The sequence below is a fragment of the Schistocerca gregaria genome, chromosome 3, assembly GCF_023897955.1.
Source record: "Schistocerca gregaria isolate iqSchGreg1 chromosome 3, iqSchGreg1.2, whole genome shotgun sequence".
Lineage (NCBI taxonomy): Eukaryota > Metazoa > Arthropoda > Insecta > Orthoptera > Acrididae > Schistocerca > Schistocerca gregaria.
Window position 1 is genome coordinate 839,170,891 of NC_064922.1, and position 288,358 is coordinate 839,459,248.

The following is a 288,358-nucleotide window of genomic DNA, read 5'->3' on the forward strand; positions in this document are numbered from 1 at the left end:
CAAGCGATGATATAACCAAATACTTAATGATCTCAGCGTCAGCTCCACTGCACTCCCTGTAAAAGAATCTTAATAAACTAAATTTAGTGGAAGAGGTTCAAGGCTTTCCTATTTTTAGTTAGCTGGTAAAATAACGTCGAAAAAGCAGTTACGTTTACCAGTGGAAATTTTATTCTACTCACGAAACATCGTTTCTAAATTGCACTATTGATAAAAGGAAATGTTTTAATACAGGATGGCAAAAACCAACTGCGTTAAACAAAAATGTGAACGAATATTCCCTGAATGGGTTTCCAAGCTCTACAATGGATCGGAGAATGACCTATGCTATATCACATCTATAATCTAGTTTTAAATTAAGTTTCACAAAAGAGAAAAACTATCAAAATGGTCTACAGTGACCCTCAATTATCTTTAATAACTTATCTAACTTGTCGTAAATTACAGTGGCTGATGTGGCTTCTCAATAAATATGTGAGAGAAAAATCGTCGCGTTTCAGATTTTTACTTAAAGTGGCAAATGTGAACACCATGAGCTTTAATTGACGATCGACACTAGTATTACGCAAAAAAAGGTGTAACAGATGAGACTTCTGCAGTTCTGAGTGAAGCTTTATGGGCTGTTATGCGGCATCGCGTGCGTTCATTACCTTGTCGGTGTTCGTCAGGGGGCGGTGGCCGGCGCAGCAGCCATCCAGCTTGCCATCTCGGAACTAACCGTTTCCTAACTTCTCCTTACTACAATTTACCGAAGTTGGTTTAAAAAAAAAAAAACTATCTGGCTGTGTTTTCATCTGACCAATCAGGGTCTCAACGTTAACCTTAAGCTCCGCCTACAAAAATTCTGTCTATCCAAAGAGAAACGTTATACTTTTCGTGGTGGGGCAATGTTTTTAAAGTTTGCAACGTAACAGAGAAGCGAAAAAGTCTCACGCTAAAACCTGCAGCTGGTGTGTTCCTTTTAGCGTTATCGTAAGATCTATATTGTTCTTCTGGAGGGCTCTATATTTTAACATGGGCTGGGGGGTGGTCCTTGACGTAACAAGGACGCGAAAACGTCTCAGCTAAAACTGCGGGTGGTGTGGCCCTAGTGGTTAGCAGGCGACGTGGGTGTCAAGTCCGTCCCTTATCGTAGGGCCTTCTAGCTTAACACGGTTCCGCTCTCGGCTTCTGTTCTCGTTTCTCCCCTCGGAACTGCGTCTGTCTCACGGTGGGAAGGTACGACATGCATTTAGGCATTCTTGTGTTAGTTTGTGGTATTCCATTTGCTCACTCGTTACTCGTATTACTTTGGTTAATTTAATGTCACTATTTATTCGGAGCTATGGGACATACTCTTGGATTTGCAGCAGCCTTTTCAATAGTTTCAGGAACAACAGTCTGGATGAATGATTGATCTGACCTTGAAACATCTAGCACGAAGGCCTTGCTGTGCTGGCACTGCGAACGGCTGAAAGCAAGGGGAAACTACAGCCGTAATTTATGCTGAAGGCATGCAGCTCTACTGTACAGTTAAATGATGATGGCGTCCTCTTGGGAAAAGTATTCTGGAGGTAAAATAGTCCTCCATTCGGACATCCAGGCGGGGACTATTCAGGAGGATATTGTTGCCAAAGGAAACAAAACTGGGGTTCTAAGGATCGTATCGTGGAATGTCTGATCCCTTAATTGGGCAGGCGGATTAGAAAATTTAAAAAGGGAAATAAATAGGTTAAAGTTAGATGTAGTGGAAGTTAATGAATTTCGGTAGCAAGAGGTACATGATTTCTGATCGTTTGAATACGGGGTTATAAATACAAAATCAAATAGAGGTAATGCAGGAGTAGGTCTAATAATGAATAAAAAATAGGAAAGTTGATAAGCTACTATGAACAGCATAGTGAACGCTTTATTGTAGCCAAGATAGATACGTAGCCCACGACCACCACGATAGTACAAGTTTATATGCCAACTAACTCTGCAGATGATGAACAGAATGAAGAAATGTATAACGAGATGAATGAAAGTTTTTAAATAGTTAAGGGAAACGAAAATTTAAAAGCCATGGGGAACTGGAATTCGATAGTGGGAAAAGGAAGAGAGAGAAAAGTAGTAGGTGAATATGAACTGGGGGAAAGGAATGAAAGAGGAAGCCGTCTGGTAGAGTTTTGCACAGAGCATAATTTAATCATAGCTAACACTTGATTTAAGAACCATGAAAGAAGGTGGAAGAACCTGGAGACATCGGATTATATAATGGTAAGGCAGAGATTTTGGAACCAGATTTTAAATTGTAATACATTTCCAGGGGCAGATGTGGGCTCTGATCACAATTTATTGGTTATGAACTGTAGATCAGAACTGAAGAAACTGCAAAAATGTAGGAATTTGAGAGGATAGAACCTGTATAAACTGAAGGAACCACAGGTTGTAGAGAGTTCGAGTGGATTAGGGAACGATTGAAAAGAACAGGGGCAAAGAATGGGCAAAGAATATGGCAGAAGAAGAATGGTTAGCTTTGAGATATGAAATAGTGAAGGCAGCAGAGGATCAAGCAGGTAATAAACGAAGATTAGTAGCTATCCGTGGGTAACACAAAAGATACTGAATTTAATTGATGCAAGGAGAAAATATAAAAATGCAGTAAATCACGCAAGTGAAAGAGAATACAAACGTCTCAAAAATTAGATAGACAGGAAGTGCAAAATGGTTAAGCAGGCATGGCTACAGGACAGATGTAAGGATGTAGAGGCATATATCTCTAGGGGTAAGATCGATGCTGCCTTCAGCAAAATTAAACAGACGTTTGGAGAAAAGAGGACCACCTGTATCAATATCAACAGCTCAGATGGAAAGCCAGTCCTAAGCAAAGAAGGGAAAGCTCAAGGGTGGAACGAATGTATAGAGGGTCTGTACAAGCGAGACTTGCGGGACGTAGATGGAGGTGATATGGTAGATATAATACTGCGTGAAGAATTTGACAGAGTATCCGAAAACATAAGTTGAATCAAGGCCGCGAGAGTAGACAAATTCCGTTACAACTACTGATAGCCTTGGGACAGCCAGCTATCTTTTCCATCTGATGCGCAAGATGTATGGGACAGGCGAAATATCCTCAGACTTGGGGAAGAATGAAATAATTCCAATTTCAGACAGGTGTGAAAATTACAGAACTGCCAATTTAATAAGTCGTGGTTGTAAAACACTACCATGAATTCTTTCCAGACGAATGGAAATGGTGGTAGAAGCCGACCTCGGGCAAGATCAGTTTGGATCCTGAGTAATGTAGGAATACGTGAGACCATACTGGCCGTACTACTTCCATAAGAAGATAGGTTAAGGAAGGCCGTTTAAGTATTTATAGACTTAGAGAAAGCTTTTCGACAATATTGATTGGAATAGTCTCCTTCAAATTCTGGCAGGGGTAAAATACAGGAAGCGAAAGGCTGTTTACAATTTGTGCAGAAACCAGATGGCCGTTTAAGAGTCGAGGATCATGAAAGGAAAGCAGTGGTTGAGGAGGAGGAGGAGATTAGTGTTTAACGTCCCGTCGACAACGAGGTCATTAGAGACGGAGCGCAAGCTCTGGTGAGGGAAGGATGGGGAAGGAAATCGGTCGTGCCCTTTCAAAGGAACCATCCCGGAATTTGCCTGTAGCGATTTAGAGAAATCACGGAAAACCTAAATCAGGATGGCCGGAGACGGGATTGAACCGTCGTTCTCCCGAATGCGAGTCCAGTGTGCTAACCACTGCGCCACCTCGCTCGGTCAGCAGTGGTTGAGAAGTTAGTGAGATAGGGTTGTAGCTTCTCCCCGATTTTATTCAATGTGTATACTGAGCAAGCAGTAAGGGAAAGAAAGGAAAAATTTGGAGTAAGAATTAAAGTTCAGGGAGAAGAAATAAAAACTTTGAGGTTTGCCGATGACACTGTAATTCTGTCAGAGACAGCAAAGAACCTGGAAGAGCAGCTGAAGGGAATGGACAGTGTCTTGAAAGGAGGATAATGGAATGTAGTCGAATTAAGTCAGGTGATTCTGAGGGAATTAGATTAGGAAATGAGACACTTAAAGTAGTAAATGAGTTTTGCTATTTGGGCAGCAAAATAACTACTGATGGTCGAAGTAGAGAGGATATAAAATATGGAGTGGCGATGGCAATAAATTTCTGAAAAGAGAAATTTGTTAACATTGAGTATGGATTTAAGTGTCAGGAAGTCTTTTATGAAAGTATTTGTCTGAAGTTTAGCAACGTATGGAAGTGAAACATGGACGTTAAATAGTTTGGACAAGAAGAGAATAGAAGCTTTTGAAATGTGGTGCTACAGCAAAATACTGAAGACTAGATGGGTAGATCACGTAACTAATGAGGAGGTACTGAATAGAAATGGGGAAAAATTTGCAATATTACCTGACGAGAGGAAGGGGTCGATTGGTAGGACGCATTCTGAGACATCAGGAGACCACCTGTTTAGTACTGGAGGGAAGCGGGGAGGTGTGTGTGGGGGGGGGGGGGGGAGTAAAAATCGTGGGAGACCAAGAGAATGCGTAAAGTGTGCAGATTCAGAAGGATGTGTGTTGCCGCAGTTAATCAGAGATGAAGAGTCTTGCACAAGACAGTAGCATGGAGAGCTGCACCAAACCAGTTTTCGAACTGAAGACCACAACAGCAACATCGCCGCGAAATACTGACGTTTGCAATATCACGTTGTCAACGCTCTTCTGTTTGTGTTTTCATTCCTGGTTCGATCAGAGCATGAAAAGCCACTTCGCGGGCAATGCCGTTGTCATCGCCACTCACCCACCGTTCAACACGCAGATCCGACGCTGCGCGTCATCGAGGTTTTCGGCCTTCCCCCCTCCACACACCGCCCTTGCGATGCTCATGCCACCACTAATGTCACTCGGCGGTGCCATTCATCACTGTCTGACGCGAACTTCGCCTCTCTAATTACGTGAAACTGGAGTTTGCCATTTGCACCCGCTGTCCATCCGTAAGATTGCAGCCGGGGATTGATATGTTACCTTGTGCGTGCAGCTTACAGTATGCCACAGTGGTAAAACACTGAATTCCCATTCGTCACGACTGAATTCGCATGCAGTATCTGATGACAAGTGTCCGGACACCCTGTGTATTGCGGAACTTGCCCACCCGATGTTACGAGAAATGGATCCGGCAGTATAAAAGGAGGCGGAGGAATATTGTGTTGCCAGCAGAGAAGCAATAACAACAGGGTGTGTCGGTCATCAGAACTCAGTGACTTCGTATGCCGACTGTCCATTGGATGTCACCTAACAAATCCGTCAAGGATTTTTCAGACTTTTGTAAGCTGCCCAAGTCGAATGTTGGCGAAGTTACTGTGACGTGAAAAGTCGATGGAGCAGCCACAGCCAGATCACGACCAGGCAGGTCTCATGGACTGAGCCACAAGGGCTGTCGACAGTTGCGGAGAGTGGTTGAAAAATACCGCATGAAATCAGCAGAAGGAATCGCTCGTGAATTTTAAAGTTCCACCAGCAATCCAGCTAACAAAATACTGAGTAGAGAGTTAAAAAGGATGGAGTATAATGATCGAGTAGTTCTTCATATTCCAGACATTTCGGTGGTCAGTGCTAAGCGAAGCTTGAGGTGGTGTAGACAGCAACGCCATTGGGCATTGGATGACTGAAAATGAATGATTTGCAATGATAAATCAGCTATAGCCGATGGCAATCCAATGGAAAGCTTGGGTATGGGGAATGTCTGAAGGGCATTACCTTCCACCATGTGCTGAACCAACAATGATGTATGGAGCAGCAGGTGTAACGGTATGGCGGTGTTTTTCGTGAATAGGGTAAGGTCCCCTTATTGCAGTTAAGAAAACGCTATATGTGGGAGGATATGAACGCAGTTTACGGTATTCTGTACTGTGTGCAGTACAGAAATAGAGCGCAGACGATTATTGATTTTATCAGTATGACAATGCGACCTGTAATAAAGTATCGTATGTGAGGCAATGGTTTGTGAACAATAACATCCATGAAAAGGATTGCCCTGCACATTCTCGACCTGAATTCAATGGATCATCCTTGGGATGAAAAGTTGAATTCTCTCCATGTTACTAACCGTGTGACCCCTCACGCCGGAGGTTCGCGTCTTCCCTCGGGCATGGATGTGAATGTTGTCTTTAGCGTTAAGTTAGTTTAAGTAGTAAGTCTAGGGACCGATGACCTCAGCAATTTGGTCCCTTGGGATTTCACACACATTTGAACACGTAACTTCTCTCCAGACCTCAGGGTCCAATACCATTATCTTCCCTGGTTCCGACTCGTAAGCAAGAATGAGCTTACATTCCTCCGGAGACAGCGAGTGTCCCCAGTAGAGTCCAATCCGCCATAAAGACGACGGATAGGCACATCCCATATCAATGTCCACTCAGAGGAGTCGGATGATTTGATTAGATAGTGTACAGTCCAGTAAACAGCTGCAGTCCATAACTGAAAACTACGTTTATTCTTGTAGAAACTGAATACCGATACTCCTTTTCCATGTTCCTAGGCGTCAAACCTCAGTTACAGTGTAAAAGCAAGAAATCGAGAGGAAATGTAAATAATGTTCAATTGGAGACAACATTGTGTCGAGTACTGAGTCCTGATGAAAGCTAGCCCACGGGCGCTAGCAACAAGGAGCCCACAGTAAATGCGTCAAGGAAATCAGATACTTTTTGGCAGTGGTGTGGCCTCAGGATGGCGGTAATGTGCCGCCGAAACTAGTCGTGTAACGGAATAAAGACATTGTCAAGATACAGCTATGGTGGTACTTTTTCTTATATTAAATAATGTTGTTCAACAGCTTAATCAGGGGTGCTGGGAGTTAGTGATGGTGTCCAATACAACCTAGGTAAAGTGAAGCGACCGTTAAACGGAAAGCTGACAACTCGGCCAGGAGAATTCTGTTTAGGCAGATCTGTACTTAGATGAGAGACCCGTTTTTACTATCTAATTAGCGGACGAAGCTCGTGAAGCAGTGCATAAACTAATTACACCAGGATAGCTGCATTACGGTTGCCATGGAGCACCATATTCACAGCCATTCCGAAACTGCGACCACGCACCAACTCTGTTATAAGCTTCTGACCATTAAAACTGCCTTCCCACGACGGCGGCATACGACATATTCAAATGGTTAGCAATTCAGCGCAGCCTCACAATGTAGGTAGTAGTAATGCAATGTCTCACACGCTCCTAAACCACTAAACCGATTTCAACAAAACTTGGTACACATAACCCTTCGTCTCAGGCAACAATGACTGTTATAGCTCACGACATATGGCGTCATAAACAACAATATGCGTGAAAAAACTGCCACATTGTACATGATGTTAAAATTTATTACTTCGGTGCCACTGACTCTATTCGCAATAAGTTTTGTAGACAATATTCACATGTGCTGCTAAATGCATCTACAGAATTATGTGATGGTACCGTACATAGTTCAGAAGATGTGAGGTCGTAAACACTGACATGCGTGAAAAACTGCATCATTGTTCATGATTTTTAAATTTACTACTTCTTTGCTAGTACACTACTGGCCATTAAAATTGGTACACCAAGAAGATGACGTGCTACAGACGCGAAATTTAACCGACAGGAAGAAGATGCTGTGATATGCAAATGATTAGCTTTTCAGAGCATTCACACAAGGTTGGCGCCGGTGGCAACACCTATAACGTGCTGACATGAAGAAAGTTTCCAATCGATTTCTCATACACGAACAGCAGCTGACAGGCGTTGCCTGGTGAAACTTTGATAAAGGTCGGATTGTAGCCTGTCGCGATTGCGGTTTATCGTATCGTGACATTGCTGCTCCCGTTGGTCGATATCCAATGACTGTTAGCAGAATACGGAATCGGTGGGTTCAGGAGGGTAATACGGAACACCGTGCTGGATCCCAACGGCTCGTATCATTAACAGTCGAGATGACAGGCGTCTTATCCGCATGGCTGCAGAGGATCTTGCAGCCACGTCTCGATCCCTGAGTCAGTAGCTGTGGACGTTTGTTAGACAACAACCATCTGCACGAACAGTTCGACGAAGTCTACAGCAGCATGGACTATCAGCTCGGAGACCATGGCTACGGTTACCCTTCACACTAAATCACAGACAGGAGCGCCTGCGATGGTGTACTCAACGACGAACCTGGGTGCACGAATGGCAAAACGTCTTGTTTTAGGATGAATCCAGGTTCTGTTTACAGCATCACGATTGTCGCATCAGTGTTTGGTGACATCGCGGTGAACGTACATTGGAAGCGTGTATTCGTCATCTCCATACTGGCGTATCACCCGGCCTGATGGTATGGGGTGCTATTGGTTACACGTCTGGTCACCTCTTGTTCGCATTGACGGCACTTTGAACAGTGGACGATACATTTCAGATATGTTAAGAGTCGTGGCTCTACCCTTCATTCGATCCCTGCGAAACCTTACATTTCACCAGGATAATGCAGGTCCTTTACGGGCCTTTCTGGGTGCAGAAAATGTTCGACTGCTGCCCTGGCCAGCACATACTCCAGATCTCTCACGTATTGAATAAGTCTGGTCAATGGTGGCCGAGCAACTGGCTCGTCACAATACGACAGTCACTACTCTTGATGAACTGTGGTATCGTGTTAAAGCTGCATGGGCAGCTGTACCTGTACACGCCATCCAACATCTGTTTGACTCAATGCCCAGGAGTATCAAGGGCTGTTATCACGGCCAGAGGTGGTTGTTCTGGGTACTGATTTCTCAGGATCTATGCACCCAAATTGTTTGAAAATGTAATCACATGTCAGTTCTAGTATAATATATTTGTCCAATGAATACCCGTTTATCATCTGCATTTCTTCTTGGTGTAGCAATTTTAATGGCCAGTAGTGTATATTCTGTATTTGAAGAAAGAGTACGGGGCGGGTTTATCATTAGGTAATAGTAGTTGCATCGACATTGTTTCTGGGAATATTGTATTGCATTTTGCATAAATATCTACCTGCATGAGCCAGAATTTGACAGAGGAAGGATCGTGACCTTCAAGCCTGTAGTTTATCGTTCCACGACGTTACTGCTTGCTTTGGTCGGAAATGCACCAATATCATGCGAATATGGAAACAATGGGATCAGGAGGCCCCTATTGAATTCTGTACAGAATCTCAGCAATCCACATGACAAGCGCCTTAGAGGACAGACGTCAATTTTTGCTCTGTCGTGCATGACTGGACAGCTGGGAGAGCCACGGATTGTCAAACGGCGCCCACTGTTGCTGATTCCCTCCATCTACATGTCTACATGGATACTCTACAAATCACATTTAAGTGCCTACCACAGGATTCATCGAACCACCTTCACAATAATTGTCTATTATTCCAATCTCGTACAGCACACGCAAAAAACGAACACCTGTTTCTCACTCTTTCCGTGCGAGCTCTGATTTCCTTAATTTTATTATGGTTATCGTCTGTTGCTATGCAAGTCTGCATCAGCAAAACACTTTCGCATTAGGAGGAGAAATTTGGTGATTGGAATTTCGTGAGGAGATTCCTCCGCTACGAAAATCGCCTCTGTTTTAATGATGTCCACCCCAAATCCTGTATCATTCCAGTGACGCTCACTCCCCTATTTCGGGATAATAAGAAACGGCCGGCCGAAGTGGCCGAGCGGTTCTAGGCGCTACAGTCTGGAACCACGCGACCGCTACGCGCAGGTTCTAATCCTGCCTCGGGCATGGATGTGTGTGTTGTCCTTAGGTTAGTTAGGTTTAAGTACTTCTAAGTTCTGGGGGACTGATTCCCTCAGCAGTCAAGTCCCATAGTGCTCAGAGCCATTTGAACCCAACACAGCTTCGTCGATTTACAACTGTTAAACCGACGGTTCCTGTGTTTACGTTCTTCCTGTGTTCGGCCTGCACACTTTGTGACTGAAGGCCTTTTTGTTATTTCGCGAGACCCTCTAACGTAAAAAAACCGCCCAGTGCGCGCTACACAGCCCCTGCCACCCGTGTAGCCGTCTGCTGCGTGTAGTGGACTCCTGACATATTCAGCCAAACCCCAGTAAAGCCCAACCACCCCATGACGCAAGTCGCGGAATCTGCAGCCTTGGTGCGGCAGCAGGGAGGGAGAGACGTAGCGTCTTTACATCGCCCTACAAGGCCCCCGAAAACGAGCAAACGTGATTTCCAAATGCACAGTTGTCTAGTTGCTGTTTTGTCAAACAAGCCCGTCCACATACAACCGAAGTTTGTCAGTTTAACCTCACTTTGAAGCAGACGCTGTTAGCAAGTATTTTGGGAGAAGTGAGAATGGCCACACATGCAGACAAAGCTCACCTGGTATTGACTTTGGCACTGTGTTTAAAAAAAGAAGAAAACAACACTCCGCTGCAGGGAATGGCTTCAAATGAGAGAAATATTACTCTCAGAACGCAGTGATTACCCCCTAAGAATGGACAACGCTCTTAGAATGGACAACGCGCTTTTAAATACTTGTTAAGACCCTTGTGAATGAACGAACTTGTCTGTCAAATTAGCTCTTACCTAGCCACGGATATGTGAAATAAACCCACACATGTACCAAAAAGCTCGTCTATTTAACCTTACTTTTGAAGCAGTTGCTTGTCGTGTTTACTGTGTTTTGGCACCTACGGCGAATGGCGAGAAACGCAGATAAATCATTTCTGACATTGACTCGGGCACTGTGTTTAAAGAAGAGGAAGAAAACAAGACGCTCCAGTGAATAGTTTAACATATACACATAACCTGTTAATGGAAATGTTGCACTCATAATCAATACCTCAGGACTGCATCGGTTTCTGCGGATGGACAATGAAAGTTTAATAATGTGTTTCAAATGAGTGTGAATTCCTAAGGGACCAAAGTGCTGAGGTCATTGGTCCCTAGACTTACACATTAATTTAACTAACGCTAAGAACACACACACCCGTGCCCGAGGGAGGGCTCGAACCTCCGGTGGGAGTGACCGTGACATGGCGCCTCAAACCGCGCGGCCACTCCGCGCGGCTGTTAAGTTACTTCGGCCTCACATTGAAAAAGAAGACTGGAGCAGGCGAAAATTTATTCTCTTTTACTTGGCCCTTTCGATGAAAATCTTTGAAATATCACAATGTGGGAACACATAGTCCACACTGTCCGTGGAAGAACCAGAAAACTTCGATTTCTTTTATTTAAATGCGCACTCGCTTGTATGTTATGCGTTAAATGTTCATTTTTTTAGCCGGCCGGTATGGCCGAGCAGTTCTAGGCGTTTCAGTCCGGAACCACCGACTGCTACGGTCGCAGGTTCGAATCCTGCCTCGGGCATGTATGTGTGTGATGTCCTTAGGTTAGTTAGGTTTAAGTAGTTCTAAGTTCTCTGGGACTGATGACCTCAGATGTTAAGTCCCATAGTGCTCAGAGCCATTTGAACCATTTGTTGATTTTCTTCTTAACCTCTTCCTGTGTAATAAGTGACTGGAAACATTTTTGTCAATGGTCACGATAAGTGAAATAAATTATAGTAATGCAATTTTTCACTAAACTTAAAATGTGGCGCCAGCCGGGGTGGCCGAGCGGTTCTAGGCGCTACAGTCTGGAACCGCGCGACCTCTACGGTCGCAGGTTCGAATCCTGCCTCGGGCATGGAGATGTGTGATGTCCTGAGGTTAGTTAGGTTTAAGTAGTTCTAAGTTCTAGGGGACTGATGACCTCAGAAGTTAAGTTCCATAGTGCTCAGAGCCATCTGAACCATTTTGAACCATAAAATGTGGTGAAACATCGACACATACAACGGCCGCCATCTTGTAAAACTTCCCGCCATCAGAATTTCTCACAAACACGTCAAGCACGCTCTACACTTGGCAAACACGTCAAACAGCACCTTCCACGATCAAATGTTATTCAACACAGGAAGGTTTCACAAATTGCTTAATGGTTTTGCGGGGCCTGTAGCAGTTACCATTGGCAAATAGCCTTACGCAGAGATGAGTCATAGTTCTGCCGTAACAGTTACGGCCTTGTGCTCAAGCTAGCACCAAGTAGCAACGGCGGTGGCCGAACAATGTCACTATCGCAGTCAATGAAATCCTAAACAGTCAAAACAATGTTCCTTGGAAACGAAACGTTACCTTCGGTGAATATTATGTCCTTCATAAATTGTCAGTTTAATATGCTTAGCTTTGCTGCAAATGAAAGTGAGAATATGAAGTAATATGATAAATGAATATTATTGTCAACTTAGTGTATGGTAGTGTGGGGCTGTACAGAGAGAATGAATCATACTCTCAGGAGAAGTTTTTAAGACACAATTTGCCACTTTTGATACTGGGAAAGCAGCAACATACTAAGTTCAGTTCGTTAAAGAGACGAGTTATTTGATATTTGTGGGTTTTTAAAATTTCTTCTTTTAATAAACTGCTCTTAAAAGCTATTAAGTTGTGAATGGTTCATAGTAGAAGATGCGGGACTGTGCAGTTTAATACTGACAGTTCATTGGCTATTACATATCTCAGCCAATCAAGACAGTACACGATGTCTCAAACCTATTGGGCCAAATTGAAACAGGTGATAGTGGGTCCACAACAGGTTATATTGAGATAGTGAACCAATGATCGAAAATGCTATTTCAGAAAAAAACTGGTTGTTTTATTCAAGAGAAACTGAGCAAGACAATAACGCGTTGGTCCACATCTGGCCTTTATGCAAGCACTTATTTGGTTTTGCATTGACTGATAGTTGTCGAATGTCCTCCTGTCCAATTGGCACAATAGATCGTCAAAATCTCAAGATAGTTGGAGGGCCCTGACCATAATGCTCCAAACGTCTCAGTTGGGGTCACACTTGGCTGGCCAAGGTAGGATTTGGCAAGTTCGAAGAGAAGCAGTAGAAGCTCTCGGCGTGTACAGGCGAGCATTATCTTGCTGAAATGTAAATTCTGGATGGCTTGCCATGAATGGCTACAAAACGAGATGTGGAATATCGTGGACGTACTGCTATGCTGTAAGGGTTCCATTGGCCATTCTCTGTACCCTTACAACCCAAGTACGTCGACGATATTCTACGTCCCATTTTGTTGCCCTTCATGGCAACCCATCCTAGGCCTCCATTTCGGCGAGATAATGCCCTCCAGTACACGGCGAGAGTTTCTACTGCTTTTTCGTGGTTACCAAAACATACCTTGGCCAGCAAGGTCGCTGGATCTGCTCCCAATTGAGAAGATTGAAAATTTATGGGCAGCGCCTCCACCCTTCTTGGGATTTTCACGATACAGTGTGCCAATTGGACAGAATTTGGCACGATACCCCTCAGGGCTACATTTAACAATTAATGCCAAGCCGAATAACTGCTTGCAAAGCGGACAGAGGTGGATCAACGTCTCACTGACTTGCTCAATTTATGAAGGTCTTTCTCTTGATTAAATCAACCAAATTTTCCGAAATTGTAGTCATTTGTTTGTCCGTGCGCTTACTAGGGTAATCCCGTAAGTAAGGTCTTCTATTTTTTTATAAGTACATAGACCTCTTTATTTCTACAATGGTTTACATCAGTTTACAGCTTGAACATTTAGCTATTTTTCGACTTAATCACCATTTCTGTCGATGCATTTTTGCAGACGCTGTGGCAGTTTTTGTATGCCCATGTCATACCAGTTCGCCACCATGCTGTTCAGAAAGTTATGAACCTCTTCTTTAACCTCGTCGTCGGAGCTGAATGAGACCACAATTAACGCTGACAGGTACTGTGAGCCTCTGAAAAAACTCAAACGGGCAATTCAGAACCGGAGAAGAGGAACGCTGAGCAAGGGGGCACACATTCTCCATGACAAAGCTTGCCCACAGATCGCTCGGCAAACCGTTGCTCTCCTGCAGTAGTTTCAGTGGAACATAATCACCCACCCACCCTATAGTCCTGACTTGGCTCCCAGTGACTATCACCTGTTCCCTAAGTTAAAAGAACATTTTGCCGGAAAGCGATTTAGCTCCGATGGCGAGGTGAAAGAAGAAGTTCATAACTTTCTGAACAGCATGGCTGGTATGACATGGGCATACAGAAACTGCCACAGCGTCTACAAAAATGCATCGACAGAAATGGTGATTATGTCGAAAAATAGCTAAATCTTAAAGCTGCAAACTGATGTAAACCATTTTAGAAATAAAGAGGTCTATGTACTTATAGAAAATAAGAGACCTTACTTTTGGGATTACCCTCGTACATAAAATGTACCGATCTCCGTCCCATTCGGATAATTCCTTTGTGGCGCGTCGTTTTTTTGCATTAGACTGTAGAAAAAACGGTTGGAGGAAATGCGCGGCCGGAACTATTATAAGTTTGTGGCAGACCATCACTCGATCCAGGATCTTCTGCTAGTCTCGAATATTAACCAATTGTGGCATCCAGGCAGGCCACCGTAACCGACTCGGACGTTCAGTGGCACTGATTTTTCTTTCATATTAGTCCCGATGACTAAGACCAGAGGTTCTCTTGCGGGAAATGTCGATACACGTAATTTTAGCAAGGTAAAGGATATATTTTCAATACATTAAATATCACAGAGAAATTGCGTGGAGAGTGTAAAACGTAACCAAAGATTATTTTCACTTCAAAATGCTCAATTTCGTCAGGCAGCAAAAAGTATAAAGCACGTCACCACCAGATAACCATGTGTGGTTATAAAACCCCGTAAAATTAATAACTTTCATGTCACGTCCAAACTTCACTGATTACACCTGTTGTTCGACCAAGATAGAGCGTGGCGCAAATTTCGGGAAGTTGCTAGCGAGCTCGTAAACGGAACTCGATGCATAGCTGGCTGTGAAGGCTGGCCAGCGGCGCAGAAGCCAAAGATAACGCTACTCAGCCGCGCTCACGGCCACGGGTGACGTGTGATGGATAGCAGAGGCACGGGGTGGTTTTCTGGAGCCCGCCAACGGCGGCAGCTGCTGCGACCGGCTAACGGCCTTCTTCGTCGCACTTTGAGCAGATAACAATGTTTAACTATCAACTCCGTGAAGCCAGAAATCGTTTCCCTCGATTAATTTTTGTGTGGCACAAAAACGTACGCTACAAGTGACACTAGAAAACGTAAAATACGAAAAAATTGTATTAGGAAATGAGACGCTTAAAGTAGTAAAGGAGTTTTGCTATTTGGGGAGCAAAATAACTGATGATGGTCGAAGTAGAGAGGATATAAAATGTAGACTGGCAATGGCAAGGAAAGCGTTTCTGAAAAAGAGAAATTTGTAACATCGAGTATAGATTTAAGTGTCAGGAAGTCGTTTCTGAAAGTGTTTGTATGGAGTGTAGCCATGTATGGAAGTGAAATATGGACGATAAATAGTTTAGACAAGAAGAGAATAGAAGCTTTCGAAATGTGGTGCTACAGAAGAATGCTGAAGATTAGATGGGTAGATCACATAACTAATGAGGAGTTATTGAATAGAATCGGAGAGAGGTTTGTGGCACAACTTGACTAGAAGAAGGGATCGGTTGGTAGGACATGGTCTGAGGCATCAAGGGATCACCAATTTAGTGTTGGAGGGGAGCGTGGAGGGTAAAACTCGTAGAGGGATACCAAGAGATGAATACACCAAGCAGATTCCGAAGGATGTAGGTTGCAGTAGGTACTGGGAGATAAAGAAACTTGCACGGGATAGAGTAGCATGAAGACCTGCATCAAACCAGTCTCAGGACTGAAGACCACAACAACAACAACAACAACAACAACAACAAAGAAAATGTTCTGATGTTCGCAGCGAGATTTGGAATGCTTTTGCGGAGAGATATTTCTGCGGGGCCTGTGATTCGTACTGGGGTAAGCGGCTATTCGCAGGTAGCAAACAGGCACACTGAGAACTTTTTTCCTGTCTAGTACTGTAGCAGGTTTGCTCTTACTGATGGGAAGAACAGAATGCAAACAATCGATTCAGGCGGTTGTTGGAAAACAGTCGACCCATTCGCTTGTAGGTTTACTTATCGGCTCAATTATTCTTTTATTCGTTTGAGTGAACACAATGTATGGGAGCAACCGAATGAAAAGTCAACGCGGTTCAGGGCGTTCAGTTCTGAGCGGAAATTTTAGATTGTTCTGTCATCGTTAAATTATTATTGTGACTGGTCTCTGTTATCGCCTGTCGTCATTGTTATTGCCTTTCCTTTATTTAGTTTATACCGAGTGCCAACCAGTAGCCCTTACTTTAGTTTTTAGTCTGTGTTTACAAATAGCGTTTTCTCGGTAGTGAACTTACTGCCTGGATCAGAATGCCGAAACGCTCAGTGGCTTGAAAATGGAAGAAATCACATGCTTGGATAAAAAGTGATCGTCAAGATAGGTTCAGTGTGATGTACAGTATGTGCAAGAGTGATTCATATTATGAAACTGTATTAATAAAAGAAAAGCAAATGTTTCTCGAAAAAGATACTTCCGACAAGTGACAGTGTATGTATGCTTAAAAAGCAGGTGATTAAATGACCAAACAAATCAAAAAATCGGTATCTCATGCAGTTTCACTTCATGTCACCTCAGCAATTACCAGAATAGAATTATCGATGGTGTGTGCACACCAGTGGGAAGAGAGATACAGAGCTTCATTAAAGCAGTTGTTTGTTTGTTTAAACATAACTGTATAAGGTAGTACCAGTTATTAACCTTTTAGGACCAAGCTAAAATCTATATTAAATACCAGAAGTGCGAAAAATTCGTATTTAAAAAAAATAAATGGATAAATTTTGAAAGTACTTCATTGTTAGAATTACAGTTCTTATTCACCTCTCCTTGAAATAATATTCATTATTTGTCTCTAAAATAAGTTGGCAACCTGAGTCATGGTTCATGTATAACCGAAAAGGCTGATAAATATGCAACTGAAATCATCCTAACTTGGAGACTGACCATTAATATAACTGCCAGAGACATGGGTCAGTCGGTTTTCTCACATTAAGTGACAGCAATCAAACCCAGAGGGTGGGTGAGAGAAAAGATTCGTATGTCCTAGTTAACGAGGCCTCAGGGACATCTTTCATTCTGTTGTTTCAGTCGAATGAGAAATCACCTCAACGACAATAGAATACACTTGCTAGACCACGGTTAAAAACAGTCGGTTGTCCCGTCACTGTTCGGTTCGAAGGTGACAGTTCGGTTGTGAGTTTGTGTAGCTGACGAATGTGGAAGCAAAAAACCAGTTGTGGTGACAGATTTATCTGTAGCATAAACAGAGGTCTGTGTTAAATTGGAATGTGACGGGTTGTTTGCGAGTTGGCGAAGCCAACCAAATATGAGACCATTAAACTACCTGAAGTGTTTCAGGCACTGCAGAAATTCAACGTGTTACATCTCTGCACAAGTGCTGTTCCGCACCAATGTAAAAAACCGCTTTCCAGTAATAAATGACATATTACGTCTCCTCCGGTTGAGAAGTGCATTATTCACTGTAGTGTCTTGGTCTACAGAAACATTATTTTGATACTGATTAGGTGCTCGCATGAATGCTGTTATCTCTGCTACAGTTCCCATTTCATTTGTCATCCAAAGAGGAAGAAGAATTCATGCGAAGGCTACACTCCTTCAGAGTGCAAATGAGACTCGAAGAAGTCCAATAGTCCTGTAGGCAATACAAGTAGTCAGTCCGGCACACTGTTTCAGACTGCCATGAAGTTCCACTTATGAGACAACAGCGAAGAAGCAAGTAAAAGGGTAGCGATACAAAATATTTACCGATTTGGATCTCACGTTTAATGACATTTCATCCAATGTATCTCGACTCCATTAGTGGACATAAATGTGGTGTGTGTCCTCCCTTTGCATTTATGAAGGCTTGAACGTTGCTGGGGACAGGAGGAATGTCAGCCTGTTCTTACTCGAGAGCCGAAACCAAAGAAAGACGGTGGCGAGGTTGGACGCTAGGTTTCGGAGTGAAGCACATCTTCTGACTCATCCCAAAGGTGTTCCATTGTGTTCAGGTAGGGCTTCTGGGCAGACCAGTCTGAGCCGTGTACGGCTCGTGTTCATGCCATTTATTATTTGTCATGTTCTGTTACGTTACTGCCGCATCGTTTTCTTCTTACATTTATTGGCGTCAAAAACTTCCTGCCTCACTTGCCTGTGAGGTGCAGCAACAACGCGTATCGATAAGTGCACTGTCGTACCATCTCTGGAGCGACCGATAGTATTTTCGGGTTGTCGAGTGCCTGGCAGTCAGTTGGAGACCGACCAGCAGTGCAGTCGGGACGCAGCAGCAGTGAAGTCGGGGACGGAGCGCCGGTGAGGCGCTGACAGCCAGTGCTCGCCGACCGCTGGCGACACTCGTGAACTGTCCGACGGAGGGAGATTGGAGCGGGACGACCGTTGGTTGGTCGTCTCATCGGCCGACGTGTATTTGGTCCTTTCACTGTTTCCGGGCCTGGGCAGTTGGTCGGTTGGCATGGAGCAGCGAGGAAACCTCAGTGACGCGTAGTTTGGCCAGGGCCGCAGCCGGCATCCACGCTCGGTCAGAGTGTGAGGGGCTGTTCCCATTGCTATGAGGTCTGTGGCTCACTGATCCCGGACACGAATGCTGAGTCTTTACTTAATCTACCAACCAGCCCCAACTGTTCACATTGTGTGGTTTGAATTTCGTTGTCGGCTGTTGGCACATTCCCGTGAGCAACAACGGGTGTTTTCAAGTTGGCGAAATTCTAGCCGCCATCCTGTGGAGCTTGCCTTAACTCGATTATTTCTGAATTGAAGTGCACCAGCGGAATCTTCTGCCTTTGTGGCCGTTAACCTTCCGGTCACCTGCCCAGGACGTTGACGTAAATTCAGGCAGTGTATTTTTCTCATCGTGTGGTGGCTATCCACCACGGCGCGTAGGTTGACAGCTGAATGTGTAATTCGTTGTGGGCGCCGATACCTTTTGCGTGTTCCATTGATCTCCCAGTTGTGTGCTGGTCAGGTGGAGCGGAAGTTACCCTGTCGCTTGGTCCGTTGACTGCCTATTGGTTGGGTTGCCGTCGGATTGAAAATTGTTGAGCCGACTGCCTGTCTCACCTAAGCGAGCGTCAGTGTTTGAATTCCGGGCCGACCCTTAGAAACTCCTGATTGCCGTTTGATGTGCTGCTTTTTCTTATTTGTCCTTTTTTGTTTATGTATAGCTTCTAGCCGATTTTAAATTAAAGTTGTTTTGCCCTTAAGGCGTGGCATTGTTTGGGCCTTGAGCCTAATGTAGAGAAATTTTAGGATAAGGCCTTCTGCCTTTTAAAATTCAAATTTTTGTTTTTGAGTTTTAAGTGATTGGCCTTCAGCCGGTTTTAATTTAAAGTTGTTACGCCCTTGAGGCGTGAGATTGAATGGCGCATTTAGCCGTGAATTAAGTTCTAAAATTAATGTTTGGCTCGCTCTGTTTTAATGTTTTCTTTGCTCTTGTAATGTTTGTCAAATGAATAAAGTAGTATGTTCAGGTGCAACTGACAGCACTCATTTTGGCCTCTTTACACCAATTACACTATCCGTCCTGTTCTGCGGGTATAGCAGGTGATTTCACAGACCCGTAACGATTGCCTCACATTTGTTGACTTATGACATGGTGACTTGTCATGCTGATACAGTCATCATCAACGAACTGTTCCTCTGTAGTCATTGCACAATAACATGTGCCCATGTCCTTCAGCACTTAATGGTTTCTTAAGCACAATAAGGGGATCACATCCTAATCACGAAAAACACGTGCATGCCATAACAGCTACTCCTCCATACTTCACTGTTGGCATTATGCATGATGGTAGGAAACGTTATACGGGCATCCGCGAAACCCAAATGCTTCCTTCGGACTGCCACAGGGTATTGTGTGATTCATCACTCTAAGTCACTCGTTTACAGTCAGGCGTAGACAATGGCACTGCTGTTTACTCGACCTCAATCATTGCTAAACACTGCTGGTAAACCTTTCGGGATATAAGGTCGTGGTCGTGGTCCGCCTCTCTTGGCATTCTGCATCACATAGTGGTTTCTGGAGACCTTTGATCAGATAGTGCACCGGGCGAGGTGGCGCAGTGGTTAGACATTGGACTCGCATTCGGGAGGACGACGGCTCAATCCCGCGTCCGGCCATCCAGATTTAAGTTTTCCTTGATTTCCCTAAATCACTCCAGGCAAATGCCGGGATGGTTCCTCTGAAAGGGCACGGCCGACTTCCTTCCCCATCCTTCCATAATCCGATGAGACCGATGACCATGCTGTCTGGTCTCCTTCCCCCAACCAACCAACCATCAGATAGTGCAGTTTCACACCAGCTGTGCTGGATACAGATTCAAAGCGAAAGTCATTAATATCAATGAGTGTCACGACCAACAAAAGAATGGAAAAATGTTAACAGAGCCCTTTCATTGAATAAAGGGAAACATTTCATCGTGCAATTACCGAATACACTTTCCAGATGAGTTTCGGAAGGTTTTAGACACACATTCAATAGTGCAAATTCGTTTGGAGTCTTGAGCTTCAAGCATCAGATGCAACAATCTCTTATTGTGAGAGGTGGTATGCCACTTTCTCACTTTAACATTGTCAGTCAGGTTACCATTCATATTTTAGGTCATGATCTTGGTGTTACCCTATATTACCCTATACTACATTTGGTATGTGTGGTTTATGATATTTTTTATATGGGAAATTGTGTGCAGAATGTTCTTATAATTTGCACATCTAACCTATAGAGAACTTGTACCTCAGGGGCCATAGTGGAGGTGACTGAGAACAGGGACCGAGCGAGTTGGCGCAGTGGTTAGCACACTAGACTCGCATTCGGGAGGACGACGGTTGAGTCCCGTCTCCAACCATCCTGATTTAGGTTTTCCGTGATTTCCCTAAATCGTTTCAGGCAAATGCCGGGATGGTTCCTTTGAAAGGGCACGGCCGATTTCCTTCCCAATCCTTCCCTAACCCCGAGCTTGCCCTACCTACCCCCTACTGAGAACAGGGAGACAGATGAATTGGGGGCCATAAATGCAGTGATCTGGCAGTGATCTGGCTGTGTGAGTGATTCTGGGAAGCAGTGCTCAATGGACTGTACCTGCAGGGACTTCTGGCAGAAGCCCTTTCCACCTTCCACTTAGGGTCAGACAGAAGGGCGCTGGTTGGCATAACTTTTTACCTGAGTCAAGTGGCAGTCCGTCGTGGAAGAAGTCATTTAAGAGAGACTGCTGTAAACTGAGCCTTTGTGCAAATGTTGGGAAGGTCATAAAACTCTGTACATTCTCATATACTACTGGTCATTAAAACTGCTACACCAAGAAGAAATGCAGATGATAAACGGGTATTCGTTGGACAAATATATTATACTAGAACAGACATGTGATCACATTTTCGCGCAATTTGGGTGCATAGATCCTGAGAAATTAGTACCTAGAACAAACACCTCTGGCCGTAATAGCGACCTTGATACTCCTGGGCGTTGAGACAAACAGAGCTTCGGTTGAGAGTACAGGTACAGCTGCCCATGCAGATTCAACACGATACCACAGTTAATCAAGAGTAGTGACTGGCGTATTGTGACAAGCCAGTTGCTCGGCCACCAATGACCAGACGATTTCAATTGGTGAGAGATCTAGAGAATGTGCTGGCCAGGGCAGCAATCGAACATTTTCTGTATCGAGAAAGACCCGCACAGGACCTGCAACATGCGGTCGTGCATCATCCTGCTGAACTGCAGGGTTTCGCAGGGATCGAATGAAGGGTAGAGCCACGGGTCGTAACACATCTGAAATGTAACGTCCACTGTTCAAAGTGCCGTCAATGCGAACAAGAGGTGACCGAGACATGTAACCAATGGCACCCTATACCATCACGCCGGGTGATACGCCAGTATGGTGATGACGAATACACTCTTCCAATGTGCGTTCACCGCCATGTCGCCAAATACGGATGCGACCATCATGACGCTGTAAACAGAACTTGGATTCATCTGAAAAAATGAAGTTTTCCCATTCGTGCACCCAGGTTCGTCGTTGAGTACATCATCGCAGGCGCTCCTGTCCGTGATGCAGCGTCAAGGGTAGCTGCAGCCATGGTCTCAGAGCTGATAGTCCATGCTGCTGCAAACGTCGTCGTACTGTTCGTGCAGATGGTTGTTGTCTTGCAAACGTCCCCATCTGTTGACTCAGGGATCGAGACGTGGCTGCACGATCCGTTACAGCCATACGGATAAGATGCCTGTCTTCTCGACTGCTAATGATAAGGGGCCGTTGGGTTCCAGCTCGGCGTTCCGTATTACCCTCCTGAACCCACCGATTCCATATTCTGCTATCAGTCATTGGATCTGGACCAACGCGAGCAGCAATGTCGCGATATGATAAACTGCGCTCGCGATAGGCTACAATCCGACCTTGATCAAAGTCGAAAACGTGATGGTACGCATTTCTCCTCCTTACACGAGGCATCACAACAACGTTTCACCAGGCAACGCCGATCAATTGCCGTTTGTGTATGTGAAATCGGTTGGAAACTTTCCTCGTGTCAGCACGTTTTAAGTGTCGCCACCGGCGCCATCTTGTGTGAATGCTGTGAAAAGCTAATCATTTGCATATCACAGCATCTTTTTCCTGTTGGTTAAATTTCGCGTCTGTAGCACGTCATCTTCGTGGTGTAGCAAATGGCCAGTAGTGTATCAGAAGCTGGCTCAACACGGACCGAGTTACTGTTGCACGTGTTTAGTGGAGGTAAGACTGTAACCTCTCTGATGCAAAGAAGGTGCTTTTAACAAGCAGCAAAAGTATATATGTTATGTGCACGCCTGTCTGGGAAGCTGAACAGCCTTCTTTCGTAAATTGGAAATAGTCGGCCCGGAAAGATTAGCTCTCTCCATAAATGTGGGACTGTGATCTCATCTATGTAGATATTTTTTGCCAAAACGTGGCGATGTTTACTGTAAGAACCACGCCTCCCTACTCTAAAATTTTGTGGTATACTTCGTCATAGTTGCTTCCATTTGAGGAGATTTGGGCATCACAATGGTTCAAATGGCTCTAAGCACTATGGGAGGTCATCAGTCTCCTAGACTTAGAACTACTTAACCCTAACTAACCTAAGGACAAGAGAGATTTTTAGTCGCTGATTGGTTGCTGTCAGGATATGTAAAGTGGAGGCTTGCTCCCCCCAGTGTGGAACCTGGTGCTGTGTCAGGATTGGCTACCAGGCCAACAGAACAGTCAAGAGGTGAAACTCACTGAGTAGAGGATATGAAACTTACTGGGAGATTAAAACTGTGTGCCTGACCGAGACTCGAACACTGGACATAGAGGATAGTTTCATTGGTTTTTGCAATGTTTGGACAGTTTCGATTTCGCTAACTCGGCTCCTGTATGTCGGCTTGGTCTAAAGAGGCTGTGATTCTTTGCCTTCTTCATCTTCTGGTCCTCCTCTGGTGGAGAACTTCAGGTCTTTCCCTACTGGGTGAGACTTATAGTCTGTATCTTGCGGTGGACTAAGAGCCAGTGGCAGTTTCCAACTGTCCTGGCAGTTGAACTACATAACGTCTCAGACATACCGTGTGTTACAAGAGTGAACTTTTTCGTCCTGAGTCAGCCGTCTGATGTTTGACAAGTCCAGCATGCACCATGGTGCCTGTGAGTCAAATTGGTTTGGCCAGACCAGCGGACGGGTGCACCCCACTCTGAAATATTCCTGGATTTCACGGCTCTGATAGGGAAGTTTCCCGCTTTCTCATAATGAGGACGCCAGACCCCGTTGATTACAAATTTTCGTTGACGTGTCAGAAATTAATAGCTGCCATAGCGCACCGCTTCTCATCCACAGCTTGCCGCTCTATGCTGCCGCCTGAATCAAGGCGAAAGGGTAACATAATGATGCAGCTTCGTAAGGCTGTTATATGATACTCACAGATACCTGTTCTCAGGAGAACCTAATTTTGTGGTATACTTCGTCGTAGTTGCTTCGATTTGAACAGTGTTGGGCCTCACAATGGTTCAAATGGCTCTAGGCACTATGGGACTAAACACCTGAGGTCACCAGTCCCCTAGACTTAGAACTACTTAAACATAACTAACATAAGGACATAACACACATCCATGCCTGAGGCAGGATTCGAACCTGTGACCGTAGCAGCCGCGTGGTTCCGGAGTGAAGCGCCTAGAACCACTCAGTCACACCGGAAGGCACCTCACAATGGATTAGTGTAAACAAAGTCTGATTGCGCTGTAAAAGGGATTAATTCAGGGGACAATTTGTATAGCTTCCACCCAATTTACGCTTTGCCAGTCAAACACCATTCCTTTTCTGATTTGTGTTTGAAATTTTTGTGTAAAATTTATCAGCTAGTTGTAGTTACAAATACGCAGCTCGTGGTCGTGCGGTAGTGTTCTCGCTTCCCGCGCCCAGGTTCCCGGGTTCGATTCCCGGCGGGGTCAGGGATTTTCTCTGCCTCGTGATGACTTTGTGTTGTGTGATGTCCTTAGGTTAGTTAGGTTTAAGTAGTTCTAAGGGACTGATGACCATAGATGTTAAGTCCTATAGTGTTCAGAGCCATTTGAACCATTTTTTTTTGTAGTTACAAAAGGATTAATAAAACTTGTCATTATTGTATAAACTTAAATACGCCACTGTTCTCATTCATATTCCCTCTAATATTCATTGTTTTTATTTTATTGTTGTTTTATGTGAGTAGATTCACTCAGATATTCACTAATGATTAATCCGAGTAACGGTTTGCATCCTCTGCACCACCTTAGTTAGTTAGGACTCATTCCATTAGCTTTGTTTACCGGTACAGTCTGATGGGATCCAGAATATCCATAGTGTCGAAGCACATAAAATTTATACGACGACTGCGTCAGTTGCTAAGAAGTCTTCGTGCTGCTTGTACAGCGTCGTACAACCCTTTAAGAGTACTCCCTCGACTATTCATTGTTTTCATTTTATTTTGGTGGTACAAGGGTACACCAGCAATTTAAGGTACAGTCTCATTAAATTAATTACTTTGATTATTAATTTAAGTTCTGAAAGTGGCTACAGGCATAGGCAACAAAAGTGCCATGAGTAAATTCACTGATTCATATATACAGAAATTAAGAGTGCAGCTCACGGTTTGAACGTTAGTGAGAAGGTAACACAATCAGATATATATATTTATGATTAAAGCTAGTGACGGCATGGAATTTCTTAGTGACATATGCAGTTGCAGTTGAATGTAAATATGAATAGGCCGTAAATTATTTCTGACAGCATAATTTGATCCACACAGAAATGCATATATGGTTACGATGTCTTGGTAGTGGTCAGTTCCATTTATCACTGACTGGACACGGTTTATGGAAGTCATAATTTGTGTAGAGGTGCATTCATAGTTGCAGGCATCTACACTCCCACTATATGCAAATGCACTCCATCTAAGCACAGTTTTCAATTTTTATCAATCAATCGATCTGTTTAAACAACAGTAGCTGGCAGGTTTGAGTCACTTTTAGCCTCATACGTCTGGCGACCTAGGAGACTCAAGACCGAGCTGCATCATCTTCATCACAACATCCAAACCGCATTGACAATAAATTAAGCTACACTAGATCCTTTTTTTCTGTGATTTCCCTAAATCGCTTCAGACAAATGCCGGGATGGTTCCTTTGAAAGGGCACGGCCGACTTCCTTCCCCTTCCATCCCTAATCTGATGGGACCGATGACTTCGCTGTTTGGTCCCCTCCCCCAAATAAACCAATCAATCAAGTACATCCTTTGACATGTTGAGTTTACGTAGCCCTTGAATTGAAAAGTTACGTTAAAAACAGGAGTTTGTCTGAAAATGGATTGTTTGTGAAACCCAAATGGGTAAAATTCCAAGAAACTTTATCTGAGACTGCTAAATAAAATCTTGTTATTAACACAGCGATCGCGGCTATCCTTGCGATATAAAAATGCGTAACTTTTACGAAATTTGTATTGTCTCCAAACATCTGACGTGCAAGTAACATTACTGCATTAATGTATTACTCGAAGAGTATTTGTTTGTCACGTCTCCCAGGACGACACGCAAAATTAATTTGTCCCTGTATGCTTTTCCGTCAATGATAGATGTATATACAATCATAAATTAGAAAAAAGACAAGATCCACTAGAAACACAGACGTTTAAAAACGATAATCCAGAAATGCTTAGAGAGAGGGGTACTGTAAAGTTGTAGAGACATCTATGAGTAAGGGAACGATAGATGCCGACTAACTGTATATGTATCAAGAACTAAGATGGATGATGCGAAACAAAAAGTGGAACGCTGAAAGTGAGAAAGAATATACAGAGCGGCTATACCAAGCAAACGGTTATGAAGACAGTATTATAGAGAGGAAAGAGAAAGTACGTGAAGATGAGATGAGGTACAGGAGAAAAGAACTTGACAGACCACTAAAAGATCTATGTCAATACGAGGCACCTAGAGTACACGACAACACATCAGAATTGTTGAGATCTTTGGAAAAAAATGCCATGACAAAGCTATTACGCTTAGTGCGCGAAATATATTGACCAGGCAAAATACCATCAGCGTTGAAAAAGGATGTAAATTTCAAATTCCAAAGAAGGCAAGTGTTGACAAGTGTGAAAATTACAAGACCATCAGTTTAATATGTCACAATTACAAAATACTGAGCAAGTTATTTACAGAACAATGGAGAAACTGATAGAAGCCGACCTCGGGGAAGATCAGTTTTGGTTCTGCAGTAATGTTAGAACACACGAGGCAATACTGACACTATCACTTCTCTTAGAAGACAGGTTAAAGGAAGGCAAACCAACATTTATAGCTTTTGTAGACTTTTTTTTGACAACGTTGACTCGAATTCACACAATATTGAAGGTAGTGGGGCTAAAATACAGGGAGTGAAAGGTTTAATACAACTTTTACGAAAACTAGATGGAATTTTTAAGAATCGAGGGGCATGAAAGGGTTCAAATGGTTCAAATGGCTCTAAGCACTATGAGACTTAACATCTGAGGTCATAAGTGTCCTAGACTTAGAACTATTTAAACCTAACTAACCTAAGGCTATCACACACATCCATGCCCGAGGCAGGATTCGAACCTGCGATCGCAGCAGCAGCGTGGTTCCGGACTGAAGTGCCTAGAACTGCTCGGCCACAGCGGCTGGCATGAAAGGAAAGCGGTGGCTGAAAAGGGAGTGAGAGAAGTTTATAGCCTATCCCCCCATATTACGCAATCTATACATTGCGGCAGTAGTAAAGAAAACTAAGAGGAAAGTTGAGAAGGGAATTAAAGTTGAGGGAGAAGCAATAAAAACATTGAGGTTTGCGATGACATTGTAAGGATTTTAAGGATCAGTTGCACAGAATGGATAGTGTCTTGAAAGGGCATTTCAAGGTGGATATCAACAAAAATAAAACAAGGGTAATGGAATGTTGTCGAATTAAATCAGGGAACGGTGAGGGAATTACATCAGAATATGAGACACTAGAAGTGATGGATAAGTTTTACTATTTGTATAGTAAAATAGCTGATGATCGTCGAATGCGAGGGGATATAAAATGCAGCCTGAACGAGAAAAGCATTTCTGAAAAGGAGAAATTTGTTACTATCGAATAAAAACTTGTGTGTTAGAAAATCTTTTTTGAAGGTATTGGTCTGGAGTATAGTCTTGTGCGGAAATGAAAAATGGACAGTTCAGATAGTAAGAGGGTAGACACTTTTGAGGTGGGGTGCTACAGAGGAATGCTGAAGGATAGATGGGTAATCGAATAACTAATGAGGAACTACTGAATCGAATTGGGGAGATAAGAATTTTATGGCACAACTAGACTAAATGAAGGGATCGGTTGACAGGACACATCCCGAAGCATCAAGGACTGGCCAGTTTGGTAATGGAGGAAAATGTAGAGGACAAAAATTGTAGACTGTGACCAATGCTTGGTGCTTGGCCAGGTTCAAATTGGTGTATATTAAAATAGCTACGCAAAGATGAAGAAGCTTGCATAGGGCAGACTGGCTTGACGCGCTGCATTAAACTAGTTTCGTACTTACAGGCACAGCAGCATAATCATATCATAGCCCGCAGATATGATGTATCAGCCTCAGCACTCCTTATTAGAGGTCGTTATGAGTTGAAGGTCAGTCGGCCGTCGGAAAGCGCTGAGTGGCGGCTGTATCCAATTGCTACTGAGCGGAGAGTCTACGGTGTTTCGATTCAGTAGACTGGAGTCCTACTTCGTTGTTTCGAAAGCCTCTGTAGGAAAGGGAGCTACCTCCTTCAGCATTACTAGTAAGAAATACTTAGGCAATGAGGTCTAGTGAAGCAGGGGATACAACCCGTCACCTTTGACCAATGACGTCGTACATTACTCATAGATAATAATGTCTTCACTTTTAGCCATAGATAATAAAACTGTTTTGTGTTCCAGACAAGCACTATCACTGTACATTAAAATAATTGAATGTGATTTTAAAAGAGATCGCTACATATTGCTCAAAATATTCTTCGTGTGCGTTTATTTAAATGAATGGTTATATGCAATTCATTCGGTACTTAATTTCATTCTTAGTGATGATATAGAGGTGATTTGGACTATTAGTTTCTTATTTTAGGACAATTTTTAGTATCTCATGTTCGTTTGTAGGTATGGCTTTATCTGTTCCGATGAACCTGGATTATTTGAGAGAGGCTATGGGCGTAGAATTGTTGAGCATAATTTGGTTTTTATAAATGTGTGGTCTCGTTGCCGAGTATGTTCGATGTCGTGAGTGCGGCGAATATATGCGCCTCACGAGTGTACATGCGCCACACTCAGGACTTACTCGTATGGCGCTGCATCAAAGATCGGTTGTGGTAATCCATTAGACGAGGGATGTGGTTCGAAAAATCGAAGCTCGTCTTGAGACACATTATGAAAATCACGTACTGTTGGTCTTTGAGATATCCTTATAGCTAAGCTAAAGAATGGGATACTATTGTCACTGCTGTGATGAAAACTATAGCTTTCAGTCGATACTATTAGCATCGAAGGTGCAAAAAAAAAAAAAAAAAAAAAAATACTGTACCTCATAGTGAAGTACGGGATACAAATTGTATATGTATCGTCTTATTGTCTCTTCGCGTAATTCAACTGAGGTACAGGTTGCAAATGTAATGTACGTCCATTTCCACCTTTTCGTTAACAGTGTACATATACATAAGTCAACTGAAGTATGGGATACAAATATTACACACGTAGCTCCTTCTGCCATAGTTAGTAATACTACCTACATAAGGACAGAGTATTAGTGGTAGCGGAAACGAAAGAAACAACACATGTAAAATTTGCATCCCGTGCTTCAGTTAACCTATATAGTTCAACTGAACAACAGGATATTAATGCTAACGAAAACGAAGAAATAGACATACGCTAAACTTGTATCCCGTACTCAGTTAACCAGTTCAGTTCTAATGAACTTCAAGATACAACCCATATATATGTGACGTGAGGTATTCTATGCTAGTAATATTTCCACCCATTTTTCCCCTTCATTTTCCACAAAAATAATACGACACAAATACGCGATATCCTTAACTTACTACTTGCATTGATGTACGTCAACTATATTTTTCGTCTCTCGTATTCCTTTGTTTCTGAACAGTATTGTCAGTTCTTTCGTCTGTGTAATAAATGCTCTCTGGCCAATTCTGACGTCATTGGTCATAGCCGACGGGTTGTATCCCCTGCTTCACTAGACCCAGCCATTGTGTAGCCTTCCCCACTGTTACAAGAAAAACTGATTTTTCTATTCTGGCACTAAATGCAATTGTTACTGTTTTCTTACACCATAAGCTCGTAAGTACGGGAGGGAGCATGATACAAAATCCGACATTGCATTATGCACGTTCAAGAAGGGCACTGGCGGATTACACGAGCTGTTTCCTATGATGTCACGCGAATATGCAGGGACGGGAAAAACCGCAACACCAAAAAATAATTAATGCAGAGTAAAGAAATTTCGGGAATACATTTATCTAGGTAACATATTTAAGTGACTGACGTTGCAAGACCAGAGGGTACTGTAAGCGGAGATAACCCACTGCAAATGTGAAATGCTGGTACATTAATAACTGGTGTAGCCGCCAGACCGTTGGATGCAACTATGCAAAGTTGCATGCACTGTGTTGTACGGGTGTCGGATGTCAATTTGTGGGATGGAGTCCCATACCTGTTGCAGTTGGTCACTCAGTACATGGACGGTTGATGCTGGTTGTGGATGACGGTAGAGTTGTCATTCTACGATGTCTGATATGTGCTCGACTGGAGACATATCTGGTGATCGAGCAGGCCATGGCAACATGTCGACACCCAGTAGAACATGTTGGCTTACAACAGCGGTATATGGTCGAGGGTTATCCTGTTGGAAAACACCCCCTGGACTACTGTTCATGAACGGCAGCACTACAGGTCGAATTGCCGGATTGACATACAATTTTGCAGTCAGGATGCGTGGGATAACCACGAGAGTGTTCGTGCTGTCATACGAAATCACACCCCAGACCATAACTAAAGGTGTTAAGTCGAGTGAGTCTAGTACACAGTAAGTTGGCTCCAGGCACTCAACTGGCCTCCTCGTAACCAACACACGGCCATCACTGGCGCAGATCCAGCTTCCATCAGAAAACACAACGGAGCAACACCCTACCCTCCAATGAGCTCTCGCTTGACACCGCTGAAGTCGCACATGGTGGTGGCTTAGGATCGGTGGAATGCCCGCTACAGGGTGTCTAGATCGGAGCTCTCCTTGAAGTAACCGGTTTATAACAGTTCTTTGTGTCACTGTGATGCCAACTGTTGCCCAAACTGCTGCTGCAGAAGCAGTATGATACACGAGGGCCACAGGCCGAACGCGATGGGCTTCCATCTCGGTGGTGGTACGTGGCCGTTCGGGGCCCGGTCTTCTTGCGACTGTACATTCTCGTGACCACCTCCGCCAGCAACCATGTACAGTGGCTACATTTCTGCTACGTCTTTCTGCAGTATTGTAGAAGGAATATTCATTTTATCGTAGCCATATTACACGACATCGTTCAAACTCAGTGAGATACTGATAATGGCGTTCAAAAATGGTTCAAATGGCTCTGAGCACCATGGGACAACATCTGAGGTCATCAGTCCACTAGAACTTAGAACTACTTAAACCTAACCAACCTAAGGACATCACACACATCCATGCCCGAGGCAGGATTCGAACCTGCGACCTTAGCGGTCGCGCGATTGTAGACTGAAGCGCCTAGAACCGCTCGTCCACACCGGCCGGCGATAATGGCGTCTTCTTGAGTAACTTTAACTCACCACGTCCAATCTCAAAGTAACTACGCTCTCGTTACAACGTATATTTAAAATAAACCTTATTTGAATCCTTGTACTGGCGCTATTAGCGCCATTTTTAATTTGAATAAACATTTTCTTTCAGATGTAGAAACACGCCAACTTTCGTTTATGTCGCAGAACTCCTTAGTGTTGCGAACCTTTCTCCGTCAGTGTATCAGATCCAAATGGGGATTTAGGGGAATTGGCTGGAGTCAAATGTTTACAGGTTCAGCAGGATATTTCCTTTAGCACTTATTACGACGTATCCGCTGACGTAAGTCAACATGAAAGCTTAACGGTATTAAGCTGCGCGTCTCGAAGAAAAAAAAAAAGCAAAACTCCTTATGGCCAAGCACTCTTTTGATATAAATGAATCCACATTTTTTATGATATGCTTTTTTTCGTATTGTGCGAGTCGCTAAGACAGCCCGCGAGTGCTACCTTGCTGTTAAGTCTCCAAGTTTTAGTTTTTTTGTGACTTTAGTTTTTTTCCAACGCTCTTAGTTTCGAAAGCAAATTGTCTTCTCTTTGAACTCCAGCTTCCGTGAATGCATTTAAGCGAACATTTGTAAGGGTTTCTTGCGTAGGACTTGCATTTATTTTACGTTAGCGACACACGGTATAATTGGGAGGCTTCTTTTGTACTTGTCTAGATATTAGTGGTACTAGAATTTTATGGAGAGAATAAATTGGAAATCTGCTGCGAATGCCACCTGGTTTCAGAATATTTTTCTTGGAACGTATTTCTTAGGTCATTATCAACCGGAATTACGCGGTAGCTTGCACCACCAGTTTCTCCTTTTTCATTCTTACAGAAAGGCAGACGGCACACGGCAGAAAGGCATCTACAAGGAATAACGAGTGTATTGCAGAGACACGGGTTCTGCGTACTTTTAACGCTGATATTGAGATCTGTCAGCATCACGGACAAACTATAGTACGAATCCAAATACTACACCAATATTTTCAACATTATATGCTTTCTGTATAGCTTACATTCGCTATAAGATGACTGCAGTTTGAAGATAATCACCTAACACAATTAATCCAGCAAATGACGTATTGCGTTTTCACTACTCATAGCCTAGACACATCGCGAGGTGGACTAGGGTTAGCACACTGGACTCGCATTCCGGAGAACGACGGTTCAAATCCGCCTCCGGCAATCATGATTTACGTTTTCCATGATTTCCCTAAATCATTTCAGACAAATGATGGGATGGTTCCTTTGAAAGAGCACGGCCGGCTTTCTTCGCCGTCCTTCCTTAACCCGACGGGACCGATGACATCACTGTGATTTTGACACTGAGAATTCCACAGTCCACGATTACCTGGGGAACAGTCGGTGTGTGGCCCTATGTGCGGGAAAAACTGCAGACTCCACTGCCACACTCACCCACATACGATCTCGGAAAGGGCAGAGATTGTAGAGGATACTAGCGGGGTACGATCTTACGAAGAATATAGATCCTATAAATGATTCATTCGTTTTCAGACCTGTATTTTTTTCCAGAGTATGATATGTACAAGTAACACTGATGCATGAATAGAACCGTAAACTCATCAAGTCTGCAGTGTGCACTCCAACGTTACCAGTGTAGTGCCTTGGTAAAAAGGTGACAAAGCAGAAAAGGGACTGTATGTGTTGGAATATGCGAGATATTTACTTGCTGCACTGAAGCGCCAAAGAAACTGGTGGAGGCATCTGTATTCAAATACAGAGATATGAGAACAGGCAGAATACGGCGCTGCGGTCGGCAACGACTATGTAAGACAACTGCCTGACGCTGTTGTTAGATCGGTTACTGCTGCTACAATTTCAGGTTACCAAGATTTAAGTGAGTTTGAATGTGGTGTTATAGTCGGCGCACGATCGATGGGACACAGAATCTCCGAGATAGCGATGAAGTGGGGATTTACCCATACGATCATTTTACCAGTGCACCGTGAATATCAGGAATCCGGAAAAACATCAAATCTCCGACATCCCTGCGGCCGGAAAAAAATCTTGCAAGAACGGGCCAACGATGATTGAAGAGAATCGTTCAACGTGACAAAAGTTCAACCCTTCCGCAAATTGCTGCAGATTTCAGTGCTGGGCCATCAACAAGTGTCGGCCTACGAACCATTCAACGAAACATCATCGATATGGGTTTTCGAAGCCGAAGGCCTACTCGTGTACCCTTGAGGACTACACGACACAAAGCTTTACGCCTCACCTCGGACCGTCGGCGCCGACATTGGACTGTTGATGACTGGAAACATGTTGCCTGGTTGGAGGAGTCCCGTTTCAAATTGTGTCGAGTGGATGGATGTGTACCATGGACCCTGCATGTCAGCACGGGCTGTTGAAGGTGTTGGGCTCAGTAATGGTCTGGGCCGTGTGCAGTGGAGTTATATGGTAACTCTGATACTTCTAAATACGACTGTGACAGGTGACACGTACCTAAGCGTCCTGCCTCTTTACCTGCATACATTCATGTCCATCGTACATTCCGACGGACTTGGGCAATTCCAGCAGGACAATGTGACAACACACACGTCCAGAAATGATACAGCGTGGCTCCAGGAACACTCTTCTGAGTTCAAACACTTCCGCTGCCCACCAGACTCCCTAGACATGAACATTATTGAGCATATCTGGTATGCCTTTCAACGTCCTGTTGAGAAGGGATCTCCACCCCCTCGTACTCTTAGGGATTTATGGACAGCCCTGTAGGATTCATGGTGCCAATTCCCTCCAGCACTACTTCGAACATTAGTCGAGTACATGTCACGTTGTGTTGCGGCACTTCTGCGTGGTCGCGGGGGCCCTACACGATTTAAGTCAGGTGTATCAGTTTCTTTGACTCTTCAGTGTATAACAGTGCAGCGTCTGTTCAGAAGGAATTGTGGAAGTGAATCGCTGTGTACACGGTGACAATTACTGAACTATACGAAAAAAACCGTAAATTGGCTGCAAACTACGAACTGCACACATTTTATTCACCATGTAAACGTCAGTACAGATATTCAGATTTACGTTGTGACATGTTCGATATGCCTGCCATTATTGGCGATGATGTGGCGCAGACGAATAGCTAAATTCGGCATGACCCGCTGAAGTGTCGAAACAACGTATCGCACCTATTGTCCGTGACTGGACATTGCACACCTCATAGTCACTGGCTGAAGAGACTTTTCGATCGCGAAATGCGGATTTCCGGTTCCCCAAATGCCCCAGTTTTGCTTTTTGACGAACACATCGAAATGAAATTGGGCTTCTTCCCTAAACCAAACCGTGCATCCACATGCTGATTTCCTCTTCGTCGAAATGTCTTGGCTCAAACTCCTCTAGGGGTTGAACCGCAGGTGCCGCATTACACGCCATAAATTAGACATTTGTGACCCTTTGGTTAAATTGTCTGGATGTTGTCAAGTTTGCGAAATACAAAGTTATCATAACTTGGTTCAAATGGCTCTGAGGAGTATGCGACTTACCATCTGAGGTCATCAGTGCCTTAGAACGTAGAACTACTTAAACCTAACCAACCTAAGGAAATCACACACATCCTGCGACCGTAGCAGTCGCGCGGTTCCGGACTGATCTGCCCGAACTGCTCTCTGCCAATCTCCGACCGCGTTTCCCGCTCGTCGAACTTCTTCGCTCAACTGACCAGCGCAGTTCCCTTTCCTGAAGCCTTCTTTCTGATTAGCTAGAGCTTATTCTATATTACTTTACATTTTAACATATTTAAATAATCAACGCTTGACCACTTTCACGTTCTCAATAAAGTAACAATAATATCCATTGTTAAATTCTTTTGCATAAAACCAATACAATTTCCTTCTTAACTTAGAATGTCACGCCCAGTATCCTTGCACCAATGTGCTTTCTGATAAATAAATAAAGAAAAAAGTAACTATTATGCACTAAACTTTACAACAAATATTCTATTACGTAATGATACACTAAGGTATTATGCTGTCATCGTTCAATGTGTTTTGTGTGAAAAAAAACATGATCTGATGCTTAACTGAAAATACTGATAATTTAAATTTACTATATCTCTTAAGCAAATAAAGTTACAGAGTTGATATTTACAACGTTTGTCATTTTAATGATGCGATTTTATATGAAATGTCGATCTTTTATATGAAATGTCGATCGACCGAAGCGTTCAGATTTTAGCATTCAGGTTTTCGTTATAAAACTTGTTTATTGCACTTTAACAGTAAATCCTAAACTGTTATACATATTAACAATATTCAAGTTTTACTGTGATTACCATGAACATTTATGAAGGATGGTACATTAAAAGTACCGTGGCTTCGTGCCCTGAATTACTACAGAATTAAATACACTCGTGGAAATTGAAATCAGAACACCGTGAATTCATTGTCCTAGGAAGGGGAAACTTTATTGACACATTCCTGGGGTCAGATACATCACATGATCACACTGACAGAACCACAGGCACATAGACACAGGCAACAGAGCATGCACGATGTCGGCACTAGTACAGTGTATATCCACATTTCGCAGCAATGCAGGCTGCTATTCTCCCATCGAGACGATCGTAGAGATGCTGGATGTAGTCCTGTGGAACGGCTTGCCATGCCATTTCCACCTGGCGCCTCAGCTGGACCAGCGTTCGTGCTGGACGTGCAGACCGCGTGAGATGACACTTCATCCAGTCCCAAACATGCTCAATGGGGGACAGATCCGGAGATCTTGCTGGCCAGGGTAGTTGACTTACACCTTCTAGAGCACGTTGGGTGGCACGGGATACATGCGGACGTGCATTGTCCTGTTGGAACAGCAAGTTCCTTTGCCGGTATAGGAATTGTAGAACGATGGGTTCGATGACGGTTTGGATGTACCGTGCACTATTCGGTGTCCCCTCGACGATCACCAGAGGTGTACGGCCAGTGTAGGAGATCGCTCCCCACACCATGATGCCGGATGTTGGCCCTGTGTGCCTCGGTCGTATGCAGTCCTGATTGTGGCGCTCACCTGCACGGCGCCAAACACGCATACGACCATCATTGGCACCAAGGCAGAAGCGACTCTCATCGCTGAAGACGACACGTCTCCATTCGTCCCTCCATTCACGCCTGTCGCGACACCACTGGAGGCGGGCTGCACGTTGTTGGGGCGTGAGCGTAAGACGGCCTAACTGTGTGCGGGACCGTAGCCCAGCTTCATGAAGACGGTTGCGAATGGTCCACGCCGATACCCCAGGAGCAACAGTGTCCCTAATTTGCTGAGAAGTGGCGATGCGGTCCCCTACGGCACTGCGTAGGATCCTACGGTCTTGGCGTGCATCCGTGCGTCGCTGCGGTCCGGTCCCAGGTCGACGGGCATGTGCACCTTCCGCCGACCACTGGCGACAACATCGATGTACTGTGGAGACCTCACGCCCCACGTGTTGAACAATTCGGCGGTACGTCCACCCGGCCTCCCGCATGCCCACTATACGCCCTCGCTCAAAGTCCGTCAACTGCACATACGGTTCACGTCCACGCTGTCGCGGCATGCTACCAGTGTTAAAGACTGCGATGGAGCTCCGTATGCCACGGCAAACTGGCTGACACTGACGGCGGCGGTGCACAAATGCTGCGCAGCTAGCGCCATTCGACGGCCAACACCGCGGTTCCTGGTGTGTCCGGTGTGGCGTGCGTGTGATCATTGCTTGTACAGCCCTCTCGCAGTGTCCGGAGCAAGTATGGTGGGTCTGACACACCGGTGTCAATGTGTTCTTTTTTCCATTTCCAGGAGTGTAGTTTTCATACATGTTTCCCTTTATGGACGATCTTAGGTCCGCCATATTGCTACGACTCCTTGGCCAAAAAAAGCCTTCTACTGGGTTTCCCTATGACGTAGGTTCTCGTCTGTCTGATTCACACACTAAAGCGCTTAGGCCTCAATGGACAACATACGCCTGTGAGTTTCCCCATCTCGTGGTGAAACTGCGCCCTTTGTGGCATCCAATCCTGGACGACAACGTTCGTTTCACAATTCCTGCAGGCTGATTCTTTCGCCCATATACTTAAATGAGAGCGAAATGCTCGTTAACTCACACTCTGTTCTTGGGCCTCCCAGGTCGCCAGACCTAACACCTTGGGCAGAATTTTTGTTTTTTCGGTAATCTGCTGCGACACATTTTGCTATATCACACTGTCATTTGAATTTTCAGTTTAACAAAGCCGAAATTACATTGTTTGTCCGATTTTCCAAAATACGCCCGATCACATCAGAGGCATGCTTACTACTACTTTCACTCCGGGGTAATAACAATATTCCAAAGAGTTTACAATTTTTCTTGATAAATGAATTTCTATTAGTTTAGATTATTATTTTTAAATGAATCCAGAAATAAACACAACAAACAGAACCAGATTACGTACTTAATAAATGAAATTTTTAGTGTGGCAAATATTTTGTAACTTCTAATGTTTAAAAAAAAAAACTGTAAATTTAGTTAGTACATGTCGATTGTAACCATGAAAATAAAGTAATTTCTTTTCATAAATTTTAGTTTGAACTATAACATAGCGGGTATAAAATTATATGAAATTTTTCAGAATATCGACTGAGGTAATACAGTACTGGACATTAAAATTGCTACACCAAGAAGATGACGTGCTACAGACGCGAAATTTAACCGACAGGAAGAAGATGCTGTGATATGCAAATTATTAGCTTTTCAGAGCATTCACACAAGGCTGGCGCCGGTCGCGACACCTACAACATGAGGAAAGTTTCCAACCGATTTCTCATACACAAACAGCAATTGACCGGCGTTGCCTCGTGTAAGGAGGAGAAATGCTACCATCACGTTTCCGAGTTTGATAAAGGTCGGATTGTAGCCTATCGCATTTGCGTTTTATCTTATCGCGACATTGCTACTCGCTTTGGTCGAGATACAATGACTGTTAGCAGAATATGGAATCGGTGGGTTCAGGAGGGTAATACGGAACACCGTGCTGGATCCCACCGGTCTCCTATCAGTAGCAGTCGAGATGACAGACATCTTATCAGCATGGCTGTAACGGATCGTGCAGCCACGTCTCGATCCCTGAGTCAATAGATGGGGACGTTTGCAAGACAACAACCATCTGCACGAAGAGTTTGACGACGTTTGCAGCAGCATGGACTGTCAGCTCGGAGACCATGGCTGCAGTTACCCTTGACGCTGCATCACAGACTGGAGCGCCTGCGATGGTGTACTCAACGACGAACCTGGGTGCACGAATGGGCAAACGTCATTTTTTCGGATGAATCCAGGTTCTGTTTACGGCGTCATGATGGTCGCATCCGTGTTTGGCGACATCGCGGTGAACACACATTGGATGCATGTATTCGTCATCTCCATGCTGGCGTATCGCTCTGCGTGATGGTGTGGGGTGCCATTGCTTACACGTCTCGGTCACCTCTTGTTCGCATTGACGGCACTTTGAACACGGGACGTTACATTTCAGATGTGTTACGGCCCGTGGCTCTACCCTTCATTCGATCCCTGCGAAACCCTACATTTCAGCAGGATAATGCACGACCGCATGTTGCAGGTGCTGTACGGTCCTTTCTGGACTGCTGCCCTGGACTGCACATTCTCCAGATCCCTCACCAATTGAAAATGTTTATTCAATGGTGGGCGAGCAACTGGTTCGTCACAATACGCCAGTTACTACTCTTGATGAACTGTGGTATCGTGTTGAAGTTGCATGGGCAGCTGTACCTCTACACGCCATCCAAGCTTTGTTTGACTCAATGCCCAGGCGTATCAAGGCCGTTATTACGGCCAGAGGTGGTTGTTCTGGGTTCTGATTTCTCAGGATCTATGCACCCAAATTGCGTGAAAATGTAATCACATTTCACGTCTAGCATAATATATTTGTCGAATGAATATCCGTTTATCATCTGTATTTCTTCTTGGTGTAGCAATTTTACTGACCAGTAGTGTACTTATCTGTCCAAAATTCGAAAAATATTTCTGGCATCGACTACTTCTATTGAGGGAAAGTAATGCTAGACGAGGATGTCCCTTTACAGGCTACACCGAGGACCGTGTTAACGTAACTCCACTGAACACTGGAAAAGCTCAGAGAAAGCATGAATGCTGCTGTGAGTGGATGTTGCTTCATAAGGTGTGGAACGAATTTGACTACCGTCTGAACGTGTTTCGTGTGGCTAGACGGGCAGAAGCAGAACATTGTAGAGTGATTCCTGTATCAGTCATATTTGTGCATGTAATACCTTGGGAAATATAGTAATCTGAAATTGAATTAATAATTTGCAGTAGTCCTGTATTTTCTTAAACATGAAATGTCTGTGGAACAGAATGAAAGTCTGTACACAGCAAACCACGTCTTCCTATATGCAAATAATTATGTGTACATAAGTAATCTCTTAGCAGTGAAAGAATCAGATCAGTTAACTGTTCGCCGTTAACGGAAAAAACCAGCGTTGTGCCTATGCTGGCCGTTCCGGCTGCAACGCAAAAACACCTTTCTGCTGTTCGTATTGTTAGTGCGCTCCCTGTTGCCAAAGGCGTAACCGAGGCCCAACTGACAGCTGTAACGTAGGAGGGGTAATATTTATGGGGAGAAATAATGTTAATTTGATTTCGGACGAGACCAACCATATGCGACGTAACTGCTGCAATATTTCGGGAGTCGAAAATGTTTGTTTTAAAATGTCCTGTTCTTCTTGCTGCTCGCTTAACAAGGAAAGTAAATGACTAACGGTGAAGTTATTAACTGTTGCTTCCACCGAAGTTCGACTCGTGAGCCTCACGTGCATCAGCACGAATAAAAAGCCAAATAAATCAAGAAAATACACTGTTTAGGGCTGCCCAATGCGTGGTTCGATTTCAAAGTATTGACTCCGTCATTGTCCGGGAGCCAACAAACACATTCTTCGCATTTACCCCTAAGGGAAACCAGTCACAATTGTATTAATATAGCAGACAGGAAAGTGCGCAGAAATAATGTTCACTATTCTCAGACTGAATTTATTCCAGAAAATATAAACGAAATGTCCTTTCACACTATTCACCACAGTTTGTTATTAAAATAGTGTTTGTCAGCGCAAGAACCCATCAGGTCGACTATCATTGCGTGTCCGTTTAACCTTTAGCCAAGTCATACATTATTCATAGTGCTTCGGAGCACTTCTAAGCTGAAGCTCTGTAATGAAGAACCAACGATATTTTCAACTGTAGATCGCCATCAAAATTAACTGTAGAACATTTCACAGACGTCTGGACAAAGTCGCCTAACCCAACATTATTCAGAGTTCAACGCTGAACAACGTTTACAAACGCTTGTCGATCGAGACTCGCGAAATATTTAATAGTCCCAACCAACTATTCAGGCGACGTGAATTTGCACTAAGTACAAATACTCTTAAAATTATTTCAGAGTTCCTCGCGATCGTCAAGGGCTAAACTTTTCAAAGCCCCGACTGAATACTTGTTGTTGTTGTTGTGTTCTTCAGTCCTGAGACTGGTTTGATGCAGCTCTCCATGCTACTCTATCCTGTGCAAGCTTCTTCATCTCCCAGTACCGACTGCAACCTACATCCTTCTGAATCTGCTTAGTGTATTCATCTCTTGGTCTCCCTCTACGATTTTTACCCTCCACGCTGCCCTCCAATACTAAATTTGTGATCCCTTGATGCCTCAGAACATGTCCTACCAACAGATCCCTTCTTCTGGTCAAGTTGTGCCACAAACTTCTCTTCTCCCCAATCCTATTCAATACTTCCTCATTAGTTATGTGATCTACCCATCTAATCTTCAACATTTCGAAAGCTTCTATTATATTCTTGTCCAAACTATTTATCGTCCATGTTTCACTTCCATACATGGCTACACTCCATACAAATACTTTCAGAAATGATTTCCTGACACTTAAATCTATACTCGATGTTAACAAATTTCTCTTCTTCAGAAACGCTTTTCTTGCCATTGCCAGTCTACATTTTATATCCTCTCTACTTCAACCATCATCAGTTATTTTGCTCCCCAAATAGCAAAACTCACCTATTACTTTAAGTGTCTCATTTCCTAATCTAATTCCCTCAGCATCACCCGACTTAATTCGACTACATTCCATTATCCTCGTTTTGCTTTTGTTGATGTTCATCTTATATCCTCCTTTCAAGACGCTATCAATTCCATTCAACTGCTCTTCCAAGTCCTTTGCTGTCTCTGACAGAATTACAATGTCATCGCCGAACCTCAAAGTTTTTATTTCTTCATAGTGGATTTTAATACCTACTCCGAATTTTTCTTTTGTTTCCTTTACTGCTTGCTCAATACACAGATTTAATAACATCGGGGAGAGGCTTCAACCCTGTCTTACTCCCTTCCCAACCACTGCTTCCCTTTCATGTCCCTCGACTGCCATCTGGTTTCTGTACAAATTGTAAATAGCCTTTCGCTCCCTGTATTTTACCCCTGCCACCTTTAGCATTTGAAACAGAGTATTCCAATCAACATTGTCAAAAGCTTTCTCTAAGTCTACAAATGCTAGAAACGTAGGTTTGCCTTTCCTTAGTCTTTCTTCTAAGATAAGTCGTAAGCTCATACTTTGAGCTGCCCCGGTCATCGCGCGTCAAAGGCCACCTACTGACCACGCCGCAAAGCTCGTCTGGCCTAGTGTGGACAACATCTCTCAAACCATGCTCTCCTCGGTGTCACAACACCCGTCGACTCCAATGTTATGTATAATCCACCTTGACTGCAAAAAATGTTTATTCGTATGACCGGTTTCGGTTCCTCTAGAACCATCTTCAGATCTATAACGATCATGATACTAATTTACTATTTCACAAGTGCAAACCTTTTTCATCCTGTCCAAAAAAATATGGTTCAAATGGCTCTGAGCACTATGGGACTTAATTTCTGAGGTCATCAGCCCCCTAGAACTTAGAACTACTTAAACCTAACTAACCTAAGGACACCACACCCATCCATGCCCGAGGCAGGATTCGAACCTGCGACTGTAGCGGTAGAGCGGTTCCAGTCTGTAGCGACTAGAACCGCTCGGCCACTTCGGCCGGCTTCATCCTATCCAATCAACATCAAACGTACCAGAACGTACCTGCAATTTCGGTGACAGGATTAACCCGTCCATACACAGCAACCTTTACGTGCTGCGTCACATAAAACTGGTTGGCAGAATGCACATTTATATTAATTATAAAACTATTACCGACAGGTGGTACATTTGTTACATTACACATGCACGTACTGTATTAAGTAGATTTTTGTAATTTACTTTTATCTCTAAAAATCCTTAATTAAAATCTATGAATGTCAAGGTTAAAGTCTGTGCTTGTCAATATTAAAATACACAGTAAAATTATCATCTTTATACGATCTAAAGACGAAGGACGATTTCTATATCCATGGCGCTGGCGTAGACTTGTTATTTCCGATGGCCTGCTTCCGTCGTTCCCGCCATTTAGGTGTTGTGCCGCGATCCGCACAGTTGTCTGACGTCCATCGCCGTGGGCAAGAGGGCCGCGCAGGAGGGCCCCGTCTACGACGACGCCAGGCGCTGCACATATCTTCCAGCTTCTCCATCACGCACCATCTCTCATCCCTCGTCCTGGACCTCCACACGCAGCAGTAGTCATCTCAGTATCTCATCATAAATACTACAACAAATACTCGCTTTGCTCGTTGAGGATTAAATCTGGATCTTTCCTTTTCTGGGTGTATATTTCAATTTCTTCTAAAATGTTAAGAAACCGACTCTTATGAGCTCTGAACAGGATGTCTAAATTTTGTTCTACGTTATTGACTGAGTGCTTTAAGGCAGCCGTATGCACCCCAAACGCTTTGTTTTGAGAGTAGATGTGGTCCCTGAATCTGGTCTCAAAGTTCCTACCAGTCTGCCCTATATATTGTTTACAGCAGTCATCACATTTGATCCTATATACACCAGCGCCATGGATATAGAAATTGCCCTTTGTTTTTAGATCTTATACAAATGATAATTTTACCGTGTATTTTAATACTGACATGCACAGATTTTAACCTTGACATCCACAGATTTTAATTAAATATTTTTTGAGATAAAAATAAATTACAAAAATCTACTTAAGACAATACGTGCACATGTAATGTAACAAATGTACCAGACGCCAACTGTCGGTAACAGTTTTATAATTAATATAAATGACGTGCATTCTGCCAACCAATTTTATGTGACGCAGCATGTAAAGGTTGCTGTCTATGGACGGGTTACTCATGTAACTGAAATTGCAGGTACGTTCTGATAGATTTGAAGTTGATTGGATACGATGAAAAAGGTTTGCAGTTCTGAAATAGTAAATTAGTATAATTATCGTTGCCGATCTGAAGATGGTTCTAGAGGAACTGAAACCGGCCATATGAATAAACATTTTTTGCAATATAAGCGGATTGTAAATACACTACTGGCCATTAAAATTGCTACACCAAGAAGAAATGCAGATGATAAACCGGTATTCATTGGACAACTATACGAGAACTGACATGTGATTACATTTTCTCGCAATTTGGGTGCATAGATCCTGAGAAATCAATACCTAGAACAACCACCTCTGGCCGTAATAACGGCCTTGATACGCCTGGGCGTTGAGTCAAACAGAGCGTGGATGGCGTGTACAGGTACAGCTGCCCATGCAGCTTCAACACGATACTACAGTTCATCAAGAGTAGTGACTGGCGTATTGTGACGAGCCAGTTGCTCGGCCACCAATGACCAGACGATTTCAATTGGTGAGATATATAGAGAATATGCTGGCCAGGGCAGCAGTCGAACATTTTCTCTATCCAGAAAAGCCCGTACAGGACCTGCAACATGCGGTCGTGCATTATCCTGCTGAACTGCAGGGTTTCGCAGGGATCGAATGAAGGGTAGAGCCACGGGTCGTAACACATCTGAAATGTAACGTCCACTGTTCAAATTGAAGTCAATGCGAACAAGAGGTGACCGAGACGTGTAACCAATGGCACCCCATACCGTCACGCCGGGTGATACGCCAGTATGGCGATGACGCTTCCAATGTGTGTTCACCGCGATGTCACCAAACACGGATGCGAACATCATGATGCTGTAAACAGAACCTGGATTCATCCGAAAAAATTACGTTTGGCCATTCGTGCACCCAGGTTGGTCGCTGAGTACACCATCGCAGGCGCTCCTGTCTGTGATGCAGCTTCAAGCGTAACCGCAGCCATGGTCTCCGAGCTGATAGTCCATGCTGCTGCAAACGTCGTCGAAATGTTCGTGCGGATGGTTGTTGTCCTGAAACGTCCCCATCTGTTGATTCGGGGATCGAGACGTGGCTGCACGATCCGTTACAGCCATGCGGATAAGATGCCTGTGATCTCTACTGCTAGTGATACGAGGCCGATGGGATCCAGCACGGCGTTCCGTATTACCCTCCTGAACCCACCGATACCATATTCTGCTAACAGTCATTGGATCTCGAGCAACGCGATCAGCGATGTCGCGATACGACAAACCGCAATTGCGGTAGGCTACAATCCGACCTTTATCAAAGTCGGAAACGTGATGGTACGCATTTCTCCTCCTTACACGAGGCGTCACAACAACGTTTCACCAGGAAACGCCGGTCAGTGCTGCTTGTGTATGAGAAATCGGTTGGAAACTTTCCTCATGTCAGCACGTTGTAGGTGTCGCCACCTGCTCCAACCTTGTGTGAAAAGCTAATAATCATTTACATATCACATTACCTGCTTCCTGTCGGTTAAATTTCACGTCTCTAGCACGTCATCTTGGTGGTGTAGCAATTTTAATGGCCAGTAGTGTAGTACCATTATCGTTACAGATCTGAAGATGCTTCTACAGGAACCGACACCGGCCATGTGAATAAACAGTTTTTGCAGTCAAGAGGGATTATAAGTAGCATTGGAAAAACCATTGATTGCGGTTATCCCATTAGACATTATGTCTGTTTTTGCAAAACCCGTCGACTCAGCTGCCGGTTTATGACAGGACACCCGCGCACAACCGCGTTTGTTCAAGTTTCTTCGTAGGCATTTTCGAGATGCATCGCTTCACATCTGACGTGGCAGAGAGTAGGAAATTCAAAGCAGCTGAAACGACTGATTATACAGTACACGTGGTTTTGTAACTGATTAATCGATCACACCAAATTGCAGTAGAAGGTACAGGAAGCCTGAAGCCTCTTTCCACAGAGCAGGGGGTGTCAGCAGGTCAGAGGAAAGTTTCTGCGAGTTGGGGCGGGTGTGGATCCGGAGAGCACCCTCGAGCTGTGCTGTGTGATCGGCCGCAGCAACACGACGCCGGCACTCGGCCTTTGAGCCGCGCGCGGCGTCAGGGCTTCTCGTGTAGGCGCCGGGACAGCGACGCCGGCGGCGGAGGCGTCGGGTGGCCGCCGGCTTTGTGCGTCGCCTCGCCATCGAACGCTCGCCGCTCCCCTCCCCTCCCCTCCCCAGCCCCCCCCCCCCCGCCCACCGGGACCGTCTGTTAAGAGTGCAGAAAGAACAGATTTCACAAAAGTGGCGTCCAGTGTCCGGGTCCTCATAACGGGTACATCTCTCACCTCAGTAAAAGCTAACACAGAGGCCAATACGTCTGTATCATAGCAGGAGTACACTACTGGCCATTAAAATTGCTACACCACGAAGACGACTTGCTACAGACGCGAAATTTAAACCACAGGAAGAAGATGCTGTGATATGCAAATGATTAGCTTTTCAGAGCATTAGCACAAGGTTGGCGCCGGTGGCGACACCTACAACTTGCTGATATGAGGAAAGTTTCCAACCGATTTCATAAGTTGACCGGCGTTGCCTGGTGAAACGTTGTTGTAATGCCTCGTGTAAGGAGGAGAAATGGGTACCATCACGTTTCCGACTTTGATAAAGGTCGGATTGTAGCCTATAGCGATTACGGTTTATCGTATGGCGACATTGCTGCTCGCGTTGGCCGAGATCCAATGACTGTTAGCAGAATATGGAATCGGTGGGTTCAGGAGGGTAATACGGAACGCCGTGCTAGATCCCAACGGCCTCGTATCACTATCAGCCGAGATGACGGGCAACTTATCCGCATGGCTGTTACGGATCGTGCAGCCGCGTCTCGATCCTTGACTCAACAGATGGGGACGTTCGCAAGACAAGCATCTGCACGAACAGTTCGACGACGTTTGCAGCAGCATGGACTATCAGCTCGGAGACCGTGGCTGCAGCTATCCTTGACGCTGCATCACAGACAGGAGCGCCTGGGATGGTGTACTCAACGACGAACCTGGGTGCACGAATGGCAAAACGTCATTTTTTTCAGACGAATCCAGGTTCTGGTTACAGCATCATGATGTTCGCACCCGTGTTTGGCGACATCGCGGTGAACACACATTGGAAGCGTCATCGCCATACTGGAGTATCACCCGGCGTGATGGTATGGGGTGCCATTGGTTACACGTCTCGTTGTTCACATTGACGCACATTTCAGATGTGTTACGACCCGTGGCTCTACCCTTCATTCGATCCCTGCGAAACCTTACACTTCAGCAGGATAATGCACGACCGCATATTGCAGGTCCTGTACGGGCCTTTATCGATACAGAAAATGTTCGACTGTTGCCCTGGTCAGCTCATTCTCCAGATCTCTCACCAATTGAAAAGTCTGGTTATGGTGGGCGAGCAACTGGCTCTTCACAATACGCCAGTCACTACTCTTGATGAACTGTGGTATCGTGTTCAAGCTGCATGGGCAGCTAGCTGTACCTGTACACGCCATCCACGCTCTGTTTGACTCAATGCCCAGGCATATCAAGGTCGTTATTACGGCCAGGGATGGTTGCTCTGGGTACTGATTTCTCAGGATCTGTGCACCCAAATTGCGTGAAAATGTAGTCACTTGTTAGTTCTAGAATAATATATTTGTCCAATGAATATCCGTTAATAATCTGCATTTCTTCTTGGTGTAACATTTTTAATGGCCAGTAGTGTAATTTTCCACTCGACTTCTTGAATATTGCTCACTGAAATGGCCACTGAAGAACTTGGTGTACGTAAGAGATTTGCTAAACTTGTTGACTGTGATCCTAATAAATGCAGCAATACAGAATGATCTTACGACACTTTGTGTTTTGCTTTCAATCTTCTTCTGGGGTCTCATGTCAGCTGCTTACGTGTGGCTCCCTTTACTTGCAGCAAATTCATTAGAACCTATTGCTGCTATATAAACAGCGATTTTGTTATATTTTATCTTATTTATTGATTTTCTTAAACTATATAACATATTACTCTCGAAGGACAGTCATTAAAGTGGCGAGGCTTCCATTTTATGCGCAGAAGGACGGCATCTGATTGGCTGGATTACGTCATGATATCACAGAAATGGCGTATGGTGAGGGCCAAAGATTACGTTTGCGGTCTGTATTCAGCATATTTTGCACAGCTACCACTCGCATCAGGCGATAAAACTACGACAAGTCTTCCTTTGTGCTCTTTCTTTAACAGGAGCACGCTTTCGAATACTGCTAACTGCATAGGAGGTATTGTAAGTATGCTGTTTGGGTTTTAATCTTGGTAACGCCACGTATCGCTCTGTATGAAAATTACTGACTGTGCTGTGTGCAGTCTATGGCTGGTTTGCATAGTTAGAATATTTGTTGCTATTGTAGTGTTGGGCAGTTGGAGGTGTGCCGCCAGCAGAGGTGGATGTGGGGAGAGAGATGGCAGGATTTTGAGAGCGGACGATCTGGATGTGTGTCCATCAGAAAAAGGAAATTTGTAAGACTTGATGTCATGAACTGATATATATATATATTATGACTTTTGAACACTATTAAGGTAAATACATTGTTTGCTTTCTACCAAAATCTTCCATTTGCTAACTATGCCTATCAGTAGTTATTACCTTCAGAAGTTAGAATCTTTTATTTAGCTGACAACATTGGCGCTCGCTGTACTGCAGTAGTTTGAGTAACGAAGATTTTTGTGAGGTAAGTGATTCATGTAAGGTATAGGTTATTGTTAGTCAGGGTCATTCTTTTGTTGGGAATATTGAAAGTCAGATTTCGTTGCGGTAAAAAAAAAAAAAGTGTGTAGGTTTAGTGTTGGTCAGAATAAATAGAGAAATGTCTGAGTACGTTCTGTTTTGCTCAGCTGTTTGAAAATAAAATAACACAGAAGTTTTGCAGCACAGTCAGTGATAAATTTTTCTACGGGGACGTTTCAGTGTGGCTACTGAAGTTCTAATATCATGCGCTAATTTTCACTTCTTCTATAGTCACAGAGTCGTATTATTTCGAAGGTTGGCCCAAAATTCTCGTATGTTTAAAGCACATCCTTGTGTTTATTTAACAGAAGAAAACTGTCGTGTACCAGTTAGTCGTGCAATATAAGCGACTTGTAGAAAACGACAACTTAAAAAGGACATACATTTACCAATCTTTCGAAAGACATGAAGGAATTGCAACAGAAGAAGGTATCTGCCTTTGACTGACATTTCACATATGTTTTCCACCGATCTTTATCTTATGTATATCATGAATACAAAACTCAACAACAAATAATTTTCTAGGCAACAACTATGGCGTTTACAAAATGCTTAATATGGTAATTCTCAATTAAAGAGACAAACGATTTGAAACTAGCTGTGAACTTTCCAGAGTTGCTAATTATGTGGTTCCTAAACTCTAAAACACTGCTCAACGTCGACTGTGACAAATAGCCGGAATAAATTTTCCATCAAGTGTTTTACTACCATTCAGTTTGTATCTTACATCGAACCACTTGTCGGTAAAGTTCTGAACAACCATCAGACCACGGAGGGATGTGGAACTAGGTTTCCTATTACTATTTCCGTCCCATGTCAATAATGAGTCAATTATTTGTCCCATTACAAAAAATTTTCTACTTGCTAATATATGAGACAGTTTTGCATGTCGATAGCAATGAGAAATATATATATCTTCATTTGTTGGCTTTGTCAAAATAAACGAATAAAGTAGATATGAAACTAAGTCAATCTAAAATTCAAGTAATTACAATCTTCAAAACTAAAGACATTACTCGTCTGTTTCGACAATAGCTTCCATCTCTAGTCTGTAATGGTCCACAAATAACATCAATAAGACACCGCGTTGGATGCTCGCCTGGACAGGACTATACAAATGCGTACTGTTTGTAAGTTGACATCATCTTCCTTCGACACATTTATGAACTGAAAAGATTTAAAAAAAAATCAACCATCTAGGGTTCAAACAGAAACTAACCCATTGAACGCACACCTAGTTTTTACTTCTGGTAATTATTCTGTAAGAATTTTCTGATGACGGCTCAAGGTAGATGGAGCTGGCGCTGTGAAATTGTCTACGATATATTGCGACACTAGTTTTTTCTACATCGTTCAGCTTACTGTACAGGTATTTTGGGCATCCTCACAACAGACAAGTGCAGAACCCACCAGGCGCTCTGTCTCACTGACTGTTCATTTCTGTGCCCATTTTTTTCCTAATCGTTTTTAACAATTCTATCTGAACTGCATAGTAGAAATGTTCCCACCAGAACTAAATAATATGTATGACGCTTCATAACATAGTAACTTTTCCAGAATCTCTTGTATGATCTAAATGACACTGGAGAAGGACAGTTTATGTTGACCTTCTTTCGAAACAGTAATCCTTTGTCAAAATGTGTCTCCAGCTTATTATACGCTAAATACTGTGAATTCCCTTTCCGTTGTCCACAGAACCCTCTTCTAAGGTCTGCCTTCCATTTCCTAACACACTGTCGTTTCAAGCTTTTCTCAGCGCTCATAATTTGTCGTGCTCAAGTACTGTTTCACTGTTTCCAAAGTTATTAAAATTGTTGTTTTTATAATAACTATTATTATTTTTGTAATTATTATACATGTTCAGTATGATAACAAACATTCACTGTGCTAGTACCTCCTGTGATCAAACTACGATAAGTTGTATTTACAGAGTAAAAAAATTAACTGGAATTTATTTGTATTCACACTGTTAGTTTTGCCTGGACACTATGCAGATATTGAGCTCTGCCTGAACGTTATGAGGAAAAGAGTAAGAAAGGGTGAAGTTGAAGCATGAGAGAATAAAGACACAAATTAGGGAAGTAATTCCTTTATTTTACAATTTAATGGTACTAAACTTCAGTGTAAACTATGTTTTTCGTAAATATTCTTTCGTCATTCGATAAATGACCTTGTTTGCTATGTTCAGAAATATAACATTAAAAATTGTACTTGATGCAACACGTAACTAGCCATGCATAAAAACTGGTTGGCTTACTAAGATTGCATCTTTTTCGAATGTTTTTTCTGTGTCTTGTCAACAGTGATTGAAAATGCAGGAATACTTGGGAATTGTTTTCTTTGTAACTAAAAAGGTAAAATACTACCAGAATAAGTCATATTTATACATGGATTCATAATTTTCATATTTTGTGCCATTCTAGTTAGAAATTAGTAATCAATAACATTGCTATATAAATGCTAGTACACAAATTCGTTCCATTAACTAATGTTTCTTTCGTATTTATATTTCTAATAAGAAGAACAATGCAATTAATTTCTAATTGTAACTTATGTAGTGATAAACCGCTTACAGACAGAGAATTCAATAACTATACTGCACAGATATTATTGAGTTCATAATTATTATTGTAGCTAAGATATTTTTTTTATTTTCTGGGCATACCGCTGAGTATAACATAATTTATTGTATGTATTTAAGTTTTCTAGCTGTCTGTGATGTTGGGGGTGCTTTTGAAGAAGTGAGAAGAATTCTGTAGAGGTTATTGAATAATGTGTGATACTGTGGAGAAATAGTGGAAATGAGTGAAGGAAAAATGATTTTACTTTGTTGTGGTGAAATGTGTATGAAGCTAAGCTATGTCAATAAGAATAATGAGAAGAAAGATGATAAAGATTGGGTAAAGAAATAGGAAATCATAAAGGTAGTGCACTGAAGGGAAATTTTTGTTACTTCATTTGTCTACTCTTTTAGTGCTAAATTTACCAAAGTCCTCTTTCGTTTGTACTCTCATTCTGTTTCTTAAAAAAAATCTGAAGACAACAAATAGATTATTTATAACATTATTTAATTAGTAAGTTGAATTTACTTCAGAATACCGCTTAAATTTAACTTTTTGCTATTTTCTTTGTTAGTATAGGATTATTTTCAAAGTTTCTTTTTATGACTGGCTAGTGGCTAACGATTTTCTAACAGGACTTAAATTGCAGCTAATTATATGAATCCATTCGAAAACCTTTTTCTTAACTAGCCCAACCATGGTTTTTCCCTGTCATCATATGTGTTTGTAGTTTATTCATTTGCTGTCCTCAGATGTGTTTGTAGTTAATTTATTCGCTCTCCTTATATGTGTTTGCATTAGGTTAGTGGTGGTTTGTGTTTTGTGTGTACTTGGGTAAAATAAAATATCTTAGATATGTGTACAAATAACATATCTTGGTTGTGTACACACAAATACTATTTCTTTTCCATTATTTCTTACTAGTTATCAATATGTAATAATTTTGATGTTTACTGCTATCCATATTTTCGTTTGTCACTTATTTTGTAACATTTGAAACGTATTACCTTCACATTTGCTAGGAATATCAGTCTCTTGCTTATTTCTACTGTCATGATTACGCTGCATGTGCCACTTTACATCAGAACCACATAAACGATTACTATGTTAAACGTTTGTATTTGTATTAAGTTTTTATGAGAAATTTGGTTACATCTGCTAAGGTATATATGCTATCAGACATCACTTCTCACATTCAAACATTATCTTTTGTCTTGTATAGCTCCTTTAATGTTAGATCGTAAAGTTTTTCTGTTTATTTCGTATCAGTTTTCTTGGAGTTGCCAGGGAGATAATTACTATCACCTGTGCATAATTTAGGATGTGTATGGAAAACGGAAAGTTTTAATGGGGTTTTTCTTTATTGTTAAAAGATGAATAAGTAAGGTTGTCTGTTCACAGGGCTTGCGCTTAGAAATTATTGATTTACCACTGCTTTACCAATTTAATAATTAACTTCACAACAGTCATGTTTTTAAGCGGAAGTAATTTTTGTAAAGATGATATTAATAGTTAAAGAATGAGTTTCATGGCTCACAATATAGTTCTTGAATGCTAGTCTCTTTTCCAACATTTAGTAAATGCAATGTTCTCAACCATATTATCAACCATTTAGATTTTTAACTGCTTGTTGCCGTTTTGCACTTCATGTAACAAAGTAGCTAGAACTAAAGCTTACTGTGCTTTGCATAGCTGCACATGCTTGCACTGCGCTGCCCAAGGTTTTGCTGCTGCGCTGTATTATGATGTTGATCACTTTTGAGCTGTACCAAAATACCGTTGCCGCAAGTGGGCCATAAAAATTCTAGTGCCAATTTAATATCACAATCAGGACACAACAAGATCATTCAGTCAAGCTTCACATTTAAAAATTAGCTTCAGGCTCTGATTAAGTTGAAATCAGTTCAGATTAAAAGAGCATTTCGTACGGAGGGAGCTCTTTTCTTACAGTGCAGTGTTACTTTCCCATGTGTATATTTTAATATTTGGAATTTTATTTAATTAGTTTGCGTACATTTATCTACAGGGCATTTTAAGAGATGCATTTCAAAAAGTTATTCTTTTAAAATTAGATTTGTACTTTTACGTAAGACTTTTTATTCTGTCAGTTTTCAGTGTTGAATTTGCGAGTCACTCACTGTGAGACTCATTGTAACACTGTCCATCGCACTGCACAATAGTTTCACAGGACAGCTTACTTAATACTCAGCTTTACTTTTTCTGATTATATTGATAAAAGTAAATTAAAGTACAGTTATACAAATTCAGATAGTATTGGTGACTCATTCGTATCAGATCATGTATCCATAATTACAAGACGTGTGGTGTTTAGGATTACAACATTGAGACACATGAAGCTGAAGATAGGAAATCATTTCAGTTTCAATTCACATATTCAACTTACTTTTTATTATCAAGAAGAAAAGTAAACATTTTATTATTGTTGTTATCCTAAACATCCTTGATACGTTAAATGTGGGGTTGCTGAACAAATCGTATTTTTCATTGGAGGGGAGAAAGACAGTTAAAAACTGTGGGATCCGCTCCAGTTTCACAAGATTATATTCTCTTCTTTCCTGAAATCTTTTGCTTTCACATTTCACCTCTATATCAGACTACTTTGCACGCAAACGCTTTCAGAGACGACTTCCTAAACTTTAAATCTATATCTAACTTCAACACTTTTCTCCTTTTAAGAAAAAAAGTTTTTTATTATTGCAAGTCTTCATTTTACGTCTCATTTACTTCTGCTGTCGTAGTATCAAAACTCATCAACTACGTTTAAATCTCTTTTGCTAATCTAATTTCTTCAGCATCACTTGATATTGTTTGACTGGACTGCTACCCTTGCTTTGATTTGGGTTACATTCACACTATAACATGTTTCCAAAATACTGTACACTCCATTCAAGTGTTCTTTCAAGTCCTTTACCTTCTGTGACAGAATTATCTTATCACGGCCAACTTTAAAATTTTCATTTCATGTCACACAACTTTAACTATTTTTCCGAAAATTTCAGCGTAGTTTCCCACACTGATTGCTCTAAGTAGAGACTGAATGACATAGTAGCAAGCTGTAACACACTTATTAAAATATTCTGGGTCATTATGGCTTGGTCGGTTGCGGAGGAAATCGTCAAAGGGAATTGTAGTGAAGATCTGATGGGTATTCTGGCTCACTACTGACTGTCAGAATATTTCAATAAATGTGTCATTTTCCGGCCTTGAAAGTTCACATTTTACAGTAAGACTGTAACTCTGTGTTAACTATTGCCACTCTATCTCCTCATTAGATTGTAATCTGGTTTCTGTACAAGTTGTAGATAACGTTTTGCGTGCTACTTTTTATCCCTAATAGTTTCAGAATTTCAAAGAGTGTGTTCTAGTGGGTATTCTGAAATGCAAGGAGATATACCCTGGAGACAGTAATGAAATAAGTGTCAAACAGATAACGTGCAAACAGTTTAAGCAGCAGCCAGTCTCTTGAGACCAACAGTTTATAAGTCAGACAGGCTGGTGGGCGTGGGGAGCTAGCCCCTGTGAGTCCCGCAACCGTGCTGTGCAGCATGGAGAGTGCTTAACTTGCGGCGGCCGACCCCCAGAGAGCACTTACGTCGGGCTGTTCTTGTCACTGTTTGGTGCCGAAGTAGCTGGTCCAGAACTCCTCGAGGATCACCAGATCTATGCAACTGTTCGACGAAGGACGGTTGCGAAGGTTTCAGAGAAGCAACAGGAAGCAGAAGCTGTGGAAATAGGTCACCATAGGTACAGATTCAGTTTTGACGTTCCCTCGTCGTACCAGCAAATTTGTTTAATCCTGTATCTAGTTATGAAAAATGATGCGTTGTTTGAATATTGAGGTCCAACAGCGCGGAGAGGAAAAATGCAAGGCAGGCTGAAGCGATTGGTCTGTTGCAGCTTGTGTGGTGGCTCTCAGGTATTAAATTCTGTAGCGGGCGTTACGTCGCTCCTCTACTTAACTCCGGAAGCCAGTGATATTAAACCGTTCTCAAGCGGGACGTGAAAGCGTTCGTGGACGAACAGCTGGTCGAGTTTTGTGAGGTTACAACGAAGCATTTCACATTCCACAGCATTTCGAAGCTTGAACGACTGAACAAGATAAACCCGATTTTTTTTTCTTCATCGAGAGGAACGTGGCCGATGAGATGCAGGTAGAACTTGGAAGACACGTCATTGGATTAAGTCTTTTAGAACTAAAGACTATATTCGGCGAATTTTACGTTGTAACTTACGTCCTTTGAGTACTTTCTTTAACAGAGCACTAGCACATTGAGGATTTCTCGAAACATGTAATTTGTGATAAGAGCTTTTTGCAATCAAATGACGGGAAACGTCATTATGGTAGTTAAAGAATTTTTGTGTGCTGTTGTATTCGAATTATAACTTGTGTATTATGGAAGTATGGCCTTTCAAGGCAATGGCACAATGAAAACTTGTCAGGAACGTGCTAATCGTGGTACGATGTATTAAATGTCAGTTAATGACGTGTGTACGGTTAAAATCTTCAGGATATCGTAAAGTGAAGGTATTCATCACACCAGTTCAATTGAAGAAAATGATATGTTTTGCATCTCAAATCAAAATTACTAAGTCTTCAGTTTATTTTTTTTTTAAATTGGACAATTCACTTTCATTTACAAAAATCGAACAAATTGGCATTAAAATATCACATATTCAGTTTCTTGCAAGACACTTGAAACTGTTATTTTTTTAAAAAAAAAAACTTGTATTCTGTGACACTTGTTGCAATAAAACTGTTTCATTTGAATAACATACACAAAGGGAATTCAAACAATATATCAACGTAGCATAAAGAAAATATTCTGCGAGAACTTAATATCAATTTACGTTACTTAAAAAAATATATTCTTCTCGATACAAAATGTAGATTGATATAGATTGCTATGGTTTGCCTTTATTATTATTATTATTAATTCCTTGCTTAGTGTAAATAATATAATCGATAATTGTTAATCAACCTTTTTAAAACATTGTAACTTAGTGCATTTCAGAACAAGAAAAGATCCCAGCAAAAAATAAACAAAAACCTTAGTGTAGTACATAGGGGCGCAGAGATGTTAAGTTGAATACAGTCGGTTCGTGTTGTGCTATCCACAAATAGTTTTTATTCAGCTTGGCGTTTTCCAAAAGATTCCGGGACTTTCTTATTAATTTGATAGAATTATATTTTGTAATATTCGATGCTTCATATGCATATGTGTACTCCCGAGAGTGAGGTTTTTGCTTGTTGCGAATACGCCAGAGAACATAGATCAACAAATTGCAAGAATGCTCTGTGCGTCAATACCTAATCCGTATTCCTTGCCGTCAATAGCACAGGACGGCGACAAACACTTTTCTCCAGATTGCCACGTGGTTACACTTTAGTGACGTCACAAACTTACTAATTTTGTGTAAAGCATCTCTTTGAAAGGCTTGGCATCAGGAAATGTGTTTACCACTCTCTGCCGGCACGTGTATGCTAATCCCGCCCCCTTCACACTTCCCTATCGCTCTTTCTTCCACCTGTGCGACGGGCGCCTTTGCACGTGTCGAGGACTACACCTGGAATCGGGAGACGTTTTTACTGCCCGTATTTGGCCAGCAGGGGAAGGAGAGGTTTCGGCGTACCGTTCTTGATCAGGGCAGCTTGCGCCAATGTCTAGGGTTTAAATCCACATCTCACCGCAAAGTCTCATAGAGGAGGCTGTGAAGATAACACTACGACAAATATAATACTTTGTTCGTTTTTCCTATACTTTTTTGTTTAATGCTTTATTTTCATGAAACAGCGAAAGAATTACTTTAGGACGAATTTTGTAACTACCTTTCTTTCTACAACTTCGTTTCTGTAATATGACTCTCACTTATTGTCCCGTCTCAGTTGCACATTTTTATTTAGACTACATGTTTCGATCACTCAGGGTCATCTTCAGATCTAAGTAGTTGAGTCAGCAACGTGTCTTGCCTACTCAGAACCTGATCTCAAACAGCACTGCAGAGGCTCTCCTACTGTGTTATGTGAGACCTGAGTTTCTCCTTGCATATGCAACTGTCAAATAAGTTCTGGGAATTCAGCCAGGTAACACGTTCAGCGAACGCCGATATTTCAGCGGGAGAACACTCCGCCATTTTCAAAGCAAACTTGAAAATGCCTTGAAAATGGCGGGGTGTTCTCCCGCCGAAATATCGGCGGCCGCTGAACGTGTTACCTGGCTGAATTCCCGGAAGTTATTTGAAAGTTGTATACGCCAGGAGAAGCTCAGGTCTCACACTGTTTACCACACGGGGAGTAAATGTATCGGTGTTAACGTAAGTTGGATAAACTTCGTAGCTGTCGAGTTAGACTGCAATGTGCCTTGTCAGTTTTATTCAGGTGTCGTGATGAAAATCATATCCAAACATTTGCCAAGGTTGTGCACCATATTAATTCTCCTGCCACCAGTCGCATCAAACAACGTGCCGGCATGGCTCTTGTTCGTGAAAGGATTCGTTTTACTTGTCGACTTTTGGATTCTGTTTCCAAAGAATTGTTTCGTTTTCATTTAATGGTTGCATCGGAATTGTGTGATTTCACGTGGGATAGGTTAGAGTCAAGCTGACTGGGAATACAATTGAACGTTTTCATCGCGCGGAGTCTGATGTTATATCTCGACATTCTGTGATAAATCTCACAGAGAAATCTTTGACGACGCACTCTTATCCGTGTTTGGGAAGGGTTTAAATTTTGCACCCACTCCGAAGAGTTTGCCGGTAGTTAATTTTATTAGGTCAATTGAACAGGCAATTTGCAAACTACCTCCTGACGCTGCAGAGGAGGTTAGGAGGGAGGCTCCTCCACCCAAGGGTAATGTAACGCCAGCAGATAGGGCTGCTTTACGCTCTCTCAAAGTTGATCCTGAAATTGTTGTTTTACCTGCGGACAAGGGCAATGACACCGTTGTTTCAATATCCTCAACTGAAGTATAGAGATTTTTTTGTGTCTTTCTAGCAGTGATTATTTTGAGACTCTGTACAGCCAATTTTTGTTATCTTGAAGGAAGTGGATAATTTGCTTCCCTTCAGCAGGATAAAGACATCGAGTGACTGGTAGAGTATTTTGTTCTAAAATCTGAGACCATTCCTCCTAGTCCATCGTGCGTGGCGCTGCTGCAACCAACCAGCTCCAAACAGCCAAACTCATCCTTCCACTTCCCGCTGTGGCAACAACGTGGTCTGGAGAACACCGAATGATATCTAGACTCTGCAAAGATATTTCGTAAAACTGTTCTAGGCGTATTAGTGTGTAATATCTGATAAAACTACCTACGTCACGGCTGCTCTGGTAAGGCAGCCACCATCACGTTGACTGCTTGGCCGTGTAGAAGGCCACCAGTAACGGCAGCCGTAACGTCGGTAGTTTTATCAGATATTACGTGGTCACACACACGCACACACACACACACACACACAAACACACACACACACACACACACACACGAATCCGGCTGCGAAAGCCTGCGACCTATAAACGGAATCCGCCATCTTCATACGACTAAAAAACATTTTCTTTCGTCCTCAGCCCCAAGCGCCTGAGGTCATTGCTCTCTGGGTGGCTCAAAATGGTTCAAACGGCTTTGTGCACTATGGGACTTTACATCTGTGGTCATCAGTCCCCTAGAAGTTAGAACTACTAAAAACGTAACTAACCTAAGGACATCATACACATCCATGCCCGAGGCAGGATTCGAACCTGCGACCGTAACGGTCACGCAGTTCCAAACTGAAGCGCCTAGAACCGCACGGTCACAGCGGCCGGCGCTCTCTGGGTGGTACTGGAGACAAAAAGGTATGTGTGCTTCTCAGTGACGATTAATAGTGGTTCTGTCTTCTTCCAGGTTTGCTGTCACGGGAATTAGCAGTATGAAGTCGCCGGCGCACGTTAATTTCACTCACTGACTGACTCAGTTCGCACTACCGTTTTGGAGAATACATAGACCTTCCTCGCCCTCGTCTTGCATTGAAGCGCCAAAGAAACTGGCATACGCATACATATTCAAATACAGAGATACGTAAACAGACAGAATACGGTGCTGCGGTCGGCAACTCCTACGTAAGACAACAAGTAACATTTGTTAGACCGGCTACTGCTGCTATAATGGCAGTTTAACAAGGTTTAAGTGAGTTTGAACGTAGTTCTACAGTCGGCGCACAAGCGAAGGGGCACAGTATCTCCAAGGTAGGGACTAAGTGGGTATTTTCCCTTACGATAATTACACGAGTGCACCGTGAGTTTAGGGAATCCCGTAAAACATCAAATCTGCGACTCCGCTGCTGTTGGAAAAAGATCCTGCGAGAACGACACTAACGACGATTCTAGAGAATCGTTCAACGTGACAGAGGTGCAACCCCTCCGCAAATTGCTGCTGGGCCATCAACAAGTGCGTATCGAGCGGATGGATGGGTACTAATAAGTAGACAACTTCATGAATCCACGGAACCTGCGTGTCAGCAGGGGACTGTTCAAACTGGTGGAGGTTCTGTAACGGTGTGGGGTGTGTGCAGTAAGAGTGATTGGGGCTCCTGATACGTCTAGATACAACTCTGACAAGTGACTTGTAGGTAAGCATCCTGGCTGGCACCTGCATCCATTCATGTCAATCGTGCATTTCGACGGATTTGGGCAATTCCAGCAGGACAATGCGACTCGCCTCATGTATAGAATTGCTACATAGTGGGACCAGAAACTCTCTTCTGAGTTTAAACACTTCCATTGCCCACCAAACTCTCCAGACATGAACATTATTGGGCGTACCCGGGATGCCTTGCAACGCGCTGTTCGGAAGAGATCTCCACCTCCGTGTACTCTTACAGATTTATGTACAGGTCTGCAGGATTCATGGTGCCAATTCCCTCCAGTACTACGTCAGACGTTAGGCGAGACCATTCCAGATCGTGTTGCGCCACTTCTGCATGCTCGCGTGGGGCCTACCATAGGTACCAGTTTCTCTGGCTCTTCAGTGTATATAAATGTTGGGAAAAAATTGCGATTCCTCGAAGAAGTTTTGTGACGTAAACCAAAGTTGGTAGGCGCGTTTATACATCTGAAAGATGATGTCTGTTCAGATTTTGCGCCAGTCGCAGAAGAGTGGCGCCAGTAGTGATACGATGAGGATGCAACTCAGGTGTGCTTTAAATACACGCTTGCAACTGTCGTGAAGGCGACAAAGACGCTATATCAACACCTGACTGAATTTGGACGAGGTCGTGTAATAGGGCTACACGAATCTCGACGTTCCTTCTGCGATACTGCAAAAATGTTTGGCAAAAATGTAGCCACTGTACACGATTACTGTTGTGGTTGGCAGGAGAGCCAACCGTGTTAGTAAAGGAGGCCGAAATGCACGCGTTTTATCTCACGCAGGCTGGCGTGAGGTCTGGAACATGACAAGGGAATTAGAATTGAGAAAAACGGACGTAGCTGGTGGAATACTTAACTTTAATCCATTAACGGAGAACGTCTCTCTTTATGGTACATGATTCACAATATCGATAGTACGGATACTGGCGCCTTGCTACGTCGTAGCAAATAACGTAGCTGAAGGCTATGCTAACTATCGTCTCGGCAAATGAGAGCGTAGAAGTCAGTGAACCATCGCTATCAAAGACGGCTGTACAACTGGGCGAGTGCTAGGAAGTCTCTCTAGACCTGCCGTGTGGCGGCGCTCGCTCTGCAATCACTGATAGTGGCGACACGCGGGTCCGACGTATACTACCGGACCGTGGCCGATTTAATGGCTACCACCTAGCAAGTGTGGAGTCTGGCGGTGACACCACAATTACTAGCAGAGGTGGTCACGAGAATGTACAGTCTAAAGAAAACAGAGCACCAGACGGCCACGTGGCACCACCGAGAGGGACGTTCATCGCGTGCGGCGTATGGCTATGGCGCATCGTACTACACCTGCAGCAGTAATTTGAGCAGCAGTTGGCACCCCAGTGACCCAACGAACTGTTACAATCCTGGACAGCTCCGAGCCAGACGCACGATGGTGTGCATTAGACCGACTCCAAACCATTCCCTTTTGCTACTTTGGTGATGTCAAGCGAGAGCTCACTGGAGGATAGGGTGGTGGTCTGTTGTGTTTTCTGATGAGAGCTGGATCTGCCTCGGCGCCAGCGATGGCCGTGTGTTGGTTAGGAGGAGGCCAGTTGAGTGCCTGGAACCAAGCTGTCTGCATGCTAGAGTCACTGGACATTCATCTGGAGTTGTGGTTTGAAGTGCGATGTCATGTGACAGCAGGAGCACTCTCGTGGTTGAGGTTGGAACACTTGCAACGAGTGACGCTTGCACGGAGTGACACTTCCACTGAGCCTTGGGCTAATTGCCTTTTCACGGGTGCAGTCACATAATGAAGTCTAGCTGTTCAGCACAGCTATTCGTGTGAGCTTGCTCGCGCTCGCGCCACACAAGTGAGCAACCATATATGGCTTCAAAGTGACTCATTAACGCACTCCGTGGCCAATTTATTTTTAAGACGGTGGTATTAATGAGAACTGACAATAAAATTCAACATCCCTTAACATTTTGATGTTGCAAAGAACGGAGGCAGCTAAGTAAGAAAGGTTATATTTCTTACGACCGTTGGAGCCTGATGATGACGGCCCTTTTGGGACTAAATTCAAGTTGACAAATTTATATTTCGTTACCATTTTATTTCCACGTTAAACATAAAAACGCGGAATGTCAATGAATATTACTTATGCTTTTCACTCATAGATCAACGTACCACTATTCGATTAATGCTAATTCGAAGACAAGATGTTAAGAGGAAGTGTGCCAGTAAACTCATGTGGGTGGATTTGGTTCTCTTCATTGTGAAAAATAGCAGAATGTTCATTTAAACCTAAACATCGACATAGTAGTAGCTGCAAACTTGCAAAGTCGTGAAAATTTACATTAAGGAAACAGAAGTCTCCGAAGAGTTTCCATTCTTTCGACATAACGTGCGATCATCGAAACTGCGCAACCTTTGCAAGCTGAAAAGCAGTATGGTTACTTGAGGTAACTGCAGTTTCGTCCCTGAGCGTTTCTCTTGAAAATAAAAAAGTATTTTTATAGTGAAAATGTAGGGAAAATTATAGAGACGTTGATTTCTTTGCTCCTTAAGACGAGTACTTTCTTTAGTGATGTCGCTTAAAAGCAAGTTTTCTTTCTGTTTCTCTTTCTTTTTCACGTCGGCTTCTCGCTGTGAATCTTTCAACTGACAATCTTCTGCATGGAATTTATTGTAATGTTGTTATAAACTGAATTTTTTCGTTGTGTTCAAAGTTTTAAAGCACATCAACAGAACACTAAGGGTATCAAGACACCATCACATACAATAAACATATAGACTTGGTATCCTGCACTGCTGCGTAGACGTTGATGTGTCTGACCGCTTTGAAGTTCATAACCCGAACATCATGTTCTTTTCACCCCTTTCGAAACAGCCACTCTCCATTTTAAGGGTAGACTTCACAGTAAAACCTCATTTATTTTTTGTAAAAGAAAAAGAGTGGCTAGTTCTCACCTTTACACTGTTTACTCTTAGATCCCAAAACGATTTGGTTGTGTTCGAATTACAAGTATATTTAAGAAATGTTTGAAATATGGACTGCGTAAGGGGCTGTGGCACACCGAAAGATCCCAAATATAATTTTTTAGTTTTATCACCATTGAACAGAAATACCTTTACTCCGAACTGGCATAAACTCAAACTGGGAAAATCAAGTGGCATGATTTCCAGCAAAACTGAAGCGAAGCAAGTCGATGAGTATCAATTACTTTGCGTGTTGACTATGTAAAAATAAATGAAGGAATACCCTGAAGTCCTGTTCAGTGCAGTCAACAAGCTTCAAGAAAACAATGGCTTACAATGAGATATCTCTACCACTGCTCCTCTCAAGAGGATTGAGAGTAGATTTTTATTTGTGAAATTCAAGCAGCCTCATATAAGCAGGGAGGGTAAACGGTGCTGATGAATTTTAATGGATATGTGTTTTGTAGTAACATTCATTTTTTGATAAAATGTTGGCTCCATTTTACCATAAGTTCGTTTTTCTAAGCTCAATTTCAACTTTTTAATCATAAATATTCACCAATATGAATTTCGTGCGGAAAGTAGACTTGCTGTGTTTTCATACTTTTATGCTTTAATATTATCGAAAGTGTAATTTCTTTATTTTGTCGTCACATTTATTTACCGATAATTAAAGAATATTTAAGGCTGAAATTTTAAATTATCGCTGAAATCCTAGGGGAATACACTTCCAAGAAAATAATTTACTGACGAATGATGGCCGCATTTTTTTTTACTTGCACATGGTAACACTGGACCATAAGTCAGAATACTCGGGTTTGCCAGTGAATATGGAAAAGCGTGTCTATGAAACTGCGTACCATTCTTTCTGGACGGAACGTTCAAGAGTTGCGAGCAAGTAGTTTGGACAGTTGTTTATATTTGTCGCCAAACTTAACAGTTCTTGAGAGGAAATAAACACCAGTCCTGTTGTTTATGCTTTCCTGCCAACATTTTTTTAAGCAACGTACCTGGATGGAACACTGTATGCCTGATGATGGACTTCTAAATTGCCATCGTCAAGCAGCTAACAAAAAAATGGTTCAAATGGCTAAGCACTTTGGACTAAACATCTGCGGTTATCAGTTCCCTAGACTTAGAACTATTTAAACCTAACTAATCTAAAGGCATCACACACAGAAATGCCGGAGGCAGGATTCGAACCTGCGACCGTAGCAGCAGCGCGGTTCAGACTGAAGCGCCTAGAACCGCTCGGCCACTTCGGCCAGCAAGCATCTAACAGTTTGTTTCCTGAAACAGAAATTACTGGTTGCAGATGAAATAGGGTGTCACATAATAATGTGTTCTGCTCGTGCACATCTACCCTGAAAACCAAAAGCTTCAGGAATTTTCTATTTTTTGTACCAAGATATGCCACGAGATATGTGAAATGGCAGTGGAAAGTGTCATCGCGCTAATAACGTACCAGAAAGATGGAAATGAAGAATAAATGTATTATCAGAAGTTCATCCAAATGTTTACTCATTAGTGAAAAATCTTCGAGACGATTCAGAGTAGCACAGCCACCAGACTGACCAACTAATTTTAGACTTTGTTAGGAAAATAAAACAAAAAGAGTCAGCAATGAAAACTTACCGAACAGTAGTTTGATGTATGAGTGGCAAATATTGTAAATACATTTAATGGGGGTCTGAAAAAGACTGCCTCTTCGTGGTGTTCCCTGTGAACGACGTAGTCAGCCAAATGTCGCTTGAAATTTGTAAAACATTCCCTAATGAAGACTAACAAGATTATTTCAAACATTTTCTATGGAATATTGGCAAATTTGTCTTGAGAGCTTCTTACAATCAAAATCTGTGTGGGCGGACACCGAATAAAAAATATTTGCACCGAAAACGCAGCTAAATGACTTGCAATAAAATTCATAATTTCTCTCCATTAGAAGACGAGCAAACTGGTAAAGACAAAATAAATTACCACAAAATGTGGCTAGTCCAAATTTTGCAACTTTTTAATGTACGTAAAAAGACGATAAAATTTTTATGGTAAAACTGCGGACGTTTCGGTCACTACTGCAAGTGACCTTCTTCAGGGTGTTTTTGTTACTGCTGAATGAGAAAACTTTGTTTATTATATAGCTGCAAACGTAGTTGTTATCTAATTCTGATAGGTTGTTACGGATGAAGGAGTGGGATGTAATTTTTTTTGTGTTTTCATTTCTTTTCATTGGTGGAAATCCGACGTTTTGATTGGTGTTTGCATTACTGCCTGTGATTCGTGGAAATCGTCGAATGGAAAACTAGACGGCAGTTGTGACGTGGCGTTGTTTTCCTGCTTTCTAGCGCCAGCTGGATCGCGGCAGTATTCTATGTACCACTTACGGCCGCTGCGGTTTCTCGCGCGCCTGTGTGTATTGCTTCACATGAGCTGGCGTCCCGTAACGTTGTTATTTATTGCTGGCCGCGGAAGCCGACGTTTATGAACGTAAAAATTGTTGAGGATGTGGCTAGGCGATCAAGAGAGCTCACGGTTGTCGTCCGCTGCCGGGGTTATCGGTGCGCTATCTGCAAAATCAGCCGGTCAGACGTTGTTACATGGCGCAGCACGGCCGACTGATATTGCAGGACAAGTGCAAACAATGTGCTGCCTTCAGAGGAATGAGCATACAGTATACACGGTGCAGTGCTTAAGGGGAGATTCCACCCAAAAATTTAACTTTTCTTCTACTTTGTGGCTAACAAGCAGATTTTTAAATCGTGCCTGTTATGTAAAGGTGTAGCAATACCGAAATTTTGAAGTCCATAATTTCATTGGTCTTACAGTTTTTAATTTCTAATACACTAAAGATCCAAAGAAACTGGTACACGTGCCTAATATCGTGTAGGATACCCGCGAGCACTCAGAAGTGCCGCAGCACGACATGGCATGTACTCTACTAATGACTGAAGTAGTGTCCGAGGGAAATGGCACCATGAATCCTACAGGGCAGTCCATAATTCGTCTTGGAACAGAACGTTGCAAGGCATCCCAGATATTCTCAATAATGTTTGGTGGCCAGAGGAAGTGTTTAAACTCAGATGAATGTTCCTGGATTCACTCTGTAGCAATCCGGGACGTGTGAGGTACCGCATTGTCCTGCAATTTCCCAAGTCTGTCGGGACGCTCAAAGGACACGAACAGATGCAGATGATCAGACAGAACGCTCACGTATGTGTCACCTATCAGGGTCGTGTCTAGACGTATCAAGGGTCCCATATCATTCAAACTGCACACGCTCCACACCATCAGAGAGCCTGCACCATCTTTAACAATCCCCTACTGACACGAAGGGTCCATGGATTCATGAGGTTGTCTCCATACCCGCACACGTCCATCCGCTGGATACAATTTGAAACGGGACTCGTCCGACCAGGAAACATGTTTCCAGTCATCAACAGTCCTATGTTGGTTTTGTCGGGCCCAGGCGAGGCGTAAAGCTATGTGTCGTGCAGTCATCAAGGGTGCACTTCTGCTCCGAAAGCCCATATCGATGAAGTTTCGCTGATTGGTTCACACGCTGAAAGTTGTTGATGGCCCAGCATTGAAATCTGCAGTAATTAGCGGAACGGTTGCACTTCTGTCACGTTGAACGAATCTCCTCAGTCGTCGTTGGTCCCCGTCTTGCAGCATCTATTCCCGGCCACAGCGATGTGATGTTATACGTGAATCCTGATAATCACGGTAGCCTGGTGAAATGGTCGTGCGAGAAAGTCCCCACTTCATAGCTACCTCGGAGATGCTGTGTCCCATTGTTCGTGCGCCGACTGTAACAGCACTTAAATGTTAATAACGTGCGATGGTAGCAGCAGTAACCGATATAACAAATGCGCCATACACTCGCTGTCTTATATAGGCGTTGCAGACCGCAGCGCCGTATATGCCTGTTTATACATATCTACACTCCTGGAAATTGAAATAAGAACACCGTGAATTCATTGTCCCAGGAAGGGGAAACTTTATTGACACATTCCTGGGGTCAGATACATCACATGATCACACTGACAGAACCACAGGCACATAGACACAGGCAACAGAGCATGCACAATGTCGGCACTAGTACAGTGTATATCCACCTTTCGCAGCAATGCAGGCTGCTATTCTCCCATGGAGACGATCGTAGAGATGCTGGATGTAGTCCTGTGGAACGGCTTGCCATGCCATTTCCGCCTGGCGCCTCAGTTGGACCAGCGTTCGTGCTGGACGTGCAGACCGCGTGAGACGACGCTTCATCCAGTCCCAAACATGCTCAATGGGGGACAGATCCGGAGATCTTGCTGGCCAGGGTAGTTGACTTACACCTTCTAGAGCACGTTGGGTGGCACGGGATACATGCGGACGTGCATTGTCCTGTTGGAACAGCAAGTTCCCTTGCCGGTATAGGAATGGTAGAACGATGGGTTCGATGACGGTTTGGATGTACTGTGCACTATTCAGTGTCCCCTCGACGATCACCAGAGGTGTACGGCCAGTGTAGGAGATCGCTCCCCACACCATGATGCTGGGTGTTGGCCCTGTGTGCCTCGGTCGTATGCAGTCCTGATTGTGGCGCTCACCTGCACGGTGCCAAACACGCATACGACCATCATTGGCACCAAGGCAGAAGCGACTCTCATCGCTGAAGACGACACGTCTCCATTCGTCCCCCCATTCACGCCTGTCGCGACACCACTGTAGGCGGGCTGCACGATGTTGGGGCGTGAGCGGAAGACGGCCTAACGGTGTGCGGGACCGTAGCCCAGCTTCATGGACACGGCTGCGAATGGTCCTCGCCGATACCCCAGGAGCAAGAGTGTCCCTAATTTGCTGGGAAGTGGCGGTGCGGTCCCCTACGGCACTGCGTAGGATCCTACGGTCTTGGCGTGCATCCGTGCGTCGCTGCGGTCCGGTCCCAGGTCGACGGGCACGTGCACCTTCCGCCGACCACTGGCGACAACATCGATGTACTGTGGAGACCTCACGCCCCACGTGTTGAGCAATTCGGCGGTACGTCCACCCGGCCTCCCGCATGCCCACTATACGCCCTCGCTCAAAGTCCGTCAACTGCACATACGGTTCACATCCACGCTGTCGCGGCATGCTACCAGTGTTAAAGACTGCGATGGAGCTCCGTATGCCACGGCAAACTGGCTGACACTGACGGCGGCGGTGCACAAATGCTGCGCAGCTAGCGCCATTCGACGGCCAACACCGCGGTTCCTGGTGTGTCCGCTGTGCCGTGCGTGTGATCATTGCTTGTACAGCCCTCTCACAGTGTCCGGAGCAAGTATGGTGGGTCTGACACACCGGTGTCAATGTGTTCTTTTTCCATTTCCAGGAGTGTAATTCTTTGAATGACATCCTTGTTATTGTTTTTAATGTAGCCCTACAAAAAGGAGTCGCATGTGTTCAGATCGTGCTTGTATTCGTGGTGGCATACTATCCACAAGTTCATCAAGGCACTGTTGGTCCTGACTGTCCAACTCCTCAACGACATTTCGGCGCAGATAGCTCAGAGTGGTTGGTGGGTCCGTCGTACATTAACAGCCTTTTTCAACCTATCCCAGGCGTGTTCGATAGGATTCCTGTCTGGAGAACATGCTGGCCACTCTAGTCGAGCGATGTCGTTATCCTGAAGGAAGCCATTCACAAGAGGTGCACGATTGGGGCGCAAATTCTCGTTCATGAAGACGAATGCGTCGCCAATATGCTGCCGATATGGTTGCAATATCGGTAGGAGGACGGCATTCACGTATCGTACAGCCGCCCGGCACCTTCCATGACCACCAGCGGCTTTCGTCGGCCCCACATAATGCCACCCGCAAACCATCAGGGAACCACGACCTCGCTGCACTCGCTGGACATTGTGTCTAAGGCGTTCAGCCTGATCGGGTTGCCTCCAAGCTCATCTCCAGCGATTGTGTCGTTGAAGGCATATACGACAATCATCGGTGAAGAGAGCGGTCCATTCGGCGTGTTTCTGGGCCTTTCTGTTCCGCGCTGCATGGTGTTGTGGTTGCAAAGATGGACCTCGCCATGGACTTCGGGAGTGAAGTTGCTCATCGTGCAGCCTATCGCACACCGGTTGAGTCATAATACGATGTCCTGTGGCTGCACTAAAAGCATTTTTCACCATGGCGGCTTTGCTGCCAGGGTTCCTCCGAGCCATAATCCGGAGGTAGCGGTCATCCACTGCAGTAGAAGTCCTTGGGCGGCCTGAGTGAGGCATGTCATCGACAGTTCCTGCTCTGTGTATCTCCTCCATGTCCGAACAACATCGCTTTGGTTCATTCTGAGACGGCTGGACACTTCCCTTGTTGAGAGCTCTTCTTGGTACAAATAGACAATGAGGACGCGATCGAACCGCGGTATTGACCATCTAGGCATGGTTGAACAACATAAAACACGAGCCGTGTTCCTCCTTCCTGGTGTAATGACTGGAACTGATCGGACCCTCTCCCTCTATTAGGTGCTGCTCATGCATGGTTATTTACATCTTTGGGTGGGTTTAGTGACATCTCTGAACAGTCAAAGGGACTGTGTGTGTTATACAATATCCACAGTCAACGTCTATCTTCAGGAGTTCTGGGAACAGGGTCGATGCAAAACGGTTTTTGGTGTGTGTATATAGCGCAGCGGACGGCCGAAGAAAACACCTGTCGCCATCCGCTCTACGGCCCGGTAGCAACCTCTAAATGGCCGCTTTCTCCGACACATATTGTAACACTGTCATGAATCAATTTAGAATCTTCGCAATTTTTGTATGAATGTTGGCTTCAATCAAAGAAAAAGTTGTAGCCCTTTTTCATTTAAATTTTGCCGGCTAGAATTTTTAGAACGGAACCAACAGTAAAACATGACCTACATCTTCGAGAACTTGTATTGATTGTTATTTACATCAAATTCTTGAAACTTGTAATAAATTTATTAGTTCTAGCATTAAAATAACTGATATTTAATCAACTACAAGTAAGGACATTTTTCTTCCAAATTTAGTTTTCAGTAAATTACTCGAAAATTATTAGAGGTAGCTTAATGAGGTAACGTAGTTAAGGTTTTTTATCAAACAGACACTTCAAACCAATTTTTGGCTTTCTAGCTTTATTATTTAGCGTCACTTGTTTTTTTTATTTAAAACGATGTCTTTAGGGAGACGTATTCATCCGACCACTCTGAGGTTTAACAGTTTTCATACTAATATCCTGAAGCATATGTTGACAAAGTTTGGAAGAGCTACATCAATTTTATAATTTCATTCTAAAATTATGGAGCAATACCTGTATGCTACGCACAGTCGGATTATGATGACGTGGCGCTACTAGCAGTGAACTGGGGTACGTCCCGGCATACTCGTTCGCCTCTGTATCTCTTAAATGACACAGCGCTTGTTTCGTCACATCTTGTAATTTACAATAATTTGCACATTTTTAAAGATATTTTTGTTATTTTTATTATTTTTCACAGTGCCTTATCATAGAACCCATCAAAAAGATATGTATTCCCTGTTCTTTTACGGCCATATTGAGGTATACCAACAATAAGGAAAATACTGACAACCGCATTCTGAATTTTAGTTTACAATTAACAACTTTATCACGGTACAGCCACTCAGTACTCGGAAAGTTATTTGATTAATCTGCCTAGACGAGACGTACCAAATAAGTAACAGCCATTCAGTTTCCGGATCAAAATCCATCAATCAATCATTATTGCTAGTTATTTATAGTGAACACATCCTTAATAATTATTATGAGAGCGTGAAATACCCTCCATTCTTCAGACGGCATCAGAATATTTCAAGTAATCTTCTCATATTACAAAACGAATCTTCATCTAATAAACATGTTACAATGTGCATATATACCTGTACACTACTGGCCATTAAAATTGCCACACAACGAAGATGACGTGCTACAAACGCGAAATTTAACCGACAGGTAGAAGATGCTGTGATATGCAAATAATTAGCTTTTCAGAGTATTCACACAAGGTTGGCGCCGGTGGCGACACCTACAACGTGCTGACATCAGGAAAGTTCCAACCTATTTCTCATACACAAACAGCAGTTGACCGGCTTGCCTGGTGAAACGTTGTTGTGATGCCTCTTGCTAAGTACCGATACTAAATGTGTTGACCATCTAACACTTTAACGCATTGCAATACCATTGACCAATGTAGTCAGTGTGAACGATGTAATAAGAGAATGTATTATGTGTACTTCCGTTTTAGTGGTTTGTGCGCTGTCCCTACTACATTCACACGGCTAAACAAATTGGGATAAAATTTAACGATTTATATTAGCACTGGGACTAGGTGTGTAGTCTACATCTACATCTACATGACTACTCTACAATTCACATTTAAGTGCTTGGCAGAGGGTTCATCGAACCACAATCATACTATCTCTCTACTATTCCACTCCCGAACAGCGAGCGGGAAAAACGAACACCTAAACCTTTCTGTTCGAGCTCTGATTTCTCTTATTTTATTTTGATGATCATTCCTACATATGTAGGTTGGGCTCAAAAAAACATTTTCGCATTCGGAAGAGAAAGTTGGTGACTGAAATTTCGTAAAAAGGTCTCGCCGCGACGAAAAATGTCTATGCTTTAATGACTTCCATCCCAACTCGTGTATCATATCTGCCACACTCTCTCCCCTATAACGTGATAATACAAAACGAGCTGCCCTTTTTTGCACCCTTTCGATGTCCTCCGTCAATCCCACCTGGTAAGGATCCCACACCGCGCAGCAATATTCTAACAGAGTACGAACGAGTGTAGTGTAAGCTGTCTCTTTAGTGGACTTTTTGCATCTTCTAAGTGTCCTGCCAATGAAACGCAACCTTTGGCTCGCCTTCCCGACAATATTATCTATGTGGTCCTTCCAACTGAAGTTGTTCGTAATTTTAACACCCAGGTACTTAGTTGAATTGACAGCCTTGAGAATTGTACTATTTATCGAGTAATCGAATTCCAACGGATTTCTTTTGGAACTCATGTGGATCATCTCACACTTTTCGTTATTTAGCGTCAACTGCCACCTGACACACCATACAGCAATCTTTTCTAAATCGCTTACTAGACGGTAAATTACAGCATCATCTGCGAACAGTCTAAGAGAACTGCTCAGATTGTCACCCAGGTCATTTATATAGATCAGGAACAGTAGAGGTCCCAGGACGCTTCCCTGGGGAACACCTGATATCACTTCAGTTTTACTAGATGATTTGCCGTCTATTACTACGAACTGCGACCTTCCTGATAGGAAATCACGAATCCAGTCGCACAACTGAGACGATACCCCATAGCTCCGCAGCTTGATTAGAAGTCGCTTATGAGGACGGATGGGCTGTTGTCAGTATACAGATTAGAGTCAAGTCTCGCCACGCCGCCCCACACGGATCAGAGGGGCATAACACAGTACAAGTCCCGACATGAAACCAATGGAGTATGTGCGGGATGAGTTAACACGTCGATTTTGCTTCAGACCCCAGTGTTTAACATCACTACCTTATCTGGTTTCGACTTTTAAGGAAGAGTGGGCTACTATTCCCCCAACGACATTCAGATACATCATTAAAAGTGTCCCCAACAGAGTGAAACATGGTTATAAAGGCGAGAGTGGACACACACCATGTTAATGTTCACTAATAGCTATCAGATTACTTTGTTCAGATAGTGCAATTGCAACGTTCCTATCTTTAAGAAGAAGTCGGATTGTAGCCTATCGCGATTGCGGTTTAGCGTATCGCGACATTGCTGCTCGCGTTGGCCGAGATCCAAAGACTGTTAGCAGAATATGGAATCGGTGGGTTCAGGAGGGTAATACGGAACGCCGTGCTGGATCCCAACGGCCTGGTATGACTAGCAGTCGAGATGACAGGCATCTTATCTGCATGGCTGTAACGGATCGTGCAGCCAATTCTCGATCCCTGAGTCAACAGGTGGGAACAACAACCATCTGCACGAACAGTTGGATAACGATTGCAGCAGCATGGACTATCAGTTCGGAGACCATGGCTGCGGTTAGCGCTTAACTTCGGCGATCTGACGGAAACCCGGTGTTACCACTGCGGCGAGGCCATTGGCCCTGTTGCACCTGGTATGTGCGATATTAGCGCCATCTGGATGTGTGCATATCGCTATCCCACGACGTCTTGCATCTCAGTGGATTTCAGTCAGCAACACCGTAAGTAGGTGGTTAAATTAGAATGTGATTGTAAAGGAATATACCAGAAACACTCTACCGGGTAGTAGCAAGGGATAAGAGGTACAAGTGCGTAATTGGAAACAACATAACATTAACTAAGAAAGGCGTTGACGCGCGAAAACAGACATCCGTGATGTATAATAAAGTCAGGGTAAGGAGGAAGGAACCCACTATGTGAATACCACAACGTCAACAAATATAATGTAGCAAGCATCATGGTCACAACTCAAAGAATGAAAGTAAGCCAGTGAGTAGGTTAAGGCATTGTTAACTTTACATCTTACAAGACTTGGGAAAACCGCAAGGTCACTAAAATGAAACATAAAGCACGTACGCTGTGCCATGAATAGTTGAACCGCGCGTTTGCAGTGCAACCTGGAGAGTCGACATTGATAATCAAGTAAGACGTATGTGTCAAGAAATATTCCTTTATACATCGAAGACCATTGGTGTCTCGAGCTCTTTAGTAATGCAGGAGTTTGTCCAATAAAGAACAAGGTAACATCCACGTGATTGACCTGTTATGAACAGCACAATGAAAGGATGATCATAACCACGAGGCATCGCAGTAGTTAGAGTTGTCCAGATGATGAAACGAAGTCTGACAAGCTAAAATCCATTATTCAGTTCCTTAAGTAAAAAGGAAAATTTCATAGCGACGCGGAACAAATTCGACAGTGGCAACAGGGTGAGAAGGAAAAATAGCAGAGGAACGTTGGAATGAAGGGAAGAAATGAAAGAGGAACCGCCTGGTGGAAAATTGAAAAGAGCGCAATTTAATTGTTGCAAGCACTTGATACAGGGTTCGTGAGAGGTAGCTCCATACAAGGGAGAGATCTGGAGGCACCGGAATATTTGGAATACAGTACACGGAGGTGAGGTAAGTCATTGGATAACTATCTGCAGAAATACAAAGAGCGGTAGTATCACTTACACAACGTATAAGGGGCAGAGAATTGGCAAAGCTGTCATTTGTGCTCAGGTGATTCATGTGGAAAGGTTTTGCAAGTGGTCTGCTCTGTGTTGGCAGCGCTGTGTAGCGCTTTGCATTGGATCTCTGACTGCACTTTGTAAGAGACGCTGTGCCTGGTCGGACTCGTTGTTGGAAGTTAATCGGCAGTACTGTTGGACAGCTGGAAGTTAGGCGCCAGCAGTGATGGAAGCTGGAGGTGAACAGCTAGCAGTGGTGGATGTTAAATGTGAGAAATTAGCATTGATGCAGGGTAGAGGTCTGAAGCGATTGCGTAGGTTAACGATCTGGAAGTATCCGACTTGGAGATTGAAAATTATTCATGATTATATATCTTTGTACTGGATGTCAATGACGATTTATATTCGTGTTTGAACTGGATGTCACATTATTAAGGTAAAAAGTACATTATTTGGTTTGCAATAAAATCTTTCCTTTTCTAATCACATACCTCTCAGTTGTTAGTGGGTTTAGTAGTTAGAATATTTTATTTAGCTGGCAGTATTGATGCTCGCTGTATTTCGGTAGCTCGTGTAAAGACGATTTTTATGAGGTAAGTGCTTAATGAAATGTATAAGTTCTTGTTAAGATTTCTTTTTAGTCAGGGCCATTCTTTTGAATTAATTATTTGAGGTCAGGTTATCTTTTTTTGAGCCTTCATATTGGGTTGTGCTAGGATATTGTGGGTCTCAGTCATTCAGTAATTTAAGTACAGACACACACATTTAAATAAAGAAGGTTCAGTTTCAGATTAATTTATGGCCATCCGTCTGGAATTTACAGACTTTCAATGCGGAATGGTGCTTGTAACTAGACGCATGGGACGTTGCATTTCGTAACTCGTTAGGTAATTCAATAATCAGAGATCTAAAATGTCGAGAGTGGATCGAGAATACCAAGTTTCAGGTTTTCTTCTCAGCACAGAGAACGCAGTGGTCAATCGCCTTCACTTAACGATACACAGCAGCAGCGTTCGCAGGGATTTGCCAGTGCTAAAAGGTAAGCAACACTGCGTGAAATAACCGCAGAAATGAATGGGGGACGTACGACGAACGTATCTGTTGGTGCAGTGCGGCGAAATTTGACGTTAAGGGGTATGGCAGCAAACGACCGACGCAAGTGCCTTTGCCAATAGAACGACATGCCTGCAGCGGCTCTCCTGGGCTCGTGACCACATCGGTTGGACTCTAGACGGCTGTAAAGCCATGGCCTGGTCGGATGAGTCCCGATTTCTGTTGGTAAGAGCTCATAGCAGGGTTCGACTGTGGCGCAGACCCCAAGAAGACATTGATCCAATTTGTCAACAAGGCACTGTGCGAGCTGGTTTTGGCTCTATAATGGTGTGTGTTGTGTTTATATTCAATGAACTGGGCCCTTTGGTCCAGCTGAGGTGATCATTGATTGGAAACGGCTATGTTCGTCGACTTGAAGACCAACTCTGGCCATTCATGGACTTCATGTTCCCAAAGAACGATCTCATGCCACCAGACCACAATTGTTCACAATTGGTTTAAAGATGATTCTGCACAATTCGAGTAAATGGTTTGGTAACCCATGTCGCGTGACATGAATCCCATCCAACTTTTATGGGTCATAATCGAAAGATAAGGCAATAAACATCGTCCTTTACCAGCGACACTTTTGCAATTACGGATGGCTATTAGGGGCAGCGTGGCTCAATATTCTTGTAGGGGACTTGCAACGACTTGTGGGTCCATTCCAGTGTATATTTGGGAATGGTGTCCGCCCATAAATTGATATCACACTGGCTGTAGCGGCACTACCGTTTGGGACAGGAAAAGTCAATTTTGGTGCAATATTTTGGAGCGCACAAGTCACAGCCAGGCGCAGAACTGTTGACACTAAGTTACGCTACCAGCGGTTTCAAAGTAGAATGGAGGCCACAGGGCCGTAGACAAGCCGAAAAAAGTAAATGCAGCGGTTTTTCATGGCGCAAGTTACAGGCAGAAGGGGCCAGCTGTACTGCCTAGGTGTTATGAGTGCGTGGCTTGGAGGGGCGCGTTTGCAAAACAGAGGCACATAGCCGCATATAAATAGGTGCTAGTTTTCTAACAAGGCATTCAAGAGTGACAGCTCTCCTGGGCGGCGGGCCATGCCACACTACTGGCTACACACGGCAGCAGATGGGGCGCCAGCATACCAGTCCACGGCGGGTCGCTGGTTCGATCCTCTGAGGCCAACGCGGGCCAGTGATGGGCGACTCCACGGCTCACTACTGCAGGCAGTCATCTTGGCTCCTAACACACGCTGGAGGCATCCAGAGACGAGGGCCACAGATTCGGACGTCGGATAGCAGGCGCTTGTTGTCGCCCATGATCTGAACCACGACAGCAAAGAAGCGTGCAGCGGGCCGCCTGCGGCACCCGTCGAGCGACGCTGAGGCGGCAGGAGTGAAGACCACTGAGTCAACAGTCGGTGCATCCTGACATCGCAGCGACACAAGTCCGACACATAGCTATGCATTGCACGGGTCACTGAGGCAGCCTTTCCGCGCCGAGTCGTTTCTCAGACAGCGAAGCGGTGTCCTCAGCATTGCGGGGCCCGGGGACACAAAGGGAATGTGGCACTGTAGTTGGAAACACTACATCACTTGGAAAGCTCGGACGAGTCTTCAAAGGTGCCTTCTACCTCTTCTCACTACATTTGGTGTTGCTGATACAATCGGTGTCAAAAGTTCCCACTACAGAGCAATGTTGAAGCAGCTGTGTATAATAAACAGCGCAGCGCCGGGGAGGAGTTGTGCGACATAAACGAAAGTCGGTAAGCTTGTTGCCACACCTAAAAGATGACATCTATTCAAATTTTGCGCCAGTAAAATAAGAGTGACGCTAGTAGCGCCATTCTGCCAGTCTGAGGTTGCAATTCAGGTTTCCTTTAAATACATACTGCAACTGTCGTGAGTATTAGTTATCTTTGAGACTGGACATGGTGAGTTGATATTAGCCAAGAGTGCCCTTATGGCGACAAAATCGCCTCTATGAACAAAATGGTTCAAACGGCTCTGAGCACTATGCCACTTAAATGCTGAGGTCATCAGTCGCCTAGGACTTAGAACTAATTAAACCTAACTAACCTAAGGACATCAGAAATACCCATGCCCGAGGCAGGATTCGAACCTGCGCGCCTAGAACAGCACGGCCACTCCGGCCGGCCTTTATGAACACCTCACTGAGTTTTAATGGGGTCGTGTAATAGGGCTACGAAAATCTGGAAATTTCTTCTGCGATACTGCAGAAAGACATGCAAGAATGTAGCCACTGTACATGACTGCTGGCAGCGGTGGTCAAGAGAATGTACATGCACAAGAAGACCAGACTCCAGACAGGCAAGTGGGACTACTGAAACGGAAGACCTTCGTATTCTGATTATGGCTTTGGAGCATCGTACTGCATCTGCAGCACCAACTAGAGCAGCAGTTGCCACCTCAGTGACATAACGAACTGTCACAGATCGGTTACTTTGAGGACAGCTCTGATGCAGATGCCCTGCTGCGTGCGTTCCACTGACCCCAAACCACTGCGATTTGCGACCTTTGTGGTGCCAGATGAGAAATCGTTGGAGGGCAGGGTGGGGATCTGTTGTGTTTTCTGGTGATTGCTGGTGATGCTTTGATGCCAGTGTGATGGTTAGAAGGAGGCCAGTTGAGTGCTTGCAACCAGTCTGTCTGAGTGCTAAAAACACGCAGCATAAACCTGGAGTTATGGTCTGGGGTGGGATTTAGTATGACAGCAGGAGCTCTCTCGCGCTTATCCCACACACTCTGACTAAACATTTGTGCTTAAATGTGATGATTTGACTTTTCGTGCTGCTATTCATGAACAGCATTCCAGGGGGCGTTTTCCAATAGGATAACGTTCCCACATATGCCGCTGTTGTCACCCAATAGAGTGTCTATGTATTGCCTTGTCGTAATCGATCTCCAGATCTGTCTCCAATAGAGCACATATGGGACATCATCGGAGGACAACTCCAGCGTCATTCACAAGCAGTATTAACTGTCCCTGCATTGCCCACCCAACAATTATGGATCTCCAACGCACAAACTGACATCCAGCACCTAAACGGGAAAATGCATGCACGTTTGCATGCTTTCATTCAACACTCTGGCGGTTACACTGATTATTAATGTACCAGCATTTCACATGGTCTATCTCGCCCTTTCATTAACTTGCGATCTTTCAATGTTAATGACTTAAATATCTTACCCAGACAAATATATTCCAGAAAGTTCATTTCTCTCCATTAATTTTATTTTTGGTGTTGCGATTGTTTCTCTATCAGTCTAGTTACGTTTCTGCAAGCAGAGCGTCTATAGACAGTTGCATATACGGAATAAGTGCATGCCGAGTATCGATCCAAGAAGAACCAGTAGCAAAACCTCAAATGTCGTTGGCACGACATTTCACAAATATTCAGAGTCATCATGATTGTCATGACTAATACAGAACAGCTTCGGTACGCGGTTTTTTTAAATCATGAAACACTGCAAAATTACTAAAGGTCATAGCTTCTCAGAAATAGTTAAATTAGGATAAAGTTCGCTTGATCACAAAAGAATCAATCCCTACCAAATTCAAAGTCTGAAATATTCCAAGTTTTTAACTCGCAACCACAAAACATTTTGACCCCGACGAATGGTGGTGTCTCACGTTCTGCAGTGCTTTGCCCATCGAAATACTCGCCAACCCCTCACCTGGAGTGCTAACCGACAAAAGACCTTATCTCTGCTAAGAACACCGGCAGAAGACAACAAGCTGTGCTGTTTCTGCTCTTTTAAAGACTCACTCTGATGAACATTACTTAACAAAAGACAAATACTTATAAAATGAACGCAATACACATTAGTACCTCATACAACGGGTGTCCCTCCTAAGCGTCGTAAGCCACGTTTTACTTATTTTTTTTCTCTCTGTATGTTGTTGTTGTTGTTGCGGTCTTCAGTCCTGAGACTGGTTTGATGCAGCTCTCCCTAGTACTCTATCCTGTGCTGGCTTCTTCATCTTTTCCGTGCATAGCTGCAGTCGCCCGGAACAAATGATGCTCATAACAAGAGAAAGGTTTGCTTCACGTTACGGACAAAATGGTTTGTAAAACGGAATTTTACGCACCTGTTCGATAGAGCACTCCTAAATTTCTTTAGCGCAATGCTATAGTCGTTTTGTCGGTACATGTTAACAGGGACAGTAAAACACGGAGAATAACCAGTACCGCAGCACCGCCCCTGACCACTTTGCTGCCACCACAAGCTGTTCAGTCACTGCCGGAGTTCTGGTTATTCTCCGCGTTTTACTGTCCTTGTTAACACATTTCGATAAAACGTATATCGCATCACGCTAGGCTAATTTCGGACCGCAGTGCCGAATCGGCAGAATAAAACTCCGCTTTAAAAATCATTTTGTTCGTGACGCCAAGCAAATTGACTTAGCTGTCGAGACTGGGCGTCGCATGCAAGATGTGACGAACAGCATTTTTTTTCAGGTGACTCCTGCTGTACTCTGGAAACACGTAATAGCAAATGTCTGCCGAAACACCAGAGGAAATGCGGCTAAGACTCCTAGGAGGGACACCCTTATATGTCTATTACAACTTAAATTAAGTAATCATGCTCAAATTGGAACTTCATAATGAATTATTGTTACATATTTTATTTAGCACGTGTGAACAAATTTATGACTACCTCGCCACATCCGGCTTTGTTGTCGTTGTGGTCTTCACTCCTGAGACTGGTCTGATGCAGCTCTCCATGCCACTCTGTCCTGTGCAAGCTTCTCCATCTCCCAGTACCTACTGCAACGTACTTTCTTCTGAATCTGTTGAGTGTATTCACCTCTTGGTCTCCCTCTAAGATTTTTACCTTCCACGCTGCCCTCCAATACTAAATTGGTGATCCCTTGATGCCTTAGAACATGTCCTACCAACTGGTCCCTTCTTTTGGTCAAGTTGTGCCACAAACTTCTCTTCTCCCCAATACTATTCGATACTTCCTCATTAGTTATGTGATGTAACCATCTAATCTGCAGCATTCTTCTCTACCACCACATTTCGAAATCTTCTGTTCTCTTCTTGTCCAAACTATTTATCGTCCACGTTTCACTTCCATGCATAGCTACACTCCATACAAATATTTTCAGAAATGACTTCCTGACACTTAAATCTATACTAAATGTTAACAAATTTCTCTTCAGAAACGCTTTCCTTGTCATTGCCAGTCTGCATTTTATATCCTCTCTACTCCGACCATCCTGAGTTATTTTGCTCCCCAAATAGCAAAACTCATTTAGTACTTTAAAAGTCTCACTTCCTAATCTAATATCCACAGTATCACCCAATTTAATTCGACTACATTCCATTATCCACTTTTTGATTTTGTTGATTTCATCTTATATTCTCCTTTCAAGACACTGTCAATTCCGGTCAACTGCTCTTCCAGGTCCTGTGCTGTCTCTGACAGAGTTACAATGTCATCGACGAACCTCAAAGTTTTAATTTTTCTCCATGGATTTTAATTACTACTCTGATTTTTCTTTTGTTTCCTTTACTGCTTGCTCAATATACAGATTGAATAACATCGGGGATAGGCTACAACCCTGTCTCACTCCCTTCCCAACCATTGCTTCCCTTTCATGCCCCTCGACTCTTATAACTGCCATCTGGTTTCTGAACAAATTGTAAGAAGTCTTTCGCTCCCTGTATTTTACCCCTGTCACCTTCAGAATTTGATAGAGACTATTTCAGTCAACATCCGGCTTTGACGTTTCCTTATTCAAGTTGCTAATCTCAAATACACGATGAACACTGAATCTGGTTAACTAAACATAGGATTTTATTGGATCGTGGACAGGGACACGTGCTGATTTTATATAATGTGATGACGTGGGGGAATTCGTAGTTGTGGCACTGTTTGCATGTAGAGTCCGCGCTGGATACAGCTGCTGATGCACAGTGATCAGTTTTCGTCCAAAGCGCTGGGCGAGTTCATTCGTTTGTTCGGAAGGTGAGGCCGACCAGTGTTTGTCAACTTTCGGCGGATTGGGGATGAGAAAATCGAGGCGTACGCCCTGCAGTATTTCTCAAACGATTTTACAGAATCCATTTGATAAATAATTTCATTTTTGCTTTACTGGTGGCTTTATATGTCAGGATCGTCATGATTTGCCCATCATTTCGTGAATGGTCACAGTTATTGTGATATTTACGTACAAATAAGACACTGCTCGAAATACCTAAAAATTTGCAATGAAAAATAGGGATAGCAATGGTTTTGTGTTTGGTGCATATTGCATAATATGTTACTGCATCTGCAATTTAGGTAATATATTGAATTTTTCTTTAGACTTGGATGGAGGTGTCTATCTGTCACCAGTCCCGACAAAACTGATCTCATGTACCGCGCTCATTTGCGATCACGCCACGTCAGCGACAATGCTAGAGTGACATCGAAATGAGATTTTGCCAACGATAGCACACAAACAGTCTTTTGCCGTATGGTTATTATGCTAAAATTCATTATCTACAGTGTTATTCTACCATCTACAGACTTTTTCGATGAAGTGATGTAAATTTAAGGGCCATTTTTAGCTGGTGAAACGAGAAATGCTATGAGTTCTGGAACAACGTAAGTGAAGACATAAGCTACTGACTATACTTTTTCTCAGTTCCTTAGTTAATAAACATGGTAAACCACTGTTTCAGAAGTCTCTCACAACGTGTTAGTGAGGTGAGACAACCAGTCTTGGGGATATTCTTTTTAGATACCTACAAAAGCAGATGTTCAAATGGCTCTGAGCACTATGGGACTCAACTGCTTTGGTCATTAGCCCCCTAGAACTTAGAACTACTTAAACCTAACTAACCTAAGGACATCACACACATCCATGCCCGAGGCAGGGTTCGAACCTGCGACCGTAGCAGTCGCACGTTTCCGGACTGCGCGCCTAGAACCGCGAGACCACCGCGGCCGGCAAAAGCAGATGTGACAGACTTGAACAGTCACCACGCAAATGTGGGTTTGGAGGGTCCCTCTTAGTATTTACCAAAAATGTACATGTAGGCTTCAGTGCAGAATACCACTGTCCCTCCAGAGCTCGGCATTTCCCCTACAGCGCCTGCCCACAACCCCCACCCCTACCATTCTCCCCACTTGTGCTCCGCCACCTGCTCATCTACTGGCCATCGTATTCTGAGGACTCAAAAAAAAAAAGAAAAAATTAAAATGGCTCTGAGCACTATGGGACTTAACATCTGAGGTCATCAGTCCCGTAGAACTTAGAACTACTTAAACCTAACCATCCTAAGGACATCACACACATCCATGACTGAGGCAGGATTCGAACCTGCGACTGTAGCAACAGCGCAGTTCTGGACTGAAGCGTCTAGAACTGCTCAAGCACAGTGGCTGGCCGAGGACAAAACAAATAAGTTGTTTATAACTGCTGACAGATTTGTTTAATATTAAAAGTAAATTGTCATTAATTGCTGGAAACATCGCTTTCATTTCGTATATCATAAATGTAAATTATGTAAATATTGTTTATAAACAGGTTTTAATGTGCAATGAGCTCATCTCATTTCCACGATTCATAAGCTGTACTTAGTATCCTTCTAGCACACCCGTAGTGCATTTTATGTATTTTCCAGTGAATAGTAGCCTTTATTTCAAGTCAGTGGGACCTCCGTACTGTGCCGCCTCCTCTGTTAGTAGTCTCCTGATTCCCGTGGCTAGTGCTCAGTGCTCCTTCCAGCTAGTAAGCCCACCACGTTATTCCAGCCACGACTAAACGTTCTCGCCTGCTGTTAGCCTCCACACCAAATGTACTAAGCACTATCCGAGCTGCGTGGGGTAGCCGCGCATTCGAAGGTGCCGTATAATGGTTCCTGCGGCTCCCCCCGTCAGAGGTTTGAGTCTTCCCTTGGGGATGGGTATGTGTGTGTTGTCCTTAGCGTCAGTTAGTTTTAGTTAGATTAAGTAGTGTATAAGCCTAGGGACCGATGATCTCAGCAACCGGCCGGAGTGGCCGAGCGGTTCTAGGAGCTTTAGTCTGGAACCGCATGACTGCTTCTGTTGCCGGTTCGTATCCTGCCTCGGGCATGGATGTGTGTGATGTTCTTAGGTTAGTTAGGTTTAAGTAGTTCTAAGTTCTAGGCGACTCATGGCCTCAGATGTTAAGTGCCATAGTGCTCAGAGCCATTTTCGATGACCTCAGCAGTTTGGTTCCATGGGAACTTACCACCACCCCACCATCACTCTCGAAAATTTTCCGACCTAACTACTAGTACGGTCACAGCGGCCTATCGAGATTGTTTGCGATATTGATGCTTGGGTTGACCAGGATCCCACAACTGCCTTGCCCATATGGAACCAGTGAGATGAGAAATGCTGCTCCAATGCCATTCAGGTTCTCAGTGATCTCATGTGCCCCAACACCAGAGAGGACTGACATTTCGTGCAGGTCTGCTCAGTCACATCACATACTCCGAATCAGGAAGCGGGAATGTCAGTGACGTGAGAAGATTGTTGGAGAATCATAAACCAACAGGCACGGCGACCAGTTGTTGCAGCTTCTCGAGTTGTCAGCAGTGGGACGGCTGACTATACTGGACGCAGGAGTGCCACACTGCTTTCATGATCATGTGGGCCAAGCGCATGACATGACGGCACGAGGAGCCGCGTGGTGCGCAGTACACATTTGGTTTGCATAATTCGTTGTTTGGAGAGCTAGTGCTGCATCTCTGATGTTTTAAGGCGGTGACTCTGCCAGGCTTTGAGGCCTCCGTGACGCTGTTTTTCAGCAGGGTTATGCAAGTCCGTAAATAACGTACGCTGTCCTGCCTTGATGGACTGTCTGCTAGTTCAGCGCGTACTCCGGCTCTCCCGCCGACTTCAGACACTTGCCCATGGGCTGACGCTATGCTGTTTCGAACCCACTCGCCGTCCACGACGCTTGATGAACTCTGGCACATAGTTAAAGCGGCATGCTATGACGGACCCGTGTCTACAATTCAACTGCCAGCAGGGATAGTGGCATTGATGCTGCCCTGTATACTAAACTTCATATGCTGTGTACCTCAAAATGACCTTAAAAGTTTAATAATGTGTTCTTCCTGCTTTACTGAGGAGTTGCACTAAGCAGTTTGTCGATAGTTTTGGATTAAAGGAAGCAAGTCACCGAAAAGCAGAGGCGTTGAGTTGTCGATGTCACACAAAAAGAAAGAAAACTTGTTAACTTTCGGAGTTATCCTTTGACGTCAATGGGTAACTCCGAAAGCTAGCAAGTTTCCTTTCTTCTTGTGAGACACCGACAACTCATCGCTTCTGCTTTTCGGTCAGAGGTCTCCTTAATCCAAAAAATTTACATTTTGCAAGAACTTTCATAAGACGCTAAGTAGAAGCTCGTTATTTCTAAGGGCCAATCAAATGGAAACGACACAGACGGAAAAAAAGTAAGTAAACTACTTATTATTTCAAAAATAATCGACATAACTGTTCGTACGATTTATCCAGCTGTGAGACAAGACCTTCAGCGCCCTCCTGGAAAAATATTTGCGGTTCCTTATGGAACCATGAGTGTGTCCAGCCACCCACCTCTTCGTCCGATACGAATCGACGGCCGCGAATGTCGTTCTCCAGGGCGCCAAAAATGTGAAAATCGCATGGGGAAAGATTGGAACTGTATGGAGGATGTGCAAGAGGTAAAGTTGTAAAACTATCCTAAGCTAACGTAGACTATCGTAAGTAAGCGTAGACTAATGTAGTTTTCTTTGTAGCTTCGGTCAGTTAAGCTCGTACCCTCGTTACGTATCTTAGGTGTCTCGAATGCAAATCGGGCGTTTCCTCATAATGGTCGCTTTCTTCTGGTATGCAATCATTCTCTTACTACATTTCCCTAGAAACTAGAGGTGGTGAACACTCCAGAAAATGAAAGAGGATATATGAAGGGCCTGGTAACTTACGGAACATTTTTGTTCTGCATAGTAACCCTCATCTAATTTCCGTAAAAATAAACGGTGTTTACTATAAAATTGAAAATGTCACTGTTTACTTCATGTTTTAATCGAAAATGGTTGATTTGCAACTTGAAACAGAGAGATGTTGTAGAAAAAATAAAGAAAACAGTATAGATTTATCAAATATCGCTAGAAAACGCTATTTCGTCAAAACAAGGTAAAATAAAAAAGACGCAAAGCAAAAATATATCAAACATCGCTTCAATATTTCGTCGAACTTATACAAAATATGGTTTTGTTATTCATAAAAGACTTTCACATTCATCAACAATAACGGGGAACTCTTCCCTTTGATCATGATGAAGAACGTTCCATTGACTAGAACAAAGTTCTTATATAGTCAATAGGACGTTCTTCATCGTGATCAAAGGCAGAGTTTCCTGTTATTGTTGATAAATGTGAAAGTCTCATATATGTAATCATTATATATAATGATATAATGTTTGTGCATCTAAACTGTACTTGCATCAAAAGTAATTGCTTTGCTTACATAAAAAAAGGAGGATTTACGCGATCAGATAATTTCTGTTACTTATAAAACCCAACTTATATTCTGTAAGGATATACAACATGCGATCGACTAATGGACTAACACTGAGAGATGTCCCGTTCTAGTTATGTCCAAAAAGAAAAAAAAATACAAAAAACAAAGAGATGTCATCGGCTCTCAGTTTCTCTCTTACACATTGATGTATGTTTCTTTCGCTACTAATGCTACAGACACTACAAGTAATCCCACCATTAACTACATTTATGTACTGTACCAAAACCACCGAACCACAGATTTGGTAGAGCGTGGCTCTGGTAAATGGCGATCCAATATGTCGCCAACTTTGCTTCGACTACACTACAGAAAGAAATGATAATTAATCGAAACCCTCAGCTGCCAACAGGTGTTGTGTTCTTTAGGAACATTACTTATGTAGGTTGTGGACAGTTCGGAATGTGAGTCTCGTTGGAAGCGTGCAAGGGATAAGTCCCTGCAGTCGCCCTATCCTCTGTGCCCTCGTTGGCTCAGATGGATAGAGCGTCTGCCATGTAAGTCGGAGATCCCGGGTTCGAGTCCCGGTCGGGGCACACTTTCAGCTGTCCCCATTGAGGTATAACACCTGTTGGCAGCTGAGGGTTTCGATTAATTACCATTTCTTTTTAGAGAAGCTGTACTGTCATCATTGGTATCTGTTTCTTTCGGAACAGTTACTATCTTCATACGCTACAGAAGTTTCACTGCGAAGCCCTCACACATGCTCCACACAGTACCGAGATGTCCCATGCGATTTCCGCATTTGGACTCTTCTAGGAAGGTATTAGTGTGGCTGTCGCATTAAGTCGGGCGATGAGGTACGTGTCTGGGTACACTCATGATTCCGTAGGCAACCGCAAACATTTTTCCACGAAGGCACTGACGGACTTATCTCACAGTGGAATAAAGGCCTCAACATTTATGGCACTTACTTTTGAAAAATACGCAGTTTGCTTACTAATCTTCCATCGCTCTCGTTTTCATTAGACTGCCAGTTACACACTAAGTCTGCAGCTCGTGATCTTGCGGTAGCGTTCTCTCTTCCCACGCACGGGGTCCCGGGTTCGATTCCCGGCGGGGTCAGGGATTTTCCCTGCCTCGAGATGACTGGGTGTTATGTATTCTTCATCATCATTATTCATCCCCATTACGGTCGGAGGAAGGCAATGGCAAACCACTTCCGCTACGACCTTGCCTAGTTGGTGGTGCGGGTCTCCCGCATCGTTCCCTACACTGCTCAGAGTATGAGATATCATCACCATCATCGTCATATACACTAACGAGCCAAACAAACTGGTACACCTGTCTAGTATCGTGTAGCGCCCCCACGCGATCGCAGAAGTGCCGCAACACGACGTGACATGGACTCGACTAATGCCTGAAGTAGTGCGAGAGGGAATTGACACCATGAAATCTGCAGGGCTGTCCAAAAACCGGTAAGAGTACGAGAGGGTGGTGGAGAGCCCTTCTGAATAGCACGTTGCAAGGCATCCCAGATTTGCTCAATAACGCTCATGTCTGGGGAGTTTGGTGGCAAACGGAAGCGTTTCAATTCGGAAGAGTGTTCCGGGAGCCACTCTAGCAACTATGCACGTGTGGCGTATCGCATTGTCCTGCTGGAATTGCCCAAGTCCCTCAGAAAGCACAATGGCGTTGGATGGATGCACCTGATCAGACAGGATGCTTAAATACGTGTCACCCGTCAAAGTTGTATATAGACGTATCAGAAGTCCCATGTCACTCCAAATGCACACGCCCCACACCATTACATAGTCTCCACCAGCTTGAACAGTCTCCTGCTGACATGCAGGGCTCATGGATCCTTGAGGTTGTCTCCATACCTGTACGCATCCATCCGCTCGATACAGTTTGAAACGAGACTCGTCCGACAAGGCAACGTGTTTCCGTTCATCAACAGTCCAATGTCAGTGTTGACGGGCCCAGGCGAGGCGTAAAGTTTTGTGTCGTGCAGTCATCAAGGGTACACGAGTGAGCCTTCGGCTTTGAAAGCCCATATCAGTGATTATGTTTTTTTGAATGGTTCGCAGGCTGACACTTGTTGATGGGCCAGCATTGAAATCTGCAACAACTTGATGAAGGGTTGCATTTCTGTCACACTGGACGATTCTCTTCAGTCGTCGTTGGTCCAGTTCTTGCACTATCTTTTTCCTGCCGCAGCGATGTCGGAGATTTAATGTTTTACCGGATTCTTGATATTCACGGTATAGTCGTGAAATGGTCGTACTGGAAAATCCAAACTTCATCGCTACCTCGGATATTCTCTGTCCCATCGCTCGTCCGCGGACTCACGCAAATGTTGATAACCTGCCATTGTAGCAGCAGTAACCTATCTAACAACTGCGTCAGTTGTTGTCTTATACAGTCCTTGCCGACCGCAGCGCCGTATTATGCCCGTTTACATATCTCTGTATTTGAATACGCGTGGCTATACCAGTTTCTTTGGCGCTCCAATGTACTATCCGTCCCAGGATATCAATTGTAGTGGTCAGCAACGTATGTTATATCGTGAATGTGTCGTCAGCAGACTTATAAAACATCGCTGTCCCGCTAGGGCTGAGGAAACATCGGTTAATTGCATTTTATGTGGTATCCTATTAACAGCAATCAAATGCATGTGTCAGTTTTAATAACTCGTTTGATTTTAATAATCAACTGCGATGTATTTTCGAACAAACATGAAGTTGAGAATCCTGTAGTAGCCTGCAGGCTCAGTCAACCTCGTATGTGACCTATATGTAATACAACATTCTTTGCTACTTTTTTGTGAACAAACAACTGAGTGCATATAAAAATATTCTTTCTTGAGATTGTGACGTGTTTGCGGTTGGACTGAATTCTATTAAGGAACATGTGAGAAGCTTCTACTATCTCTTTGTTTGCATGAAGATGTGAGAACGTTCTTATTGAATTCTCGCCACGATGTACAGATCTTTGTCATCGCCACTTTTCAGGAGACGGTTATCACGAGTTCAAGTATCCGGGCACGTTGTTAGAAGACGTTATTTGTCTGTGACGAAGCTGTACATCTTTGATTCTCACATCTCGTGTCCGGCTACACTTTCCAAGGCGTGAGAACATGCAGCAGTAGCAGCTGCCATTCAATAAAGGAGCACCAAGCACTCTGCAGCAGGTGACGAGGTGATTATCCACGCGATTCTAGTTAGCCAGGCTAATGCGGTTGTTACAGGGTCATAGTTATTGAACTATATGAAGAAAAAAAAAGTAAATTAGTTACAGAATACGGCGTGCACACACTGTATTCAACATGAAAACGTCACTACAGATACTCGGATTTAGGTAATGACATGTTCGATATGCCTGCCATCCTTGGCGATGATGTGGCGCAGACGAATAGCGAAATTCTGCATGACCCGCTCGAGTGTCGCAACATCGATGTGTCGATGAACTCCTAAATGACTGTTTTCAGTTCACCAATCGTTTTAGTATTAGTTATGTCATGTTCCATAGATCATTTTTACGATTATTTTATCGATATGATGTGGAACAAGTCAGATTACAAGATATATATACACACACATGAATAGTGCTAATATTAATATTACTGAAATGTTTAGTTCTACACATGCAACTACATTTAGAGGTACGATTTTTTTTATTTTACTATTTCTGAAACAGAAACTCGTCCAGGGAACAGAAGGAGTTGTCCAAAAGAAATGATCTTAAGCTCGATTTAAAACTTCATCTACCTGCCAGACAATTTTGTTGGGAAAATGATCAAAGATTTTTGTTGCTGAATAATGTACTCCTGGCAGCTTCAATGACGGATAGGAAAGGTTATTTTTCCCTGTAGTATTGTACTTATGAACATCTCTGTTCTTCGCGACTTGAGATTGATTATTTATAACGAATTTCATTAGCGAATATATGTACTCTGATGGTGCAGTTAAAATACCTAACTCCTTGAATAGGTGCCTTACATGGCGACCTTGGGTGAACACCACTAATTATTCTCACTACTCTCTTTTGTGCAATCAATACTTTATGTCTAAGTGGTGCGTTACCCCAGAAAACTATTCCATAAGACACTGTTGAGTGGAAATATGCGAAGCACGTTAGAAGGCTGATCTGTTCATTACTAAGACTAGCGATTATACGAAGAGCGAAAGAAGCTGAACTAAATTGTTTGAGAAACTCAATATATGCTTCTTCCAGTTCAGGTTGTCATCAATGTGAACACCCAAAAATTTGGAGAAATCTACCCTGTTAACTGAGCCCTGTTCATATGCTACATCAATTGTCAGTTGACTCTCTTCGGTGTACAGAACTGAGTATAATGAGTTTTTCCAAAATTAAGGGAGAGTCCATTTTCTGAGAACCAGTTAATACAACCCTGGAAATTGAAATAAGAACACCGTGAATTTATTGTCCCAGGAAGGGGAAACTTTATTGACACATTCCTGGGGTCAGATACATCACATGATCACACTGACAGAACCACAGGCACATAGACACAGGCAACAGAGCATGCACAATGTTGGCACTAGTACAGTGTATATCCACCTTTCGCAACAATGCAGGCTGCTATTCTCCCATGGAGACGATCGTAGAGATGCTGGGTGTAGTGCTGTGGAACGGCTTGCCATGCCATTTCCACCTGGCGCCTCAGTTGGACCAGCGTTCGTGCTGGACGTGCAGACCGCGTGAGACGACGCTTCATCCAGTCCCAAACATGCTCAATGGGGGACAGATCCGGAGATCTTGCTGGCCAGGGTAGTTGACTTACACCTTCTAGAGCACTTTGGGTGGCACGGGATACATGCGGACGTGCATTGTCCTGTTGGAACAGCAAGTTCCCTTGCCGGTCTAGGAATGGTAGAACGATGGGTTCGATGACGGTTTGGATGTACCGTGCACTATTCAGTGTCCCCTCGACGATCAACCAGAGGTGTACGGCCAGTGTAGGAGATCACTCCCCACACCATGATGCCGGGTGTTGGCCCTGTGTGCCTCGGTCGTATGCAGTCCTGATTGTGGCGCTCACCTGCACGGCGCCAAACACGCATACGACCATCATTGGCACCAAGGCAGAAGCGACTCTCATCGCTGAAGACGACACGTCTCCATTCGTCCCTCCATTCACGCCTGTCGCGACACCACTGGAGGCGGGCTGCACGATGTTGGGGCGTGAGCGGAAGACGGCCTAACGGTGTGCGGGTCCGTAGCCCAGCTTCATGGAGACGGTTGCGAATGGTCCTCACCGATACCCCAGGAGCAACAGTGTCCCTAATTTGCTGGGAAGTGGCGGTGCGGTCCCCTACGGTCTTGGCGTGCATCCGTGCGTCGCTGCGGTCCGGTCCCAGGTCGACGGGCACGTGCACCTTCCGCCGACCACTGGCGACAACATCGATGTACTGTGGAAACCTCACGCCCCACGTGTTGAGCAATTCGGCGGTACGTCCACCCGGCCTCCCGCATGTCCACTATACGCCCTCGCTCAAAGTCCGTCAACTGCACATACGGTTCACGTCCACGCTGTCGCGGCATGCTACCAGTGTTAAAGACTGCGATGGAGCTCCGTATGCCACGGCAAACTGGCTGACACTGACGGCGGCGGTGCACAAATGCTGCGCAGCTAGCGCCATTCGACGGCCAACACCGCGGTTCCTGGTGTGTCCGCTGTGCCGTGCGTGTGATCATTGCTTGTACAGCCCTCTCGCAGTGTCCGGAGCAAGTATGGTGGGTCTGACACACCGGTGTCAATGTGTTCTTTTTTCCATTTCCAGGAGTGTAATTCTTTGAAAGACATCCTTGTTATTGTTTTTAATGTAGCCCTACAAAAAGGAGTCGCATGCGTTCAGATCCGGAGAATATGGCTGCCAATCGAGGCCCATGCTAGTGGCCTCTGGTACTCCACAGCCAGATGCGGTCTCCAAAGTGCTCCAACAGGATATCAAACACTCTCCTCGTTCGCTGGGGTCGAGCTCCGTCTTACATGAACTGCATCTTGTCGAAATCAGCGTACTTTGAATAATGGGGATGAATTCATCTTACAAAACCTTCACGTACCATTCGGTACTTATCGTGCCATGAAGGAATTATTCCTTGAATGGACATTGCACACCACACAGTCACCCACTGACGCTGAACAGACTTCTCGATCGCGAAACGCTTATTCTCAGTTCCCCAGATGCAAAGTTTTGCTTATTGACGAACCCATCCAAATGAAAGTGCGTTTAGTCGCTAAACCATACCATACGGAGCATACTAATTCCATTATGTCCCGCGGCCAACCGTGCAGTTCCAACGTTCTAACGCAAACCGTTCAGAAGTTATGACGATTCTATTTCATATAGTTCAGTCATTGGCACTCTGTAAGATAAACCTTATAAATACACACATCAAAAAAGTTTTGCATCGACTCGGTTCCGAGAGTTCCGTAACCTGTACAAAAGATTGGAATAGAGATCAACATACACATCATTTGCGCCCTTTTTATATCTCATGAAAACCACACATTGCATGTTGTACAACCATACAGAGAGACCTTCAGAGGTGATGGTCGAGATTGCTGTAGCCTACACACCGTTACCTCTAATACCCTGCGGCACATCCTCTTGCATTGATGCATACCTGGGTATTCGTCATGGCATACTATCCATAGATTCATCAAGACACTGTTGGTCCAAATTGTCCCACTCTTCAACGGCTATTCGGCGTAGATCCCTCAAAGTGGTAGGTGGGTCACGTCGTCCATAAACAGCAATTTGAATCTATCCCAGGCACGTTCGACAGGGTTCCTGTCTGGAGAACATGCTGGCCACTCTAGTCGAGGGATGTCGCTATCCTGAAGGAAGTCACTCACAAGATGTGCGCGATGGGGGCGCAAATGTCGTCGCTGGAGACGAATGCCTCGCCAATATACTGCCGATATGCTTGCACTATCGGTCGGAGGATGGCATTCACGTATAGTACAGCCGTTACGGCGCCTTCCATGTTCACATAATGCCACCCCAGAACAGCAGGGAACCTACACCTTGTTGCACTCGCTGGACAGTGTGTCTTAGGCTTTCAGCCTGATCGGGTTGCCTCCAAACACGTCTCCGATGATTATCCGGTTGAAAGCATATACGACACTCATCGGTGAAGAGAACGTGATACCAATTCTGAGCGGTCCATTCGTCATGTTGTTGGGCCCATCTGTACCACGCTGCATGGTGTTGTGGTTGCAAAGATGGACCTCACCATGGACTTCGGGAGTGAAGTTGCGCATCATGCAGCCTATTGAGTACAGTTTGCGTCGTAACACGACATCCTGTGGCTGCACGAAAAGCATTATTGAACATGGTGGCGTTGCTGTCAGGGTTCCTCCGAGCCATAATCCGGAGGTAGCGGTCATCCACTGCAGTAGTAGCAATTGGGCGGCCTGACCGAGGCATGTCATCGACAGTTCCTTTCTCTCTCTCTCTGTATCACCTCCGTGTCCGAACAGTATAGCTTTGGTTCGCTCCGAGACGTCTGGACATTTCCCTTGTTGAAAGCCCTTCCTGGCACAAAGTAACAATGCAGACGCGATCGAACCGCGGTATTGACTGTCTAGGCATGGTTGAACTACAGACAACACGAGCCGTGTACCTCCTTTCTGGTGTAACGACTGGAGTTGATCGGCTCCGTCTAATAGGCGCAGCTCATGCATGGTTGTTTACATGTTTGGGCGGGTTTAGTGACATCTCTGAACAGTCAAAGGGGCTGTGTCTGTTGTACGATATCCACAGTCAATGTCTATCGTCAGGATTTCTGGGAACCGGGATGATGCAAAACTTTTTTTGATGTGTGTATTTTAGCTATTTTAGCATACAAGCACTAGTCGTTGTTCAGGATTATGTTCATTTTATTAGTGGTTGTATGCTAAAATATGCATAACTGCGTATTTTGCTGATATTTTGCATTGGATGTTTATTACGACCAAGAGATAGCATGGGCGATGGCAGAGTCCTCTATCTAGAGACTAATCATATGGAATGTCTACGGGAATTTTGGCACACTTAGTAAAAAGCTTTTTATTATCATATAGAACAAATCAGGGGGCGGGGACAATGACCTTGGAAGGGTTACGTGATCAGGCCCCTCTGCCATTCCCCTCCCGTCTTCCTTTACACCACTTCAGCCTCCACACAATCACAATGTACTATTAACATGAGACAGCAAATCACAGCAGAGTATTTTACAGGCCATTAAAATGAGAAAGCGAGCCATAATATAGCCAACTTGATCGTGCTGAAAAATATTCCAAAACTCTGAATTTTTTGTGTTATGTTCAAAAGTATTTATCCCAAAAATTACGTGAAGGGTCTAACTTGCAATGTTTCTACATCAAGTGTCACAAGGTAGGCAGACTACAGCAAGACTGGACTCGCTGACTAAGAGTTTTGCTTGTCCCGAGAAGTCTCGTCCTGCTGACATTCAGTTGCCATAATACAACACGCACTCCACATTACAAAATACTCGTGGGCACTACTGCCGATCTAATTTACAACTTAAAGAGCACTTGTCGACGAGAGTTACCGAAGTAAACAGTGTTATTACCACGTATAAATTCGACTCTATAACAGGTATCAAATTTAGACAAACACTCTAAACACTCCATGCTAGGATTTAACTTTACCTTGCAGTGTAAATCGCTTTCATCTCCTGTTGACATATAGTGGAATCTGTATGACACATTGATGGAATGGCATACTGAACATTACAGTGAAGTCGTAATAAGCTTATACATAAGCTTGCGTCGTTTCTGAAAATATGCAAGATTTTGAGCAAAAAAGCACAATTTGCAAGAAAACTGGATCTTACAGTCACACGTTTGCACATCCAAATTTTCCATATTACTTATTAAAATACTCGCACCTTGCATATTGGCACTACTTATAGAAATTTTTGGTTAAGCAGCGCTGGTTAATAATGGAAGATCGATTGCTGTTCAGGATCTTGCATGCTCTATGAGTGTAGTCAGATCTTTGTATCATGCATTAAATTCATCTAAATACATAAAAATCACACCCTATAGTGCAAAAAGACCTATAAAAGTAAACAGTGAAAAATCTTGTTTTGGCAAAGAGTAGGTCACCAATACATCGTGGAATGCGTAGCAATATGATCGGAATGCAAGTGCTTTTTGTTGATACTGATGAAAACCTCCGAGAAGATGGAGATATTTCCCATCCTCTTACTCAGCCTGGATTCAATAAGCAAGGATCCTCCTGAATCGATTAAGTTTATAATAATTTATCTAAGCGCTTCTTTTCTCTGGGTAAGACTTAATGTTCTCATTTGTAACACTCCACTGACACTTTCACTTTAATTTCCACAACTTCAAGCAGTAATCGACACTTCTTGAATATGTCTTCAACACATATTGTTTCATTGTAAGTCAGTTGGTGCATACTAACTTCGAAGCTAGCAAGTTTCGACCAACACACAAGTGCTAGGGACATGCTTCGTGAACTCGAATGGGACTCCCTTCAGGGAAGACGACGTATTTCGCTAAATATTGAGAAAATTTAGAGAACAGACGTTTGCAGCTGACTGCAGAATGATACTGCTGTCACCAGCATACATTTCGAGACGAGACAAGCGAAAATAGGGCTTGTGTGGAGGTGTATAAATGGTCATTTTTCCCTCTCTCCATTAACGAGTGGAACAAGAAAAGAAGTAACAAGCAGTGGTACGTGGTATCTTCCGTCACACACCATTCAGTGGCTTGTGGATTGTATATGTAGATGCAGAAGTCGAAAAGTGATCGCTCTACCAACTCATTCGCATTATTTCGGTTGATATCTGCTGGAGATTTTTTTGAAATCATCTTTCAGTCGTGAAAGCCATCTTCCTCATTGTAATCATTTTCTTCCTCATCATCATTATCATATTCCTCATCATAATCATACTCTTCTTTTTCTTTTCGTACAGTACTTCCACCTTATGCCTTCATGAATGCATCATTTTCTTTTGCTTTGCCGTCTTTATCTTATTCGTCTTGCTCTGTCTCCTTCTTCTTCTCCTCCTCCATTATAACATACGGTACATATCCGTTCCTCGGTCTTTTATCAGTAACACTGCGTCTCATCGTCAATGTAATTCTTTGTGTAATTTTTATGTGTATTTGTAAAAAACATTGTATCCACTTGTTATCCGGTTACCTCATCTTTGAATTGGTTACCCAGCTTCCCGACAACTAGTCTATGGACATTTCCTATTAGTAGACTTCTGTTGATAGGGAATTATTCTTTTGTTTATTCATGATCTGCTTAACCAAGCTTCATATACTTCACCCATTATATAGGGGGGGTACTATCACCTTTGAACTGGATACTTACCAGAATTTTTATACAGTAGAATTGTTCATTTACATCTACATGGTTACTCTGTAATTCACACTTCAGTGCCTGGCAGAAGGTTCATCGAACCATTTTCATACCACTTCTCTACCATTGCACTCTCGAATGGGGCGTGGGAAAAGGAACACCTAAATCTTTCCGTTCGAGCTCCTATTTCTCTTATTTAATTATGATGATCATTTCTCCCTACGTAGGTGGGTGTCAACAAAATATTTTCACTTTCTGAAGAGAAAGTTGGCGAATGAAATTTCGTAATTAGATCTCGCCGCAAAGAAAACCGCCTTTTCTTTCAGTGACTGCCACCCCAACTCGCGTATCATATCGGTGACACTCTCATCCCTATTGCGCGATAACACGAAACGAGCTGCCCTTCTTTGCACTTTTTCTATATCCTCCGTCAGTCGTATCTGTAAGGATTCCACACCGCGGAGCAATATTCCAGTAGCGACGGACAAGTGTGATGTAGGCTTCTCTGTAGTGGGTTTGTTCTGGGGACTCTGTACATTTCAGTAGCACTTGTTACGGGCATAAAAGCTTCCAGAGCTTGGGTATTCTTGTACTCGAAAATAATCTTCTGTGTCTCTATGTCAAGTTACAGTTGGAAACCTGGAACAAAATAATAAGCTAAACGGACAAGGCAGTGACAGTTAACAGTTCCAAACAAATATACATTCAGAGCTCAAATTGTATGCTTCAAAACCTAATCTTAAGTAGCATTGTATTGGCAGAAACTACAGTGTTTATGAGCAGCAGATGTCAGTTACTAGATCTTAAATAATATCGTGTACGTGCAGCTACTGGTGTGTGTCAGTGTATATGCATAGACAACAGCTAATCTATTCAGCAAAGCAAGTAGAGACTTCTTCTAACAAGCAAGAGCGATTAGTCACCAAATTGAGTCTGACTGATAGTAGTCTATCACCAGACGCTAAAAATGGCTCTGAGCACAATGCGACTTAACATCTGAGGTCATCTGTCCCCTAGAACTTAGAACTACTTAAACCTAACTAACCTAAGGACGTCACACACATCCATGCCCGAGGCAGGATTCGAACCTGCGACCGAAGTGGTCGCGCAGTGGTCGCGCGGTTCCAGACTGAAGCGCCTAGAACCGCTCGGCCACACCGGCCAGCCATCAGAAGTTGACAGTGTGTATCTACTGGGTATGAGACTTACTGGGGATGTCAACTGTTAGGGGTTGTCAGCTATTGGGGATATTAGCTAGTGCGGGAGGGTGTCGGCTGCGGGCGATATCAACTGTACCACATGTTTTCAAGTAGTTCACGGTAGTTTTGCCTGAAGCAGCAAATCGAATATGGTGATATGCAAGGAACTGGTATTACTTCTACTGCGTGGAAATGAATGTAAAGAAGTGTTCTTTGCATCTCTGTGGTTGGTGCTGATGCTTGAGTCGTAGCTATGGTATATTGGAAAGTAATACCGGGATATACGGAGAAAAACTGCTAGGTAAGGTCATAGAGGATGCAAGAGGCATTGTAACTGGGGACACAAGATGTTGCAGGGTACTGCAAGAAGGGGCAAGAAGTATGGCGTGAAGATAAGTACAGGACAGACAAAAGTGATGAGAATAAGCAAGAATAAAGTTCCAGTTGACATATTCCTAGACGGAAAAAAGAAAGAACGCGTGAAATCCTTTCTGTACCTCGGAAGTTTAATGATGTGGAACGGAAGCTGTACAGAAGAAATAGGGAGGAGAACATTTTTGGGAAGGAAAGCTTTTGAAAAGATGAAACAATTGATAACATCTAGAATAACACCAATGGGCTGAGGAAAATATTTGCTAAATGTTATGTTTGGAGCGTAGTGTTATATAGCAGTGAATAATGGAAAGTTAAAAAAAAGAAGGAAAATATTTGGAAAGTTTTGAAATCTGGCTATGGAAAAGGATTCTTGAGGTGAAGGGTACTAATAGAATTAAGAATGAAGAAATAATGAAAAAAATAGGGAAGAAAGAAGTTTACTGGAAGTGATTAGAAAGAGGAAATAATTTTGGCTGTGGCATACCCTGCGTAGGAATGGTCTGCAACAAAGAATTATAGAAGGAAAAAAGGGAGGAATGAATGGAAGAGGTGCAAAGAGAAATGGAATGATGGGCTATATTAGAAGAGGACGAACTTTGCAAACAAGTGGGAAAGATGTTCAGAACAGCACACGTTGGAGAGCATCCAGCTGAAACCTGTTGTAAGACATACTAAAAAACAAAAGTGGAATGGATTTGGATACACGATAGAAGATTACTCCTGGACGATAAATCTTCTACGTATTTGTTTGGTAAAAGAAAAATTTGCGGAGTTGAGTTAGGAATTTGCTCAGATTTCGTTGTTGTTGTAGTTGTTCTTTTTTAAATACTGAGTGGAGTTTAGATATGGACAGGGAAATAGATGAGTTTAAGGAGATTTTTTGACTCAACATGTGACCAAACAGTGAAAGATTTTGGGAAATAAACAATATACTTTTGGCGATCCTGTGCCGCAACGTATTTAACTTGAACATCTAAAAGAGAAAGATAATAATACATGTTAATTGACTGGTCCTAAATAAGCATCTGACAAAAGAAGTCTGCACCACCATATAATACAGTTGTTTTAATAGTCACTGTATAGTTTTGTTGAGACGAGAAAACTGTTTTATCAGCAATGCAATTTCTGATGTGTAAGATGTTTTTCAAGGGGGAGATTTTTATTTGGTTGTCACAGTTAATACGTAGAATGCGTTGTGTTACAAATAAGTAAAATAGTTTTTTTTGTTAAAAGTAAATAATAAATAATATCTTGTGCAAACGGTATTACGCAACAATGTCGGAAAAGCAAAAGCTAGCTGCACATTAAGAATTATTACGATCTAATACCAGATCGAAAATCGTTCAGATTGAAATAAAAATCTATTTTAGTATACTAACATAATTCAGCTATGGTGGTTCAGTTCTCATTACATTTGTTAAAACGAGAACGCAATGCACCAGGCGTATATCGTTACAAAATATCGAAACAGATCACAATTTATACGGGTCGCGTCCAATTTTTGTCTTTCTGGGCATATCAGATAGCACTTTGTAACATATACAGGGCGAAAATATTATGAAGGCGAGTGAGGCGTGCCTGCCGGGATGGCCGAGCGGTTCTAGGCGCTACAGTCTGGAACCGCGCGACCGCTATGGTCACAGGGGTTTAATTAGTTCTAAGGTCTAGAGGACTGATGACCTCAGACGTGATGTCCCATAGTGGTCAGAGCCATTTGAACCATTTGAGTGTGGCTTACATAATATCGGACGTCTCCGCCTCATCACGTGATCAATTCAGTATGAGAATAAAACCGGTATCTGATAAGAGGAACTGGATAGTTCACAGATGTCGTTTGGTAAGTGCTCCAGCACCTGTATGGTTAAATATTTGTCTGCAGGACATGTGCGGCTATGCACTACGTATGACTCTACAGGATATTTTTCTAAATGAAAGCGCCCTGTCTCGGTGAAGATCCGCCTCGGAATATGAGAAAATAAATGGAAACCTACAAAATAAATTAGTATTGTGAACTTTTTATGATCAAAACTAGTAATGATATGCAGAATGTACTTTGGTGAAGATAAACTTTCGGGTAAGAATATATTCTTTCCAGCTCAGATTGTCCACATTGTCCACAATTTGAAAGCTGGGACCTTCTGTTTTACATACAGCGTTCATTCTCGCTCTAGTTGTTATGTTCTCATGGCTGCTGTGACCCAAATGTCGGGAGAGCCAGATGACGCAGTAGCTCTTTCTCTTTCTGTTTATACTGTGATTATGATAAAGCAAAAGACTATTTTAATTGTAAATGTAATTCATGAGACATATCATCGATTGTATTTATTATTTACACTGCGTTGTTGAAAGGGAAATTAACTGAACGAAAAAGTAATATAATAAATAGTAACTTGGTACTAGCAACATCTCGATAGTGCTCTGGAGCTTACTTTAATGTCTTCTGTGATGATACATGATCTTCTGCCACTGTCCAATGACACAGATTATGGAGCAAGGTTATCACTAAAAATGAGAAAGGTTAGTCAGAGGTTTCTCAACAACAGAAAGAGTTGGCAAATATTTCGTAATCTGTAGCACTGAGGACATGGTTCATGTGCCGCACACGTCGTAGGCCATAAGAATAACATGCTGATCGAGAAGACGTGGACTATAGAAAACGAAAGTAATTAACGGCCCCGACTCATCTTTCACCAATGATGAGAGAGAATGGTGGCTGTAAAAGAAAACACGGCAGTAGTGTTGCGGCATCTGCTCTAGTGGGCCACGACAACCCAACAAGTGGGTCGCCAGTTACAAAATATCAGTGGTAGGCACTGTAGCACTTACTGCACTCCACAAAGTGGCCTGCAATGTGGTGGGCCAATACACGCCGACGCCTGGGACAGTGCTTTTCAGATGTACGCGACAACAAGCGGGGCTTTTTGTCACATCAGGGCCAAATGGAAGAGTAAATCTGGACTGGCAGCCCAACGGAAGACCATTTGCGCTGGAGAGTTGTCTCTCTCACCTCGACGCTACACCTGTCCTGTCCTCACGTCAGGCTGGGTGGGCTTATGACACGTCTACTGTTGTGATGTCCGCGGCTGGCCCCTTTCTACATAGCTACCAGCCACCCAGTAGTGTACCGCAGCTGCCGCCCCTCCTAGGCACTTACATCTCCACGCAACTTTGCAGTATCCGCCACATACAGCGCTGCTATCGCTGGCAGTTGCGCGCCTCCGCGAGTCACGTCAAAACTGGCACCATCTCCTGGTATTCCTCTACAGGAAAGCTTATATAGGCCACCGCCGTGCTGTTCTTCAGTCAGACATCGAGTATTCACAGCTACGCTTCTTTGGGCCAAGAGCAGAATGCAAACGCGACCCACAATCGGAGTTCCATTCGTCGGAGCGGAGCGCACGTTAGGTGGACCTTACCTCCTTGCATATCACGCACAACCTTTCGAGGCATCATCACCCACAGACTATACCGACTTTGCTTACGTCAGTGTTACTCTATTACGACAGATAGTGTACTCAGCTTTGAGATGCAGAAGTTGTTATTACGACGGTGTTAAAATCTTATTCTCAGATCTTTAGTTGCATTAATCTAGGAGCTGTTTTACTTGTACTTGCTTAACGTACTGTGTAATAAAGCTCTATTGTCCCTTGTTTTCTTGAGCACAGCTCTTCATTGTAGCATGCACCACTCCCAATGGAATTTAACATCAGCCATTGGCGCCATTCAGCTTTTCAACTTCAGTACTGACTTCAACTGTAGCAACAGCACCGAAGCAGTCCTTACACCAGCCAGTGGACATCGCAGTCCATACGTGTTACTAGATGTTGTCATGGGCCTGCTAAAGTCAGCTAGCCTGATGTACTCGGATGCTGAGCTGAGACCACCCGCTTGGGGCCATTCAATGCATGCCAGTGCCTAGCTCTCCATAGTCTCCAGATATTCTATGTTGCACCCCAGGCATCACTGACCAGCTAGACGCCTCTCAGGCTGCCGACAATACTCGCTGCTGGCCGCCTCTTCACTATGAGACCATGTTGGCCCACCTACCTCAGAGAGGCCACCAAGCACGTTGCTAGCAGCCCTGTAGTCGATGTACACTGCCAAGTCAGCCGCTCCTGTCTTTGAACAAGACATTGCTGTATAGATTGTGATGCCAACAAAAGCTGTTACCTTCTGAGAGCATTCTATGCCTTAGCCGTCGCCACAGACCTGGGGTTATCCACTCCCACAGGCCAAACATACTATACATCCCGATGGCCCAATTGGCCACCCCACTATCCTTGGTTGCCTACATAGCAGTGAACATCTCAGATTGTTACTGCAACAAGGTCAATGATGGGCCCCTGTGATATAAAAATATATTGGTGACACAAAAGAAGGTAATGTCCATTTGACATGGATGTAAATACATTTCTGTTTAGGAGTGGTTCCGTACTGATAAGTGGGTGACTCAGAGTTGAAAATCAAGCAATGGAATAATCACTACATGGAACACGTTTGGATAAGCCACTACCAGCAGCGCGACCATTACACGACAGGTTAAATTGTCCAGTGGCTGAATACTGACTGTATAACACGAGATTGCATAACTGTAGTAAAAAATGCTTGCTTAGGTATTGAAACAATAAAGAACATAGAGCCCTTGAATAAAGTGCAAGGTATTAAGAACGATAAGGAAACACACACAAAGTGGAAGAAGAAAGGGAAGTAAAAGTTGTAGAACAAAGTTAAGAGGACCAGTGGCCAGTAATTCAATAAAGAACAGATGATGAACGTGTAGAAGTGTAGTAGCCAAAACCAACCGCGGGAACGCCTTGGGCTGCGGGATCGGATCCGCCAGACGGGGAAGCCGCCGGCGGTGGAGCACGCACCACCAGGTAAACACAAGGACGTGTCGGACGACAAACCAATGACAACCGACAACAACCGACTATGACCGACACAACAAGGAAGAGACAAACAACGGAGGCTGGTATAAACCCCAACGCCAAACACCAACAGTAAATCCACTCGGAACCAGAGCCAGGCAAATGTCAACAACGAGCAACGACCAGAACGCAGTACCGCCGAGATAGAGACGCAATCCAGCGCGAGTACCAGACTGACTGGATTAGGTTTTTTTTTCTTTATTGTGATTTCATTCATATGGGCAGGGGAGGGCTGTCAGCGGCACAATCCGCCGCTCTTCAGACGAGTGACACGACAACTAAAACAAGAATAAAATGATACATACATAAGGAGAGAAGAAAGAGGAACAGAAAACAGAGTGAGGGGTGAAAATGGAGGTAAAAATACACTGACATGGAGACGTTCATGGGGGACAGTTGAAAAAAAAGTCACCAGTTGGCGATTCTTAAAACACAGAGAAGACAATGAATGCGCATGCATAGGTTAAAAGTTGGCCACAGTATTAAAAACACTCCGAAACAACACACTCAAAAGCCACTTGGAGCACAGACGACGAAGAAAACTACTAGGTGGGTCTTGCCGAGAGAAAGGTCAGAGAGGATGGAAAAGGAGGGGAGAGCATGGGGCAGCTGGGGAAGCGGCGGGATGAAGAGAGGAGGGGCATCAGTGGGTTCACAAAGAGGCAGGAAACACGTGGGGCGCGAGAGGAAGAGGGAAGACAGGGCAGGAGGGAGCGCAGAGAGACTGAAAGGAGGCACAAGAGATGGGGGGGGGTAGTAGGAGGGGGAAGCCGCTCAGGAGGAGGGAGGGGGAGGAGAGGGAGCCCTGAGGAGGAGGCAAGAAGATGGGGTTAGAGTTGGTAGGAAGGGTAGATGCAGGGCTAAGTTCATCATCCGGGAGGTGTAGACGGTGGAAGTTGTGTTGGGAAAGGAGATGGAGAGAGGGTGGGACACAATGGTAAAGGCGCAGCAACTGGTTGGGGGTGGAGAGGATGGGAGAAACCAGGGGGTGAGGGGGATCAAGGCTGCGGACAATATATAGTGTGCGGATGTGTTCAAGGAAAAGGGGAAGGTGGGGGTAGGGGATGAGGTCGTAGAGGATGCGCGTGGGGGATGGAAGGCGTATGCGGAAGGCGAGGCGAAGCGCATGGCGTTCGGGGATTCGGAGGGCTTTATAGAACCGAGGAGGGGCGGAAATCCAAGCGATACTGGCATAACAGAGGATGGGGCGGATCAAGGATTTGTAGGTGTGAAAGATGGTGGAAGGATGCAGACACCACGTCGGGCCAGACAGGAGTTTCAGGAGGCGGAGGCGGTTGTGAGCTTGTTTTGGATGGTAAGGAGATGGGGAGTCCAGGTGAGGTTGCGGTCGAGTGTGAGGCCAAGGTATTTGAGGATAGGAGTGAGGTGGATAGGATGGCCATAAATGGAGGCGGAAGAAGCGGGTGGTGCGGCCTGTGATGATGCCTGACTTGACTAGGGCAGAGCGGGTCCCTGTATACGAAACCGGAGGGAGCGGCTATTGGCCGCGGTCTGCACATGGTGTAGCAGTGGCGCCCTCGCTGCACGAGAGCCGCTGCGCGGAAGAGACGCCACGGAGGCGGAGCCCTCTATGGGCTGACCACGTCCATTTGTTCTGGCGCGTGTTCGACTTCCGCGGCCAGAGGCACTAGGAGAAGAGGTGATTAGCAGCGAACAATCGTCGGAAACAGAGCGGTAGAGCTCACCTCTAGTAGTAATGGAAAAATGCTGGATTGGCAACAACTGGTAGATTTGATGTAAGGAAGCAAAAGATTGATGGCTGACATTTTTCATCACCTCGGTTTCGTAACCTGTAGAGAAGATTAGAATAGAGATCAATATAAAAATCATTTCCGTCCTTTTTATTGCACAAGAAAACAACGCATCGTAGGTTGTCCCACCACACAGTGAGACCTTCAGCCGTGTGGGTCTAGACTGCTGTTCATACCGGTACCTCTAATACCCTGTAGCACGTCCTCTTGCACTGATGCATGTCTGTATTCGTCGTGGCATACTATCCACAAGTTCATCAAGTTATTGTTGGTCCAGATCGTCCCACTCATCAACGGCATTTCGGCGTAGATCCCTAAGAGTGGTTGGTGGGTCCGTCGTCCATAAACAGCCCTTTTCAATCTATCTCAGGCATGTTCGATAAGATTCATGTCTGGAGAACATGCTGGCTACAAGTCGAGTGATGTCGTTATCCTGAAGGAAGTCATTCACAAGGTGTGCACGATGGGAGCGCGAATTTTCGTCCATGAAGACGAATGCCTCTCCAATAAGATACCGATATCGTTGCATTACCGGTCGGAGGATGGCATTTACGTATCCTACAGCCGTTACGGCGTCTTTCATTACCACCAGCGGCGTACGCCGGCTCCACGTAATGCCACCCCAAAACATCACGGAACCTCTACCTTGCTGCACTCGCTGGACAGTGTGTGTAAGGCCTTCATCCTGACCGGGTTGCCTCCAAACACGTCTCCGATTTTGTGGTTGAAGGCATATGCGACACTCACCGATGAATATAACATGATGCCAATCCGGAACGGTCCATTCGGCAGGTTTATTGGGCCCACCTGTACCTCGCTACACGGTGTCGTGGTTGCAAAGATGGATCTCGCCATGGACTTCGGGAGTGAAGTTGGCTCATCATGCAGCCTATTGCGGTTTGAGTCGTAACACAACGTCCTGTGGTTGCGCGAAAGCATTATTGAACATGGTGGCGTCGCTGTCAGGGTTCCTCTGTGCCATAATCCGTAGGGAGCGGCCATCCACTGAGTTAGTAGCCCTTTGGTTCTCCACACGACCTATCGATGTAATCGTTCGATAGCATAGTTTTCCCTAGGAAAGACCCAGCGTAAAAATACAAACAATATTTACAAAACAAACTAATATATATATATATATATATATATATATATATATATAGTAAAACCATTACAAAATATAAAGACACAGAAATGTCATATCTTCAGGAAACAAATAAGGAAAAAAATTATAGTACAATAGATGGAAATAGGAGGATATGCATTTCGGGCGTTACAGGCTCACTCACAATTTGATCCCGTCCAACAAACACCTCCATCGCATTGGTCTTAGTCCGACTGCGATGCAATGCACATCTACATAATACATTACCACACAGGCTTCTGTCTTGCGAACGATAACACAGGCTCTCGATTCGCTGACAACTGGCTGTCCTTGCAAGATCAGCTGAAGCTACTTTTTCGGTTGCACTTCTTCTGTGTACGTACTTGAATCCCGCGTTTTTCCCAATATACCGTGCACGCTCATTGGAAGTGGCAGAGGTTTCCACGTTATCGTGTTCTACTTGCCAATAGGCTGCAAATTGTCTTTAATCGTCAAGGTTCTGGATGGCTTTGTATTTTTTTTTCCTTTTTCTTGTTCTGGAGCCTTCTCGCATTGTGTTCTTCCTAGAGAAAAAACTGGTTTTCTTTCGCGTCCCAGAATTGCGGAATTCATGTCTATCAAGTTTTCTTTTCATAAAAAATAAAAACAAAAATAACTAAAAAGTATAATAATAAAAAGAAAAGAAAGTCAGCAGGAGACCTGGGTAAAGAAACGACACAATGTTACAGTGCCTGTGGTATTCTGATTACGATGCAAAGTTCCTTTGGACATGAATGCATATCCAGAGGAACAGACACTGCGGTGACTACAGCCGTTATGAAATACATTATAGGAATTCACGATTGCGAATAAGGACAACCATCGGCTGTAGAATGGAATGACGATGATGAAATTTTGTACCGCACCGGGAGTCGAACCGGGGTTTATCGCTTTATCGCGAATGGTCGCCTTACCATTTCCTTTTTTTTAAAAAAACTCATTTTGTTCGGAGTTGTTCTTTGTATTTGTTCCGTACGGATGTCCCATGACACCCGTCCAAATGGTCGTTGATGCAGTCACTCAGTTTTTTTTTTATTACAGAAGGCAGTTAACCCTCTGACCAAACGCACTTTTTTTAATCTCACTTTGTTCGTTTTCGTTCGTTGCATCTGCTCGGGGCGGACGTCGTAAGACACCCGTTGAAGTTCATATTGATGCGTTAGCTCAGTTTTTATTACAGAGGGAAGGTAATTCTCTGGCCGAACACGCTGAGCTACCGTGCTGGCTATAATTTTGTTCAGCGTTGTTCGTTTCGTTTTGTTTTCTATCTCATTTTGAACTACATTGTTCGTTGAATTTGTTCGTGACGGGCGTCCGACGACACCCGTGCAGGTTGTTCGTTGATCCGTTCACTCAGTTTTTTTGTTACAGAGGGTAGCTACACCCTCTGACCGAACACACTGAGCTACCGTGCTGGCATTTGGCTATGCTGCACGGCTGATGGCCAGACCCAAACTTCCATATGTCGTCAACCATGCGTCTGTGACATCTACTTGTACATCAATTATCTATATTCCCGTATAGGTCAGACGTTGTTCTTGAAAGTCGCTTGCCCAGTATCGGCAGATAATACTTTGCATCGTAATCAGAATAACGCAGGTACTGCAACCTGACTGTTGAAACAGCGGCTGGAAACAGAAAAAAAATGAGTTGCGCATCCGAAATGATGCAGCTTTCTAACACCACTCTCTGCATTAAAGTCCTCAACATACCGTCACACACGAATGTACTTTCCTGTTTGATTAGCTGTTCATTATGTTTCTGCTGTAGTCTTCAGTTGGAAAATATATCTCTTTTTATGGGTCCATACGTCAGTCGGTAAAACGGCACCGTTGTAGGATCACTTTGTTGTCTGCCTGTCTGTCTGTCCGACTGTTGAACACCCAAACACCCGTGTTCCCAGTAATGGATGTAAGTACCAAGTTCAAATTTATGTCACGTTCTAGGGTCTACGGCCCCTTGGCGGTGTAAAAACTTAAACCATCAAAGTCGATGTGATCAAGAGATACGTACATTTACGTCACATGTTTTGATATCCTCAAACTCTCTCATGAAAACCTGTATGGTACTTCCTGTTGACCTAGAATCGTGAAACTTGCGAAGAAGCAAGGTTTCACAGCACAAGCAAAGGGAAAAACATCAGAAAGATGTTGATTTTAATTGCATCACACGAAAACAAAATATTTTTAAGTCATTTGTTATCCGACTGTCTATCTGTCCTGTTAAGATCCCTTTATCTCAGGATCGGGTATCTATAACACACAACGATCGTCGAGATTCTTTATTCCCAGTATGGATGAACTATGTATATACGAAATTAAGTTTGTACGGAACCTTTGCTGCGCGAGTCCTATTCGCACGTATCCGGGCTTTACTTTAATTAAAAACTATGCTGCGGCTCGCGTTGGTGCTGTTTGTAGGTTTGCACCCACTGTTGGAGGCCAGACGCTATCGTTTAGTTGGCATGGTTGCTGTTGTTTGTCTTCTTCTCGTGTTGACTGGCGCCACTGTGTTTTGCAAGCGTTGCCTGTCCGCTAGTGGCAGCAGCGGCGGTTATAGATATGTAGTAACTGCTGCCCTATCTTTGGGGCGACGTCATTGTTTTGCCGGGTCGTGTGAGTGGGCCAGTACGATTGGGGACTCAGGAGGAGCCAGGTCCACTTAGTGCCAGAACACGCTGGGACCGCTGCCGGATGGAAGGGCTGTGGTCACGAGAGTGTACGACCTCGCCGTAAACCGGATCCAGCAAGCTTTAAGATGAGTGCATTTCAATCCAAGTAGAGAAACCTCCTCCATTGTGGTATCTCGTGATTCTCCAGTGACTGGGTTCGTGTTGCTGCTCGTAGTGTCGCCGAGGCGAAGAGCAGCGAGTGGAGTGCTTGGGGAAGGCGGATCTGATTAGCTTTCCTCGACTTCTTATTACTATTTACTGCGTTCGACTTGTTACAATTTGTTAAACTCGACCAGCGGTAATTTTTCTTGCCTGGTGGCCGTTAAAGCCCAGTTACCTGCCCTGGGCGTTAGTTCATGTAACGGCAGTGCACGTTTCCTCGTCTTGCTGCTGGTGTCCGGTAAGGCGTGTAGTTCTGACGGCTTTCTTGATTGTACACCGGTTGGTGATTATTCTACTCGTTCCGAGCGCTCTAAACGCAGTATTCTGGGGACATAGTGCAGACCGCCGGTTCCGGCTTTGGTGTATTGCTCTATCGTTGCATTTGGTTTATCGCACGTCAGGTATCTTCAGCAAGATTATTGTTAGTCATTCGTTAGACTTCCTCTAGTCTGAGTTACCATCTTGTGAAGTGAATGCAACTCTTGGCTGCCCATCTCATCGCTCACGAAAGTTTTTGTACCGGACCTTCTCAGAGGTTGATTCCTGGAGCACCGTCTGTGGCCCCTTGGTTCTTTTAAGACATGTGTGTTCTAAAAGGACGGCAGATGGCCAGTAGTTCAGTGTAACGCTACTTCAGCCCACGCCTTCTGCTGGTATAATCTGCTTGAGTACCCTTTAAGGATGGTTCAAATGGCTCTGAGCACTATGGGACCTAACATCTGAGGTCATCAGTTCCCTAGAACTTAGAACTACTTAAACTTAACTAACCTAAGGACATCACACACACCCATGAAGGAGGCAGGACTCGAACCTGCGACCGTAGTTGTCGCGCGGTTCCAGACTGTAGGACCTAGAACCGCTCGGCCACTTCGGCCGGCCCCTTTAAGGAACTTATGTACTGCTCCTTGTGTTTTATTTTTGTATTATTTATTACAATACCTTGTAATGCCTACATTAAAGGTTTTATAAGTCTAGTTAATAGTTATGGTAGCCTTCTGGGATAAATGTAGCAGTGTTGTGTTCAGTGCATGTTAAGGGTTGTGTTACAAAGTTTACCATCATCTTATTTCACCCGTTTGGTGATCAGTTGCATATTTTTTTGTTAATTAACGTTTGCTATTATATTTGCTGTTTTACAGCAGGTTTCTAAATTTGTAAATTATTGTCGTTCCTGGCGTGTAAGGCCTTCTGCCCAGATCACAGTAGCTTGCTTTTAAAACGTTTTCTGCTGTATCTGTACTTAACGGTGATTTTCTGAATCGTAACTCACTGAAAACACTATTTACACAGTTGTTTATTCCTTCGTTAGTAACGTGTGGTGTTGTTATTTATTGTTGAGTCTGGAATTACTGTTTAAAATAGTGTGTAACTGTAAAAGGCAACCAGTAGTAACTGATTACGGCCCCGTCCACAATAGTAACCGAATCTTGCCTTCCCTTCGCTACCAGGTTTCAACTTCCTGTACCCGAATACATAGGAATTACTCTCTTTCTTTCTAAGTAGGTACACATACACAAAACAGACAAACATACACTTAAAAGATAAGTGGAAGAAAATTTTTTGTGCATATGACACGTACACTGAAGGAAAAGAAATCGCAACACCAAGGAGGAGTTATGCGACATAGACGAAAGTTGCTTGTCGTGTTTCTACATGCGAGAAATAACGTGCATTCAGATTTTACGCCAGTCGAATAAGTGGCACTAGTAGGGCCACCATGAGGATGCAAGTCAGGTTTGCTTGAAATACACGACTGTAGCGGTCGTGAGCATTCTTTAGCTTTGATATTGGACCTGCAGAGTCAAGAAAAACGCTATTATCAACAACTCACTGACTTTGAGCGTGTAATAGAGCTATGAGGAGTTCAATGTTCCTTCTGCTATATTGCAGAAAGGCTTGGCAGAATGTAGCGACTGTACACGATAGCTGATAGCGGTGGTCTCGAAAATCTACGGTCGCAAAAAGACCAGACTCCGGACGGCCACGTCGCACTAAGCGAACTAACTAACAAACAAACACCATCTGAACAAGCCTTGGAGGTCCAGCGGTGCCGACTGGCCGCCGTTTCATCCTGAGCCCTTAGGCGTCACCGGATGCGGATATGCAGGGGCATGAGGTCAGCACACCTCTCTCCCCGCCGTTGTCAGTTTTGATGACCGGTGTTCCTACTCAATCAGGTTGATCCTCAATTCGCCACACAAGGGCTGAGTGCCCCCCCCCCCCCCCCCCCGACTCGGCAGCTCGGCAGACACGTACAGAGACCTATCCAAATGCTAGCCAAACGCGACAGTGCATAACTTCGGTGATCTGACGGGAACCGTCGTTGCCAATGCGGCAAGGTCGTTGACTCCACGTTTCGCTACCCAAACGAGGGACCACCTTGTTATGTATATACACTACTGGCCATTAAAATTGCTACACCAAGAAGAAATGCAGATGATAAACGGGATATTCACTGGACAAATATATTATACTAGAACTGACATGCGATTACATTTTCACGCAATTTGGGGGCATAGATCCTGAGAAATCAGTACCCAGAACAACCACCTCTGGCCGTAATAACGGTCTTGAAACGCCTGGGCATTGAGTCAAACAGAGCTTGGATGGCATATACAAGTACACCTGCCCATGCAGCTTCAACACGATACGACAGTTCATCAAGAGTAGTGACTGGCGTATTGTGACGAGACAGTTGCTCGGTCACCATTGACACGACCTTTTCAGTTGGCGAGAGATCTGGAGAATGTGCTGGCCAGGGCAGTAGTCGAACATATTCTGTATCCAGAAAGGCCCGTACAGGACGCGCAACATGCAGTCGTGCATCATCCTGCTGAAATGTAGGGTTTCGCAGGGATCGAATGAAGGGTAGAGCCACGGGTCGTAATACATCTGAAATGTAACGTCCACTGTTCAAATTGACGTCAATGCGAACAAGAGGTGACCGAGACGTGTAACCAATGGCACCCCATACCATCACGCCGGGTGATACTCCCGTATGGCGATGACGAATACACGCTTCCAATGTGCGTTCACCGCGATGTCGCCAAACACGGATGCGACCGTCATGATGCTGTATACAGTACTTGGATTCATCCGAAAAAATGACGTTTTGCCATTCGTGCACCCAGGTTCGTCGTTGTGTACACCATTGCAGGCTCTACAGTCTGTGACGCAGCGTCAAGGGTAACCGAAGCCATGGTCTCCGAGCTGATAGTCCATGCTGCTGCAAACGTCGCCGAACCGTTAGTGCAGATGGTTTTTGTCTTGCTAACGTTCCCATGTGTTGACTCAGGGATCGAGACGTGGCTCCACAATCCCTTACAGCCATGCGGATAAGATGCCTGCTAGTGACACGAGGCCGTTGGGATCCAGCACGGCGTTCCATAGTACCCTCATGAATCCACCGATTCCATATTTTGGTAACAGTCATTGGATCTCGACCAACGCGAGGAGCAATGTCGCGATACGATAAACCGCAATCGCGACAGGCTACAGTCCGATCTTTCAGAGTCGTAAACGTGATGGTACGCATTTCTCCTCCTTACTTGAGGCATCACAACAACGTTTCACCAGGCAACGCCGGTCAACTGCTGTTTGTGTATGAGAAATCGGTTGGAAACTTTCCTCATGTCATCACGTTGTAGGTGTCGCCATAGGCGCCAACCTTGTGTGAATGCTCTGAAAAGCTAATCATTTGCATATCACAGCATCTTCCTATCAGCTAAATTTCGCGCGTGTAGCACGTCATCTTCGTGGTGTAGCAATTTTAATGGCCAGTAGTGTACCTCTAGAGCATCCTAGAGCATCCACAGCAGTAGCAATTTGAGCAGCAGCTGGCACAACAATGAGACAGTGAACTATTACAAATCGGTTACTTCGAGGACAACTGTCAGCCAGACGTCCTGTAGAATGCATTCCACTGACCCCAAACCACCGCCCTTTGTGACTTCAGTGATGTCAAGCGAGAGCTCATAAGAAGGACTAGTGGATGTCGATCTGTTCGGTGGTAAAAGCTGGTTCTGCCTCGGTGCCAGTGATGGCCGTGTGTTGTTTAAAAGGCGGCGAGCTGAGGATCTGCAACGAACCTGTCTGCGTACTAGATACGCTGGACCTACATGTAGAGTGCGATTTCGTATGGCAGAAGGAGCACTCTCGTTGTCATCCCACCAATCTTGACTGTAAATCTGTACGTCAGTCTGGTGATTTACCTGCTGTGCTACCACTCGTGAACTGCGCCCTAGACGTGCTTCTACGGAGTGTGGACGTGTTGCCTTGGCCTACTCGATCACCAGCTCTATCTTCAATCGATTAGGTATCAGACGTCATCGGACAACAACTCCTATGTTACCCACAAACAGCATTAACCGTCCATGTATTGACCAACCACGTGCAACAAGCATGGAACTTCACACCACAAACTGACAAACGGCACTTTCACAAACATAATGCATGCACGTTTGCATGCTTACATTCAACATTCTGACGGTTACAACCGGTGATCAATGCACCGGCATTTCACATTTGCTGTGGCTTATATCACGCTTATATTAACCTGTGATCTCTCAATGTTGATCGTTTAAGTCTGTTACCTAGGTTAACGCATTCCAAAACTTTCCTTACGCTACATTAATTATTTTTTGGTACAGCGTTTTTTTTCGTCAGTGTATATTTAACGAACACTTTCTTCCCTGTTTCACACCATGCGACTCTATAGACTGCGTTACTCGTTTCTTTGCTACTAAGGCGTGTGGCATAATATTTGACCCTGAAACATGTTGCCAAGTTATTGGTTCGTTGCCGTGCTCGTTGTCACCACGTAATTGATGCACTGAAGAACACATGTAAGAGATAGACTACAGTTCATACTTTACAGAATTCCAAGTCAATTAATTACAGGAAAGTAATACCAACAGTTCGTTTTCGGACGTTTCTGCATATCACCCCTTTTCACCCTCATTTCACCCCTACCTGTAGTATGGACATCTTTCTCCCACACCGGCGGAAGTGGCCGAGCGGTTCTAGGCGCTTAAGTCTGGAACCGCGAGACCGCTACGGTCGCAGGTTCGTATCCTGCCTCGGGCATGGATGTGTTTAATGTCCTTAGGTTAGTTACCTTTCAGTAGTTATAAGTTCTAGGGGACTGATGACCTCAGATGTTAAGTCCCATAGTACTCAGAGCCACTTGAACCATCTTCCACCCACTGTATTTTTATGCGAATAAGGAACCACGGATATACCAAATTTGGTTGAAATTGCTCCAGCTGTTCCTGGCTTATGCTTTAATGTAACCCATTTCCCCCCTAAACCCTCAACTATAGCAGTGATAGGGGTATCTTATTGTCATTGTAAATTTTTGCAGATAGCAAGGGCAAATTTTGTTAAAAATTCCTATCTCTCTGTCTTTACACTGCGTCCGGTCTCTCCCCCAAGACTAAGGGTGAAACGTCATCTGATAAGTCCAACGATTCCCAAAGCTATGGGTTCGGTATTAATATTGGGCGTACCGAATCTTTTTACATATAACGTCTTCTCACCATCAAATCAACAGCATGCCCCTACGGTTGGTTAGTGTATACGCCCCCCCCCCCCCACACACACAATATTTTTATGCAAATAATTGTACAAATAATGTTACGGCATATTGATAATTTTTACTTATGGGCTGTCTGAGAGCAACTGAATAAAACATAGTTTTAGTGCCATACGCGTTTCGCCTTTATTTTCTGCAAGGCATCATCAGTGGCCTGGAATATGTACATATGTTAGCTATTTAATTTACATTTTTGTCACTGTGCCTACAGGTTATAAACAGTTCTGCTGGTTGCTATTTCCTATTAAGTACTAATGTTTTGAACAGTACTTACAGGCTGCGTGGACAAATTCTTACATATTAACCTACTGTTGAATTTTTGGTGTCGTTCTTCTTCTTATGAATGCTAATTTGCGGTTTTTTCTCCACATTCCACAGCACTATGAACTGAACGCTTGTTTCAATGCAATGTTTTGTTCTATTGCCGACTGTCAAATGTTTTTGCCAAAGATCGGAAGTATCTGTGATCTGTTCGTGTATGCATTTGTGTGCTTGCGCGCGCGCGCGCGCGCGCGCGCGCGCGCGCGCGCGCGTGTGTGTGTGTGTGTGTGTGTGTGTGTGTGTGTGTGTGTGTGTGTGTGTGTGTGTTCAGATGGTGTGGGGAAGAGTTTTTTTGTTTTATCTTATCATTTCCTTTATTAAGTGTAGTAGGGAGCCTGTGCTGATGTGTGTTTATTCATTTATCACATGTTTGTTTTCTGCTACGGCTTTCTGGATGTGGAAGTTTTCTTGCGTTTGTGTAAGATGTTTGTCATGGTTGCTTATTCTCATTATTTTCATTTCTTGTTCCATGTTTGTAGGATGATGGTTATGGTGTTTAAATGCTCTGCAAATGTGGAAAGGTTTGTTTCATACTTCCAACGTCTGCTATGTTCTTTGTATCTTGTTTCAATATTCCTGCATGTCATGCCTATGTATACTGCATCGCAACTTTGACATTCAAGTTTATATACTCCTGATTGTTGGAATTTGTCCCTCTTGGTAGCTGGCTGGCTTAGGTGTGATTGGAGGGTTTGCCCAGGCTTATATGCTATTTTGAAGCCCCGTCTCTTTAAGATGTTTGCAACTCTGTGTGTCAGTTTATGTGTGTAGTTCATGGTGTACCATCTGGTTCTTTTCTGTGTGGTGTTGTCATTTTGTGTGTTTGTTGATTGTGTTTGTAAGTTGTCAGCTTGTGAGTTCTTTTGTATTCTGGAAATGTTGTGTTTGTTTTGTATTTGTGTTTTTGTTTTTTGATTGAGCCTGTGTACCACATGTGTGTCATCCCACTGTTCCTAGCTATTTGTATGATTGTGCTCATTTCTTGTTCATAGTTTCTCTTGCTGAGTGGGATTCTGTATAATCTATGTAACATGTGTCTTAGTGCTGCAAGTTTCTGGCTGTGGGGGTGGCTGGATGTGGAATGTATTAGTCTGTCTGTGACTGTTGGTTTCCTAAAAATATTAAATGTATGTTCACCGTTTTCTTTTTTTATTGTAATGTCAAGAAAATTTATTAGATTTTCTTTTTCCAGTGTGAATTTTATGTTCTGATGAGCTTTGTTTGTTTCTGAATGGAGTTCATCTATTTTTTCACTTGGCTCATCTACCAAACAAATAATGTCATCCACGTATCTGTACCAATATATGATTTTGAAACTTTCATTAGTGGTTATCTTTTCAAATATCTGATTTTCTAGGTGACTGATGAAAATGTTTGCTAGTGTTCCTGATATTGGGGATCCCATGGGCAGTCCATCACTTTGTAGATAATATTCTCTCTCAAACTGAAAGTAGTTTTGTTCTGTTGTCAGTCTGAGCATATCTGTTATTTCTTTTATTGCATCTGTGGTGAGGTTGCTGTGGGATGAGAGATTCTGTTCTATGATTTCTATTGTTTCTGTGATAGGGATGGAGGTATACATATTTTCTATATCAAATGAAATCAGTGATGCTGTGTGTGGTACCTGTATGTTCTGTATGTTTTTTATTAGGTTTCCTGTGTTTATCACTGTTCTGTTGTTTTCTACTTTATAGTGTTTTGTAACTAACTTTTGGAGGTGTTAGGCTATGTGGTATGTTGGGGCTTTCTTGAAGTTGATAACAGCTCTCATTGGCATTCCGTCTTTATGTACTTTCGGTGGACTATGGAGTGTTAGTGCTTGTGGGTTTTTCTGTGTTATGTAGTGTTTCTGTCTGTTTGTGAGTGTGTTCAATGTTTTTCAGTGTTCGTTTCACATTTGCCTGGAATCGTGCGGTTGGATCTGACTTCTGTTTTTGTATGGCATTGGTGTTTATGTATTCCTTGGTTTTTGTGATTTATTGCTCTTTATCTATGATTACTGTTACATTTCCCTTGTCTGCTCTTGTTGTTAATATGTTATTGTTTGTTAACTTTTGTTTTAACGTTTCCATAGTGGCTGCTTCTGTTTGATTGTTCTTATTGTGTGTCTGCTGTGTTTGTTTTATAATGCCTTTTATTTCTTCTTTTACTAGTTCTCTTGTCAGTCCTATGTTTTTTTTCACAATTATTTTCTTGTTCTTCACGTGTAAGGATGTGTTCGCTCTTCATGTAGCAGTACAGTTCAAAATATTACTACTTAATAGGAAATAGCAAGCAGCAGAACTGTTTATAACCTACAGGCACAGTGTCAAAAATGTAAATTAAATAGCTAACACATGTACATATTCCAGGCCACTGATGGTGCCTTGCAGAAAATAGAGGCGAAACGCGTATGGCATTAAAATTGTGTTTTATTCAGTTGCTGTCAAACGGTCCATAAGTAAACTTATCAAATATACGGTAATATTACATGCAACTGAGGAAGACAGGACCACAAAAGTTGAAGATGTCAGTACAAATAATGGCCTATCTTTACATGGTGTTTCCGCAAGAGGATGATAAAATGTAACAGGACATAGAGAATGCTCCGCTGAACAACTTACAGTACGGAACTTTGGGTCGTAGAAGCCAGCTTAAGGACACATGGAAGTAAAGTTGTCTACCGCTTTGTCTAGTATTACTGTTTTACAGCTATTTACAACCAACATGCGTCCAAATTTACACGCACTGTGCTATTTATATACTTGTATATTCTCTATTTCCTAAAGGAAACAAGGAAGACGAAGCTGATTACCAGGAATTCATGATGCATGTTTTATTTACTTTACGTGTCCATATGGTGGCTCTGTTGTATTGTATTTACATTGTCCCACGACAGAACGTGCTATGAATCAACGACAGACCCACTCGTTAGTCAGTGCTATTCAGAGACGTACAGTACAGTACGATGGGGCAGTACCGGTACAGTATTTCCTGGTCGCCGGACTGGAAGGGGAAATCCTATTCCATGGCCTACGAGGTCACTTGATCTGAATTCCCTCGATTATTTCCTATGAGGATAACTAAAATCACTCATTTATGAGAGCCCGGTGAATACAGAGATGGAATTAGTTGCCAGAATTGTAGCTGCTTTTGATGTGATTTGAAACACACCAGGGACATCTGTCATGGTGCGCCAGTAAGTTGCTCGCCGATGTCATGCTTGCAGTGAGGCTGATGGGCGTCAGTTTCAGCGCATTCTGTATGATACAGTACAAATGATACGTTCATTGTGTCAATGATGGTATTTGCAGTTAACTAATGTAAAGAAAAACGTTCTGAGCAATGTGATTTCATTCATATTATCTCCTTACGCCGACTTCTCTGACTGCACGTTCCTACCTCAAATTGTTTAGACGAGCGTTCCCTGTGACCTGTTACATTTTTGGACGCTTTTACGGAAACACCCTGCACCCACAATTTGATTCAAATTGCTCGAGACATTCATGAGTTAAGCTTCTGTATTACTTTTTTTCTGTCCCCACCGCTAGAGGTGACAGATGGTTCTAATGCGCAGAGAAATCTTCGCGGGCGGGAACACATCAACTAAACATAGTCGTAATCAGGTACATGGTATAGGAGTACTCAGAAGACGATCAAGACAACATTCTTTTTTATACACACATAAAAAAATTGGACACCTCGGTTCCGAGAGTTACGGAACATATACAGAAAATTGTAACAGAGATCAACATAAACATCATTTCCGCCCTTTTTATTCCTTATGAAAACACACATTCCATGTTGTACCACCATGTATCGAAACCTTCAGAGGTGGTGGGCCAGATTTCTGAGCACACCGGTACCTCTAATAGTCAGTAGCACGTCCTCTTGCACTGATGCATGCCCGTGTTCGTAGTGGCACACTATCCACAAGTTCATTCAGATTGTCCCACTCCCCAACGTAGTTTCGGCGTAGATCCCTCAGAGTGGTTGGTGGGTCCCGTCGTCCATAAACAGCCCTTTTCAATCTATCCCAGGGATGTTCGATAGGGTTCATGACTGGTCAACGATGTCGTTATCATAAAGGAGCCGTACACAAGATGTGCACGATGGGGGCGCGAATTGCCGCCCATGAAGACGAATGCCGATATGGTTGAAATATCGGTCGGAGGATGCCATTCACGTATCCTACAGCCGTTACGGCCCCAAATAATGCCACCCCAAGACAGCAGGGAACCCCTACCTTACTTCACTCGCTGGACAATGTGTCTAAGGCGTCCAGCTTGACCGGGTTGCCTCCAAACACGTCTCCGGTGTGACACTCATCGATGAAGAGAACGTGATGACAATCCTGAGTGGTCCATTCTGCATGTTGCTGGGCTCATCTGTACAGCGCTGCATGGTGTTGTGATTGCAAAGATGGACCTCGCCATGGGCGTCGGGAGTGAAGTTGCGCATCACGCAGCCTATTGCGCACAGTTTGAGTCGTAACACGACGTCCTGTGACTGAACGAAAAGCATTGTTCAACATGGTGGCGTTGCTGTCAGGGTTCCTCCGAGCCATAATCCGTACGTAGCGGTCATCCACTGCAGTAGTAGCTGTTGGGCTGCTTGAGTGAGGCATGTCATCGACAGTTCCTGTCTCTCTGTATCTCTTCCATGTCCGAACGACATGGCTTTGGTTCACTCCGAGGCGCCTGGACACTTCCCCTGTTGAGAGCCCTTCCTAGCACAAAGCGCGTTCGAACCGCGGTGCTGACCGTCTACGCATGGTTGAGCTACAGACAACATGAGCCTTGTACCTCCTTGCTGGTGTAATGACTGGAACTGATCAGCTGTCGCACCCCCTCCGTCTAACAGGCGCTGCTCATGCATGGTTGGTTATATCTTTGGGCGGGTTTAGTGACATCTCTGAATAGTGAAAGGGACTGTGTCTGTGATTCAATATTCATAGTCAAAAATGTTCAAATGTGTGTGAAATCTTATGGGACTTAACTGCTAAGGTCATCAGCCCCTAAGCTTACACACTACTTAACCTAAATTATTCTAAGGACAAACACACAGGCCCACGCCCGAGGGAGGACTCGAACCTCCGCCGGGACCAGCCGCACAGTCCAGGACTGCAGCGCGGTATACTGCTCGGCTGATCCCGCGCGGCTATCCATAGTCAACGTCTATCTTCAGGAGTCCTGGGAACCGGGGTGATGCAAAACTTTTTTTGATGTGTGTATATTACATTTTAATGCTATTGCAAGACTACATCTCATATCCTCTGTAGTTTTGTTGTCGTTAATTATGCCCCCCCTCCCCTCTCTCATACAACAATATACTCTCTACTACATTCAGTGCCTCGTGTAATCTAATCCCTCAGTATCACTAAATTTAATTTGTCGACATTTCATAACTATTGTTTTATTTCTATTACGTTGATCTTAATACTTCTTCTCAAGACACTATCCGTACCGTTCATCAGATCCATTAAGCCCTTTGAAGAGTCTGGTCTGCTCTCTAACTGTTCCCATGTCTTCTGACAACTGTTCTACGAGCTGACTTACTTTCATAATTTGCCTCGGCATTCTCCAGATTTCCTCCGTAACTGTGTCGACTGTTTCTGTAATTGCCGCAGTAAACAACTGCGATGGAGAAAGACCGCAACGAAAATTAGTGCGAGTAATACGTACACTTCTGGCCAGGACGGCGGCGTAACGGCTCTGCGGCCGGAGATTTAATCTGCTATGCAGAACGCGCGGTCGGGCTGTGTGCCGGGCCAATGCAACAAGCGGCGCTTCTGAGAAACGCCAAATGGCGCCGCGCTGAATGCGAGGGGCCCCACCGCTGTGCCGCGTGGGATTCACACAGCAGCAGCAGGCGGTCTGCCGCCAGCGGTGCGGTGTGTACTGGCGCCACTTCCCAGAAGCGCCCCAGACACCACACAGTCTATGTACATTGCAATCTACATCTGTATGGACACTGCGCAAATCACACATACGTGCCTGGTAGAGGGTTTATTGAGACACCTTCACAATTATTCTCTAGTATTCCACTCTCGAACAGAGCGCCGAAAAAAAAGAACACCTACATCTTTCCGCGCGAGCCCTGGTTTCCCTTGTTTTACTCTGATGATCGTTTCTCCCTTTGTAGGTGATATACTCTTTCTACGGGGTCAATCAATAACTATTCTCCCAACCAATTTCAATAAAAAGTGACAAACAATCAGTTATTTTTAACGTCAATGATAAGGGAAAGGATTAATTCGCCCCAACGCTTCACTTTAGATTTTGCATTTATTGTCACACCCTTCAGTGTAAACCACAGAGCAAGCAAGTGTAACAATAAGAGAATATTTGCTATATAACTTAAGAATTAATAAACAATAGAAATCGAAAATTATTGATTTTTAACAAACATATTTTTAAGACCGTAAACAATAAAGATCAACGGTCAATAAAGTCCCATAAACTTGAGCAAGGTTCACCCTTTTCAGTCTCTGAATGAAGTCAGTAGGTGACAGGGGACAATCAGCCGTACATTAAATGTTACACCATTAAGAACGATCACTCATTAAAAATTAAAATCACTAATTAAAGATGATTCACTTATATAAATTAATATCAATAGCAAATAATTAAGTTACGTCTCAGCAAATGTATCAAAACCAAATCTTTAAGTTCTATAGCAATGTTGGTCGTGGAATACGCCGGGTTACCGACGCACAAGGCTAAATTATACCAAACAGCAATTTCTCCAAACCTAGAACTATCTTAATAGTGTACAATAGTTAGGTTATCCAGAAAAACTCTAATTCACCTTTCTTGGTCATAACGGTAGAGTAGATAATTTACCTCTTATTTCATTCTCCTGAAACAATGAGCGGAAACAGACACTCGGGAAACTCTTACCCCGCCGGCCGGAGTGTCCGAGCGGTTCTAGGCGCTAAGTCTGGAACCGCGAGACCGCTACGGTCGCAGGTTCGAATCCTGACTCGGGCATGGATGTGTGTGATGTCCTTACGTTAGTTAGGTTTAATTGGTTGTGAGTTCTAGGGGACTGATGACCTCAGATGTTAAGTCGCATAGTGCTCAGAGCCATTTGCACCATTTTCGAGCTCTTACCCCAGCATGGTTCGGGAAAGAGGATGGCTCCACCAGGAGGAGGAAACATTTACCCGAACTGGAAAGGGAACTCGTCTAACAGGAGCCACTAGGTTGGACGAAGACCAGTTGGAGATTTTTAATCATTAACCAAAGCTTGCTGGCCAGCGGACGAAAATTTGTGGAGGCAAAGGTAGCTTTATTTGTACTCAGAAGATTCCAGCAGAACTACCGCCGTAGTATCAATACCGGACATCGGAGCTGAGGAGAGCAAATCAGCAACGGTACCTACCCAACAGGCCCAACATTTCAGACAGACCAAGCAACCGACATCAGTCATGGCTAGGCGGATTACCAAATAGAAACTCTAGCACTACCTTAAATATAAGTAAATAGAGCACTTAAATGCCACGGAGACTAAACTCCTTAACACAAGAATATATACACAATAACAACGACTAAAGTTAAATATACCTGCATATTAAAACACAACAGATATTTGCGAACATTAACATAATCTTGCATTTCACACATCCATAAAATTAATTGGCTCTATCTCTCCGCCTGACAGTACAAGGTTATTTAACATTTTACAACGTGCTTCTCCAAACAGTACGCCGACCATGAGAAAACAACTGCTTGCAGAAGGTCCACAGCCAAAAAAATTTTGCTTTTATTGTTTCTTTACGACGCGCGCCTTTAAGTCAGCATGGCGTTCAAATGCACGATCATGCAACGGGGCAGTAACACGCACGCAAGGTTATTTCCGATCACAAACACAAAGCAGAGAAACTTTGCCACAAAGTTATTAATAACTCCCACAACACCGGGAGATTGCCCCGCCAGACGACGACCGTTGCACTAATTAGATGAAAAATCTTACTTTCAGTGGCGACACCACCTTCTGGAGGTTGTTGGCAGCCGTAGACAGACTTTATAGCTTCCCCAGCCCATGAACGGAAACCAAACGTTGTCCACAGATTTACGGCCTCGTGTGTCCTCACGCCCTGGGTTTTTGGGCCCATCCAAACTTAGCATAGAGGGACCGAGCGTCCCGCTGCAGAACGGTCGCCCAGGGCCAAACACTCGCCTCAACTGCCTCCTCCGCCCTGGGAACGGCACACAGCGCATCCTCCGGCTCCGCAACGCCCTCTAGGAAAGCGCGGAAACACCAAACAGGAGTAAACCAAGGGAAAAACAGGAACCGTGGCAGACGACACGGTTCAGTAGGTCGGCGTGAACAAAATATTTTCGCATTCGGAGGAGAAAGTTGGTGATTGAAATTTCGTGAGAAGATCCCACCGCAGCGAAAAACGCCTGTTTTAATGATGTCCACGCCAAATCCTGTACCATTTCAGTGACACTCGCTGCTCTATTTCGCGATGATAGGAAAGGTGCTACTTTTCTCTGAACTTCCCTGATGCACTCCGTTATTCCTATCTCGTAAGGATCCCACACCGCACAGCAGTACTCCAAAAGAGGGCAGACAAGCGTGGTGTAGGCAGTCTCTTTAGTAGATCTGTTGCATTTACCGAACCGTTCTGCCAATATAACCAAGTCTTTGGTTGCCGCCGGCCGTTGTGGCCGAACAGTTTTAGGCGCTTCAGTCCGGAACAGCGCTGGTGCTACGGTCGCTGGTTCGAATCCTGTCTCGGGCATGGATGTGTGTGGCGTCCTTAGGTTAGTTAGGTTTAACTAGTTCAAAGTCTAGGGGACTGATGACCTAGGATGTTAAGTCCCATAGTGCTTAGAGCCATTTGAACCATTTTCTTTAATCCCCTGTTGTCACAACATTTTCTATGTGTTCTTTCCTATTGAAGTTGTTCGTAATTGTAAATCCTATGTATTTAGTTGAATTTACGGCCTTTTGGATTTCACTGATTTACCTTGTAACCGAAGTTTGACACATTCCTTTTAAGACCCGTGTGGATGACCCCACACTTATTTAGGGTCAGTTACCAATTTTTGCACCATACAGATATCTTTTCTAAATCGTTTACAATTTTGTTATGATCTTCTGATGACTTTACTAGACGATAAACCACAGCATCACCTGCAACAAACCTGAGACGGTTGATCAGATTGTCTCCCAAATCGTTTATATAGATAAGGAACAGCAGAGGGCCTATAACACTAGCTACGGGAAGGTCAGAAATCACTTCTGATTTACTCGACGACTTTGCGTCAGTCACTACGAACTGTGACCTCTCTGGTAGGAAATCATGAATCCAGTCACGTAACTCAGGCGAGATTCCATAATCTCGCAATATCATTACAAGTCGCTTCTGTGGCAGTGTCAAAAGCCCTCTGGAAATCCAGAAGAACCGAATCAATTTCTAACCCCTTGCCAATAGCACTCAACACTTCGTGTTTGTAAAGAGCTACTTGTGTTTCACAAGAACGATGTTTTTTAAATCCGTGTTGACTGTTTGTTAATCGAACGTTCTCTTCGAGACAACTAATAATGTTCAGAGTATATGTTCCAAAATCCTACTGCCTATTGACGTTAATGACATGGGCCTGTAATTAAGTGGATTACTCCTACTGCGTTGCTTAAATATTGGTGTGATCTGTGCAACTTTCTAGCCTTTCGGTACGGATCTTTCGTCGAGCGAGCAGTTCTATGGAGCTATTGCATCAGCGTACTCTGAAAAGAACCTAAATGGTATAAAGTCCTGACCGAATGACTTGCTTCTATTAAGTGATTTAATTCGCCTTACTAAAAAATGGTTCAAATGGCTCTGAGAACTATGGGACTTTTCTGAGGTCATCAGTCCCCTAGAACTTAGAACTACTTAAACCTAACTAACTTAAATACTTCATTCACACCCGTGCCCGAGGCAGGACTCGAACCTGCGACCGTAGCGGTCGCGCGGTTCCAGACTGTAGCGCCTAGAACCGCTCGGCCAAACAAGGCCGGCTTGCCTTACTATTCCGAAGATATCTACTATGTTACTCATGTTGGCACCTGTTCTTGATTCGAATTCTGCTTTATTTACTGCGTCTTCTTTGGTGAAGGAATTTCTGTAGGCTGTGTTTAATAACTCTGCCTTGCCAAACTGTCGTCGATAGTATTTCCATTGCTATCGGGCAGAGAAGGCACTGACCGCGTCTGGCCGCTAGCATACTTCACATACGACCAGAATCTCTTTGGATTTTCTGCCAGGTTTCGGGACCAAGCTTCCTTGGGTAAACTATATAAGCTCCGACACGATTACCAGAGCGCCTAGCACTGCAACTTGGGCTTTTTTGTCTTTGCTTTCACAATGATGCTCCAAAACATGCCTCCAGCATAATAGGGCATTGCTCTACCATTTGAACGGAATAGAACAGCGATTGACGGTTGCTGGACTTTCCGGAGTTATGTGGCACGATATATGTTGGCACAGGTCACGCTATTCCCGTAAACGTGGCGCCTGTGGTTTGTGGACTTGGAACTGACGCCCGATAGCGTCCAAAATATGTTTCATTGGGTTCAGATTAGGTGCATTTGTTTGAAAACCCACCAGCGTTAACATGCTTCTAAAACCATTTTAGCTCGGTTCTAGCCTAGTGATACGGGCAGTTGTTCTGGACCTCGGTTGGGAAGGTATCAAGCATGAAGGGATGTGTATGATCCGCAATTATGTTCACGTGGTCCGCATCGGTCGTGGCGCATTCTATTACTACCATAGGTCCCATGGAAGCTCAGGTGAATGTCCCTCGTAGCACTATACTGACGCCACCGGCTTCTGTCTGAGGCGTAGTTCATGTTTTGAACAGCTGCTGGAACTCGTTGACGGCCCATTCGGACACGACCATCGATCTGGTGTAGCGGGACCAGGCGACACGTTTCTACTGATCTGCGGTCCAATCTCGATGATCGCATGTGTGCTGGAATCTGAACTGATTAACTATCGTCGGATGGCAGTGGGCGTATGTGGGGCATGTGTTCTGTGGAGTTCCATCTATTTATCTTTATATATGTACAAAGGAGAGTGTCTGTTTGCACAAATCCATGCTTTTATTCCAATTGTACTGATCCAGCTAGACACGGATATATAAATTAAGACCTAACCTACTATGTCATCTAGTTCAGTTATGAATCACGCCATATGTAGTGATCGCCTTGCCACTAAATTTTCACCAAACTATCACAAAACACTGAGTCAATCCTGCTCGTTGCAAATGTGATGTGGTGTGGAAGAAACTCTCCGATTTGCACTTACAGAAGTTTGACCATTCTACCTAACATTTATTTCCCATACACAGTTAAGTATGGCACAACTGCATGCACATATGGTTGTGATGTGGCAATAGGACAGTTGGTTCTAAGTGAACACACAGTGTTGAGTCTGACACTTGTTATTATGTTTACTCGTGTCTGCGGATATTGCACCAATCGGGTGTAAGCAAGTCTGCTGTCATTGGCTGTTGCATTCAGCTTAATGGCGGGCGCCACAATTCGAACAAATACAATGCCTAAATAATTGCGCATTAAATTCACTCACAGAAATTACGGTGCACACATGTTTCATACTCAACAAAAGGTTCTTAACATAGCAGGCAGTGGCAGCAGTGCTAAAATTATGAATAAAAGAAATACGCAGAGGACTGGAAACAACTACGCTAATGTCTACATTAATAACAAAATATCGCTAAAATCATATTTGTTTTAAAGAAGAAGCAAATTGAAGAGTAGTTTCTTTTAAGTTCTGTTCCGAATAGAAAGCTAACAATTTTAGTAGTTGTTTTAGTCTTTGATGAGAGCTAAAGCAGCTATCCCTTCCTGTTACGATGCATGCGGTGAGGCGCAGTGTCGTCGACAGCTTATCGTTGCAGACGGTGTGTTGAAATCAGCTCCGACATGTGTAAATGCTGCAGGTGAATGCTCATGTGGAATTTTACTTTTCCACTCGGCGACGATTCCATCAGAGGTGTATTATAGGCCAATGGACAGTTGGACGTTGTTACAGTTGTCGACAACATTCAGTTTTCCACGAGCGATTTATTATGTATCTCATGCACAACGCTGAAGGAACACAGTTCAGTAGAGGGTTTTAAAGTTACTTCAATCGCGGAATAACAGTATGTTCGCTTGCCACGCGAATAACACGACCGCAAACTCGCCACTGCTGGCGGTAACATGCACATTTATAATAAACAGTTTCTGTACGTCTGTGGCACAATTAATGGTTCATGCGCACGGTAGTCAGCAATGGCGCGAATCTGCATTGAAATAGCGTTGGCGCGAATACGCATTGAGAATTATGATTAAAATGCACACGGCACAGTCACAGGAAAAACAGTTCTTTCCAGAACACCACAACTACAATTGCTGTAGTCATGCGACACAGTTTGGCCGTTTTACACAGCCCAACTTCTCTGTTAACTTAAAACGATTTTTACATTCGACTACAGGAAGGAGCAGAAATGTATCTCATCATTAATCAGTTTCGTTCGCATCGTTTGTTTCACGACACGACGTAGTCAGCACACTTTTAACCTCCTTCCACCTTCGCAGTACAAAGACGAGTGCAACACACGCTCTACTCACACTGTTCGACCCTCACAATCGATATTCTGATCGCTCTCGCTGCGCTTGTACAGTATCTCTGTGCACATTTAACTTTACAAAGTATTCCAATCAAAATTAATGCACTAAATGATAAACGAAGAATCAAAATACTTTACATAATCGATAGACAAGAAAACCTAATTACTGATGACCAAAAGGGAAATAATATCAGTTGCATATTATTTTCAAAAACAGTTACTCATTAAATTATAGAACAAAATGAACACTGTGCTATATCACAAGAAATCCAATTACAACTACGAAAAAGGAAAGAAAGCAAGAAAGAAGTCTTCACACAATCTTGATTAAACTTTGCAATGTTTACCTTCAAGACAAGTCATGGTAAAGCGAGATGCACATGCACAGACGGTGGTGGTATCACGTGTACAAGGTGTGAAAGTGAAGTGCATTGGTGAAGTTATCATTTATATTCAGGTAATTCATGTGAAAATATTTCCGACGTTATTATGGCCGCACGACACTAACAGACTTTTAACGCGAAGTGGTAGGTGAAACTAGACCCGCGGGACATTCTACATTTACATCTACGTGGATACGCTGCAAATCACATTTAAGTGCCTGGCAGGGGGTTCATCGAACCACCTTCACAATTCTCTATTATTCCAATCTCGTAAGGCGCGCATAAAGAATGAACACCTATATCTTTCCGTATGAGCTCTGATTTACCTTATTTTATCGTGGTGATCGTACCTCCCTATGTAGGTAGGTGTCGACAAAATATTTTCGCATTCGGAGGAGAAAGTTGGTGATTGGAATTTCGTGAGAAGATTCCGTCGCAACGAAAAACGCCTTTCTTTTAATGATTTCTAGCCCAAATCGTGTATCATGTCTGTGACACTCTCTCCCATATTTCGCGATAATACAAAACGTACTGCCTTTCTTTGAACTTTTTCGATGTACTCCGCACAGTACTATGTGGTTAGCGCAGCAGTATTCTAAAAGAGGATGGACATGAGTAGTGTAGGCAGTCTCCTTAGTAGATCTGTTACATTTTCTAAGTGCCCTGCCAATAAAACGAAGTCTTTAGTTAGCCTTCCCCACAACATTTTCTATGTGTTCCTTCCAATTTAAGTTGTTAATAATTGTAATACCTAGGTATTTAGTTTAATTTACAGCTTTTAAATTAGATTGATTTACCGTGCAACCGAAGTTTAATGAGTTCCTTTTAGCACTCATGTGGATGACCTAACACTTTTCCTTATTTAGGGCCAACTGCCACTTTTCGCAACATTCCTACATTTTTTTCTAAATCGGTTTGCAGTTTTATCTTCTGGTGACTTTATTTGTCGATAAACGATAGCGTCATCTGCAAATAACCGAAGACGGGTGCTCAAATTGTCTCCCAAATCGTTTATATAGATAAGGAACAGCAAAGGGCCTATAACACTACCTTGGGAAACGCCAGAAATCCCTTCTCTTTTACTCGATGACTTTCCGTCAATTACTACGAACTGTGACCTCTGACAGGAAATCACAAATCGAGTCACATAACTGAGACGATATTCCATAAGTACGCAACTTCACTACGAGCCGCTTGTGTGGTACAGTGTCAAAAACCTTCCGGGAATACAGAATAGATCTGAAATCCCTTGTCAATAGCACACAACACTTCATGTGAATAAAGAGCTAGTTGTGTTTCACAGGAATGATGTTTTCTAAACTCATGTTGACTGTGTGTCAATAGACCGCTTTCTTCTAGGTAATTCATTATGTTCGAACACAATATATGTTCTAAAATCCTGATGCATATCGACGTTAACGATATGGGAGCCAGTAATTTAGTGGATTACTCCTATTACCATTCTTGAATATTGGTGTGACCTGTGCAACTTTCCAGTCTTTGGGTACGGATCTTTCATCGAGCGAATGGTTGTGTATGATTGTCACGCATGGAGCTAATGTATCAGCATACTCCGAAAGGAACCTAACTGGTATACAGTCTGGACCAGAAGACTTGCTTTTATTAAGTGATCTAAGTTGCTTCACTACTCCGAGGATATTTACTTCTACGTTACTCATTCTGGCAGCTGTTCTCGATTCAAATTCTGGAATATTTACTTCGTCTTCTTTTGTGAAGGCATTTCGGGAGGCTGCGTTTAGTAACTCTGCTTTGGCAGCACTGCTATCGCACAAAGAAGGCATTGATTGTTTCTTGCCGCTAACATACTTCACATACGACGAGAATCTCTTTGGCTTTTCTGCCAGGTTTTGAGACAAAGTTTCGTTGTGGAAACTGTTATAGCCATCTCGCATTGAAGTCCGCGCTAAATTTCGAGCTTCTATAAAAGATCGCCAATCTTGAGGATTTTGCGTGTGTTTAAATTTGGCATGTTTGTTTCGTTGTTTTTGCAACAGTGTTCTAACCCGTTTTGTGTACCAAGGAGGATCAGTTCCATGATTTGTTAATTTATTTGGTATAAATCTCTAAATTGCTGCCGATACTATTACTTTGAATTCAAGCCACATCTGGTCTACACTTATATTATTAATTTGGAATGAGTGGATGTTGTCTCAGGAAGGCGTCAAGTGAATTTTTATCTGCTTTTTTGAATAGGTATATTTTTCGCTTATTTTTCATGGAATTGTGGATTACGATATTCAGTCTCGCTACGACAACCTTGTGTTCACTAATTCCTGAATAGGTTTTGATGTTCGTTATTAACTCAGGATTATTTGTTGCTAAGACGTCAAGTTTATTTTCACAACCGTTTACTATTCGCGTGGGCTCATGAACTAACTGCTCAAAATAATTTTCAGCGAATGCGTTTGGCACAATTTCGGATGATATTTTATGCGTACCTCCAGATTTAAACATGTAGTTTCGCCAACATATCAAGGGTAAATTAAAGTCACCACCAATTATTATTGTATGAGTCGGGTACGTGTTTGAAATCAAACAAACTCAAGTTTTCTTTGAACCTTTCAGCAACAGTATCATCTGAATTGGGAGGCTGGTAAAAGGATCCAATTATTATTTTATTCTGGTTGCCAACAATGACCTCTGCCCGTACTAACTCACAGGAAGCATCTACTTCAATTTCGCGACAATTTAAACTACTTCTGACAGCAACAAACACTCCACCACCAACCGTGTTTAGCCTATCCTTCGGAACACCGTTAGGTTCTTCGCAAAAATTTCGGCTGAGATTATATCCGGCTTTAGCCAGCTTTCAGTGCCTATAACGATTTGAACACCAGTGCTTTCTATTAGCTCTGGTACTTTCCCAAAACAGCTACAACAATTTGCAACTATTATACCATTGGTTCCTGTATCTACGTTCTTCCTGTGCTCAGCTTGCACTCTTTGTGTCTGAAGCCCTTCTTGTGTTGTCCGCAGCTCGTGGTCTCGCGGTCGCGCTCTCGCTTCCCGAGCACGGGGTCATGGGTTCGATTCCCGGCGGAGTCAGGGATATTCATCTGCCTCGAGATGACTGGGTGTTTGTGTTGTCCTCAACATTTCATAATCACTCAAGAAAGTGGCGATATTGTGCGGAGCAAGGTTGGAAATTTGTATGGTCGCTGATAACCGCGCAGTTGCGCGCCCCACAAACCAAACGTCATATCATCATCATCATCATCAAACCTCTTGCGTTTATCCGAGACCCTCTAACCTAAAAACATCTACTTTGGAAATCAATATTCCGATATCCACAGAGTCAAGAGCGTGCTGAGAATATCAGAGTTCAAGAATTACCTCACTCCACGGACAACACAGTGGCCGACGGCCTTCACTTAACGACCGAGAGCAGCGGCATTTGCGTAGAGCTTTGAGTGCTAACACACAAGCAACACTGCGTGAAATAACCGCGGAAATCAACGTGGGACGTACGCTGTACGTATCCATTGGGACAGTTCGGCAAAATTTGGCGTTAATGAGTTATGGCAGCAGATGACTGATGCGTGTGCCATTGCTAACAGCACGACATCGCCTTCTCTTGGGCTCGTGACCATATTGACGACTGAAAAACAGTGGCCTGGTCAGATGTGTCCCAGTTTGAGTTGGTAAGAGCTGATGATAGGGTTTGAGCGTGGCGCAGACCACACGAAGCTATGAGCCCAGGTTGTCTATGAAGCACTGCACAAGCTCGTGTTGCCTCCATAATGTGTGGGGTGCGTTTACACGGGCCTCTGGTCCAACTGAACAAATTACTGACTGGAAATGTTTGTGTTCTGCTACTTGGAGACCATTTGCAGCCATTCATGGATTTAATGTTCCCAAAATGTCACCGGGACACAATTGCTATGGTCGGTGTACATAAATAATCTGGCAGACAGGGTGGGAAGCAATCTGCGATTGTTCGCTGATGAGGCTGTGGTGTACAGGAAGGCGTCGCAAATAAGTGACTGTAGGTTCGTACAAGATGACCTAGACAAAATGGCAGCTCGCTGTTAATGTAGAAAAATGTAAGTTAATGCAGATGAGTAGGAAAAACAAACCCGTAATGTTAGCATGCAGCATTAGTAGTGTTCTGCTTAACACAGTCACGTGATTTAAGTATCTGAGAGTGACGTTGCGAAACGATATGAAACGGATCGAGCATATGCGGATTTTGGTAGCTAAGGCGAATGTTTGATTTCGGTTCATTGGGAGAATTTCATCTGTAAAGGAGACCGTATATATGAGGCTTGTGCGACCTATTCTTGAGTACTGCTCGAGTGTTTGGGATCAGGACCAGGTCGGACTGAAAGAAGACATCGAAGCAATGGAGAGGCCAGCTGCTATATTTGTTACCCGCAGGTTTGATCTGCATTGAAGTGTTACAGATATGCTCCGGAGCTCAAGTGGGAATTCCTGGAGGGAAGAAGACATTCATTTCGAAGCACACTACTGAGGAAGTTTAGAGATGGTGGTGGTGTTTCGTTTGTGGGGCGCTCAACTGCGCGGTCATCAGCGTCCGTACAAAGTCCCAATTTTTACCCAGTACAGTTGTTCACACAATCCAGTCGAGCCAATGTCACGAATGATGATGATGATGATTAAACGATGACGACAACACAAACACCCAGTCCCCGTGCAGAGAAAATCCCCAACCAGGCCGGGAATCGGACCCAGGATCCCGTGATCCAGAGGCAGCAAGCGCTAGCCACTAGACCACGAGCTGCGGAGAAGAAAGTTTAGGGAACCGGCATTTGAAGCTGACTGCAGCATGATTCTTCTGCCGCCAACATATATTTCGCGCAAGGACTATGAAGATAAGACACGAGAAATTAGGGCTCATACGGAGGCATTTGGACAGTCATTTTTTTCCTCGCTCTATCTGCGAGAGGAACAGGAAAGGAGAAGACTAGTTGTGGTACAGTGTACCCTACACTACGCACCGTACGGTGGCTTGCGGAGTATGTATGTAGGTGTAGCTGTAGATTGTTCGCGATTTGTTTGAAGAAACATTCTAGACAATTTCATCAAATGATTTGGGTACCCAGCTAGCCCGACGCGAATCCCATCGAATACTTATGAGACGTAATCGAGAGTTCTGTTCATGAGCAAAATCCTGCACCGGCATCACTTTCGCAATTACAGAAGGCTGCAGAGGTAGTATGGCTCAATATTTCTGCAGGGGACGTCGAGCGAAATTTTAAGTCTAAGCCACAACGTCGGACGAAAGGAGATCCTAGGCGGTATTAAGGGTTATTCCATGATTTTTGTCACTTCAGTGTGTGAGTGTGTGCATACTTGACCAACTTACTTCAAAGTTCCTAGCCGATTTACTTCGAACTTCTACTGAAATAATCAAGAAAATTAAATGCCTAAAAATATGTCGTGCTAAACTGACTATGGGACTGCTACGGTCGCAGGTTCGAATCCTGCCTCGGGCATGGATGTGTGTGATGTCCTTAGGTTAGTTAGGTTTAAGTAGTTCTAAGTTCTAGGGGACTAATGACCACAGCAGTTGAGTCCCATAGTGCTCAGAGCCATTTGAACCATAAACTGACTAATTCCTATCGCGAAAGCAAATTACAGCGGCAGTACTCGTGTTGGAGATCAGTACGTAGTACCATCAGACGACACTAGATCACGGAAGGAGCGAAAGCACGAGGATTGACAGAAACATGATAGCAAATTCTTATTTACGGATTAGTCACCGTTGTTACACATACGATATACTCTAGAAGATATTTTAGTCCGTGGTTCACACTTATTATTATTATTATTATTATTATTATTATTACTATTATTATTAAAACCAACAGAGCCCTTGCCTGCGAAATGCTAAGGTCCCGACTTCGAGTCTCGGTCCGACACACAGTTTTAATCTGCTGGGGAGTTTCTATCAGCGCACACTCCGTTTCATTCTGGATATACTCTGGTTGTTAAAATACATCCTCGCGATAGTGCATGGACTGTTTAGTAGAGCGCGCGCACCAAGGAATACACGGCCATCTACATAGTTAAATAATACTGTTCGCCCCACGAGCCCCGGAGGGTCCAGCGCTGCCAGCCGACCACCGTGCATACTCAGCCAGGTGACGTCATTGGACGCGGTGTGGAGGGCTTTGGGGTCGACGCATTGCTCTCCCGGCCGTTCTCAGTTTCCGTGACCTGGAGCCTCCACCACTCGGTCAAGTAGCTCCTCAACTGGCACTAACAGACTGAGCGCACTCTGGACCGATCCTCCCATCGAAGAAAAATCCCTAGCAATACTGGAAATCGAACCAGAGGCCCCTCACACCCGTCGGATACGTTGACCGTTTTTTTGGGTAAACATTACGAATTAGATTCGCATCCTGCGACTACGCACTGACGGCAGCTGTTTGCGACACATGAAAATTTATGCCGCACCGGGGCTCGAAACCTATTTCCCACTTATTTCGAGTCGTCTCCTTAGGAACGTTTTTTTTGCTTGTTTTTTTTCGCAGTCTTCCGCTTGAAGGATGAACATTTTATCACTTCTCTTTTTTCAACCTCTGGGTTTCCAGTCACTTGCCCTAACACTTCTTTAAAAATTATCTTAAACACTTTTTTTACCTCCCGATGTTTTACTTAAAAAAGGAAAGATAGAGTTTTTCATAATTAGACAAACCGAAGGAAACATAGAAAACTAAGCCACGACCAAAAACCGAACACGTACCAGCAGCTTGGCGGCCCAGTGCCTTGCCTGCTTTTCTTAAACAAGACCGACAGGGTCACAAGAATAAAACAATCTGCGAATCAATATATCTGAAAAGGGGCCACGACTAGTAATCCACTAGGACCAGGTAACTCAACTGATGCCTTGACAAAGAATCGCAAGATTCAGCAAGTTGGCCATATATTGGTGGGAGGCGAACGGGTTCAAATGGCTCTGAGCACTATAGGACTTAACATCTGAGGTCATCAGTCCCCTAGAACTCAGAACTGCTTAAACCTAACCTAAGGACATCACACACATCCATGCCCGAGGCAGGATTCGAACCTGCGACCGTAGCAGTCGCGCGGTTCCGGACTGAAGCGCCTAGAACCACTTGGCCACAAAAGGCCGGCTCGAGCGGTTTCGTATCGCCCCATCCATCTACAGTTTAATGAACATACTGGCCCAACAGCCATGCGGTTGTATTTGACTTTGTCCTCGGAAAGTAGAAATAGTCTGGACGGAACAGGATATCAGCCGAAAAGTCAGTCTCATCCGACAGTGTTAGAAACGCTAATTGTCTTTCAAGCCAGTGACAGTTCACTTTGTGACCATGACAGGTAAATCTGTGTTGCAGCGTGTATATGGCGGGATAGCGACTGAACTGGTCTGCGATACTAAGTTCAATACTAAATAAGCTCTCACTGGTGGATAACCGGTTGACGACCACTTGCTACCACGAGGACGCCACCACTATTGGTACAACAGGAAGGCTCAGACGAAACCACACAGTCTTCCACGAAATCTGCGGCGTTGGCCCGTTCAATAGGCGTCATACAGTCAGTCACTCCCCAGCGCATTAACAAAAATGTGGTAGTGAGATCCTGCCTCTCTAGAGTTTCTTTTTTTCTTTTGCTACTGCCTTTACCCGAGTCCAGGACACAGCGCGTTAGCGCTCTCGGCTACCCTGGCGGATGCTGCCTCTCTAGAGTATCAGCTCCCAAATAACTGACAGCAATATAAAATTCACGGACACGTGTGAACGTGTTTCAGATGTTTGCGAGTCGTGGAACTGAGGCGGGACGTGGGGACCAGCCCGGTATTCACCTAGTAGGATGTGGAAAACCGCCTAAAACCCACATCCAGGCTGGCCGGCACACCGGCCGTTGTCGTTAATCCGCCGGGCGGATTCGATGCCAGGCCGGCGCACCTACCCGAGTCCAGGACATAGCGCGTTAGCGCTCTCGGCTACCCTGGCGGGTGCTGCCTCTCTAGTGTATCAGCTCCCAAATAACTGACAGCAATATAAAATTCACGGACACGTGCGAATGTGTTTCAGATGCCTGCGAGTCGTGGAACTGAGGCGGGACGTGGTGACCAGCCCGGTATTCACCTAGTCGGATGTGGAAAACCGCCTAAAAACCACAATCAGGCTGGCCGGCACACCGGCCGTCGTCGTTAAGCCGCCGGGCGGATTCGATGCGGCGCCGGGCCGCCTACCCGAGTCCAGGAAGCAGCGCGTTAGCGCTCCCGGCTACCTTGGCGGGTTCTGCCTCTGCCTCTCTAGAGTATAAGCTCCCAAATAACTGACAGCAATATAAAATTCACGGACACGTTTTCACGGGCATGTTTTAACTGGAAATTCAACCGACCCACATAGACACGCGGAGCAAAACCGCCCGGCCGCAGGCAGTAAAATAACCGAGACCTGAATGTGTGGACCGCGTGGAGATAGTCAACACGGCGCGCCGAACAAATAATGCAGACGCTTTCCTTTGAACATCGGAAAATTCCAGACCCCCGAGGGGACGCACCATTCACGTACGGAGGCGGACGGAAGTTATACAACTGTTTAGCAAAACTCGAGTTCAAAGACGGTAGATGCGGTTTTCATGATGTTTCTAACGAGCTTTTAACGGTTGAATCCAGCCACACCGTCATACGGGTCCTCTGACCTTTTGCCATGCGACCAAACACTTGTTAGATTACAAATCGTGCGTAGGCGACTTGACTAAAGAAAATCGCAAGGCTCACTGATTCTCTCAACACTTTTACAGATACAGTGCTAGAGAGCAGATTAATGCAATGAATGCACAGCTCCATTATCAGCGGTCCTACGTAGCTTCGTAACTCAGGTCGTACATAGGATAAATTGGCATAGATATTCGAAACAGATACGCTTCATTAAAAGACATAACAGACATAAACATTCACAACTGCAGCATGCATTCATAACAGGGATGTCGAATCAGGTAGACATTTAAATGAAGGTCACCACGTGTATTTCCTACAGCATTTACAAAGATATTGTCAAAAAGCCGAACTGTACTACGAAAAGTTGTGAACGGAATGAATAACTTTTAGCGGCTGCTCCCAGCGGAGGTTCGAGTTCTCCCTAGGGCATGGGTGTGTGTTTGTCTTTAGGATAATTTAGGTTAAGTAGTGTGTAAGCTTAGGGACTGATGACGTTAGCAGTTAAGTCCCATAAGATTTCACACACATTTGAACATTTGAATAATTTTTAGCAACCGCGTTTCCGTTGTACTTTAGCCACAGAAAGAAGAGAGAAATTTTGTGAGTAATATTGTTTCTTAAATATTTGATGTTGTCAGTTTTACGAAGATGACACACACACACACACACACACACACACACACACACACACACACAACCGCGCGCGCGCGCTCGCGCTCACACCGTTGTGACCGAGCGGTTCTAGGCGCTACAGTCCATAACCACGCTGCTGCTACGGTCGCAGGTGCGAATCCTGCTTCGGCCATGGATGTATGTGGCGTCCTTAGGTTAGTTAGGTTTAAGTAGTTCTAAGTCTAGGGGACTGATGACCTCAGATGTTAAGGCCCATAGTGCTTAGAGCCATTTGAATCTCACACACAGACACACACACACACACACACACACACACACACACACACACACACACGTTCGTGTGTGCTTAAACGCTATCGCAACTGTAACTCACACATATATAGTTGTAAATAGGGAAACTAGATTCCTTTATTTACTATACAGTCATACAAAGAGGAAGCATAAAATGCATCGCGTACCTAACTTATAAATGTACACCCTCAAGTACTTGACCGTAAATATTTGTTCGCGAAAAGTGTAGTGCTCAGAAGTATGAAGAAGAAGTTTCAAAATGACTGATGTCAGTATATGTTAATTGTGAATGAGAAGTAATTTCGGTCTTCAAACGTCACAGGCTTTTCCCGAACAATGAGGGATTAAGAGCAGATGATGGCGTATGTCACCAGATTGCAATGTTTATCCGACAACAGTTTTATTGCCAGTTTACGTTCTTTTATTACTCTTCAGAATATTCTTATACAATTGTAACTTGTCAAAAAATTGCTCTCAACCGCAAATTGTGACGGATATCTGGCTTGTCTTTTCGATATTATGTACGTCAGTGTGATCTGTAGAACACTAGAAATTCAGCAGATGCAATTCTATAGAAGGCTACTCCACGTCCTGTGTAAATCCCAGAAGACTGCATCGTGGATAAACTCTACACGTGTTCTCGTGCACGATGTGACTTGACGCTGCCTCACTGTCAGTGACCTAATGCCGCCATTTTGGTAACACCGCTCGTACTTGACACTGTACACGAAACGGGGGCGATCGTTCTCAAGTGGGATCTGTTCCGCGCAGGTAATTAGACACGCCGGCGGCTGCCAGAATTCCTGGTTCTTATGCATATGCATGACTCGCCCCACTTCTGCCTGGGGCACGCGAGGAGTGTGTGTGCCGAATTTACGCGTTCGTAGAGCATCCCAGGGGCGTAGTAAAAATACGCTGCCTTCACCTCATTGGACGCTGTATAATGTGGACTGACACTCCACAACATATAGTGTCAGTCCACGAAAAAGGCGGTAAGGACTGGAACTGGGATCTGCCTGCTGCACCGTCCACTAACAGTATTACGTTTGTGACTCGAACCACCACGATCTCGTGCAAGCTGCCTGTTAGAATACTGTACTTCACTCCTTGTGAGAGTACTGTATCAGCTACACGCATCACTGCGCTAGGCGACGAGTCTGGCATTCTAAAACTTCGGGTATTCCAGGCGCCTTTTCTCAGCGGTGACAATGAGAGGTGAACTGTGTCAGCTACAGGAGACCATGGAATGGATTATTACTCGTCGTCGGGTTCTCTTCTACGTGACGGACGGCGTCTGTGCAGCACGACAGTCAATTCTCGTACAGTGGTCGCGGACGTACCAGTTTATGACAGTTATAACATCCCAGCTCCGGCGCCTCCACCAAATTATAACATCCCAGCTCTCTCAACCAAATTATAACATTTCACCTCCTCAACACCAAATTAAAACGTTGCGTTAGGAGGTGTCTGCTTCGTGCAAAAGGTCTTGAGTTCATATTAACGACAACAAGTAATTCTTCATTACAGACGTTTATTTACAAACAGAACTGACAAACTTCACAGACTCAACAACTGACTCTCCGAGCTAACCGCACTGCATATCCGAACTGGCAACTGACAACTCCTAGGTGTATTAATATCTTTCCAAACAATGAGAGTCTTTAACAATGTTTTGTTTACAATTCGATAGCAATTCACGACTTAAAACTAAATTAGACATTACAGAATTTAGTACAAAAGTAAGTAAAAGGATCAGTACATATAAATTCTTACAAGCATAATTTCCAAATAGATTTTATAGCACTTTTCTACCAGCTTCTGGATAACCTTCACCAGATTTGTACCGATGTTTCCAGAAATATCTTGACATTTGATTCTGGATATTTCTTGAGTGATTTAGAACAACTATGTAAAATGATTTAAATCGTGTTTCAAAACGCAAATAAATCTTTTTTTGCAATATTTCTTGATACAAATCGTCTTTCGAAATTAGGTTATGAAACAGTTTTCACAAGTTTTCGTATTTTTGCGATCATAATATAGAATTTCTCCATAGAAAGTTCCAGAAGTGTGCATTAAACGTTCATTTTCAGACTTTCTCTTTAGCTGGTGAGTTTTTAAAAGTATCTTGTCCATATTATACGAAGTAATTTAGCTCAAAACTGATAATTTATACAATTAATCAGAGCTACAGCAAACAGTGAGTCTTTCTTTTACAAAATGAAATAGAATTACAAAATTGAATGAAAATAGGTTACTAACACTAATATATATTTACATTAATTCTATTTTTGTTCTTTCTGTGCAAAAGGTCCTAATATTGACACAGTACAATATTTAAACATCACCAAAGTTTCCCTTTACATTTTGCATATCTGTATCGACATCCCCTAAAAGTCTACAGTATCGAATACTTCAATATGTCCCAATATGTCCTGTAATGTTACATAGTCTTTGTTTTAATCGGACGAAAATATATGTGACGCCATAATTACAGCAGGGGCAGGATGACGGTGCCCTGTTCTCAGGTTTTGTGCGTACCGTGAAGCGATAGACATGAAACTGGTCTTCAAAATTATTTTATATGTAAACCGTACATTTCCAGACACTGGCTCCTGATCAAAACTTTATGTACTTAGCCTCCTGTACAATCCCCCAAACACTGTAATAGGAATTGCGAAACACTCTGTTTTAAGCATTCGGGGACTTAATAGACCAGTAAGAAGATGAGTTTCACTTTGGTAACGTTTCTCGAACTACATTTTCAAGAAATACAACAAATGGATTCTGTATTACGATTGTAGATCAGCGGTTCTCAAACTATAAACAATTAGCTGACAAACCCGGCATTCCCGGGGTATTCGTTTTGCCAATTTGCTACTAGAAACGAAAATACAGAATGAACTGTGCTGATAAAATAGCTCCATATTTAGCAATTATATGCAACCACTTCCTCACAGAAAGATCTGTACCTAAAGACTGGAAAATTGCTCGTCAAACCAATACCCAAAAAGGGAAGTAGGACTTATCAGCTGAATTACAGGCCTATATCACTAACTTTGATTTGCAGTAGGGTAGAACATATACTGTATTCGAACCTTATGAAGTAACTCGAAGAAAACGATTTATTGACACACAGTCAGCACGGATTCAGAAAATATCGTTCTTGTGAAACACAACTAGCTCTTTATACTCATGAAGTAATAAGTGCTATCGACAGAGGATGTCAAATTGGTTCCATATTTTTAGATTGCCGGAAGGCTTTCGACACCGTTCCTCACAATCGTCTTCTAACTAAACTGCGTGCCTATGGAATATCGCCTCAGTTGTGCGACCGGATTCGTGATTTCCTGTCAGAAAGATCACAGTTCGTAGTAATAGACGAAAAGTTATCGAGAAAAATAGAAATAATATCCGGCGTTCCCCAAAGAAGTATTATAGGACTTCTGTTGTTCGTGATCTATACTAACGAAATAAGTAACAATCTGAATAGCCCTCTTAGATTATTTGTAGATGATGCTGTCATTTACCGTCTTGTAAAGTCATCAGATGACCAAAACAAATTGGAAAATAATTTAGATAAGCTATCTGTGTGGAGCGAAAAGTGGCAATTGACCCTGAATAAAGAAAAGTGTGAAGTTATTCACATGAGTACTAAAAGAAATCAGCTAAATTTCGATTACGCGGTAAGTCACACAAATCTGAAGGCTGTAAATTCAACTACATACTTAGGGATTACAATTACAAATAACGTAAGTTGGAACGATCACATAGATAATATTGTGGGTAGAGCAAACCAAAGACTGCACTTCATTGGCAGAACACTCAGAAGGTGCAAAAGGTCTACTAAAGGGACTGCTTACACCACGCTTGTCCGCCCTATTCTGGAGTACTGGTGTGCGGTGTGGGATCCGTATCAGGTGGGACTGACGGATGACATCGAAAAGTACAAAGAAGGGCTGCTCGTTTTGTATTATCGCGAAATAGGGGAGATACTGTCACAGACATGATACGTGAATTGGAGTGGCAATAATTAAAACAAAGGCGTTTTCGTTAGGACGGAATCTTCTCATGAAATTTCAATCACCAGTTTTCTCCTCCGATTGCGAAAGCATTCTGTTGGGACCCACCTATATAGGTAGAAATTATCATCACGATAAAATAAGAGAAATCAGGGCTCGCACACAAAAATTTAACTGCTCGTTTTTCCCTCGAGCCTTTCGAGAATGGAACGGTAGAGAGACAGCTTGAATGTGGTTCATTAAACCCTCTGCCAGGCACTTTATTGTTAATCACGTACATGTAGATCTAGATGTATAGTGAGGTATCGAAAAAAATTCATTTCCTTGTATTCGTGAAAACACCTTTGAAATTATGAAACAGCCGTACAAAGAAATATGCTTACTGCAGAAATGTGTAAGTATAGAAGTCAGAATTTGGTGGCAATATACATCTCCATGTCCATGCCCTATTTTTCTACGTAGTCTCCACCACGTCCTGTGGCCGTACGCCAACGTTGTGGAAGAGCATGTATACCCTGATGGTAAAAGCTCTTGTCACGCAGGTGTAGCGACGTTTTCACTGCAGGACTGACACTCTGGTCATCTTCAAAGTGTATACGCCGTAGAGTATCTTTAAGCGCCAACAATGCAGATGAAATGGATTTTCTTTTAATCTTGTGGTCCGCTCTGAGTATTGTTGGAACCCATCATGAGCGCCTCTTTCAATATTCGAGACTCTTGATCATTGCAGACGTACTTCCAATGCTGACCTTCAACTGTAGAGCCAATTGTCGAGTTGTGATGTGCCGATCGGCACGAATAATGGCATCCGCACGATTCAGCATGTCCAGAGCAGTGGCTGTGACAGGACGTCCCGAGCGTGACTGATCATGGAGCTATGTTTCTGCATTTCCTGAGGCTGTAACTTTCTTTACCCATCGCCCAACTGCACTCCTATCAACTGTAGCATCACCGATACACTGTACACTAACGGTAATGGACGTTCACCACGGTTTCTTTTTCTACACTCAAGAATTCAATAACACGCTGCTTGTAACGTGAGTCGTATGTAGACAGCATTTTGACGCTACACTACGCCTCTGCCATCTGCCAGAACGGCTCGAAGCACCACCGGCGCACAGAACAAACATCAAATGTGAAGCACCAACAAGGACGATTGCCTATGTATATTATTGGCTTTTTTTTCAAAGAGAAGCATTAATTATTGAACGACCCTCGTATTTGTAAACTTCTCTATGATAACGCCTCTTCATAGCTTTATAGTTGTTGTTGTTGTGGTCTTCAGTCCTGAGACTGGTTTGTTGCAGCTCTCCATGCTGCTCTATCTTGTGCAAGCTGCTTCATCTCCCAGTACCTACTGAAGCCTACATCCTTCTGAATCTACTTAGTGTATTCATCTCTTGGTCTCCCTCTACGATTTTTACCCTCCACGCTGCCCTCCAATACTAAATTGGTGATCCTTCGATGTCTCAGAACATGTCCTACCAACCGATCCCTTCTTCTAGTCAAGCTGTGCCACAAGCTCCTCTTCTCCCCAATTCTGTTCACTACCTCCTCATTAGTTATGTGATCTACCCATCTAATCTTCAGCATTCTTCTGTAACACCACACTTCGAAAGCTTCTATTCTCTTCTTGTCCAAACTATTTATCGTCCATGTTTCACTTCCATACATGGCTACACTCCATACAAATACTTTCAGAAATGATTTCCTGACACTTAAATCTATACTCGACGTTAACAAATTTCTCTTCTTCAGAAACGCTTTCCTTGCCATTGCCAGTCTACATTTGATATCCTCTCTACTTCGACCATCATCAGTTATTTTGCTCCCCAAATAGCAAAACTCCTTTCCTAATCTAATTCCCTCAGCATCGCCCGACTTAATTCGACTACATGCCATTATCCTCGTTTTGCTTTTCTTGATGTTCATCTTATACCCTCCTTTCAAGACACTGTCCATTCCGTTCAACTGCTCTTCCAAGTCCTTTGCTGTGTCTGACAGAATTACGATGTCATCGGCGAACTTCAACATTTTCATTTCTTCTCCATGGATTTTAATACCTACTCCGAATTTTTCTTTTGTTTCCTTTACTGCTTGCTCAATATACAGATTGAATAACATCGGGGAGAGGCTACAACCCTGTCTCACTCCCTTCCCAACCACTGCTTCCCTTTCATTTCCCTCGACTCTTATAACTGGTTTCTGTACAAATTGTATATAGCCTTTCGCTCCCTGTATTTTACCCCTGTTACCTTCAGAATTTGAAAGAGAGTATTCCAATCAACATTGTCGAAAGCTTTCTCTAAGTCTACAAATGCTAGAAACGTAGGTTTGCCTTTCCTTAATCTTTCTTCTAAGATAAGTCGTAAGGTCAGTATTGCCTCACATGTTCAAATATTTCTACGGAATCGAAACTGACTTCCCCGAGGTCGGCTTCTACTAGTTTTTCCATTCGTCTGTAAAGAATTCGCGTTAGTATTTTGCAGCTGTTACTTTTTAAACTGATAGTTCGGTAATTTTCACATCTGTCAACACCTTTTTTTTTTTGGGATTGGAATAATTATATTCTCCTTGAAGTCTGAGGGTATTTCGCCTGTCTCATACATCTTCCTCACCAGATGGTAAGAGTTTTATCAGGACTGGCTCTCCCAAGGCCGTCAGTAGTTCCAATGGAATGTTGTCTACTGCCGGGGGCCTTGTTTCGACTCAGGTCTTTCAGTGCTCTGTCAAATTCTTCACGCAGTATCGTATCTCCCATTTCGTCTTCATCTACATCCTCTTCCATTTCCATAATATTGTCCTCAAGTACATCGCCCTTGTATAGATCCTGTATATACCCCTTCCACCTTTCTGCTTTCCCTTCTTTGCTTGGAACTGGGTTTTCATCTGAGCTCTTGATGTTCATACAAGTGTTTCTCTTATCTCCAAAGGTCTCTTTAATTTTCCTGTAGGCAGTATCTACCTTACCCCTAGTGAGATAAGCCTCTACATCCTTACATTTGTCTAGCCATCCCAGCTTAGCCATTTTGCACTTCCTGTCGATATCATTTTTGAGATGTCTGTATTCCTTTTTGCCTGCTTCATTTACTGCATTTTTATATTTTCTCCTTTCATCATTTAAATTCAATATTTCTTCTGTTACCCAAGGATTACTAGTAGCCCTCGTCTTTCTACCTACTTGATCCTCTACTGCCTTCACTACTTCATCCCTCATAGCTACCCATTCTTCTTCCACCGTATTTCTTTCCCCCATTCCTGTCAATTGCTCCCTTATGCTCTCCCTGAAACTCTGTATAACCTCTGGTTCTTTTAGTTTATCCCGGTCCCATCTCCTTAAATTCCCACCTTTTTGCAGTTTCTTTAGTTTTAATCTACAGGTCATAACCAATAGATTGTTGTCAGAGTCCACATCTGCCCCTTGAAATCTTACAATTTAAAACCTGGTTCCTATATCTCTGTCTTACCATTATATAATCTATCTGAAACCTGTCATTATCTCCATGTATACAGCCTTCTTTTATGATTCTTGAACCAAGTGTTAGCGATGATTAAGTTGTGCTCTGTGCAAAATTCTACCAGGCGGCTTCCTCTTTCATTTCTTTGCCCCAGTCCATATTCACCTACTACGTTTCCTTCTCTCCCTTTTCCTACTACCGAATTCCAGTCACCCATGACTATTAACTTTTCGTCACTCTTCACTATCTGAATAATTTCTTTTATTTGATCATACATTTCTTCGATTTCTTCGTCATCTGCAGAGCTAGTTGGCATATAAACTTGTACTACTGTAGTAGGTGTGGGCTTCGTATCTATCTTGGCCACAATAGTGCGTTCACTATGATGTTTGTAGTAGCTTACCCGCATTCCTATTTTCCTTTTCATTATTAAACCTACTCCTGCATTACCCCTATTTGATTTTGTGTTTATAACCCTGTAGTCACCTGACCAAAAGTCTTGTTCCTCCTGCCACCGAACTTCACTAATTCTCACTATATCTAACTTTAACCTATCTATTTCCCTTTTTAAATTTTCTAACCTACCTGCCCGATTAAGGGATCTGACATTCCACGCTCCGATTCACAGAACGCCAGTTCTCTTTCTCCTGATAACGACATCCTCTTGAGTAGTCCCCGCCAGGAGATCCGAATGGGGGACTATTTTACCTCCGGAATACCTTTATAGAAGGTCCTGTTTTCACCCACAGCCTTTTGCGCTTCTTGGTTGAAAGCTGTCAAATGCGCAGTCGGCTGCCAACGATTTCCTTAATCTCACTCAACTGTACGGGTGTGTTAGTAGTGAAAGAATAAATGTATTAAAACTTCACGCATTATGCTGCAGTTTTTCACTCATCCTGGTTTTTATGACGTCATAGCTTCCGAACTATGTGTGATATCATGAAACACTTTTTTAGGCGCATTTAGCACCACGTGTAAATACCGTCTATGAAATTTATTGACAGAATACAGTTCGAAGGACAGTGGTAACACATTTAAAATTCATGCATGACACGGTAGCTTTTCACGCATCTCATTGTTTGTGTCATCTTATCTCCTAAAATATATTAGGTAGGCAGTTCTTATCCAATAGTACTTGTTGCCTGACAGTAACCGATATTTGTACCATGTTTGGTGAAAATCGAATATGCGCGGCGGATAAACGACCGAAGGCTGATTGGTAGACTGGCCACCTGAGAGGGGTTTTAGGCGATTCCCCGCCCTAGTTTAGACGCATCCTGGGCAGGTCCCCACATTATACCTCAGAGAATACGATATGCAAACAGTTTAAGTAGGGTGACATACAGAAGAAAGTTTTCACGATTCCAGACGGAGAGGGCAGAGGACTTCCACTCCCTAGTTGACTGACGAACGTGGCGCCAGGAAAGGAACCCGGCCACATAGTTAAAATAAATAAAATTTGCCACATATTGAAAAACGTGGATCCAGTACTGAACGGGGAAACGCTAGGGAAAGAAAGAGGTGTTCTTCCTGAAGCGTTTCTTCTTGTGCACGTCGTTCACAGAACCTCTTCCACTCTTCTGTATTCTCCCACAGTCCATCGTGCACCATTTCGTTCCACTGCAGTCGTCTGCGGTTCAAATCTTCCTTCACCTGGCGTCTCCATCCTGTTCTCGGTCTTCCAACAGGTGTTCTTGCAGATTCTATCCGTTCTAGCGCTCTTCTTGGAAGCCTTTCTTAACCCATTCTTTAGACGTGGCCACAAAATTTCCGCCTATTTCTCTGCATACTTTCTATTAGCGGAATGATCCGAGGCGTATTCGTATTGTTTCATTCCTTATCCTGTCTTTTCCCGTCTAACCAGGATCCCTTAAAGAAAGCCCATCTCTGTCGCTTCTACCCTGTTCATATCTTTTATACCCAAGTCGAACATTGAGATCCATAACGTCTAAATTGGTTGACAATATGACTTGGAAATCATAATATTTCTTGGGCAAGTAATTTACAACTATGTCCAAAACACAATAACAACATTTTGAACAATTTTCTATGCTTTCTGAAATTTCATTATTTGTTTATTTTCTTGGTTAGTTTACTTCTTAAGTACTTGAGAGCATCTACTTTTTCCAAAACAATTTACGTACTCTATGTTTCCATTGTTTCCCGAAGATTTTCATTACCTCACTTTTTGTTAAGATTATTTGTGCGCCTACGTCAACCACTCATTTCCACGTATTTAGCTGTTCTTCCAGTTTCCGCTCATTGTCTCCCGAAATCATCACATCGTCTGCATATGTAACGATGCCATATCACCTGTTGTTAACACTTGGCGAACTGTGTTTATGATGTTGTACATTACTATATAGTAGATCACTGCTGAAAGTACACTACTGGTCGAAAGTCTATCTTTTCTAAACTATTCTGATTTTCTACCATTATTATAACACAGTTCAGTTCAGACATTTTTGTATTTGTTTCTGATTCAGAGTTGCATTTGTTTCGATAGTTCCGGTCTATTCATAACCTTATTATCTCTTTTCGTCTTACGGGAACCCTTAGAAGAGAGTCGGTGAAGCTACGATAGGCCCATCAAGCCAGTAGTGGATAACCCTTTTGCTTTCAACAACAAAATAAGCCTCGCATCAGAGGAAGTATGAGCTAACCCTCGAATAAAACCATCCATATAATGTGTGTCTTCTCTGCGATGGATACAGAGTATTTTTTTTTATTTCTCCTGTTGGTACTGCAGTTTCTGTGGGTTTATTTATGTGTTTTGATTTTTGTATTGAAGTTCAAGTTCTGAAGTTCTGTTTCAGTTTACGTATCTGAAATTTAAAACTATGATTGTGACAAATTCGTTGACCGATTCTACTGCGTCGTTGAGGCATGTACGTATTATGTACGTTGAGTATACCAATATCGTATTTGTTTACTGATTTTGTACTGGAGACGCCGATGCTGCTTGTAACGATTAAGCAGACTTCCTAATCACAGAGGACAAGATCAATCAGTAATTACTACGTTTTCTCTAAACTTCGCGACTGGTGCCGTGCACAGCACTCATACTTCGTGTGAAAATGCAAATAAGCGCAGTGTGGATGAAGTGGAAGTCATTATTAAGTTCGTAGAACGTATTCCTCCGACAAGCACAAGCAGAATTTCTCCGCGTATCAGTGACCCACATACAAGAATATGGCGGACATAATGTACGGCCGGTCGCTGTGGCTGAGCGGTTGTAGGCGCCTCAGTCTGGAACCACGCGACCTCTACGGTCGCAGGTTCGAATCCTGCCTCGGGCATGGATGTGTGTGATGTCCTTAGGTGAGTTAGGTTTAAGTAGTTCTAAGTTCTAGGGGACTGATGATCTCAGATGTAAGACCCACAGTGCTCAGAGCCACTTGAACCATTACGTACGTACAGCCTCAACCTTATTATTCACAGTTGGTTCAACACTTTCGAGAAAAGATAAAGGTAGACGATTCGAGTTTTGCTGTTGGCTAATTACAAATTGCCGAGTAATGACATTGATACTGTTCACTGATGAAGCCACTTTTCACTCATAGAATTGTATAAATAACCCCTTATACAGACTTTCTAAAAAATGAGCTTCTAGCATCATTGGAAGAGGTTTATTAGGCTACAAGGATGTGCATGTTCTTATAAAAAAAAAGGAGCATCTGCACATTTTAGTCGTCAAGTGATTTCATCTAAACCTACCGCTCCTCGGAAGGTAAAACAAGCAGAAATGATCTTGTTCCTTGCCCACCGAGTCACCGAGGTCGTCAGACCTTACCACTTTAGATTCTTGGCTATGAAGAGGTTGGAAATGTGAGCTCTACAAAGAGAACGTAAATATAAGAGACGAATTTATCGGATTATCACTAGAGCTGCCTCTATAAAAGAACGCGCAACACAACCTCAGAAGAGCTACATGTGGTGTTGTCACGAAAATTCGGAATTGTATTGAAATCGGAGGTGGAATTTATGAAAATCAACTTTGAAGTTAATAATTTGCCTTTGCTTACCACCTTACGTGAATGTTTGTTTGAGTTACATTCTGACAGCTGTAACTCAGTAACCATAGAAATTATTGTCAAATGTTTTGTTGCAATTAGTCTATACTACACCTCCTAATATATTCACTGCTCCTGCCAAAACAGCATGGGTATTGCTGGAATAAATAAATAAATAAATAAAACGTTTGGACTCCTTTGTGGCTTGCGCAATGTTCTAGGTCTCGTAAGTCATGAGCAAGCAGTCTTAAGAGATTTGGTTAATAATTTATCCTCGAAGATTATGTTGTCTTTTTTTGGGGAGATAGGATATTTCTTCCCATTGATAAAGCTTGGAAGAGAGCCGGAAGTGGCGAAATGCTCACAGACAGATGGAAGAACCTGATCAAGACTTCCAAGCACTTCCGTGTCCAGAATCTTCGGATCATAACGTTTGTGCCAGCACCTCGATCTTTGTGGCTGTGAATCTTACTCCAGCCACGCTTCAAGGGTTGTACGAAGCTGTTTAAGATTGTACAGGTAAATAAGGCTAATGGAGTGTATCCGAACTAAGTTAGGCGGGGCTGATGGAATTCGATTAAGTAAAGACAGTCCCAAAAAGAAATAGATTACTTTTGGTTTTTTTGGCAGAAAAATAAGTGATGTTGATTAAAGTTTAGAGAATGTAAAATGCAGACTTTCAAAAACTGCTACTGAAGAAGAGTAATTTTTTAACATTGAATGCAGATGCAGTGATAGGAAGCCTTTCTGAAGATTTACGTATGAAGCATACATATACAGATGGTAAACGTGGGCGATAATCGTTTCAGACAAGAGGAGAGTAGAATCTTTTGAGATGCCAGGCTACAGAAGAATGACTGAGTAGATCAGATGAGAAATGAGGTGCTGAATCGAATAAAGAATAAAGGAATACTTGACTAAGGGCCAGTTGATAGAACACATCCTGAGGCATAAAGGAATCGTAAATTTGGAAATAGAGGGAAGTTTGGGGCTTCAAATGGTTTAAATAGCTCTGAGCACTATGGGACTTAACATCTGAGGTCATCAGTCCCCAAGAACTTAGAACTACTTAAACCTAACTAATCTAAGGACATCACACACATCCATGTCCGAGGCAGGATTCGAACCTGCGACCGTAGCGGTCGCGCGGTTCCAGACTGGGGCGCCTAGAACCATTCGGCCACAACGGCCAGCGTTTGGGGCTTAAAAACGGTAGAGCGAGACCAAGATCGAACAACAGTAAGCAAGTTCAAATGAGTGTAGGTTGCGGTAGTTCTACAGGCATTAAGAGGCATGCACAGGATAGAATACCGCGGAGAGCTGGAGAAAACTAGTATTCTGGCAATAACACGTGATAATGAGTTTCAATATTCAAAGTAGCGTTCCTATACCTTGAATTCTCCACTGTTCATTCTGTAGTTTCCACCAATAGGTGCGTACTAACCGATTTCTCGTCTAACAGCCTGTGTAACATGTTTTAGGTAGATGACGCCGAATTGCACTCTAGGAGCAGTCACTGTGTAGAAGAGGCCGTCGGCCTGAGCCCTGGCCGGCTGTGCAAACAGCAGCGAAGCGCCCCATTGCTGACGTCACGCTCAGTGGGTCTGACCAACCGCAGGATACGACGAGGACGGCGATACGTCGGACTACAGACGGCGCGGGGTGCAGTGTCCAGCGGCGACGGATATTGCAGATACTGCGACAACAGTCCGAGCGGCGGCGCCCGCCTTTGAGAAACGCCTACAGGGCGGCAGCCCAGTGGTGCAGCTCAGCCAAGCTCTGCGGCCCCTGAGGACGCGGCTGGGCCAGCAGGCTGCTTCCCGCGTCACATTACCGAGCAGTTCTAAACGCACATTTCACTCCACTGCTACTTTCCTCTGCTTAGACTACGGGAATATACTTGTTTAATGTGAAACCCTTATATTTACACCTCCACACCAGGGTTTGTTGTTGTTGTGGTCTTCGGTCCTGAGACTGGTTTGATGCAGCTCTTCATGCTACTCTATCCTGTGCAAGCTTCTTCATCTCCCAGTACCTGCTGCAACCTACATCCTTCTGAATCTGCTTAGTGTATTCATTTTTTGGCCTCCCTCTACGATTTTTACCCTCCATCCTGCCCGCCAATACTAAATTGGTGATCCATTGATAGCTCAGGACATGTCCTACCAACCGATCCCTTCTAGTCAAGTTGTGTCACAAACTCCTCTTCTCCCCAATCCTATTCAATAACTCCTCATTAGTTATGTGATCTACCCATCTAATCTTCAGCATTCTTCTGTAGCACCACATTTCGAAAGCTTCTATTCTCTTCTTGTCCAAACTATTTATCGTCCATGTTTCACTTCCATACATGGCTACACTCTACACATATACTTTCAGAAACGACTTCCTGACACTTAATTCTATTCTCGATGTTAATAAATTTCTCTCCTTCAGAAACGCTTTCCTTGCCATTGCCAGTCTACATTTTATATCCTCTCTTCTTCGACCATCATCAGTTATTTTGTTCCCCCAACAGCAAAACTCCTTTACTACTTTAAGTATCTCATTTCCTAATCTAATTCCCTCAGCATCACCTGACTTAATTCTACTACATTCCATTATCCTCGTTTTGCTTTTATTGATGTTCATCTTATACCCTCCTTTCAAAACACTGTCCATTCCGTTCAACTGCTCTTCCAAGTACTTTGCTGTCTCTGACAGAATTACAGTGTCATCATCGAACCTCAAAGTTTTTGTTTCTTCCCAATGTATTTTAATGCCTACTCCGAATTTTTCTTTTGTTTCTTTTACTAATTGCTCAATATACTGATTGAATAACGTAGGGGAGAGGCTACAACCCTGTCTCACTCCCTTCCCAACCACTGCTTCCCTTTCATGTCCGCCGACTCTTATAACTGCCATCTGGTTTCTGTACGAATTGTAAATGGCCTTTCGCTCCTTTTATTTTACCCATGCCACCTTCAGAATTTGAAAGAGAGTGTAGGCAAAACAAAACCGTAAGACTGATGTTGGATTGGCCCTTGTTAATGTACACCACTAAATACGCTGGAACTGGCCACTGTTGACGCAGATCTAGCGCCGTGCTCTTTATTCCAAACTGCGCGACACCCGTAACAGCTCTGTCTGATGGATAGCACAGTAGCGTAGGTAGTGTTCTGTAGCAGCTCTTGAGAGGTTACCTACTAAAAACACTGAACTAAAGGTTGTATTTAATTGTTGTTAACTGGCATGTATAGCAGATAACTTCAATGAAGATGTGGGCCAGAAATATAAGTTGATGCATCTTGCCTATTAGTGCGATAGAGGTGGTTAAGGTTCCATTAAGACTTATCTCAAAGGCTCCCTTTTCTTATTCCATTGCGTCAGAATAGTGAGCAAAACTGGTTAAGGTGCTTTTTAGATGGCGGGCGACCGAGCCATCCACTACAATTCTTACAAAAATGTCACGTAAAATATTGAATCATCGGTACAAAATATCTCATGGACACTTTAATTTAATTTATAGAAGCAACTGACGGGAGATTTCAGTCAGCATTCGGTCGCTTGCAGTCCAAAAATTCGTTACCAATCCCTCTTATTTAAAGCAGGAAAAAAATTTAAAGACATGGTGATAATTATTCGCACGAGAACACATGGCATAGGTAATGGAATTAATATGTCCGGCTCACCTATCTATAATACAAAAAGTAATTATTCAATTTATTTAACTCACCAATCAAACTTACACGTTTCCTACAAAATATCAGACAAGAGTTTTCAGCCTATAGACAGCAGAACCGCGATTCTTTTAATTTTTTTCCTTATGATATTATACATGCTTTCTTTTATGAATTTTATAGACAGCAAACTCTAATGTGATTCCATAAAAATGTTTGCACTAACATGTGCTCTACATTAATGTGTAACTTTCTTCTAAAACGAGACAAAAAAAAATGGTTCAAATGGCTCTGAGCACTATGGAACTTAACTTCTGAGGTCATCAGTCCCCTAGAACTTAGAACTACTTAAACCTAACTAACCTAAGGACATCACACACATCCATGCCCGAGGCAGGATATGAACCTGGGACCATGGTGGTTCCAGACTGAAGCGCCTTGAACCGGTCTGCCACACCGGCCGGCTATAACGAGACGAGTTTGAGTTGTTTTAAAAGTAATACTTTAGTCTTTCAGTTTTTGGGGATTACTTGAGCACAGCTGCTGCTTCAGTTAACCCCCCCCCCCCCCCTCCCGCTCCAGGGACAATAGCAGGGAGGGATAACAGACGATCCATGTGGCCATGAGACCGCACTGCCTCCTCGCTTAACACCACATGCACTAGTGACAAGGTTATCGAGGAGGCTTATTGATCTGTTTTGCTGAAATTCTCTCTTCATTCGCTCATCTTCTGTGAGTTGATCCACATACCGATTAAACAGTTTATGGGCATACTCGTCAGCGTCAACAGTCTGGAGAATCGTGTTACGATGCAAACAACAGACATTGCACAGTAAACCGAAATTGATATAATGCAATAATTTTTCAGTGTACTAATGAGAATTTTCTAATGCATAATGGTGCATGTTCTGTGAGTTCACGTACCTGACGGGCTGAACCGAGACTCATCTGAAGAATTGAAAAACCGAGGACCCAGAAGTCCTGACTGAGCTTCACTCAGAAACTACCTGCAGAGTGGAACAAACGAAAGTTTGTCTGGATGCTTTAACTGTTGCACAACAGTAAATGTGTGAGTATACATATGCAGGTAGGTTTTTATAATATTTCTAAACGGCTATCTTTTAATTCCCACTTGCACAAATAAACTGTAAGAGATTTCGTCGGACTTTGTTGCAGGCTTTCCTTCACTCGAGTAGTGTTTTCTGGTGTTTGGACTCTTTCAGATAGTTACGGTTTCTTTTCGCTCTAGAACAGGTTTTGCGCTATTTTGGCACAACGTTTATTGCGGAAGACTTTATTGGTGGTTTCCCCCAAACACTTCCAGTCTTAAACTCTTGTATAAATAGCTGCCAAGAATTCTTCCGTTTTGTATGGCCGTGGTCCGTGGAACTCTTCTATCCCTGACTTTTCGCCCAAAGCTACGTTGGACATCTTCGGAGGTGCTCCTGGTTGTGATGAGACTTGCCGACTCACGAGTCGAACGTCGAAGAACGGCCTAAATACCGTGGAAAGTGGGCGTGGTCTGGATTTCACGTCATAGCAGAGATAAACCTTGCCAAGGATAAAATATAGCTATCGATCATAGTACGTCAAAGATAACTTCTCATCGATTTTGTAGCGCCCCTGTCCATATATCTCTGAGTTTCATAGTGTCTTCTTTTCTGTTAAAATTATCCCCATGTTTATATATTTCGATGGCTTCTCTATATAGCCGTGAATAATAGTTCGTCATAGTACATAAAATTTCCGAAAATTTCACTACGTGCTCACCCTACTGAAGAGCATGTTCTGCCACGGCTGACTTGTCAGTTTTCCCTAGTCGGCAAAGACTTACGTTCCTTCAACCGTGTATTCACACTTCTCTTTGTAGTTCCAATGTAGACCCTACCACATGTACGTGTGTTAAGGTCTATACTGGAACTACAAAGAGAAGTGTGAATAAACGGTTGAAAGAACGTAAAAGTTGACAAACTGCCTGGCTTCTGTCTCTGGTTCTTCGGCCGAGACAGAAGCCAATACGCAGTTTGTCAACAAGTGGCCACGAAATCCTTAACAATTTTGAACATAAAAGTCTTTGCCGACTAGGAAAAACAGACAAGTCAGCCGTGGCGAAACATGCTCTTCAGTCGGGTGATCACGTAGTGAAATTTTCGGAAATGTTATGTTCTATGACGAACTATTATCCACGGCTACATAGGGATGCCATCGAAATATTTAAACATGGGGATAATTTTAACAGAAAAGAAGAAACTATGAAACTCAGCGATATATGGACAGTGGCGCTACAGAATCGATGAGAAGTTTTTATTTTTGACGTACTGTGATCGGTAGTTATATTTTGTCCTTAACAAGGTTTATCTCCAGACCATGCCCACTTTCCGCGGTATTTAGGCCGTTCTTCGACGTCCGACTCGTCAGTCGGCAAGACTAAGCACAACCAGGAGTACCTCCGAAGATGTCCAACGTAGCTTTGGACGAAACGTCAGGGATAGAAGAGTTCCACAACCCAGAAGAATTCTCGGCAGCTGAAACATCCGGTGGTGAAAGGCTTCTTGTATAAATAATTATGCACATTGTATGTAAATTGAAAGTGGAGGAGAAGAAACGAAACGGGAGAGATTATTGACGTCAGCTGCATCGGGACATTACGTGGAATCAGCGGCGACGAGCGAAAATGTGTACCGGACTGGAATTCGAACCCGGACGTGTATGAAAGAGCAGACACCACGCATTCATATAACTGATTCGCCTACATGGCCAATGGACCCTTCTGTGCGGATGCACAAGCACGTCCGAACTCCTGTGGGAATTTCAGATTAGCGAGCATGGAGGCATTGGACAGGGACTGTGCACAGGTGGCGCTGCGTAGGACTGGGGTCCGCCGTGAGGCCTGTCGAGGTTGTCTGCGCAGTTGCGCCAACAATGTGTCCCGTATGGCGCAGTGGTTAACCCACTTGCCTCGTAAGCAGGAGATCCCGAGTTCGAATCCCGGTCCGGTACACATTTTCGCTCGTCGCCACTGATTCCACCTAATGTCCCGATACAGCTGACATCAGTAATGGCTTCTCTTTCCTTTACTCCCCCCTCCCTCTCCTCTACCTTCAATTTACACATCTGCGGATTCCACGTGGTGTCTGTTCCTTCGTACATGCCCAAAAGAACAGACATCACACCTTCATATAATACTACACATGTTTTCCCCGAACAGTGCTTCACTTAACGCTCGACAATGAAGATCTGCTGTTTCATCGTGAGCACCAGTCTATGTTGCACTGAACTGCTCATTCGAAACTTCCGTTCCTCTCATTCACTGAAACGTAATGACGCAGAGATGTACTTGGGACAGAGCGTGCAGAAGGGCCTGTGCAGACATGTTACAGCAACCGACAGTCGCATCGAAATCACGGTTTCCAGCATTTTTCCATGACGGGCAGTTCTCCTGTTCATTACCAAGGATTAATTCTGCGTCAGTCTTACAAATATTTTCCACGCCATTTTTGTTTTTCCTACTATAGAAATTCTTCCAATCCATATGTGGCATACAGCAAACCAGTGCTTAACAGTATTGGTTAAAAACAGTCTTGGTTGCAATTTTATTTTTGAACGACGCATTTCGCCTTATTTAGACATCGTCAGGTTATCTTTTCTAGATGCAGATCTTGGTGCCTCTCGCGTCCATCTAGAAAAGATAGCCTGAAGATGCCTAAATAACGAGAAACGCGTCGTTCAAAAATAAAAAACTAAAATTGCAACCAAGACTTTTCAACCAATACCGTTTTCCTACTATGTCTATCTCTACTCCAGAAGACATTTTGTGGTGTGTGGCGAACAGAGATGTGTCGAGGTGATTTTGCACTCCCAACGGAAATGCGTGAGGTGCCCCTGGCCTCTATAACATTACCTTTCCATAATCTCTTCTACACTATTGAAAAATATCAGTTAAATGAACCATTTTGACGAAACATATTGCACACTAGCAATTAAATATATCATTACAGTATAGATATTACAAAGTGTACGAACTTTCTAAAAATACTGAAAGTAAAAGGGCTGCTACTGTACATTGTTTTTAATGTTGTGGTCGTCAGTCCAGTGGATCCATACTACTCCATCCTGTGCAAGTTTCTTCATTTCCAAGTACCTACTGCAACCTACATCCTTGTGAATCTGATTAGTGCATTCATCTCTTGGTCACCCTCGACGATTTTTACCCTCTACGCTGCCCTAAAGTACTAAATTGGTGATCCCTTGCTGCCGGCCCGGGTGGCTGAGCGGTTCTAGGCGCTTCAGTCTGGAACCGCGCGACCGCTACTGTCGCAGGTTCGAATCCTGCCTCGGGCATGGATGTGTGTGATGTCCTTAGGTTAGTTAGGTTTAAGTAGTTCTAAGTTCTAGGGAACTGATGACCTCAGATGTTAAGTCCCATAGTGCTCAGAGCCATTTGAACCATTTTCGATCCCTTGATGCCTCAGAACATGTCCTACCAACCGACCCCTTCTTCTAGCCAAGTTGTGCCACAATTTTCTCTCCTCTCCAATTCTATTCAGCATCTCCTCATTAGTTACATGATCCATCCATCTTGCTTTTAATATGATGTGTAATAAAGAGCAGACTTTATTCACTCCTCACAAATCATTAACAGTGCGTAAGTTACTATTTAGAAATACAATAAAACAAAAAGTCGTGTAATTCAGAGTTTCGAGAAGCTGTAATTTTTCCTACCGTTTTACATTCCTTTTCCTTACTTTGAGTGAATCAAGCTCACTGATTATGTCCTTCGAGTCAAGTTTAGCACCTGTTGCGTTTCGTACGGACAAGATAACTAAATTTCACCATCTTCTTTCAGCGTTAGCTGTTTTTCACCATTTTGAACTTGTTAATACTGTATTCAAAAAATGCTGCAGCCACTGGCATTAACATAAACATCCACAAACAATTTGAATAAACATATATTATCCTACACCTCGAAAGAACTTTTCAAAGCCATGATAACTCTAAGGTCTTTCACCTGGAAGCTAAAGGCTGGGTTGGAGGAGAACGTAAATATAGTGCACACATTTTCTGTTCTCTACCTCCACTTTCGGGCCTCGCTCCAGTCCTCAGTCGGCAGGAATCAGTAAAAATCGGAAGCCTTCGGTCAAATAGATTATTTGGTTGAGCAGCCGCTCGCCAGCGCTTTAGATCCTGTAGAATGGTAGTGAACCAGCAGCAAGGGCGTTGTTGAACATCAGTGAGACTGCAGGTGACAACTGCCTTAACCAAGTAAATTTTTGTCACACGTACCTTGTTAGCGACAGATGTTTGTTCGGTAGTAGTCGTTTCATTATGACGCTACGCTGTAAAACGGACACCGTGTCGATAGCGTGAGATTACAGTCGCTGGTCGAAGGAAAAGGTACTCGGAGGGTAGAAGAACTCCCGTACCTATCCTGGTTGATAGTTAAATCGTCTTCCTTGTTTATTTTTGGTCAGTTTTTGCACTCCCTCGGAGGCTGTTCCTTTCTTGGGGCCCTACCTTGCCACGCTAGCGGTACGACCCTGGTGGTGGTGGTGGTGGGGGGGGTACTTCGTGCCACAAAAAAGAGTGTGTGAAATCTTATGGGACTTAACTGCTAAGGCCATCAGTCCCTAAGCTTACACATTACTTAACCTAAATTATCCTAAGGACAAACACACATACCCCTCCCCGAGGGAGGACTCGAACCTCCGCCGGGACCAGCCGCACAGTCCATGACTGCAGCGCCTTAAAACGCTCGGCTAATCCCGCACGGCACGTGCCACACCCACTGCCCCACTCTCTTGCTCCACTCGCGAATGGAGGGCGAGAAGACTGAGTATTGGCAGGGCCTCCATACGAACTCGAATCATCCTTCATCTTGAGGTTGAAGCTCCCACTTTTATCCGTGTTTGCTCGCAAATACATTTGATTTTTGGGTAGGATCCACCTTTAGCCAATACTATTTTTTTTCTTCTTATTACCCTGACTTGGTTCGCTGAAGTTTACTGCGCCATCAGTGAATTTTTTATTTTCTTTCCTGACACATGGTGCGGGTTTTGTGGATTTCTGTTTTGTGTTATACCTGTTCTTGTTCCACAGTTTGTGAAAGTTTAAAAGTGCAGTTTCACAGTGAAAATAATGACAAACTGTGAAAGAAAACTCAGAACACAGAAAACCCCAAAGGCACAGCATGTTGTTAAAAGAAATGAAATAAAAAACCCACTGAAGACGCTATAACTTCAGCGAAACATGGCTGTATATGAACGCCTATCGAATGTCTCTTATATTACCTTCATTGTCTTTTCGCCAGACTTAGAAGTATTAATCATAAAATTTTGACTATCACTTCGAAAGGAAAATGAAGCTACGTAATTACTTTTGTTTTTGTCTACAGGTCCACGTCTGCACTCCTATAGTTCAATTCTTTTATCTTGGCGGTTCGCGCATGCCCGCCCAGACGCGGGAGACTGCTGCGTTGCCAGTTGTGCGTGCCAAGAGAAGTAGCGCCATAGTATAGTATAGTTCGCAAACTTAAGTTTCAGGGGGAGCGCGCAGTTCATGTAGTAAAGCCACCGCGGCCGCATTAACCCTATCGCTGCTACAGAGACGTGCTCCCCGCATTCCGCGATGTGCGCGATTTTGTCATTACTGCACTGTTCTCCTGTGCAGACACATGGTGTTCAGACTGCTTTGACACACTTTATCATTCGATTTCACAAAAAAATATTTGGCAAAAAAATTTGATATTTACACATCATCTTGACTGATACCTCCCCCTCCCCCCCCCCCCCCCCCCCAAAAAAATTACTTAATCTTGTTTCGATGTCCAACGCAGTTATTGTGCAGCATTAAATGTAGCAAACCATTGCACGAAATTTTGACGAGTCTGCAGAGGTAAAAGTCCACAGTGTATACTTTCCATATGGTCAATTTACTTGCCAAGAGAATATTCAAAAAATTACATTCAAAAGAATAAAATTCATGAAGTAAGACACTTCGATATTTTTTTAAATAAAGAGAATATTTATTATCAATTAAGGTTTGAACTCGGAACCTTTTGCTTAACAGCCAAACACAAACCGTTACGCTATCGCAACCCATCATTTAATAGCAGTCCTGGAGAACGTTAAAGAATCACGCAAAATACCGACAAACACTTTTGGTATGACTATGAATTACTCACGTTTCGTCGAAGTACAATAGGAAATAAACAATAGCCGCTCTTCTTTATTGCAAAAAAGTGGTTAGTGAAAATGAATTTCCTTGCTATTGCCTGAATTAGGAGGCGTATTGCTTGTTTCGTTTAATTAATTAATCGAATATGAAGAAATTGGTGTAAAGAATGCTTTTTCCAAGTTTTCTTTTATAGGAAATCTGCTATCAAGACATTACATTTGTTCGGTCGGCCGGGGTGGTCTCGCGGTTCTAGGCACGCAGTCCGGAACCGTGCGACTGCTACAGTCGCAGGTTCGAATCCTGCCTCGGGCATCGATGTGTGTGATGTCCTTAGGTTAGTTAGGTTTAAGTAGTTCTAAGTTCTAGGGGACCGATGACCACAGCAGTTGAGTCCCATAGTGCTCAGAGCCATTTGAACCATTACTTTTGTTCAGTTACTTTATTTATGACTGAGCATTTCTAAAACTGAAGACACTCGTCCCTGCTCTGTACTGCAGTCGAGCGCTGGCAACGTCGTTCTCTGTTCATTGGCTGACTGTGTTTTGTGACATCATATGCGCAGAACGAACCTAAACTCGGCCGCCGTCGTAAATGACGCGCACTTTAGTACACACTGATATCCCCAAGGCGTTGTACCGTAACACGTCGCTAGAAGAGCTAATTCACAACGGCGCAAGCCAATGGTAAATTGAGTTACCTGAATGATGAAGAACGAAGTGGCAGACTACCTTTCTGTGAACAACTGGCAATCACAAGAGAAATGGAGGCCCTGGTGCTCGAACACCAGAGTAGCACAATCGAGGCGACAATGGAAAAAGCGAAAATCAGTCGTGGGTCAGTTTTCAGCGTCCTGCACGACTTTTTTTAAAACATGACAAAGATCACCGCCCGCTTGGTTCTGCGACTGCTCACACGCACTCGAAAATCCTGTCTAACCGAGGCGGTTGCAGGAATGTTGCAGTTCTGTCACACCAGTCCTGATGAATTTTTTAGCCTGCTGCTTACAGTGCACGAGTAGCGAGTGCATCACTATAAGCAGTTATCCAGCTTAACATTAATTACTAGACTTATGGGTGTCCTACTAAGAGGTATCTTGCCAAATGCTGTCAAATTGGCACGTCAGATTGTCAAAATCCCGGGATGGTTGGAGGAGGCTGCCCATAATGCTCCGAACGTTCTCAGTTGGGGAGAGATCCAGCTACCTTGCTAGCCAAGGAAGGGTTTGGCAAGAATCACGAAGACGAACAGCTGAAAGTCGCACCTTATGCGGGCGGGCATCTACATCTACATGTCTACTCTGCAATTCACATTTAAGTGCTTGCAGAGGGTTCATCGAACCACAATCATACTATCTCTCTATCATTCCACCCTCGAACACCGCGCTGGAAAAACAAACACCTAAACTTTTCTGTTAGAGCTCTGATTTCTCTTATTTTATATTGATGATCATTCCTATCTATGTAGGTTGGGCTCAACAAAATATTTTCGCATTCGGAGAGAAAGTTGGTGACTGAAACTTCGTAAATAGATCTCACCGCGACGAAAAATGTCTTTGCTTTAATGACTTCCATCCCAAGTCACGTATCATATCTGCCACACTCTCTCCCCTATTACGTGATAATACAAAACGAGCTGCCCTTTTTTGCAGCCTTTCGATGTCCTCCGTCAATCCCACCTGGTAAGAATCCCACACCGCGCAGCAATATTCTAACAGGACGAACGAATGTAGCGTAAGCTGTCTCTTTAGTAGAGTTGTTGCATCTTCTAAGTGTCCTGCCAATGAAACGCAATCTTTGGCTCGCCTTCCCAATAATATTATCTATGTGGTCTTTCCAACTGTAGTTGTTCGTAATTTTAACACCCAGGTACTTAGTTGAATTGACAGCGTTGAGAACTGTACTATTTATCGAGTAATCGAATCCCAACGGACCTCTTTTGCAACTAATGTGGATCACCTCACACTTTTCGTTATTTAGCGTCAACTGCCACCTGCCACACCATACAGCAATCTTTTCTAAATCGCTTTGCAACTGATACTGGTCTTCGGATGATCTTACTAGACGGTAAATTACAGCATCATCTGCGAATAACCTAAGAGAACTGCTCAGATTGCAAACCGAGAAGGACAATAACAGGGTGTGTATCGTCGACGTATCGCTATGCTATAAGCACGTCGCGGATGATAACTAAACCGAGTCTTAAAATGTAGAGAAATGACACCCCAGATCTCCTGACTGTCCTGTCATATGGAGGGCGACAGTAAGTTTGGTATGCCACTGCTGTCTCGGGCATATCCAGACATGTCTTCCCTCGTCATAGGGGCTCAGTTTGAAGCCAGTTCTACTCCAGCCAATGAGATTCCAGGCCGAAGACATGCCTGGAAACGTCCCGGACGCTGACTGTCACCCACCATATTTCCCAACAACCAGGAGTGATGGTCTGGGGCTGCATTTCTTTTCATAGCAGGAGCCCGCTGACTTATCCATGGCACGCTTACAGCACAGCGGTACGTCCACAATATTCAATGACTCATTTTGATGTCTTTCACGGCAAGCCATCCTGGGCTTACATTTTAGCAAGACAATGCCTGCCCACACGCGGCGAGTGTTCCAACTCTGCCTTGGTCATTAAGGTCACCGGATCGCTCTCCAGTTGAGATTATTTTGAGCATTATGGGCAGGGACCTCCAGCCAGCCAGGGGTTTAACTATGTAACCCGCCAATTGGACAGTATTTGGCACGATACCCCTCGAAAGGACGTCCAGCGCCTGTGTCAGTATATGCCAGACCAAAGAACTGCTTGCATAAGAGCCAGAGGAGGACCAGCTCTTTGCTGACTTGATCATTTTGTGAAATTATCCAATTTCTCTGAAATTCTACTAATTTATTTGTCTCTACATGTACATCACATCTACCGATTTACGTCCCAATCGGATAATTCTTTATGGTGCTTCTTGTAATGTAATAAAATTAAAATTTTTATTATTTTGTGTCTATTGGTGTAATGTAATAAAATAAAATATAAGCCGTAACTTATATAAAAAAGAAACACACATTAATGAGGTGGCTCAGCATAAAAGAGAAACTAATGTAGGATTATTATTAACAGTGTAATAATAAGAGTAGACAATCAATAACGAAGTGCTCGTATTAAGAAGGGTGTAAGACAAGGCTGTAGCCTTTCGCCCCTACTCTTCAATCTGTACATCGAGGAAGCAATGATGGAAATAAAAGAAAGGTTCAGGAATGGAATTAAAATACAAGGTGAAAGGATATCAATGATTCGATTCGCTGATGACATTGCTATCCTGAGTGAAAGTGAAGAAGAATTAAATGATCTGCTGAACGGAATGAACAGTCTAATGAGTACACAGTATGGTTTGAGAGTAAATCGGAGAAAGACGAAGGTGATGAGAAGTAGTAGAAATGAGAACAGCGAGAAACTTAACATCACGATTGATGGTCACGAAGTCAATGAAGTTAAGGAAATCTCCTACCTAGGCAAAAACCAATGACGGACGGAGCAAGGAGGACATCAAAAGCAGACTCGCTATGGCAAAAAAGGCATTTCTGGCCAAGAGAAGTCTACTAATATCAAATACCGGCCTTAATTTGAGGAAGAAATTTCTGAGGTTGTACGTCTGGAGTACAGCATTGTATGGTAGTGAAACATGGACTGTGGGAAAACCGGAACAGAAGAGAATCGAAGCATTTGAGATGTGGTGCTATAGACGAATGTTGAAAATTAGGTGGACTGATAAGGTAAGGAATGAGGAGGTTCTACACAGAATCGGAGAGGAAAGGAATATGTGGCAAACACTGATAAGGAGAAGGGACAGGATGATAGGACATCTGCTAAGACATGAGGGAATGACTTCCATGGTACTAGAGGGAACTGTAGAGGGCAAAAACTGTAGAGGGAAACAGAGATTGGAATACGTCAATCAAATAATTGAGGACGTAAGTTGCAAGTGCTGCTCTGAGATGAAGAGGTTAGCACAGGAAAGGAATTCGTGGCGGGCCGCGTCAAACCAGTCAGTAGACTGATGACAAAGAATTGTTTAATTTGCCTAACGTGTATAAGCACTCAGTAAACTAGCTCATATCTCAGGGTGGTTACATAATCGCCGATAATTAATTGTCCTTTTCTTATTTACCAACACCAGAGAATATTTTGCCAAGTATGTTTGATGTACACTACTGTAATACGTAACTTATCGTGGTTTCGTCTCGATTCCCCAATATATAGGATAACAACAGTAGCATCTACAAATGAAATCCTATAATGGAACTGGAATCCTTGACCAGACCTTTTTTGCCTGAGATATTATCTCGCTATATAAAGAAAATCTGTAAATAAAATTGTTAAATTATTAGTAGCTGCCTCTGGGCTCGTGGGATCTGAAATAAAGCTAATTGTCCTAACCGACGGCACGTCTCGTCGATGAACTAAGAGAAAAATGTTAAAGATTTTTCTAAGATGGCGCCTAACAATGAAAATTCTTTGTTAAGGCCCATATCTACTCAAGGCAGTCTAGGTATCAGACTTGCAACAGATTGACCACATCCACAAATTCTTTTGACAAAATAACCATTATATTTTTCAGGTTTTAAGTAGAACTTACATTATCAGCTGGTACAGCAAGATGAGCTTTACACAAGAACGTCCTCTTAGGTCCGAATCCAAGCAGATAAGATAAGCGAATGACAAAGGAAAGGTAGTTCATGCATAGAAGCGCAAGAGTCCATGGAATAACGTGTCCATTTTTGTTCTACCTCTTCTTCTCTGCCGTACTTGTCGATTATTTATAAAATTTATCGTATTATTTATTTCAGTTTTTTTTTAACCCAAGCCCACCCAGGAGAAACTGTACAGTCCTTTTCTTTTCTTTTCTTTTCTTTTTTTTTTTTTTTTTTTTTTTTCTTACAGTGTACTTCGTGACACGATAATCAGAGCATGGCAGCTGCTTCAGAAGTGACGTTAAATTTGACAGACTGTCCGCCTCCGTAGCGTAGCGGTAGCGTTACCTCCTACCACGCAGGGACACTGGTTCGATTTCCGGCAAGGGACTGGGTGTTGTGTGTCATTCATCATCATTTTTATCATCATTGGCTCGCAAGTCGCCGATGTGGCGTCAGCTAAAGAGGATTTGCAATATGGCGGCCGAACTCCACCGAATGGGGCCTCCCGGCCAACAATGCCACACGATCATTTCCATTTCCATTTGACAGACTAGCTGGTTCGTCTGCGCGCTTGTTTGACAAACACATGGATAGCAAACGGCGAACTTAACAAGTTTGATCGTATACAGGATCCTTAATAGATTATGTTTGTAAGCGATAAACCGTCTCAAGGGCATACTACCGTAATTTCCTGACAAGGTTACGGGAGGCTGTCAAACCATTGAGTTGCGGGAAGCTGCCCCGACTAGTGTTTTTGTTCCGCGCAACTTCCCAGCTCATTCTGCACTGGACACAGTGACACATTACTTCTTTTGGCGTCATATTACACCTCATAGGTCCGCCCTCTCCTATCTTTCCCGTATTCTCCTGACACAGCTCGCGGTGACCTCACTTTTCTTGGGATGAAGACACCTTTGCATAGTAAGTACTTCCAGAGTGAAGACGAGTTGATTTTCGAGGAGAAACATTTTCTGAGCAGTTGCAGTCTGGTCAACGTCGCTGGCAAGCCTTGCACAGGCGGAAAAATCTCCCATACCTAAGTATTTCTGAAAGCTTTATAGGTGAGGGCACAGGAAGCTCATACGTCGCATACTTGATGTTGCTTTTAACTTGTATTGAAGAAGAAATACCAAACGTTGATTTTCACTTTTCAGTGCATCACAGCTTGTTTCGAATACCATGTTTCCCCATTTCGGACTAGCTTTTACCGTATACGGTCTCTTTTCGTAGCGTTTAGGCACCTGTCGAAGCTGGCGAACACCGCCGCCAGCACGCTACCGCGAGTACAGCACATCAGCCCCGCACGGCTGCCCGCCGCTCGTGACGTAATCTGCGGCGCTGTTTCCCGTGGGCGCCGTCAGAGGGAGTCCTCGTCCACCCTTAATACCGCCGACTTGCTAAAAATAGCCAGCCTGCTCAAAGTGTACCCTTCTCATACTGCAGCCTCCATTTACAGGACAGCAATTTGTTTGCACTTACAAGGGGGGGTCACGACGTCGGGATCACTGATTTAGTTCAATCTTTGTACACCTTTAGTAAGTCATAACTGAAAGTAGTAAGGTGTACTACTCTGACAATTCCAAAAAAAAAAAAAAAAAAAAAAAAAAAAAAACGTAAGAGAAGTATTACCCGTCTTTTATGTAACTGTGAATCCGTGAAAAGGTGTCGGGCGTAAGAAGCCATTGTGGTCATGTGCTTAGTTTCCTTGCTTAGCATGTGGGCCGTTCACGAGGCGACGGATCGAATCCCGATAATACTTCCCTATTAATCTATTTTTTATCACTTGTCACGTTATTTAATTTATAAGACATTTGGGAATTTATATAATGAAAAAAAAACCTCGTGCATTTTCATGAAAGCCGGCCGAACTGGCAGTTCGGTCCTAGGCGCTGCAGTCTGGAACCGAGCGACCGCTACGGTCCCAGGTTCGAATCCTGCCTCGGGCATGGATGTGTGTGATTGTGTCCTTAGGTTAGTTAGGTTAATTAGTTCTAAGGTCTAGGCGACTGATGACCTCAGGTGTTAAGTCGAGCAGTGCTCAGAGTGTGCTCAGAGCCATTTTGAACCATATTCATGAAGTTGTAGTGAATTTCTTATATTATTTGACTATTTGCTATTTGTACTTAAATTTTCAAGGACGAGGGACAGACCTGGAAAACCCAAATCAAACTCCGACTAACAATGATGTGAATGACCTTATTGACAGTCAGTAATCAATCCCCGATTAACAATGATGTGAATGACCTTATTGACAGTCAGTAATGTAGTAAGTCACTGTGTGCCAGACCACAAGAGTTATATAGAATTACTCAGAGTGCTCTCAATACACGTTGCAGGATGTTGTTCGTCTTGCAGACATGGAAAATGTAAGATGAAACTTCGTGAAAATATTTTATTAAAAACACGTTTTTTTCATTACATCACCTTTCAACTGTCATATAAATTAAATAATACGACCAGTGTTGAGAAAAACTGGACTAATAATTAAGTTTGAGCGGAAAATCCAACAGCCGGCTCAAATATGTTTGGTAGAGAGATTTACGAGTGGCTTATATCAGAGCACTGGAGGAGTTTACGAACAGTTGCCACAAATATTTCTGACCTAGTGTATGCCTCCTATTGAACAACATTTGGCACCCAGAGGGAACTGCCCACTTAGGCAACATATTCCCACCAAACCTGCGATGTATGAGTTAAAAATCTTTGCTCTGCCTGACGTAAAAACGGCTTAACTCTCATTTAAGAACTGTACTTCGGCGAGCAAGCGGAGTTGTCATACGATGTCAGTAATTCGCCTGAAGGTATTATTCATGAGGTCGGATCGGTTCAAGATGAAAATAGAAATGTTAAGTGACGACAGTTAGTTTACGAGTTTGTCTTTGGTCAAGAAATTTCAGCCCAAGAAACCCGCTATGTCGAAACAGTACGAAAAGAACAAGAGAGATCTGCCGAAAGAATTTGTACAAAAAAAGAGATAAAATCGTCTATCCTTGGATTTCAACAAGACTGTACGTTACATCACACTGTCGACATAAAAACGGGATAGTGGTGGGGGTGTCAAGTGTGCGATTCGATAATGCTATAAACCGTTCAATGGGAGAACTAAAGACAAGTCAAATGATTGCCTGCCATAAAATGTCAAAAGTGGGGATAGATGTTCTGGATCAGCTATTTCAGAAAAACTTTGTACCAGACAAAGTGGCCCATGGTAATGTTTTACAATATTTTGAACATTCCAGCAATAAATGCTTTGCAGATGTACATGGTGTAGTGGATTAAGTGCAGATATTTTTATATGTGGTATCTTAATTCTTTTCATGACATTGTAATTCTGACAGAGACAGCAAAGGACTTGGGAGAGCAGTGGGAAGGAATGGACAGTGTCTTCAATGGAGGCTATAAGATGAACATCAAAAAAAGGATATTGGAACATAGTCGAAATAAGTCGGGTGATGCTGAGGGAATTAGATTACGAAATGAGACACTTAAAGTAGTAAAGGAGTTTTGCTATATGGGGAGAAAAATAACTGATGATGGTCGAAGTAGAGAGGATATAAAATGTAGACTGGCAGTGCCAAGGAAAGCGTTTCTGAAGAAGAAAAACTTGTTAACATCGAGTATAGATTTAAATGTCAGGAAGTCGTTACTGAAAGTATGTGTATTGAGTGTAGCCATGTATGGAATTGAAACGTGGACGACAAATAGTTTAGATAAGAAGAGAATAGAAGCTTTCGAAATGTGGTGCTACAGAAGAATGCTCAAGATTAGATGGGTAGATCACATAACTAACGAGGAGGTATTGAATAGAATTGGGGAGAAGAGGAGCTTGTGGCACAGCTTGACTAGAAGAAGGGATCGGTTGGTAGGACATGTTCTGAGACATCGAGGGATCACCAATTTAGTATTGGAGAGCAGCGTGGAGGGTAAAAATCGTAGAGTGAGACCAAGAGATGAATACACTAAGTAGATTCAGAAGGATGTAGGCTTCTGTAGGTACTGGGAGATGAAGAAGCTTGCACAGGATAGAGTAGCACGGAGAGCTGCATCAAACCAGTCTCAGGACTGGAGACAACAACAACAACAACAACAACAACAACCTTAATATGTACGAACATCAATATGCTGACTGGTTTTCTCTAGCATCAAGAAGTCTTCCCACAAGCAAGTCACATAATTTACTACCTCATATTTTGTGCACGGTCATAACTGCTCCGCTAAGTGGACTGCGCCAGTCAGTACACGCTAATAGTTTTGCGTCAACGCGTCCACACTTCATCCCCTAACCTGCTGGCCAGCGGAAAATGAACATTAATGGCTTGCTTTTGTCGCATGTATTTGGAGGTACTAACAAACCTAAAAACGCACTACTCCTAGTAGCTATAATTATTAGTCTGCAAATGAAGCAAATACAGATGTAACGTTGTACAGTACACAGTTCTCAGTCATCAGCTTAGTACTTGTGCCCGTTTCACCCTGTATAAGTACCACTGCCTTGCTTCAGATCAGGTTGTAAGGAAGACCGATTTTTTTGAAAAAAGTCATTTGAGAACTAATAAAGCCTCAAGTAGAGCAACTACCCTTACTGGCAGCCTTACAGATGTAATTCGAAGAAGGATTAAGTAACTATTAAGCATTCAAGAAATTCTAGAACGGGTAGAAAAAAACAACTGGATCACGTGGTTGCTGAACAGTTCAAAGAAATCTTGAGTCTCATTTCAAATAGGGTCCCCACTCATACAGTTATGGTCGGTGGCGATTTCAGTCTACCCTCGATATGGTGGAAAAATTATACGTTTAAAGCTGGCTGCAGGCATAAAACGTCATCCGAAACTGGACTGAATGCTTTCCCAGAAAATTATTTTGAGCAATTAGTTCATGAGCCCACTCGAAGCGTAAATGGTTGTGAAAGCATACTCAACCTCTTAGCAACAAATAATCCTGGACAAATAGTACCGTAACGAATACAGGGATTAGCGACCACAAGGCAGTTGCTGCTGGGGTGAATGCCGAAACACAACCATCAAAAAGAAACGCAAAGTATATCTATTTTAAAAATCTGATAGAAATGCTCTTAATGCCGTTTTAAGAGACAGTCTTCACTCCTTCCGATCTGATCATTTAAGGGTAGAAAATGAAATGATTTCAAAGAGATAGTATCGACAGCAGTTTAGAGATATACACCACATAAATTAGTAAGTGATGGTACTGGTTCCCCATGGTACCCAAAGCGGGTCAAATCGCTGTTGCTGCAACGAAAAAAGCATGCCAAATATAAAATAACTCAAAATCCCCCAGATTGGCAAAGTTTTACCGAAGTTCGAAATAGAGCGCGTACTCAATGCGAGATGCTTTTAATAATTTCCACAACGAAATACTGTCTCGAAATCTGGCAGAAAACCCAAAAAGATTCTGGTCATACATCAAGTACACCAGTGGCAAGACGAAATCAATACCTTCACTGAGCGATAGCAACGGTGAAGTCACTGATGACAGTGCCACTAAAGCAGAGTTATTATACACGGCTTTCCGAAACTCCATGACCAAAAAAGACGAAGTAAATATTCCTGAACTCCAATCAAGAACGACTGTCAAGATGAGAAACATAGAAGTAGATATGCATGGTGTCGCAAAGCAGCTTAAATCACTTAATAAAGGCAAGGCTTCCGGTCCAGATTGTGTACCAGTCAGGTACCTCTCAGAGTATGCTGATACAATAGCTCCATATTTAGCAATTATGCACAACCGCTCGCTCACGGAAAGATTCGTACCTAAAAACTGGAAAATTGCTCAAGTCACAGCAATATCCAAAAAGGAAAGAAGGAGTAATCCGCTGAATTACAGGCCCATATCACTAACGTCGATTTGCAGTAGGGTTTTGGAGCATATACTGTAATCGAACATGATGAAGTACCTCGAAGAAATCGATTTATTGACATATAGTCAGCACGGATTCAGAAAATATCGTTCTTGCGAGACACAACTAGCTCTTTATACTCATGAAGTAATAAGTGCTATCGACAGGGGATGTCAAATTGATTCCATATTTTTAGATTTCCGGAAGGCTTTCGACACCGTTCCTCACAAGCGTCTTCTAACTAAATTGCGTGCCTATGGAATATCGCCTCAGTTGTGCGACCGGATTCGTGATTTCCTGGCAGAAAGGTCACAGTTGGTAGTGATAGACGGAAAGTCATCGAATAAAACAGAAGTAAGATGCGGTGTTCCCCAAGGAAGTGTTACAGGCCCTCTATTGTTCCTGATCTACATTAATGATTTAGGAGACAATCTTAGTAGCCATCTTAGATTGTTTCAGATGATGCTGTCATTTACCGTCTTGTAAAGTCATCAGATGACCAGAATGAATTGCAATATGATTTAGATAAGATGGTGCAAAAAGTGGAAACTGACCCTGAATAAAGAAAAGTGTGAAGTTATTCACAGGAGTACTAAAAGAAGCCCACTAAATTTCGATTTCGCGATAAGTCACACAAACGTGAATGCTGTAAATTCAACTAAATCCTTAGGGATTACAATGACAAATAACCTAAGTTGGAAGGATCACATAGATAATGTTGTGAATAGAACAAACCAAACACTGCGATTCATTGGCAGAACACTTAGAAGGTGCAACAGGTCTACTAAAGAGACTGCTTACACCACGCTTGTCCGCCATATTGTTGACTATTACTGTGCAGTGTGGGATCTGCATCACGTGGGACTGACGGATGACATCGAAAAAGTACAAAGAAGGGCAGCTCGTTTTGTATTGTCGCGAAATAGGGGAGATAGTGCCACAGACATGATGAGTGAATTGGAGTGGCAGTGATTAAAACAAAGGCGTTTTCGTTACGACGGGATCTTCTCATGAAATTTCAAAAAAATTTTCAATTGTGTGTGACATCTTATTGGACTTAACTGCTAAGGTCATCAGTCCCTAAGCTTACACACTACTTAACCTAAATTATCCTAAGGACAACCACACACACCCATGCCCGAGGGAGGACTCGAACCTCCGCCGGGACCAGCTCGGCTAATCACGTACCGCGTGAAATTTCAGTCACCAGTTTTCTCATCCGATTGCGAAAACATTCTGTCGGCACCCACCTACATTGGGAGAAACAATCATCACGATAAAATGAGAGAAATCAAGGCTCGCACAGAAAAATTTAAGTGCTTATTTTTCCCTCGCGCCGTCCGAGACTGGACCGGTAGACAGACAGCTTGAAGGTGGTTCATTGAACCCTGTGCCAGGCAGTTTATTGTGAGTAGCAGAGTGATCACGTAGACGTAGATGTAGAGGATCTATACAAGGGAGATGAAGGAAAAATTGCACTGAGGTGACAAAAGTCATAAGATGCCTCCTAATGTCATATCGGATCTCCTTTTGCCCGGTGTAGTGCTACACATCGACGTGCCGTGGACTCAACAAGTCGTTCGAAGTCCCTTGCGAAAATACTGAGCCATGCTGCCTCCAAAGAATCCATGATTGGTAAAGCGTTGCCGGTGCAGGATTTTGTGCACGAACTAACCTCTCGGTTATGTCCCATAAATGTCTGATGAGTTTCACCGCGGTCGATCTAGGTGGCCGAATCAATCGCTCGAACTGTCCAGGTTGTTCCTCAAACCAGTAGCGACACGTGACGTGGTACGTTATAATTAATAAAAATTTCATCGTTGTCTGGGAACATGAAGTCCACGAATGCCTCCATAGTCTCCAAGAGGCCTAACATAACAATTTCTAGTCAATGATAGGTTGAGTTGGACCAGAGAACCCAGCCGATTCTATGTAAAACAGACCACCATTATGGAGCTAAGAACAGCTTGCACTGTACCTTGCTGACAACTTGGGTCCATGACTTCGTGGAGTCTGTACCGGTGTAACATCAAGTGCCGGCACGTCGGCCTGAACGAAAGGGCAGGGGAGGCCGTGAGACGTCGTCAGCCAATAGAACGCTGACCAGGACGGCACCACAACAGGAGCGGCACCTATACGGAGAGAATATAAGAGCCGCTCCAGCCAGCCTCGGCTGCTCTAGAAGACGAGCCGTCATCCTAACTTTTAGTCGTGACTTATGTTTTGCTTACATGGAAACTGTATACACCATGTGATCAAACGTATTCGGACTCATGGCTAAAAAAGACAATTTCATGCCTCGGTCCATCGGTAATGCTGCAATTCAATATGGTATTGGCCCAGCCTTATCCTCGATGATAGCTTCCACTTTCAATCAGGTGCTGGAAGGTTTCTTGGGGAATGGCAGCGCACTGTCCACGGACTGCTGCACTGAGGAGAGGTACGGATGTCGGTCGGTGACGCCTGGCACGAAGTCGGCCTTCCAAAGAACCCAAAGGTGTTCTATAGGATTCACGCGAGGAATCTGTGAAGCCCAGTCCATTACAGGGATGTTATTGTCGTGTAACCACTCCGCCACAGGCCGTGCATTATGAACAGGTGCTCGATCGAGTTGAAAGATGCAGTCCCCATCCATGAATTGCTCTTCAACAGTGAGAAGCAAGAAGGTGCTTAAACCATCAATGTAGGCCTATGCTGTGATAGTGCCACGCAAAACAACAAGGGATGAAAGCCACCTCCATGAAAAAGACGACCACACAATAACAGCACCGCCTCCGAATTTTACTGTTGGCACTACACACGCTGGCAGATGACGTTCACCGGGCATTCGACATACCCACACCATGTCATCGGATCCCCACATTGTAAGCTGTCATTCGTCACTCCACACAACGTTTATCCTCTGTTCAAACGTCAAATGTTTACACTCCTTACACCAAGCGAGGCGTCGCTTGACATTTACCGGCTTGATATCCGCGGCTCGTGGTCTCGTTCTCGCTTCTCGAGCACGGGGTCCCGTGTTCGATTCCCGGGGGGTCAGGGATTTTCTCTGCCTCGAGACGACTGAATGTTGTGTGTCTTTCATCATCATTTCATCCTCATTCACTCGCAAGTCGCCGTAGTGGCGTTAAAGAACTTGTGGAGCGGCTGCCGAACCGCCCCGCGAGTGGTCTCCCGGCCACCAATACCATACGCTCATTATTATTATCATCATAACCGGCTTGATGTGTGGCTCATGAGCAGCCGCTGGAGCATGAAGTTCAAGTTTCTCACACCTCGCCTGACTGTCAGAGTACTTGCAGTGAGTCCTGATGGAGTTTGGAATCCCTGTGTGTTGGTCTGCATAGAGGCCTGCCTATTGCACATTACGACCCTCTTCAACTGTCGGCGGTGAGACAAGGTCCGCCTGTACGCTTTTGTGGTTGGTTGATTGGTTTGAGGTATTAAAGAGACCAGACTGCTACGGTCATCGGTCGCACGCTTTCGTGCTGTACGTCTCCCTTCGCGTTTTCACTTCACTATCACTTCGGAAGCAGTGGACCTAGGGATGTTTACTAGTGTGGAAATCTCGCGTACAGACGTATGACACAAGTGTCACTCAATCACCCGACCACGTTCGAAGTCCGCTAGTTCACGATGTCTAATGACTCCCGTGGTCGCTAATATGGGGTACCTGGAGCTAGGTGGCAGCACAATGCAGTTAATATGAAAAACGGATGTTCTTGGGGGTCAATTTAACACATTGTAATAAACTCCGTTAATAAGATTTGAATAGATTGTTGTCTAGCTATCTGAGAAAACAGCTTCGTAGGCACCCTATATTAGAGGAGTGGCCAGGATCCCACAGAGTCTGTGCCTTACTCGAACGCTACCTTCTGCTCCTACCACCCGAAATCGGGACTTATCTGCCAGGCGACGTTTTTCCAGTCGTCAGGGCCGAACCGATGTGGTCACGTGTTGTGGAAGGCGCTGCAGCCGGTGGCGTGCTGTTATCAAAGACACTTGCGTCGGTCGTCCGCTGTCGTAGCCAACTAACCCCAAATTCCGCTCCTCTGCCCTAATTAATTAATTTTACTAGGGTCCCTCTTGAAGAGTCATTGACTTTAATTAATGAAAAACTTGATATGGAAATGAAGCTCCGCCGTCATATTCTGACGTCGACCTATTTTTTATTCGATGGTAAATATTTTGAAAAAACCGACGGTGTGGCTATGGGGAGTCCTTTATCCCCCATAGTCGCTAATCTTTTTGTGGAGCACTTTGAGGATATGGCTCAGAAAACATCTTTTTTGACCATCTCACCTGATGGATATCGGCCAGGTGGACCGCTGAAATATTGTGCTCAGATGACAATTTGACCCGGCTGGAGACCCGACAAGAATTTGATATACTAATACGCTGGGAAAGTCACAGTGTTCCTTGTCTGTTAGCACTGACAACTTTCCGCAACCCCGCTGCTATCGGTCGATAAGTGAAGTCCGTCGGCCACTGTGTTGTCCATGATGAGAGGTAATGATTGCAATGGATTTCGAAATATTGAACTCTCTAACGACTTCCAATCCGCGTTCAAAGTTTGTTAATTTCCGTCTTGCGGCCACAATGACGTTGGACTCTTTTTCACATGAACCATCTGAGTACAAGTGACAGCTCCGCCAATGTACTGGCCTCTTATAACTTGGGTAGGCGATACTATCGCCATCTGTATATGTGCATACTGCTATCACATATTTTGGCACCTCTGTGTATGGAACTGCAAGAGGATGTAGATGAAGACTGAAAGCGTTGTTAATAAAAATTCTCTATTTAAACTAGACTGAACTGCATGTGATTGATTTACTCTTTAATAAAACTGGCATCTGACTGCGTATTTAACTGAACTGGACTTTATCTGACTGCATGAAAGTTTAGAGGTAAAAAATAAACGAAAGTCACCAACCTGCATCTGACTGCGTCTGTGGACTTAGCTCGTGCACTCCTTCCCGTTTAGCCGATAAAACATATATTCAACTCAGCCGTAGTGCAATGGCATAACATTGTCATTCTAGATAACTTTACTCATTTTTGCCCTGTCTGTTACTTAATAAAAATTCTGTCCTGATCTGAATAATTTGCCAACTGTGCAATGTCATATAGATTATTTTACTCTGAGAAATGAAATTATTAGCTTTACTCATGGGAACTTTACTTTAATGTACCTTTTGGTTCAATGCAAGCACAGGGTGCGGAGAACGACATAAGGTGTGAGATGAAACTCTAATTTTATCTAAAAATATTTGTTGTTCAAACTTTAAACGCACATGTGAAAAACTAAAAAAACTTCTATAGCATGGATTTATGAGAAAGTTTCACAAAACGCTTATTGCATCAACAATGGGATTTCTATCTAGCTTTTAGACATTATTTAACCAAAGAAAACCTATTTTATTAATTATTTTTTCTGTTTCCCCAGGTATGTGCCAAGTTTAGCTCAATATATAGCTTATTATGTGCGTAGCGCCAATTCTTACTTTGATGCTGTCACGACCCGGCTGCCTCCTGCAGGCATCTAGCTCCGACTCGAAACACGTCTGCTGTCTCTGCGCATCTCCTCACCACTACTCAAACTTTTACCGCGTGCACCTAGCTCTGTTAGCTGTCAAAGATCTTACTACTCGAAGATGAACTACTCGTCCAACCTTGCGGTTGGGAACTATCGACATTTTTCACTGGCTCTATCCTGATCGAATCTCAGTACATACCTTTCAAGATGAGAGGACAGATACAATACTGTGAGAAGAATTTAATGGAGCAATGAAAGGCCTAAGTCGGAACAAGACCCAGAAGTAGACGGCGTGCCATCAGAACAGCTGATAGTCTTTGGACAGCCAGCCATGACAAAACTCTTCCACCTGGTGTGGGGGACTTCAAATGGTTCAAATGGCTCTGAGCACTATGGGAAGTCATCAGTGACCTATACTTAGAACTACTTAAACCTAACTAACCTAAGGACACCACACACATCCATGCCCAAGGCAGGATTCTAACCTGCGACCGTAGGAGCAGCGCGGTTCCGGACTGAAGCTCTGTCACAGTGGCCGGCTCTGAGAGACTTTAAGAAGGGTATAATAATTCCAATTCCGATGAAAGCAGGTGCGAACAGGTGTGAATATTACCGACTTGTTATTTTAAGAAGTCATGGTTGCAAAATGCTAACACGAATTCCTTACAGAAGAGTGGTAAAACTGGTAGAAGCTGACAACAGGGAAGATGAGTTGGGAGAAATGTAGGAAAGCGCGAGCCAATACTGACCCTACGACTTCTCTTAAAAGACAGATCAAGGAAAAGGAAACTTCCATTTGTGGCATTCGAAACTTTTGACCATATTGACTGGAATACTCTGAAATTCTGAAGGTAGCAGGAGTAAAATACGGGGAAGGGGAAGGCTGTTTACAACGTGTACAAAAACCAGACGCAGTGATACGAGTCAAGGGACGTGAAAGGAGATCAGTGGATGAAAAGGAGTGAGACAAGTTTGTAGCCCATACAGATGAGTTTAACCTGTAAATTAAGCAAGCATTGTGGGAAAGCTAAGAAAAAATCGGAGTGGGAGTGGAAGTCTAAGGACAAGAAATAAACACTTTGAGCTTTACCGATGACATTGTAATTCTGTTAGCAAAGGACTTGGACGAGCAGATGAATTGAATGGACAGTGTCTTCAGAGAAGCGAGATGTATGGCGTCCTTCTTCTAGAGTAGTGGTTCCCAATCTTCCTTAGACCATTACGTCTGAGTGGAATCAGGCATTGGCTACTACCCCTCTCCATCAACCCCCCCCCCCCCCCCCGCCCCCACACACATTGCCATCATGTCTCCCCCTTCCACTAGCACCAAATTTAGCACTAACTGAAAGTCTTTTCTTGGAACATTTTTATTTTTAAGATGATGAAAGATGAATGATCATTTAGTGTATATTTGTGTGTGTGTTTTAGAATGAATGATGAAGCAATTAGAGGTGCATCACCAGTGGTACCCACAATTCCTTCTTAGATAAGAAAGCTAATTATTAACAGTAAGGGTAGACTTTCGTTACCGAAGATACTTCCCCTGCGTTACGCCTCTCTAGTGCGACACTTGCTTGACTTGCACACTGCGACCCCGTTTAAAATGTAATTGCGACTTGCTACTGTGTCAAGCTGTCAGTTAATTCATTTATCTGTTTCGAAACGAATAATGAAGGAATTTCCAGACTACTGCAGTTACTACACTGCTGGCCATTAAAATTGCTACACCAAGAATAAATGCAGATGATGAACGGGTATTCATTGGACAAATATATTATACTAGAACTGACATGTGATTACATTTTCACACAATTTGGGTGCACAGAACCTGAGAAATCAGTACCCAGGACAACCACCTTTGGCCGTAATAACGGCCTTGATACGGCTGGGCATTGAGTCAAACAGAGCTTGGATGGCGTGTACAGGTACAGCATCCCATGCAGCTTCAACACGATACCACAGTTCATCAAGCGTAGTGACTAGCGTACTGTGACGAGCCAGTTGTTCAGCCACCATTGACCAGACGTTTTCAATTGGTAGGAGATCTGGAGAATGTGCTGGTCAGGGCATCAGTCGAACATTTTCTGTATCCAGAAAGGCCCATACAAGACCTGCAACGTGCGGTCGTGCATTATCCTGCTGAAATGTAGGGTTTCGCAGGGATCGAATGGAGGGTAGAGCCACGGGTCGTAACACGTCTGAAATGCAACGTCCACTGTTCAAACTGCCGTCAATGTGAACAAGAGGTGACCGCGACGTGTAACCAATTGCACCCCATACCATCACGCCGGGTGATAAGGCAGTATGGCGATGACGAATACACGCTTCCAACGTGCGTTCACCGCGATGTCGCCAAACACGGATGCGACCATCATGATGCTGTAAACAGAACCTGAATTCATCCGAAAAAATGACGTTTTTGCCATTCGTGCGCCCAGGTCCGGCGTCGAGTACACCATCGAAGGCGCTCCTGTCTGTGATGCAACGTCAAGGGTAACCTCAGCCATGGTGTCCGAGCTGCTACAAATGTCGTCGAACTGTTCGTGCAGATGGTTGTTGTCTTGCGAACGTCCCCATCTGTTGACTCAAGGATCTAGACGTGGCTGCACGATCCATTACAGCCATGCTGATAAGACGCCCGTCATCTCGACTGCTATTGATACGAGGCCGATGGAATCCATCATGGCGTTACGTATTACCCTCCTGAACCCACCGATTCCATATTCTGCTAACAGTCATTGGATCTCGACCAACGCGAGCAGTAATGTAGCGATACGATAAACCGCAATCGCGATAGGCTTCAATCCGACCTTTATCAAAGACGGAGACGTGATGGAACCCATTTCTCCTCCTCACACGAGGCATCACAACAACGTTTCACCAGGCAACACCGGTCAACTGCTGTTTGTGTATGAGAAATCGGTTGGAAACGTTCCTCATGTCCGCTCGCTGCATGTGTCACCGCCGGCGCCAACCTTGTGTGGATGCTTTGAAAAGCTAATCATTTGCATATCAGAGCATCTTCTTCCTGTCGGCTAAATTTCGTGTCTGTAGCACATCTTCGTGGTGCAGCAATTTTAATGGTCAGTAGTGTATCTACAACTTGGAGGAGACGTTTTCTTGAGATATTTAACATTTGTTCCACATACATATCACTCTTATCATGAGTGATGTACTGGACGAATCGCAAAATACGCGTCTACTAGGTGGACCATGTGAGGAACCTGTAACCTCCACCGCATTGATACTGCTAATTGAGAAAATGTAATTATTGACAACTAATGTAATGAGTATTAGAGTCTTGCAAAACTGTGATAATAGTAACGATCTTTTGACAATAATTTAGTTTCGTGACTGAAAAAAGTAGAATCGTTTGGTTTTTATCTCTCAGAGAATTTTATTACTCTTGAGGCGTAGCGCCATATACCTATCTTGCCTTGGAGGTGGTTAAGTGGGAGATGTGTCTCAGAGCTGGACAGTGACAGATGGTGACGCGAGACTGGACGCGCACGTAGTTTATGTATCAGCCGATAGAGGACAGTATTGGATCGGAGGACTGTGATTTTAGCTTCGATTGTGCCCACTAGAGTGCACTAAAGTAATATAATGTTTTTCATAAACTGTTCTAGTATTTTCATAAAGTGTTATTATGTCTTTTTGTGTATGTAAAATGTTATAAATGTGTTTTAGCAGTATGAATGACACGTCAGTGTGGTTTAAGGTTAATATGAAGATAATTGCTTAACGAGTTATGTAGTGGGATTTAGTGTGGGAACACTTCGAAGAAGTGTGGATATGGACAAAGCGGATTTTTGTAGAATAGATTTGTAAAGTAAGTTTATGGTAAATGGGAAGTTAATTCAGCCATAAATAACAATAGTAAATAACTTTATGCACAAACAAAACTTCAGCATATTAGATAATTAAGTCGGTAAAAAGTGCAGTCGTTAGGTTTACTATTTTGCGATTGGTTATTGATGAAAAGCGCTGGCTGACGCGGGAGAAAGGTGCTTTGCTATTGGCTGTTGAGTAAACTGACCAATGGTAAAGCAATATTCTTCGCGCGCCTTTCTCTGCTGGTAGAGAAGCCTTAGAGTATTCTAGAGATGAGTCGGAGCCTGGTCATGAAACAGTTCGGACGTGTGTAGTAGTAGTTCCGATGGAAACAATAAGTTGCTCGATCTAGCAGTGTTTCATACATCAAAAGTGTGGTAAAGTGACGACATAATTATTCCGATGGGCGTGTAGAAATTTCGGAATTTTTAAGTGAATTTTGTGACGAGAAAAAACATAAATTCCACGTGGCGTATTGAGCAGGTCGGTGGCTAAAAACTGTAACTGCATTAGGTAGCGACAGACTTAATATTTGGCGAGCATTCTCAATCAAAAAACAAACCGTATTTTTGTAGCTATTACGTTTTCGGGAAATTCAACACCATAAACTTGCTAACGTGAGTGAAAGGGATTGTGAGTGACAGTGTTCAGACTAGCACGGGCATGGCAGTGATACTTGTTCACCTAAGTTTCAGAATATATTAATTAAGGACAAAATGTCTAACTTTTCATTTCGTGTGAAAAATTTCTCCCGAAACGTAGATTAGTGACTTTAATTGCAGCCTGGTTCACGCCGAAGTACAGTACGTTTCGCTCGGCTTCCCTGCTGATGATTTGCTGAGACAATGTTCTCAGGTAGGTGCAGGTTAGTCGTAAAGGGGCGGAAGGAATCTCGCCGCCGCACTCTCCCCCACCCCTCCCGCCCCCGCACCGCCCCCTCCCCCACTCGGTGGTAATTACTAGAGTGTGTGTCGGTTAAGATTTTGTGGAATTTCTGTTGTACTCTGATGCCAGTGAAGCAATCTATGTAGGTGCTCCAGCAGTTGCTGGATCGTACGTATCACTCCTAGAGATGAGCAGAGGTCTGGGGAGCGAGCCTCTACCACGGCCGCACAGTGTTTCCGCCGGCGGCAAGTGCAGAGTACTTCCCAGCTGTCTCGGCCACACCCGGCCCTCCATCCGCGGCTAAGCCGCCGGCCAAACAGCGCACACTGCTCAGTTAAGTCGCCGCGAGATTGCTGCGACCGGCGCCACGGCTTCCAGGAACCCCGCCACCTCGGCTGCCTGAACAAACCGCGCGTATCCCAGAACGGCGGCGTGGGTGGTAGTTAAGTCGCCGGGCCGCCACGGATCGTCTGTGTACAGTCTGATGATAGGGGACCTGCTGAAAGCTCTTACGAATAGCTGATCCTACGATCGCACTTAAATCTTTTGACATTCATGTATACAGGGTGGTCCATTGATAGTGACTGGGCCAAATATTTCACCAAATAAGCATCAAACGAAAAAACTACAAACAACGAAACTCGTCTAGCTGGAAGGGGGAAACCAGATGGCGCTATGGTTGGCCCGCTAGACGGAGCTGCCATAAGTCAAACGGATATCAACTGCGTTTTTTAAAATAGGAACCCCCATTTTTTATTACATATTCGTGTAGTACGAAAAGAAATATGAATGTTTTAGTTGGACCACTTTTTTCGCTTTGTGATAGATAGCGCTGTAATAATAACAAACGTACGTGGTATCACGTAAGATTCCGCCAGTGTGGACGGTATTTGCTTCGTGATACATTACCCGTGTTAAAATGGACCGTTTACCAATTGCGGGAAAGGTCGATATCGTGTTGATGTATGGCTATTGGGATCAAAATGCCCAATGGGCGTGTGCTATGTATGCTGCTCGGTATCCCGGACGACATCATCCAAGTGTCCGGACCGTTCGCCGGATAGTTACTTTATTTAAGGAAACAGGAATTTTTCAGCCACATGTGAAACGTCAACAAATGATGATGCCCACGTAGATGTTTTCGCTGCTGTCGCGACTAATCCGCACATCAGTAGCAGATAAATTGCGCGAGAATCGGGAATCTCAAAAACGTCGGTGGTGAGAATGCTGCATCTACATCGATGTCACCCGCACCATATTTCTATGCACCAGGAGTTGCATGGCGACGATATTGAACGTCGTGTATAGTTCTGCCACTGAGCATAAGAGAAATTACGGGACGATGACAGATATTTTGCGCGCGTTCTATTTCTCGACGAAACGGTAACGTATACCGGCATTATATGCACTAATGGGCAACGGAAAATCCACGATGGCTGCGACAAGTGTAACATCAGCGACCTTGACGGATTAATGTATGGTGCAGCATTATGGGAGGAAGGATAAAAAATGGTCCAAATGGCTCTGAGCACTATGGGACATCTTCTGAGGTCATCAGTCCCCTAGAACTTGGAACTACTTAAACCTAGCTAACCTAAGGACAGCACACATCCACGCCCGAGGCAGGATTCGAATCTGCTACCGTAGCGGTCGCGCGGCTCCAGACGGTAGCGCCTAGAACCACTCGGCCACCCCGGCCGACGGAGGAAGGATAATTGGCTCCCATTTTATGGATAACAATCTAAATGGTGCAATGTATGGTGATTTCTTACGTGAGGTTCTACGGATGTTACTAAAAGATGTTTCACTGCATGACAGAATGGCGATGTAGTTCTAACATGATGGAAATCCGGCACATAGTTCACGTGCCGTTGAAGCAGAATTAAATAGCATATTTCATGACAGGTGGATTGGTCGTCGAAACACCGTACCATGACCCGCACGTTCACCGGATTTGAAGTCTCCAGATTTCTTTCTGTAGGGAAAGTTAAAATATTGGCTTTCGTGACCCACCGACAACGCCCGACAACATGCACCAGCACATTGTCAATGCGTGTGCGAACATTACGGAAGGCGACCTACTCGCTGTTGAGAGGAATGTCGTTACACGTATTGCCAAATGGATTGAGGTTGGCGGTCATCATTTTACACTCGCAAATGGAATGAGGGAGAAAAGACGATCCCTGACTTCTCTCATCTCGTCTACGTTAAATGTATAGGCGGTGGACAAAAATAGTAAAACACCAAAAACGCAACATATTACAGGGAAGTTTAAATAAAAATGCCTTCAGTCACAATTTTTTTCGTGTTTTATTAATCTAGACGACGCATTTCGGGCGCTATGGGTCTATCTTCAGGTGCAAATCGTCTGGTACGTTATTTACATTCGCCCTTGGGTGAGGTGAAATGTGTTTTCCTATTAGGAGAAAGTTAGATGTATTTCGCGAATAGTGTGCGCAAAATACGCGAAAAACAGTAGTAAAAAACAGTGAAAAACTTGCCGAACAAACAGCGAAGAACATTTTTAACGTTCTGAGGTGCGTATACGTTGGTTCATTCATGTTTTGTCACAGTTTTTTCCCTCTGTTGCTTGCATATTTTCTGTATTCACGAAATACAAAACCTAACACCTCATTTTTTCATAATTGGAAAACGTATTTCATCTGACTCAACAGCGAATGTACATTACGCATTAGACGATTTTTACCTGAAGATGGACCCGCAGGGTCCGAAATGCACCATGTAATTTGGTAAAACACGGAAAAATTCTTGAATGAAGGCGCTTTCATTCAGAGTTCCTGCGCATTGAATAGAGTCACGTTCACAGTTGCTACATACGGATAATTTAAAAAAAATGAAAAACAAAAAATTACCTTTCCTAATACAGTGTAGGGAACGATTTCGCATTCAGAGCAGCTTCCAGTCGTCTCGAAATTAATAGTTATAGGTCCCGTATATTTTTCACAGGAATCTTATTCCGTTCGTCCTTGCAAAATATCTGCAAGTTCAGGTAACGACGATAGAAGTGGGCAGCGATCAAACACCCTTCTCTCCAAAGTAGACAAGAAAGTCTCAATAATATTGACGCCTGGTGACTGTGGTAGACAGCGGAGATGAGAAGGCCACCTCCCTGTTAACAAAATACGTCATCAACGATGTGAGATGTGTGCACAGACACTGTTCCGTCTTGGAATACAGCATCTCGTCTTTGGAGAACAAACATTGTACCAAAGGACAGACTTCATCAGTCAAAATGGTCATATAGCCCTTGGCGGTACTGTGATCTTGAAGAGCAACCGTGGCGCCCATAGAGTACCACGATGTGGCTGCCCAAATCACCACCCAAGGCCCGCCATGTTTCATTCTTGGGACATAAACTCGGCCAGAAGTTGGAAACAGTGTGGACCAAGACCCATCCTACCAAATGACTTTTTCCCATTGCTCCATATCCAGGATTTATGCCTTTGGCACTACGTTTCACTGTTACAGGCATTTGTGTCACTGACGAGTGGTTGTGGAATTCCAGCTCGGCTCGCCCTGCGATTCCCTGCGTATGGAGCTCTCTGCGTGCTATTTTGATGCTGACAGGGTCCACGAGTGCGACATTCAGTTCTGCCGTAGCTTTTGCAACTGTCGTCATCTTATTTTTCGCCAGAATCCGCTTCAGTGACTGTCTGTCACGATTCTCAATACATATTGCTACATCTACATCTATATTTATACTCCGCAAGCCACCCACCGGTGTGTGGCGGAGGGCACTTTACGTGCCACTGTCATTACCTCCCTTTCCTGTTCCAGTCGCGTATGGTTCGCGGGAAGAACGACTGCCGGAAAGCCTCCGTGCGCCCTCGAATCTCTCTAATTTTACATTCGTGATCTCCTCGGGAGGTATAAGTTAGGGGAAGCAATATATTCGACACCTCATCCAGAAACGCACCCTCTCGAAACCTGAACAGCAAGCTACACCGCAATGCAGAGCGCGTCTCTTGCAGAGTCTATTTAGCAAACATCTCCCTAACACTATCACGCTTACCAAATAACCCTGTGACGAAACGCGCCCATCTTCTTTGGAGCTTCTCTATCTCCTCCGTCAACCAGACCTGGTACCGATCCCACACCGATGAGCAATACTCAGGTATAGGTCGAACGAATGTCTTGCAACACACCTCCTTCGTTGATGAACTACAGTTTCTAAGGACTCTCCCAATGAATCTCAACCTGGCACCCGCCTTACTAACAATTAATTTTATATGATCATTCCACTTCAAATGGTCTCGTGCGCTTACTCCCAGATATTTTACAGAAGTAACTGCTACCAGTATTTGTTCCGCTATCGTATAATCATACAATAAAGGATCCTTATTTCTCTGGCAGTTGTCTCAGATGTGTAATCCGAGCGATTTTACACAGTGTATAGATAAAAAGTGAAAGAGTCGAATGTTTTGTTTTGTCGGTTGCAGTTTAAAATTAGTGGAAAATATCTGAAGCATCACTTATTTATGTTTATATATTTATCAAAAATGCTTTCTGAGGTCCGACAAGTAGCTATTTGTTTCCAACGAGGCAAGCTGGGCGCTTCAAGAGGATAATCAACCGACACATCAAAACCGTCTCTGTACAGCGTGAAAACAGGACAATAGGGTGTCCACGATGGATTGGACAGCAGTGTCTCCGGATGACAAGCATATCGGACATGTTTGGTCGTATATTAAGATGAAGCTTAAACGAAACGATATATATAGTTTGAAGCAACTGTCATAATGAATCAGGACAATATAGAGATCGTTGCCGAGAGAATATGCAGAAAATTTATTGAAAAGCATGCCCAAGTGGTGCCAAGCTATAATCGATAATGGAGGCGATTGTATTAACTATAAGATAATCATGCAATTAGTCACAACAAATATTTTAATCCAAACATATATTTATAATAGTGTCTTTCATTAAATACAGATAACGGCGTATGCTTTCTTGTGGAACTGACTGTACTCAAGTCCTGACCTGTTCAAAAGACTTGTGGACTGGAATACTGGTGCAGCAGTAACAGCTAGAACGTGTAGGAAAGGAATGCCACACATTCTATTCTATCGCTTGAGCCTTGTCCCGCTGTTACACAGGGTCAGCCATCGTTAATCGGATTTGGCATGTTAATGGTTAAGGAGTGAACGGGTGCCCTTCCTGACGCCACCCCGTACCCTCCGGGACGGAATCAGTGTACCCCAACTGTCTGCGTCGAGTGTAATCCATGGAATAGTGCGCATGTGTTCAGATGTCTGCGAGCCGTGTAACTGAGTCGAGACATGGGGAACAGCTCGGTGTTCACCATGTGGGAGGTGGAATACCGCCTAAAAACCACATCCAAGCCGGCCGGCACACCGGCCCTCGTCGTTAATCCGCCGGGTGGATTCGATCCGGGGTCGGCGCGCCTACCCGAGTCCAGGAAGCAGCGCGTTAGCGCTCTCGGCTACCCTGGCGGGTAAAGGAATGTCACAAATTGTAAATAGGAAATTACAGAAATGACAGATCAGTCAGTGTGGGAGAGGTTCCGAAAGAACTGAGCGTTGAGCAACGATTTGAACAAATGACTAGCCAGTCTTTCTATGAAGACCTCTTTTTAAATTTGCGGACTATAGACCATCAAAGAGGACAGTCGATGAGGGCGTGGTCAGTGTTCTCTACGCCAGACATACGCAGGAGAAATTTAGTCCACTGCAGTCGATGAAGGTGCTGTTTAAGCCTTTCTTCCTTGCAAAATGGGAGCGGAACACGGGACAGGAAACTTGCTATGGATCACTCCATACTGCAGTTATAAAAGTCGAATGACATGAACGGCAGGCAATAAATAAGAGTGGATCAGTACATAGATAAAGCGCTAAACAAAAGTAACGAGAAATTTGGTAACAGAATTAAAATTCTGAGAGAAGACACAACAACTAAGTTTTTCCACAGGCAGTGTAACGCTGTTATAAACAACAAAGGACTTGGAAGGAGGCTATAAGATGAACACCAAGATAGCAGAACAAGGGTAGTGGAATGTTGTCGAATTAAGCCTGGACGCTAAGGCAATTAGATTAAGAAATATTCTGAAAGAAGTAGACGGATTTAATCAGACACCTGACACAGTAAGAGGTGAAAACTCTCCCTCCGTCCGAACAGGCCTCGGAAGACTGAACGGTACCGACCAACCACCGTCTCGTCCTCTGCCCACTGGATTCACGGCACGCGGGTTGGAGGGGCATGTGGTCAGCACACCGAGATCGGAGCCGCTTTTTCTTAATCAAGTAGCTCCTCAACTGGCCTCACAGGGGCTGAGTGAACCCAGCTCGCCAATAGAACTGGGTAGACCGAAGGGTCACCCATCCGAATATTAGCCAAGCCTGGCACCGCATAACTCCGGTGATCTGACGGGAACCGGTGTTAGAACTCCAGAAAGGTCATTAGCGTAAGACAAAGGGAATCTTTTCTGGAAGTATCTGTGTAAAAGTGAAAAAGAACCATGGGCGATAAACAGCACAGAGAATATGAGAACAGAAGTTTGCGAAATGCGGTCATACAGAAGGATAGTGAAAACTGAATGGTTAAATCGAGTAACTAAGAAAGAGCTAATGAACTGATTGAGGAGAAAAGAGGTTTGAGGCACAGCTTAACTAAAAGAAGGGGTATGTTAATACGGCACATCACGAGGCATCACAAATAACAGATTTGCTAATAGCGGGAAGTATCGGTTGGAAGAAGTTGTACATGAAATACAAGACTATAATGCAATTTTATTTCAACGTTGAAGCTCTGTGCGCGTTTTAGTGGTTTATCAGCAACCACATTAAGACATTCAATACAATTTTCTTCTTTCTGTGAACATACTGGTTCCAAATCGATCGTTGCACTGCTAATACTCATGTCGTGCCTCCGTTATCCATTTATAGGGAAAGGCGTAACCTTGCCGTCGGACGTAACTGTAGTAAACCTTTCCAGAAAGCTGTGCAGAAATTTTTGATAGCAACCAGGTTCCATAACTGCTTTCTATATTTAACATCGTAATGATCCTCCTAGGTCATAGAAGCCGCTATGATATGGTTGCGTGAGGGATGAAAAATCAAATCTATACAAATCGTGTTGAGTACCTACATGTTTCTCTAGATCCAAAGCTGTACCACCATTTACAGACTAACCACAACAGATCTTCTAACACCATAGCTCTAATACTCCAATGATTTATTTTGCTTTTGTTTCATTTAATATTACATTGTTAAGCTTCTGTAAATGTGTTTGAGTGAATAGATAACACAGAATTGTATACTCCTTTCTTTGTACAAACTTTGATGTCATGATTTGATTCTATGCAATGTAGTGTATCTGTCATTTGAATTCTTTGTCTCATTTGGAGGGAACAAAACTTACTGTATATGATTGTAATTTTGTGGGAATAATTTTTGGTAGAAATGTCAATACGTGCAAATGTTTTGTTTTATTTAATGTATCTGATTATTGTTATGTAAACTGCTGATCCTCACTTAGGGTTCTTAGTTCTTTAGTATGTAAAAGGTGTAGTGGTTCCCCTCGGGAATGGAACTGTGTAGTGCGCGCAAATTGTGGTTGGCATAGGTAGAAAAGGTGGAACAAGAGTCAGTCGGGGGCGAGCCACCAGTCGGGGACGAGCTACCAAACTGTGCGTTGCCATGTAAAAGATGCATATTGTGCCGGTTCCGAGAGAGGATATTATCTGCTACTTTCCAATGCCTCGGGTGGATGGATAAATAGCTGGAACGACTCTGGAATTGGTATTCATCAGCGCTACCACGAAAGGCCAGAGTCCAGCAATTCTGTCTGCAAATTGCACAATCACTGTAAACGAGTACTATAATAATGTACAGTGAAGGATCAGCTAAATGGATGTGTTAGTGTGGTCAAATATAAGGTAATTTATAACTGAGTTTATGTACCTACCCTGATTTTTCTCCTTATCATAACACCTCTCAGGTTCCTCTCCGTTTGAAGTAAAGTGATTTCCGAGTGTCCCTACTGAAAGAACATTAAAGACCAGTGTTTTTGCTAATTAATGCCTCTTGAACATAATAAAAAAAAGAAAGTTAATGAAAGTAATTTTCCTAATAAAACTGTTTATTAATGTATTGTTGCCAACTTCAAATTAAGAGTTCGTAAGACTGAGGCTTATAAAGTTTTGCTTCGTAAATGATCTCATTACTGCCTGTTGTAAATCACAGAAGGTGAGTCAGTATCTTACATATATGTTAATTCTGTCTCTCTATGTAGTAAGAGTGGAAAACTACAGTATAAAACGTTATATACTCATGTTTGCTAAGTGTTTGTCTCTCTTGTGTATTAGAAGTGCATATGAATAGTATACCAGGATCCACAGTCTGTCTATTGTGTTAATGCTCGGTAACAAGTAACGGAAAGACCATTAATTATGAAAACCATAATTTCTTTATTGAAATGATAGTGAGAAGCAACCTGTTATTGGATTCCAATTAACTTTCATTTTTAATAGTAAAGTATTTAACTGAGAGAGACTTAACCTATATCCAATTAATGATTCTGCAGTTAATAGTAATAATAACGTTATAAAGACCATCCAGTTTGTGTAAGCCCTTAAAGTAATAGTGTGTTTCGGTATGTGTTCTAAATTTGCAAATAGTTTGTGCTGCTCCAGTTGTTAGCTTCAATCTTAAAACATACGTATGTGTCAAAAGTTCACTGCACTCGCGTGTGACAAAGTATAGGTTGTGTTTATCCATTAATGTTACTAATAACTATTTTCTTGAACGAGAATGTTAATCATTCTCTTGCCTAGTTAGGCTGGCGACCGTTTTCTTTACCCGTTTAACAGTACAGATAGGCAAAATTTTGTTTGTTACTGTTCAAATATTTCCGTAATTCTGACTTTCACTTCCGATGAGCCACCTCCGTTAGGTACAACACGGTCAACACAACAAAATTCCTCTCAGAGGGTAACACTGCTCTGTTGCGTTATACCATAATTGCTTTAATAAGATTGTTTTATTTCACAACCTGCTTTAAGGTTATGGTACAACAGCAGTAGCAAATTGCAGCAGACGGCAGCGTTATAATCTGTTTGATCTCAAGTGGTACGTGCAGTCTAGTTAGTAGTGAAACCACGCTTTACATAAAAACAAAAGGTACATACTACGAGAGAGATCATTTTTTGCAGTTGCCATAAAGGCATCGCTGAAATCAATAATTTCCGTATCGTCTTAACGAAGCGGTCCCCAATCTTTTCCCACTCGGGAATCCCTTCTACAATGATCTGAATTGGATGAACTATTGGCTCTTAAACATACATACAGTAGACACGTATATAATTCAATTCAAAGCAAAAGGTTTAACGACCTTAAACTAACATAACTCTTAACGATTTAAACTTAAAGCTACTCTAGTTACGGCTTGAAAGTTAAACAACGTCTAAGCCTTGTCGCAATAATAAATATAAGTTTTCATTGTAATCATTCACCTGTTCCTTCGAATTTAGTGAGAAAGTTGGCCTGCTATCCATGGCACAGGGCATTGAAATCGGCGACCACAAAAGTTAAATAAATTCTCATATCTGTTCCTGTATTAATTTTTTAAAAAGGCTGATGAAGAAAACGACTTTTCGCACAAGTGTGTGGATGAAAACTGTAATAAAGCCGTTACGGCTTTATTCGCTAACACTGCAAACTCCTTTAAACTTGAATTAAATTGCCATTCTGCAGAGAAGTGTGCGCTGATACGAAGCTTCCTGGCAGATTAAAACTGTGTGCCGGACCGAGTCCCGAACTCGGGACCTTTGCCTTTCTCTAGCAAATGCTGTATCATCTGAACTACCCAAGCAAAACTCACAAGCCATACTCACAGCTTTAATTCAGCCAGTTCCTCGTCTCCTACCTTCCAAACTTCGCAGAAGCTCTCCTGCAGCACTTGCCCTCGAAAGGCATAGGTCTCGAGTTCGAATCTCGGTCCGGCACATAGTTTTAATCTTTAAGCATAACCAAAAACCAATTACTGAAAAAGATTCATAACTTTTCTGTAACTGAAAATCAGTGGAAATTTGAAGTAGCTGCTCTTTTTTATTTAGACTGGATCTACAATTGTTGACTCTTCTAAGGCGTTGCGAATGCATTTGTTATTACTGGACACAGCAGCGAAATATTCTTTCCCTGAAAGTTTTTCTTATGTTTCTTCTATTGTTCTTTAACCATGTTCTTGACATTTCGTACAAAGGAAGATGATTTTCCACTAGGAAGTCAAAGCATTCGGTCTAACTACTACTGAAACACGTTTCCCAAATTTAAGATTTTTGATGAATGATTCGATACGGTCTTGCACAATATGTGAGGACGTAGAAACACTGGATCCCCCCCCCCCCCCCCCAATAATATCTTTGCCAGATCAGTTGTGTGTAGTACTCGCTCTACGGTACGTGCGTTGTGTTTACGCTGCCAGAGTAGAAGTATTCATAGTAGGTAAGGGGAGAGCAAGTAGTTATTTATCGTCGTAATTACCACGCCCGCTCTCCACTACCTACAAATATAAACGTCTATATTTGATCCTTGAAGAGATAAATTTAAGGCCGCATCGGTGGCCAAGCGGTTCTTGGCGCTTCAGCCTGGAACCGCGCGACTGCCACGGACGCAGGTTCGAATCATGCCTCGGGCATGGATATGTGTGATGTCCTTAGGTTAGTTAGGTTTAAGTAGTTCTACGTTCTAGGGGACTAATGACCTCTGATGTTGAGTCCCATAGTGCTCAGAGCCATTCTTGAGATAAATTTAAATTGTTAATTTTTGAGACAATGTCTGCCAGATAAAGTAAAGTCTGCAGCCAGTTTTAATCTTTCATGCATTTTGCTTTGTAAAAGACTCTTTTGTCGGACTGATACACATCACTGGAAGCTAAATGACCTGATGACACAAAATTCATTTCGTTAAATCCTGTTTCCCTTTCAAACTCCAACTTTTCAACCAGTTATCCATTGTAATATGAACGGCACAACTCTGATACACGACTGACAACTTACTGCATTTTCCATAAGGAAAGAAGAAGCAGCCTACTGTCGCAAATCAAACACCTGACAGCCATGTTAGCGTTGCATAGTGGGGTCGCGGTACTTTTATTAGTATTGTTAGAACACGAAGAAGCTGGCAGACTAAATTTCCATTGTAGAGAAAGCAAGTGCATTCTTAACGTTACTACATAACTGCAAATCATGCATTCACGGTTAACGTTAATTTATTGTGGTCACAATGTGGTAAATTCCCGATGTTACCCATATATAACAAGGGACATTATAGAATAAATTTTATTTTAAAATAATAATAATTTTTATAATTTTTACTATTGTCGTTATTATTATGTCAGTGTCGCAGAAATTAAGGAAAATGTAGAACTCCTAACCTGGAAACCCTACGTTATGGAAAACATTTTTGGTGAACCCTATTTTTACGGACGCCCCTGGGGACTGACAAACGATGTCTTATCCGATAATATCCCCATGGGTGAATGCTGTTGACGACGTCTTTCACAGTGCGATCACAATGTGGCTGAGACTTTATTTGTCTCTGACTGGTGCGCAGAGGCTGAATGGCTGGGCAAGTACCCAGCAGACAGGACCGCTAATTGCTCTGTTTTATTAGCAAACGATGAAATATATTTTCCACGTGTTTGCGGCTTGCAGCCACAACGAAATGCACTAACATTACGTTGTCGTTCTGGAGAATACCTCGTGTAAAAGAATGATATTTTCGTTGTCAACAACTTTCCCCCGCGCCGAGCATTTCAATGTGAGAGGCACACGTGCGCGCCGAACCCACAATGGCCACGTGGCGGAATGCTGTTGACGTCTGTTCTCCCACGATGATTGCTTTTTTCGAGTGTTTTTTGTTTTTCATGAGAGCTGCTACATGGACACGAGCGAGGTAGAGACAATCGCTGAGTCGAATCTTTTTTTTCATTACGGTTGACGTAATCTCTACACGTGTTCAAAGGTCACTCTGCAACACTGGAAGCATCGGGCCACGCGCAACTTTCGTTATGAATACATGGGAAATAGACGGGGCAAATAGCTGCTTTTCAGTTCCCAGATTTTTTTTTAGTTTTAATTTATCTACGCACAAAATATTACGTTGAACGTCAATGATAACACAGGAGGTGCGAATATCCTATTCTAATGGTAAATACACACATCAAAAAACTTTTGCACCACCCCAATTCCCAGAACTCCTGCAGATATACGTTGAATGTGGATATTGTATCACATACGAAGACCCTTTGACCGTTCAGAGATGTGACTAAACCCACCCAAAGATGCAAACAACCATGCATGAGCAGCGCCTATTAGACGAAGGGGATCCGACAGCCGATAAGTTCCAGTCATTCCACCAGGAAGGAGATACACGGCTCGTGTTGTCTGTAGTTCAACCATGTCTAGACGGTCAATACCGCGGTTCGATGGGGTCCGCATTGTTACCTTGTGCCAGGAACGGCTCTCAACAAGGGAAGTGTCCAGACGTCTCAGAGTGAAACAAAGCAGTGTTGTTCGGACATGAAGGAGATACAGAGAGACAGAGAGACAGGAACTGTCGATGACATGCCTCGTCTCAGGCCGTCCTCAGAGGAACCCTGACAGCGACGGCAACATGTTAAAATAATACTTTTCGTGCAGCCACAGGACGTCGTGTTACGACTCAAACTGTGCGCAATAGGCTACATGACGCGTAACTTCATTCCCGACGTCCATGGCGAGGTCTATCTTTGCAACCACGGCACCATGCAACGCGGTGCAGATGGGCCCAACAACATGCCGAACGGACCGCTCAGGATAGGCATCACGTTCTCTTCACCGATGAGTGTCGTATATGCCTTCAACCAGACAATCGGCGGAGACGTGTTTGGAGGCAATCCGGTCAGGCGGAACGCCTTAGACACGCTGTCCAGCGAGTGCATCGTGGAGGTTCTGTGCTGTTTTGGGGTGGCATAATGTGGGGCCGACATAATGCTGGTGGTCACGGAAGGCGCCGTAACGGCTGTACGATACGTGACTGCCATCTTCCGACCGATAGTGTAACCATATCGGCAGCATATTGGCGAGGAATTCGTCTTGATGGACGACAATTCGTGTCCCCATCGTCCATATCTTGTGAATGACTTCCTTCAGGATAACGACATCGCCCGCCTAGAGTGGCCAGCATGTTCTCCAGGTATGAACCCTATTAAACATGACTGGAACACATTGAAAAGGGCTGTTCATGGACGATGTGACCGATCAACCACTCTGAGGGATCTACGCCGAATTGCCGATAAGGAATTGGATAATCTGGACCAACAGTGCCTTGATGAACTTGCGGATATTATGCCACGACGAATACAGACATGCATCAATTCAAGAGGGCGTGCTACTGCGTATTAGAGGTACTGGTGGGAACAGCAATCTGGACCACCATCTCTGAAGGTCTCGCTGTACGGTGGTACAACATGCAACGTGTGGTTTTACTGAGCAATAAAAACGGCGGAAATGATGTTTATGTTGATCTCTATTTCAATTTTCTGTACAGGTTCCGGAACTCCCGGAACCGAGGTGATGCATAACATTTGTTGATGTGTGTAACGGTAACAGCTTTATTAATATGAGGAACTTGGGTAATGATACCTTCAGAAGATGTTCTGTACATAAAGCGGAAGATAAACTACAGAAATATCAAGGATCTTTAGTGCATAACTTTTGATGATATTTTAAACCATGAAGTGATAGGTAATGAACAACAGTTAGATGTAATTTCGATTTTCGCTTGGAAAGTAAATGTATTAGAAACATGTTTCCACTAAGCGATGTGGGGCAGTGCTTAGCATACGGGACTTACATTAGGGGACGACGACGGTTCAAACCAGTGTCCAGCCGTCCTGATCTGAGAATGTACGTTTGGCAATGGGAGCGTTCTCCACAGAATCGGCGAAGAAAGGAATGTATGGGAACCACTGATGAGAAGAAGGGACAGGATGATAAGGCATGTGTTAAGGCATCAGAGAATAACCTCCATTGTGCTGAAGAGAATAAATACTTCCCAGGAAGACAGAGATGGGAAAACATCCAGCAAGTGACAGAGGACGTAGGCTACCGCTGGGTGTAGCTGCAAGGTCTAAGGCGCCTTGCATGGTTCGCGCGGCTGCCCCCCTCGAAGGTTCGAGTCCTCCCTCGGGCATGGCTATCTGTGTTGTCCTTAGAGTAAGTTAGTTTGATTAAGTACTTTATAAGCCAAGTGACCGATGTCCTGAGCAGTTTGGTCCCATAGGAACTTACTACAAATTTCCAATTTTACAGTTTGCAATTGTTACACCGAGATGAGGAGACTGGCGCAGGAGAGAAATTCGTGCCGGGCACATCAAACCAATCAGAAGACTGAAGAAGTGGAGCATCGGGCGTAAGAGCGTCCAAGCAGGAAGTAAAGTGAACAGCGTCAGGGTAAGGGTTCCTTAAACGGCAACGGGAGTTCCTCTATCACCGGACGACGGTTCCAGCAGAGCAGAATACTGAAAAAGCGTATGCACATGCGCAGTGTTGCTTGGTGGGCGAGGAAAACAGGACAGAAGTTTTTGGTTGATACGGAGGCTCAGGTGTCGGTAACTAGTCTGTACCTCCTGGGTAGGAAGAGACTGAAATCCCGAGGACATAGGCTATGTAGACTAGGGTAAAACGATGTGGCATCACTGGGGTCACCATTGTTCAGCTTCTGCTCCGGAGAAAGAAATTTTCAGGAATAGATTTAAGTATTGCTTTCTGTTTAAGCAGATGAATGGAAAAAGAACCCTGTAATGTTCAAGTAGAGTATTTGTAATGTGCTGCTTGACACAATCACGTCGGTTAAATTACTTGGCGTAACGTTGCGAAGAGACATGATATGGAATGAGCATGTAAAGATTGTAGTAGGGAAGTCAAATGGTCGACTTCGATTTATTGGGAGAACTTTAAGAAAGTGTCGGTAAAGGAGACCACTTATAGAACACTAGTGCAGCCTATTCTAGAGTACTGCTCGAGTGTTTTAGATACCCACCTAGTTAGATTAAAGGAAAATATCTAAGCAAATCAGAGGCGGGCTGCTACATTAGTTACCAGTAGATTCGATCAAGAAACAAGTAATACGGAGATGCTTTCGGAATTCAAATGGCAATTCGTGGAGTGAAGACGACGTTCTCTACCAGGGACATTCTTAAGAAAATTTAGGAAACTAGCATCTGAAGCTCACTGCAAACAGTCCTAATGCGGCAACGTACGTTTCGCGTAAAGACCACATACGTAAAATTGGAGAAATTAAGATTCGTAGGGAGGCATACTGACAGCCGTTTTTCCCTCACTCCATTTCTATTCCAAGAAAATAAAGTCAATGACTAATAGTGCTACAAAGTACCCTCCGCCAGTCACTATACTTTGTCTTGCGAAGTATGCACTTAGATGCAGATGTCAGTGAAGGTAGTGCGGAATCCTACAACTAGATTTTCTGAATAAGCACCACGGAAAAATTGATCTTTCCGAGCACAGTATCGAACTCAGAGGGACGATGTTCGTTCAAATGGTTCAAATGGCTCTGAGCACTATGGGACTTAACGTCTGAGGTCATCAGTCCCCTAGAAGTTAGAACTACTTCGAATCGTGCCTCGGGCATGGATGTGTGTGATGTCTTTAGGTCAGTTAGGTTTAAGTAGTTCTAAGTCTAGGGGACTGATGACCTCAGATGTTAAGTCCCATAGTGCTCGGAACCATTTGAACCATTTTTTGAACTGACCTACCGGACGATGTGTCGTGTATTATAGAGACACTGGAACACAATGGCAACTGGGCACATCGGATTGTTTTGAGCATAGAACTGCCGCACGCGTGAAGGAAATAGATGGAGATTATGTGGTTCTGGTGAGTGTTGATTATTTTGGATTTTACGAGGCAGATCTGCCCAAAGGATAAGTGGCTGCCAATTTAGATGTCCTAAGTGAGGACAAATATTGTAGATCGAGTGGAGGCTCCTGCAGCAAACCGTCATTTCGCGAGAAAGTGAGGGGCTTAAAGGAGAACTATAGGTCAACTATGGAGGCTTTGTTAATACTCTTCGCAGATTTGTTCAGTCCTAATGGACCATTAACGGCGAATCTTTCTTGCGTCTATCGTTTCTTCTGTATTCTGTATAAACAATATTTGTGTAAGTTGGTAGTTATATAATCTTTGTCTGCGACATTCAGTTGTCACCTGCTGATGGCCTAATTCACATTCGTTTTATGTCATAGAAAATTTGTGTTCTATAGTAAATTAATGTCAACATTTGAAAAACACTTTCCTAAAAAAATATCCAGGAGATCCATTAAAAAAAGAAAAAATACGAGTAAGCTTTGAATAAGAAAGGGAATTAAAATCTTGTTTAAGAAGAAGATAGAATTTTATGTAATGGTCAGAGTAAGTCAAGATCCTACATTACTTGCATACTACCAAAATATCGTAGTATTTTAAGAAAAGTCATGAAAATGTCCCAAAGTATGCATGCTCTGACAAATATGAATAACGCAGATAATAAGATTAAAATTATATGGAACATTGTCAAACGAGAAACAAGACACCAGACAGTGTATAAGATACCATAACAACTAAACTAAATGACAATGTATATTAAAATTTATATTAAAAATGAATAAATTCCTCTAGCTGTATTTAAGATGTCGATTTTATTTTGGCAACTAGTTTCAACGTTGTAACAATGTTATCTTCAGGCTCTATAAAATATACCATACACACAACAACCAATGTGACAACAGTAATCTTTGAGTTATTATGTAAACAAATATATTATAAACATATTACATAATGGACGAATTCAATAAAATTAATTACATTTTGTCTGTTTTCATTAAATACAATCATTCTGGAAATTAACAATCTATTTGGTACCAATAAGTAGAAATGAAATTATATATACATGATCGTTTTTATTAAAGATCAATGTCACTCATTAAATGAAATGGTAGTGTATATATAAAAAAAGTTAGGTGACAAGCCGTTACGCTTACGGATAATAAACAGTGCTAAAGAGAATATGCAGGTAGAGATAGAGTTATGTTTGCATAACACTGCATTGTCGTCATACTAAAGTGACAGTGAAGCAAGTTACTCAAACAATCATAACATCGCAAAACGAATAATTGGAAACCAGAAAACGAGTATGGAACCTAGTTAATAAAAGGTAGTCTGTGGTGTAAAATACATACTAATCAATCCAAAACCTACTCATTCAAATAAAAAATGTAAGTTAACATGCCGCCCTAAACCTTATTTCAACGTCTTTGTGTCATCGGCTACAGTAACCTTGGTCACAAGTAGTATAATTCTAGTATGCTTACATGGTCAATAGAACGACCAAGTTCAGAGCAATACTCCAAAAAAAGTAACTAGGTATTGACAGTCGAAACAATTCGTCGCACCTGTAAAAATATTTGTTTACATAATAACTCATAGATTACTGATGTCACATTGGTTGTTGTGTGTATGGTATCTTATATAGGGTCTGAAGATGACGTTGTTACAACGTTAAAACTAGTTGCCAAAATAAAAGCGACTCCTTAAGCACAGCTGGAGGAATTTCTTCATTTTTAATATAAATTTATACCAGCTGACGTCCCACTGCCCTCCATTTCAACGATGGATGTACGAAAAAAAGACAATGTTGTGACTGATAATTCACAAGTTGTAACTACTTTTAAAAATCACATTCACGTAGCAGCAAATGCAGGATTAAATGGTGCAGTTGAAAACGCAAGAGAATATAAGGATGTCATTCCACAAAACTTAAGCAACTATAAGAGTACCAGCAGCCTTCACTGAAAGTAATACAATTACAAAAATTCTAAACAACAAAAGCTCACATGGAGTTTATGGTATTTCAAACAGAACTCTGAAAATTTCTTCCAACTTAATAAGTAATACAAGGCGGCCCTGGTAAAAGGAATTTTTACAGACAGGTTAAAATACGCTGTTGTTAAATCACTTCAGAAGAAAGGTGACAAGACACACTTAAACAATTATCGTCCACTTTCCTTACTAACACCTTTTTCCAAAATCATCGAAAAAGTAAGTTACTCAAGAGTAGTTACACTTTAGTGGAAACAATTTACTTAGCATACCACTGTTTGGATTCCAGAGGGTTTGCCCGGCTACGAATGCTATTTATACTTTCACTCATCAAATAGAGGAACCTTAAATAATAATATACCGCCAGTTGTTTTTTTGGTGATCTTTCCAACGCGTTTGATTGTGTGGATTATGTGACTCTCTTAGAAAAGCTCACGTTTTGTGGAGCTCACGGTGTTATACACGGATGGTCTGAATTCTGCTTAACGAGCAGAAAGCAAAAGGTTGTGCTGAAAAATGCAGACACTGTTAGAAAACTATAGTGACTGCGGAAAAGTCACAAATGGAGTTCCACAAGCATCTGGGCACACTTCTGTCCCTTATATATGTGAATGACCTTCAAGTTAACATTAACCATGTAAAATAGGTACTTTTTGCAGACGATACGAGTGTTATAATAAATCTCATTACAGAGGAAGCAACAGAAGAGTTGGTAAATGATATTTTCTTAAGAATTATTACGTGACTCTCTGATAATGTACTCTCCCTACATCTCGAAAAAAAAAAAAAACACACACTACATTCAGTTCTGTACAACGTATAGAGTCATACCAATAATTGACCTTGTCAAATGAGCACTTTCCCTTGTACAGCTAGCAGCAAGTCGTACTCTTAGCTCACTCATTTCTTTCATAGTTTAATTCTTAATTTCTTTGCCTGTTTTTGGGTACTTGCATAGTTTAATTCACAAATTTCGGGCGTATTATAGTATTTGAGAGTTGTAGCATCACGTTTTAGTACCCGTATAGCGTAAATTCGCATAGTCTTCAGTCATCTGTTTGTTTTGAACGGCTTGTGAGGTAAAATAGAGGAAAAAAATGTTAGGGATGGATAGGGACTGCGCCTGTTGTGTACGGTTTCAGGGGGGATCGGCCACCGTCTGCATGCAGCTGGAAGCTGTGTTGGCTGTGGTCGACAGGCTCCAGGCTCCAGGAGACATCCGATGCAAGCGCTTTGGAACCCGTAGCATCGCCTGGGATCTCTGATGCCACTGCACCCTCGGATTCGGACGTCCCTGTCCGTCGACACTTGCATGACGGTGATTGGCGAACCGTGGCGGGGTCGCGAATCCCTGGGTGGAAGGCGAAAGTTGGTGCTGGCCGCAAGGCTGTACCCCTGCGCCTTCGTAACAGGTTTGAGGTACTGCCCACTGCTGAAAGCACTTCTCAGCCAGCAAGAGCGACCTCGTCTGTTGCGGCAGTGGCCGGTCTTCCCGAGAGGTCCGTACAAGCGCAAAGGGCGGGACTGCTTGTCATTGGGAGCTCCAATGTTAGGCCGGCGATGGAGCCCATTAGAGATATGGCAGGTAAGGACGGGAAAAAAGCCAGTGTGCATACCGGGGGGAGTCATCCGAGATGTAGAAAGGGTCCTTCCGGATGCCATGAAGGGTACAGAGTGCAGACAACTGCAGATGGTGGCTCATGTCGGCACTAATAACGTGTGTCGCTATGGATCGGAAGAGATTCTCCCTAGTTTCCGACGGCTATCTGAGTAGGTGAAGACTGCCAGTCTTGCTAGCGAGATGAAGGCAGAGCTCACCATCTGCAGCATCGTCGACAGGACCGACTGCGGACCTTTTGTACAGAGCCGGGTGGAGGGTCTGAATCAGAGGCTCAGGCGGTTCTGCGACCGTGTAGGCTGTATATTCCTCGACTTGTGCCATAGGGTGGTGGGGTTTCGAGTTCCGCTAAATAGGTCAGGTGTCCACTACACACAGGAGGTGGCTACACGGGTAGCAGGGACTGTGTGGCGTGGGCTGGGCGTTTTTTTTAGGTTAGACAGTCTCGGGAAAGATCAAAAAGGGCTCCAGTCTCAAAGGGTGCAGCGCAAAAGACAAGAATCGACCAAGCAGCAATCGGTATTGTAGTTGTAAATTGTAGTAGCAGTGTTGTAAATGCAAGCGCTGATAGAAAGCACTGAAACTGAAATCGTTATTCGAACAAAAAGCTGGCTAAAGCCGGAGAGAAATTCTGCCGAAATTTTTACAGAGGCGCAGACCGTGTTCAGAAAGGATAGATTAAATAAAGTAGGTGGTTGTGTGTTTATGTCTGTTAGTAGTTATCTTGTAGTGAAGTTGAAATACATAGTTCCTGCGAATTACTATGGGTAGAGGCTATACTAAACAGCCGTACCAAAATAATAATTGGCTCCTTCTACCGATCCCCGACTCAGATGATATAATAGCTGAACGGTTCAAAGAAAACTTGAATCTCATTACAAATAAGTAGCCTACCTCACTACACAGTTATAATTCGTGAAGACTTCAAGCTAACCTCGGTTTGTTGATGAAAATACATGTTCAAAGCCGGTGCTAGACAGAAAACATCTTCCGCAATTGTACTAAATACACTCCTGGAAATGGAAAAAAGAAACATTGACACCGGTGTGTCACATCCACCATACTTGCTCCGGACACTGCAAGAGGGCTGTACAAGCAATGATCACACGCACGGCACAGCGGACACACCAGGAACCGCGGTGTTGGCCGTCGAATGGCGCTAGTTGCGCAGCATTTGTGCACCGCCGCCGTCAGTGTCAGCCAGTTTGCCGTGGCATACGGAGCTCCATCGCAGTCTTTAACACTGGTAGCATGCCGCGACAGCGTGGACGTGAACCGTATGTGCAGTTGACGGACTTTGGGCGAGGGCGTATAGTGGGCATGCGGGAGGCCGGGTGGACGTACCACCGAATTGCTCAACACGTGGGGCGTGAGGTCTCCACAGTACATCGATGTTGTCGCCAGTGGTCGGCGAAAGGTGCACGTGCCCGTCGACCTGGGACCGGACCACAGCGACGCACGGATGCACGCCAAGACCGTAGGATCCTACGCAGTGCCGTAGGGCACCGCACCGCCACTTCCCAGCAAATTAGGGACACTGTTGCTCCTGGGGTATCGGCGAGGACCATTCGCAACCGTCTCCATGAAGCTGGGCTACGGTCCCGCACACCGTTAGGCCGTCTTCCACTCACGCCCCAACATCGTGCAGCCCGCCTCCAGTGGTGTCGCGACAGGCGTGAATGGAGGGACGAATGGAGACGTGTCGTCTTCAGCGATGAGAGTCGCTTCTGCCTTGGGGCCAATGATGGTCGTATGCGTGTTTGGCGCCGTGCAGGTATAAGTCAACTACCCTGGCCAGCAAGATCTCCGGATCTGTCCCCCATTGAGCATGTTTGGGACTGGATGAAGCGTCGTCTCACGCTGTCTGCACGTCCAGCACGAACGCTGGTCCAACTGAGGCGCCAGGTGGAAATTGCATGGCAAGCCGTTCCACAGGACTACATCCAGCATCTCTACGATCGTCTCCATGGGAGAATAGCAGCCTGCATTGCTGCGAAAGGTGGATATACACTGTACTAGTGCCGACATTGTGCATGCTCTGTTGCCTGTGTCTATGTGCCTGTGGTTCTGTCAGTGTGATCATGTGATGTATCTGACCCCAGGAATGTGTCAATAAAGTTTCCCCTTCCTGGGACAATGAATTCACGGTGTTCTTATTTCAATTTCCAGGAGTGTACTTTCTCTGAGAATTACTTTGAATAATTAGTTCATGAACCCACACAAATTGCAAATGGTCACGAAAAACTTGACCTCTTAGCCACAAATAATCTTGATCTAATAGAGAGTATCATGACAGATACAGGGATTAGTGAACACAAGGTCATTGTAGCGAAGCTCAAAATCAAATCAACCAAAATCACTAAAAATAAACGCAAAACTTATTTATTTAAAACAGCAGATAAAAGTTCGCTTGGTGCCTCCCTAAGAGAGAGTCTCCATTCCTTCCAAGCTAATTATGTAAGTGTAGGCCAGATACGGCTCAAATTCAAAGATTCAGTATCGTCAGCGATAAATAGATTCATACCGCATAAGTTAATAAGAGACGGGACAGATCCACCATGGTACACAAAACATATCAGAACACTTTTGCAGAAGCAACGAAAAAAGCATGCCAAATTCAGAAGAACGCAAAATCCCCAATACTGGCTAATTTTCACGGATGTTCGGAATTTAGTGTGGACTTATTGGCGAGATGCTTTTAATAGTTTCCACAATGAAACTTTGTCTCAAAATATGGTAGAAACCTCAAAGTGATTCTGGTCGTAAGTAAAGTACACCAGTGGCAAAAAACAGTCAATACCGTCACTGCGCGATAGCGGTTGGAAATGTTACCGATGATGGCGCCACTAAAGAGGAGTTACTAAATACAGTTTCCCGTAATTCCTTCACGAAAGAAGATGAAGTAAATATTTCAGAATTCTTACCAGAGCAACTTAGCGTGAGTGACATAAAAGTAGATATCTTAGGTGTTGCGGAACAACTCAAATCACTTAAGAAAGGCAAGTCTTCCGGTCCAGATGGTATACCAATCAGATTCCTTTCAGAGTGTGCAGACAATAGCGCCTTTCTTAGCAACCGTATACATGTGCTCACTTGACAAAAGGTCTGTTCCTAAACACTGGAAAGTAGCACAGGTCACACGAATATTCACGAAAGGAAATAGGAGTAACCCATTGAATTACAGATCCATATCACTTACCTCAATTAGCATTATGATTCACCTTCAAGAAACTGATTTATTGATACATAACCAACACGGATTCAGAAAATATCTTTCTTGTGCAACACAACTAGCTCTTTACTTCCATGAAGTAGTGAGTACCGTCGACAAGGGATCTCAGATCGATTCCATATTCCTAGATTTCCAGAAGGCTTTTGATACCGTTCTTTACAGCTGACTATTAATCAAACTGCGTACATATGGAGTATCGTCTCAGCTGTGTGACTGGATTCGTGATTTCCTCTCAGAGAGGTCACAGTTCGTAATGATAGACGGTAAATCATCGAGTAGAACAGAAGTGATATCTGGCGTTCCGCAAGGTAGTGTCATAGGCCCTCTGCTGTTCCTGATTTACATAAATGATCTACCTGATAATCTGAGCAGCCCGTTAGATTTTTTGCAGATGACGCTTTAATTTAACGTCTAGTGAAATCATCAGACGATCGATTCCAATTACAAAATGATCTAGAGAGAATTTATGTATGATGCGAAAAGTGGCAATTGGCACTAAACAAAGAAAATTACAAGGTCATCCACATGGGAACTAAAAGAAATCCGATAAATTTTGGGTATACGATAAATCCCACAAATCTAAGGGATGTCAGTTTGACTAAATACCTAGGAAGTACAATTACAAGCAACTTAAATTTTAAAGACCACACAGATAATATCGTGGGGAAGGCGAAACAAAGACTGCGCTTTGTTGGCAGAACACTTAGAAGATGCGACAAACCCACTAAAGAGACAGCCTACATTACACTTGTCCGTCGTCTGTTGGAATATTGCTGCGCAGTGTGGGATCCTTACCAGGTGTGATTGACGGAGGACATCGAGAAACTGCAAAGAAGGGCAGCTCGTTTCGTGTTATCGCGCAGTAGGGGTGAGAGTGTCACTGATACGATACGCGAGTTGGGGTGGCAGTCACTGAAGCAAAGGCGGTTTTCTATGCGGCGAGATCTAATTACGAAATTTCAATCACCGACTTTCTCTTCCGATTGCGAAAATATTTTCTTAACACCCATCTACGCAGGGAGAAATGATCACCATAATAAAATAAGAGAAATCGGAGCTCGAACGGGAAGATTTAAGTGTTCCTTTTTCCATCGTGCCATTCGAGTGTGGAATGGTAGAGAGGTAGTGTGAAAATGGCTCGATGAACCCTCTGCCAGGCACTTAAGTGTGAATTGCAGAGTAACCATGTAGATGTAGTTGTAGATGTAGATGTAAATGTGAGCAGGAGTCAGTGGGTAGGGTAGGATGCTCCAAAATTTTGGATGAACATATTAATGAAAACTTGAACTTTAAGCAACATATTACTGAGATTCTGAAACAATTACTTTTCGTTTAATTGCTAATCTTGAAAACAAACGTTTCAACCTCCTGACATATTTCGCATATTTACACTCAATAATGTCTTGCGGAATAATTTTCTATGGAAATTTATCACATAGAGAGAAAATATTAGTAGCAAAAAAGCGAGCAGTAAGAATAATACGTGGTGCTTACCCACAGACATTACGCAGGCACCTCTTCAAGGAACTAGATATTTTAATTGCACCATCACAGTACCTGCATTCGGTAATGAGATTCGTCGTAAGTAGTCCGTCACAATTTGAGAAGAATGGTGATGTACATACTTATAACACTAGAGGGAAAAATGATCTTTACTGCCCATTGCGAAAGCTGTAATTGGCTCAGAAAGGAATTCAATAAGCAGGAATCAAATTCTTTGATCATTAGCCCAATAACATAACATGTCTGATAGCTAGCGAAGCAAGTTTTAAATCTAATTTAAAATGATTTCTCCTGGGAAACTCGTTCTATCGTTTGACTTATTTCAACTTAAAAACTGGTATCCAATAAAAAAAGTTAAAACTAAAAAAAAGAAACAACTCGTAATTGAAGTTGCATGAGTAGGACTCATTCCACATCATGTCTATTAAAAGCTCGTTCAAATGATCTATGGAACTAACTACCTAATTTCCCTCCCACTCTCTGTGCATCACTTCCTTCCCCCTCTCTCTGTTCATGGCCTGCCCCTCACCAGCCCCCACCCTTTCCTCTTCTGTGTCATTTTACCCCTATGTCTCGCCTTGAGGGCTGTCTATTGTTATTATGAACAAAACCTTCATTGGGAATTGAAGTCGCTTAAAAAGAATGGATAGATTGACTGGGATCACTGGTATATGGATTACGACAGAGATGTCTCCGCCTGCTGGATTGGTAAGGATAACAACTTCAGTGACAGTATTTCGCGTAGTTTAAACTGCGAATGGGTAGGATTACAAAGTTTCAGACCAGTCAGCTTCTGCATTAGTGTTCTAATCGTAACCCGATAAGCCATAAATAAAAGAGCACATTATTATGTATACAATTTTTGGCTGAAATTATGCGAGGGGCGTTCAATAAGTAATGCAACACTTTTGTTTCTCAATGCAGGTTGATTTTATTCATGATTCCAATACACCGTAGTATTCCCCACACTTTGGCTAAAACTCTGTTTTCAACATCATGTCCGTTCAGTGCAACGGCATTACGCCACCTTACTGTGAGGGCCTGTATGCCGGCATGGTAGCAATCTACTGGTCGAGGTCGGAGCGAAAGTCTTGCTGCATCAGTAATCTCCCCATCATCCACACACTGCTTCCCGCGGAGTGCGTCCTTCATTGGGCCAGACAGATGGAAGTCGGAAGGTGCGAGATCCGTTCTGTATGATGGATGAGGAAGAACGGTCCAATGAACTTTTGTGAGCTCCTTTCGGCAGCACAGACGTGTGTGAGACTTTGCGTTTTCATGGAGATGGATAAGTTCTTTTTCGTTTGTGTGTCAGTGTTCCAATATTGTACAAGTCACAGCTGTGTGCGGGCGGCCAGCATGCGGGAGCTCGGACAGTTTTGCGCGACCTTGTGGCGATGAGGACAGACAAATCGCCCATCGACTCACCGTGTTTTTGTTTAGTGTCTGGTCTCCGTAGACATTCTGCGTCGAACCCACCTCCGTTACAGACAACATGTTGAAGGATACGTATTGCGCAGCCATCTGTCGTGACTTCATGACACCATAGGGGCTAAAGCGGGAATATTTCACGATGTCCCACTACAAATTCCCTATTTTTCAACCAAAAGAGGCTCAGAAGAAAATGTATTCTCAGCACAGCGCAGAATTTTCTTTCTCGCCGTCTGTTTTGACACAAAACCTATACATTGTTAAAAAGGTATAGCGTATCTCAGTTTTATTACTTACGTTTATCATAAAAATTTTATGCAAACCGGTCAAGAACTTTTCGCAACTTCGGTAACAACTGTTCGGTGTGTGAGTGTGTGAACCCTTATGGGACTTAACTGCTAAGGTCATCAGTCCCTAAGATTACACGCTACTTAACCTAAATAATCCTAAGGACAAAAACACACACCCATGCCCGAGGGAGGACTCGAACCTCCGCCGGGACCAGCCGCACAGCCATGCGGCTGATACCGCGCGGCTAACAACTGATCTCCCTTTACATAGTTGTCCATTCATCGTGAGGGGGCCAAATAGCTCACGAAATAAGATCAAGCAAAAAAACTGCAAAGAACGAAACTCGAAACTTGACTAGCTTGAAGGGGGTTGGCCCACTAGATGGTGCTGCCATAGGCAAACGTTGCATTTAAAAAAAAATAGGAACCCCCGTTTTTATTACATATTCGTGTAGTACGTAAAGTAATATGAATGTTTTAGTTGGACCACTTTTTTCCGTTTGTCATAGATGGTGCTGTAATAGTCACAAACATATGACTAACAATTTTAGCCGACACGGTGGCCGAGCGGTTCTAGGCGCTTTAGCCTGGAACCCCGCGACTGCTACGGTCGCAGGGTCGAGTCCTGCCTCTGGCATGGGTGTGTGTGATGTCCTTAGGTTAGTTAGATTTAAGTAGTTCTAAGTTCTAGGGGACTGATGACTTCGTATGTTGAGTCCCATGGTGCTCACAGCCATTTGAACAATTTTAGATGAACAGTTGGTAACAGGTAATATTTTTAAATTAAAATACAGGACATACGTACGTTTGAACATTTCATTTCGATTGTTCCAATGTGATACAAGGACCTTTGTGAACTTATCATTTCTGAGAACGCATGCTGTTACAGCGTGATTACCTGTAAATACCACAATAATGCAATAAATGCTGAAAATGATGCCCGTCAACCTCAATGTATTTGGCAATTTCCTGTAACGACATTCCTCTCAACTGCGAGTAGTTCTTCTTCCGTAATGTTTGCACATGCATTGACAATGCGCTGACGCATGTTGTCAGGTATTGTTGGTGGATCACGATAGCAAATATCCTTCAACTCTCCACACAGAAAGAAATCCGACGACCTGTCCACCTGTCATGAAATACGCTATTCAATACCGCTTTAACCACACGCGAGCTATGTGCCGGACATCCATCATGTTGAAAGTACATTGCCATTCTGTCATGCAGTGAAACATCATGTAGTAACATCGGTAGAACATTACATAGGAAATTAGCATACATTGCACCATTTAGATTGCCATGGATCAAATGGGGGGCCAATTACCCTTCCTCCCATAATGCCGCACCATACACTAACCCGCCAAGGTCGCTGATGTTCCACTTGTCGCAGCCATCGTGGATATCCGTTGCCCAATAGTGCATATTATGCCAGTTTACGTTACCACTGTTGGTGAATGCGCTTTGTCGCTAAATAGAGCGCGTGGGAAAAACTGTCATCGTCTCGTAATTTCTCTTGTGCCCAGGGGCAGAACTGTACACGACGTTCAATGTCGTCGCCATGCAATACCTGGTGCATAGAAATATGGTACGGGTGCAATCGATGTTGCTGTAGCATTCCCAACATCCACGTTTTTGAGATTCCCGATTCTCGCGCAATTTGTCTGCTACTGATGAGCGGATCAGCCGCGACAGCAGCTAAAACACCTACTTGCAGGTCGTGGTTGACGTTTCACATGTGGCTGAACACTTCCTGTTTCCTTAAATAACGTAACTATCCGGCGAACTGTCCAGACATTTGGATGATGTAGTCCAGATACCGAGCAGCATACATAGCATAACGCGCGTTAGGCATTTTGATCACAATAGCCATACATCAACACGATATCGACCTTTTCCGCAATTGGTAAACGGTCCATTTTAGCACGGGTAATGTATCACGAAGTAAATTCCGTCCGCACTGGCGGAATGTTACATGATACCACGTACTTAATATGTTTGTGACTATTACAGCGCCATCTATCATAAAGCGAAAAAAAGTGGTCCCACTAAAACATTCATATTTCTTTACGTACTACACGAATATGTAATAAAAAAGGGGATTCCTATTTTAAAAAAAACGCAGTTGGTATTCGTTTGACCTATGGCAGCGCCGTCTATCGGGCCAACCACAGCGCCATCTGGTTTCCCCCTACAAGCTGGACGAGTTTCGTTCTTTGTAGTTTTCTGGTTTGACGCTTATTGCGTGAGATAGTTGGTCCGGCCACTATCAATGGAGCACCCTGTATATGGTGCTCTGGTTTATCGCCGAAATAAACTCAATGACAGCTATCTCCCTGGAACGCACCTCCGTTACAGGCGCCACAGACGGCATTCTGAAGGGTCTGCATCATCATCATCATCATCATCATCATCATCAGTGTTCTGCCTAAAGGCAGGTTTTCACACGGTAGATCTCCAGGCTGTCCGGTCTTCTGCCATCCTCTTCAGTCCTGCATAATTTCCTCTTCCCTTTATGTCGTCTATCACCTTGTATCTCCTCCTTCCTCTCAGTCTTGTCCCACAAACCAGTTCTTCCAAAGCATCTGCTAGCAAGCACTCCCTTCTCAATGAATGTCCCAACCAGTTCTTTCTCCTTTCTCTTACAACCTTCTGCAGACATCTTTTCTCGCCAACCCTTTCCAATACCCTTTCATTACTCACTCTTTCCGTCCAGCTTATTCTCTCTATTCTCCTCCACATCCACATCTCAAATGCTTCTAATCTTTTTCATCCTTTCGTCTCAGTGTCCATGTTTCTGCCCCATATAGCGCCACACTCCAGAAAAAACATTTGCCAAGCCTTTTCCTTAGTCCTTTATCTAATTTGCCACATAAGAGTCTCCTCTTTCTGTTGAATGCATCCTTCGCTATGGCAATTTGAGTTTTCACCTCCTGGTGACATCTCAAGTCTTCAGTTATTGTGCTTCAAAAATGGTTCAATTGTCTCTGAGCGCTTTGGGACTTACCATCTGTAGTCATCAGTGCCCTAGAACTTAGAACTACTTAAACCTAAGTAACCTAAGGACATCACACACATCCATGCCCGAGGCAGAATCCGAACCTGCGACCGTAGCAGTCACGCGGTTCCAGACTGAAGCGCCTAGAACCGGACGGCCACCCCGGCCGGCGTTATTGTGCTTCCGAGATATTTAATTACACTTACTTGGCTAATGGTAGACTGTCCTATTTTAATATTGGACAGTCTGTGTCTTGTACTGATGACCATACTCTTTGTTTTTGCTGTGTTTATTTGCATCCCATATTCCACATAAGCTTCATTTAGATCTTTGAGAATGTTATTCACTGTCTGCTCACTTTCTGCCACTAATACCATCTCATCAGCAAATCTTATACGTTCTTTTCTCTTTCCACCAATACATATTCCTCTTTTCCCAACTAAACTATTCGCAATAATCTCTTTAAGGTATATATTAAACAACAGTGGGGAAAGGCAACAACCTTGTCTTACACCTCGTCCAATCTTGCATCCTTCTGACATTTCGTTTCCAATCCTTATCCTTACTTTATGATGTAAATATAGATTCTGTATCAGTCGTCTCTGTTTCCAATCTACTCCTTTCCTCTTCAAGATATCCATCAGCTTGTTCCACTGAACTCTGTCAAACGCCTCTTTTAAATCTATAAAAACAGCAGAGATTTCTCTACCATTTTCCATATATCTTTCCCCTATAGTCCTTAGCAAGCCAATAGCATCTCTTGTTCCTTTCTCTCTTCTAAATCCGAACTGCTTCTCTGTAATACCTCTATCCAGCTTGCCATATAACCTTCTATTCAACACGCACGGAAATTTGAACTAAATCAGTCAAGTACCTTTAGAGATCTTTCATAACAACAACTTGTCTTTATATAACAATATAGATAATTTCCTAATTCATGAGTCTCAAAAACATTATTGTGTTAACGTATGTGATTAGAACGGAGGAAATTGGTCTTCATAGAAGATGAGAAATGTTTTAATCTGGTGTCCATAATAGCGAACAGGACGACACCAAGTATTCGGCTAGAAACGATAGTGTTACACGTGGTTCAAATCCACACCACTCCATCCTGAATAATCGCTTCCTGCAGTTCCGTGATTTGTTGCTAACGACCACGACGTCCACGGGGCAGTTAAACTCTGTGTTCCTTTGCTCCCGTTTTCTACCCTTTATTGCGACCACTCGCCGCCCACTTTCTGGCTGCCAGCACCGGTGGGCGGCGGTGGCGGCGGCAGCGGCGGGGGCGGTTATCGCGATGTTATCGCGTCGCCTCCGGAACAATCAATAAGCCAGCGGGTCGGCCTGCCGGCCAGCCCCCTGAGGCTCTGCGGAGGACTCGCTTCCCCTGGGGCAGATCGCGTCGCCTCTAATGGTCTGATCAGGCCCATGCTCGCCCCTGTTTATACACGGAATTCCCCACAAAGGTCGAAGGGGCTCCCGTATAAGCGTCGGCACTTCAGCGTAATATGTCATGGCGCGTCCATTAACTTTATGAGGTAGTGCAGTCACCGGCGTTTCGTTCCGGAAAAGGGCGTTGCATTCTACGGTCGCTTCTTCGAAAATAGATATTCGAAATTAGGCGTACCTATTTACAGCCTGCGACTCCAATCAGTAAATATGCTACGAAATGCACGAGACTCGTTGCGTGAGTCAATTAAGCTCTTCACAGTTTCACACCTGCAGCAACTCACACAGTCTGATCAAAGTATCCGGGAACTCCTACGTAATCAGGAATTGACTACTAGATGTCACCACAGCCGGACCCCGCCAGCTTGAAAGGAGGCGGGGGGTTTTGAGTTGCTGCTGAGAAGCAATAACAGCAGAAAGGTTCGTTTAGGAGAGCCCAGTGACTTTGAATGGGGACTAAAGTGCGCGTCATTTACGACGCCGGCCGAGTTTAGGTTCGTTCTGCGCATCTGACGTCACAAAACACAGTCAGCCAATGAACAGAGAACGACGTTGCCAGAGCTCGACTGCAGTGCAGAGCACGGACGAGTGTCTTCAGTTTTAGAAGCATTCAGTCATAAATAAAGTATTTGAACAAAAGGAATGTCTTGATAGCAGACTTTCTATAAAAGAAAACTTGGAAAAAGCATTCTTTACACCACTTGCTTCATATTCTATTAATTAATTAAACCAAACAAGCAATAAGCCTCCTAATTCAGGCGATATCAAGGAAATTCATTTTCACTAACCGCTTTTTCGCAATAAAGAACAGCGGCAATTGTTTATTTCCTATTGTAATTCGACGAAACGTGAGTAATTCATAGTCATACCAACAGTGTTTGTCGGTATTTTGCGTCACATTTTAAAGTCTTCTGGGAGAGCTATAGACTGATGAGCTGCGTTAGCGTAGTGTTTAAAGTGAATGGCTGCTAAGCAAAAGATTCTGAGTTCAAACCTTATTCGGTGCTTAATATTTTCTTTATTTAAAAACAATATCGAAGTATCTTACTTCATGAATTTCATTCATTTGAATGTAATTTTTTTAAATTTCTAGTGGCAACTAAAATCAACCATACGGAAAGTATACGCTGTGGAATTTTACCTCTGCAGACTCTTCAAAATTTCGTGCAGTGGGTTACTACATCTAATGCTGCAGAATAACTGCGTTGAATATCGAAACAGAATTAAGTCATTTATGGGGGGAAGATATCAGTCAAGAAAATGCGTAAAAATCAAATTTTTGGGCAAAATAATCGAATGATAAAGTGTCAGAGCAGTCGATACACCATGTGTCTGCACAGGCGAGCAGTGTAGTGATGACAAAATCGCGCACAGAGCGGAATGCGGGGAGCACGTCTCTGTAGCAGCGAAAGGGTTAATGCAGCCGTGGTGGCTTTACTTCATAAACTCCACGCTCCTCCCCAAACTATACTATGGCGCTGCTTCCCTTGGCGCGTACAACTGGCAACGCAGCAATCTCCTGCGTATGGGCGGGCATACGCGAACCTCCAAGATAAAAGAATTGAACTATAGTCTTTTCGTGTCACCTTTGTAACAGACCCTTCAGAGACAGCTCAACACTTCCAAAGCTGCCCCAGTCGACAGTTGGTGATGTGATTGTGAAGTGGAAACGTGAATGAACGGCTCCAACTAAACCAAGACCAGGTAAACTTCATATAGCGTCAGGCAAGGATCGTCAAATATTGTAAAAAAAAATCGCGTGCAACCAGCAGAAGGAATCAGTCGTGAGTTCCAAAGTAGACCAGCTAGCACAATGACTGCCCGTAGGTCGCATGTAAAGTATGCGAGCGTCAAGACACAATGCTCTCACTGCGCAGTAGCAAAGGAAGTACTATCGATAATGAGCGAGGTGGCGCAATGGTTAGCCCACTGGATTCACTATCGGGACGACGACGGTTCAAACCCGCGTCCGGCCATCCTGATTTAAGTTCTCCGTGATTTCTCTAACTCGCCTCAGGCAAATGTCGGGAGAGTTTCTTTGAACGGGCACGGCCGACTTTATTTCCTCATCCGATGGGACCGATGAGCTCCCTGTTTGGTCCCCTCTCCAAGATAAACCAACCAACCAAATATTATCGATGACAGTGCTGCTAAGGCAGAGTTCTACATATACAGCTACAGTTATACTACGCAAGCCACCCTTAAGTGAGTGGTGGAGGGCACTTCATTACCTTCCTTTTCTGTTCCAGTCGCGTATGGTTCGCGGGAAGAACGACTGCCGGAAAAGAGCCGTGCGCCCTCGAATCTCTCTAATTTTACATTCGTGACCACCTCGGGAGGTATAAGTAGGGGGAAGCAATATATTCGATACTTCATCCACAAAAACATCCTCTCGAAACCTGGACAGCAAGCTACACCGCGATGCAGAGCGCCTCTCTTGCAAAGCCTGCCACTTGAGTTTGCAACCGGCGGGTGTGGCCGTGCGGTTCTAGGCGCTTTAGTCTGGAACCGCGAGACCGCTACGGTCGCAGGTTCGAATCCTGCCTCGGGCATGGATGTCTGTGATGTTCTTAGGTTAGTTAGGTTTAATTAGTTCTAAGTTCTAGGGGACTGATGACCACAGATGTTAAGTCCCATAGTGCAAAGAGCCATTTTTGAACTTGAGTTTGCTAAATATCTCCGTAACGCTATCACGCTTCCCAAATAACCCTGTGATTAAACGCGCCCCTCTTCTTTGGATCTTCTCTGTCTCCTCTGTCAACCCGACATGGTACGGATCCCACACTGATGAGCAATACTCAAGTATAGATCGAACGAGTGTTTTGTAAGCCACCTCCTTTGTTGATGGACTACGTTTTCTAAGGACTGTCGCAATGAATATCAATCTGGCACCCGTCTTACCAACAATTAATTTTATATGATCATTCCACTTCAAATCGTTCCGCACGCATAATCCCAGATATTTTACAGAAGTAACTGGTACCAGTGTTTGTTCCGCTATCATATAATCATACAATAAAGGATCCATCTTTATATGTATTCGCAATACATTACACTTGTCTATGTTAAGGGTCAGTTGCCACTCCCTGCACCAAGTGCCTATCCTCTGCAGATATTCCTGCATTTCGCTGCAATTTCCTAATGTTGCAACGTCTCTGTATACTACAGCATCGTCCGCGAAAAGCCGCATGGAACTTCCGATACTATCTACTAGGTCATTTATATATATTGTGAAAAGCAATGGTCCCATAACACTCCCCTGTGATACGTCAAAGCTTACTTTAACGTCTGCAGACGTCTCTCCATTGAGAACAACATGCTGTGCTCTCTTTGCTAAAAACCCTTCAATCCAGCCACACAGCTGGTCTGATATTCCGTTGGCTCTTACTTTGTTTATCAGGCGAGAGTGCGGAACTGTATCGAACGCCTTCCGGATGTCAAGCAAAATGGCATCTACCTGGGAGCCTGTATCTAATATTTTCTGGGTCTCATGAACAAATAAAGCGAGTTGGGTCTCACACGATCGCTGTTTCCGAAATCCGTGTTGATTCCTACAGAGTAGATTCTGGGGTTCCAGAAATGACATGATACGCGAGCAAAAACATGTTCTAAAATTCTACAACAGATCGATGTCAGAGATAGAGGTCTATAGCTTTGCGCATCTGCTCGTCGACCCTTCTTGTAGACTGAGACTACCTGTGCTCTTTTCCAATCATTTGGAACCTTCCGTTCCTCTAGAGATTTGCGGCATACGGCTGTTAGAAGGGGGGCAAGTTACTAAACACAGCCTTCCAAAAATTCCTTCACCAAAGCAGGCGGAGTAAATATTCCAGAATTCGAATCAAGAACAGCTGCCAACATGAGTAATTTAGAAGTAGATATCCTCAAAGTAGTGAAGCAACTTAAATCAGTAAAAGCAAGTCTTCCGTTCCAGGCTGTATTCCAATTAGGTTCGTTTCAGACTATGTTGAACTATGTTGATGCAATGGCTTCATACTTAACAATCATGTACAACAGCTAGCTAGACGAAAACTCCGTGCCTAAAGACCGAAAAGCTGCACAGGTCACATCAATATTCAAAAAAGGTAATAGGAATAATCCACTGAATTACAGGCCCATATCATCGAGGTCGATATGCAACAGGATTTTGGAACATGTTTTGTATTCGAGCATAATAAATGACCTGGGAGCGAAAGCTCTATTGATACACAGTCAACACGGATTTAGAAAAGATCGTTCTTGTGAAACTCAATTAGTTCTTTACTCACACGAAGTGGTGAGTGCTATTGGCAAGGGAGTTCAAATTGATTCCGTATTTCTAGATTTCCAGATGGCGGTTGACACTGTACCTCATAAGCTGCTTGTAATCAAATTAAGTGCTAATGGAATGTGGTTTCAGTTATACAATTGTTTTCTCGATTTCCTGTCAGAAAGGTCACAGTTCGTAATAACTGACAGAAAGTCATCAGTTAAAACAGCAGCGATTTCTGGCGTTCCGCAAAGTAGTGTTAAAGACCCTGTGGTGGTCCTTGTCTATATGAACGATTTAGGAGACAATATGAGCAGCCGTCTTACGTTGTGTGCAGATGATGCTGTCGTTTATCGTCTAGTAAAATCATTACAATATAAAAGAAATAGCAAAGACATTCAGGTAAGTTTTTCGTATGGTGCGAAAACTGGCAATTGACCTTAAATACACTCCTGGAAATGGAAAAAAGAACACATTGACCGGTGTGTCAGACCCACCATACTTGCCCGGACACTGCGAGAGGGCTGTACAAGCAATGATCACACGCACGGCACAGCGGACACACCAGGAACCGCGGTGTTGGCCGTCGAATGGCGGTAGCTGCATAGCATTTGTGCTCCGCCGCCGTCAGTGTCAGCGTTTGCCGTGGCATACGGAGCTCCATCGCAGTCTTTAACACTAGTAGCAGGCCGCGACAGCGTGGACGTGAACCATATGTGCAGTTGACGGACTTTGAGCGAGGGCGTATAGTGGGCATGCGGGAGGCCGGGTGGACGTACCGCCGAATTGCTCAACACGTGGGGCGTGAGGTCTCCACAGTACATCGATGTTGTCGCCAGTGGTCGGCGGAAGGTGCACGTGCCCGTCGACCTGGGACCGGACCGCAGCGACGCACGGATGCACGCCAAGACCGTAGGATCCTACACACTGCCGTAGGGGACCGCACCGCCACTTCCCAGCAAATTAGGGACACTGTTGGCCTGGGGTATCGGCGAGGACCATTCGCAACCGTCTCCATGAAGCTGGGCTACGGTCCCGCACACCGTTAGGCCGTCTTCCGCTCACGCCCCAACATCGTGCAGCCTGCCTCCAGTGGTGTCGCGACAGGCGTGAATGGAGGGACGAATGGAGACGTGTCGTCTTCAGCGATGAGAGTCGCTTCTGCCTTGGTGCCAATGATGGTCGTATGCGTGTTTGGCGCCGTGCAGGTGAGTGCCACAATCAGGACTGCATACGACCGAGGCACACAGGGCCAACACCCGGCATCATGGTGTGGGGAGCGATCTCCTACACTGGCCATACACCTCTGGTGATCGTCGAGGGGACACTGAATAGTGCACGGTACATCCAAACCGTCATCGAACCCATCGTTCTACCATTCCTAGACCGGCAAGGGAACTTGCTGTTCCAACAGGACAATGCACGTCCGCATGTATCCCGTGCCACCCAACGTGCTCTAGAAGGTATAAGTCAACTACCCTGGCCAGCAAGATCTCCGGATCTGTCCCCCATTGAGCATGTTTGGAACTGGATGAAGCGTCGTCTCACGCGGTCTGCACATCCAGCACGAACGCTGGTCCAACTGAGGCGCCACGTGGAAATGGCATGGCAAGCCGTTCCACAGGATTACATCCAGCATCTCTACGATCGTCTCCATGGGAGAATAGCAGCCTGCATTGCAGCGAAAGGTGGATATACACTGTACTAGTGCCGACATTGTGCATGCTCTGTTGCCTGTGTCTATGTGCCTGTGGTTCTGTCAGTGTGATCATGTGATGTATCTGACCCCAGGAATGTGTCAATAAAGTTTCCCCTTCCTGGGACGATGAATTCACGGTGTTCTTACTTCAATTTCCAGGAGTGTATTTGGCACATTTTTTATTCCATTTGTTACGTTTGATTCAAATCAGCTGTGTGTAAAGCCATCATTTCAAAAAATTAAGTTTTTCTAAGACATTCATTAAGCAGAATTGCCATTTTATGCAGACAATACAAGTATTATAACAAACGCCATTAGGGAGAAAGAAACAGTAGAGACTGTTAATGATGTTTTCGAAAGAATTATTAAGTGGTTCTCTGAAAATTAACTTACCCTTCACTGTGAGAAAACTCATTATATCCAATTTGTACGACAAACAGAGTCATACCAACAGTTGATACAATACATGAATAGAAGTCCGTAACCAAGGTGGGCTGCTGATGATTTTGAGGTCTACATATTGATGAAAATGAGAATAGGAAGAATCAAATTACTGAACTGCTCTAACAATTACATTCAGCTACTTTTGTCCTTCGTATAATTTGTGATATGACATTATAAAGCCAAACATCTACAAGGTTTCTCAGATGAAACGTCAATATTCAAAGATCTATGAGCATTTGTTCAACTTCACTACTGCGAAACATGTTGTTTTACTGAACGAGTGCTCATTACGCTTAGGGCATGCATTGTAGAGTCCATGTTTATTAGAATTTTTTAGTTTTGGTTCATGCTACTATCTCTCAAAATATGGAAAGCAAAGAGCTTGCTGTTGAAAAGATTTGATCTAGAATGTCGAAAATGAAGAGATGTTCCACAATATTGGAAATGAAGAGATGATCATAGCACTTAAAGCATGTATTTCAGAGGCGAAATTTACTAGACTTTTTTGTGCTTAGAATTATCGTTCCTGTGGTTTTCCTGAATATATACATTCTATTCGTGTAGTAATATTTGTGTGTAATGTAAGCCATCACAGTCTGTACGTCGTCTGTGACTGTCAAGACCGAACATGTTTTAGTTTGCTGTATTCACTGATAAAAAATGTTTAATAAGACTTCACTGTAATGATATCCTGCGAGAGAGTTAGATAGATTGATAGATAGATAGATAGAGAGAGAGAGAGAGAGAGAGAGAGAGAGAGAGACTTCAGATGTGTATCGACAGGTAGCGACATTCTCTGTAACAATGAGTGGATGGCAGTTAGACGAAGATGGTTGATTGTTGAATAGGCAGTTACACAAAGGTGGTTGACAGATGCGCAAACATGAATATCGAATTTATAACCACAGAAATACAACCTGTGCTGCACAACTTACGGGTTTCCTCCCTAAATGTAGGGGGAATCAGCTGACTTAGGAGGGAATTTAGAGCGACACGTGCCTCAGGGGATAGTATTGGGGGAAGTGTGTTTTATGAGGAAGTTCTAAAGGCTTCTACAAAATGAATAATGCATATGAATTAAAAATTATTTAGCCTTAGGTAACACTGAAATATTTTATTCTTGATTTTTCATTGGCAACTCTCCTTCATTATCGCTTCCACAAATTAAACTATTCTTGAATTAGGGATTATTCTGATCACGGTTAGTCAATGACTCCAGACAGAGATTATAGATCATATGAGTTAGTAGGCATCAGTCAGTAAAAAGGAACGATGTAGTGAAACTTGTGAGCTAAAGCTGAGAGATTGCAGGGCACTCTCACTCTTGATACGGTGTCATGCTGGCCGGCCGTAGTGGCCGTGCGGTCCTAGGCGCTACAGTCTGGAAACGAGCGACCCCTACGGTCGCAAGTTCGAGTCCTGCCTCGGGCATGGATGTGTGTGATGTCCTTGGGTTAGTTAGGTTTAATTAGTTCTAAGTTCTAGCGGACTGATGACCTCAGAAGTTAAGTCGCATAGTGCTAAGAGCCATTTTGAACCGGTGGCATGCTGCTTAATGTTTTTAGGAAAGGTGATATTGGTTGCTATATTTGATACGATCTAACTTCATTCATATGATGAAAAGGTTGACAGTAGTTAACGCTCTTGCTAGTGTGCTCTAGAGAAGAAATAGCGGTAAGCTTTACCTGCATTCAAAGGAAGAGGGTGCTGAGTTAATGGACTGCAGTGGAAGTAGACGGCGGCTGAGAGCCAAGGAGAGCGTTTTTTCTGCAGAACCTGGGTGAAAACTTTGGGGGGTGCCAAATCCCTCGGTGACATTGTGGAGACACATTAGGTGGCCATGTCCAGGTAGGCTGTCTAGCGCCAAGGAGTCGCTGCACCAAAGAGCAGAGCTTTGTACGAATTGATGACTGGCAGTAAAGCAGAGGATGGGCCCTTGTTGGTAGGAAGCCGATGGGACGACTGTGAGTTCCTGCGAATTTCTGTGGGACAGGGCAGTGGCGCCCAGGCTTCTAGACGCCGCTACAAAACATATTTGTGAAGACATGAGGCTTTTAGCGAGTTCATGACCGTTCTTTCAGAAGTTCGAAATGGACGAAACAGGAGAGATAACGATATTTTTATGGAGGGCTGTGGTTCCATCCAGGTCATGCTTTTAGCGAAGACACGGTGTAAACGCTTGGGAAAGAGGCTGCGGAGCTGAATCTTTCTCCTTTCTCCCGATTAACTTTAAAACCGGTGGTTAGTAAAATCTGTGTATGCAGGGCAGGGGGCGGTCTCCCAGCTACGAATGCTGAGCTCCAGTTCACGATTGGTTTGTGCTAATGTGGGAGTAGTCTAAGCATGTAAATGTGTGTGCTACCGAGCTGAGAGAAAGAGAAGAACTCACTCTTGCACTGGCACTTTGCTAGTAAAGAACGGCAGGTCTTTATCTGAACGGTGAGGCTTCTGTCCTTTGCTAGTGTGCCTCTTAGAGACTGTACCAGTCAGCACCTGAACTGTCAGAGGTTCTGCTTCTTGCATCACGCACACAACGAGTGTTGTGTGGGTGTACTTATTTGTTTTGAGTCGGCCGTCTAAATGTTTGACATATTCTGTAATGCATTGTGTCACAAAGTCAAATTGGTTTGGGAGATCAGCAAACGGGTCCACCTGCACACTGGGATTTCAGAGGCTCATAGGTTTCCAAATCAGCAGAATGTAGTGTAGTTTCTGGGCCATTCCACAGTTTCACATTCACAGTGACGATGTTACACAGCTTGTCCCGCATCCTATATGCTGCGGTTTACATCTTAGCATGCCGTGCGGAACCCACTCCTCTTTTTAGCAAACACTAAAGCATAGAATATTAACATTAGTATTTTTTCCGCAGTGGACTTCGCGAATGAATGCCTGAATACGTCGCTCGACATATAGAGTTTTAATGGAAGTTTTCATCGTTTAAAATAAATACTAATCACTGCTCTCTTTCAAGTATTTTTCTGCAGTGCACTTTTGGAATGAATGCACGAATATGTCGCTCGAAATGGAAAGTTTTAATGGAAGGTTTCATTGATGATAATAAATACTAATTACTGCTCTCCATGCGTTTAATGCATTTTGTAAAGGGATTACCATCAATTAGTAACAGAAGCCCAACGCCTCGTTGCGTTTCAGTCTGGTTGGTCCGCTACCCATCCGATCAGGAATGCGGAGCCATTCTACGCTTAAAGCTCTTTAAAGGAACTGCTAGATGATGCAAAAGGTAAAAATCGGGAAGAAAAACATAAAATGGAAAAATAGCAAAGTAATGCCAAAAAATAGAGTTTCTAGAAGTCGACAACCATTTTAAAAGGGCATAATCGAAAGTTGCTGTTTATGTCGCCCAAATCTCCCCCGTTAATAGTGTAAACCACCTAGAACTGCTGCCAGTGTTAGCACATTCATGTTCTTTTCAGAGTCTAAAAATACATCACACAAAATGTGCCATGGTCATTAAAAAGGTAATTGGTGCTTGTGTGCAGGAATATATAATCCTATAAATAGGAAATTCTTCCTGTTCTGTAATTATTGATGAAAGTACAGATTGCAGCGTCTTAAAGGCAGCTTTGGATTTTACTTACGCACCTTTCCGTTTCGAAGAAGTCAATAGCTCTATATCAGATCTTGTGTAAAAATAGCTCTTGCTTCATTGTTATAAGTGCGTTTGTCATTCTCTTCATCTTTGAGCAGAAAAATCTGCAGCAGTCTTCCCACGTCATTTGGAATTCCTTATTAGAGAAACATACAGCTTTTTTACAATCCTAAGAGACTAGACCAATACAAACAGCTACATAAAACTATGAGTGATAACTGGAATCTTAAAAAAAAGTCAAAGACATTGGCAACCCAGGTGTTCTGCTATTTACAATTTTGAAACCATGGGAATAGCTAAAATTACTTTATCTCGCTAAAAACGACAATAAATGGCACATGTTTGAATAGCTGTACGATATAATGAATTGTCGGCGTACAAAATCCTAATGAAATCCATATGAAGAATCAATTTGCTTTTTCAAAGTGAAATTATTGACGTTGATAAAGTGTTCGAAGATGCCTTTCTGTCCTTCAGATCTCTGCTCAGGAAGATTCATGTTCCCACTCAGTTTGAAAAACTAAACGATGACAAATTCGCAAATTTAATTCTGAAAATCACCTAATGCATACTTCAGCCTTGTACTTGGATTATGAATCTCAATTTATGGCACAAGTTTTTAAGCCAGAAGAACATTCCAATGTCTGTAGGAGATGGAAGAAATTTCTAGTAAAATTTACGGAATTTCAAAAGCGATAGCCAGAAAATATAGTAGTTATCCAAAAGATGGCTATATTTCATTCTTCCATTACAACTTTCCAGCAGAGACAAGATATTTTTGCACTAGTTTCCAGCTTCAGAAGTACAAAGATAATTGGTAGAACAGATGACATCATATCAGAATGGAACACCTTGCCAAATAACCAGTGGGAAAGGTTTGACATTTTATGTTTCGGGGTACAGGTTTTGCAAGATACAGGCAGCTAATAATGCCCGAGTTCGGAATACATGAAATTGTACAGCTGCGTTACTAACATTGAGCATACACTCATAGAATGCTACATTTGAAAAAGTATTTTCAGTATTTTCTTGAATAAAAAATAAAACCAGGCATAGGCTTTCTACACAGTTATTAAGTGCTTTGCTAAACCCCAGACATTATTCAACAAGGAAAGACATGTGCTGTACTCGTTTAGAATAATCCTCCAAAACAATGAAGAGGTTCAATGTATCCTTGTGCTACCACAAACAAGCAGAATTAAGGAAAGAAGAAACAGAAGTTATGGAAGATCGAGGAGACGTCTTGAGATTAGCAGCTTCCTTTGACGGTGCGTAAAGAGAAAATGCTTTGCAAGTACTTTAAAATATTATTGAGATCGTTGTTAGGTGAATAGTGCTTCATCGGAATTTGGTATTTACTCTAGAAATAGGGACAAACGACACTTTAAACGCCTTAGATTTCTGCGACCATGCAGTTCTCTTGAGATTTTCACCGCATTCTAATCTATACTACTATACAAAGACAAGTCACTATTTAACGTTGTTACCGAAACTCTCGAAAAGTTCTTGATCGATTAATTCAGATTTTTAAATGATACTCTAGTGAACGTTTGGGCACACACACACACACACACACACACACACACACACACACACACACACACACTAATTTATACACACCCTATGTATACAGGGTGTACATAAAGTCCGGGAACACTTTCAATTATTTATTGCACAAGAACCGAACATTGTACAGATATCACACACATGTCATTTTGAAGAGAAAACCTGAAAGTTGTTTTTATGTATACCGCCACAGTGCAGTTTTGTAATTTTCCGACAGTCAGCGCTAGTAGCAAACATGGCGAGTTCAGGTGCAGAGCTTTCTTTGTGTTGGAATTCGTCAAAAACAAGTGTGCTACAGCTGTTCAATGGATGGTTAGAACCAAGTACTTTAAGAAGCCACCAACAAGGAAGGCCATTTACCACTGGCACAACAAATTCGACACGACGGGTTGCTTGTGCCCGGCAAAGAGAAGCGGACGTGTCAGTGTGAGTGAAGTGAATGTGGACCACGTACGAGAGATATCCATAAGGAACTCAAAGAAATCAGTGCGTCGTGCACCCGTGAACTCGAAATGGCTCCAATAACAGTGTGGATAGTCCTGCGACAGAATCTATCTATGGAATCATTCAAATTGGAGTTAGTGCAGAAGCTCATTGACGACGACAAACACAAGCGTTTTGAGTTTTGTTCGTAGTTGCAACAATTGAATGCGGATTGGGATGACGTTGATCGCTTAATTTTTAGCGACGAAGCCATTTTTCACACTAATGGCATAGTGAACAGGCATAATTGTCGAGTATGGGGTACAAAGCATTCACACGAATGCGTTGAATTTGAGCGTGATTCTCCACATGTAAATGTTTTTTGTGCATTGTCACGTCGAAAACTGTACGGGCCATTCTTCTTCACTGACAGCACTCTCACTGGATATTCCTAATAAGAAATGTTGTAGCAATGGCTGATGCCTCAAATGTAATCGAACTCTCAGTTCATCTTATAGCGGGATGGGGCTCCACCCCATTTTCGTCGTGAAGTTCGTGGGTACCTGAACACGGAGCTGCTGCACCGATGGATCGGCCGTGCTACGGAAGGGGACAACTGTTTCATAAAATGGCCTCCCCGATCACCAGATGTCACTCGGTGAGACTTTTTTCTCTGGGGACACATTAAAGATCTGGTGTATGTACCGCCTCCACCATGTGATGTAGCAGAGCTCTGGGAGAGAATACGGGAAGCGACTGCCACAGTCCACATGCCGTGCTGGGACGGGTATGGCAAGCATTTGATTACCGTACTGACGTCTGCCGGGCCACACTTGGTTCGCATACCGAATGTTTGTAAAATAATCTTTCAGGGTTTCTCTTCAAAATGCAATATGTATGACATCCGTACAAGGTTTAGTTCTTGTGCAATAGATAAAGTGTTCCCGGATTTTATGTACTGAGTTACTAGCAAAGGTCTCCAAACGTTCTTGACCAATTTCAAATTTTTTAATATTCTAATAAATGTTCCGACGGCTTGGTAGTGGGAATGAGAGAGCGTAAAGGCTAATTGAGTTCTGCGACAACTTTCAGTTAGTAATAGCGAATACTCTGTTCAAGGATCGCAATAGGAGGAGGTATGGTTGGAAAGGACCTGGAGATACAGGAAGATACCAGCTGGATTACATCATGGTCAGACAGAGCTTCCGAAATAAGAGTTGGACTTACCCAGGAGCAGATATAGGTTCAGATCACAAATAATGATGAAGTGTAGACTGAAGTTTAGGAGACTGGTACGGACGAATCAGTGTGCATGGGAGAGGGACACTGAAACACTGACGAATAATGAGACGCGTTTGAAGTTCACTACAGATGTCGATACTGGGATGAGGTATACCACAGTAGGCAATTAGTTGAAGAGGGGCGGACATCTCCAAAAAGTGCAATCATAGATGTTGGAAAGAACAGACACAGGCATTAGGAAGGCAACTGCGAACAACCATTGAGCAACAGAAGAAACACTTCAGCTGATCAACAGAAGAGGGAAGTACAAAAATATTCAGGGAAAGCTAGGACAGAGCACTTTCTAGCTTATGGCAATAATGCTTTGTGCCAGCAGAAAGATGCGACGCACGACTTAACGTCTCTGATGAAAACGGGGCCAGCGAGGTATACGGGCGCTGTAACGAAGCTGTGACGTCACACTAGTCGGCTTGTCAGGCCTCTCGGCGCATGATTGGCTCCGTGCAGGGCCCATGGGAAATCAATATTTGACTGAAAAAGTACGCATTAAAGGTGTTAATTTTGTTGTGTGCTATCGAGAAGTTGCCTGTATTTAAACATGCAGTCAGCAGTTATTAAACTCGTCTGAAACGGTTACTCGGACCCCGCCAGAGATGGCTGCTGGCACTCTTAAGACTTGCAGTGTCACGTGCTGTGACTTACGCGCCACGGCCTGTGTTTCTCATGGGCGTCGACGTCAAAACAAGTGCGTTGATTGGAGAGTAATCCTGTGACATATGAAATGCAGTCGTCTAAACGGACGACATTCAAAGCGAAATGACGTCCATATTTTGCGCAGAAGGAAAGATTGCCAGCTATAAAATCGTGTTAAGCGTCGTACAAGAATGAGAAGTATCTAAAAGCGCGTGTCGGAATTTGACAGCGACAGTATCATGGTCTATTGAGAGCACGTTTATAGTTCCATGAAATTACTGCACGCCCTAGTTGCGTTTCATTCGTACATGTGGTATAGGGGTTCAGGAGCAACAAACTCAACACCATGCAGGCCCACAATGGCTCCAAGCGACTAGCGACCGAGAGGAAAGACATTTTTCAAAGGAGGGACTGACAGCAGCCGCAATCGGGTGTCGAAATAATTCGATGATTACAGCTGGTCCCAGGTGTCCCAGCTATCCATGTCGGACTTATTTCCTCTTCATAGCGATGATCCATCTTATAATAAATAGCCCGTTTTTCTCCCCATACCAGGCCTTGATAGACTGCAGCTTCCAACCGAGGCAAGATGCAACAATGTGGCGCACTCCACGCTATGCTGGCGCTGTACGTGCTGCCTCTAAGATCACTGCCCACCGACTGACTTTGTTCGTGCCCGCCAAAGCGCGCCAAACGTTTCCGTTCCCACCTTTTCCTACGCTTACACAGCTTTCCGTTCCTGACGGAACTACTCCATCTTTTATACTACACATATCTCATACCACCCTAAGTGAGTGCCAGTAACTTACATGCATAATTATATTATAGCACCTTTTTACATTTAATAATTACCACAAACAATAAGTAAATATTACACCCTTTTTCTTAATATGTATATTCATTTTAATCTGATCAAATAGTTTCAGTATCGATTTCGCTTCAAACAAGATGTCTCTACTTCTGCTTTAACAGTTTCAATAAAATATTTACAATTTTTTTTTTAAATATGAACAATAATGTCGCAAACTCTGTCAATCAATGGCAAGCCGAATAACTACTCACATAAAAGCCAGACGGGTTGGACCAACGCACTATTGACATTCTTTATGTGTGAAGCTCTTTCTCTTCAACAAACCATCCTATTGTTCTGAAGTTGTTTGTACGTACAAGTACATCACATCTACCGCTTTCAGTCCTATTCAAGCAATTCCTTCGTGGTGCGTCTTTTTTTTATATTATAGAGTATCTTCAGTAATCAATCACTTGGTACACAACATCTTCGCTGTATGTTTGTGATACAGATTACAGAGAGGAAAGAATTATTTTGAAAGCTGACAATGTGACAAACATCTTCCACTTGTGCATATACAGAATACTAGGAAGAAAACATTTTTAAGTAACTGATTTTTGGCTATACGTACTGCTAAATTTAGGACACAGACCTGCCGTTTCTGGTGCCCACAATTAATTCAGTCAGGCAGAGCATAAAGTCGAAATGAGCTCGGATGAGAGGTACGGGTACGTCACTGCACACTGCTGGAATATCATTGACTGGAACAGAAATGTGCTCAAAGCTGAATCCCGATCATTGGCGAAGACGTGTCTGGAGACGCCCTGGGCTGCGATGGGATACCAACCTGACAGTCGGCTGACTACCAGGATTGATGGTCTGAGGTGTCCTTTTCATCCTTCGTGGTGCGTCGTTTGGTATGCGGCAACGTGGTATCAGCGAGTGCCCCGTTTGAATAGCACAAAGCAGTTTAGCCTGTTCCTCCCTGTGTTTCCGGCTGGTCCTCTGCAAACTGCTCAGGCTGTTGCTTTCACTTTATTGCTGTGTGTGACTGACGTAGTAACTGGCTTTGGAGTTGCTTTCTGATGATCATTCTCATGCAACGAGTAAAAAAAAGTATAGTGGGATTGCGGCTTACATTTTGTCAGCTTGGCTTAAAATTTGCTTGCAGCATTTTCAGGTCGTTAACGTGCCTTTACTTGCGTTAAAATTTACTGTGCGTTGTTCATTGGGGTGGTAGGCTTTCGGCTCACGTGGTACAGATTAGGGGTTTCATTAACCCATCCAAATAACACGCGTGTTAAATACGCCACACGTTCGTTTATTAAATGATTCCAGGATTTTCTAAGTTATAAGGGCCGATCAAAAAGTTTCCTTTCGAACGCCCGTAGGGTCCAGAATCGGCATGCCAATAAGGCAAAACCGCCGTGAACATTCACGCTATCATCCCACAGACGCGCCAGGTCGACGATACCCATTTTGTAGAACACTTTGCCCTGCTGAGGGAAGAAGTTCGCAACTGTGTGTTGCACATTCTCGTCCGACAGGAATCGTCGACCGCCGGCCGTGGTGGCCGAGCGGTTCTAGGCGCTACAGTCTGGAGCCGCGAGACCGCTACGGTCGCAGGTTCGAATCCTGCCTCGGGCATGGATGTGTGTGATGTCCTTAGGTTAGTTAGGTTTAAGTAGTTCTAAGTTCTAGGGGACTGATGACCTCAGAAGTTAAGACCCATAGTGCTCAGAGCCATTCGAACCATTTTTGAATCGTCGGCCCTTCAAGGCCTTTTTCAAGTGGTTCAAATGGCTCTGAGCACTATGGGACTTAACTTCTGAGGTCATCAGTCCCCTAGAACTTAGAACTACTTAAACGTAACTAACCTAAGGACATCGCAAACATCCATGCCCGAGGCAGGATTCGAACCTGCGACCGTAGCAGTCCCGCAGTCAAGGCCTTTTTCAAGCGACTGAAGGCATGGTAATCTCAAGGGAAGAAATCAGGACTAACTGTCTCTCACTTAAGCTGGCGCAACTTCTGATCACTCAGATCAACCGGCGACTTGCCTCGAATCTCAACCAGCACTAAACCTGGGTCACCATTCCACAATTGTGGTTTTCAGCAGGTATACACATTCTTTATTCTCCGATGGACGTCTGCCGGTGTTTGTGCTTCGCCAGTCAAGAAATGAATAAGACCACTTTGTTCCAGTATGGATGCATTTGGTAATAACGTCGCCGTTATTCACGGTCTAAGGCGCTGCAGTTATGGACTGTGCGGCTCGTCCCGGCGGAGGTTCGAGTCCTCCCTCGGGCATGGGTGTGTGTAACTTCCTGGCAGATTAAAACTGTGTGCCCGACCGAGACTCGAACTCCGGACCTTTGCCTTTCGCGGGCAAGTTCTCTACCATCTAAACTACCAAAGCACGACTCACGCCCGGTCCTCACAGCTTCACTTCTGCCAATTCGAGTCTCGGTCAGGCACACAGTTTTAATCTGCCATAAAGTTTAATATCAGCGCACACTCCGCTGCAGAGTGAAAATCTCATTATGGGTGTGTGTGTTTGTTTCTAGGATAATTTAGATTAAGTAGTGTGTAAGCTTAGGGACTGATGACCTTAGCAGTTTAGTCCCATAAGATTTCACACACATTTTAACATTTGAATTCACGTAGCCGCATTTGCCGCAGGCGCACGAAAAAACAGAAATCTTAGATAAAGCGGTAGATATGTTTACTTCCGCATCTCATTAAGCTAGCTTCTCCCACCCCAGGTTCCCTACCTCAGATTTTTCAGTGAAGCATCCTCTATGTCCTGTTAAATTATTGCACGCTGTTACGGAAACATCCATGTATACCTGCATCGGGGTGGTGCTACATTGCTCACCAGTGAAGGCTGCAGCTGTTGTGGTTGGCAGGAGAGCCAACACCGTGTTACTAGAGGAGGCCGAAAGGCACGCGATTTAGCTCACGCAGGCTGGCGTGAGGTCTGGAACATGATAAGGAAATTAGAATTTAGAAAAACGGACGTAGCTGGTGGAATACTTACCTTTAATCCATTAAAGACGAACGTCGGTCTTGACGGTACATGATTCAATATCAATAGTAACTGATAATGGCGCCTTGCTAGGTCGTAGCAAATAACGTAGCTGAAGGCTATGCTAACTATCGTCTCGGCAAATGAGAGCGTATTTCGTCAGTGAACCCTCGCTAGCAAAGTCGGCTGTACGACTGGGGCGAGTGCTAGGAAGTCTCTCTAGACCTGCTGTGTGGCGGTGCTCGGTCTGTAATCATTGATAGTGGCGACACGCGGGTCCGACGTATACTACCGGACCGCGGCCGATTTAAAGGCTACCACCTAGCAAGTGTGTTGTCTGGCGGTGACACCACAGCAGCAACGCCCCCAAACGGTAACATTTTGATAGCAGCTCGCCTCTAGAATTCTTTGTTCAGTTCTTCCCTATTTGGTGGCCTTATATTCTACGTGGAGCACATAAGAACAACTGCACTCTTCCTTGTATCAGTGGTTATGTTTCAACTCAAAATAATTAGATATTGACCTGAAGCTTCTATTATTTACATTCCTGTGTCACTGATGAGTTCATGTTTATACGGACAAAAGCTTATGTGACGCTGTATGTATCTTGCCCTCAAGTCGGAGCATGAACTTTCATTAGTATCCTGCCTTCAGCATTAATGTTAGTAGATATAAGTGACTTGTTGGAACTTCTGAAAGAGCTTGTTGATTATCTTATTACGATCGACAGAACTGTCCGGCCCTAGTAGCTGAGTGGTCAGTCTGCCTTTGGCGGTGCTACGGCACGGACGTCTGTTTACGTCCCTGCCGGAGTAGTTCGCGCTCGCGCAGTTGTTTACCTCTTCGGAGTACTCGCGCGTTTAGACGACTCGATACAGAATGGCACATGCATACCGAAAGTCGACTCTCAAGATTAGTTTTTCGAATGTATATGCGAGACCGAAAGCCTACGAAATAGAACGGTTCCTACGAGACGAAGTTAAACTTGACTACAACGAACTTATCGGAATCCACCTCTCCATAGTGAGCAGTGTCGTTTACGTCAAGCTGATTAACGATGCAGTATGTGACAGAATCATCCGAGATACTAAACATGGACTCAAATTTCGTCACTCTGATGGACATGTTGGAGAAGTAACTATTGATCATGCAGGACTGGGCTTACGAAACATACGCATTTTCGAACTTCCCTTCGAGGTTCCGTCTGACTTGGTCATTGACGCCTTACGCCCGTATGGAAGAGTGCTCAGCCACGTTCAGGAAAAATGGTCCAACTTCACGACTTACCCCGTTCTCAATGGGGTGCGTCAAATCAGAATAGAACTGACACAACATGTACCCTCGTACTTGTTCATCGGCGGATGCAGAGCTATAGTCATCTACGATGGACAACCCAAAACATGCTCAGGATGCGGGAAAGAGGGCCACGTGCGTTCTGAATGTATGCAGCGGAGGATAGTGCAAGTTCCAAATGGCGAACCTGTACCTACGTTCACGTTGACGCCGCTGCCACTAACGTATGCGGACGCATTCCGAACAGATCCCATCCCGAAGAATGACCAGGTACAGAATCCTGACAGTTTACGGCAACCGACTGCAGCAGAGACCACCTCCAGTGACGAAACGACGCACACTTCTGCCGCTCCGGCGCCGACGACGCCCTTAACCCAGCGGAAAGGATCGGTAGGAGATATGGAAATTGATCCTGCGGTTGTGCCGACAGCTGCTTTCGTCCCTGAGCACCGGGAGTCACTTCCGCACTCGGATACGGAGGCGCACACGCGCAAACAACGGTCGCCGAAGCGCCACAAGAAACGACGGCTAGCGCCGTCGGATACCGGCTTACTGCAGTCCATGTCAGACGATCTTGCGTGTAACGTCGATACAGAGCATCCGGAGGCGCAACGGGAGGTTCTACCCCCCACACAGCAGTACGACGCGAATCACGCTAGACAGGGGTTGAATACAGACACACCGGACGGAAAGCCGACGGAAGGAGACCCTCCACCCACCGCAACAACGCCACCGCCTTCGGTCAGCACGGCCGGAGAGACGCGACGGCAGCTGGACCTCCAGCACAGTAACTGGGCCGACGAATCCGATGCTGACCCTCACACTGACGACGCACCCGCAATGGCGAGTGCTGCGTCCACCGGATGTTAACCGCGCAGGAGATGCAGATTGACGCACAGACAGCAGGTCACCGGGCAGCAGCACACAAATTAACATAAGCGTTCATGTGCGCTTTACGCACTGAGGAACAGCGGCAGGCATATCGAACAGCCTCTATTAATATCAATACGATCAGAACGCCTGTAAAATTGCAGTTATTACGAGACATGTTGCATGCGTCGGACGTCGACATCGTTCTGCTGCAGGAAGTATGTGTTGAGAGCTTCCCCGACCTCTATGAGTACGATACGTACATTACACCTACTACCGACGGCGGCAGCGGAACAGCGATACTTCTACGTAGTGGCATAGTAGCCGAGGACGTGGTGTACCTGCCGTCAGCGCGGGGACTGGCTCTCACAGTGCTGGGAGTACGGGTCGTTAACATTTACGCACCGTCGGGGTCCGACAGACGGCGCGACCGATCCCGATTTTACGCAGAGGAGATTGCAACACTATTCTTAGGTCGGCATGAAAATGTCTTATTTGGAGGCGACTTCAACTGCGTGCTCGCACCAAAGGATCAACACCCACGTTATACTTCATGCCCGGAGCTGCGACAACTCATACATGAAATGAATCTCATTGATACATGGGAGAAGATACATGGCGACAGACGTGGATACACCTACATCACGAGTCACTCTGCAAGTCGGCTCGATCGCATTTACGTAACACGTCGTCTCGAACCTGCGATCCTCGATGCGGAATAGTGGCCTGTCACCTTTTCAGATCACATAGCATATATTTGCACGGTCTCCCTGAGTCGTCAACAAGTTTGGAGGAGTCGCAGTGTTTGGAAACTGAATACAGCACACCTCAGGGAACCTGAGTGCAGACGCATAGTCGAAGATGCTTGGCACGTGTGTGAACGACGCCTCCCGACATATCCGACGACGTTGTAGTGGTGGCTGGAATGCGTTAAGCCTGCATTGCGCCGAGCGTTAATTGCATACGGAAGAGAGCAGATGATGTGGAGGCGACACACGACGGAATTTTATTTCACGATGCTCCGCGAACTTTCTGTACAAGCACCTTCACAGGAGCGTCGAGTCGGTATAAAACGAGCACAGGCCCAAATAATTTCCATAACGCGCCGCCGTCTGGGGGGAGTCGCAATCCGTGCAAGGGCCTTTGAACGAGTCCGTGGAGAATCACCGTCGATGTATCACGTTATCAGAGAAAAACAACGTAGCCGCAGAACCTTAATACAGACGGTCGTACTGCCAGATGGTCGCCGCATGACAACGCAAAAAGATATTGCCAACGCTTTCGTGGAACACTACGGTCATCTCTATGAAGAAGCGGAACACGATCAGCCAGCCTTTCAGGAGGTCCGACGAACGCTATCCGCGTGTCTCGACGAGCCGGCCAACCTGAAGTTAACAGGTGAAATCACAGTTGACGACGTAATGGAAGCGATTGATAAGGGAGCGTCGCACAAATCGCCGGGGCCCGACGGGTTTCCGTTAGAGTTCTATCGTACATTTAAAGATCTCATGATTCCACGATGGACTGCCATGTACTGCGAATTGATGTCTCCCAACGTGCCTCTTCCACCCGCCTTCGTGGAAGGAATGATCATCCCCATCCACAAACCATCTGGCGGCACAGGGATACAGGCCTACCGGCCACTGACCCTTCTTAATTGCGACTACAAGATCTACGCCAGGATACTTGCAGCACGTTTTAAACGCGTATCACGCCAAGTGATTTCACTCGACCAAACCCAGCTAGGAGGAGACAGCAATATACAAACGGCACTCAGTGACTACCGCGATGTTATCGCACTGGCATCAACATGTCGTCTCCGGGGTGTATTGGTATCGATAGACTTCGATCGCGCATTTGACAGGCTGAGTCATGCTTATCTCACGGACGTTATGACAAAAATGAAGTTTCCGGAAAGTTTTGTCACCGTCGTTATGAGACTACTCCACGGAGCCGCATCCAAAGTGCTCATCAATGGACGCTTGGTGGGGCCCATCACCATCTCACGATCGGTCAGACAAGGGTGCCCACTGTCAACGATATTGTATGCCATCGCTGTCGAGCCCCTGCTCTGCGGGCTCCGGAATCGACTCCAAGGAATGACGATAAGGCACAACAAGTTTATATGCCGAACATACGCAGATGACCTAGTGTTTTTAGCACGGTCAGGAGACGAGGCAAGAGCCTCCTTGCATTGGATTAATTTGTATTGTGTGGCTACGGGAAGTCGCCTGAACATGGCAAAGTCGGGAGCGATGAACATCGGGAGAGGACTCCCGACAGGAAGTGTAGCACCATTACAGCCGATCAACAAGATGACATGCTTAGGAATTATCTTCACTACGGACGTTCGACGCACGGCGGCACTGAGTTACAGACATCTTCTGCAAACAATTCGTGCGAGTGTCCGAAGTCACAGGTTAAGGGCACTGGATATGATACAACGGGTCACCTTTGCCAACACTTACCTAGCCTCTCGCATCCCCCACCTGGCACAAGTTCTTTCTATGCCGGTGGTGCTGGCCCGCCGAATCCTGGCGGCACTAGGATATTTTGTGAGCACGGGTCTGCTTTTTAAGGTAGGATACGAAACCCTCACCCTTCCTCGTAGTCGTGGAGGTCTTGGACTAGTCCACGTACGCGACCGAGCAGTGGCTATTTATGTAACCACAATGATAAAGATGTGGACACGACACCAGACATGTCTGACGGGCACCTTGATAGACGAACTCGCCCCACCTTCGCGTTCGGCTCCGGTAGCGGTGGCTCACATCTCACCATCGCTTACCCATATGCGAACCTTTTTTGTGGAACACAGTTATGTACATATGGAACTACCGACTACCAGGACGGCAACGGCACGTGATATATATCACATCTTAACTCGACGACGGCCGAACAATGCCGTGGAGCGCCGCCAACCAACAGTTACGTGGTCGGTGGTATGGCGTACAGTGCACCATCCACACCTTGATACGGGAACGCGCGCACTGTGGTATCAGGTGGTAAATGGGAAATACGTGACTCGTTCCAGGTTGCCTACAATTCATATGGCGGACGAGCCACTGTGTCCGCAGTGCAATGTTATAGACACAGAGGAGCATCGCCTGATATGCGGTCCTTCGGCGGACGTATGGTGTTTGGTCAAAAAAACGATCGCCTTCCTCCTTCGGGTGGGGCCGCAAACAGTAAAACCACGCACATTACTTCTCCCAGATAGGACATATTATCCCCGAACAAAGACAAACGCAGTGACTTGGATTCGAGGTTTGACTGTGCGTTATCTTTTCCGAGACGGCAGTAAGAATGTGCTTGACTTCTGGGCCTTATTACAGGAACATCACTCACAGCTTATGAGACATCCGAGATATAGAACATATTACGCAAATTTTTTAGGGAGTGCCTTGCTTGATCCCCCACCCAGTTGGGGTGTCCCGGGTAGGAGAATGTAATTATTACCTATAAGTATTAGAACAAGAAAGGACCAGGACAGTGGAGAGGATCCACAAACACACGTGAAGACGTACCCGACACCAACGCGAGGTATAACGGGCTTAGCGAGGTGCGCGCCTGAAAGAGGAACGTAGACCGTTGTTGTTTTGTCCTGACGGAAGCAGGATTTTTTTTTCACTCTTATGTAAAAAAGGTGGAAAGTCCACTTATTTACGTTTCCCAGGAAAAATTTATGTTATGAAGTCATCGTCTTCTATATTAAAAAAAAATGCTAGAAGCAGTTTATGTTTGGGGACTGGGTGTTGTGTTGTCCTTTTCATCATCATTTCATCCCCATCGTCACGCAAGTCGCCGACGTGGCGTCAAATCGAACGACTTGCACCGGGCGCACGGTCTACCCGACGGGAAGCCCTAGTCACACAGGATTTCAATTTCCATCGACACATCTTTGTATTTTAGGTTTTGTGTAAAAAGCTTTCAGGCAGAGCCACGCGTGCTTCTTGTACACGATTCACCTATAGGGTGGATCATATCACACCCTCGGTCAAAACTTTCTGTAGAGTGGGCACATATTCGGGGAGCTCTGTTCTGAAGACACACTTTCATGTACTCAGAACAGCAGAAAAAAGACTACTAGCTTACGCAACAAGTAAATGCTGTTAGGAAAAACTCCGCTTACAGCTGGTAAAATTGTTGTTTATTAAGACACGACCGGTTTCGCGACTTCAAGCCGTTACATCAGGTGAACTTACACGGGATAAAGCAAAGTACAGTGTCACCACATTTGGTGGATATTAAGTGTAATAGAGGATGTAGATGAAGATGAAATGGGAGATATGATACTGCGTGAAGAGTTTGACAGAGAACCGCAAGACCTAAGTCGAAACAAGGCCCCGGGAGCAGACAACATTGCATTAGAACTACTGACAGCCTTGGGAGAGCCAGTCCTGACAAAACTCTGCCATCTGGTGGGCAAGATGTATGAGACAGGCGAAATAACCTCAGACTTCAAGAAGAACATAATAATTACAATCCCAAAGAAAGAAGGTGTTGACAGATGTGAAAATTATCGAACTGTCAGTTTAATAAGTCACGGCTGCAAAATACTAACACGAATTCTTTACAGACGAATGGAAAAGCTAGTAGAAGCCGACCTCGGGAAATATCAGTTTGGATTCCATAGAAATATTGGAACACGTGAGGCAATACTGACCCTACGACTTATCTTAGAAGCTAGATTAAGGAAAGGCAAATCTACGTTTCTAGCATTTGTAGACTTAGAGAAAACTTTTGACGATGTTGACTGGAATACTCTCTTCAAATTCTGAAGGTGGCAGGGGTAAAATACAGGGAGCGAAACGCTCTTTACAATTTGTACAAAAACCAGATGGCAGTTATAAGAGTCGAGGGACATGAAAGGGAAGCAGTGGTTGGGAAGGAAGTGAGACAGGATTGTAGCCAATGTTATTCGATCAGTATATTGAGCAAGCAGGAAAGGAAACAAAAGAAAAATTGACAGTAAGTATTGAAATCCACGGAGAAGAAATAAAATCTTTGAGGTTCACCGATGACATTGTAATTCTGTCAGAGACAGCAAAGGACTTGGAAGAGCAGTTGAACGGAATGGATGAGTATCTTGAAAGGAGGATATAAGCTGAACATCAACAAAAGCAAAACGAGGATAATGGAATGTAGTCTAATTAAGTCGGGTGATGCTGATGGAATTAAATTAGGATATGAGACAAAATAGTGAAGGAGTTTTGCTATTTGTGGAGCAAAATAACTGATGATGGTCGAAGTAGAGAGGATATAAAATGTAGACTGGCAGTGGCAAGGAAAGCGTTTCTGAAGAGGAGAAATTTGTTAAAATCGAGTATAGATTTAAGTGTCAGGAAGTCGTTTCTGAAAGTATTTGGATGGAGTGTAGACATATATGTAAGTGAAACGTGGACGATACATAGTTTGGACAAGAATAGAATAGAAGCTTTTGAAATGTGGTGTTACAAAAGACTGCTGAAGATTAGATGGGTAGATCACATAACTAATGAGGAGGTATTGAATAGGATTGGGGAGAAGTTGGTACACAACTTGACCAGAAGAAGAGATCGGTTGGTAGGACATGTTCTGAGACATCGTGGGATCACCAATTTAGTATTGGTGGGCAGCGTGGAGGGTAAAAATTGTAGAGGGAGACCAAGAGATAAATACACTAAGCACATTCAGAGGGATGTAGGTTGCGGTAGGTACTGGGAGATGAAGAAGCTTGCACAGGACAGTGTAGCATGGAGAGCTGCATCAAACCAGTCTCAGGACTGAAGACCACAACAACAACAAGTATAATAATGGAATCTCTAAAATATACTCACGACATTAAAAGATCATAGGCTTACCCATCGCTCCTAATCAAAATTTACTATCGAGAGAATATCGTCAATACTATGGCAAGCGAAAGTTTCGGAAAGTGTCTCACCGGTGCGACAGCAAGTCAGCTAAGTGCAAGGCAAGACTAAAGACGTTGCTCCCTGACACTTTCCGCATGCTAATTTGCATGTGCCGCGAGTAATCATGTTAGCAGCGACAATTCTTTATCGCCAAGATGACCTCTACTTTTTGTTAAAAAAGTTGACGTCCACTCACCAAAAAATATTTTCTTTTTTCTTTACGGTGCTGGCAAACATTGTTTGCTATCCTCCTCAGTGCTGCAATTTAGGCAGTCTGCTGCGCAAATTTCGGACAGTAGGCAACGTCACTCGACCGATTGTCACATCCCATTGTCGCCACACGTGTGCTCATTGTGAACGGCACGTGCCGTTTATTTGCGTGACACCAGTCTAATTTTTGTGGTTCGTGTAAAAGCAATCCGCTTACTCAGTCGCCTTATTGACGCCAAGTAATGAATCCAGACGTGTGGGTCGCATCAAAATAAAACTGTCGGTGGAGCACTGTAAGCTTTCATACGCTGCTTTGGTTTACTTTTATCTTTATAGCTCCCGCTATAATTCTTATTAGTGACAACAAAGTAAACAGGCGTATCCCTCGGATGCCAGGAAATGCACCATAAACCCGTGTAACACAGCACGTGGTACGGTGAATGAGTTTCACGGCATTCATAGCAGCGGCTTGCAGCTTCACGCAGAGAAATACCCTACTGACAGCAGCGTATTAATGTCCAGAGCGTCTGACATGAGTCGTCCAGTAAAAGAAGTGAACTGCTTCTCATTAAGTCCTTTATTTTCATCTTGCCTACAACGTCAACTTCATCTTGCCTTGGCATATACCTCGGCGTCGTCGTAAACGCTTTTCATCAGGCTTCAATCTGCCGCATCTAGTCTCGGATCTGTTTACTTCAGTCCATTTACCGAATGTTTTCTTTCCCAGAAACGAGGGAGGATGCACGTAACTCGTAACAGGCTTTCTTAGCCAGTGTCAAAACGCGCAGGCAGCTTATACATGGTGTAAATATTGCCAAACCAGACTAACTCGAAAAATAAGCTTCACACGAAAAAATGTGTAGAGTCACATGTTGATTATTTTCGAGGGGGACATCTCCTGGTGCTAAAATTATCCCGCCACCCCAGCCCTCTGGAGATGGGGCGGGAGGAAACTTTAAAATTTCAAATGGAACCTCCATTTTTTGTTGCAGAATCAGATTCTACATAAAAAACTACGTGCATTTTGTCTTAACCATTCGTTTTGATTCTTGGTAGTTAGCGCTGTAATTCAAGAAAATCGTGGAAAATGGTTACGGATAAATAAAAAGTACTTATTTACTTCGCAAATTTTGATTCGCTAAAACGAAAACTCTCTCTCTTCCTTAGCGAGAAAGAGGAATTAGAGTTTTACAAATGTTGACCGAAATACTGTATAATTGTTCCCACAGATTAAGCCTTTGCATTTCCCCGTTTTAGATTTTATAGCTTGCCTGTCACATTCAAACTTTTGAATTAAACGCCCCGACTCGCAGAACGTTATCCTTTCGTTGGTTATTCAATCTTTTTCTCATTGGGGACTATTTCGGAATCTTTCGCCAAAGGAGAGATCATCATGTTACTTTTTCCAATTAGAAGCCACATATGCTGTGGATACACCTTATGTACCTTTAATGCAGTAGTTTCCATTGCCTTCTGCATCCTCATGCCGTTGATCATGGCTCATTAAGAAGCCATTTAGGGGCAGTTTCCCACCCCAAGGACAAGAGAGTGCCCTGAACATCTGTCCGCTCTTCCGCCCTCTTTGACGAGGTCGTTGGCAGAACGAGGGTGATTTCTTATGCCGGAAGAGTTCGGCCGGCATTACTGAAAATTTTTACTAGGTTCCAACCGGGGATCCACTATACTTCGCTTATTAGTAAAAGACGCTACGCCTAGACAACGGGTCTAATTGACTACACTCGGTGACACTTAGAGCACACATAGAAAGTACTGGTACATCAAAATGACACCTGTATTCCAAGACCAAAATGACACTGAAGACATTACAATTCATGATGGTTCCTTGGACATTATAAAAGGCGGAAATGATTCTTAATAGGGTACGTGAATGGGTTCCTGCAGCGTGATCCCATGCTGGTCACAAAGTTGGTAAGGAGTTTTTGCGGTAGGGTTTTGCATTCTTCATCCAGCTGCTGAATAGTCGTAGCGCATCTGGACGTGCTTTACTGCATCTCTCCAACGCATTTCACACACGATCGATTGGATTTAAGGCCGAGTACAGGCAAGCGGTCCATTCGGCGAACTGCCTCTCGTTCTAAGGGCTCCCCCACTTGCGCTCATTGACGCTGTCGCGCATTGTCATCCAGAAAAGCGAAGTCAGGGCCGAATGCCCAAGAGACGAGCATGTGGGAGTAGTACAGTGCCATAACTACGACGTAATGGCCGCTATCGACAGGGGATCTCAAGTTGATTCCGTATTTCTAGATTTCCGGAAAGCTTTTGACACCGTTCCTCACAAGTGACTTCTAATCAAGCTGCGGAGCTATGGGGTATCGTCTCAGTTGTGCGACTGTATTCGTGATTTCCTGTCAGGAAGGTCGCAGTTCGTAGTAATAGACGGCAAATCATCGAGTAAAACTGAAGTGATATCAGGTGTTCCCCAGGGAAGCGTCCTGGGACCTCTACTGTTCCTGATCTATATAAATGACCTGGGTGACAATCTGAGCAGTTCTCTTAGGTTGTTCGCAGATGATGCTGTAATTTACCGTCTAGTAAGGTCATCCGAAGACCAGTATCAGCTGCAAAGCGATTTAGAAAAGATTGCTATATGGTGTGTCAGGTGGCAGTTGACGCTAAATAACGAAAAGTGTGAGATGATCCACATGAGTTCCAAAAGAAATCCGTTGGAATTCGATTACTCGATAAATAGTACAATTCTCAAGGCTGTCAATTCAACTAAGTACCTGGGTGTTAAAATTACGAACAACTTCAGTTGGAAGGACCACATAGATAATATTGTCGGGAAGGCGAGCCAAAGGTTGCGTTTCATTGGCAGGACACTTAGAAGATGCAACAAGTCCACTAAAGAGACAGCTTACACTACACTCGTTCGTCCTCTGTTAGAATATTGCTGCTCGGTGTGGGATCCTTACCAGGTGGGATTGACGGAGGACATCGAGAGGGTGCAAAGAAGGGCAGCTCGTTTTGTATTATCGCGTTATAGGGGAGAGAGTGTGGCAGATATGATACACGAGTTGGGATGGAAGTCATTACAGCATAGACGTTTTTCGTCGCGGCGAGAGCTTTTTACGAAATTTCAGTCACCAACTTTCTCTTCCGAATGCGAAAATATTTTGTTGAGCCCAACCTACATAGGTAGGAATGATCATCAAAATAAAATAAGAGAAATCAGAGCTCGAACAGAAAGGTTTAGGTGTTCGTTTTTCCCGCTCGCTGTTCGGGAGTGGAATAGTAGAGAGATAGTATGTGGTTCGATGAACCCTCTGCCAAGCACTTAAATGTGAATTGCAGAGTAGTCATGTAGATGTAGATGTAGATGTAGATGATTGGTGAAGGCACTGTTCAAAGATTTGGAGATCGGTACACCCGCGCAAAATTATGCCTCCCCACATGCGGCGGCCCGGTTACGTTCGTCCATCACCTGCACCTACCTGTGAACTCGTTCAACAGATCGCCGAGCCGAGCAGGAACCTACCGTACTGCAACTCGCACCAGGCTGCATACAACGTACCTCTTCTAAGAATCGGGAAAAGGCCTTAATTTTGAATGAAAGGTGGAAATACGGGCAAAACTTCGGTATATTCTGAACCTTGATAATGTACACGTTCACTGCAAACCCATGCTAATCTTAACACAGTCATGGACAGACCCTTTCATTCACGTTAGCAAGTGTATGGTAACGTATTTCCCGAAATCTGTATACCTACGAAGCACGGATTGTTCTTAAATAAAAATGCACGTCACACTATTACGTTCATAGGTGTCTAATGCACTCAAGTTTTTAGTCACAGATCTGCTCAATATGTCACGGAATTACTGTCGTTTCTAATACACAAAATTACTTTAAAAATCCGTACTTTCTAAAAAAAACACACCGGAATAAATATGTTTTCACTTAAAAACAGTTTTGAAACATGTAGCACAACTGAAACCTCCAAATTATAACTTCCTTCGGAGCTCATACTACACACGACCGTATCATTGAAAGGCTGGGCTCTGATTCTCTTAGACTGCTGTAAGCATTCAATCTCCCCAAGAGAAAAGAAGCCAGAAGAATACTCCGTTGTGATTGGTCAGTTTTCTTTAAGATCAATAGAAAAACATTCGCTTCTCATGACTGACAAATCAACAATTAACACAGTTTCTAACTGTATTTTTCCCGAAATAAATATTTAACATTCTGATATTTTGTTTATGCTTTATGATATTAACTATTTTCATTTATATTAGAACAAATAAGCCCTCGGTCACCAATATTAAGTCAAAATTGACCAGGTTTCGATGCTACTATGAGCGTTGTCTTCAGAATTAGATTAACTGTTCCAAAACATATTAGGTTTATAATACATTAATAAAATTAAAGTTTGTACTGACTGGAAAAAGATGTAGTACTTACAAGTCACACATTAAAAAAGATCTAAGCCGGAAAGGTGACGTCATGAAAGTGAGATAGCGAGCCGCTAAGGGCTGTTCGTACTGTGGACAAGGGTTGACACAAGACTGAGGTGCCCACGTTAGAAAGTGTGGGCAAGTAAACATGGTGTTGCTACGAGCGCCATCTAGTAGCCGCAGAAACAACTAGGCTACTGTACATTCAAAATTAGACACATGAAATTGTGATGCAGCTGATTCATGCATAACGTAAGCACTAATAATAATAGGATGAAGTTACATACTGAAGATACAAACTGGGGAACAATCAAGAATGGGGTGCCACAAGGTTCGGTCTTGGGTCATCTGCTGTTCTTAATATATATTAATGACTTGCCATTCTGTATTCACGAAGATGCAAAGCTGGCACTTTTTGCCGATGATACAAGTATAGCTAACTCACACAACAGATAAGAATTAACTGGTGAAATTGTAAACGAAGTTTTCCATAAAATCATTAAGTGGTTCTCTGCAAATGGGCTTTCATAAAACTTTGACAAAACACAGTACATATAATTCCACACAGTAGATGGAATGACACCATTAATAAATATAGACTTCGATCAGAAATCGGTAGCTAAGGTAGAATATCCATAATTTCTAAGTGTATTCATTGATGAGGGGTTGAAATGGAAAAAACACACTGAAGATCTGCTGAAACATATAAGTTCAGCTACTTTTGCTATTAGTGTCATTGCAAATTTTGGCGATATACATATGAGTAAATTAGCTTACCACGCCTATTTTCATTCTCTGCTTTCGTATGGCATCATATTCTGGGGTAACTCATCATTGAGTAAAAGAGTGTTCATTGCACAAAAGCGTGTGATCAGAATAATTGCTGGAGCACATCCAAGATCATCCTGCAGGTATGATCACTGTAGCCTCACAATATATATATTCACTTATGAAATTTGTTATTAACAATCCGAAAGAATTCAAAAGTAATAGCTGTGTACATAGCTACAACACTAGGAGAAATGATGATCTTCACTACTCAAGTTAAAACTAACTTTGGCTAAGAAGAGGGTAAATTATGCTGCCACAAAAGTATTTGGTCACTTACCTAATAGCCTCAAAAGTCTGACAGATAGCCATATAGCATTTAAAAACAAATTAAAATAATTTCTTAATGGCAACTCTTTCTACTCATTAGATGAATTTTTGGATATAGTAAGTGGGTAATTTCCCCAACCCCCACAAAGAAATTTAAAATATTAAGTGTAATGTTATATTTTGTGTAATGTAATATGTTGTATCTGATTCGAAACAAGGCCCCGGAGTAGACAACATTCCATTAGAACTACTGACAGCCTTGGGAGAGCCAGTCCTGACAAAACTATACCATCTGGTGAGCAAGATGTATGAGACAGGTGAAATTCCCTCAGACTTCAAGAAGAATATAACAATTCCAGTCCCAAAGGAAGCAGGTGTCGACAGATGTGAAAATTACCGAACTATCAGTTTAATAAGTCACAGCTGCAAAATACTAACGCGAATTCTTTACAGACGAATGGAAAAACTGATAGAAACCAACCTCGGGGAAGATCAGTTTGGATTCCGTAGAAATGTTGGAACACGTGAAGCAATACTGACCCTACGACTTATCTTAGAAGAAAGATTAAGGAGAGGCAAACCTACGTTTCTAGCATTTGTAGACTTAGAGAAAGCTTTTGACAATGTTGATTGGAATACTCTCTTTCAAATTCTGAAGGTGGCAGGGGTAAAATACAGGGAGCGAAACGCTATTTACAATTTGTACAGAAACCAGATGGCAGTTATAAGATTCGAGGGACATGAAAGGGAAGCAGTGGTTGGGAAGGGAGTGAGACAGGGTTGTAGCCTCTCCCCAATGTTATTCGATCAGTATATTGAGCAAGCAGGAAAGGAAACAAAAGAAAAATTCACAGTAAGTATTGAAATCCATGGAGAAGAAATAAAATCTTTGAGGTTCACCGATGACATTGTAATTCTGTCAGAGACAGCAAAGGACTTGGAAGAGCAGTTGAACGGAATGGATGGGTATCTTGAAAGGAGGATATAAGATGAACATCAACAAAAGCAAAACGAGGAAAATGGAATGTAGTCGAATTAAGTCGGGTGATGCTGAGGGAATTAGATTAGGAAATGAGACACTTAAAATAGTAAAGGAGTTTTGCTATTTGGGGAGCAAAATAACTGATGATGGTCGAAGTAGAGAGGATATAAAATGTAGACTGGCAGTGGCAAGGAAAGCGTTTCTGAAGAAGAGAAATTTGTTAACATCGAGTATAGATTTAAGTGTCAAGAAGTCGTTTCTGAAAGTATTTGTATGGAGTGTAGCCATGTATGGAAGTGAAACATGGACGATAAATAGTTTAGACAAGAAGAGAATAGAAGCTTTCGAAATGTGGTGCTACAGAAGAATGCTGAAGATTAGATGGGTAGATCACATAACTAATGAGGAGGTATTGAATAGAATTGGGGAGAAGAGGAGCTTGTGGCACAACTTGACTAGAAGAAGGGATCGGTTGGTAGGTCATATTCTGAGACATCGAGGGATCACCAATTTAGTATTGCAGGACAGCATGGAGGGTAAAAATCGTGGAGGGAGACCAGGAGATGAATACACTACGCAAATTCAGAAGGATGTAGGCTGCAATGGGTACTGGGAGATGAAGAAGCTTGCACAGGATAGTGTAGCATGGAGAGCTGCATCAAACCGGTCTCAGGACTGAAGGCCACTACAACAATGTCTTATATAGACACCTTTTTTCAACCTGACACGTTCCACATTTTACGAAGTGTCGTATTCATGACCTATGGAACAAGTAGTAATTTAATCTAATCTAATGACCCATAACGCCCGGCACCCACACACAGACACATCAGGCCCATAACTGACGCATAAAACTCTCTCTTGCGTTTTTCTCGGAATTTCCAGAGCAGTACAACTTACTACTTTCACATTATCTTGTTTTAACGGCCTGCGAAAGGCGTACCAAGTTTGAAGTAAATGGGTGATCCCAACGTCGTGGCCTCCAGTTGTTAGACCCGTGGTCTAGGGACAGTTTCTTTGACTAGAAATCAAAATTTTCTTGGACCTGCGTTCGAACATAACCACTGCTCCAATTTTGAGTAAAAATCATCAGTTATGGCGGCTGAAGCCTTCCGGCTCAAGCAGTCATTCTTGTTGTGCAACGGCCTTGTCGAAGAGGGCGGAGGAGCGCCCAGAAGTTCAGGACACTATTTTGCCCCTAAAAGGCACATGAATCAGCAACGATCAACGGCATGAGAATACAGAAGACAATGGAAACCCCTGCATTAAACACAAATAAGGCATATCCACAGGACATATCGATTGTAACATATTTTTTGAATTATCATTTGTGCTATATGTAGAAGTTCTTAGTATTTACTGTCCAAGTTTCATCGAGTAGTGTTACCATTACTTACATCCTTAAGATTTACAGCGCCATCTATCACAAAGCGAAAAAAGTGGTCCAACTAAAACATTCATATTTCTTTACGTGCTACAAGAATATGTAATAAAAATGGTGGTTCATATTTAAAAAAAAAAGAGTTGATATCCGTTTGACCTATTGCAGCGTCATCTAACGGACGAACCATAGCGCCATCTGTTTTCCCCCTTCAAGCTAGACGAGCGTCGTTCTTTGTAGTTTTATTCGTTCGATGCTTATTTCGTGAGATATTTGGCCCGGTCACTATCAATGGACCACCCTGGATATAATTCTCTGGTTTATCGCCGAAATAAACTCAATGACAGCATCTCCCTGGAGCGCAACCTCCGTTACAGACACCTTTCTGAAGGGTGTATGTAGCGTCGCTACCTATCGGTACTTGATGTAGCTGTAGGGGCTGAAGCGTGAATATTCCACGATTTCCCACAGAAAATTCCTCATTTTTTTCAGTGAAAATTGACTGCGAAAAGAATGTGTTTTGCATTACTTATTGAACACCTTTCGTGTATACTGGTTTACTTTTTAGGCAATCTCTTCAGCTGCAGGCGGCTCTCTCCTGCGTTCCGTAGTTAATTCCGAGTGTACCAGGGTAGCAGGCGGGTGACGATGACACGAGTGGTTTGGCCGGTGACCCGTGAAATGCACTGCCGCCATCGTCGGCGCCAGACACGCAGTGACGAGGCCGGTCTGGCCATCAATCAATCACCCAGCTGCCGCGTCACTCATCCACTCGTCAATGGCTGCTGGCTGCTGGCTGCTGGCTCGTCTCCCCCGCTCTCACCCTGCCTACTTACTGTCGCCACCATCAGACACACACACACACACACACACACACACACACACACACACACACACACTCTGTGCGAGTAGACCTCACGAACGTAGCTGACGACCTCTCTGAGTTGATATCTTGGTGGACGCGTCTCGATGCTCTGGTACTAGCTTGAAACGTGACGGATTTAGACCGAATAGTATCTCGGCAAGTGGAGACAGTGGAAGTAAAACGTAAACCAGCAACAGAATCTCATGATAATGGCCCTCAGACTACGTGACCGCATTAAAACTGAGATTTTTCCGAGTCTGAACTTAAGTCTGGAACGACACTCGAACCCACACACTGACGCCTTTCTCTGACAGTGCTCTCCCAGTGGAACCTCAATGGCCGACTCAGAGCTTTGCGTTTTCCTGTTAGTTTCCCTCCATTACCGACAAAATATGTCTGTCTCAGCATGCTGTAGCAGTAGTGTTACGGGGGGGGGGGGGGGGGGGGGGTTAAGAACACGAAATCAGAGTTGACAGCAGACTCAGGTCTCGCAACGGAAACTAATGTTGTTATGCTTTTACACAGTATACCCTTCCAATTGTTCAGAAGACAACCACACCCTCTTCCCCACATTTACAGGCGCATCAATCCCATAGTGGGATGACCTGTTTCCAACTTGGATGGTATGGAGTGGAACACGCCGCTTTTTTTAGGCCTTTCCGTCACAATCTAAATCTGCATCTACATTTGTACACTCTAAGGCACTGTTTTATAGGTGAACGTGAAATTTTTTAAGAAGTTTTATCTCCACCAGTAACAGAGCCGAGATAAGCAAACTCCAAGGCAATGTCTCTCAATTGAAATATGAACCACGATGGAAAGCCATTGCTGCAAATGGCGAAGCACACCACTGGGGCATTGTCACATAACTCTCGAGCAGAGAGCGCAGAACGCAGCCGCAGCAGACTCACAGGTGAAGTAACGCACATGCAAGACCGCCTTCACAACCTCCACACTTTGTGCAAAGCGAAAAGTTTAAGATGTGTAAGCAACATTCCGGATACAACGTTGCGGTATAGAGCGCTGACAAGCCTAGAAAATACGGACAAATTCACTCAACGTCACAGCTCGGTAAAATCATAGGCACGACCTAGCCAATCTAGTAGGATTAGTCAGTATCATAGTTTTGTAAGTTACAGTGAATCCACTTCGAGCTGTTCCGTGACGTAACTGATGACTTTAACTGCAGGACGCCAGCCAAATGGCCTGATGCACTCCACTGCCATATCGCCATTTCTGCCATCCTTGCTGCCACTGATGTGAGGACTTGAGTGTCTTCGACCAACAACCCACTGCGTTCAAATGGATCAAATGGCACTGAGCAGTATGGGAGATCTTCAGTCCCCTAGAACTTAGAACTACTTAAACCGCACTAACTTAAGGACGTCACACACATCCATGCCCGAGGCAGGATTGGAACCTGCGACCGTAGCGGTAGTGCGGTTCCGGATTGAAGCGCCTACAACCGCTCGGCCACACAGGCTGGCACAACCCACTCGGGGTCAATCGAAGGTGACCTCTGAGCTGCTGACTTCACACCTTCAGAGAGAGGCATATTCCTGCTGTCCTTGACTGTTGCTGTGAGTGGCTGTTGGTGTGTTGGCTGTCTCTTGTTGGGAATCTGGGGGACTCTCCATGTCTACCATCATCCCCTGTGGAGTCGATGGCCTCTTACCACACTTCAATCTACAGTGTCCACAAGTACGTCTTGGGAGAATGGTTGACCAAGCAGTTATTGTCCTGGCTGGACGAAGAACGCTCGCAGACCTCCAGGCTGACATCCAGTATGGCGATGATCTGCTGAATGCGTGGACCCCAACTGTACTAACCAACGTCGCCACCAGGTGATATCCACAACAAGCTTTCCTTCCCCAATCTGTGCTTGTACTCAGTATCCCTGTAACATTCTCTGTCAAATCGCAGACCAGCAAGAGCCACAGTAGGGAATTATCGTCCCATCCGTAGGCTGCCGCCAACGCTACAACACAGACGGTTGTGTTCGGATTGGTGCCATAACTGGGAAGCATTGACTGCTGATGAATGGTGTCACATTGCTTTCAGTGATGAGTCGTGTTTCTGCACTACCTTGAACGACCATAGCTGCAACCTAGGGAGAGGCGTCATTGTTCCTCTCAGGAAGCAGCGCGTTAGCGCTCTCGGCTACCCTGGCGGGTTGGTCACTGCTGACAATGACAGTACTATGGTAGTCACGGATGTCTTGCGTTATCATGTACCAGGCGACAGTATTGTTGTGCCATTTTTCAACAGGACCATAGTAGTACACATTTGACACCTGTTTCTAAAACTGACAACATGATTTTGAGGTATTCCCATAGCCAGCAATATCCCCAGATCTGTCACTGACAGCCCACGTGTAGATGCAGATCAGACCTAAAATTCGTCCCAGTACCCGTATCCAGAATATCAAGGACCAGTTACAACAGTTCAGAGCCAGCTTACCTCAGGAGAGGGTTTGATGGCTACATGGCACTCATCCCAAACGCATCAGCGCGTCTATGCAGGACAGAGCGGGTGGAATGTCATACTGATGTAAATGGGATCTTCTACATCTGTATCTACATTTATACTCCGCAAGCCACCCAACGGTGTGTGGCGGAGAGCACTTTACGTGCCACTGTCATTACATCCCTTTCCTGTTCCAGTCGCGTATGGTTCGCAGGAAGAACGACTGCCGGAAAGCCTCCGTGCGCGCTCGAATCTCTCTAATTTTACATTCGTGATCTCCTCGGGAGGTATAAGTAGGGGGAAGCAATATATTCGATACCTCATCGAGAAACGCACCCTCTCGAAACCTGGACAGCAAGCTACACCGCGCTACAGAGCGCCTCTCTTGCAGAGTCTGCCACTTGAGTTTGCTAAACATCTCTGTAACACTATCACGGTTACCAAATAACCCTGTGACGAAACGCGCCGCTCCTCTTTGGATCTTCTTTATCTCCTCGGTCAACCCGACCTGGTACTGATCCCACACTTATGAGCAGTACTCAAGTATAGGCCAAACGAGTGTTTTGTAAGCCACCTCCTTTGTTAATGGACTACATTTTCTAAGGACTCTCCCAATGAATCTCAATCTGGCACCCGCCTTACCAACAATTAATTTTATATGATCATTCCACTTCAAATCGTTCCGTACTTATACTCCCAGATATTTTACGGAAGTAACTGCTACCAGTGTTTGTTTCGCTATTATATAATCATACAATAAAGAATCCTTCTTTCTATGTATTCGCAAATACATTACATTTGTCTGTGTTAAGGGTCAGTTGCCACTCCCTGCACCAAGTGCCTATCCGCTGCAGATCTTCCTGCATTTCGCTGCAATTTTTTAATGCTGCAACTTCTTTCTGCCAAGATCTTAATAAATCTGATGGGATTTTGTAATCACCGAAACTACTTCAGTTACTCCAATCTGATCTTTTCTTAACGTATTATTTAGACTTTTTCAACTAGCAGAATCTCTACTTTCCCAAGTAACTGACGTTTGTAGGTTCCCTCCAAAAGTTACATTTTCTGTTTTAAATTATGTACGATCACTGAGAGAAAAACCTGAAATGAGAACAATTTTAAATGTGAATATCAGTTTTATTTGAGTTTATTTTGCAAACATCGTATTTTACGGACTATTCTACATCTACATCCGTACTCCGCAAGCCACCTGACGGTGTGTGGCGGAGGGTACCCTGAGTACCTCTATCGGTTCTCCCTTCTATTCCAGTCTCGTATTGTACGTGGAAAGAAGGATTGTCGGTATGCTTCTGTGTGGGCTCTAATCTCTCTGATTTTATCCTCATGGTCTCTTCGCGAGATATACGTAGGAGGGAGCAATATACTGCTTGACTCTTCGGTGAAGGTATGTTCTCGAAACTTTAACAAAAGCCCGTACCGAGCTACTGAGCGTCTCTCCTGCAGAGTCTTCCACTGGAGTTTATCTATCATCTCCGTAACGCTTTCGCAATTACTAAATGATCCTGTAACGAAGCGCGCTGCTCTCCGTTGGATCTTCTCTATCTCTTCTATCAACCCTACCTGGTGCGGATCCCACACTGCTGAGCAGTATTCAAGCATTGGGCGAACAAGCGTACTGTAACCTACTTCCTTTGTTGTCGGATTGCATTTCCTTAGGATTCTTCCAATGAATCTCAGTCTGGCATCTGCTTTACCGACGATCAACTTCATATGATCATTCCATTTTAAATCACTCCTAATGCGTACTCCCAGATAATTTATGGAATTAACTGCTTCCAGTTGCTGACCTGCTATTTTGTAGCTAAATGATAAGGGACCTATCTTTCTATGTATTCGCATCACATTACACTTCGCTACATTGAGATTCAATTGCCATTCCGTGCACCATGCGTCAATTCGCTGCAGATCCTCCTGCATTTCAGTACAATTTTCCATTGTTGCAACCTTTCGATACACCACAGCATCATCTGCAAAAAGCCTCAGTGAACTTCCGATGTCATCCACCAGGTCATTTATGTATATTGTGAATAGCAACGGTCCTATGACACTCCCCTGCGGCACACCTGAAATCACTCTTACTTCGGAAGACTTCTCTCCATTGAGAATGACGTGCTGCGTTCTGTTATCTAGGAACTCCTCAATCCAATCACACAATTGATCTGATAGTCCGTATGCTCTTACTTAGAATCACGCTTTTTCTTCGAAAAATTGCCTTATAATTCAGGTGCGTCTTATACTCGAAATCATTGTAAAAATGTCCAGTGTTTGATTTAAAATCCCCGCCAGTCTTAAAAATTGCCATGTATTCGATGCCGCGCCAACACCCCCCCCCCCCCACTCCAATATGGCAACATTTAAAGAGGATATGAGAGAGGTATGGAACAAATTGATGATGTATGAGACCCGACACGAATTCACGCTGAAGGGAGCTTTAAAAAGACCTACAATCAAGCAGGTGTGTCACTGGATAATGACAGCCGTGATCTGGAGTGAAAGAAGACATTATTGTTAAATCTTTCAGGAAGTGCGGCATAAATAACGTTCTCCATGGTGGTGAAGAGTGTCTTATATATGAAGGGGACAACGAAGAGGACTAAGAGGAAGAAGAAGAACGATGTTCAGATGACGATTTTCAGGGATTTTAAATGTGAGTTCGGTTTTATAAACTAAGAATTTTTTGGTGTGGCTTTGCAGTGTAATAATAAAAATGGTAAAAATGACATTTTTAAAAAGAAATTGTTTAAAAATTAAGGTGCTTCTTATAGTCCGTAGAAAAAGAGGTTATATCTGCATCTCAGTAATCACACACATTCGCTCTCGATATCAGATTTTCATCTTTACATCAGAGTAGTTAGTTGGTTGAGATATCAGATTATTATCTCAAAGCTAATTTAATGCCAGTTTAGTTCGCTGTTCCTTTCACTCGATAGAAGTACTACACAACTGCCGTATTGGGCTCTAAGTAAGAAGCTCTCAGCTGATAAACCAATGACTTCATCTGACGCGTCTCAGGAAGAACCCAGCCTCATACTGTCTGCAAACCAGAAATACGTAGCAAATAACTGAAAATGTAACTACACGAAGAATATACAAGAATATCAAAACACAACTACCATCAAAATTAAACAGCTGAAATACGCACCATATGTGTATGTAACGAACAAAGCTGTCATGGCAGACTGAGTAGATACAACACGATAAACAAGTAGACAATTCAGACCACCAGAGAGCGATAACGAATGCAAAAGTAGTGTCATGCAGCCACAAAAGCAGCACGATTTCTTTTACTTTCGCTATCTACGTCACTTAGTATTGAGTAGGTTTCAGTTCTTACTTTTTTTATTTCTGTTTTCCTGTATCCTACTATTTTTGTTTCCCTTAACTTGTTTTATTTGTGTAATTGTGTTTGAAAATTTGAATTTATATGGTTTTTTTTTTTTGAATTTTCATTCTGCTTATCTGTCATTTTACATGTATGTCTTTTTATGATATTTCCTATATAAATATGAATGTCTTTTCTTCGTCCATTTAATTATTCGTATTTCGTAAAATTTTGTAAAAGTTTAATTTTCTGTTCTACATTTCTTATGGAAAAGAAAAACAAATCTTTCTGCTTTTGTCGCTACGTGACGTTGCTTTTGTATTCACGAGTGCCCTCTGCTAGCTTAAATTCTCTACCTGGTTAACGCATTGTAGCGGCTCAGTTAGTCTGCCATGGCAACTTTGTTCGTTACGTACTGCCCTCATATATCTAACCACCAAGATGTTCATGGTGTGTATTTCAGCTGTCTATTTTTGACGGCACTTGTAGTTTCATACTCTTGTATATTCTTTGTGTCGTTACATTTTCTGTTATTTTCTGTACCTCTGGTTTGCAGACAACCTGAGGAAGGGTTCTACCTAAAACGCGTCGCGTAAAGTCACTGCTTTGTCAACTGGTGGCTTCTTATCTAATGACCAATACAGCAATTGTGCAGTATTCTTATTAATTTCCAGTATGGTCGCATTCTCCCTGCTTGACTTCACTTCGCAGTTACATCCTATCACTCGAGAGTGTAAAGCTTTATAATAACTGTTTTAAGTGTGTCCAATAGTCACAGCGCAGCCATTATAAGAGTGTTCCTCTCCATCAGAAATTTCAGTTAACTTCATCGACACCCGGCTTAGTCATAGTAATTTTCGGTATGTCGAATTTTGATATTCTTGAAATGTTTGTATCACTTTTGTACACCTATAAATTTTGTACCTATCTCTATACTATTCTTATCAGTATTGTCAGTGGCAGTATTAGTAGTAGTAGTGCTAACATTTACGTTATCAGTTCTTAGTCACTATCATTTAGTCACATGCTCGCTACATACATTTAAATCATTTTTTGTTCTATTAATGCCTTTTTATTACTAGCAGAACTGTTCGGAAAGTAAGGTCCGATAGTTCGCGAAATGGAAATGACAATGAAACTCCAATGAAACTTTGCTCAGATGTGCTGGACAGTGTCTCTAGGATGCCTGTGGATCGCTCTTTTCAGTTCTGAGCATACAGTGAGCATGTAAAGATGCTTGGAACAACAGCGCCTCCCTCCAAGTATGGGTTTCGTGTGATTTCATGCAACCCCACATAATGTTCGTGTCACGCATTTCCTTCTTCATGGTAGTTCTCGGCCGCACACTACAGGCCAATGAGGACGTCCCCTGCAGCATTTTCGACGGGAGGTGTTCGGTCACCCATCACAAAGCCTGACTTGGGCCCCTCTGATGTTCCTCTCCGCTCACATGAACCGGTGGCTATGAAGACAACATTTTGCCACAGACAACGAACTGCAGACCAGTGTAGAGAAGTGACGGACACCACGGGCGACTGTCTCCCATGACGAGGGCATTAGAAAGTTGGTACAACGCTACGAAAAATATTTCAGTCGGAGCGGCGACTATGTAGAAAAGTAGCTGGATGGTGCAGAAAACTGTTGCAGATAAAATATTTTTATTTTCAAAAAAATAGTTGAAATGGCTCTAAGCACTATAGGACTTAACATCTGAGGTCATCAGCCCCTAGACTTAGAACTACTTAAACCTAACTAACCTAAGGACATCACACACATCCATGCCCGAAGCAGAATTCGAACCTGTGACCGAAGCAGCAACGCGGTTGCGGACTGAAGCACCTAAAACCGCTCGGCCACAGTGTCTGGATTTTGTTTTCACTGTGGTTTCCACTTCGCGACCGATCTAACCTTACTTTCTGAATATCCATTGAATTTTTTATAATTTCTTAAGTAACTACGAAGTAAAGAAATACTGTGTGTGTGAAACCCTAGTCCGATGTAAAAGATGGTCTAACGGCCCTTATCCGATCAAGTTAAATAAAAGAAAACACAAATTTTTTTATCGAAAATTATATCATTATGGAAACACTCCCAAATTATTCTGTCTCTCTCACGTACAGCAACAGGTGACGATCGACTGAAAAAGGGGAAATGAATGCATTAATAGGTGAATGGATGCCTTTGAGGGATGAAATTGTGGATGCAATACAGGATCAAATAGACAAGAAGAATAGATACGGTAGAAATATAAGAGTTATTCAGTTAACGAGACCAAAAGAGGTAATATAGAAATTCAGCAAATGCAGCAAGCGGCAGGGAATACGATGTCTAAAAAATGAGAAATGGGAAATGCGAAGTTGCTAAACGGAACGGTTGTAGTACACATGCAAGTCTGCAGAAGCATGCATTACTAGAGGAAAGACAGCCGGCCGCTGGTGGCCGAGCGGTTCTAGGCGCTTCAGACTGGAACCGCGCGACCACTACGGTCGCAAGTTCGAATCGTGCCTCGGGCATGCATGTGTGTGATGTCCTTAAGTTAGTTAGGTTTAAGTAGTTCTAAGTTCTAGGGGACTGATGACCTCAGATGATACGTCCCATAGTGTTCAGAGCCATTTGAACCATTTTTGAACTAGAGGCAAGACAGATGACGCCTATAGGAATTTTAAAGTGACCTTTGGTTACAAGGGAAGCAGATGTATCAATGCCAAGAGCTGAGGTGTCAAGTCCTTGCTAAGCAAAGTAGAGAAAGCTGAAAGGTGGAAGGAATGTACAGTAAGATTAAACAAGGGAAGTGAAAATAATATTACAGAAAGGGAACGGAATGTAAATGAAAATGAGATGGCACATTTGAAACTCCAGGTAGAATTCGACAGAGCACTGAAAGACCTAAGTGGGAGCAAGGCCTTTGGAATAGATGACATTTCGTCAGAACTACGGACGGCCTTGAGAGAGCCAGGCGTGAAAAACACTTCCACTGTTGTGGAAAATGTATGAGACAGAGGAAATACATCAGAATTCGAGGAAGATGCAATAATTTCGATTTCGCAGTAAGCCAAAGCAAGCATGTGCTGACATGCCAATAATATGTAATGGTAGCGAAGACTGACCGCATTATTTACAGAATAATGGAAAAACTGTTAGAAGTAGAACACAATTTTGGGTTCTACATCTACGTCTACATTTACATCCATCTCCGCAATCCACCTGACGGTATGTGGCAGATGGTACCTTGAGTACCTTTATCGGTCCTCCCTTCTATTACAGTCTCGAATTATTTTATCCTCATGGTCTCTTCGCGAGATACACGTAGGAGGGAGCAATATACCGCTTGACTCCACGGTGAGGGTATGTCCCCTAAACTTCAACAAAAGCCTATACCAAGCTACTGAGCGTCTCTCTCGCAGAGTCTTTCACTGGAGTTTATCTATCATCTCCGTAACGCTTTCGCGATCACTAAATGATCCTGTAACGAAGCACGCTGTTCTCCGTTGGATCTTCTCTATCTCGTCTATCAAACCCACCTGGCACGGATCCCACACTGCTGAGCAGTATTCAAGCAGTGGGCGAACGAGTGTACTGTAACCTATTTCCTTTGTTTTAGGACTGCATTTCCTTAGGATTCTTCAATTGAATGTGAGTCTGGCAGCTGCTTTACCGACGATTAATTTTATGTGGTCATTTCATTTTAAATCACTCCTAATGATTGCTACCAGATAATTTATGGAATTAACTGCTCCCAGTTGCTCACCTGTTATATTGTAGCTAAATGATAAATGATCTTTCTTTCTATGTATTCGCAGCACATTACACTCGTCTACACTGAGATTCAACTGCCATTCCCTCCACCAATCGTCAATTCGTTGCAGACCCTCCTGCATTTCAGTACAATTTTCCATTGTTACAACCTCTCGGTATACAACAGAATCATCCGCAAAAAGCTTCAGTGAACTTATGATGTTATGCACAAGGTCATTTATGTATATTGTGAATAGCAACGGTCCTACGCTACTCCCCTGCGGCACACCTAAATCACTCTTACTTCAGAAGACTTCTCTCCATTGAGAATGACATGTTACTTTCTGCATGAATTTAAGAACAACCGAGGTCCTATGTTAAAATTTATAAAAACCTACGCTTATTGTATTTTTATGTTTACAGACATCGTTTGACAATGATGACCCAAATACATTCGTTACCCCGAACGTCAAGGCAGCATTGCCACCGTGCCTCTGCGGTATTGATTGGAGGTGTACGAGTAAAACCAACGGGACAGTGCTTCTTGCACTCGCGCAGTGCAATAGTCGCAGCCCCTAATTGCTGTAATTAGCGATGTGTGTGGTCGCCAGCTGTTGCTGAGCAGTGCAGTGTGTGGCTATTGGTTGGATGAGGCCATACATCAGCGCTGTCCAGTTTGTGACGAAACTGCTGGACCGAGTAGAGCGGACCTTACGCTGGTTATTTTATTCGGGCATGTCATAAGCACAGCTTAAAATAAAGGGATGATTTCTAAACTGAATATTGGTCTTCAGAGTCGGATCCGTACCAGACAGGATTGATAGAGGGAATAGAGAAGATGCAAAGAAGGGCAGCACGTTCTGTTTCAGGTTCGTTTAGTAAGCGCAAAAGTGTCACGGAGATGCTCAGCTACCACCAGTGGCAGGCGCTAGAGAGAGTCGTCCTGCACCACGGTACTGTGTACTCAAACGGGGTACTTTACTATAAGTGTCCACCATCATCTTTCTTTTTCATGTGTGGACTCAGAGAGAGAGGGGGGGGGAGGGAGAGAGAGGGGGGAGGGAGAGAGAGAGGTTGGGTGGGAGAGAGAGGGGGGAGGGTGAGAGAGGGGGAGGGTGAGAGAGGGGGAGGGTGAGAGAGGGGGAGGGAGAGAGAGAGGGAGAGAGAGGGGGGAGGGAGAGAGAGGGGGGAGGGAGAAAGACGGGGGAGGGAGAGAGAGGGGGAGGGAGAGACAGGGGGAGGGAGAGAGAGGGGGAGGTAGAAAGACGGGGGAGGGAGAGAGGGGGAGGGAGAGAGAGGGGGGAGGGAGAGAGGGGGAGGGAGAGAGAGGGGGAGGGAGAGAGAGGGGAGGGTGAGGGGGGAGGAAGAGAGAGGGGGAGCGAGAGAGAGAGGGGGAGAGAGGGGGGTAGGGAGAGAGAGGGGGGAGGGAGAGAGAGGGGGAGTGAGAGAGAGAGGGGGGAGGGAGAGAGGGGGCAGGGAGAGAGAGGGGGAGTGAGAGAGAGGGGGGGAGTGTGAGAGGGGGGAGGAGAGAGAGGGGGAGAGGGGGAGAGAGAGAGAGAGAGAGAGAGAGAGAGAGAGAGAGAGAGAGAGAGAGAGAAACTACGCACCAAAAGAAATTATGCAAATGGGATGAAAATTGGCCCATCTGACGTACATACACAGCCTATATAGATAAACAAATGATAACAGATTTCAGAAAAATATACTGGGTGATCAAAAAGTCAGTATAAACTGGAAAACTTAATAAACCACGGAATAATGTAGATAGAGAGGTAAAAATTGACACACATGCTTGGAATGACATGGGGTTTTATTAGAACAAAAAAAACCAACAAAGTTCACAAAATGTCCGACAGATGGCGCTGGACAGCAAAACGTCAGTGACGGCGCATGATAATCGTGTATAAAAGGAGCTGTAATGAGAGAGATAATCAGATGCGCCAGCAGTCGCAGCATGTTGACGTTACCTGAAAAGGCGCTTTTAGTGAAGCTGTATTATCAGAATGGGGAATGTGCCACTTCAGCGTTATGATCCTATCGCCATAGGAAGGGGATTCGAACGGGTAAAGGTCCGTTGACAAATGCAGCTGTGGCGAGAATGATTTCGAAGTTCGAAGCCACGGGTGGTTTAGACGATAGACCCTGTAGTGTCCGACAGAGTACAAGGCGTAATGCTGCTGAGACAGTTCAGGAAGAAATGGAGACTGTAGCGGGTTCGTCTATGCACGGGGAAGTGAGCGCTCGTGCAGTCGCACGTCGCACCGGCAATCCGTACACTACTGTTTGGTTGGCACTTAGGCGTACCCTCCGATGCTATCCGTACAAAATCCATCGGCATCATGAACTGTTACCTGGCGATTTAGTGAAGTGGGGGGCATTTGCGTTGTGGGCGTTTCAAAAGGTGGCGGAAGATGATTGGTTGAGTAACGTGTTGTGGACCGACGAAGCTCATTTCACGCTCCGAGGGTCTGTCAACGCCCACAACTGCAGAATTGGGGCTACCGAAAATCCTAGAACTGTCGTGGAAACTCCATTGCACGCCGAGAAAGTCACGGTATGGGTTGGATTTACCACATCTAACGTTATCGGGCCTTTTTCTTCGAGGAAATGCGTGATTCTGGTTTTGTAACTGCTACCGTGACGGGTGAGAGGTACGCCGATATGTTACAGAATCGCATCATCCCCAGCCTGGCTGATAAACACCTGCTAGAACGTACGATGTTTATGCAGGATGGCGCTCCACCCCATATTTTTAGACGCCTGAAAGAGCTCTTGCGCGCGTCGTTTGGTGATGATCGTGTGCTCAGCCGCTACTTTCGTCATGCTTGGGCTCCCAGTTCCCCAGACCTCAGTCCGTGCGATTATTGGCTTTGGGGTTACCTGAAGTCGCAAGTGTATCGTTATCGATCGACATCTCTAGGGATGCAGAAAGACAACATCCGACGCCAATGCCTCACCATAACTCCGGACATACTTTACAGTGCTGTTCACAACATTATTCCTCGACTACAGCTGTTGTTGAGGAATGATGGTGGACATATTGAGCATTTCCAGTAAAGGTCATCATCTTTGCTTTGTCTTACTTTGTTATGCTAATTATTGCTATTCTGATCAGATGAAGCGCCATCTGTCGGACATTTTTGAACGTTTGTATTTTTTGGTTCTAATAAAACCCCATGTCATTCCAAGCATGTGTGTCACTTTATACCTCTGTATCTACACTATTCCGTGATTTATTCGGTTTTGAAATTTATACTGACTTTTCGATCACCCGGTATATTCAAGAGAAAGAGCTGTATAAATTGTGCAAGACAATAACACATTGCTCCACCTCTGGTCCTTGGGCAAAAAGTTATCCGGCTGGGTATTGGTTGATGTAGTTGTTGGGTGTCGTCTTGAGCGTTATCACGCCAAATTCTCTAGTTCGACCTGAGGTCAGTGACTGGATGAGAATTGTCTACAGTGATGAGTCCCGCTTCGAACTGAGCCACTATGGCCAGCGGAGACGTGTCTAGAGACACCCCAGACAGCAGAGGGGTACCAACCTGACTGTCTCTCTCCATACGGCTCCATAACCAGGAGTGATGATCTGGGGTGCGATTTCCTTTCATAGCAGGACCCGTTTGGCTGTCGTCCGCGACGCCCTTGCTGCACAGTGGTACGCCGGCGATATTCTACGACCCGTTTTGTTGCCCTTCATGGCAAGCCATCCTGGGGTTACATTTCAACAAAATAATGGCCGCCCACACACGGCTCGCCTTCGTGGTTGCCAAACTCTACCTTGAGTAAGCAAGGTATCCGGATCTCTCCCCAATTGAGAACGTTTGAAGCGTTATGGACAGTTCCTTCCAATAAGCTCGGGATTTTGAATATCTAACGCGCCAGTTGGACAACTTTGGCACGACATCCCTCAGGAGGACACCCAACAACTCTTTCAATCAATGCCAAGCCGAATTTGCTCAAGGACCAAAGGATGACCAATGTTTTATTGATCTACTTCATTTGTGAAGCTGTTTCTCTTGAATAAATCATTTAATTTTTCTGAAACTGTAATCATTTGTTTTTCTGTACATGTATGTCACATGTACCGATTTCCGTCCCACTACTGTAGTTACTTCGTAGTACACCGTTTTTTGTCTCATAGTGTATATATTGCTACAAGACCATGAAGATAAAATTAGAGAGATTCATTCTCCACGTGAAGCATTCCCGACTGGAAGAGAAAGGGGGAAGTGAGAGTGGTGCAGAAAGTACACTCTGTGTCACACCACTCCATGGCTTGAAGAGTACAGACGTCCATGTTGACACAAGTTATCGCTGCATTTTCACTCAAACATGCTGCGAAAAAATTCTAAACATTTTCTTTGAAAACCATCTAGCACACTATGTGAACAAAAGTATACGGACACATGGCTGAAAATTACTTACAAGTTCGTGGCGCCCTCCGTCCGTAATGCTGAAATTCAATACGGTGTTGTCCCATCCTTAGCCCTGATGACAGCTTCCACTTTCGGAGGCATACGTTCAGTCAGGTGCTGGACGATTTCTTGGGGAATGGCAGCACTTTCTTCACGGAGTGCTGCACTGAGGAGAGGTATCGATGTCGCTCGGTGAGGCCTGGTACGAAGTCGGCGTTCCAAAACATCCCAAAGGTGTTCTATAGGATTCAGGTCAGGGCTTTGTGCAGCACAGTCCATTACAGGAATGTTGCTGTCGTGTAACCACTCCGCCACAGGCTGTGCATTATGAACAGGTGCTCGATAGTGAAGAAAGATGCAATCGCTATCCCCGAATTGGTCTTCAAGAGTTGGAAGCAAGAAGGTGCTTCAAATATCATTGTAGGCCTGTGCTGTGATAGTGCCACTCAAAATAAGAAGGGGTGCAAGCCCAACTCCATGAAAAACACGGCCACACCATAACATCACCTCCTCGAATTTTACTGTTGGCACTACACACGCTAGCAGATGACGTTTACTGGGCATTCGACATACCCACACCTTGCCATCGGATCACCATGTGATTCTACTGTTTAATCGTCCAATGTTCACGCTCCTTACACCAAGCGAGGCGTCGTTTTGCGTTTACCGGCGTGATGTGTGGCTTATGAGCAGCCGCTCGACAATGAAATCCAAGTTTTCTGACCTCCCGCCTAATGTCACTGAAGTGGATCCTGATGCAGTTTGTAATTCCTGTGTGATGGTCTGGATAGATGTCTGCCCATTACACATGACGACCCTCTTCAACTGTCGGCGGTCTCTGTCAGCCAACAGGCGTGGTCGGCCTGTACGCTTTTACGCTTTACGTGTCCCTTCACGTTTCCAGTTCACTATCACATCGGAAACAGTGGACCTAGGGATTTAGGAGTGTGGAAATCTCGCATACAGACATATGACACAAATGACACCCAATCACCTGACCACGTTCAAAGTCCACGAGTTCACGATGTCTAATGACTACTGAGGTTGCTGATATGGAATACCTGGCAGTAGGTGGAAGCACAATGCACTTGGTATGAAAAACATATGTTTTTGGGAGTGTTCGGATACTTTTGATGAGATAGTGTATATTGGGTCTAATAGATCTTACGTCTTTGACCATGTCCACGTTGAGACAGGTATCAGTTGGCAACGATACCTAACTGAAAAGTTCAGAGGACACCTAAAACACACATTTAATGTTCATAAAATTATATAAGATAAGGCAGTAGCATCAAGTGGCAGTGAGGAACTAGAACCATATACGTCTGCGTAGAAGCGTATAGAACTATTCCTGCCGTTTAGAAGATAAACTGATCAAGCGCTGGTTACATATACACCTAATAAAACAGTTCAGCTTGGGAGAGACGCCCCCTTGGTATACATTCACCGTGAAGAAACATCTAAAGAAATGAAGACTGTCGCAAAACAGGTGAAAACCAAAGGAAAGGTCTAACGATGGAGTGATACTGAATCAAATGCGTTTGGCTGTGAAAAGTGCAATTGGTGAAACCTTCAACGATTACCGTAGCGGAATATTATCGAAAGACGTCTCACAAAATCCTAAGAAATTCTGGCCACATTTAGAAGCCACTGATGACACCGAGGGTAGTGTAGAGTCGCTCATAGATGACACAGGAACTAAAACTGTGGGTAGCAGTGCAATAACAAAAGATAGTGAACTCAGTTTCCAAATGTTCCTTTACAATGGAAAACCCAGTCGTATAGTCCCAGTTCGATATCTCGCCAGTGGTATAGATATTAGTGTCAGGTGATTTGAAAAACAACAGAAATCGCTAAAATAACTGATCTACGATTGCTAGTGGAAGCCCTAACCGATTCTGTACATAATTTATGTCTAAATTAACCCCTCCTTTAACCATGATATACTTTAGATCCCTCGAACAAGAAAACAACAAATTACTTGGAACCATGTAAAAGAAGGGTCGCTATAGTGAGCCACAAAACTAACGTGAAATATCTTTGATAAATACGCATTTTAGTATATGTGAACGTATTCTGAACTCAAACGTAGCAAGATATCTCGAACAGGATGACGTCCACCATTGCAACCATCACGCAGTCCAAAAATATGAGTCATGCTCTGTTCTCACATGATATCCAGAAAGCCACGTAGTACTGTGGACTTCTGAAAAGCTTTTGACTGAGTATTAAAAAATGCTATGGGATGTGTCAAATGAAATATTTATCATGGCTCAGGGTTTCTTGATAGGGACGACGCATACATTCACAGATGTACGAGAGACGTTCAGTAACTAATGCAACACGTTTGGTTTTATTCAGGATGCCAATACAACATACTATTCCCCTTTGACTACAAAGCCCTGTTTTTCAACATAATCTCAGTTCAATGCGACGACTTTGCACCACCTCATAGGGAGGGACTGCATGGACTCATCGTACCACTGTACTAGTCGAAGTCCAATGAAGTTTTGTAAGCTCCTCTCGTGTGTACGGACATGTGGGAGGCCTTGCGTTGTTAAGAAGAAGGAGAAATTAGTTTGCAATTTTGTGGCGATGAGGAATTTTGTTGTGTTGGCCGTGTTGTACCTAACGGAGGTGGCTTATCGGAAATTAAAGTCAGAATTACGGAAATATATGAACAGCAACAAACAAAATATTGCCTATCTGCACTGTTTAACAGGTAAAGAAAATGGTCGCCAGCATAACTAGGCAATTCTCGTTCAAGAAAATACACTCCTGGAAATTGAAATAAGAACACCGTGAATTCATTGTCCCAGGAAGGGGAAACTTTATTGACACATTCCTGGCGTCAGATACATCACATGATCACACTGACAGAACCACAGGCACATAGACACAGGCAACAGAGCATGCACAATGTCGGCACTAGTACACTGTATATCCACCTTTCGCAGCAAGGCAGGCTGCTATTCTCCCATGGAGACGATCGTAGAGATGCTGGATGTAGTCCTGTGGAACGGCTTGCCATGCCATTTCCACCTGGCGCCTCAGTTGGACCAGCGTTCGTGCTGGACGTGCAGACCGCGTGACACGACGCTTCATCCAGTCCCAAACATGCTCAATGGGGGACAGATCCGGAGATCTTGCTGGCCAGGGTAGTTGACTTACACCTTCTAGAGCACGTGGGGTGGCACGGGATACATGCGGACGTGCATTGTCCTGTTGGAACAGCAAGTTCCCTTGCCGGTCTAGGAATGGTAGAACGATGCGTTCGATGGCGGTTTGGATGTACCGTGCACTATTCACATCACCAGAAGTGTACGGCCAGTGTAGGAGATCGCTCCCCACACCATGATGCCGGGTGTTGGTCCTGTGTGCCTCAGTCGTATGCAGTCCTGATTGTGGCGCTCACCTGCACGGCGCCAAACACGCATACGACCATCATTGGCACCAAGGCAGAAGCGACTCTCATCGCTGAAGACGACACGTCTCCATTCGTCCCTCCATTCACGCCTGTCGTGACACCACTGGAGGCGGGCTGCACGATGTTGGGGCGTGAGCAGAAGACGGCCTAACGGTGTGCGGGACCGTAGCCCAGCTTCATGGAGACGGTTGCGAATGGTCCTCGCCGATACCCCAGGAGCAACAGTGTCCCTAATTTGCTGGGAAGTGGCGGTGCGGTCCCCTACGTCACTGCGTAGGATCCTACGGTCTTGGCGTGCATCCATGCGTTGCTGCGGTCCGGTCCCAGGTCGACGGGCACGTGCACCTTCCGCCGACCACTGGTGACAACATCGATGTACTGTGGAGACCTCACGCCCCACGTGTTGAGCAATTCGGGGGTACGTCCACCCGGCCTCCCGCATGCCCACTATACGCCCTCGCTCAAAGTCCGTCAACTGCACATACGGTTCACGTTCACGCTGTCGCGGCATGCTACCAGTGTTAAAGACTGCGATGGAGCTCCGTATGCCACGGCAAACTGGCTGACACTGACGGCGGCGGTGCACAAATGCTGCGCAGCTGGTGCCATTCGACGGCCAACACCGCGGTTCCTGGTGTGTCCGCTGTGCCGTGCGGGTGATCATTGCTTGTACAGCCCTCTCGCAGTGTCCGGAGCAAGTATGGTGGGTCTGACACACCGGTGTCAATGTGTTCATTTTTCCATTTCCAGGAGTGTAGTTATTAGTAACTTGAATGGATAAACACAATCTATACTTTGTCACACGCGAGTGCAGTGAACTCTTGACACATACATATGTGTACGGTAAGATTGAAACTAACAGTTAAAACAGCACAAGCTATTTGCAAAATTATAACAGATACTGAAACACACTATTACTTTCAGGGCTTACACAAACTGAATGGTCTTTATAACGTTATTATTACTATTAACTGCAGAATCATTAATTGGATATAGGTTAAGTCTCTCTCAGTTAAGTACGTTACTATTTAAAATGAAAGTTAATTTGAATCCACTTACAGGTTGCTCTTCACTATCATTTGACTAAAGAAATTAAGGTTTTCTTAATTTGTGGTCTTTCCGTTACTTGTTACCGAGCATTAACCCAATAGGCAAACTGTGGATCCTGTTATATTATTAATAAGCACTTCTAATACACAGGAGAGACAAACACTTAGCAAACTTGAGTATATAACGTTCCGCACTGCAGTTTTCCACTTTTACTACACTGAGACACAAAATTAACATATATGTAAGATACTGACTCACCTTCTGCGATTTACAACAGGCAGTAATGTGATCATTTACTAAGGAAAACTTTATAAGCCTCAGTCTTCAGAACTTTTAATTGAAGTTGGCAACAACACATTAATAAGCAATTTTATTAGGAAAATTACTTTCATTAACTTTTTTTATTATGCTCAAGAGGCATTAATTAGCAAAAACACTGGTCTTTAATGTTCTTTCAGTAGGGACACTCGGAAATCACTTTAGTTCCAACGGAGAGGAACCTGAGAGGTGTTATGATAAGGAGAAAAATCAAGGTAGGTACATAAACTCAGTTATAAATTACCTTATATTTGAGCACACTAACACATCCATTTAGCTGATCCTTCACTGTACATTGCTATAGTGCTCCATTACAGTGATTGCGCAATGTGGTGGCGATTGCATATCGGTAGGTGGAATTGCAGGTATAATTGCTGGACTCTGTCATTTCTTGGTGGCGATAATAGATACAAATTCCAGAATAGTTCCAGCTACTTATCCATCCATCCGAGGCATTGGAAAGTAGCAGAAAAAAACCTCTCTCGGGACCAGCACAATATGCAACATTTACATGGCAGCGCAAAATTTGGTAGCTCGTCCACGACTGATGGCTCGTCCCCGACTGGTTCTTGTTCACGACTGACTCTCAGTTCCACCTTTTCTACCTAGGCCAAGCACAATTTGCGCGCGCTACACAGTTCCGTCCCCAAGGGGAACCACAACAACTTTTACATACAGAATAACAAAGAACCCTAAGTGAGGATCAGCAGTTTACATAGCAACAACCAAATTCATTCAATAAAACAGAGCATTTGCACATACTGACATTTCTACAAAAAAATTATTCACACAGAAATTACAATTATATACAGTAAGTTTTGTTCCCTCCAAATGGGACAAAGAATTTAAATGGCAGATACACTACATTGCATAGAATCATATCATGACATCGAAATTCTTACAAAGAAATGAGTATACAATTTTATGTTATCGATTCAAACAAACACATTTACAGAAGCTCAGTGATGTAACATTAAATGAAACAAAAACCAAAATAAATCATTGGAGTATTAGAGCTATGGTGTTATAAGTGGAAAGAGGTGGCCGGATGCCCTTCCTGCCGCCACCCCGTACCCCCTGGGACGGAATTAGTGTACCCCAGCTGTGTGCGTCTAGTGTAATTCATGGAATAGTGCGAGCGAGTTCAGACGTCTGCGAATCGTGTAACTGAGGCGGAACGTGGGGACCAGCCCGGTATTCACCTAGCGGGATGTGGAAAACTGCCTAAAAACCACATCCAGGCTGGCCGGCACACCGACCGACGACGGTAATCCGCTGGACGGATACGATCCGGGGCCGGTGCGCCTACCCGAGTCCAGAAAGCAGCGCATTAGCACTCTCGGCTAAACTGGCGGGTCACACAGAATAACGCCTTAAGAGCCCCATAACACCGTCGTCATGGCTTTGCCGGCTGAGGGTGAGGCTTTGAATTTCTTCTTCAGAGGAGAGAGGGGTTGGTGCCACTGCATGGATTGCCGTTTTGTTTCCGGTTCGAACTGACGAACCCATGTTCCACAGCCTGTGACGATGTTCGTCAAGGTATTGTTACTATCAGGCTCATAAGGCGCAAACAACTCCACACAGATGGTCCCTTGTTGCTCTCTATGGTCTTCTGTTAGGCTGCGAGTAATCCAGTCGACACACACACCTTCGAGTATTGCAACAGGTGGACGATTGCGAGGACTACCAGCAGGGACGTCCAGCTGTGCAGCGATGTGATCCGTCGATTATCTCGAATGACAGTGTCCGCCCGTCCCAACATTTCAGGAGTCGTAACTATGTGCGAACGGCCGGCACGTAAGAGATCGGACAGGCTTGCGCGACCTGTTGCGATGATGCCAGCCGCCTGTCCCAAGGGTCTCGCCGTGCTTGTGATCGCTACCAGATCCTCGTACACATTGTGCCTGCGGCTATGCGTACCTGTGATGGTCTGGTTTTCCGCCAAAAGAAGCTCAATGACAGCTATCTGCTTGGAAACAACCCATTACAGGCGCCATTTTGAACGCCATGTACAGCGCCACCACCAACCAGAACTTCATGAAACTACAGGGACTGAAACGGTGATATTCGACGATGTTCCACAACAAATTAAGCATTTTTCAATCGAAACTGACCGAGAAAAAAATGTGTTGTCTTAACTATTGAATGCCCCTTGTGATGTAATTTAAGGCATGCTGTAAGGAAGTGTGATTGGTCGTTGCTCTTTTTTCTGTGTACTGATTTTAACATAAAGTAACAACCACCAACTTTTGGTTGACGATGCAGTTATCTATAATTAAGAACTACTTGTTAAAATATGCACAACAGTGACAAGATTTCACAGTCGTGCAAATGTTGGCAACTTTCCTTAAATGTGTATGCAGCAACGTAAAACTGTGTGAGTCGTGCGCAGTTCATCTTTGTGCCATTTATTGCTTGACATCTTGTCTTTGCAGTACTGCCGTCCCATTTCTTATTCGATTTACTGGCCTCACTAAGTTGCTGGCTTGCCTGCCCATGAATGGCAGCAGCAGCACTTATCGATGAGAGCACTGTCGTACCATCTTTGAAGCGACCGCTAGTATTTCCGGATCGTCGTGTGTCGGGAGTTCAGTCGGGATGGAGCAGCAGCGAGGTCCGAACAGCCATGACTCGCCCGACCGTTGCCGACTCACACCTTGAGTGGGGACGACGTTGGTTGGTCGTTCGGTCGGTCGTCACATCGGACGACGTGTGTTTGGTCACCAACCGCCTCTGGGTTATCTGCGTGTATTGACTTTTGATTTGTCCTCGTTGTTCCACAGTCAATGGTTTTAGTATTGTTCAAGTTGTTTTGGAAGTGTTTTCATGGAACCGTGTGTAGCTTGCGGGGTATTGACTGAGCAGCTATTTTAATGCTGTCTGCATGCTGCGGGTACTCATACGGTTGACACAGAGCAGCGAGGATGTCTCCACAGCGCGGTGCCAGGCCGGGACAGCTGGTGGCGTACACGTGCTGTCGGTTCGTGAGGCTGTAGCGGTGAGAGCGGCAAAGTTCGTTGCCCACCGAACCTGGACGCTGAAGTTGAGTGATCAGTTAACCTGTTATGAAACCTCAACTATAGTGACATCTCTTCGTTCCTTTGTGGGTTGTTGCTCCCTGGGCCGTTCGGGCTAGCAGCAATCTATGTTGTGTTGGAGTTGGCGAAATCTTGTAGCCGTCTTCCTATATTGTGATTAATTATTAAATTGACTGTTACTTGCCAGTGAAGTGCGCCAGCGGTTTTTCTGCCCTGTGGCCGTTAATGCTCCAGTTATCTGCCTGGTCGTTAGAGTAGTTTCCAGTGGTATGCGTTTCCTCATCCTGTTGATGCTGTCCGGCACGGCGTGTAGTTCGACACACTTTTAAGTTGTTTGGTTCATATTTTGCTTAGATTGGTTATTGTTCCCTTGGCTGTTTTTAGACGCCAATTTTTGGAGATGATGTGCTGTTCGTATCCTCGTCGTCGGTCAATATTTTCCATCATTGTGCCATTGGTTGGACAGAAGGGAATTGATTACATTGTTGGTCGGTCCTTTGGCCTTGGGTTGGGTTTGGGTTGCCATCCGATTATTTAACTTCCACTGTTGGCTGTCTGTCTCACACGTTAGCTACCTTCTCAGGCCGACCCTTGTAACACCACTTGTTCTGTTTGTTTTAGATTGTGATTTTCATTTTAGTTTGAAGTATTGTGCGAGGCCTTTGGGCATGTATAAATTCAGTTCTTTTTAAATTTTACATAAAGGCCTTCAGCCATGTTACATTAAAATTTTGAAGATTGATTTTATTTAAAAAAATATTTTGCCTTAAAACTGATTCTATCTGAAATTGTTTGTAATCCCGGCACTAAGCCGTGAGTTGTACAATGTGTTATGTGTGGCCTTCATCCGAGGATTTACATGAACCTCTTTTAATAAGGTCTTCAGCTCTGTGTATTCTTTAAAGGAAAATTTTTATATGAAGGAAGGGGTTTATTTGAAATTGTTCGTCTGACTTGTTGTTCAGGCCTCCAGCCGTTGTTTCAAATTTTTTTGTGGCCTTCAGCTGTGCAATAAGTTAATATTTCTTTAATTAGGCTTCCGGCTGTTCTGTTGTAAGTTTTGAAAGAAATTTCTTGGTTAGAAAAAATTGTTTATTAATGTGTTTTAATTATAGTTGCTCTTCAGACGTGTAGTGTAGGCCTTCAGGCCACTAAGCATCTCAAGTTTACTTTAACCAGGCCTACAGCCGTATTATCTAATTGTGATCTTTTAAAGCGTTGTGTGAATAAGTGGTTCTTAAAAAAATAAAGTTGTGTGTTTGATTGCGTAACTCACAGTAAGTATTTACGGCCCCATCCACAATCGTACCCTTATCCTGTGCGCTCTCTTGAGTACCTACCAACCAGGTTTCACTGTACACTTCACAAAACGAAAAAAAACATAGTATCCTATGAGTACAATATCAATGACCACAATCGTACCCTTATCCTGTGCGCTCTCTTGAGTACCTACCAACCAGGTTTCACTGTACACTTCACAAAACGAAAAAAAACATAGTATCCTATGAGTACAATATCAATGAATCAGTCAACTCATACAAGTACCCGGGTGCAACAACTTGTGGCGATACGAAACGAAATGATCACTTTGGCTGAATCGTAGATTAAGCAGGTGACAGACTTCGGTTCATTGGAGGGACAGTTGGAGTACACGAAGGAGACTGCTTGCAAAACACCCGTGCGAGCTATCGTAGAATATTGTTCAAGTTTTTGGGCCTCGTGCCAAACACAGTGTGTAATGGGCATAAGTGCAGGTATTTTTATAAGTGGTATCTTAATATGTACACAGATCAGGGTCTTCCTTGTTTTTTCTCTTCGTCAAACACGCAAAGTGGTCACAAACCTAATGACCTGATGTTTTCTGCACTGCCGTAACTCCACTTCTAAGCTGTCAGTATTGACTAGCCATTTTGCGTCCACGCGTCAGCACTTCAACAACTGATTTGCTTTCCAAGGGAAATAAGTGTTAATGGCTTGCTCTTGCACATGTACTTGGAGGTACTAACCAATCTACAAACATGTAATATCTATAGTTATTAGTCTGAAAATGAAGTAAATACTAATGGAATGTTATTCAGTACACCGTCCTCAGTCACCAGTATAAATACATTAGGACACAGGCGAATCATGTTTTGATGAACTGTAGAAAGCAGCAGATTTATCACGAGGAACCCTGCACACTATCATCCCTGAGGATCTCCGGATTAAGAAGGTGTGCACAAGGGATGCCACATTCCCTCACTTTTGTCCATAAACAGAAGAGTGCAGAGATATGCCAACAGTTGATGTAACAGTACAGTGCAGATCCAACGGAGTTCTTTGAACGTCTGGTCACCGTCGATGCCTCATTGTCCTTACACGAAACTCCAGAAATGAGTCGCCAGTGTACTGTCTAGATGTGTACTGCGAGACCGCGTCCCAAGGAGCCACAGACGGGACTATTCGTGCACAAACAAATGGCGACTGTTTCCTGGGATTAGGGAAAGGTATCGCTGGTGGACTGGCACCCTCCCAATATGAAACTCAACGATGTTCGGTACTGCAGTTCACTGCGCCAACTCCGCCGACGCTTTCAACAACGCCGCCACGGAAAATGGGACTGCGTACTGTTCCAACATGACAATGCGCCGTCACACATTAGTTGCCACGCAATCGCCACCGTGCGTGACTAGCATTTACTGCGCTGCCACAGCCTACATATTCAGGGGTCCTGACTCCTAGCGACTATGCCCTATGCACTAAAAGGCGTCATGCGAGATAAGAAGCTCATCACCAACGACGAATGTCGTCAGTTGTCCACCACCAGCACCACGATACACCCGAAGAACGTTTTGTTTCGCAAATGCGGAAGCTACCAGAGCGATAGAATTTTTTTCAGAATTTTTTGAAACCTACGTAACCCACTTTCTGACACTTTTGATTGGGTGTATTAAGACTAACTTTCTCTGCTATTAGTGCTACAGAAGTGGTTTATAAATGCATGCAAACAATATGTTTATTCTGCTACTTTGTACACTATATGTAAAGTCGGCCTCTTGGCCTCTTAGCCTCTCTGGTTTTTTGCCAGAGAGTTGCCCGTCCCTAGCCGCGTGGAGGCGGGCCGCTACTACTAGAAGAAACCACTCCATTGTGCTACTCTTATTCCCCCCACCACCATACTGAGCTAACTTCAACTACTAGCTACTACAACTCAAGACTTAAACAACGTAGTATTTACATAATTACAATTGCGGATTAGATCTGAAGCGCATTACCCTCTCCCAAGGTAGGCTCGCTGGGCCTCCCTTGAGATTTTATTCACTAACTTTGCGAAATTTCTAAATAATTCGCCATTTGTTAATATAACATTTATGTCCCTTGTCTGGAGAAGCTGTCTCTCAACTCAGACAGCCTGTTCATATATTGGACACTCAAACACTGTGTGTTCTGGCGATCCTACGTGGGCACCACAGTCACACTCCGGAGTTGGCCTTTTTCCTATTTTATGCAGGTACGTGGGGTAGGGGCCGTGGCCTGTAAGGAAGTGGACTAGGCCCTGTGAGGGATTCATTATCTTGTTCCTTAGTCTTTCCCTTACTGTGGGTAGAAACCCATGGACTCTACGGCCTGTACTGGACCCATCCCATTCGTCCTGCCAAATGTCGAGCATTTTTTCTCGGATGGATTTAACGCTAGCCAGAGGAGTGCCAGAGCGATAGCAAAAGTAAACAGACGTTGACAGGGCATACGTGTAATATAATCTAAGATACGTTGATGATATGCTAGTCATCTATAATGGACCCGCCGATAGAATTGATCACATATTTAAACTTTTTAACGATCTCCATGAAAAAATTTCTTTCACTATTGAACTCGAAAACGATAACCGCCAATTAAATTATTTAGACTTGACGCTTACAATAGAAGACAATAACATCACTTTCAATATTTTTCGAAAAGAAACGTATACTGACCAAATCGTGCCTGCTTCCTCTTTTCATCCGCAGTCTCAGAAAATGGTCTTTTTTCACTCTGCCGTCCACCGAGCCACCTCCATACCACTTTCAACAGAAAAGTTTAATGAGGAGATTAATTTACTTAAAACCATAGCAGTCAATAATGAATATACGCCTAACATAGTGGACGATATCCTAAAACAGAAAACTGCAAGAACTACCACGCTAAACACCTCATGCACTGAAATTAACCGAAAAAAAAATGTTTTTCTATTCCTTTCATAGGACCCATTTCCTATCAGATTCAGCGCAAACTTAGCAAAAAATACAACTGCAATGTTGCCTTCTCTACTAGTAATATTAATCTAAAGAGAAATTTCATTCATAATTTGAAATCCATTCGCTCCCCTACAGAAAAAGAAATGGCTCTGAGCACTATGGGACTTAACATCTATGGTCATCAGTCCCCTAGAACTTAGAACTACTTAAACCTAAGAAACCTAAGGACATCACACAACACCCAGCCATCACGAGGCAGAGAAAATCCCTGACCGAGAATCGAACCCGGGAACTCGGGCGTGGGAAGCGAGAACGCTACCGTACGACCACGAGATGCGATCCCCTACAGAACGTTCTGGCATTTATAAGATCTGCGATACCTGTTCCTCCTATTATATAGGGCATACCGGACGTGCTTTCACCGTCAGATATAAAGAACATCTTATGAGAAAGAACGGCACCAGTCCCCTAAATTCATCCTTTGCCGATCATCTCTTAATTACTGGACACGTGCCTAAAGCCATAGGCGATAACATTCTGCATACCGAAAAGAAGGGGCATAGGTTGGATGTCTTAGAGGAATTGGAGATTTTCAAACATCTCACTCGTCATGATGGCCTCATTCTCAACGAACAACTGCAGCTGCGAAATAAAAACTTTTTCGACTGTATAAAGCCATTGCTTGATCTTTGATTCAGATTTCCTCATGCAGTTTACCGAAATGTTTTCCTGTCACATCTTTGCTGTTTTCTTGTATGTCATAACTAACGTTTTTACGTTACAAAATGTATCTCTATTTAAAGCAGACAAATATGTCTTACGTTACGGCTGAATCAGCTGCATCACAATTTCATGTGTCTAATTTTGAATGTACAGTAGCCTAGTTGTTTCTGTGGCTACTAGATGGCGCTCGTAGCAACACCATGTTTACTTGCCCACAATTTCTTGCCTGTGCCTCACGAGATCGGTATGCTGTGTGTGCATATGAAGGACTTATTTAATTAGTGGTACAAGTCCATTTTTGTTCATTTTGAGATACGGAGTCGTAAAGTTAAATGAGCGCTGAAAAATCTACAGTTGAGATACCAGAAATATTCAAGCATATGGCTTCTTGCTAGAAATGAACCTTTATTAATGTTTGTTTGGATCATTAATTTCAGAAGCATTATAGACAGAAAAGTGGAGGTAATGGACTTGTACCACTATTGAAATAAGCCCTTCACATTATATGACGACATGCACATTCAGCATCAGTTATGGTTGGTCAAACACAGTTGTGACTGAATGCATTATATTAATAAGAAGCAACTTTGCCTTTTTTTCCTGAAAATATGAAGTAACGTAACAAATGTGATTCTGCTTCCAATATGACAATTTTGGTTAATACTCCACATGCCTATAGGACTTTGCAACGTTAACACAGCAGAACTCAGACATCTGTATAAGTGTAGTGAAATGAAAACAGCATTATTGAGTCATATGAATGCCTCACTTTTATATTCCGGCACAGTTCAAGTTTTGCAGCTGGTGTTCTACGTAGCAACTTCACACACACGAACTTTTTGCCGACACTACTACCACCTACATAAGTAAGCTTTTCCTGTGTTACTTTCAAGTGCTGCACTTAAGCTATTTCTGATTTAACTGGAAGATCTCAAAATGCATATTCTATACCTCGGGCTATGTTACAGGTCGGTGTCACACAAAGATTGTGGAGGGGGGGGGGGGCGGCATATCACTCTTCAACTAGTGTTTACCAGTAAATAAGTGGCGGAAAATTGCGGGTATAGGACGGCTTAAACATGTGGAAAATGAGATTTTCGTTATTCACTCACTGTATTTAACATTTATTAATCCTTTAAAATCGCATAACAACTTCAATAAAACACAGTTTAATCACTCATCTGCACACTTATTTCACAGTTATGTCACTTTTAAACTGCAAATCCTCTAAGAGCTGTCTTGAATCTTCACGAGTCTCTCTCAACAGCCCTGATGTGGATAGATACGTACAGCAACCAGTAATCAAGAGTCAGAACTGTGTCTGCAAAATCACAAGGATTATTAAACAATTTTTGCTCTCACTAATTACAAGCAATATAATTGACAGAGTAGATTGCTAATATTTGCTGTAATGAAAGCCACTCAATGGGGTATATTTCATATTTGCAACAACGATCTCACTGAAGTAATTAAGTCCACCGAAACACTTAGAAACTAACCTCTCGGCTGACGAAAACGGTCTAAAGACCCAGTGGTAAGTTCTCCAGATTTGTTGCGATATCAATTTACTGAGTGACTGAAATGTAGTTAGAATTCATTTTCTAAACATGAACTATTACGCTACTGTATGGCTACTTACATATTAATTACACTATTAATATTTTCACAGTTGTTTCTTTAATACATAATTAAAGCCAACGGAAGAACAAACGTAAAACTTACTTACCAATGACAGAGTTGTTGAGATGCAATTTTCTGTGTGGGCAGATGTAACTTTTTCATACGGTTGTAAGGCGCAGAAGTCGCACAAGTCGCAGGGATACGCGACCTACGTTCCTTAACTGCGACTCTTAACTGCGACAAATCACAGTCAAAAATAGCAGATAGTGAAAAGTAGCATTCACAGAAATCACTGATATCGGAAAATCGCAGTTTAGCCCATCACTAGTTGTGTGTTTATTGTTTCGTTGAAAACCCCAGGCAGGTGAACAATCATACGGCACGCGCGGCTAACAATCATACGGCACTGCGGAGAGACTTTTTGAAAACCCCGTATATCATAGTTAAGTATGGAGCTATTGTATCAGCATACTCTGAAAGGATCCTTATTGGTATACAGTACAAATGTTTTTCTTTTAATTTACATACTCCTTATATACAACGCATTTCGGCCAAAGTCATCTTTAAAAATCTGTGAGGTAAGACAATAAAAGCGTGCAAGGAAAGCGAAATAGAATGAACACACTTCCTAAATAGTAAAAACACAAAACGTACTAGAACATGTAAATGTGGATGGACGTCATCATTTTGTATATGTTCAGTAGGAAAATATGTGTTGATATTTTTTATATTTTGGTGTCATTTGTCTATATTATTTTTCTATTTCAGTTGCTGGAAATACTATGCATAAAAAGATAACATGTTTTGAAGTTATCCTCAGAACTCGATCCATGCGGCCCACTAAAATGTGACGATGTGTGATAGTCGCCGTTCGCTGAAGGAGTAATTTGTAAATGAATGTGATGTACGACTTCTGCACTGTTCTTGGTGCGTAAGAACTTTCAATGAATGTGGCCCTTCTTGACAGCACAGTAAAGAAACAAAGGAACTGCTACACTAAACTGTGGCCACATATCGGCTCCCTGCTTACACGCTACAGACCTCTCGCATTATAACGAAATTTGCCCTTGTTTCCGTAGACAATGAACACGTCATTCATTGCCGTACTGCATTGAGCTTTCTCCTCGACGCATTCAAAATTTAATTGCGGAGCGGTGTTACAAATGGTGTACAACTATGTTTTGCTGATAAAGCAAAGCTGTAATCGTGTAGAAAGCTGGCAGCGTGAAAATTAAAAAGAAGCCTACAACGAAATATTTTCAGTGAGAGGAAATGCAGATTCAGTGACGGTAATTCAACGCAGTAATTAAAGTGATGGATCCGCATTCAGAATGAGGGGTCCTAAGATGTCCAACTGGCCATCTAGATTTAGGTGTCGCCTGGTTGCCCCAAATCACTGAAGACAAATCCTGGGCTGATTCCTCTGAAAACACAAACCATATCTTGTTCAAGCCGAAATTGCGCCCTAATTAAAATTCTCCAGACCTTTACAGTGGATTTGTTGCAACAAATAAGATTTCGAAATGGAAAACAACATCACGTGCAAGGAAAGACAATACAATAGCTTTAGTTATAGTGACAATTCAGTGTCTGTGCCAGAACATTTATCATTAAGCTAAGAGGACGTAATCAGGCTTGTTTCAACCTTTCACTGTCACTGACGATGTTACCAGCCATGGGTAGGAACGAAACAACTACTTTGTGCGAACGGAGTCGGTGGACGACTGTAGCTTATGATACGAGTCAAAACCTGACTTCACTTCTGGTGTCATCAGTCATCTGACTGACACCAGACCTGCTTTGGACTGCCTTGAACATATGAGTACAGAAACATTTAGCGTTGAGCTTGATAATGACATAAAAGCCGAAATCTGGGTACTGCAAAAGATAAATATAATAATACACAGTCAAATGGCGGTTTCCTCTTTTAAAAAATCCAATTACTGGTCGGATGTATTCCAAGCTCAGTCTTCTTCTATAGTTTTTACCCTCCATAGCTCTCTGCAGAATCATATAAGCTATTCTCTGACGTCTTAAAACGTTCCATATCATCCTGTTCTTATTCTTATCAATGCTTTCCGTATACTGCTATCTTCGCAGGACCTGAGGATAACCTTATTTCTTATCAGTCCACCCATTTTTCAGCACCCTTCTATAGCACCACATCTCAATTGCTTTATTCTATTCTTCTCACCTTCCCCTCATAGTCAATGATTCACTTCCATACAATGTGTGCTCTACACTGTACAGTCTCAGAAACTCCTTCCTAAAATTAAGGATAATGTTTGATACTATCAGACTTCTTATCGTCAGGAATGCATTCTTTGTCTGTAATAGTCTGCTTTTATGCTCTCCTGGCTTGGTCCGTCATACTTTTTTTTTTTTTTTTTTTTTTTTTTAGCATACTGCCTTTTTGTGTCTGTCTCGCGTTATTCGATGAATTTTCCGGCATTTCTCCAGCACGAGCGGCTGGCTTTATCGAAGCTTCCCACTCCGTTGCTGGTGACGGACTGACGTCGAACTCACGGCCGCAACAATTTTCATTTAGCGTACCAATCAGTTGGGTACAAAACATAATCTCCGTTCGAGCCGACGGCCTTACGCCACCTTACTGGGAAGGCCTGTAAACCCGCACGGTATCATTCCACGGGGCGACGATGGAGCCAAGCAGTTGCTGCAATAAACTCCCCATCACCTATGCACTGATTACTGCGGAGTGCATCTTTCATTGGATCACACGGGTGGAAGTCGGGAGGTAAGAGATTAGGGTTATAGGGTGGATGAGGAAGAACAGTCCAGTGAAGTTCTGTGAGCGCCTCTCGGGTGTGCAAACTTGTGTGAGGCCTTGGATTGTGATGGAGAAGAAGTTCGTTTTCATTTTTGTCGAAACGAACACGCTGAAGTTGTTCCTTCAATTTCCTGATAGTAGCACAAAACACTTCAAATTTGATCGTTGCATCATTAGGGAGGACATGAAACAGAATAACCTCTTCGGCGACCGATAAGACCATCGCCATGACTTTATCGGCTGAGGATGCGGCCTTGAATTTTTCCTTTGGAGGAGAGGTTGTGCGGCGCCAATACATGGATTGCCGTTGTGTTTCCAGTTCGAAGTGATGAACTCATGTTACGTCGCCTGTGACGATATTTGGCAAAAATGTATTAGGATCAACCTCGTAACGTGGAAGCAGTACCCCATAAATTGTCCTTCGTTGCTCTGTCTTGTCTTCTGTTAGGTGGCGAGGAACCCAGCGGCCACACACCTTTGAGTACCCCAACTGGTGGACGAGTGTGTCAGCACTGCCAGCAGAGACGTCCAGTTGTGAGGTGAGGTGTTTGATTGCGATCTGTCGATCACCTCGGCCAAGTGTGTCCGCAGGTTCCGAAGGTGCAGGAGTCACTGCCTTGAGCGGCCGGCCCGCACGGGAGAGGTCGGACAGGTCTGCGCGATCTTATTACGATGATGGCAGGCTCCTCGCCCAACGACTCACCGTGCTTTTGCCAATGCCAGGTCTCTGTAGATATTGTGATAGCGCCTATGAATAACTGCGATGCTCTAGCTTTTCCGCCAAATAAACCCAATGATAGCTCTCTGCTTGCTCCTCCGCTACAGACGCCATTTTGGAGGCTACATAAAACGCTGCCACCTAATGGAAGAAATACTCTCCACTACGATGGACGGGGTAGAACAGTACCAAAAAGGAAATAGCGTGCAGCTGTTTGGATTAGCAGAAGAAGAGGCGGAAGACACAAACAGCCTATTTATACAGGTTTCACGTGAGAAATTAGGCACTGAAGTCAGTAAGCCGGACATCGACAGGAGAATTTCATGACACTGTGGGGGCTGAAGCATGAATGTTCGACGATGTCCCACAGCAAATTACACATTTTTAACTGAAATTTTCCGAGAAAAGAAATGTGTTGCATTACCTATTGAGCGCTTCCCGTATTTACCTGTCGTGCCAGCTTCTGAGGGCTTCTCCCTGGTTATTGCCGCTATTTTTCCTCCCTTGCTACATGCAGCGGTTGTCCGCTGCAGGATGGGTTGTGCCCCCTCAAATCGACTCCAGTCCTCTACCAGCAATGGAAGGTGATGCTTTGACAATGCCAACTATTAGTACTGACGAAACGTCATAAAATTCGCCAAACAAACGCCGGCCAACAGGAAATATGCCAGCAAGTGACCACGAAAGACCCGACAATGGTCTCAAGATATCAGAATTCCTTCAGGTCAAGATGGCTCTGAGCACTATGGGACTTAACTTCTGAGGTCACCAGTCCCCCTAGAACATAGAACTACTTAAACCTAACTAACCTAAGGACATCTCACACATCCATGCCCGAGGCAGGATTCGAGCCTGCGACAGTAGCGGTCGCGTGGTTCCAGACTGTAGCGCCTAGAACCGTTCGTCCACCCCGGCCTGCTTCCTTCAGTTAACCTACTATGTGGTTCTTCCTGATGCTAATTTGATCACTAATCTCATTTCAATTAGTCGTCATTAATTTCCCTTTTCTTGGTTTACTCTGTCAACACTGTGCTGAGCCGCGCGCTCTCAAGCGCCTTGTCACGGTCCGCACAAACCCCCCCCCCCTCCCCTCCCCTGCTCCGTCGGAGGTTGACCTCAGCAGTTTGGTCCCATAAGACCTCACCAAAACTTCTAAAATTTTGCGAGGTGAGTAGGCTACTTATTCGTCGGGTATACCCTATAATTTCTCACTTCCATTGAGGCTAGCAATGTCATCAGACAATCTTATTGTTTATATTCTTTCACTCTTACTTTTAACCCTGTTTTCAGCCATTCTTTTATTTTTGTCGTTCCTTCTTCGATATATACATTGAACAGTAGGGGTAAAAGGCTCAGTTCTTCTCTTGCATCCTTTTTAATTCGAGCACTTGGTTCTTTGTTCTCCATTTTTATTTTTCATTCCCGGTTTTTACACAAGTTGCGTTTCAAGCATTCAAAAATTACTGACACAGAATTTTGTGTGTTCACGAATATAGATAATATTGTAACAAATAAGCCCTCGGTCACAAATATTGAGTCAAAATTGACCTGGTTTCGATGCTACTATGAGCGTTGTCTTCAGAATTAGACTAACTGTACTAAAACATTAGGTATACAGTACATTAATAAAATTAAAGTTTGTACTGACTCTAAAAGACGCAGTACTTACAAGTCACATATTAAAAAAGATCTAAGCCGGAAAGGAGACGTCATGAACACTTGTCAGATGGCGAGCCGCTAAGGGCTGCTCGTACTGTGTACAGGGGTTGCAACAAGACTGAGGTGCCCACGTCGAAGAAAAAGACTGGACGTGATTAGAACTCAAAAACTAGAAGAAGTCATTCACACAATTGAAAGTAAAAATATGGTTCACATGGGTGAAATAGTTCTAAGCACTATGGGACTTAACATCTGAGGTCATTAGTCCCCTAGACTTACACTACGGGCCATTGAAATTGCTACACCAAGAAGGTATGCAGATGATGAACGTGTATTTCATTGGACAAATAAATTATACTAGAACTGACATGTGATTACATTTTCACGCACTTTGGGTGCACAGATCCTGAGAAATCAGTACCCAGAACAACCACCTCTGGCCGTAATAACGGCCTTGATACGCCTGGGCATTGAGTCAAACAGAGCTTGGATGCCGTGTGCAGGTACAGCTGTCCATGCAGCTTCAACACGATACCACAGTTCATCAAGGGTAATGACTGGCGTATTGTGACGAGCCAGTTGCTCGGCCACCATTGACCAGACGTTTTCAATTAGTGAGAGATCTAGAGAATGTGCTGGCCAGGCCAGCAGTCGAACATTTTCTGTAACCAGAAAGGCCAGTACAGGACCTGCAACATGCGTTCGTGCGTTATCCTGCTGAAGTGTAGGTTTTCGCAGGGATCGAATGAAGAGTAGAGCCACGGGTCGTAACACTTCTAAAATGTAACGTCCACTGTTCAAAGTGCCAACATGCGAACAAGAGGTGACCGACACGGGTAACCAATGGCACTCCAAACCATCACGTTGGGTGATACGCCAGTATGTCGATGACGAATACACGCTTCAAACGTGCGTTTACCGCGATGTTGCCAAACACGGATGTAACCATCATGATGCTGTAAACAGGACCTGGATTCATCTGCAAAAATGACGTTTTGCCATTCGTGCACCCAGGTTCGTCGTTGAGTACACCATCTCGGGCGCTCCTGTCTGTGATGCAGCGTCCAGGGTAACCGCAGCCATGGTCTCCGAGCTGATAGTCCATGCTGCTGCAAACGACGTCGAACTGTTCGTGCAGATGGTTGTTGTCTTGCAAACGTACCCACCTGTTGAGTCAGGGATCGTGACGTGGCTGCACGATCCGTTACAGCATTGCGTATAAAATGCCAGTCATCTCGGCTGCTAGTGATACGAGGCCATTGGAGTCCAGAACGGCGTTCCGTATTACCCTCCTTAAGCCACCGATTCCATTTTCTGCTAACAGTCATTGGATCTCTACCAACGCGATCAGCAATGTCGCAATATGATAAACCGCAATCGCGATAAGCTACGTTTATCAAAGTCGGAAACGTGATGGTAGCATTTCTCCTCCTTACACGAGGCATCACACAACGTTTCACTAGGAAACGCCGGTCAACTGCTGTTTGTGTATGAGAAATCGGTTGGAAAGTTTCCTCATGTCAGCACGTTGTAGGTGTCGCCACCGGCGCCAACCTTGTGTGAATGCTGTGAAAAGCTAATCATTTGCATATCACAGCATCTTATTCCTGGCGGTTAAATTTTGCGTCTGTAGCACGTCATCTTCGTGGTGTAGCAATTTTAATGGCCAGTAGTGTAGAAATTCTTAAACCTAACTAACCTAAGGACCTCTCACACATCCATGCCCGAGGCAGGATTCGAACCTGCGACCGTAGCAACCGCGTGGTTCCGCACTGAAGCGCCTAGAACCGCTCGATCACAACGGCCAGCTGTAAAATTATGTTCTATTAAAACTTCAAAAGAGCACGAAAGGTTGAAAATGCCGCTACAGTTGTAAGGTTCTTTTATTTAGAGCCCGACCGGTTTCGGGCTGTTATACTCCCATCTTCAGGTGTCGTAACTTGGTATTGTGACTCCCAGCACCGCGGTGGGTGAGTACAAGGCGCGGTGTGCTACCAACGAGCGCAGAGTATGTAGATCAATTTCAAATATTTACCGAAAATGGCGAAAAAAAAGATATAATAAAAATATTCGATACCGATATATCGATATATTGTGGAGCAATGCCGCCGTTATATATAAATACTTTTTGGAAAAACCATCGATATATCGATACTTTATGGACTGCCCTAGTAAGGCGTTTGCTTTGGTAATGCGAAACTGATAATAACGGATAACATTTGAAAACTGCTTTCGTATTAAGAAATAAATATTACTTTCGTGCTTGTGAAGCGATGGTAGTGCGGAATGAGCGAGCTGTGAGCGCTACGAGGGCGCCACGATTGGACCTGGGACCGCCGTCCAGCACGTGCCACAGCTGGAGAGGCCTATGGGCACCTCGGGAAGTCTCTGGACCGACGGCCGTCCGCCATCCCGGCAGGTCTCTGCGGGGGGACTCATCAGCCCCGCGACGTCTACGGCTTCCCGCAACGGCGGCGCCGAGCCCTGCGCCCGTTTCCCTATTCCGGCCCACAGTCGGCGCTCCGAATGCAGCAGAACGGCTCTGGGGAACATCACGTCTCTACCGCGACACCTCTTTTCCACGTCACTACCGGAAACGTTGCGGTGTACGCCGGTACGTAACAGCCAGGCATGCCACGCGGGCATTGCAGAGAACACGTACACATCAGGTACACTTCGCCAATGTTATCCCCACTCACCTTGCGTTCTTTTTACCTATGCCTCTCATGCAGGCGATATCGAACAGTCGTGGGCCCCGTGATAGGGCTCCACTGTAAGAACGATTGCTACAAGTGATTAATACACTCCTGGAAATGGAAAAAAGAACACATTGACACCGGTGTGTCAGACCCACCATACTTGCTCCGGACACTGCGAGAGGGCTGTACAAGCAATGATCATACGCACGGCACAGCGGACACACCAGGAACCGCGGTGTTGGCCGTCGAATGGCGCTAGCTGCGCAGCATTTGTGCACCGCCGCCGTCAGTGTCAGACAGTTTGCCGTGGCATACGGAGCTCCATCGCAGTCTTTAACACTGGTAGCATGCCGCGACAGCGTGGACGTGAACCGTATGAGCAGTTGACGGACTTTGAGCGAGGGCGTATAGTGGGCATGCGGGAGGCCGGGTGGACGTACCGCCGAATTGCTCAACACGTGGGGCCTGAGGTCTCCACAGTACATCGATGTTGTCGCCAGTGGTCGGCGGAAGGTGCACGTGCCCGTCGACCTGGGACCGGACCGCAGCAACGCACGGATGCACGCCAAGACCGTAGGATCCTACGCAGTGCCGTAGGGGACCGCACCGCCACTTCCCAGCAAATTAGGGACACTGTTGCTCCTGGGGTATCGGCGAGGACCATTCGCAACCGTCTCCATGAAGCTGGGCTACGGTCCCGCACACCGTTAGGCCGTCTTCCGCTCACGCCCCAACATCGTGCAGCCCGCCTCCAGTGGTGTCGCGACAGGCGTGAATGGAGGGACGAATGGAGACGTGTCGTCTTCAGCGATGAGAGTCGCTTCTGCCTTGGTGCCAATGATGGTCGTATGCGTGTTTGGCGCCGTGCAGGTGAGCGCCACAATCAGGACTGCATACGACCGAGGCACACAGGGCCAACACCCGGCATCATGGTGTGGGGAGCGATCTCCTACACTGGCCGTACACCTGTGGTGATCGTCGAGGGGACACTGAATAGTGCACGATACATCCAAACCGTCATCGAACCCATCGTTCTACCATTCCTATACCGGCAAGGGAACTTGCTGTTCCAACAGGACAATGCACGTCCGCATGTATCCCGTGCCACCCAATGTGCTCTAGAAGGTGTAAGTCAACTACCCTGGCCAGCAAGATCTCCGGATCTGTCATCCATTGAGCATGTTTGGGACTGGATGAAGCGTCGTCTCACGCGGTCTGCACGTCCAGCACGAACGCTGGTCCAACTGAGGCGCCAGGTGGAAATGACATGGCAAGCCGTTCCACAGGACTACATCCAGCATCTCTACGATCGTCTCCATGGGAGAATAGCAGCCTGCATTGCTGCGAAAGGTGGATATACACAGTACTAGTGCCGACATTGTGCATGCTCTGTTGCCTGTGTCTATGTGCCTGTGGTTCTGTCAGTGTGATCATGTGATGTATCTGACCCCAGGAATGTGTCAATAAAGTTTCCCCTTCCTGGGACAATGAATTCACGGTGTTCTTATTTCAATTTCCAGGAGTGTACTCTGCGCTGCTATTGCCAATGAGTATTATATTTAAATATTAAATTCATGCACAAGTTCCTAGTATTTTAGTTTTGCGTGTTTGCATTCCGGTGTCTATGTATTTATTTATAGATTGTCATTTTTTATTTGTAGTTCAAGGTGTACACATTGTCATATTCAGATAGTGAATGGAGCTATGGGCGGTGGAAAATAACGTCCCAAGTGGAGAAATCGGAAAATGTCCGACATATTTTTCTGTCCGAGTTCAGTAGAGGGGTGAAACAGCGAGTCAGCCAAAAGCGTTTGGGCAGTGTATGCTACAATGCCACCGGAGAGAGCAAGACAAGAAAAAGGTTTCTTCGTTTGAAGGAGGATCATTTCGACATCAGTGACTCTCCACGTTTGGGAACAAATTCGTGGTTTGATGAAGATTATTTAAACGCATTAATTCACAGTGATGTACGTCAGTGTTCTCGAGAACTGGCAAATGAGATCGTGCGACATTTGTGTGCAATGGGGGAAGGTTTACAAATCCGTTTTACGGGTCCCGCATGTTCTAAACCAAAATCAAAACAGAAATCGGGTGATTATATCTGCATCGCTGGTTGCTCGTCATCAGTTGACTAGTGTACAAGACCGACCACTTCTATCCTGTAGTCTTTATAGCAACATAAGGAAAAGAAAGGACTTGCTGAGCCTAAAAACGCAGTGACTCACCGTAAAAAGACTTGTGCGCATCCACATAACATAGAGTTGAGCGTCTGATGGACCAACGAGGGTGTGGTCTACTACAAATTGCTTCCCCGAGGTGTTACTGTCAACAGCTGGAACTTGTTGCACACACAATTCAAGAACAACGACCAGGAAGACTGCCTGAAGTTATGCTACTCCATGGTAAACACCGCCCGCATTCTGCGACACTGACAGAAAACACAACGCAGGAGTTGGGTTGGGAAGTCATTCCGACCCCACCTTATTCATCTGATCTTGGGCCCTCATATTTTCACCTTTACGCTCTCTATCGAAGAGCCTTCAAGAAACATTGCATCCGGATGAAAAGGCGCTCCGAATATGTCTCCTCGAGTTCTTCGCCTCAAAACAACGCGTATTCTACAGTCGTGGACTCGAAATATTGGCAGACTGTTGGAAATAGTGAAGGAGAATATAGTATTGGCAACTAAAAACAATTCTACATACTTATGCACCAACCAAATACACTGCAAGCGAAAAACCAAGCAGAAGGCGTGGTCGAATGTAAATTTAACTTCGAACACTTACAGGCCTTCGGCGGATATATAATTGATTATTTTTCCAGTTTCTGCAACAGGCAGAGCGGTTGTCAGAGTGCTTTAGCGTTGTACGTGTTTAGTGTTGTTTTACGTTACCTGGTAGGGTAAATAAGGAGATTGAACAGCGCCAAATGTTGAGTGTTCACTGTGAAGATGTAAGGTGTCAGGCAAATCCAACACCTTCCATGAAAACACTGACATGAGAAGCAAATCCAATAGTATGTCACATAGCTCCGAATAAATCATGGCATTAAATTAACCAAAGTAATACGAATAACGAGTGAGCAAATGGAATACCACAGACTAACACAAGAATGCCTAAATGCATGTCGTACCTTCCCACCGTGAGACCGACGCAGTTCCGAGGGGAGAAACGTGAACAGAAGCCGAGAGCAGAACCGTGTTAAGCTAGAAGGCCCTACGATAAGGGACGGACTGGACACCCACGTCGCCAGCCTACCTCTAAGACTACCACCCGCACGTTTTAGCGTGAGATTTTTTCGCGTCTCTGTTACGTCAAGGACCACCCCCCAGCCCATGTTAAAAGATAGAGCCCTCCAGAAGAACAGTATAGATCTTACGATAACGCTAAAAGGACCACACCAGCTGCAGGTTTTAGCGTGAGACTTTTTAGCGTATCTGTTACATTGCAAACTTTAAAAACCATTGCCCCACCACGAAAAGTATAACGTTTCTCATCGGATAGACAGAATTTTTGTAGGCGGAGCTTAAGGTTAACATTGACACCCTGATTGGTCAGATGAAAACACAGCCAGATAGTTTTTTTAGACCAACTTCGATAAATTGTAGTAAGGAGAAGTTAGGGGAGAGTTGCTTCCAGACGGCGAGGTGAGCGGAGCTGCGCTGGCCGGCGCCCCTGACAAACACCGACACAGTAATGAACGCACGCGATGTCGCATTGTTGAACCATAACGCTTCACTCAGAACTGCAGAAGTCTCACCCTTTTTGCTAGTGTCGATCGTAAATTAAAGCTCATGGTGTTCACATTTGCCACTTAAACTAAAAATATGAACCGCGATGATTTTTCCGTTATATAGTTATTGAGAAGCCACATCAGCCACTGTAATTTACGACAAGTTAGATAAGTAATTAAAGATAATTGAGGGTCACTGTAGACCATTTTGATAGTTTTTTCTTTTGTGAAACTTAATTTAAACCTAGATTATAGATGTGATATGGCATAGGTCATCCTTCGACCCATTGTAGAACTTGGAAACCCACTCAGGGAATATTCGTTCACATTGTTGTTGAACGCAGTTGGTTTTTACCACCCTGTATTGAAACATTTCGTTTTATCAATAGTGCAATTTATAAACAATGTTTTATGAGTACAATAAAATTTCCAATGGTAAATGTAACTGCTTTTTCGACGTTATTTTACCAGCTATCTAAAAATAGGAAAGCCTTGAACCCTTTCCATTAAATTTAGTTAGTATTAAGATTATTTTACAGGGAGTGCAGTGGAGCTGACTCTGAGATCATTTAGTATTTGGTAATATCATCGCTGGTCTCACTGAACTCTTCTGAATTCTACATGTCATGTGTGGTCTGGCGTCTCCTTACCAGCAACAGGTCCCAGGTTCAAACTAGTCAGTTCCCTAAAAAACACGCTCAGAGCGTCGTTGTGCGAAAGTGGTAAGGAGACATGATATAGAACAAACAGACACCACCATGAATGTTTAGAAAGAGCACGGAGAAACCGTGCAGTGGTGTGAGACAGCGTTGTCAGCACTTAGCGGCGTTTGCTTCTCTGTGTCTCCGGCTGCTCGAATCGTGATATATCCAGACCTGTAGGGTATTCAGATGAGACAGTGGCCCGACGTTCGATTGCATAGGATTGTCAGGGCAGTAAAATTAAAATATCGGCTCTCGATATTGCTATTCTGATATCGATATATCGATAAGAAGGCGGAACATACTTATCGTTGGTGTATGTCGATAACTTTTGGTGAAGATATGGGTATATCAAACAAACGTATGGTTCCTGAAGAGGGGCAGCAGCCTTTTCAGTAGTTGCAAGGGCAACAGTCTGGATGATTGACTGATCTGGCCTTGCAACACTAGCCAAAATGGCCTTGCTGTGCTGGTACTGCGAACGGCTGAAAGCAAGGGGAAACTACGGCCGTAATTTTTCCCGAGGGCATGCAGCTTTACTGTATGGATAAATGATTATGGCGTCCTCTTGGATAAAATATTCCGGAGGTAAAATAGTCCCCCACTCGGATCTCCGGGTGGGGACTACTCAGGAGGACGTCGTTATCAGGAGAAAGAAAACTGGCGTTCTACGGATCGGAGAGTGGAATGTCAGATCCCTTAATCGGGCAGGCAGGTTAACAAATTTAAAAAGGGCAATGGATAAGTTAAAGTTGGATATAGTGGGCATTAGTGAAGTTCGGTGGCAGGAGGAAAAAGACTTTTGGTCAGGTGAATACAGGTTTATAAATACAAAATGAAATAAGGGTAATGCAGGAGTAGGTTTAACAATGAATAAAAAAATAGGAGTACGGGTAGGCTACTACAAACATCATAGTGAACGCATTATTGTGGCCAAGATAGACACGAAGCCCACGCCTACTACAGTAGTACAAGTTTATATGCCAATTGGCTCTGCAGATGACTAAGAAATTGATGAAATGTAGGATGAGATAAAAGAAATTATTCAGGTAGTGCAGGGAGACGAAAATTTAATAGTCATGGGTGACTGTAATTCAAGAGTAGGAAAAGGGAGAGAATGAAACATAGTAGGTGAATATGGATTGGGGCTAAGAAATGAAAGAGGAAGCCGTCTGGTAGAATTTTGCACAGAGCACAACTTAATCATAGCTAACACTTGGTTTAAGAATCATGAAAGAAGGTTGTATACATGGAAGAACCCTGGAGGTACTGACAGGTTTCAGATAGATGATATAATGGTAAGACAGAGATTTAGGAACCAGGTTTTAAATTGTAATACATTTCCAGAGGCAGATGTGGACTGACCACAATCTACTGGTTATGAACTGCAGATTAAAACTGACGAAACTGCAAAAAGATGGGAATTTAAGGAGATGGGGCCTGTATAAACTGACTAAACCAGAGGTTGTACAGAGTTTCACGGAGAGCATAAGGGAACAATTGACAAGAATGGGGGAAAGTAATACAGTAGAAGAAGAATGGGTAGCTTTGAGGGATGAAGTAGTGAAGGCAGCAGAGGATCATGTAGGTAAGAAGACGAGGGCTAGTAGAAATCCTAGGGTAACGGAAGAAATATTGAATTTAATTGATGAAAGGAGAAAATATAAAAATGCAGTAAAGTAAGCAGGCAAAAAGGAATACAAACGTCTCAAAAATGAGGTCGACAGAAGTGCAAAATGGCTAAGCGGTGATGGCTAGAGGACAAATGTAACGATGTAGAGCCTTATCTCACTAGGGGTAAGATAGATACTGCCTAGAGGAAAATTAAAGAGACTTTTGGAGATAAGAGAACCACTTGTATGAACATCAAGAGCTGAGATGGAAACCCAGTTCTAAGCAAAGTAGGGAAAGTTGAAAGGTGGAAGGTGGAAGAAGTATATAGAGGGTCTATACAAGGGCGATGTACTTGAGGACAATATTATGGAAATGGAAGAAGATGTAGATGAAGATGAAATGGGAGATGTGATACTGCGTGACGAGTTTGACAGAGCACTGAAAGACCTGAGTCGATACAAGACCCCCAGAGTATACACCATTCCATTGGAACTACTGACGGCCTTGGGAGAGCCAGTCCTGACAAAATTCTACCACCTGGTGAGCAAGATGTATAAGACAGGCGAAATACCCTCAGACTTCAAGAATAGAATAATTCCAATAACCAAGAAAGCAGGCGTTGACAGATGTGAAAATTACTGAACTATCAGTTTAATAAGCCACAGCTGTAAATTACTAACACGAATTATTTACAGACTAATGGAAAAACTGGTAGAAGCCGACCTAGGGGAAGATCAGTTTGGATTCCGTAGAAATACTGGAACACGTGAGGCAATACTGACCATACCACTTCTCTTAGAAGAAAGATTAAGGAAAGGCAAACCTATGTTTCAACCATTTATGGAATTAGAGAAAGCTTTTGACAATGTTGATTGGAATACTCTCTTTCAAATTCTAAAGGTGGGAGGGGTATAGTTCAGGGAGTGAAAGGCTATTTACAATTTGTACAGAAACCAGATGGCAGTAATAAGAGTCGGGGGACATGAAAGGGAAGCAGTGGTTGGGAAGGGAGTGAGACAGCGTTGTGTCCTCTCCCCGATGTTATTCAATCTGTATATTGAGCAAGCAGTAAAGGAAACAAGAAAAATTTGGAGTAGGTATTAAAATCCATGGAGAAGAACTAAAAACTTTGAGGTTCGCCAATGACATTGTAATTGTGTCAGAGACAGCAAAGGACTTGGAAGAGCAATTGAACGGAATTGGCAGTGTCAAAGCAAAACGAGGATAATGGAATGTAGTCGAATTAAGTCGGGTGAGGCTGAGGGAATTAGATTAGGAAGTGAGACACTTAATGTAGTAAAGGAGTTTTGCTATTTGGGCAGCAAAATAACTGATGATGGTCGAAGTAGACAGGATATAAACTGTAGACTGGCAATGGCAAGGAAAGCGTTTCTAAAGAAGAGAAATTTGTTAACATCGAGCATAGATTCAAGTGTCAGGAAGTCGTTTCTGAAAGTTTTTGTATGGAGTGTGGCCTTGTATGGAAGTGAAACATGGACGATAAA